Below are 288,358 nucleotides of genomic sequence, written 5' to 3'. Positions count from 1 at the left end.
CAAGCACTAGGTTTAAGTTAGTTTGTGCACAAGATCATTATAGGTGTCACTTTTCAACATTTTAAGGTTTTAAAAAGCATTTAATTAGTGTGCATGATAAGGATTGTCAAAGTGGTGATGCAGAAACCTCAGAGTCATTTCAGGCAGATTTTCACAGTTTACAAAATGGTACAGAAGTTGGAACAGAAGTTTCAGGAACAAGTGTCGTGCAGAGCCCTGACACTGGGTGTTTTGATAACAATGGATCAGGTCAAAGTATCAAAGAAAACAAAAGATATCTGTGCTACAATTATTGCCAAACTCCATGGTAGTGGAATGGCAAATAGTATAGTTTCATCAATTGTTAGTGATTTGGAAGAATTTGCTGGTGGTCTGCACTCCCAAGTTAAGCATGAAATACTGTCTGCTATGCCAAAAGATAACCCTGTAAGATCTACATTGGAAAAGGGTTTTGAGAATTTTGAAAACCCATTTGTGAGTTTTAATACTGAAACTAAAAGAATGAAGTATTTCAACAAGTAATGGGGAATTGTGGAGCCACTGGAAAAAAAATTAGGAGTTTGATTTGATACAAGACGAAATAAAAATACAGGTACTTATGATCAGGTCCCAGTGAAAGACACTTTTGTTTGCATTCTAATTTTGGATACTATTAAATGTATCTGTCGCAATTCTTATATTTGTGAACTACTTGCAAAACCATGAGTCTCAAAAGACGTATTAAGACTTTTGTGATGAAAGTTATAAGTCACATCCATTGTTCTCAAAAACAGACTTCTTTACTAATTCAGCTTTACTATGATGACTTTGAGACTGCTAACCCACTGGGATCAAAACGTGGTGTTCACAAAGTTGGTGCTCTCTATTTTGTCCTCCGAAATCTGCCTCCAAAGTTAAACTCTGTATTGATGAACATCCATTTGGTGGCATCGTTTCACACAAAAGATGTGAAGAAATATGGCTTTGATCCTATTTTACAGCCTCTGATTGATGACATCAAAATATTGGAGAGTGATTGCATTGATTTGCCTTACTCATCTGAAAAGGTCTATGGCACTATATGTCAGATAACTGGGGACAACTTGGGGATGCATGGAATAATGGGTTTTGCAGAGTCTTTCAGTGGACGTCACTTCTGTCGTTTGTGTTTGATTGAAAAAGATGATGCTCAGAATGTTTACAAAGAGGATGACCCAAAGATAATCTTGTGTGGAAAAGAGCTTTTTGAAATGTACTGCAGTGAGTTGCAATCAGATCCACAAAAGATGTGTGTGTTTGGTCTAAAGAAGAATTCAACTCTAAACAGCCTACAGTACTTTCATGTTTGCTACAACTTTTCTTTGGACATAATGCATGACATACTTGAGGGGGTGGCTCAGTATGAGATAAAGTTACGGTTTGAATATCTCTCGGAAAATGTGTTGTCAAAACCTGGTCTTTTGTCACGAATCTATGCTTTGGACTATGGCTACTTGGAGCGCAAAAATCGTCCGACAAGGGTCAACTTGGACAGTATAGGCAATAATATAGGACTCCACTCTATTCAGACTCTTTGTCTGGTAAGAAACATTCCTTTGATTTTTGGTGACATTGTGCCAGAACGAAACCAGAATTGGACTTTGCTGTTGCTTTTACTGCAGATAATTATCATATTCTCTCCATCAGTTACACTAGGCATGACTGTGCATTTTAAGCATTTAATAATGGAAAACCATGACTTGTTCAAACACTTGTATCCAGGTAGAAACCTGAGTCCTAAACATCATTTTATGTTACATTACCCGTCTTGTATTCAAAAAATTGGTTAATACATATGTGGAGTATGAGATTTGAGGCAAAACACGTTTTTTCAAAAGCACACTTAAAAACTTCGAGAACATCACTGTATCACTTGCCAAAAAACATGGCATCCAAGGGACCCCCCCCCTAATATTTTAAATAAGCACGCCCTTTGAAAACATTTTAATAGCTGGATAATGAGGAAAGTGGTGAAATGTTTGCAGCCTACCCGCTGTAGCAAAAAAACATCTTCTCTACTAATGGGTAAGTACAGATGGGGGTAGAGTACAGTGCCAGGTTAGTATTTATGCAAATCAAGATGTAGGGGTTTACAGCTGTCCTGAAAAAAAAAAAAAACATACTTTTAGTCAAACCAGTATATCTACTTCATAGTGAACAAGCTTATGGCGAACCATTTCAGTGAGTCTTTCTTGTTTAAAGTGATGTAAATTGAAGTGAAGTGAAGGTGTGATGAACGGGCCTCTTTTTATTTTACGCCTTACGAAGTGCTTATGGTGGAGATGATAGCCTTTATATTGTACCATTATGTTCTCTGTAAATGTGCATAGAGTTCAGTTGTATGGTGCTTGGATATTTGTCATTAAAAAAGATTAATTCATTGAATGTTTGTTTTTCTGGTAGTGAAAAAGCATGTTCAGAACATTGAATGTGACACTTTAGTGTCATAAAATAACACTGAATGATTTAAATGAACACTTTTAAGAGTAAGGGAGTAACACAATTTAGAGTTAAAAATACACTTTAAAGTGTCATAAAATAACACTGAATGTTAGAAATTAACACCCTCAGTGAAAAGGAATAACACCAGTTTAGTGTAAAAATTACTCTTAAGAAACAACACTCTGAGTGTTACATTTTTAACACTATTATGGAGTTAAAATATTAACACTGTCCAAAGTGTTAATTTAACTCTGAACTGGTGAGGATTATATAAACTCAGGGAAAGTGTTAAATTTGACACTATGGGAGTTGAAATAAGGTACGCCAGACTGTCCGACGATTTTATGAAATACATTGTGTCTTAAAATATGCTGAAAAGTGGACTAATATTGATTTGATATAGGTCTGTTTTCGAGTGCAACATTGTCTGTCATTGTTTTTCTCCCACATTCATTTATAGTAACAGGCATTTATTTGTACAATTTGTTTTCTTTTTTAATTGAGTTTGTTTGGTTTCTTTCATTTTAAAATATTATTATTAAAAGGGTAAAGTGCAATATCGCTGACGAGCGCTGTGCAATTCTACGGCTGGTTATAGGCTCAGACATAGCTTTAGAGACCCCTTATTGCCTGCTAGTGTGTTTTGAGGTGTTGTCTTCTATTATTCCTTGCATGAAATTAATATTTTAAAGTGTGTAGTGTTAATTTGTTCTATTGCTCTTTTATTGTGTATATTGGGCCCTAAAGCATATTAATAGCCTCTAAATTACTCCTGTGCATTATTTGCTATATAAGTGATTGTGTCGATGCCATTGCACTTTCCCCTCAAGTCGCTACTGTGTAGTTCCATGCTGGCCCTGTTGGCCTTTTCCTATTAGTGTTTTTAATGTATGCCGATTTTGTGAATAAACTCAATTCATATTTTGTAATTGGCCTCTTGTCCTGGTTTGTTCGGGACACTTACCTGTTTCAATAAATAAATATTTTTAAAAAAATTTTTAAAAAAAATTTAATATTATTTATAATATTAAAAAAAAAAAAATTTAAAAAAAATAGTGAAAAAAAAAAAAAAAAATAATTTTTTTTTAAAATTTAAAAAAAAAAAAATAAAAAACATGAGATCAAGATGTATGAAATACATGCGTGAAAAGAATGGGGCTGAACAAGAGGAAATAGAGGAAAGAGAAAATGAGGGAAGGGAGAAGAGGAGAAAAGGACCGAAGAAAATGAGAGAAGTATGGAAGAATGACAAATGCTGTGAGAAACCGATGAAAATCAAGCACCCAGGAAGAGCGCCATGTCTAAAAGCCACCATGGGCTTAGCGGATAGGGGTGGTACTGCACCCCATGGCCCAGAAAGACTTTTCACATAGACTTTGCATATGATACATTCGAGGGATGTATGTATGCTGTCAAGCCTGTTACGTGGATGTAACGTCATTAGCGTTTCCAAAACTGGCGGGGCTATCGGCTAGCTAGCTAGTTGCTAACATCAGGCGTAGCAAGCATGGCTGTATTCAGATATATACATAGCTAGCTATGTGCCTACATAACGTTACTACAGATATAGTGATCACGTGGCCGTGGTTCTCTCTTATGATACATCCGAGGGCTGTATGCTGTAAAGCTTGTAACATGGATGAAGGATGAAGCCATGGATGAGCTTTTTTCACGAAACTGCAAGCTAACTGCTAGCGCTAGCTATAATTATTAAATCTCCTTGGTTGTCTAATACATCTATCGTTTATTTAGCTAAGCATTTAAACAATCAGAAACAACGAAAACACAATGTTTAACGTTAGTGAATATTTTAGACAATGAAAACGGCGAGTTCATGAGTTTGCCACTTGTAAGAGACACAAGAGAGAAGCTCATGAACAAGCATGTTGCTACCGGTTGCTAAGACGACACAAACAAATTGTTGCTAGTGCGCGTGTTCATCGTGACGTCTTGGGCCAACAATGCGGAAGATCCGAGCGCCATGTTTGCTTTATGCGCTTTTGAGCACTCTCATTGGAACGTACGGGGCTTCCCGCTGAACACTGTATCCAGTTCTCTTAATAACATCCATGATGAAAATGCAGAAATCTGTAGTATAGACCTTTTTCACGGCAGACATGTTGACATGTCATAGCAGGAAAAGCACAGGTGTATTCAAAACCATTAATGATGGCTGCATTCCACTTAGGAGAGACCCTGGTATTAAACCATTAATGATGGCTGCATTCACTTAGGAGAGGCCCTGGTATTGTGCATGCTGACTCACTGAAATAGCTTACTGGGACACCTGGGAGCCATCATTAATGTTATCAATTTCAGCTGTGCTTTTCCTACTATGAAGTCAACATGTCTGCTGTGAAAAAGGTTCATTCAAGTTGACTGTCTGTGAAAGTGTTGTCATGGCTACTAAGTGACTGTGACTGTGTTTATAAACATGCTTTGAGGTCTGTGATGAGATCTCTTTGATGTGTTAACGATCGCAGCTGCTCTTAATATGGCACATGTGGAACGCTGCAGCTATTCAGAGACACAGAGCGAGCTCTCAAATAAAGGCTCAGATTGCCAAAACGATAACTGCTATCAGTCAAATGACGTTATCCTGAGCACCACAAGGCCTTTGTGAATGTATCGGTTTAAAATGTATATGGATAAACTTAAAAATGTGGGCATATCAGCGATTTAAAAAAGTGGTTCGCTCTGCCTTTTCGCTCAGAAATATGGAGAATGTTAAACAGGGCAGTCAATGGAGGAAGGTGTGGAACTCTTGTCATTTGGAAGCTCACTGAGCCAAAAGTAAAAGGTGTATCGCATAACTGAGCACATTGGTTGAAACTAGACAAAAATACCTACGATATACGATGTATAAATTGTGTATGACAAGTAAAAATTGTGGGTGTACGAGCAATTTATAGAGAAGGGACAAAGATATTTTTTTCGAAGCTTCACGCTTCACACTCTAGATGATGACATCACTCTAAGCAGCCCAATACACACTCTGTTTAATCGATAAAATTTCATGAAATGATCACTAAACTTAAACAGCTTTTTCACAAAAACTGTAAAAGATATCAAAACACTGAGCACACCCTGAATACCTGAATATTTTGTGAACAGTTTAAAATTTGAATCACGTCTATAGGTGAAAGAATGTAGGAGGAGATACATTTTGAAGCAGAAGAGGATTTGAAGGATTTGAGGCATGCTGTCATTGACTTCAATGTTAAAAAAGTGTTAAAAGGGGTGATAGAATGATTATATAGGGTATTTTACACTGTTCCTTAAGGTCTCCTAATGGGGTATGTAACACTGGTTGGGCTGAAAATTGCCCGAATGCTATATTATTAGGCCCTTAACTACCCTGTGAATATAGCTCTATTTGGAACAAGAGCTTTTCTTCCAAATATGGTATGCTAATGAATATTCAGAATGAGCTACGCGCTGATTGGTTTGAGCAAACTACATAGAAACACATGGGAGACTCGGCAGCAGGCCTCATATTTCAGACACTGCGAAGTTATACATTGTTTTTCGGGCCATTTCGTTATTAAATTCACTTCTGAGACTTTAAGCGAGAAATCAACTATATAAAGCTCAAATATGGGCCGTTTTACGAAAATGTATGGCTAATTGCAAATTTGGTAAGACTGTGTGTCGGAGTTCAGCTGCTGGTGCTGCCTCGCGGCCCGCCGGTGCTTCCTCGCCGCCCAGCCTGCCTTTCTTCACAGACCCCGGGCTGCTATGAGGTACTTGGAGCTCCGTCACGGTTGGCAGCCCACAGCATGGACTACCAAACGCTGCTGCCCTGACAGAGCTCCAGGGCCTTCAACTCCCCTCTTCCTGCTAGCTAAATGGCCCGTTGTGTGAGAGTGAGAGCGCGGTCAGCGAGCTTGTTACACCAGCAATCTCTTACCACATGTTACACACGTCACGCCACTTATACAACATCTAACTAACGGTCTTATAAAGCTAACAATGGTGTCCGATTTCAAGTTAATGTTTGTGAAGACTAGCTAGGTGTTTCGTTAACTGCGACTGTCCCTTCAATCCTAGCTACAAATCACGGATAGTTAGCTTCCTTTTCAGCGTAATTCGAGTATATTTACAATTTGAATTTCGTCACGCCACATATACAACATCTAACCAAATGTCTTATAAAGCTAACAACTGTGTCCAATTTCAAGTTAAGGAATATTTGTGAATTTCAGAGGAATTCTAAGAAGAGGCTAGCTAGCTAGCTCTCATTGACAGAGCTACATCCAGCCGCAGGTTCTGTCAATGAGACTCGCGGACAAGCGGCGTTTATTTCCCCAATCGTTTGTTTAAATAACTCAACACATTATAATTACACACATTAAAAGATTAACTGGAACCTGTGGTAACAGATTGCTGGTGTAACAAGCTCGCTGACCGCGCTCTCACTCACACACACCGGGCATTTAGGTAGCAGGAAGAGGGGAGCTGCAGGCCCTGAAGCTCTGTCAGCTCTGTCAGTGCTGTAGGCTGCCAGTCGTGATGGAGCTCCAAGTACCTCACAGCAGGCCGGGGTCTGTGAAGGAAGGAAGGCCGGGCGGCAAGGCAACAACACAGGCAGCACCGGCCGCTTAATTCCGACCCACAGTCGGACAAAATTTGCAATTAGCCATCCATTTTCGTAAAACGGCCCATATTTGAGATTTACGTTGATTTCTCGCATAAAAAAGTTTCAGAAGTGAATTTTGTAATGGAATAGCAGAGATCTGCGTGACCTAGATTCAGAAGACTACCTGATCTCAGGTCAGTTGTGTAGCCTATGTAAATGTTGGGGCGTGACCGTTCTCTTAATACACCCATGGCCGTGACAAAGGTTCCGGATTTTGAGATGCTTACGCAAGCAACTAGCTTTGTTGAGATTCGCCCGTTTTCAGTGGCAGTTTCAAAATATGAGATTTTCATAGTAAAGGGGTGTCAATGGGATTTTGAGCTTCTATGTATGTCCTATTTACGCACCGAACTGTCGTTATTCAACTATGACAGGGTAAAAATCGGTTTTGCATTCTATCACCCCTTAAAAAGCTTAATATTTTAAAAAGTATAAATAGCAGAAAAAAAGTTGAAGAAGTCCCATCATTAGCTGAAAGAGCTGAACATTTTAAAAGTTTAATGGTTTTAATAGCTGAAAGTATGCAGAAGTTACAGAGAGCCAAAAAACGTACGGAATAAGAAAAATAAAGAACCGAATAACAATAGTTGGAATGCTGTTGAACAGCATTCCCACTAATAAAGAAAGAACCAAATAACAATAGTTGGAATGCTGTTGAACAGCATTCCCACAATAACTTTATCAAATCGACAAGCAATCAAAACGGGGCAGCACCCTGCAAAGTCAGGGACCAATAATCAAACTGTTAAATAGTCTCATTACGTGGTATTCCTTTAAAAAGGAACAAAAGGAAGGGTGAATATGAGCACTGACCTGTGTTCAACCAGCAATTACAATAAGTACACAAATAATTAAACAACTGCTAAGTATAGTAGAATTTACTAACTTCAAAATCATCAATGCCCGATCAATAATTCTTCGATCAATTAAAAACAATATACCTTTTTTAATCTACAAAAAAAAAAAAGCAAAACAAACCAGCATGTGGGGAGACACTGTGTGTGTCTGTCTGTGTGTGTGTGTGTGTGTGTGCGCGTGTGTGAGAGTGTGAGTGTGAGAGAGAGAGTGCAAGGAGGGTGACGCAACCCGGGGGTTGCTCGGTCACGTCCAGATTAGCCGTTAGCTCATTGAAGCTAGGCTATGTGTTAGCTGCACAAAAGCTATTTAGCCTCAAGAGGGCGGTAGTGGGCTGCGTTGCAACCCACGTGACTAAGCTAGTCAGTTAGCTCTCAAACTAACATGTTGCTGTCAAAAAGAACATACTAGCTACTTTGCTGTGGGCTAGCGGTTTAGCTATTCACGCACGTGTTTGTGTGTGTGTAGTTAGTGAAAGAAGAAAGGGGAAAGGAAGAGACCCGCTAAGATGATTTTCCACGGAGATAACACGGACCGCCGGACTACACAGACCGCGGGGTGGTGTTCTCGTCACCTCGCGGCTGTGAACAGATGGACCAGCGGAGATTATTATCTCGCAGAACAGTAACTAAACTCCTCAGCAGGGGAGAAGCAGCCTGAACAAGCTACATATTCAACACAACATATCAACAATGCACCGTAATCAGAGTACATTCACAGAAATAGATTTGACTCGGTGGTCACAATCATAGATTAATAAATCAAACGCGCAGCAGTAGGGCTTATCAATCGATCACATTAATGGTAAACAGATGGCAACATAAGCCTTTACCACATTAATAAACATAATATGTTCCATCTCTGCCCAGAACATTATGCCTTACTGTATGTTTCCCTACACTGTGCGACAACAGGCCGAAATTATAATTCAATTGGCAGTCCGTAGGTTTCCACGAAAGAACAGAACCGGTCCATGTCGCTCGTCAGTCGCCACGGAGAAATTTTCCCTCCAAAAAGAGCAGAAGGAGGGTAAGCTATGTCGACTTTGAGAAGAAAACCTTGTTCCCTTCTCCTGCAGATATGAAAAACACTGGTGCGTTTTTCATAGGATCCATGATGCTCTTTGGACACCGAAATTAAATCCACTTTTTCCAGAAAATAGAAGTTTTAGCACAAGCGCTTGCGCGCTCCCTTCTGCAACGGGTTGCAATGGAAGACGATGAAAAAAGGTGGGTCCGAAGGTTTTATAGGCCCCTGACTGCATGCTGTGTTCAGGGGCCGTTAAGCGAATGGGGATCCAGAGATCTCTGAAGATGTGTGAACTACAAGGTTGTAGTTCTTAGAGTTTGACCACTTTGGCCACTCCTTCGTGGTCATTCAGCCATTTTGTGGCCTTATTTCCTTTCTTCGTTTGGAGCAAGGGATGTGGAACTTACATGTAGGCCACAATCCTCTGTTTGAAAGACCACATGGTCTCCGAGTCTTTTGTCTCCGAGTGCCATTTGGCCACATGTGTTCTTTTGTACAATGTCAGTTTATTCAAATTTTTTTGGATCCAACACGTGTGTACACAGACCTGTAAGCAATGTTCTCTTTATAAAATCACAGATTACCTACAAGTGTGCGTATGTGGATCAGCCTCTTATCCCGCCCTGTCCATGCCCATTTTTAACCATAAATAGTCAATGCAAAGCACCTTGTGAATGCTGATAAGTATGTTAATGATCCTTGCAGTTGTTCTTTCGTTACACCGAATCATGCCGAATCATGACAACTGTCGGAGAAAAAGCAAAAAACCTCTCAGACGCTCGGGAATTGCTGCCAACCGAATTATAATTTTGGCCTGTTGTCGCACAGTGTAGAGAAACCGGATCTATAGACTACCTTTATTAATAAAATCTTCCAAAACGCCAGGCATTACGGCACTCGGGGACAGCTTCGATATACCAGACGTATATAATAAGATTTAACAGAACTATATATTATATCCAAACAAGACTTAGTGATAAAGTAGAAGATTATATATAATATTTATTTAACGAAAACACTGACATTTCCCTCTGGAAACAGCCGGTTTCACCCAGAGTGGCGAGGACCTGTATTTGCACCGGGATATGGCACGGTTCCGGTGCGTTGCCCTCTCTACTGGACCCAATTCAGTACATAGATCCAAGAGCACAGCTATATTACTGTTACTATTACAGCTATATTAAATCGGCATATTAGCCAGTCATCGTCATGGTCCCTGAAGTCTCTTTCTCTCCTGATTCTTCCATTGGGGGTTAGTCCTCCTGCAGGGCCAGCAGTGCCATCATGCAGCATTACGCACGGGTTCACCGCAGCATTTATGTTTACAACAATTTGTGATTATTAACACCTTGCAAAAATCACAGCATCAACTAGTCGTATCCCCCACCCCGAGATATAATTTAAAGACTAAATGTAATAGGCAAACAAACTGTTTTTCATGCAGGTTTTGTTATGAACAGTATTAAAGTTTGGACAGATAACAAAGCACATTAAGTGTAACGATTGCGCAAGAGCTTAACGGCTGTATTTCCAGACTTTGACATTTGATGATATATGCACAGTTTTAAAGACATATATTTAGTTATTTACACTGTGTTCTGCCATTATCTAATGCTAGAATATTTGATGCTATCCTGTATTCCATGCAGTTGGGCCATCTCATCCTCCTGCGCTCCGTAACGGACAATGTGACGGCAAGACAGCGCTGATTAAATATTAAGAACGAGTTTTGATTTAAGATTTGAGTTGGAGGTGTTTATGGAACAATTATAACTCAGTACAAGCGCAAATAACACTGCTGGATTTCATCTTCATGGTAATGTGGATGATATGGAGTGAAAGAGTGTGTGTGAGGCATCAATACTAGAAAATATGAGTAATCTTAAAAATAATTTATTTTCTGCATTTTGCCTTCAGTTCACCACCTCACCATCTGCATCGCCAATTCCTATTTTGTCTCCAAAATGTGCATACGCATGGATCAGAGTTTGCGTGGAGGACCGCATATTCTCCTGTCAAGTTTGTTTTTTCTAAATCATGACCTTTGTGCGGGAAGTGGCGTACGCACATTTTCAGCCCCATTTTGTGCATACACCACGTTTATAAATGAGACCCCTGGCCCGTTATGAGTGTAACACCCCAACCCCCATAGAATGCCTAAGCTGCAATAATTGACTTTTAGACTGGAATGATGAGGTGTTTGGGTTCGTTTCCTTAAGGTAGCTACCATAAAAGTTTACCTATTTTGGGTTAGTATATATACACACACACCACATTACTGTTACCCATGCAGTCTATTGTACTATATTAAAATAACTGACCCCAGACAACTTTTTAACAAAAAAAAAAAAAACTATTATATATTACTGGACGACAACTTAAAAGTACAAATAATAGTCAGCAGTTATATTAAATAAACAAAAAAATATATATCACACAAATCACACCCTTACAGCAATGTCAAGGTCTGGCTAACTTAAGCGTGTTTACAGTAACCGCAGCCGAGCTGGCATGTGCATATGTGACGTCATGAAATTGCCGTGACTATTTATACCTGCGCTGGGGGTCGCGACACTAGTTGCAGTCTTCTCCTTTACAGCGGTGGCACTAATGAGCAAAGGCTACTGACGTTGCTCTTTCTACGGACTAGAAGAAGAAAAAGGTAAACAACGGCAGAACTGGCAGCAGCATTGCCGTCAATGCTTCAATTTGATTCAATGACCTACTTCGTCGGATAAAGCCTTTCATTCACCATAAAAGAACTCATCTTAACCCAGTACGTTTACCAGACAGACTTGCAGTCACTCTGAGAGTCCTGGCATCCGGTTGTCGGCGAACTCATTCAGGCCTCCCGTTTCCGCTTTGTTATGCACTGCTGAAAAGAAAAGAGCCGTGCGCGACCTCGGGTCACACGCCATAAATCGGACATAATAAATAAATAATACATAAGTTTTATATAGCGCTTTACATGGAACTCAGACGCTTTACAAACGAAAGAAACAAACAAACACACGCGTACATCATTTTGACGTCACGATGTTGTGCGCCACCTTGGATGCGTCTAGTGTAAGAACCCCTTTACTCAAACCCTACTAACTACGGTGGTACACACACACACAAACACACACACACACACACACACACACACACACAAAAAAAAGAAACACGTGGCAGGCCTGATAGTAGCTTGCATGCGTAGCATCCGTCAGAACGTTATCTTCGGTGAAACAAGCACACAGAAATCCAACTTACAGTCAGCGGCCAGTCCAAGAAACCCAGTTCCAAAATGAGAATGAAAAACCATCCACCAGCGGCAGCAAAGTCCTCAGCAGAAACACGCAGTCGTCCTCAATCAGCACTCCCCGCCATTAGCTCCAGCTTCAGCCATGATCACTCGCACAAAGTTTGCTTCACAACGGCTGCCAAACAAGTGTAGTGCCGTAGTGTCCACCTCTCCGTCCTCGCCACTCTCGGGTCTCTCAATGTATCTCCTTTTACTCCTCATGATTTACCATTCTCTCTCCGTACTCCCCCTCGTGTCCGCTTCGTTCTCCTCTTCTTCCAACCAAAAAGAAACCTCCCTCACTCATTCACGTCCAACCATTCACCCCACACGACACTGACAACAAAACTGACTAATTAATAAAACACTTCAAAATAAATGCACAAAATGTGTAAATATTATTCAGTTTACACCACTGTTAAACTTCAAAACCATGTAGAACGTGTATATTAACTTCTAATTGTTAACGTCTTAAATACTAAGTAATGTTTAATTCAGAACTAAAGTCTTTAAGCTCTTAGTTAACACCTTTTTATTTCTCGTTTAAACTAAAATACTTTCAGTTCCATTGCATTACTAACATTTTTTGTGTCTTACACATAAGTTATACATAAAGTAACTGGTTTAAATCCCTCAGATTTACACCAGGGCTACACAAGAACTAATCAGCACATATCTGCGTTAATCAACCCTCAGAACCGGACTGTTTGTGTGTGCGGGGGGAGGGAGCGAGAGATAGACGGTGTTGTCTCGTGTTGTATAATCGTTAATTAATTTAATACTTCAGCAGAGGTGTTAATTTCCATACAGGTTAAGTGGCTTGACGGTTAACGGTGAAGTATGGGATTTGATTTGATTTTCATTTTGGCGATGGTAATGTTAGTGTTGTAAGTTAGCAGTAGACTTAATTAACCCAACCCAAGGTGAGTCTGATGAAAACTGCTTATGGCCCAGTTCAACTCTGAGATTTTCTTGCATTGCACAGCGCTGTGAAGAAATAATCTCCGAGATTAGGTTAGGTTCTGCCTCCATTTAAAAGTGGAGAATGTAGGCTAGTTTACAGCAATTTAATATTATATAGTGTCTGGCTTTTGTTTGATATTTAGTGTTGGCAAATGGCTTTTTATTGAGTTTCCTCTTAGCAAAATAATACAAAGTGAAAACCAAAAGCGTAGCGCCTACCTTTTGTCACACAACAGTCGCAATGTTCGTTTCAGCTACCGTTATCTGCTTTTGCTCCAGGAAAATGAAGAAAAATAAGTTTGGTACATTCCCCCCATGTTACCATCTTCACCTTCTCTGTTCTATGAAGGTGAATAGAGTAGCACTTTTGATTTTGTTGCATGTACTGACAATAAAGTCAATTATGATTCTAATTATGATCTTTAAGTTGTGCTCATTTCTGGAATGTTACTGAATAAAATGGAGAATTGACAAAACCGCTGGAGAAAATAGAGAGAGCTCATAGAAATGTGTGCAAACATGACAGCTCAAAAATGTTGACTTACAGACTGAAAAGTACTCAAATTTGTTTGGTGCTCATTCTGTTCCTTTGGGTCTATAAATGGTTCTGTAGATATTCATGGTTTTATTGGCATTCTAGATGGGCTTGTATTTGCATGCCACACTCACCTAATCCAAGACAGGACACCCGCAGCCCCGATTTGCCCAGATTTCTGTTGACAAAAAACACAGTACAATGAGAACAGCATGGGGCCTGTTTCACAAAAGCAGAATATATAAAATCCAGGATAACCGATAAAGCAAGGCTTGACCTAGTCTAATCTGTGTATCCTGGCTTGGTGCGTTTCACGAAGGCCAAGCCAGGCTGAGGAGGGGCGACTAGGTCGAGCCAGGCTGAAGTAATTCAGATAGATGCACGTCCATGGCTTTCCTCAAAAGACTGCAAGGTCGATCACAGATTTACTGATGCCAAAATGGAGAATACTCATTGTACATACTTTATACAGAGTGAGCAGCAGCTTCTTGTGGAAGTAAGATAACATGAAACACATTATTTGTATGAAAAGTGGCATCGGCAACACCAGCAACTCAAGCCGGCATCACATGCGGCAATTCGGGCCGGCATCGGCAAATCAGGCCGTTTTAACACAGCATCTCCATGGATCCGGAAGTAGAAAACTAATGCAATGATCCATTCCCAAGACAGCAGGCAAAATACTTCTCGGAAGTCGGTCATCGGCAACTCCAGCCGGCATCGGCAATGCAGGACCGCATCGGCAACTCCAGCTGGCATCGGCCGCACCAGCCAGCATCGGCAACTCCAGCCGGCATCGGCAACTCCAGCCGGCATAACGGCACCTCCACTAGGTCGCAACACAGGCTGGCATATCTGCCGGTATGGCAACCCAAGCTAACAAAACAAGCACAGCATGCCCCCGGAGAGGCAAGTCAGGCCAGTGCAACGTGAGGGCCTGGTATATGGAGGAGAATCACTCCTACCAAAACAACAGCAGGATGAAGACTGATGACTTACTCAAGTTGTACGTAACTGGGCGGCAACAACAACAACAACACTACCGTGTACAGAGGTAAATATGAAAACATGAATATAAGTAGGCTAATCAACAACAGACTAAACACTGAAGACATTTCTAGTAATTACTCAAAACATAAGCGATAAGAAATTCTGAGCCTTACAACTACATATAGGAATTAACTCCACTTCCACGCCTTACACCAGCAGGACAAGCACGGCATACCTGCCGGGGTGGCAATTCAAGCCAGCAACAAGTAAAAAATAAAATCCCAACTAAGGAAAGCCGGAAAGCAATACTGGCCAAAAGCAAATAAAACTCTAGCCTAACTGTTTTTAACAACCACGGCACAATGACTGGAATGGCAGTACTGGCCAAAATAAAATTGGGCCCTAACCACACTTATGAACCACGGCACGATGACATGGCGATGCAGGCCAGAAACCACGACATGCAAAGAATAAATGTGACACAAGCGGGACAACTCCGTAAAATGAGACACAACAACAGAGACCGTGAATACACACCACCAGCAGTTCTATGCATGCTCACCAGAATCAAGGCTTCAATGATCTTTGGTTGGTGAGAAGGTCGTCGACGTCAGGACGAATATATGAGGAGTAAGCAGAAGATGACCAGCGACCCAGCAGTTGCAGCGAAGCACAAGATATGCCCTGGTTAGCTGCCGTCGTTGCAGCCCCTATCCTAAACGAATGGCTCGAATAATGCTGAGGTGACATAAGCTCTAAGGAGAACCAGCTTCTCATGAAGCCCAAACCAAGCTTTCGACAGGGGAAATCCCACGGGGATGAGGAACAGAGGAACTGGCGCCAAGGAGCCAGTGTGAGGCCGCAACAGTAAATAGTTTAGCATGGACTTGAAGGGAAAAAAATAAGTATCAGTGCGGGCGACGAGGACTGAGCAAGCGCCACTGCGTTTAGAACGTTTTAGAGATAAGCGATAATGACCAGGATAAAAAGCCAAATCAATAAAAGTGACAGCACTATTGGGGTTAAAAGATTTAGAAGGGGTAGTAAATTTGGCGCATCTGAGAAAGGCATAAAAAGCCAGCAAAAACACAGACTCCTGTAAGGAGTCTACGTAGGGAGAAAACACCCCCGCTCGGAGAACTGAGACCATAGCGTGCAAAATACCGAGAGTGATAGCCTGCCTCGGATCGGGGGAAGAAAGATGAGTCTTGGAAATGCCTTTTAGCAGCAATTTAACCGCCTGATTAGAAAAAAAATGCTTGGAAAAGACGGGTCGTAACAGCGGATATGAAACTGAATGCCGGCGGGCAAACCTTGACTATACTGCAACTTAAATTTGCGAGTCAGTACAATAACAAATTAATGCACAAATGCTGCTTGTAAGAACGGGTTTAAGAGGAACAGAAATACAAAACACAAAAGAAACAGAAGGTATGCCAAGCAAAATCATAGGTCTTCAAAGTAGACGCAGCTAAGCCCTGTCTCATATACTCCTTAGAGGATTCCAGATAACGATGAAGGGGAGATAGGTTTAATAGAGAGCCGAAGTCACGCCCTTCTACTTCCGGTCCATAGGACCTATCTTTCGAAAAAATATGAACGAGGGTCAATGGAGAGATAATTATTTTTTGATCCCGTTTGAATTGAGCCATGGATTACAAATATGATGTTCGTCAATTTAAAACATTATTTTTCAACCGAAGAAAGTCTCCGTTTATTGTTAAACTGTTAAAGTATAAGACTGAAAATACGTAATTATAAAGACTACAAACTTCATGGATGACGTCTCGTTGAAGCTCCAATGTCTGTGTGTATCGTACCGGGGATATAACGTTACACAAATGAGCAGAGGATCTCGCTTCTTCTTTTGATTCTCTGCTGAAAACACTTCACTGGATAAAACACAGCAGTTAAGATAACATTACATGTGTTGTGGAACAGAGCTAAGCTAGCTAGCTAGCGAGCAAACCAAGCATCAAGCTAGGTGAGGTAGATTGTGTGAAATGGGAGATGTAGCCTAGTCCACTGAGCGGTTTCACACAAAACTAAGTGGTACTACGACAAACCTACGGGTAACTGAGACTTTCTTCGGTTGAAAAATTCTCTTTTAAATTGACGAACATCATATTTGTAATCCATGGCTCAATTCAAACGGGATCAAAAAATAATTTGCCTCTCCCCGTTCACTACAGTTCATATTTTTTCTGACTTAGGGTCCCATGAGGTCCACTGGAAGGGGCGGGACTTCGGCTCTCTATACAGTGCTAGCTCCTGCAGAGAAGGCAGAGTTACAGGGAAGGGGCTGGCAGTAGGGCAAAGGCGCCGGAAGGCCTGAAAATGAAAACGAGACAGAGCATCAGCCACGCCATTAGAATGACTGGGAACATGACGGGCAGTGATGAGAAAATTGTGCATGACAGCGGACCAGGTGATGCTTCTCATAAAAGGCATGATGGCACTACATACAGTGCCTTGCGAAAGTATTCGGCCCCCTTGAAAGTTTCGACCTTTTGCCACATTTCAGGCCTCAAACATAAAGATATAAAACTGTAATTTTTTGTGAAGAATCAACAACAAGTGGGTCCCAATTATGAAGTGGAACGAAATTCATTGGCTATTTCAAACTTTTTTAACAAATAAAAAACTGAAAAAGTGGGCGTGCAAAATTATTCAGCCCCTTTACTTTCAGTGCAGCAAACTCTCTCCAGAAGTTCAGTGAGGATCTCTGAATGATCCAATGTTGACCTAAATGACTAATGATGATAAATAGAATCCAGCTGTGTGTAATCAAGTCTCCGTATAAATGCACCTGCTCTGTGATAGTCTCAGAGGTCCCTGTAAAGCGCAGAGAGCATCATGAAGAACAAGGAACACACCAGGCAGGTCCGAGATACTGTTGTGGAGAAGTTTAAAGCCGGATTTGGATACAAAAAGATTTTCCAAGCTTTAAACATCCCAAGGAGCACTGTGCAAGCGATAATATTGAAATGGAAGGAGTATCAGACCACTACAAATCTACGAAGACCCGGCCGTCCCTCTAAACTTTCAGCTCATACAATGAGAAGACTGATCAGAGATGCAGCCAAGAGGCCCATGATCACTCTGGATGAACTGCAGAGATCTACAGCTGAGGTGGGAGACTCTGTCCATAGGACAACAATCAGTTGTATACTGCACAAATCTGGCCTTTATGGAAGAGTGGCAAGAAGAAAGCCATTTCTTAAAGATATCCATAAAAAGTGTTGTTTAAAGTTTGCCACAAGCCACCTGGGAGACACACCAAACATGTGGAAGAAGGTGCTGTGGTCAGATGAAACCAAAATCGAACTTTTTGGCAACAATGCAAAACGTTATGTTTGGCGTAAAAGCAACACAGCTCATCACCCTGAATACACCATCCCCACTGTCAAACATGGTGGTGGCAGCATCATGGTTTGGGCCTGCTTTTCTTCAGCAGGGACAGGGAAGATGGTTAAAATTGATGGGAAGATGGATGGAGCCAAATACAGGACCATTCTGGAAGAAAACCTGATGGAGTCTGCAAAAGACCTGAGACTGGGACGGAGATTTGTCTTCCAACAAGACAATGATCCAAAACATAAAGCAAAATCTACAATGGAATGGTTCACAAATAAACATATCCAGGTGTTAGAATGGCCAAGTCAAAGTCCAGACCTGAATCCAATCGAGAATCTGTGGAAAGAACGTAAAACTGCTGTTCACAAACGCTCTCCATCCAACCTCACTGAGCTCGAGCTGTTTTGCAAGGAGGAATGGGCAAAAATGTCAGTCTCTCGATGTGCAAAACTGATAGAGACATACCCAGAGCGACTTACAGCTGTAATCGCAGCAAAAGGTGGCGCTACAAAGTATTAACTTAAGGGGGCTGAATAATTTTGCACGCCCAATATTTCAGTTTTTTATTTGCTTAAAAGGTTTGAAATATCCAATAAATTTCGTTCCACTTCATGATTGTGTCCCACTTGTTGTTGATTCTCCACAAAAAATTACAGTTTTATATCTTTATGTTTGAGGCCTGAAATGTGGCAAAAGGTCGAAAAGTTCAAGGGGGCCGAATACTTTCGCAAGGCACTGTAAAGAGCGCCCCCTATTTATGATGTCGACGACCGCTCGATTATCACACAAAACTGAGATACGTTTGCGCTGCCAGTGACGGCCCCAGGCGCGGCAAGCTACAGCAATGGGGTAAATCTCATGCAAGGCCGACGAATCAAGCCGGGAGAAGGTGGGAGGCCAGTGTGACCCACCGGCATGACCAGAAGCTCTACATCCAAAACGGACCAGTCCAGCCCGACATTGGACCAAGCGAGGTGAAGCGCAGCCTTGCTGGAGAAAGCCTGGTGATAGCGATAGAAAAAGTTACTCCCATACTTCAGGTTGAGATCGCCGATCAGAGCTAAATAGAAAGAAATAGAGTTCCTCCCGCCGTTCCGGGTACAGGGAACAAATCACATCTCTAAAAATGCCGAAAGCCACCAAAAACTGCCCAATAGAAAGCTCTTTGCACAACCGTGGGTCCGCGGATTTAAGCACGGCGGAGAACCCCACCCCGGAAACGACAGATTGATCGCATACGGGGGGGGGGGGGAAGGCAAAAATCAAGCTCACCAAATTAACGTCCTTGCCCTGCAAAATGTTAGCACTCAGACGGGCAGAAATATGAGCAGAAGCAGGAATGTACGGCCTACTGGAGGACAGGGCCGAAGCAGCAGTGGCCAGGGAAAAGGCAGCTTCAGCCGGGGCCGGTGGGCCCGTCTGGGCGGAGCTGAGCGCTGGCAGCACCGACGGTCACAGACCCAGCAGGAGCTGGAATGTGTTCAACGGCCTGCAGCCGTGCTTCCATTGACTGCATCGAGCCGGCCAGAGACTGGAGAGATGCGAGAATGCGGCTCGTGTCCGAGGACCCACTCCGAACATCCAGGGCAGCAGCACGGCCGAGGGAACCCGCGCCGCGGGTCTTCGCGAGGGCGCCGAGGGAGGGATCCGCCTTCCTGGTCCGTTTCTGACCGCGGGCAGCCACAGGAGCGGCGGGCGAGGGATCCGGCGAGACGCACCCGTCCTGGACAGCCAGCTCGAGGAGCTCAGGAGACGGCAAACCCGAATCAGGTACAACGCTGCGATCCCGGAGACGTCGAAGGAGAGACTCCGACCCATCCGAAACACAGCCGGGCATGGAAGCCAGCCGCAAGCTCCTGCGAACGCCGTCCGGAGAACCGGGAATCACCTCCGGTGACGAACAAAGACCAGGAAATGGGTCCGAAGCAGGAACAGGCTCCGAATCCGACATGGCGAACACCAAAAACAAAACACCAACCAGAGAGAAAAAACGATCCATATAGCCGTCCGACTGACAAAGGTGAGCGCTTTGCCTGAAACGACAGCTAACAGCACAAGGAGAGAACAGATTTAAAGCAGAGTTGTAAGGCTGTGATTGGCCCTTGAATCTCGTGGCCAAGTCTGATTGGTTTAACTGAAAGCGTCACTTCTTGAACAGCTGATTTGATTTAAGAATGAGTAGTGATTGGGTTAATGACGTCTTCCTGAAAGAATTTGCGCTGAGCTTCATTAGTTCATAAATGTATATTTTTAGACTATCGTTCAGTCTGTCGCTATTATCTGCCACGCTTTTTCTCGCGTTTTTTAAATTTTTATAGAGGACGAGTTTCCTTCTCTACATAAACAGTATATGGACATAGAAAATAAAGACACTTGTGGCAAAGCGAATGGGTTTGATGACACTCTGAGATTTTAAGATTTCCGACAACGCCACTTGGGATAGGCCCAAGACCTTTAAAGCACACAGGTTCGTTCCACTCAATGGGCAAAAACACGTGGTTCCCAGATTACAAAAATAGTTTATTCAATAAAACTGTATAGATATAAAATATAGCATTGATCACAAATAAGAAAAAGGAAAGAAACCTAATCAGGGGCTGAGGCCTACTGGTGGGAAGGGCAGGTGAAGGGGAAGAACTAATAAAACTAAATTAAAGAAAAAAAGGGTTCACCCAGACACACAGTGAGATCACCAAATCCAAGTTAACACGGCACACGAGAAGGAAGACCACCACCACCCACGTCACCAGCACCACCACCAGCCTACAGCCACTGAAAAGGACAAACAAAAAGGAGGTTACAACAAAATTAATCTCAAAAATGTACAACAAAACAGGAGATAATTCACAAAATCAGGTTAACCAAAACAATAAGATAAACAAAAACAGTTTACTTGATCAAAATAATAAAATAAAAAAAAAAAAAAAAAATACAAACTAAATGATTAATTCCTCAGTCAATTAAAATTAAAGGAATAAACAAGTTAAAAGTCTGGTGTTGGCAATTCACCATGCGCACCAAAAGCCAGCAACAACAGTGCCAAGCGGTAGCGACACGCTGTGTAGTTCGCGGCAAAAACAAAGCTGTGCAGTTAGCAGCCGAGGCACAGCAGCAGACAAGGCTCTGTAGGTAAAGCTATACATTCAGCAGCAGAGAGTAGACTGTGTAGTTAGCAGCAGAGAAAGCTGTACAATTAGCAGCATTTAGCAGTGGAGACAAAAGCAGACCAAGCAGCATTTAGCAGTGGAGACAAAACAGCAGCGGCCCCAATCAGCTGGTGGTGGAATCACATCAATCACCACCGGTAGACTTCGGCCAGCTGATGAGCATTCCCTGTCAATAAACATAAAATTAGCATGGCTAAGCTACATTAATCAAGGTTTTCGGGGGCTAAATTTAAGGTAGCATACCTGTTTTCAAAGTCAAACCTGCACAGAGAGGGGGAGGGAGAGAAAGACCCACACGACAGCAGACATCTACCTGTGACCACACTAGTATTAGCTACAGGATAGCACTTCGGTTTAACACACGAGAGAGAGAAAAGAGACTGAACACTTACCACCGCTCAAGAGAACCAGGAAATAAAAATGGAGAACGCCACACAGAGCACTCGGTCGCTGCTCTGCAGTGAAAACACGCAGGCTTTAAACATAAGGACATAATGATAAAAAAAAGGCTGAAACAAAGCAATAGCCACAGCAGTAGCGCGGTGCATTACCTGCACAGACAGACACCTGACCTGGAAATGATGCCGCAGTGGGAGCGCGAGAAGGAAGGCCGCACTTATATACTGCCGCCCTAGTGGTCAGCAGGCGCAACAAGACAACTTTATTTCTATACTGCTACACACTGAAGAAATTGGACTCTAAAATCTATAAACTATAACGATAATTAAGTGATAAATTCCATGCACACTGTAAACATGAATGGGACAGAGTATATTCATCAGTTATTTCCCACCAGCAAAATATAAGGTCAAAAACCATTGAGGTGTCCTCTCCCTGATGATGAATGTACAGTAGCCTACATCACTAGATAGTTATTGGTCCAGTGAACTAAGACTATAATTTGGGAGGATTGTACAATTAGGATATCTTCTTAAAATTGTACAATCCTCCCAAATTATAGTCCCAGTTTACTGGACAACACAAATTGTGTGCTAAGAATGCCAAATACAATGCACATGGAAGCGGAACAAACATGATCCTTATTGTTAAAGAATAAAAATAAATTATCAACTAAAATAATTCAAGGTGCATTGGTCAACTATAGAAATGTACAGCATTGTATGTATCGCCCTTAGGAACAGACTTCATTTAAAACACATTTGAAATGTTATCAGCCTTTTCTAGTTATCTCAACAACTGCCATAATATATTCATCAAACTTCTAACAACGATATGAACAGCAGTCTTCATACAGCAATATAACAGTAACAATGACTGTCACATGAATAATTATTTAAAAAAAATAATGGTCACAACTTTAAATAATAACAGTATAATCAGATCACCACTGCTGGGTGATCAGAAAAGGCTCCAGGATTAAATAAATCCTGGCTGTTAGCCTGGTCAGGAGCAGGCTAGCTGTACGCAATAAATCTCCATGGTGATTTATGTGCCTCCGCTTTCGTGAAGGCAAGGCAAAGTTTATCCAGGATAAAGGGGAACTCACGGCTTAATCCCTTATCTTGGTTTTGTGAAACAGGCCCCAGATCATAAAGTATATATCACATTATCAATAAATTCTATTTTCTGTATAAATAAAGTGCAGTAAGAGGGAGATTATGTTTTGACTGTAAGACAAACATCTGTTGAAAAACAGATAGCAGTAGCATTTGCCCAAAATGAACACCACTGAAACTTCTAATAATCAAATCAAACTTTTAAACCTTTGACCAGCCACTGGTCAAACTTTTTCACCACCTCTAACAGAACCTGACATTTTTACATTACATTTAGTTGGAGGAGCAGCAGCTCTCTATAGGATTACTTGGAGACGCTGACAGGGGAAACGAGCCTGAGCACTTGTTAAACTGTGACAGCGGGGATTTAAAACTGCACTCCCGTCAATTCATCTGACGAACACCTGGCCAACAAAATGAACAAGCTGCTGCTTCTCGAAGAACTATTCCAGATCTGCTGCCCTGTACTTGACTGAAACCTGGCTTAGTGAGCACATCCAGGACACTTCACTTCATCTTCTGGGATTCCAACTTTTCCCAGGGAAGGCGGGTTCTGCTTTTATATATATGAAGGGTGGTGTACTGATGTCACAATGTCGAAGAAATCATGCAGTCTAGAAACTCTTTTTATTAACTGCAAACCCTTTTATTCACCACGGGAGTTTTCCTCCTTTATTCTGGTCAGTGTTTATATCGCACATTAGGTCTCTGATATTGAGGCATATCACAACCCAGTCTCTGTAAGTTTGTGAAAAAATCACACACTTGAATCTATTGACACGTACAGGACACGTTTTCCCTGTTTTTTTGTGATGCTCAGCACGTTTTTTAAACTAATGTATTTCATGTAATAATTTCATTTATTTTCCAGCCCTGACCAACTACTGTATATCCAGGTCTTACTCCTGCCTCTCCCTCTTCCAACAAAGTGTCTGATGTCCATCTACAGGAGTTATTGTTTGAGTTAAAATCATCGTTATTATTTAACGTACTTTAGCTTCATGTTAACATACCTCAACCAGTGCCATTTATTCAACAGCTCTGCCTCATTCCATGTTGTTTCTCGCACCAATAAATATACATCTATACATTTTTAGAAGTCACCGTTGCTATGGGAAACAGACTGTTGCTACAGAGATTGTTTTTTTATCACTTCTTGTCATATCAATCCACTGTTAGAAGTCTACAAACAACACAACTAGCCTATCCACTTATTCTCGGAGGGGCTACTGTAGAAATGATTATGGGTGCCACTTGATATACAGGTGAGATAGCGGAAGTAGCCGTTTCCTAGGAACGTTAACGTTATCCCCAGCCAGCCATCAACAGTGTTTCTTTCCAAAGTAATTTCAACTATAATTTAACTAAAACTGGTTTGTGTTTAAACATATGTTGTTATTATTATTGTTGTAAAAGATCATTGCGGAGCTCTGGTACCTCTTGCGCTGTTCACGGCTGTACTAACAACCAGAATAAACTTAATCTGTGGCTTCAACAACAGTGTGTCGAACACACACCCGCAACAAAACGGGATTGTTGTTGTGACAAACGGTACAGTTTCCATCGCCTGACAGATGAGGAATATAAAAGAATGTGGCTGAAAAACCTAGCCTTGAAGAGACCACCCAAAACCCTGTATGTGTGCTCATTTCATTTTATGGACATGATGCTTGACGGAGGAAAACCCGTATCCTACTTTGTGGTTGGGCTACGAAAGAAGAGACGTCGGGTCCTCAAAAGGATTGAGTGTGCCAGCAGTGCCAGAAGAACATCAGGTACCCAGTAAACACACATACGTCGCCACGACGTATGCAAAAGATCGCTTCATCTGCAATTGATCGCGGGTCATTCTGAAGCGTCGTTTAATGAGCGTCTGGACGTCTTATTATGATGGAAATCTATACATCGCAGCAACGTATAAACTATGTCGGTTAGATGTATTAATTCAATTCAATTCAATTTTATTTATAGTATCAAATCATAACAAGAGTTATCTAGAGACACTTTACAGATAGAGTAGGTCTAGACCACACTCTATAAATTCCAAAACCCCAACAATTACAGTAATTCCCTCAAGAGCAAGCATTAGCAGTGGCTATTGCGACAGTGGCAAGGAAAAACTCCCTTTTAGGAAGAAACCTCGGCAGACCCAGACTCTTGGTAGGCGGTGTCTGACGGGCTGGTTGGGGGTGTGATGAACAGTGGCAATAATAGTCACATTTAAGATAATGGAACAGTGACTTCTAAGGTCATCGTGGAAGTTCATGTCATAGCAGGGCACATCGTGTCATACTGAGTAGTGCAGTCTCCTATACCGGATCCTGACTACTCTGTGCATAGGAACATCACAGCAGGGCGTTGCGGGATGTAACGTGGCGCTGCAGAGCATGGGTGGATGCGGCGGATGCAGCAGGACGCAGCAGGATGCGTCCGGGAATCCTGATCAAAAATAACTCCTAAATTTCTGACAGTAGTGCTGGAGGCCAGGGCAATACCATCCAGAGTAGCTATATCTTTAGATAATGAAGTTTGGGGGTGCGTTGGTCCCATCACAATAACTTCAGTTTTGTCTGAGTTTAACATCAGGAAATTGTGGGTCATCCAGGATTTTATATCTTTAATACACGCTTGAAGTTTAGATAACTGACCACTTTCGTCTGGCTTAATTGACAGATATAATTGGGTATCGTCTGCGTAACAGTGAAAGTTAATTGAGTGTTTCCTAATAATATTACCTAGAGGAAGCATATATAAGGAAAATAGAATTGGTCCAAGCACTGAGCCTTGAGGAACGCCATGGCTAACTTTAGCATGCTTGGAGGGTTTATCGTTAATGTTAACAAATTGGGATCGCTCAGAGAAGTAGGACTTAAACCAGCTTAGTGCGATTCCTTTGATGCCAACTAAGTGTTCCAGTCTCTGTAACAGGATGGTATGGTCAATAGTGTCAAATGCAGCACTAAGATCTAGTAAAACAAGGATGGAGGCAAGTCCTTTGTCTGCAGCAGTTAGAAGGTCATTAGTAATTTTCACCAGTGCCGTCTCTGTGCTATGATTCTTTCTAAATCCTGATTGAAAATCATCAAATAAACTATTGCTATGTAGAAAATCACATAACTGATTAGCAACCACCTTCTCAAGGATCTTGGATAGAAAGGGAAGGTTAGATATAGGTCTATAGTTTGCTAAGACCTCAGGATCGAGGGTGGGTTTTTTCAGAAGAGGTTTTATCACAGCTATTTTAAACGACGCGTACTACATACCTGTTAATAAGGACATATTGATCATATCTAGTAATGAAGTGTTTACCACGGGTAACGCTTCTTTGAGTAGTCTCGTTGGGATGGGGTCTAAGAGACAGGTAGATGGCTTAGCTGAGGATATCTTTAACATTAATTGTTGGAGGTCTATAGGATAAAAGCAGTCTAAGTATATGTCGGGACTAGTCGTTCTTTCTAGCGGTCCTGCATTTAAAGGTGAACTGTTAGAAGTTGAGGGCAAAAGGTGATGAATTTTATCTCTAATTGTTATAATTTTATCATTAAAGAAGCTCATGAAGTCATCACTACTCAGTGCTAGAGGAATAGATGGCTCAGTAGAGCTGTGGCTATCTGTCAGCCTGGCTACAGTGCTGAAAAGAAACCTTGGGTTGTTCTTATTTTCTTCTATTAGTGAAGAGTAATAGTCTGATCTGGCTTTTCTTAGGGCCTTCCTATAGGTTTTGAGACTTTCTTGCCAATCCAAACGGGATTCTTCCACTTTGGTGGAGCGCCACTTACTTTCGAGGTTTTGCGAGATTTGTTTTAATTTGCGAGTTTGGGAGTTATACCAAGGTGCTAGTTTCCTTTGCTTTATCATCTTCTTTTTTAAGGGAGCAACACAGTCTAAAGTCGTCCGTAGGCAAGTCGTAGCACCGTCTACAAATGTATCAATTTGAGAGGGACTGAGGTTAACATAAAGGTCCTCTGTTATGTTAAGGCATGACATAGAGTCGAATGCTGTTGGAATATCTTCCTTAAATTTAGCTATAGCACTGTCAGATAGGCATCTAGTGTAGAAGCTTTTATCTAATTTATTATGGTCAGGTAGTAAGAAGTAATTAAAAAATGATCTGATAATACCAAATTCTGCGGAAATATTAAATCCTCAATTTCAATACCATATGCCAGCACAAGGTCGAGGGTGTGGTTAAAACAGTGCGTCGCCTTGTGCACACTCTGACTGAAACCGATTGAATCCAGTAATGAGTTGAAAGCAGTACTAAGGCTATCATTGTCAAGCCAGTAACGTTAGCTAACGTTAGGCTGCTCGATAGCTAGCTAGCTAATTGAACGTTACCCGATATCCCTTAACGTTAATTTTAGCTAGCTAGCTAACAGTAACTGAGTGCCGCACCATACTTTGCTCATATCGGTTAATTAGATTTTTTTTGGGCTTAAATGGAACTGAACCTCAACTGGGAACATTTAAAGCTGAAGAGTTGTTATAGAATAAAAATGTAAAGGTAAATTTGCCATGTAGCATTAGCTACAAATCGGGTTAACAACTGATTTTGAAAACGGGGTTCGGAGTGCCAATGGTCATAAAACATCAGTTATAATGGTGCCACGTTCGATGGACATATTGAATCACATTTGACTTTGAGATCAATACAATTATCAATATCACAATCATTTGATTGGTACTTTTCCGTTTCATGTATATATTGAGGGGCGGCTGTGGCTCAGTGGTAGAGCGGTTGCCTGCCAATCGGAAGGTTGGTGGTTCGATCCTTGGCCCTGCAGTCCCATGTCGAAGTGTCCTTGGGCAAGACACTGAACCCCGAGTTGCCCCCGGAGCATGTGTGTGAATGATTATCTGATGAGCAGGTGGCACCTTGTACGGCAGCCTCGGCCACAGTGTATGAATGTGTGTGAATGGTGAATGGTTCCTGTACAATGTTAAAGCGCTTTGAGTAGTCGTTGAGACTAGAAAAGCGCTATATAAGAACAGTCCATTTACATTTACATAGCAAGGGTAACTTTGGTAAACTGTTAGTTGATGTTTGTTTGCTTGTTTGTTTCACTAGTTAGCCCTCATTAAAATGGTGGTTCTTGCTAAGAATATCACCATCTTCTACAAAATATCAGGAATACACCGTGTTCATAGCAAAACAGTAGTTTGCAATACTAAAAATACTGCATCCTCACAAAAGAGCAGTATTTTTTGATAGTAGCTTTCATAGCTCACATAGTGTGTCTGTTTTTATGTTTGTATGATGTATAGTGGAAGATCAGAAAACGTGGGCAGGAGTTGGGAGAGAAGGCAATGCAGAGATTAAGGACATCATACCACAATAATAGTTGTGTGTATAAGCCTGATCAAGAAGTGAAAAGAATCAGGTATGTTATTGTCATATTAGTGACAAATGTGGAAAGCTGCCATATTCCCAGTCATTACTAGTCTAAGTAAGTTTACAAAATCGTAATTGAAAACGGGGGTAGGAAGTAAAGAGAGGACAGCATAAAATGGCACCTTTGGTATCAAAAGTAAATACTTTTTAAATAATTGTGATTACTATGAAATCTTGATGTTAGCCCTTTTAGAGAGAACGTTATGGTATATTTTATGGGACAATTTATAACATGCTATTTAAAGCTTTAATTTACAAAGTGATCTAAATACATATTGTCAGAATGGCACTTTAACAGCGGTTGAGGCTAGATGGATACAGCTACGGTGACGACAGTTAAGTTTAGGCACCAAAACAACTAGTTAAGTTCAGGAAACAGATCGTGGTTTGAATTAAAACTCTAGAGGAACGAAACACATGTTTTCCTGGATGAAAGTATAACAAATATATTATTATATTAGTCTAGATTTTGCGGGATTTTTGCGTAACTTTTGGCCGTAGCTGTATCCCTTTAACCGTAAACAGCCCACCTGTTGTGGCTCTTGAACTTCATCCAAAATGAAAGTGCACAGACTGCAGCGCCCCCTACTGACCAAATGGCCTTACTGTTCAATAATATTTAAAGGCTGAATTGGAGCTTCTGAGGAAAATTTAGCAGAGAATTTAACTACGTTAACGACATTTGGCTTGCCATATTCTACTTGATGAAACTGGTCTTCTATTCACATCTGCACAAAAAAAATATTACTCAACCACTTCTTAAAAACAAAGGGAGATGAAACAAAAAATGTATTAAAAGATACTTCTTTGAATAACGCACAACCCCAAATCTTTTGTTCTTGTCACAGCAGCAGCACCACCGAGGGATCCTACTTTCCTGAGTATGAAGCCGGCCATCAAGGACTTCCCCAACTGGCAACAGACTGGAGCAGAGGCTGTAGCAGGGACAGCCTTTTTTTTTTGCTACTGAAATAATTTACATTAAGATAGACAGTGGACAATATAGTGTGACAATTAGTTTTTGTAATCCAACATGTACACACTGCTGTTGTGAAGCAGTGATATACAGCTCACGAGTGTGTAGTAAAAAGAGAGAAATACTGTATATTTCAGCGACTCCTACAGATTAAGAAAAATATTGAATTTTCTTAATAAATAAATGTTATTCTTGGCTCAATTGTTAAGTGTTTGGGTTCAAATAACATTACCATGATCCCATAGGCATAAAAAAATTTACAAAGTGACGTTTTTTAAAACTGAAACAGGGTGTTGGACATCCTGTTGTGTGCGCAAGCCCTTTTTATTACCACGGGTTTACAGACACGTCTCTACTGATTGGGTATCACCTGGAACACAGCCAATAATCGAGAGACACACCCACCAAACGAGAGAAAACATAACTGAAGCCGTAGCACACCGTTCCCAGGAAACGTGCGTGCCCCAGCTCTTTGCCTGAGGGGAAGCCCACAGTCTCACAGTCAATTCAATTCAATTCAATTCAATTTTATTTATAATATCAAATCATAACAGAGTTATCTCGAGACACTTTACAGATAGAGTAGGTCTAGACCACACTCTATAAATTCCAAAACCCCAACAATTACAGTAATTCCCTCAAGAGCAAGCATTAGCAGTGGCTATTGCGACAGTGGCAAGGAAAAACTCCCTTCGCTCTCCCGTCTCTCTCAAAAAACACTGGTTTAAGCTTTTAACCCTTGCTTTGACTTTGGGTCAAATTGACCTGTTTTCAATTTTTATTTTATATCAGAAAATATGGGACGTAGAAAAGCGCTGAAAATGTGTAGAAGAAAAATTTTATAATTCTTTTTTCAAGGTTGACGGGAAGACAACACAAGGTAGTGTTTTTATACATTAGCCCTTAGCATAGACCACAGTAGGATAATTATCCCAAAATCTAGCTACATACATAGCTTTTAATGTGTTACAGTGTGCTATTTTCTATAATGATTTGAACTTGTGTAAATTGTCTTTTGAGTACCCTGAAAAGCGCTTTATAAATAAAATGTATAAGTATATCTTACTTTAGCAATTCAATTTAGTAAAGATATTTAAAGTAATTTTGTGTGACCTATACTGACCAGTTTTGTTAAATGGATTAATGCAGGATCAATTGATCGGCACAACTTCCTGACATCTGTACTACGTATAACAGATGTCAGGAAGATGTACCTGAGACTGCATCTGTAAGATGTATAGCAGATGTTGGGACGATGTATATGAGCCTGCATCTTTACGATGTATAACATACATTAGAACGATGTATATGAGTGCATCTGTACAATGTATGAAATACGTTGGAACGATGTATATGTATATCGGACAGATGCACTCATATACATCGTTCTAATGTATGTTATACATCGTAAAGATATACACGTCGTGGAGAGAGCGGCTACATGTCGCTGAAACGTAGAGCAGTGACGTCCAGTGAGCAAACGAGCAATCTACTACGTATCCCCTATGCATTTTGATTACATCGCCAATACATCGTGGCGACGTATGTGTGCTTACTGGGTAGGCTATGATTTGAGGTGTAGAGATGACACAGCACTGTTTGGTAACGTTAATGACCAGTGTTTTCTGTACAATTTAAAATGTAAGGCAGTTCATGGTACGAAGTGCAGGGCAGCCTTAAACTAAAAATAGTTTATTATGATTATCTGTGTGTTGGAAAAAATCCAGGTAGTAACATTAGTTTAAAAAAAAAACTCTCCCCAGATCTTTCATATAGCCTATCCTCAGAAACTAAAGCTAAAATAGGCTACATGTCATCAAAACTACAGTAAATAATGTTAGCAGCACAATCCATCAAATCAAATTGTCACCCTCTAGTAACGATTACAGTCCTGTGTTACGGGAGTCAATTTCACTGTCGGTAACGTGTTCGGGACGGATCAAGCATAGAAATCAACGGGAGCGGGTGGGACCGGGAAGGAGCCGGAGATTAAATTAAGAAATGACACTGCAATGCGGTGAGTGCGCCCAAAAATTGCGAGGCATTTGGTTTTAGAAAAGAGAACCACTTACAACTCCCAATTCGTTTGTTGATTGGGAATACCGTGACACGCAGGAGTCTCGATAAATTGTCACTACCTAACCCCCCCAGCAGTGATAGACACACGGCTCTGCAGCGCTGCATTCACACAACATCAGCGCAGCAGAGGAGCTGCTCTCGGTCCCTCGGGCCACCGCTGCAGCTGTACACACACACAAACACACATACACACACAGTCGGATAACTTTAGACAACATAGGGAACGAAACGGGAGCAGGACGGGATTCGGGAGTCTTTCTCTCGGGATTTTGCAGGACAGGATGTTTTTGGGGGGGCAGTCCTGTGATCGGGATATGACGGGAGTATTTTCGTGGGATCGAAAGCAGGACACATTCAGAAACCTGTATCTCACTCAAAACAGCATGGATGGATTTTTTTCAAAAATGGGAGCAACAATTGATTCCCGTGTCATCCTCTTATCGTTACCCTCAGATGAGCCTGACGAGATGGATCAGGATGAGGAGCCGTGCTCTACATCAAAGCCCTCCTGTGATGTCCAAACACAGTGGTCAGACCCAGAGATGGAGGACCACACCTATTCAAAAAGGCCTACCATCACGCGATTGACTTAAGTACGTAAGCACTTTAGACACACTTTTGCACCAGGGAAGCAAGAAAGGGGAGGAAAATGTATTCTTAAAGGACAACTCTGGGCAATTTTTATGTTAAAGCGCCCATATTATGCTCATTTTCAGGTTCATAACTGTATTTTAAGGTTTTACCAGAATAGGTTTACATGGTTTAATTTTCAAAAAACACCATATTGTTGTTGTACTGTACAGCTCTCTCTCACTGCTGCAGATCCTCTTTTCACCTGGTTTCTGTTTTAGCTACAGAGTGAGACCTCTTTTCATCTTCTTCTTCTGTACTATCTTTGATTGCACTCGCACATGCTCAGTAGCTCAGATGTAGAGCATGTCAGCTAGCTAACTCTAGAGACAGTAAAAGAAAGCCTGTTTCTCCAACTTTGGTCAGTTACAAGGCAGGATTAGCTGGGAGACTTCTAAATGAGGGCGCACATGTAAGTAGTTCTTTTGTAGATTATGGTGAACTTGTGTGTGTTGTAGCAGTGCTTTGCTATTGAGAACGACGTAGCATGCTAGCGTTAGCGTTAGCCGGCTAACGCTAGCATTAGCCGGCTAACGATAACCGTACGAGCCAACGGTTCTGGTTAGCCAGCTCATCAGGCCGATTTTGAACAGCTCACTAGGAGACTGAAAGCAGGACACATTCAGAAACCTGTATCTCACTCAAAACAGCATGGATGGATTTTTTTCAAAATTTGTATGTGTTTGGAAGCACCAGAGACACAAAAGAACACCCCAAATCCCAGAAAGTGTTTTTTTTCATAATATGGGCACTTTAATCTTGATCGCTATAAATATGAGTACTGTCAATTGCAAAAAAAATGAACAGAATTGGTCTTAGCAAACTGGAGTTGCTGCAGCTAATGCCCACTAACACAGAACGTTTAGGGAACGTTTTTGGTTCTCTAAAGGTTAGTTCGAACCAAACCAAAAACTAATGTTTAGGGAACGTTTCCTGAGGGTTATAACGTTCCCTAAACGTTAGGGGAACCAACCAACTGAAACGTTCTCCTGTGGTTGCACTGTTACCTCCACCAGTGTTGGGAAGGATACTTTCAAAACGTATTTCGTTACAGAATACAGAATACATGCCCACAAATGTAATTTGTAACGTATTCCGTTACATTACTCAATCTGAGTAACGTATTCTGAATACTTGGATTACTTCAGGATTACTTCCACATTGAATTGCGTTTTATAATTGTAGGAATGCAGCTATCACATCCAGCTTACTAAACAGGCCTACTGGTGTGTTCTTTTTATTCCAACTAGCTGAATGTGTACCTGAACAAGCAGATAGATTATTGTATTGGTAGTCCTGAACTGCATACTACAAAAATCTAACCGCAGTCTTGCTACCACGAGCTAATTTTAGCTAACGTTAGCTAGCATGTCAAACGGGGCTAGTCATTCTTTAAACGGCTCTGGAGCTAGTAAATCAGCACGTAGGAGAATGTAAAGTCGCACGTCAATGTTAAAATAGCAAGGTGACCAGTAAAACTACAGCAGACGACTACCCTTGGCTAATTAAAAAAATAGCTTACTTTAAGATGCTTCTTCAGGTTGGAGGTGGAGTAATTTGGACGCTGAAAGGAGGTTGGTTGCTGGCAAGCACAGGTTGCACTGCACAGTTATATTTCATTCTCCCTGTTCGTTCTTTAATGTGAAATGCTGTTTGAATTTCCAAGATAGAAACTTATTCCTGCCCTGGCTCTGTTGTGCCGGTTCCGACTCCATTGTGACTGATCACGCAAATAGCTATTTTTTTCGATTTCATATCGGGGCTTCTGGAAAATGCATAGAGTTGCCTTAATTTAGTCAGAGTGAATAAACTCGTGAAACAGAAAAGTATCGTCATGTAATCCATTGATTTCAACAATGTAACTGTATTCTAAATACCAACGATTTAAATTGTAACTGTAACGGAATACAGTTACTCATAATTTGTATTCTGAATACGTAACGCCGTTACATGTATTCCGTTACTCCCCAACACTGACCTCCACACAACATTCCTGTTTGGTTGTTTTTGGTTGTTCTGTGTGCGGTTTTGAAATGTTTATTTAAACCAGCTCCATTTAAGTTTTTGAAGTAGCATATAAAAGGTTTGCATTCACTTGATTTAGATTCACTCAAAAATGATTGGTCTAATAAAATCTAAGTAAGATAAACAGCATAGCAAGATAATATTTTTACTTTTAGGCTGATATAAATTTAGCTAAAAACTGTACTTTTGTGCTTGATTTCGTTTTTTTAACTGTATTAGGTGAAAATACTTAAAACAAGAATCTATCGATTTTCACAACTAAGAAAATTCACTTCTTTCATTTCACTTCTAACAACTGGCTCAGTTCAGTGTTTAAATCCAACCGTTACACCCCCCCCGCCAGTAGGGGAAGACCGTGCCTCTGCTCTCAGGTGACCGATTCAAGTCCTGTCCTCCTGACTTCCGTTTGATACACAGACAAAAGAAGATTCAATTTGCTTCGCCAAACGATCTCATGAAAAAGTAAGTGAAATACGTTACAGTTTCATGATGTTATGGTTGTAATGCAACAGTTTGGGGTCTAACCGTAAGCCCTTTCCCTCGTAGTGCTTTGTTATATTCCGGTTTTGATCAGGTTGACCAAAAAGGTTTTGAACAACTCACTTCAGCATTTGTTTTTCCCCTCGTCGCCATCTTGCCAGTCAAGCAGCGAGTCTTTTTGGTAAACTCTTTGTGCACAAACAATGTTCTCAATGCTCGAGTTCATGTGTAAATCCCCTGATGAGACTTTGTGCAAAGTTTCATGTTGTGTCGAGCCTTCTTAGTGTTTTACATATAGTGATTTTGATGCGTATATATTGCGCATATATATTGCGCTTTGCATATATATTGCGCTTTGTTTGAGTCTTTGTTTGCTGCTGTGCACGACGTGTATGCCGCATTGTATGTTTTGTGTCATCGTGTTAACTTGCTTGCGTTATTGTTACAAATAAGACATACCAGTTCTTTTAGTTAGTTTTAGTTGCAGCGTTTGGAGAACGTTCGATGTAACCAAAAACGAACGTTCAACCAACTTTCCATTATAACCAAAACACAACCAAAACCTAACCAAACCTAACCTTCAGGGAACATCAGGGTTAGGGTTAACCCTAACCTTTTTTCAGTATACAAGTAATTCGGGTTTAAATGTCAGGAGTTCCAGTCGCTGCTAATGAGGTGATTTTCTCTGTGTTGCAGAGTTTATTAAAACATGTTTATGTCATATTATACCAACAGAATATGCCAAGAGTGAGGGTCAGAAAGACAGACAGAGGTCTGATTCAGCGAGAGGGCGTTTCTGGACATATCTGTAAGACACATTAGTCTTAGGGCAGCTGCAAAGTCGCATGGCATATGCCATGTCACTTTGCTCCGATACTGCAGGAGGAGGGCAGAGAACAGCAGGGAGAAGACTAGACCACCAGGGTACAGGTCACACACCAAAGTCTTCTCTGTGGACCAAGAGAGGAAGCTGGAGGCTTATATTAAGAGGGCAGCTGATATTTATTTTGGCCTGTCTCCTAAGGAGGTTAGTGTAGTAACATTACAGTAAAAACATTCAAAATGCAGCTCACTTACACACTGCTCTTACTATAATCAGTTTAAATGCTTATCAAAATGTGAGATTTGTATATTCTTTAAATAGATTTTTCATTTTTATTCAAATTTTTATTTTTATTGACATTACATTTGATTTTTCCACTGTCTGCAAAGCTGCTGCAACATGTAAAAATCCCTAGTGTTTTACATATAGTGATTTTGATGCGATAAAAGTAGCCCCTAGTTCTCCCATTCAAAAGGCCATTTGACCCGAAAACGACAATACGATCAATCTTAAAAGTGGCGTTTCCGTCCTAATTATGCTTTTAAACGAAAAGTACATTCACAAAAAGATCCTAGGTTTTGGCGAGAGTTACGCTTTAAATGGACTGCATATATATTGCGCTTTGCATATATATTGCGCTTTGTTTGAGTCTTTGTTTGCTGCTGTGCACGACGTGTATGCCGCATTGTATGTTTTGTGTCATCGTGTTAACTTGCTTGCGTTATTGTTACAAATAAGACATACCAGTTCTTTTAGTTAGTTTTAGTGTACAGTACATACATGATAGCCAGTACAATCAGTCATTTTAGGCAAGTCACTCGGCGGTCACCTTGCAACGTACTTTGGGCAGTTATCGGTAAGCTGTTTTCCTATTTAAGTGAATGGGGAAGCATACAGGAAGAGACGGAATATGTGTAGGCTACACAGCTGCCATACTGGCTTTACAAACTAACCCCATGCATTTCTATGGATGCTGTGTCTCCCCATTAGAAAGTCTTTGGTATACAATGCAAAGTCCTGAGAAATGCTGTCACATACAATGTTTATGTTGTAATGTTTATGTTTACACTGTATACATTCAAATATTCTTTTTGCCATCCGTACAAATTGTATGGTCTTTTATTTCAGATGACTCCGGTGCACAAGCAAGAAAGCATTCCAGGACGGAGTGTGCGTCTAGAAGCCCTGTCCGTAAGTTAACATTTATACATGCATTTAAGAAACCAGAGTCCTATTCCTACGATGGAACTACTAACACTCAACCTGGTGCTTATCATGTGACTGTTCTGATTTGTTTGTCTCTTCCTGCCTTTTTCAGGTCAGTAGACATCACTGCCTCCACCACCTGCATGTAAGTTTTTATTTTTTATTTTTTTTGGCGATTGTCTAATGTAACAGAGTAGGTTCATGTTTTGCAATGGCGACTGCAAGAAACCTACCATAAATTAACTGACCAATATTCATATCTACTTTCTTTTTAGATGAGTCAACACCACACAGGAAACCAGCTGGTTGCCCAGAGCTGGATTGGTCTATTGTAACGCAAGCTCGGCCTGCCACTTCATCTTGGGACCCAGTTGAAGTTACAGTGGCTTTTGCATAACTTAAATTATAACAGAACTGACTTCTCTTACAAAATGAGATTGTACAAGATCTCCACTTTGTTCCACGTGTATAATTTGTGTTTCTATACGTTTTACAGCAACTTTTCCTGACAAGCCCGGAGGTTCGACCGGAGGTACTGCCATCCGTCGCATGCTACCGCGAGTCGCAACCAATGATGTTCTAAAACTGTATATCCTGCGGGGCAGAAAAGGAAAGAAGGCCTTCCAGGACCTGACTATCTGCAGGGTTATAACAGGCAGGTGTTATTTTATTGTTCACATCAGTATTATGCTTAGCTTGGCTAATAAAAGGTTTTAATTTGACTTGTAACGTTGCTTCATTTTGACTTCTACTCTAGCGGTCTCCCAGAAAAACTTCCCAGCGCTGACTGCAGCAGACGCGGAGGACTTCATTGGGCAAGGGCTGAAGTTTGCCCCACACTGACGGTAAATTGAAATTCTTCTGTGATGTTAATAATAATCATAACAATCAAAAACTATCAATATTTGTGATCAGAATAAAAACAGGGTTGTTAGTCAGGCAATTTGTCTTGCTTTTGTTAATATGTTTATTCTTAGTATGACATATCAAACTTTTGTTTCTTTCTTTTTAGGTCAGCTGAGAAGGACTGAGCCTTCAAAACCATGGAGCTCTATTTTGTTTTTGTTTTTGCGGAAGCAAGAGCTGTTGGCCATCTTCTACACTGCTGCCATCCTCCTGCCTGCTCCCCTCTGGCGGGCACTACGGATCCCTGCAGACAAAAACAACCAGACACAAGAACAGTTTTTTTCCCACTGCCATCACTCTCCTGAACTGCTGATAGGTGGGGTCATCCCCATTTTGGCCATTCACCTACACATTACATACATTATCATTCCAATATGCATCTTGCACAATACATTTGCAATCTACATCCTTATCTATTTTGTATTTTGTTTATTCTTCTTTGTATATTGTAAATTAAAGTTTTAAATCCCATTTAAATCCCGTTTGCCTGTTCATTCATTCCTGCTAATATATAATAATTCATTCCTGCTCATGCAGACGGTTTAAAGTAATAATACAATTAGTATAATTGTTGTTTAAGTTTGTTAAAGGTTAAGGGGAATGTAAAAAAGAACGTTAGGGGAACGTTCCCTGAAGGTTGCAACGTTAGGGGAACGTTCCATAAAGGTTACCACGTTAGGGGAACGTTCTCTAAAGGTTGCAGCGTTATGGGAACGTTCTCTAATGGTGGCAACGTTAGGGGAACGTTAGGGGAACGTTCTCTAAAGGTTGCAGCGTTTGGAGAACGTTCGATGTAACCAAAAACGAACGTTCAACCAACTTTCCATTATAACCAAAACACAACCAAAACCTAACCAAACCTAACCTTCAGGGAACATCAGGGTTAGGGTTAACCCTTTTTCAGTATACAAGTAATTCGGGTTTAAATGTCAGGAGTTCCAGTCGCTGCTAATGAGGTGATTTTCTCTGTGTTGCAGAGTTTATTAAAACATGTTTATGTCATATTATACCAACAGAATATGCCAAGAGTGAGGGTCAGAAAGACAGACAGAGGTCTGATTCAGCGAGAGGGCGTTTCTGGACATATCTGTAAGACACATTAGTCTTAGGGCAGCTGCAAAGTCGCATGGCATATGCCATGTCACTTTGCTCCGATACTGCAGGAGGAGGGCAGAGAACAGCAGGGAGAAGACTAGACCACCAGGGTACAGGTCACACACCAAAGTCTTCTCTGTGGACCAAGAGAGGAAGCTGGAGGCTTATATTAAGAGGGCAGCTGATATTTATTTTGGCCTGTCTCCTAAGGAGGTTAGTGTAGTAACATTACAGTAAAAACATTCAAAATGCAGCTCACTTACACACTGCTCTTACTATAATCAGTTTAAATGCTTATCAAAATGTGAGATTTGTATATTCTTTAAATAGATTTTTCATTTTTATTCTAATTTTTATTTTTATTGACATTACATTTGATTTTTCCACTGTCTGCAAAGCTGCTGCAACATGTAAAAATCCCTAGTGCAGGATCAGTAAAGTCTTATTTTATCTTAATTATGTCATAAAAAAATGTCCCTCTAAATTTTTTTTTAAACTGTTTTAGGTGCGCAGATTTGCATACGAGTTGGGCAGAAGATATGGGTGCAAATATCCGAGTGGATGGGATGCCACCAAGATGGCAGGAAAGGACTGGCTCACCTCCTTCCTTGAAAGGAACAACACCTTATCTATTCGTAGACCCCAAGCCACCAGCATGTCCCGTTCCACTAGCTTCAACAGAACAAATGTGTCCTCTTTTTTTAACAACTTGAATTCAGTTCTTGCCCGCTACCTTTTTGAAGCAAAGGACATTTGGAATGTGGATGAAACAGGTAAAGTTTACAATTCATTAAAACTAAAAAAAGTTACAATGATTAAGTGGTTTAAAATACATGGGACAAATCTTTTGTTATATAAAATTTAATAAACAGACCATGATAATAAATACATACTGTAGCCTATACAGATAAATATATACAGGTTGTAAAACTGAGGTGAATAAATATGTAATTATATAAAAACCCTATACGCGCCACACACACACACACACACACACACACACACACACCTAGCTATAATAAAAACAAACAAATAAACAAAAAATATATATTAATGCAGATATAGAGATAATAAAACAATGTAAATATAATGTAACTATATACAAACACTAACAATACACTCACATCTAGGTATATAAACACTTACAAATGTTCATGAAAGCTCATCAATGTTTATAATTAAATTTCAGGTACCACAACGGTCCAGGAGCCAGGTAAAATTATCGCCACCAAGGGGAAGCGCCAGGTCGGTGCAGTGACCTCTGGGGAAAGGGGGACATTGGTCACCATTGCCCTTGCTGTTAATGCACAAGGCAGTTGCATTCCCCCGTATTTCATCTTTCCCAGGAAGAAGTTCCAGGACCACTTTGTGAGGAATGGTCCCATCGGCTCTACTGGTTCTGCTAATAGTTCAGGTTGGATGCATGATGTTGACTTTCTTGGCTTTCTTCAGCACTTTGCCAGACACACCCGTGTGAACCTGGAGTCGAAGGTGCTGCTCCTCCTTGACAATCACTGGTCACACCTTTCTGTGGCAGCAATTGACTTTTGTCGGTCAAACGGCATAGTCCTCCTATCTTTCCCACCCCACTGCTCACATCGTCTCCAGCCACTCGACAGGAGTGTGTTCGGTCCACTAAAGCGATATGTTAACGCAGCAGCAGATCACTGGATGAGAACACACCCTGGAAAAACGTTGACCATATACGACATCCCAATCCTAGTGGCCACAGCTCTGCCACGTGCAGCTACACCCAGCAACATCACATCTGACTTTGTGTGCACTGCCATCTGTCCTTTCAACCCAGATATTTTTTAGGAGCAAGACTTTTCACCTGCATATGTCACTGACCGCCCAGTTCCATGTGTAGGCCTACCATGTGCTCCCACACCACATTCTAACACAGACCCATACAGCCAGAGCCTATTTGAGGGAGGACGGCTGCCAGAGTATCTTGCTGGTTCAACCAGGGATACCATCCCTGACCACCCAGCTGTCAGTTCAGGTAAGATAAATTAAGATGGAACTTGGTTAGTCCTGAAGGATTTTAGTAAAATAATTACTAAAATAGAATTGTGCGCTTGATATTAATATTATTGTTTCTGTGTTTGCTGATTAAGCTGTCCCTCCTGAAGAAAGGGGAAGTCCATGTCTGTTCATTCCAGAAGCTGTACGTCCCTTCCCCAAGGCTGGTCCGAGAAAGGACACAAAACGGAGAGGCAAAAGGAGGTGAGTAGCGTTTGGTTTTTGCTTTTTCCTGAGTAATTTATTTATGCTATCATGTGGACAGAGGATGAGCAATAACTGCCTGTAAATTTATACAAATGTTGACAAAAAATGTTGTCACTTTGAATGTTGCAGGTCAACAGCGATCCTCACTGACTCTCCGGTGAGGGCAGCTCTGGAGGAGGAGCAACAGAAGAGGATCCAGAAGAAGAAGCCCCAGAAGAAGCCGCCTGCTCCAAAGAAAAGGTTCCTCACGGTCGAAAACACTGCATCCACAGTTTCCTCGGAAAAGGATGAGGAATGTCTTGTGTGTGACGAAACATTCAGCTCATCCTTGCCTGGGGAAGTGTGGGTTCAGTGTCTCTTTTGCCAGCTCTGGTCACATGAGGCATGCACTGAGGGTGCAGAACATTATATCTAATATATATAATGAGTAGGCTAATGCCTTTTTAATGTTTGTTTACATAAGTCAGGTTTCCATCAAAGTTATGGTGGCATTCCTTTGCTGTTTTTGTTTCTAGGTTTCACTGTAGGAACATTGAGGAACAGCTGATTTCGGTAGGTCACCCTCACATTTTATCCCTCACATTTAGGTTAGCCATACCTTAGCTTTTCCACCTCCACCTCTGAATTTTTTGTGTTTCCATCCAGATGTTTTTATGCACATTTTGAATTTACACATAAAAACATGACTACTGATAGATTATTTTGAGAGTTTATGCTAATTTAGTTTAATTTTCATATTGTTCATACTGTTGAATGTTTTATAAAATGGATTGACATTGCCAATAAAAAAATATTCTAAACAAATCAAGTTTTTACTGTCTTATATTTGAAACATTTGATGAAACTGAAATTTTAAATGAAAATGTAATTTAATATTTTTTTTTTTGCAAAGATAAAGGACAAAATATGTTTGCAGTTACATATTAACAAAGTTATAGTCAGATATATTTAATGAAAACAAGAGTAACAAAAAAAATCTAGCTTGTATTGTTGTGTTACTTTTGACCCACCTGTGTGTTACTTTCGTCCCTACTGATGGGGTCGAAAGTAACAATGTGCAACTTATGTTCAAAGTGAAATTATACTGAAGTCATTCGACATTTGTACAAAATACCACCTGGTATTGATAGACCACACTTGTGAGTTATTGACCACAGCAAAAATATATCTCTGTCTAAAACAATATCTTTTAAAAATATGTTTTTCTGAAAAATGGTACTTTCGCCCTTGCTCTTCCCTAATTACGGCTCTGCAGAGCCGTCTTCTCTACTGATCTCAGGCGAACGGTCAGCTGCTCTCTCTCTCCCCTCTGAGGTTGAACAACTGAAACGTTAGCGAACGCTGCGGTCCCTCTGCCACCCCGCTGCAAAAAAAGAAAAGAAAAGAGAGACGCTGTATTCCTCCGACACGCTGTATTAGTTTTTTCCAACTGCTTACACACAAAATCTTTTCATGTCACACAATTTTTGAAACCTCTCACTCAAAGTGCAAAACTACACAGCAAATCTCCAAAACCATAAACTATTTCTCAGCCTTTCACTCAGCTTTCAATTGCATAAAACACTTTTTTCAAAACATTAAACACAATTCTCTACCTAAGACACAAAAATCTAACAAGAAGTGACTTGCTATCCGTTTCTAAACACAGCCAATCAAAATGCTACACTTATTTACCAGGGCACACACAGTGTGTACATGGTATATCCAAACATTTACTATTATGAAAAAAGTGTTTTCCATTTCAGAATCAGAATCAGAATCAGAAAAGCTTTATTGCCAAGTATGTTTACACACACGAGGGATGTGTCTTGGTATCGTAAGTGCAAATCACAGTAAAACATTAAAGCAACATGCACAAACACACCGAGTCACCATATGCGGCGCCATCTCAACTCTCTCCTAACTCTCGCAACAGATACAGCATGACATTGGGAGAGAGGGAAATAAAAAAGCCGCTCTCAGACTATCCTCATAAAGATAAGAACAGTGTGGGAACAGGAAAAAACACCTCAGCACATAAGCACACAAGCAATACATTTGCACTGCTGCACACCACATAACAGTACATTTGCACTGCTGCACATAACACAACATAACAATATAACATGACACGCAGTGGGGGTGGGATGTTGGGTATCGGGATGGGGGTGATGGAGTAGAGGTAGTCCAGGACAGGCAAACAGACATCTGGTCCTGCAGCCAAACAAAGGCGCTGGCCCCAGACCTGCCCGCCTGACTGGGGGAAGAAGCGGTGAAGGCGCTGGATAGGGGGCTGGGGTGTGGTTGCAAATCTGTATGTATGTCAAAGTTCGTGTATGTGTAGGCCTGTTAAGTCAAGCTACGTCTGGCCCCCGTAATCTGGTTTACTCAGTCCGCACGATTGTCATTGCGATACACAGCCGGTTGCCATGGAGTCAGCCCTGAAACAGGACCCAGTACGAGTCAACAATCAACAGGTGTCAGTGGGAGTCGGGTGGGGAAATGAAGAGTGTGCCTCGCTGTAGTGCTCCAGGGGGAGTGAGTATTCAACACCGGCCTTGGCCAAGGCCAGCGCTGGTTCAGGAGCCGAAAAGATAAGGTTGGAATTTGTTTTGTCTTGGGGCGAGGAGCCGGCAGTTAGTCACTCCCGACTTCTCTGAAATGTCCCCTCTGGTCTCCGTAACGATCAAATTTCCTTGCCAAAACTGTGAGTTTCCCCAAGATGTTGTCCAGCTTGTCCAGAGCTGACTGTCTCTCCAAGATGGTATCCAATTTTGGGCCCATGATAATCACAGTATCCAATTTGTGGCTCATGGAGTTCAGAGTCACAATTTGAGTTCCGACAGCTCTGCCCACAGCTTCAACCATGACGGGCAGCCTGGTAATTTGCTCTGTTCCCGTCTTCACTTTAATTTCTCGATAAACCAGGGCAATGCCTGAGCCAATCAGCAAAAGACCTGTTATCATGGTTCCGAATAGGTAGATATCTTCAATGTCCTCCACGGAAAGAACCGCCAGACACACGACCCGCCACCTCTCCCACACGTCCATCGTGTAGCCAGCTGCGAACGTTCCGGCAGGGCAGTCAGGTTCCCCCGAACCCGAGCTTCTCGTCGAGAATATGGTGTCAATTGCGCCGAGAGACCAGTTAATCAAATCCATAATTCGTAGTTTAGGAGCAGTGCAGAGAGAGAGACTCTAAAAGTACAAGAAACAGCAGACAGCACGAGACAAGATAGCAAGCAGGGTAGGCCTGGGAGGGAGAGGGAGAAAGCGACCGCCTTCGTTGAGAGCAGAAAGAGATGCAAATGCTTCATTTTGAGATGTGTTTATGGTATTTTGAATGCAGTGTTTCATTTTGAAGGAGATATGAGGCATTTTGCATTATGTGTGTGCAGTTTTAGGAATTGTGTGTAGAGTTTTGAAAAAAGGAGACATAGTTTTGAAAACGTGTGTAAGCAGTTGGAAAAAACTGTAACGTTACTGTTTAAAACGCTTTCCAGGTTAGTGGGGATGCATACCTCTCCAAACTAACATTAAAAAACGTAGTAATCTTCCCTCAGTGTTTAGTTTTGTTGCTAAACTGTGTGTAAAATGAGCAGTGATGTTAAATCATTGGTGTGACATTTATGTTTTCAGGTAACGTTACTGTTGACGTTTAAACAGGCCTGCGTGTGTGTTTTGAGAAATATCTTTATACTGCAAGGCTATATTTATTTTATTTTTATTTGTTATTTATATATATTAGTGTGATATTGGATGTGAAAAGAACATTGCACTTTAGATGTGTGTGAATGTCCCACACCAGGAGTCATTTATATAGTTCTGTTTTATAGTGATCGATTATTTATTCAAAACATTTTCTATTACAGTATTTCTGAATTGCTACAACACATTTTTTGAATGTTTCTCTCGCTTACTCAAAACCTTAAACACAAATCACCAAACTTAAGCTACACTGTCAAAACCTTTGACATGTCTTGCTATATCAAACAATTGCTTCACAACTATGTTATCTCTACCCAAAACAAACACTGTTTCCAGATAACACACACATCCAGCTAATGCATAAACACTACACAGCAGTCATTACACACTACAGAGATAAATGCAAAACCCTGCACTCAGGGCAGAGCAGGGGAAAAATTATATTTATTATGAAGTACTTGCACAATCCTGCACACATATAAATATAGTCACAAACAAAATATGCAGCAGATCGATGTCTTGGAGTCATTCTGCCTCAGCATCATGCCTCTGGGCATGGTCAGGCCACAGGACCTCATCAACATCACAGGCAATCCTGTCCCTTGCTAAACAACGGGGAAAGAATCCTTTAGCATGCCTAATCCAACCTTGAATCACTTCCACTCCAATATTGTCACATGCTGCATCCATTGACTGAATGAGATTTTCCTGTGCATGTGGATTTCTGTCATAGACCTTCCACCTCCATGCAGAAAAAAGTTCTTCAATGGGATTAGTTTTTCACGATCACTATGACAATTTTTTCAATACTTTTAACAACTTTCCTAAACTCTTAACGCACCAACACACCTACAACACACGATTGGCAAAACAGTTAATTTCATGCTCAAAATCACACATTGTAAGCTAAACACTCCAACACTGATTTTCAAAATAAAATAATTCACTTACACAATACACTTGTGTTTACCAAAACAATGCAATCATGTCTCAAAATAAAATAATTCTTCCAAAACACTAACACATGTTCTGTCCCAACAGGAACATTTAGTCAATCATAGCACAATGTCATACAAAATTAATTACAGAAACTGCATTATTTTATATGGGTCAGTCAGGTCTGCCCTTATACGACAGACAATAGTGATTGTATTGATGCAGTTTCTGTTGAAGCCTCTCTACATTTTAGATTTTTTTGGGGGCTTTTCCACTTTATTTGACAGGACAGCTAGGTGAGAAAGGGGAGAGAGAGGGGGAAGACATGCAGGAAATCGTCACAAGTCGGATTTGAACCCTGAACCTCTGCGTCGAGGCACAATCCTCCAAGTATATGTGCGCCTGCTCTACCCACTGAACTAACCCAGCCACCAATTTGTTTCTTTTGCTGCAGAGATTCAATACAAAAAATGATTGACCCATCTCAGAGTAGCTTTATAGAATGTACGGTTTATGAAATAAAGGAGACAGAGACAAAATTGTCCTGGTACGCCTCTTCCTCTCCCTCGTGAAGGCATTTTTCTTATTTTCTGTGTTCATCTACAGTATATTGTTCAAATAGGTCCTCTTTTACTGTCCTACCATATGATCATGTGATTGGAAGAACCTCAACATCTGAGTGTGTTTCCTAGAAGGGAATCAGCTGTGATTGATCTATTTGCAGAACTTCAATCAGCTGTTTCTCAATAAATGCATGTATAAAATGCAGGGGATATATTTGTGTTTCAATTTACAATATGATCAGCTGTTCACTTTGACTTGAGCCTATAAGTTAGGTTTAGAACATGATGTTATCTGTTCTGACATACAGTGTGAAAGAATTTGTAAATTTGGCAGTAAAGATCCATTGTTTTGGTTTTGGTGGAGTTTGTGTGTAAAAGAAGTTCAAGCATTTAAAATGTGTGTTAACTGTATGCATTTTGTGTCAAAGCAACAAGAAATGTGTTAATTGTATAGACTACAAGACAGATGTGCTAACTGTGTTAAGAGTTTAGGAAGGTTGTTAAAAGTATTGAAAAAAGTGTCATAGCGATCGTGAAAAACTGTAAGGAAGGGCGAGTATGGTGGGAGGCATTTATAAAACGTGGGTTATTTTCAAACCACTAACGAATTCTAGGACCACGGTGAAAGTTCACATTGTCCCAGATTACATGGATGCTCTGCCTGCTCATCACCTCTCTGTTCACGTCTCAGTAGTGCTTTCTGTAGAGCATACAGAAACGTTATAAGATGGGCAGTGTTGTAAGGCCCTACAGTTACATGGCGGTGAATAACCCCGTAGCTGCTGATGGCAGCACATATGGTCACGTTGCCACCACGCTTTCCTGGCAACTCTACAATGGCACGTTGACCAATAATGTTGCGGCCTCTCCTTCTCCTCTTGGTGAGATTGAAGCCAGCTTCATCCAAGAAGATGCACTCATGAGGCCTCTCCATGGAATCCAGTTGAAACATTCTCTATAGAAATGAACAAAAATAAATTTTTGAAGTAACGTAAATGACATAGCATTCCAGGCTTCATGCCTCTGTATACATGTGCTGCATTACATTCAACACAGTAAAGATGTACAGTAACTCAATAGTGCTGTATAATCTCTGGACATGATTACTTACTTGTACATATTGATATCGTAGCTCTTTTCAACCCAGTCTCACGGCAGTTCGTGTAAATGTACACGTTATTCTTAATCTATTGATACGTGTTCACGGAGACGTTTTTCTCGTTTTTTACGTGTAACTGTTACGTTATTTTCTTGGGGGAAAGGGCGCCGGAGGCGCGAGTAAAGCTCCGTAGCCGGGGCGCCGGGAAAGGAGCGCGGCAGGCGGCCGAAAAGGTCGGGCCAAAACAACGGCACGGGCCGCCACTTTCGCGATCGGAAAGGAAAGCGACCGCGCCGGCCAAAACAACGGCAACGGGCCGCTTCGCGATGGCGGAAATGAGGCGCCACACGCCCGGCCAAAACAACGTACGGCGCGCCACTGCGGCCGCCACTCGCAGGACACGGGAAATGAAACGCCACAATAACGAGACGGTTGGGGTTAGGGAAAAAAAAAACGGGGTAAGGAACCGTCACACGCGGGAAACGCCGACAAAGGAACTGCAACACGCGGGACAAAGGTACTGCCACACGCGGGGCGCGATCCCCGGTCTCCGGCGTGAAAGTCCTGTGTTGTTTGGCCCATCCACCACCCCGACCAACCTCCCTACGTGGATTTTCGGCTTTATATGCTTCCCATTGAAATACATTGGTTCACAATTTCGTGTTGTCCACCACGTAAAAAACGAGAAAAACGTCTCCGTGAACACGTATCAATAGATTAAGAATAACGTGTACATTTACACGAACTTCCATGAGACCGGGCTGCTCTTTTACCCTTTCAGAATTTCTCTCAAATGGTACTCTGTAGGCTTGTTTGAGACTTATCAGGTTGCGTTTCAGGACACGGTCAATTGTGGAGAGACTCGCACTGTTGATTCCTTCAAAATTCACGTTTTCTTCCTCAAATCGCTGTTGTATTTCACGCAGACGAATGAGATTATTTTGAAGGACCATATTGACAATAATGGTCTCCTGCTGTTGTGAGAACATACCTCTCCTTCCACCGGCATGTGGCAGTCTTTCAATTCTAGCAAATAAAACCTCTTGTTAGAATTGTACAGACAGGCCTAATGCATTGAAATATTACCAAATATGTACAATACATAAAATACTATTATACAAGTATATCACTGCAAGAAAAGGGCCAATTTTTAGAGATGTTACAGTAATTTACTGAGATGTTCCATGATTGTACATACTGTACTGTAAGAGGGGCCACAAATGATAGTCCACTTACCTGTTCTCTTCTCTGAATGTCCTGACAATGGAGGCCACAGAAAACCTGCTTATATTTGGTTGAACACATAGTCCTGCTTCCCTCATACTCATTCCATGAACCAGAACATGGTCTATGATTGTTGCTCTAATTACATTGTAAATGATGGCTCTTGTTCTTCTTCCTCCTCCTCCGTCTCTTCTTCCTCCTCCTCCTCCTCGTCCTCTTCCACTTCCACTTCCTCCTTCTCTCCTGCCCTCCATTCATAGATATATACACTAGATGTCGCCTTGACTACGGCAGTTCATTGGAACGAATGCGTCATCAGAGCCGCCATCTTGGAACAGGGGATTCACTCCTCTTTAATGCATCAGCGTCAATGTAGGCAAAGGTCTAACGGAAATAAAATCACCATAAATCGTCATGAATGCGATTTTCTAGTTTTTGTGGTTCGTTCCAAAGGTCAGACATGTATTTATGATCGAGTCCAGAGAAAAATTAAGCTTTTGATATTAATATAATCTACTTTGTTCAAAATGTAATGCCTAGTGCCTGTAAGCCTAGGTTTATAGTCCCATTCTTCCACTTGATACTGCTTCCACTTAAGCAAACTTAAGATGAACTATCGACTACAAAACAAAGAGACTAATTAATGTGTTACAGTTTTTCTGAATTGCTAAAACACTAAATCCCATTGTAAAAACTAAACTAAACTCTTTTATCAAATCAATCACACTGTTGTCAAAATCTCAAACACTATTCATCTGTTTAGGACACAATTTGCGAATCTGAATCGCCCATTTACCAAAACTCTAAACACATTCTCAAACACAGAACACAACTTTGCAGTGTCATACACTTGTACCCAGAATGGTGCACACAGGCTACAGAAGTTAAACACAACTAACACACTGTTCTCATCCTTTACACACTACCACTCAAAATTGAAAACACATGTGTCCAATCAGTGCACACAATTAAAAAACACTATTTAAGCCTAGTCAAATGCAAATGGCATGAGTTGATCCAACAATGGAGCAGAACAGAGGAAGAGGTGGAAGAAGAGGAAGAAGAGGAAGAGGAGTCTGTGTCAGAGGTGGTGGGCGAGGACAAAGACCAAGCAATCGATCAATAATTTCAAATGACATTCGAGCAACTGTCATAGATCATGTTCTGGTGCATGGCATGACTATGAGGGAGGCAGGGCAACAAGTGCAACCAAACCTAAGCAGGTTCTCAGTGGCTTCTATAATCCAATCTGACCTTCAGAGAAGAAAACAGGTAAAGTATACTTGTCTCAGAAAGGGGACAATGAGACATAACTTTTCCATGGTACTGTGTTTTTAAAACATTTACTGAATAAAATGTGTGTGTATGTGTATACTTCTAACTAAATGGGGTTCTTTTTACAGAATTGAAAGACGGCCTCATGAGGGTGGAAGGACACGCATGTTCTCACAACACCAGGAGACACTTATTGTGGATATGGTCCGTCAGAACAATGCAATTCGACTGCATGAAATACAGCAGCGGATTGTAGAAGACAACGTAGATTTCGAGGGAATAAATAGTGTGTCTGTCAACAATTGATCGTCTCCTGCACCGCAACAAGATAAGGATGAAACAAGTTTATCGGGTACCATTTGAGCGAAACAGCGAGAGAGTGAAAGAGCTACGATGTCAATATGTGCAAGTAAGTAAACTCAGTACTAGAAAGTACTGTGTAGTTTGGGAAGCAGCACATGTATACATCTTACTGTGTCATTTATGGAACTAAATGTAGTTTTCACTGTGTACAGAGAATCTTTGAGCTTGACTCAATGGCTATGCCTCATGAATACATTTTCATGGATGAAGCTGGATTCAATCTAGCCAAAAGGAGAAGAAGAGGTCGCAACGTGATAGGTCAACGTGCCATTATTGAACTGCCTGGCCAGCGTTTTGGAAATGTAACCATCTGTGCTGCCATCAGCAGCTATGGGGTTCTCAACAGTCATGTTACTGTTGGGTCATACAACAGGATGGTCTACGGGGTGCTCTGCTCGAGCAGAGGGAGCGCGAGCAGGCGGAGCGTCCCATGTATGTTGTCATTTGGGACAATGTGAGCTTTCACCGTGGTCCGAGAATACGCGACTGGTTTCAAAATGAGCAGCATTTTATTAATGTTTTTCTTCCACCATACTCTCCCTTCTTAAACCCTATCGAGGAGTTTTTCTCGGCATGGAGATGGAAAGTGTATGACCCTTACACACAGGAGAACCTAATTCAAGCAATGACTGGAGCATGTGGCGACATCAGCGTGGAATCTTGCCAGGGCTGGATTCGGCATGCTAAAGGATTCTTTCCCCCGTTGCCTTGCAAGGGAGAACATAGCATGTGACGTGGATGAAGTCCTGTGGCCTCACCCAGCAGAGAGGCGTGATCCTGAGGCAGAATAAATGCTGTAAACATGTCTTATTTATTTTTTTCTTTACATTACTTTTGTTTCTCTTTTCTGCTGCAGTTTTTTAAAAGCTTTATTTTATTTCTTTTTGTTTAAATCTGAGTACAAGAATAAAATTATTCCCGCTATCCCACAGTGTTTTGCATATTTATGTAGTGTGTAATGGTTGCTAAGTTGTGTTTGCACATTAGCTGGTTTTGTGTGGTTTTTGACAGTAGTGAGTGATTTTGATTAAAGTTAAAATGGTTTTGGGTCAAATGTTTGGTTTTGCAAGAGGAGTCCGAGGTTTTGTGAATGTAGCTTGAAAATTGGGTTTTGTGTTCACAGTTTAGAGAAAAGGAGAGCAGGTTTCAAGAAATGTGTCTTAGCAATTCAGAAAAACTGTAATACAAAAAATATTTATTATGATCGGCTCACAGATCTGAGTCCAAATGGAAACTTCACCCTTCTGAACTAAGAGTTTCTGCTTCAAAGTGAAGTTTAAACAGACTGAAATGTCCAGGCTCACTCCTCCACTATTTATTTCTGTCTGTATTTATGCGTTAAATATAATTTTAACGGGAACTGAGGTCCAGATCCTGCAGCCGCTGGACGGTCTCTGTTTCCCCGCTGTAGCTTCTCTCCGTCCGCCTGCCGCCGGCAAACTTAGTGGAACTTTCCGCCGATATCGACATACAGGTCGTCCTGGACTGCGTGTAAGATCCTCCCGATCACCACTCTGTCTTTGGCCGGTCCGATCTGGATCAGCGGGGACCGGCGCAGCAGCGAGGTGAAGCTGTGTTTTTGCCCGGGGGAAGAGACGCTGCGGCCGGCCACGGAGCTCTCCGCCTCCCACTGCCGCCGGAGCTCAGATTGCTGGTCGAAGGCAGCATATATATATCATAAAACACATCACGTCACCTGTTAAGTGTTATCCCTTGCTGTTTGTTCTTTTCATTTCCTCTATCAAACATCAATAAGCAACACAAAAGTCCGGCATCTTTAGCGTTGATCTGAATGCGGGAAAACTTCGGACCCCTGTTCCAAGATGGTGGCGGTTTTGACGTATGCTTAGAACCTCAAGGCGACATCTAGTGTATATATCTATGCCCTCCATTGTGAAAATCACACATGCCATTTGGATTTGACATGGCTTTATATCCTGATTACTGATTAGGTGCAATACATTACTGATTTGAAACAGGTGTGTTCAATTTTGAGTGCTTGTGTGTTACCGATGACAACAGTGTGTTGCTTGTGTTTCACTTTTGGGGGCTGTGTTGTGCCATTTTGAGTTGAAGTGCACCACAATGCTACATGTGCTTTATGAATGACAATGTGTTTACAGTTTTGCACAAAGAGTGATTCCGATTTGCTAGTTGTGTCTAACCACATGAGAAGTGTTTAAAGTTCTGCAAACTGTGTGATTCAATCAATAAAGTGGTTTGTACACTTGCAACTTTGGTTTTGCAAATGGATTTTAGTGTTTTAGCAATTCAGAAATACTGTAAAGAAAAGATCATCAGCAATCAGTGCATCTCTACCAACGAGCGCCCACTGGTCTGGTGGATGTCCTCCAGAAAGTCGTTTGTGCCTTTCGCGGCGGAAAATTGTAGTTGCAAATGTTTTTAAATATTGCCGTACATTTCTGTCATCCCATACCTGAATATGCTCTGTAATACAGCCTGGTATAACATTAACCCTTTGATTCACCCTGAGTGTGCTTAAAAAGTATAATCTCTGCTGTAAATGAGAACATCTCTGCTGCAAATGTAAATCATCTCTGCTGTAAATGAGAACACACACTTTCAACTCATTCCAGCCACATGAATGCCAAGGTACATATAGGAGCAGACCTGATTGATTGGCTCATCATTTATGACCACTGATGTTCTGTCTTACAGCATACTGTAAAAAACTATTCCTACAATTATTGTTGTACAAGATAAAAACTTGATCTTTTAGTTTAGATTTTTTTTCCTTAAATGATCCAAACTTTTGGCTTGGATTTAGCTCCATACTAGACGAGCAGTTGAAAACAAGACGTAACGCCAGGGACACACAGTCCGCAAAGTGCTGTGTAGATTTGTGACCGATCGGGCGCCTGGCTGTTCACTTCAGACGTGCATTTCTCTGCGCCAGTCACACAGCGATCCTGCTCCTCTCCATTCTACAGAAAGTTTCTCTCTCTCGCTCCCTCCCTGTATTGTTACAGAGTTATAATTGCAATGCTTAGTTGTGCCACAAGGAGGTGCCTCCCTTTTTGCAGGCTTCTCTCCTCGGACCAACACACACAAGAGAGACTTCCATAACGAGTTGACCAGATGCATTCTGGCCTCATCTTACCTGTAAATCATGCCAGTGGAATAAGATATGCTGTCCCTGAGTGAAACATGGTTTATCCGAAGGAAATCCTCCAGATTTTTTAGCTGAGCAGCTGCGCGAACCTCTTTCAGGCGCTGAAACTCTGCTAACTGGCTACTGCGCTGCTGCTTTTCTTCCTGCTCCAGTGCTTGCTCTGACAAGAAACAGCTCAGTCCACTGTGCACACTCTCACTCATGGATGACAGGGAAAGTATCTTGCCTCCAGACAAGCCATTTCCACTGCTGATGCTGCTGCTTCGACATATCCCACTGCTGTCTCGACTCCCAGGTGGCACCCCTCCACTGCCCCCAGGCTTGGGCATCTAGAAGTGGATGACAAAACAAAATCTGGAGTCACAATCAAACAGATGTGTGATAGTGCCAGGACTATACGCTGCATGAAAAGTGGGATTTCCAAATTTCCCTAATTTTCGGCAGTTAATGACAATTTACAGACTGTGAACGTTGCGTTCGTCTGTGCCACATATTGTCGGAAACGAACCATAACGTATGTGGAGAGCTCCCGCGGAGGTCCGAATGGCTCTAATTAGCATATGAATAGCAGCAACACCGCACCTGGCTGGAATTTCCTTACTCAGTATTGGATGAAATCACTACTTTTAAACAAGAAAAGTCACTCCTGATTGGTTGGCAGGTATGTCATGGGTTAGGCTATTGGTCACCCTGGGCCATTAGAATAATAATAATAATAATAATAATAATAATAATAATAATAATAACAACAATAATTATATATACATACATATACATATATATATGTATGTATATATGCCTACTGTGTGTGTGTGTATATATATATATATATATATATATATATTTATTTTTTTCATATATGCTGTGTTGCATATTCATGTCATTGTTATCCTAAGGAAAATAATTTGCCAGGAATGTGCTGTTTATTATACACAAACGCAATCAGAAAAAAACTATGTACAAAGCATAGGAGACACACAGCACACACAACAGTTATTCGCAGTCAAGTGACGTAAAAAAAAAAATGGCGGTCAGCGGAATGCTAACAGGAGGTGATGGCCAGGTAGCAACAAAATGGCGCCATAGATGGCTCGAGTTCTGAAGCCAAGCTTACCCCCTTGGAAATACTCCCATACTTTGGAAGCTTTTGCTCTAACTCTCGGACTCATCTCCCTCCACTATTTTTCAAATCAAAGCAGTGAAGGTGGGGGTAGGGGGCGGGGCAGAGTGATAGAGAAGACAAAGAGGAGCAGATTAACCAGCAGGGTGCGAACAGCGCACACACTGGTGTGGAGGTGAATTACAGTGAGTTTTAATGGGATACTGGGAAAGCTTAATAACAATAGGACAATTGAAGTCTAGATTATGAGGCCATTTCAGCAGAGCCAACAGCTTCATATGCCATGGACATGTGAATATAGTGCTGAATTTGCCAGTATTTTAAGAAGACAAATGTTGGGACTTTGTCATGCAATGACAAAGCTGATATGCTTTATGTGAAGCACAGTGTTTTGGTGTCAGCAGAAAGACTTCTCTTAAAAAAAACTGTAAAGTTGTGCCTCTGTCTCCATTCCACCAGACAATCTTGGATGAGCAACAGGGGCGTCGGACTGGGGGTAAAACCGATACTGATTACCAGGGCCCAAGGGGAGAGAGGGCCCTTGAAAAGTCTGTAATATATTTTATTTCACCTGGATATTTTAATTTCCTAATTAAATTTCATAATGCATGTCAGATGAAATGTAAAGTTAGTGTATTGGCTGAATAACTTAGTTGATTGACTGACTAGATTTTGTATACAAAAAAGACTATCTAAGGTCTCAACCACCCCTTGCTAATGCGCCAAATGGTTTAGTCCATCTGCAGCCATTTGTTTACGTTAGCTAGTTCAGTTGAGCGTCTGGTGGAGCGCAAACTTCTGCTGTAGAAATGTCTTTCTCAAAGAAAGCCAAATCATGCTACCAAAAAAGAAAGGAAAGACAGGAGAAGGAGAGAAAACAAAATGAGGGAAAAAAAAAAGGTGAGCACAAACTAAAAAACAAAATCCATGGTGCTAAACTGCTTGAATATCTCCGTGACTGTTAGTGCTAAAAACAAACTGAGACAACCCATATTAAGAGCAGAACATACACTTTCAAATGATAATTTGGTTATACATGTAATCTGAGGTAAAGGCTAAATAAATAAACTACACTAGCAATGCTGTTTGCATATAACACACCATTATAATAGCCTAATTTAAAACATGTTTAATTTTAAATTAATTGGCTATAATGTCTATAATTAGCAATAATAGGCTAATCAGTGTCATAGGTAGCTTGGTAGCTCATCGGTAGATACATATCATGTCAACATTATAGTTATGTTACTAAATGCCGATTTAGTAGAAGCAGATGTTAACATTGTAAACACATGGCCCTCAGTTTCAGAAACTGTCACAGCAGGGAACAACAGACCCCTCAGCCTTCTTTTTGGATTTGAAACAAGGGAAGCTTATATCAAAATTAAAGCAAACCATGTTTAGCCATTTTGACTGAAAGGTGTTAACTAACATCTTAGTGTTTTTTATTATATTAGGTTACAATTAGGATAAGAGGTTAATATCAGATGTATCCTTCATAGAGAAAGATGACAGAGAACATCTGATTGAGGATGATGATGCGAGTGAAGACAGCAGGGAGCTCTGAGCACAGTGTGGAAATGAGAGATGAGGAACTGGAAAGTAGGCAGAGCAGTGTACACCAGTTTTTGCCAGAGGATCCAGGACTATGGCCAGATAAATTAAAACAGCTAGGCCTACAGATTCATGTGTACAGAGGCCCGATTATTATTATTTATTTTATTTTTTTTGGGGAGGGGTGTTGAGGAACATGGGGGCCCATCAGGACTGCCTATGCATAGGGCCCAGGGTCTGGTGCTACGCCACTGATGAGCAAGACCAAAGAAAGGTCACTGTAGTCATGCCACTATGCACAGTGGTTGAGCTCTAGGAGACTGTGAATGAATCATGGAATGCACATTTTACCTTTGTGGCAAAGCCTGATTAAAACTAATTGTTGAAATAAATTATTTTCTTTTTTATTATCTTTTTTACATAATATTGGTCATTGCTAATGACATACACAGTAATTAATCTAGCATGCTTTTATTAAATAAATCAGTTCAAGCTAACATTTAAGAGTCTACAATAAAAAGATCTATTTTAAGAGATTAAGTTAATACCTTTTAGAAAAATGTCACTTGGGGTAAAACTCCCCCTGCTGCTACCCTGATTTGCATTTGTATAGCTCACAGCATTTTCATTTACATGTTAAAGCCTCCCCTAGAATTAGTGGGAGGGAGGACCTGGGGGGACAACTGCCAAGCAAGGCCCACGTCAATTTCCGACAATTCACAGCAGTTTTCGGTGTTGCCTGTAAATTGCCGTGTGCAGTCGTAAACCTGAAGTTCCACGAAAATCTACAGTGCCGCTTACTGACGAAAATCCCACTTTTCATGCGGTGATAAATACCAACTGTTCCTCTGCTGATCTGAATGGGTTGGTCACTCATCAGGTTAATCTTAACACTCCTCTCAACTGTTCCCACTGCCATGTGCATCGTGGCTTGTAACATAAGCACAGCTGTTTTATGGTCTCTGCTCCTTCTCTGCTGTCTGCATTATTGAAGTATAAACACTGAATAATTTATGGGTGAGTGAAGTATGTGAAGCTTCGCTGTTTTGTCTGTGTGGAGGAAAAAATGATTATGCACACAATGCTGTGTAGGAAAGAGAGCAAGATTTATACTGCTGACATGCATAGGTAGACATCTGTGGAATTGTGGCATGCATGAGGATAGTTTGTGGAGAAGTAGCAATGTTGGTTAAGGGTGGAATTGAAAGACAAGAACTTTTGACAGCAGGGATGTACTTGGAGAAAATTCAGCTCTGGACTTTGGGATGGAGTGGCCTTTCATGAGAGCCCGTGAAAAGCAAACATATTTTTTGGAATTAATTTTAATAGTAATAATAAACTACATAATGTAATACAGAAATAATAACCAATACAGCCTTAGTGGTATAAAGATAATCTGATGTTGCTAAAGATCTTCAACTCAGGATGTTTTGACATTTTCTCTTTTCTCTGTGATCATAACTACAGAGGGAAGGCCAATCAGATTTAACAAATCGTGAAGCAGTCCAAGCTGGGAAGGGCCGTTTGGCTGTTGGAACCCCCCTCTAAATTGACAGTATTACAGCCCAAACACACCGGGCGTATATAGCAGCGTAGCGCAGCTACTTTTATTTCGGCGCCCATGATCTATTTCGACCTCACTCAGACCATCACCATGGTCTTACCTTGAATGATGCAATCCTTCAACCTATCCTTGAGACATTATGTCAACACAGTCATGTGACTGACCTTAGGAGGCTTGGCCTCCGTCCATAAGAGCACCCAGGTGGCCACACCTCTTGCTTTTTGCTTTACTCGCCTCATCCCAGACCAGGTAAGTTAAGACGCAACATTTGGGACTAAGCTGTTGTCAATCTATCACTTTTGTGCAGGTGCCTTGTGTCCCTGAGGATTGTGTGTGGTGTTTTCCCTTTTTTGCATTTCATAACAGAGAGTCATTGCATGGTTTGTCTTAACCTTTTCTTTATTTTACTAGCGCCAGTTACTGTGGCTTGCAGTTTTGGGTAAGTGCTGTGTGTAAGTGCTTGTACTGTTTGTTCAGGTTGTTTTTTCTCTACAGGAGTAAAAACCTTTAATTGATTTGAGTTCATTCCCTCGGTGTCCGCAGTGAGTGGGGTTTGTTAACCCCCCCTCGTGCGTTCACGCACATTGTATGGGGGAGGTGTGTTTTTTGCTTACTGATTTTTTTCTGTTGGAATTAAAGCTGTTAACCTGTGAGCCCCATTTTCCCTGTGGGTGCATCAGGTCGACTTGTTTGAGTTTTTTCTTTCTCTGTTTTTTTAAGATACATTGGGAATTTGAGTTTCTCATATAATGACACTGCTAAGTTGGCAGCTAGCCTACTTAGTTAATTAAAACATACTGTGTGTATTGCCCTTAGCCCCTGTTCGCAGTGTTTGGGTACCTGATTTCCTCCCCCCCTTTTTTGCCGTTGAGAAGTGTGTTGCATTTCTTTTCTGCTTTACTTTTAAGTAGTAGGCCAGTTTTGGGGAGCACCCTTGTTATTTGTTACCCTTGTTTTTCCAGCTCACCTAGCTGTTGAGCTATGATATTTGTTTGTTTTTTTTGTTCACAAAAACTACGTTCGCATGGCGTCACACTCATGCCGTTTTTGCAGGGGTGGTCATGGATACCTGTGATGGTCATTGTGAATGCCCCTCTTGTTTGGGTGTGGCACATTTATTGGAGGACATTAAGAACCCCTGTGCAGCTGCACTGGAGCTGCCTGTGGAGGAGCACATCCTGAGAGCCAGACGTGCAGAGAAATCTGTTCAGGCTTCGGCAGAGCAGCCTTCACTGGATGACGTGGGACACGTTTCTAGGAAACGCTCCCGGAAACGCAGACGTAGACAGGGGTGGGGCTCGGGTACACAACATGTTCCCCAACGTTCTCATAGCCTGGTTCGGTCCACAAGGGTTCTGGGTGACCAGTGTCAACAACTGGACTCTCAGTCACAGATCCTGGCTACCATATGTGGTTTTTCTGATAGGTTAGGTAAGATTGAGCGTTCTGTGGCAAGAACCGCGTCCCCAGGACCCTCGAGGGATTCCTCCCTTGACGAGTTGCCCTCCTATCAGCGGGATGATGGTGATCACCCTGACGCCCTCTCCCTTTATGCCTTGGCCTCCCCTTTTGGGAGTGGTGGGCGGGCTGAGGATGCAGCTGAGTCTGATCAGTTTGACTCCTTGCGGTTTGGTGGGCTGTCCACTTTGACAAACACGGGTGACAGTGAGCCCTCACCCATGGATATTACCTCCAAGGTCATGAGTGAAGCAAGAATTGTGCAGGTCTTGATGTCCCAACTGTGCCTCCTGCTCCAGTGAATGGAGTGTGGGCAGGTATCTCCCAGTCTCAGCAATCGGTGTTGGTTCCTGTGGCTGGGGATTATTTGCAGATGCTCAGAAGGGCGTGGAGCGCCCCTAGTGGGGCCCCTCAATTCAATGCAGGCTGCTGGAGATTGACTAAAGTACAATATGCTCCTGGCACTGGTATGGGGGATATGCCTCCCGTTGAACGGGAAATAGCGGCATTGACGTCTCTGGTTCCGGAGCGTGTGACGGTTACTACAGTGCCTTGCGAAAGTATTCGGCCCCCTTGAACGTTTCGACCTTTTGCCACATTTCAGGCCTCAAACATAAAGATATAAAACTGTAATTTTTTGTGAAGAATCAACAACAAGTGGGTCCCAATTATGAAGTGGAACGAAATTCATTGGCTATTTCAAACTTTTTTAACAAATAAAAAACTGAAAAAGTGGGCGTGCAAAATTATTCAGCCCCTTTACTTTCAGTGCAGCAAACTCTCTCCAGAAGTTCAGTGAGGATCTCTGAATGATCCAATGTTGACCTAAATGACTAATGATGATAAATAGAATCCAGCTGTGTGTAATCAAGTCTCCGTATAAATGCACCTGCTCTGTGATAGTCTCAGAGGTCCGTTTAAAGCGCAGAGAGCATCATGAAGAACAAGGAACACACCAGGCAGGTCCGAGATACTGTTGGGAGAAGTTTAAAGCCGGATTGGATACAAAAAGATTTCCCAAGCTTTAAACATCCCGCAGAGCACTGTGCAAGCGATAATATTGAAATGGAAGGAGTATCAGACCACTACAAATCTACGAAGACCCGGCCGTCCCTCTAAACTTTCAGCTCATACAATGAGAAGACTGATCAGAGATGCATCCAAGAGGCCCATGATCACTCTGGATGAACTGCAGAGATCTACAGCTGAGCTGGGAGACTCTGTCCATAGGACAACAATCAGTCGTATACTGCACAAATCTGGCCTTTATGGAAGAGTGGCAAGAAGAAAGCCATTTCTTAAAGATATCCATAAAAGTGTCGTTTAAAGTTTGCCAAAAGCCACCTGGGAGACACACCAAACATGTGGAAGAAGGTGCTGTGGTCAGATGAAACCAAAATCGAACTTTTTGGCAACAATGCAAAACGCGTTATGTTACGCGTAAAGCCAACACAGCTCATCACCCTGAACACACCATCCCCACTGTCAAACATGGTGGTGGCAGCATCATGGTTTGGGCCTGCTTTTCTTCAGCAGGGACAGGGAAGATGGTTAAAATTGATGGTAAGATGGATGGAGCCAAATACAGGACCATTCTGGAAGAAAACCTGATGGAGTCTGCAAAAGACCTGAGACTGGGACGGAGATTTGTCTTCCAACAAGACAATGATCCAAAACATAAAGTAAAATCTACAATGGAATGGTTCACAAATAAACATATCCAGGTGTTAGAATGGCCAAGTCAAAGTCCAGACCTGAATCCAATCGAGAATCTGTGGAAAGAACGTAAAACTGCTGTTCACAAACGCTCTCCATCCAACCTCACTGAGCTCCGAGCTGTTTTGCAAGGAGGAATGGGCAAAAATGTCAGTCTCTCGATGTGCAAAACTGATAGAGACATACCCCAAGCGAATTTACAGCTGTAATCGCAGCAAAAGGTGGCGGCTACAAAGTATTAACTTAAGGGGGCTGAATAATTTTGCACGCCCAATATTTCAGTTTTTTATTTGTTTAAAAGGTTTGAAATATCCAATAAATTTCGTTCCACTTCATGATTGTGTCCCACTTGTTGTTGATTCTTCACAAAAAATTACAGTTTTATATCTTTATGTTTGAGGCCTGAAATGTGGCAAAAGGTCGAAAAGTTCAAGGGGGCCGAATACTTTCGCAAGGCACTGTACGTGCTGTTCGGTTAAAGAGTGCGATAAGACTGACCGTCTGGTGTGTCGGACCTACAATGCAGCCACACGAGCGGCTTGTTCTGGTAATACGCTTGCCATTTTATTGGCGGCCCTTAGTAAGACTGCCAATCCCGATGACAGGGATACCATGAATCTCATAGATTCCATCCTTGTTACCCATTCTCAGCTAACGAGAGATTGATTCTTCTGCAGAAGGATGCAATCATGAAAGTCGATCCCAGCGAACAGCTGGCTTTTATTCCACATATTTCCTCGTTCCGAATAAGGATGGTGGGTTGCGCCCCATCTTGGACCTAAGGCAAATGCTGAACACGAATCAGGTCTAAGAAGCCATAGAAAAAGGAGAGTGGTTCACCTCCATAGATCTGAAAGATGCGTACTTTCACGTGCCCATCTGCCCAGACCACTGGCCTTTCCTTCAGTTTGCCTTCCAGGGACAAGCGTACTAGTTCAAGGTCCTGCCATTTGGCCTGTCCCTCTCACCAAGGGTGTTTCCCCGGGTGGTAGGGGCCACCTTGTCTTCTCTTCTACTGTCAGGGATAAAAGTCCTTCCTTATTTGGACAACTGGCTGATTTGTGCTCCGTCTCCCAGCCAACACTTGTCTCACACGTCCAGTCCCTGGGTTTCACGGAGAATGTGAAGAAAAGCAACCTCGAGCCAAGGCAGCAAGCAGTCTTTGTGGGTCTTTGCCTGAATTACATCACAATGTCGGCATCTCTCACTGCTCAGAGGGTGCTGTCCATCCTGACCCTCCTGGACCGATTCCAGCTGGGCAGGCAGGTGGAGTTGGTTCAGTTTCAGAGGCTGCTGGGCATGATTTCGGCTGCAGTGGCTGTTGTTCCCTTGGGCCTTCTCAGGGCTTGGCACTGCAGAGATGGCTGAATGCCTTCAAACTCCACCCAAAGTGGGACAGGCATGTGAAGCTTTGTGTGTCACGTACATGCCTTAAAGCTCTGCGTCAATGGCGGGACCGGGCACTTTTACTCCAAGGAGTCCCCCTCAGGAACATTCCTTCACGGCGGGCTGTGGTGACGACGGATGCCTGACCGGGAACCCCCTTGGGGGATGGGGGGCAGCACACATCAATGTTTTGGAGTTAAGGGCGGTTCACCTTTCTCTGAAAGCTCACCTCCCTTTTATTCTGGTGAGAACAGACAGTTCCTCCACTGTGTATCACGTAAATCCCCATGGAGGCACAAGGTCTCTGAGCTGCCTCCAGGTTGCACAGGAACTCCTGTTTTGGGCTTTCTGGCATCTGGCTTTGCTAAGGGCGATTTACATTCCGGGAGTTGTGACCCAGGCAGCGGACCTCCTGTCCAGGACTGGTCCTCCCCCAGGAGAGTGGAGACTCCATCCAGAAGTTGTAGCCCTCCTATGGACTGTTTGCATCAGCGGAGACTACCCACTGCAGGATGTGGTTCTCCCTGCTGGGTCAGGGAGGTCCCCTGGGTCTGGATGTACTCTCGAACCTGCTTCCCCAGGTTCTCAATAGGCCATACAAGGTGCTGTTGATAGCTCCTCTATGGCCAAGGAGGCATTGGTTTCCGGCGCTCCTTCGCTTGGTTTACGCTTTCTCAGGCGGAGGGTCAGATATAGCACCCGAAGCCAGCCATCTTGTAGCTCTTGGCCCCTTCTTAGTCCCTCTCCCAGGGGCTAGATGAGGCGGTCCTGCACACTATAGGTAATGCCAGGGCTCCCTCCACTCGTTCTAACTATGTCCAGAAGTGGAGGGTGTGTTCGGGATGGTGTGGCAGTAGGCAGGAGGATCCAGCCACTTGCTCCATCCAACTTGTTCTCCACTTCCTTCAGTCGCTTCTGGACTCGGGGAGGGCTGCTAGCACCATTAAGGTGTACACTTCTGCTGTATCCCTCTTCCATGAGGCTGTGGGTGGGTGGTGTTACAGTGGGGAGACATCCCTTGGTGTCCCAATTCAATAAAGGGGCGTGTAGACTGCATCTGCGTCCGGCCTCTGACATATGTAGCAATTGTAAGTCGCTTTGGATGAAAGCGTCAGCTAAATGACATGTAACTGAAATAGTATTTTATCTTAAATAACAAAAAATTTAAGATTAAAGAATTGCTTGTGTATTGCCAAAGTCCAATTTAAATCATTTATTGAATTTATTTAGTTTTTTAAAGATTTTTTGGGCTTTTCCGCCTTTATTTGATAGGACAGCTAGGTGAGAAAAGGGGAAAACATGCAGGAAATCGTCACAGGTCTACCTGATCTACCCACTGAGCAAACCTGGACACTATTTATTGAAAACTTATTTATTTTTTCACCAGTCATTGGCTGTTAAACGACAAAAATGAAGAAGCACTAGATGGCAGAAGGGGTATTTTACAACAACATTGAATGCACCACAACCTTATGAGCTGAACTCAAACACCCATTAAGTCCTGTCTCTGTATCTTTTCTGACAGCAGCAGTGTCCATGCTGTTTCACAGTGCAGCTAATCACAAATTCAGGGATATGGAGGGAGTTTGGATGTAAACATTTAGCTCGATACTTCATCACACCTAAAATAAAAAGTAAACAAACAGGTACACAACAAGTATGTTGGTGGATGTGTGGAAACCGATGCAAACCACACACACATTTTTGGCAATGTAATAGACTACACACATTTTGGGAAAATGTACATGCATGTTACAATTAAGGATGTTCTGGGATATGCAATGCCTGGAATGTAAAGTCATATACATTGGAAATATAAATGATTGCATCATGGGTAATGATAGATATTTAGCCAAGATACTATTGATCACAAGTAAAAAAACAATTACAAGAAACTGGCACAAGATTGAACCCCCAACTATAAAACAATGGTTAGAAATTAGGGACTGTTCGTTATTTATTTCAGGGGCCACTGGAGGACTTTGGGGACCTTTAGCCAAAAAAGACATGACCCTCCCCTCGCCATTAATAGTTTTTCTATGACCCTCCCTCCAAAACGATTTGAAAAAAAAGGAATGACCCTCCCCCAACAACTTATTGATACCTTCTGTACTGGTTTGCACTTTGCAAATATATACAGGTTACCATTGTTTTTTTTACAGCCATGACATACTTGACTAAACTCTGCATTCTCATCTGACGCATCCCACTCCTCTGTTATGGTGTGGGGGCCATTTCAGTAGATTTACTCACTAACGTTGTTGTGGAAACACAATAAGCATGGAAACTAAATGCACACTTCCTGCATTACTGCATTACTTCAAATACTAAGTTACTCCTCTAGTAAACTAGCATTCACATGAAATAAAACAATAAAATATTGAGACCATTCAGCAAGGCACTCTGGGTAACATTCAATACACAAACTGGTTGCTATGGACTCGTCACTAGGCTTCCTCCACTTCGCTGTTTAAACAAAGTGGAATAAACGCAAGGCCAAATCTTTTTTACTAAAGCAGTATATGAAATCAGATGTATTACCTACCACCATTTAGTCGTTTTGTGTTATTTAAGATATTTATAAAATATCTGATCATGCCAGACGTAATTATTCCACTCATAGGCGTCGATTTCAATGAGGACGGTGGGTACGCGTACCTACCAGATTTCGTCATGAGTAATTTTGTACCCACCACTTTTTTGAAAACCTCCATAAAAAAGTCGATAACACATCATTCTTGAGCGACAGATGCCAAAAAATCCACAACAATCTCTATCACCACAGGGCAGGCACACACACACACACACACACACACACACACACACACACACACACACACACACACACACAGCCACTCTGCTGCTGCGCTGGCTGCATGCTTCTCTGTTCACAACACTGCATGTCGGGACATTCTGCTTAACGTGACAAAACTTAACGTGGTTTAATGTACCTCAACAACAATCAATGATCACCAAATTTATCATGGCCATATCTTAATCGTAATGAATTAACACTTAAGCCTGTCAAAATAACTAAACTGAAATCCAATGATTATCTCACATTAGCGTTTTCTTCTTCATTGTCAAAAAATCTAACCAGTAATTTTTTTGATCAGTTTTCAGTGGTTATGAGGAGCAATATGAGAGAGAAATTTGGTAATCATTGATCATTGTTTACGTACTGTCAGGGTCCCACCGTCACCAGCACTCACCCCTCCCACTCACACCTGCACTTCATCAGGCCACTGATCACTCACACCTGCACCTCATCAGGCCACGTCATCAGTCCACCACCTTTATCTGCAGCACAGGCTCATTCACTCTTTGTCTGGTCTATTTGCCACATGACACATTGACTCCCTCATGTTGTCTGTTGGATTTCTGTAAATAAAGCTACGCTTCACTTACCACCAGTCTGACTCCTGTACAATCTGTGACACGTACATTAAACCACTTTTTTTATTCATTAGTAAGCTACAAGACAGCGTCTTTCAAACAAGACCTTCGAGAAAGAGAAAAAAAATGAATGGGTCATTGTACCCAGCACTTCTGGAAATGTGCTTCCAAATGCATCTTTGTCCCCAGCACATTTCAAACCAAACTGAGCCCATGATTCCACTCATTTTTTAAACAATGCAATTATCTGTTTCAGCCAGCAGGGGGGCAGCTCCCCCTGCCCCACAGCAACTCATGGGTCACACCCATCTGGTAGCAGGGGCCGAGACTACATGGAAAAATATGCACCAAATAAGCCACTTTGAAATTTTGCTGTTTCATGAATACAAAAGTTGGGTGACCCCCCTCTGGACTGAAAAATGTTGGATGACCCTCCCCAATTTTCCTCCGGTGGTCCATTCCATAAATACCGAACGGTCCCTTATAGAAGAAATTGACACTATGGAAAAAATGACTTCCAGCTAGGAGTAAGATAAATGTTTTCATTATAAATGGAAGAAAATTATGATTTATGGCTGTGGAAATATACCTAATTTGATAGTGGAAACTTGTAGCCATGACTGTTTGTTAGTTTTCTTTAGTATGACTGTTTATTTCTATATATATATATATATATATAAATAACTCTGGATTGAACAAAAGGTTTACTTATTTAGTTTACTTAAATGTTTAGCTGTCAGCATTTTAACTATGTTCAAGCCAGCTAATGTCACATGCTGTTTAACTAGCATCACCACCTAATAATAATTAATGAATTACATTCATAGAGCTCTTTATCATAGACACTCAAAGTGCTTCGGGGGGGGGGAGGACTATTCTCTAACACCACCAATGTGTAGCACCCACCTGGGTTACGACGCCAGACGCTCACCACACAGCTTGGTAGAGAGGGATGGGAACATATTTTTAGTGGTAAAACCGGAGCACCCGGAGAAAACCCACGCAGACACGGGGAGAACATGCAAACTCCACACAGAAAGGCCCCGGATGACCAGGGTTCGAACCTGGTACCTTCTTGCTGTGAGGCCACAGTGCTAACAATTGGGCAACCTACGTTGTTTCAAATGTTTTATCTTAACCTGATGTAATCTTTACACATTTAAATCAAGTTTTTACTCATTCACAAGTAGCAATTATTAGGAGCTGCTATGGCTCAGGTCTTTGGCAGTTGTCTAGCACGGAAGGTCGGTGGTTCTATCCCTTGCCCTGCCTGGGCAAGACACCGAACCCTGAAATACTCCTGCTGCTGCGGAATGATCAAATCGTATGAACTTTTTGTAAAGTCTTAGGAGAAAAATTTTCAGAGGAAAAACATCTTGTTCATTATTGGTTTCTGTGTGATTTCAAAACATTTCTGTGAGATTCAATTTCCATTTATATTTTTTGCTTTTGTCTTTATAATCATGTACCAGTTTATGCATTCATGTGATATTCCTGCAGCATGCATATCCTGATAGCCCAGCTTGTTCTAAAAAAAGACATTACAATACCATAGCATTACCATACAATTTATATAATTTCTCTCCACTTTCCTAACCTGCAGAAGCACATATCCCCAACTACTCAATAATTTAAGACACTTTTTACATGCTGATGACGAAGATGGAACATATCATCTAGCTACATTCCCTGAGACTGAACAAAATAACAGCTGTGACTCAAGAAAGAGTAGATCAAGACATTTTAGAGAACCAAATCTTCTTGGACCACAAGGATTTTTTACCTTTTCATGGTTCCACATAGTATTTTACACGTGGACATCATATATATGCAACATCAATCCTTTCATCCCATTATAAGTCAATTCATCCTAAACACTATTAGCTACTCACCCGAGTGGTTGGCGTTCGGCCGATGTAGGGGTTCTGGACTACACTGCTCATGATAGAGCTTTGTGATAGCCAGGTAGAGCAGTACTGTATGTCTTTTACTTAGCCTTATGCCTAGCAAAGCAGCTTCTGGATTGCTTTCAAAGTAGTTGGTGGAGGAGTTAATATGACTTTCCACTCCCTCCTACTTGGTCACACGGCACACAAAGAGCCCTATCAGCAACCCTCTCTGCACTGCAGAGGCCAGAAAATAGTCATACAAGTAAATTATTTATCTTGACACTAAAACTAGCATCTGCACTAAAAGCTTGTGATTGTCTGTAACAGCAGAAAGCCTACTAAAAGCCTGTCATCTAGCTTGTTTCATCAGTGATGTATTTCTTTTTAGACTTGTATGTTTAGTTATTAAAGAATAACTACTACTAATAAGTACACGTATTTTCCAACCAATATAATTGTTCCAACCAATATTTCTAACAATCTCAATCTTGCTGCCATAAATGGCAAAGCTCCTCCATCACTTTGTACTTTTATTAAGCAGAAGAATTTACATATACACAATGCATAATAGACATGCTGCTAAACAGAGAAACGGGCCCTTGAGACTGCTTTAGGCCAAAAATAAAAACGGGCCCTTTCTTACACTCTCTGTATTTTATCTGCTTGCACATCCTTCTTACCTTTTTTACCCCTGATCAGTTGGCTTGCCTGTCTTTCAGAGCAACAGAAAGTCATGACACATCTTGACACATCATTAATCTTATAGTTTGGGAGTGAGGAGTTGCAGTGTTCACCTAACTGGCCCAACTGCTTCTCTTCATAATTGTTAGATTAATAATACATAACAAAGTAGAGGGAGGCAGGCCAGCCAAGCCAGATCCGGCAGGGGGAGAGTTCTAAGCCCGAAAAAGCTACCTCTCCTTATGACCTGTCTCTCTTAGTTACCTGTTATAGTTACGCTGTTATAGTCCTAGACTGCCGGGGGACTTCCTTCCTTTGACACACTGAGCTGCTCTCTCCTCTCCCTTTCTATTACTGTTTCTATTACTGTTACTATTACTATTACTATTTGTGTGCAGCCCGTCCCAGAAATGCTTGTTACTAATCCTAGCTTCTGGGGAGTTTTCCCCCCCCGAGGTCCTTATGCTTTTTTTTCCCCCAGCGTATTTCCTTGGAGAACGTTGGCACCAAGACCCTGGTTGCAGCTGTCGCCGTGGTCCTGCTGCACTCCCTGCTGAGCTCAGCGATGCCCTGCAATGTCATGCTGCGTCCTGCTGAACCCTGCAGCTTCCCGCTACATCCAGTCACTGTTCCATTATTAATGTGACTACTATCGCCACTGTTCATCACACCCCCAACCGGCTCGTCAGACACCGCCTACCAAGAGCCTGGGTCTGTCCGAGGTTTCTTCCCAAGAGGGAGTTTTTCCTCGCCACTGTCGCACTGCTTGCTCTTGAGGGAATTACTGGAATTGTTGGAATTGTTGGGGCTTTGTAAATTATAGAGTGTGGTCTAGACCTACTCTATCTGTAAAGTGTCTCGAGATAACTTATGTTATGATTTGATACTATAAATAAAATTGAATTGAATTGAATTGAATTAATCATCATGGACAATAAACACGGCAAAAAACGGGGGCATTTTAACACTTTGAGGACATGTTCAAAATTATAAGTTCCCGAGCTGTCTCTAGCTCCACCCAAAGGATTAATGTGTTCCCACTGTTCATCACTGGGTTCAAACTGGTTGGAGGGAATATAAACTGTTGGAAACCAGTCATTGACAGGTACTTGACACTATACTGCTGCCGCTCATAAGCTATCTGCTGCAGCAACCCCTATGTCCTCTACAGCTGCCCCCTGATCTTCCTTTGAAACTGGCTGCCTATCCACTCGAAATACATCTCCATAGCAGTGTGAAGTTGCAATTGTTATGCCAGACAACCTTGCACTGTTCTAGTGATGGCCTGGCAGTCTTCAGCCGGTGGTGGTTCCATTGATTATGTGAAGTCACAATTTACGGCAGGTAAATGAAGTGAAGATTCCTAAGGTGCATTTAATTGTTGGGGTTCATTGTCCCTCCGTTTTTCCATATATGTAAATAAGCAATGGTAAACATTTGTTATGGCTGTCCAGATATCGCCCCACAGTCTTTCAGTGGGCTTGTTTCTCCCTCAAAAGGCATTTCCCAGGGTTGAACCTTAGAAGACATCCATAAACCGACAAACAGCATTGTTTTTCCCTCTATGGTCACATCGGACTCTGGATTGACACAATACTGGCTGGTGGTTTATGCAGAGAATAATTTACCTCTGTACCATTTCCAGTGTAGTGGATGCTGACTCTTGATTCTCCAGATTGAACACATAAAAGAAGCCAAATAAAGACAAAATAGCACTGCAAAGGCGGTGAAGTCATACAGCTGGTTAACGTCCCCTCAATGCAGACCATCCAATGGGTCACTCAAACTCATACATAAAACAAAAGTGTCATGATTGTGAGCGTCTGTTGTAGTGTAACGTTTTTATTTTGTAGTATTCTGTTTCTCCCTAGTCATGTCTCGTTTGACTTCCTGTCTTGTGTTTTCCCTCCTGTATGATTGTCTGCCCTACTCTGATGTGTTTCACCTGTTCCTGATCCCTTGTATCACCTGTCCCTTGTTTAACCTTGTTACCCTGTGTATTTAGTCTTTTTATCAAGCCGTTTGCGCCTGTTTCCAGGCGCTAATTGGTCGCAAAGACGGACGTAACCGATGCGGGCTATTTACAAACAGGGCGCACTTGGGTAAAATCGCATGAGCAAGAAGAGACAAGTTGCGCTTTCAATATGCGTTCGTGGGAGGGTCGTTGGGAAAGTGGGAGTTCCACCCTAAAAGGTGGGAGGATAAGTGCAAAGTGCACCTAATTATATATTCCGTGGTATTTACAAAGACTGTCAGTAAGAGCGCGCCTCTATTCTGCGGGGGAAATTCTCCGCCTCTTAAAAGCAGGTCTAAACCTGCCGCAGTCGAGTTTCCTCGTAGACCTTTATATGCCGCTGGTGAAATGGCAACAGTAATTTGAGCAAGACGAAGACATAGGTGAGGCTGAAAATATTTTTAACACAAGAATCACACTTAGTCAGTGAACACAATACAGATACAGTACAGATCAAGCAGCCATGCAATATTAGAGTTACTGGAAGAAATCAAAGATGAAATTGAATTTCCCACTCAGCGTTCACATCCCATTCCAGCAGTTGGTAAACTCCTCGCTACATTACAAATATTGGCATCAGGATCATTTCAAACAGTCATAGCATCAGCAGTGGGAATATCGCAGTCTGCACTCAGCCATATCATAGCACAAGTACCGCTTTGCTACAGCACAATTTACGGTATAGTGGGCGGAGAAAGACGCTGATTGCCTGATGGGTGTAAGGGTTGATAAATACTACGCAAAATGTGGAAGCATAGTGAAGCATTACCGAACTCGCATAAACAGACGCAGCGCAAACTGCGCTAGTGTTAGTAAATTAGGCCCTCTGTCTCTTGTCGGATCATTGTGGTTTGTTAGTTTCGCTGTATGTTCTCTGTTGTGTACTTTCGTGTCGTGGCTTGTCTTCCGTGTCTGCTCCAGTTGTCTCGCTTCCTGGTTTGCCTGCCTTGTGGATAATTTTCAGAATAACTTTTTGCCTAACTTTGGACACTTTTGGTTGTTGTTGTTTTGTAAATAAATTCCTTCTATCTGCATTTGGGTCTAAGCCTCGCTAATTCCGTGACAGATCCCTGAAAGCAGATGCTGATTCCTGTCATTCGCAGTGTGTCACAGAATACCACAACATACATTGCTAATATTATATATAATATAATATGCAATTTATTTTCATTCAAACTGACTTTCAAAATAGTCTTTTATGAATTCTATTGATTAACAGTCCTAAAATCAGTCCTAAAAAAGTGCCTTCTGCTGTAAATAAGATGGATAATAAGCACTCACTGTTGTTGAAAGACTTGAATGTGTTTTTGGTTTTGTATCAGAGTGAGAAACGTAAAAGTAATGTCATCAGTTTAAAAAAACACAAGTCTGTCTCTCCTGACACCAATAACGTCTCTCAGGTGTGCAACAAGTGTCCTCAGTGTCTCATATTCTAGTTCAGGTAATGTCTTCTTAATTACATGTTGTGGTTTTTAGCATCCATATATGTTATGGTTTAATAAGAACATAATGATAACTTTAAGGACAGAAGCTTGATATATTAGCAGAGGGTAGTAATCGCACAAACTGCCTGCCTGAACACACATGAATCTTTCTTTACTGAAGCATGTCAACAACTACGATTTTTCCAAAAACCAAGCCTTGTTCATTGTCAGTCATAAAAACAAGCCCTCTACTTTGTCCCTTTGTAGACCACTGCTGATATCTCAGACAGTGCTTCTTTTGCAAAGCCAGCTGCCCTCTTGAGTAGGATTACGACAAAGCTCTCATCATATTTACTGGATTCACCAAAAGCTTGAACTGTAGGAAGACATTGAGCCACTGCAAATGTAAGCTTGAAGCAACTGGTGCCTTTCTGCTAGTGTTTTTGCATAGATGTACCAAGTTGTGGCATTTTATGGCACATTCCTTAAAATATGAATGCTTACTCTCAAATCTGAGGGTCCACAAACAAATAGGGGGCAAAGTGCAGAATGAGGTCACTGTAGTGAAGTAAATACCATATTTTCTGGACTATAAGTCGCTCTGGAGTATAAGTCTCATAAGTCAAAAAATGCGTCATGAACAGGAAAAAAACATATAAGTCGCACTGGACTATAAGTCGCAATTATTTAGAAATTTATTTTACAAAATCCAAGACCAAGAACAGACATTTAATCTTGAAAGGAGAGTTATTATAAGTGTATTATAAATTAACACATTAACAGTTATTAGACTATACAATACAACACAGAACAACAGGCTGAATGTGTATGTTAATGACACCCATAACCGTTATTCAGCTATAGAATAGCATAAAGAACATACCTGGGAGGCTGAATAGGCTAACTTAACATAACAAGCCAGCGAGTCCAACAAGCAAGTTACCGGTAAGTAAGTTCACCAAGCTCCCGATCTCATTCCACATCACTCAATCCATTGAATTCTTCATCCTTCTGAACAACTCCGCCAACTCCGAAGGAAGATGAAGCGCCGTCTCCTCTTTTGCAGGGCTGTGGTCAGACTAAGCATCAGTTCCAGTTATTCCAGCCTTTCTGAATCCCGACAGGATGGTTTCGAGTGTCACTGAAGTCCATGCTGTGTCGATCAATCCAAGGACTTGCTGGAAAGTTGCATGGCGCATCCTCCCTGTTGCCGTGAAGCTGTGCTCTCCATCCACCATCCACTCCTCCCACAGGCAACGCAAGACTGCCTTAAAGCTCCGTTTCACTGAGATGTCGAGTGGCTGGAGTACTTTGGTTAAGCCTCCAGGAATGATGACAGGAATGGATTGCAAGCTTTTATTTTCTCTTTGAACTGTGGCGTTATGTGCGCTCGCATACTGACCATCACAAGCAGGGCTTTGCGTGTTTTAAAGAAGCCATCGGGACGCTTAGTGTAGCACTTTGTAAGCCAAATGTTCATCATTTCTTGATTCATCCACCCTTTCTCATTCACAGCCACGACAACTGTGGGGGGAGATTCGTCTTTTGGCATGGTTTTCCGTTTGAAAATGACCATCGGTGGCAATTTAGATCCATCTCCACAACATGCCAGCACCACTGTGAAGAGTGATTTTCTCATGACCAGTTGTCACTATATTCACACTTTTCTGCCCTTTCTCTGCAACACTTCGGCCCATGGGGATGTCAAACGTGAGGGGGACCTCGTTCATGTTGATAATATGATCTGGTGACACGTTGTGTTCAGTTACCTGGTTTTCAACAAACTCACGGAAACTGTCAACCTTGGCTTAGAAAGTCTGCAGGCAGTTTCTGACACAACGTTGTCCGTGCTCTGATGGAGAGGCGGTTGCATTGCATGAAGCGGTAACACCAAGAAAGCCTGCCTGCAAAGTCATTTATATTCATCTCCTTGGCAACTGCCAGGGCGTGGAGAAGCCTCTCCTGGCAGCACGTTGTTCAAACACCCATCTGTGGACTCGTTTCTCCAGCTCTGGCCATCTTGCTTTCAGCCCGCGATTAGCTTTCTTTGTTTTCTTCATTACAGTTAGAGTAACCTCTGCTTTTCGCCAGTCCCTAACAAGTTTCTCACTCACTCCAAACTTTCTTTCTGCTGCTCGATTACCGTTTTCGGCTGCATATTTTACTACCTGCAGTTTGTAATCTGCATAATAGGATTTTCTTTTTGGGGGCATTTTGTTTGTGTTCAGTTTTTCTCAATTGTCTTTAAATTAATGTTTCAGTTAACGATTTTTCAGGGGTAGGCTGTGGACGGTAATTCTTTCTCTTGGTTGGTCAGTCAGTAGTTTTAATATATAAGTCGCACCTGACTATAAGTCGCAGGACCAGCCAAACTATGAAAAAAAAGTGCGACTTAAAGTCCGGAAAATACGGTAGTGATGTTTCGGCTTCAGTGAAGAGGCTGTTGTTGAAGCCATTACACTGATTTGTGTTTAATTATTTATCACTTTCATGTTATTTGTTATTTACTTTATTTATTTGTTTTAAATTCAAATATTTTTTAATGATTGTCTTCAGTTAAGCAACCCGATTGGTCTCTGGTCTTCTTGCATAAGTTGTGACACAACGATGGTTGTCAACTTATTCAATCAAAACAGGTTGACGGTGTTGTACCATATGACCAATTGAAACATTGACAAGTCTACCAGAGGCGCATATTTTACACAAGAAGAGCAAACGATAATCCTAAAGAAATATGAAAAACTAAGACATGTAATACAGGCAAAAAGCAGACCATTTGCTGCTGCTAAATCCAGGAAGGAAATCTGGCAAAAAAATAGCCGATGCTGTAGGTTCTGGGGTGGCTTTATGGATGGGCCTGGATGGGCACATGCCCACCCAGATTGACACATGGCCCACCCAATCAGATTCATGAAAATAATAATATAAATGAATGCATGAATAAATACTTTATTGTTAATATTTAATTGTTTAGTCTTGAACATTTAGAATTTAAAATATGGACAGTCGCTACTAAAAAAAAGGAACAATATTCAGAAATTTCTCATGTATCAGTCAGTCAGCTTTTACGCAACATCACGTCGGTGCCGACAAAGTTGCAGTTCTGTGCACTGTTAGCTAGCAGCCTAACTGAACTATGGCTAAACAATTAATTTTTTACACACTTTAAAAAAACAACACGTAGATGAAATACTTTTGGACCAGGCCGTGCCTGAGGAAACTTTGCACTGTTCACAGCAGCAGGATGGCTGTGAGACGTTTGGTGCCATTGGGAATGCGGGAGAAGCGGCCACATATTCATCCACTCTCGCTAACGTTAGCATGCAGGCTGCACTTCACCGCCACAGACCGGCACCGGTATCCAAAGAGACACCGGGTATGCCTTTGGATCTATGGGCCACAGAGGAACCGCCAACCAAAGCTAGAAACATATCCAGCTACTGTCATAAGTGGAAAATCCCGCTCATTCAACAGAAGCTGGTATGAGAAATTCAAATGGATTAAATACAGCTGCCCCGAAATGCCACATTGATGAGCCACCACATCCAGGATGAGCTGCTTGAGGCTGCAGCATCGATCCTGCTCCGTTAAAAACAAAAGACTGAAGTACATGGACAATATTTTGCCATCCTTGCGGAAGAGTATAAGGATTAAGCTAAACGTGAGCTGGTTGCCGTGTGTGTGCAACTCATTCAGGGAGGTGTCATCAAAGAGCAGACAGTGGGCTTTGTTGAGGCCGCAGATTTGTCCGCGTAAGGAATATCACAGAAAATTCTGGAGATCCTTCAACCACTCTCAAACTGGATCCTACTATCTGTGTCGGGTTCTGTTTCAATGGAGCATCGGTCATTTCGGGGAGGTGTTTAGATGATCTTAAAAGCAACATTTTCAAAAGCCATCTATGTAAACTGCAACTCTCATCGGCTTAACTTATATGCTTTGCGCTGCCGCTAAATCGTCCGGACATGTGAGCACTTTCTTTTACACTGTAAATCAAATAACAGCTACTGCACAGCGGCACTCACGTTTAATGAAGATCCCAACCGCCAGGTTATAGAGCTGGAGCATTCGTGTGATATCAGATGGAGCTCAAAATCAGGGTCAGTGCATAAGATCTTGCAGTTGCTTGATATATTACTGGAGACTCTGGCGGGATTTTCCGAAAGCAGTGGACAAACTAAATTAGAAGCAGACCAGCTGTTGCAACACGTGCAAACGAAAAAGTTTGTTTTCATGCTTGTGATTTTGCCACCAAGGGGCCACAGAGCTCAACACTATGTGCACATCATTGATTAAAACACTGAAATCTACATATGCAACATTCTGGAATGATTCGGATGCTGACTTTGTTAAAGTGCTCAGACTGACAGAAGAACTGATGGAAAAGCATGAAATAGCTAACTGGGATGTGGTTGCTTCTCGTGAATGCAAGCTGCCTTCAAAGTTTCATGAATCTGTTGTCACTACGGGAAAAACTTTGGCTGTCAAAAGCAATGAGGATTTAAGGGGCCCTGTGGAACTGTATCCTTGAAAGACAAATTACTGAGTTAAACTGACGGTTTAAAGACAACACCTACGGAATAATGAGAGCGACGGCCTCTTTCGCACCTGGATCTCTTGCTTTTGGAGAAAAAAACATTTTAAGTGGTCCGTGTGCTTTATATGGTATTGAAATCGCTGATGCTGAACATGCTGTATTGTATGCTGTACACATCACACGGAGAATGGTTCGGGAGAACTTTCCCACATTAATGGAAGTACTGGACAGTTGCCCTGCCAAAATATTTCCCAACATAAATAGTGTTTTGATGGCCATCTTAACACTGCCTTCAACGTCCTGCAGCGTTCACTGCATGAAAAGTGCATGTCTGCAAGTCCAGATTTAGATGATGTTGACAATGACGGCATTGTGTGTAAGTAACATTTCCTGTTTTCTCATTCCTTGTTTAATTTTACTGTGACTTATGTTTTTTTTTATTCATACCACACTCATTTAATTGTTTTCCAGCTGCCTGTAATTACGAGACAGTAAGCAGGAGCTTCAGGTAGAAACAACCAGATCTTGCATCTTAGGCGGAAGCTGTGATGAGTTCACCTCAGAGTCCAGCAAGACGAAAGAGGGTAAGATTAGATCCGTTTTGGTCAATGTGACTATATTTTTCAGGTGCATTAATCAAGGGGGTAAGCTTCGCTTCAGAACTCGAACCTCCTATGGCACCATTTCAACCCAGTCTCACGTCAGTTTGTGATGGCATCACAAAATTAAATCTGTTAGAACGTGATACTATCACGTTATTGTGAAGATTTACGTGTCTGGCGCATTCAAAGCCGATGTCCCACGATGCAATGCGGGCATTCATTCACAGAATCAGACAGCGGTCAGCGGGTCTTTAACGGCAGTATCGCTTCAATGTACGTAAGGGATAATGTAGAGCGTTGTTATAGCGAATACAACAACGATGGGGTGATCAGGACCCCGACGCCAATCTTCTTTCAGCGGATTGATTGATAGCTCTCCTCCAGAGTGAACAGAACTGCGTCCATGGCAACACTCTGCTATGCATGGCAACGGTGTATAAATACTTAGCAATGGTCTGTTATCAAGAAAATAACAGACCGCATTCTAAATTAGAATTCATATCAAGCAAGCCATATAATAAATATATTTATACCATGGTCTGGGTGAATACTCTATTCTGATTGGCTGCAGGGTGTTAAAAAGTGATAGAGGACACCTACTAAAGGAGTTCGGTGAAACTGACTGTTTACTGTTCTATATGAATGCGCTAAATTAAATCAAAAAGAAAAAAATCAAATTCTTCGTAAAAGTCATTATATTGTTTTGGGGACAATGACATGGCTGATAGCTAGCTTGTCTTGTTGTTCAACATACTGTCAAATTATTTTTACTGATTTCCAACTGTACACAATGTTATTGACTTTGGATCTTGCTAGCATAGCGTTAGCTTTCTGGCTCGTAGCTAAACTGAAGGGTTCTATCAGCTGAGCGGACTATATAAATATCTCCGGTTGCTAAGGGAGGCAAGTCGTATCTAAGGTTCTGCCTAATTCCTGGTGGACAGAACGTTTGCATTGCATAAGAACCTGATGGATGGGAATGATTGTTCCAGGTATTAGTCAAACCATCAGGCGTAACCAGGGAAACGGAGTTATTGTTTGGATAAACTTTAGATTTCGATTGTAAAACTAATTAAAATATGAACTAATGTTTAAGAAATGTGTTATTTGGCAAGTGACCATGGTATAAGCGGGTTAATGCCCTTCGAGGTGTCCATTGTCAGGTATTAATGGACTTTGGCGGAAGTTCACGCCTCGCCGTCGTCCCTCGTCGGGCATTAACCCTTACATAATTAGTGGTTTTGTTCCCGTAAGTTATGCACTGTAATAACCAGTGCTGTCAGTTTAACGCGTTAACGGCGTTACATTTTTTTTATCGCAAGATTAACGTTCTTTTTGCCCCAGCAGACTTTGTAGTTTTTTCACATGCTGTTGCAACAACTAGTAACGTTAGAAAAACTACAACACCACACCGGATCTAGCTAGACCGGAAACAAAACAACATACACGCTGCCACTTGTTTGCACTAGCTTGCAAGCCAGCCAAAGAGTAGTACATACCTGCAAACTAGTCGCTTTTCGACGAAAATCGCCGTTTTGAATGGGGTCCGAGATCTGGTGCTAATACGGCACCGGTGCCTTAACAACCGTTATCTACCGGACTAAATAGCAACACGGATTTTGGTACCTTATTTAGGTGCCACTTAAATGCCTCCGCTTCTCTCTGATGCTCCGAAAACGGAAGTTAGAGGGAACTGAAACATCACCGCACAGGAGTTCAGTCAACACTACACTTAGCAGCAGGCAACGTTAGCCTATCGTTAGCTATCAGCTGGATTAAACACGGTTAAAATGTTTACAGCTAAACGGTGTAAAGTGTGTCTGTATTTCACTGGAGATGTTTCCAACACCGGACTGTAGCTGCTGTTGTCTGAAAAACACAGTCATGATGTTATATTGCTCGCCTCGCCAGCCTCGTGGTGCATTCACTGTAATTGTAAAATACCCTTTTCCCACCCAGTGGTTGTTTTCACCGTTTTGTGCTCCTTTTTTTTTTTTTTGATCAAGTTTTTATTGTTTTATATTTTTGAATATACAGAACAGACAAATACAATTGAACAAGGTGCTCCTTTTTTAAATATATGTATCTTTCGGTTCAGGCACCATTTTAAAAGTATCGTATCATGTTGATAAGAGCATTAAAATGAGAAAAAATAATGGGACAAAAAGAAATCAAGGGACATTTAAAATAGATAAAAATGTGCGATTAATTGCGATTTAAGTATGACATTAATGCGATTAATCGCTATTAAATATTTTAATCGTTTGACAGCACTAGTAATAACGTTTAAAAAAATCAGCTGAAGACTCCGGAAGTGACATAGTAATTACCGCTCGGCGGATAGGAAAGATACAAATACATAATATTCGTATTATTGATGTTTTTGTCTAACGTTGTATTTGAGGATTTAAACAATAAAGATAGCAATAATAATAAAATAAGTTTCATGTATTTGTCTCATGTACTGTTTGCTCAAGCCCATTCACGGCAGACAGCAGAAGCCACAGGAGCCGAACAAGTCCCCCCACCCACCACGGAAGAACTACAAGTGCACCATCTTTGTAACAGATTCTGGGCCTTGTCTATAGTGGGAGATTTTAAAAATCGAATCGTTAAATAGGTGAAAATAGCTTATTACCATATTTGACAGTGCTTACAGTGGGTAAACTTTGGAGACCATATCTACATGATAGCTATCGAATAATGGAAACAAACGTATAAACACCCAACTGATTGAACAAACATCTAACTAATCAGTTTCTATAAAGACAGAGGGTTGTGACTATACTCTAAGGAGATACACATAAATAAAACAAAATTAAATTTTATATATATATATATATATATATATATATATATATATATATATAATATATAGATAGATAGATCTTTCTTATCAATCTATTTACATCTCAAAGTTGTTTGCTCTTTAGTTTTCACCTACAAAAGTCTGCAAATCCACATTCGTCATAGTTGACAGTCCTGCTCTCTTTGGTACCGAAGCCGTGGCCCAAGTGTTGTGCAGCAGTTGTCTCTGGAGATTCCCTATCGTCTACCATAACATGAATTCCCAACCCTTTAAGAGTGGGAGCTGCATCCGCGAGGGTCGTGAAGATCTTCATGCCGTCGACAGGTGTATTCTCGGCTTGGCGGGGAATGGTGAGCTTTCACATTTTTCTCTTTCAGTTGTTTTATTACCTCCCGTACCTGCTTGCGTTTCTTCTGTACATCCGATGTGTAGTCCTGATCAAAATAAACCTTCCGTCCCTGGTATGTCACTAATTTTTTCCCCCAGGCTTGTTGGCGAATCTTTTCTTTGACTCTGTAGTCAGAAAACCTGACAATAATGAACCTTGGAGGTGCGGAATCCGCAGGTTAAATGGTCAATGAGCGATGTGGTCTCTCCACGCCCAGATCCAGCACCGCAGGTAGCTCAAATGAAGTGCTCATCAACTCAGTTATAAAGTTAATCATATCGTTCCTTTCCTCGAATTCTTTCACCCCATATATTCAAATATTAACTGCCGAAAATTAGGGAGATTTCGGGCATTTATGGGGGTATATGGGAACCAAAATCCCACTTTTCATGCAGTGGTTGAGAGACTTTTGTTTGCAACAAACAGGATCCAAATGCGCCTGAGATCATCCATGCTGACTGGACACCTGAACAACTTCACACTTTTGTCTTTTGAAAGACAATTTATTGACAGTTCGGATTATAATGACATAATCAAAGTTTTCAACTCAAAGCCCAGGAGACTCGAAATTATTCTCTGAATATGAATACACTTATTAAGGCCCGAGCGCAGACAGTGGCGAAGGCCCTATTGAAACTGAAGGAATTATTATTTTCTGCAAATGAATTGCCTTTTTGAGGGGCTTAACATAATCAAAAACTCACCAAAATTGTCATGTATCAATTCTGGGGAAAATGTACGTATTTGGGAATAGGCGCACAGAAATGGCTCACTAGCGCCCCCTACAAAATAATTTTTTTTAAATTTTTTGGATTTTGTTTTTTTAATTTGGATTTTGGGGTTCGGCCGAATACATTATCCACTAGTGAAGATTCTGCCGAAACCGAATACCAAATCCTACTCCCATCCTCAGTCCATTAACACACATTAATGAAGTAAACAACGTCCACAGACTCTAAAATACTTTGTGTAACCAAGGGTTTCTTATATCGACTAGACTCAGGTTTGGCTTTAAAATAAAGACACAGGCTTCCAATGCTGGACCCAAGACGGTACTGCACATACTTTATTCCACCCCAACACTGTCAACCGTCAGAAAATACAACACTTTATTCACTTCCGTTTTTTCCAACACAATAAAAGCTCTATGTTTACTGTACCTTCCTCTTTACCTTCAAAACCTTCAAAATTTTTGCTAACCAGTGTATGATGAAGGTATGTTGGTTAGGTTAAATTAGAAAGCTAACGTTAGCTAACGAGCAGCAGTCACACCACTGTAGGGAGACTCCGAGAGAGCGGCTGACAGCCTGTCAGCACTGTCTGGTTAACACAAGTTTTTATCTGTGACTGTCCTTCCTTTGCCGTACCGGGGGTTGCTGCGTTTTGGCTGCTGTCTGTGGATTCCTTAAGCTCGTATTCTTTTGGTTGTTTCATGCCTATGTGTTTTGGCAGTGGCGATGTTGTGTGTTGTTTGGGGTCCTTGCCGCCTTGGGACAGGTCGGCATTGCGGGTTGGGCGTGTGGCTCTGCTTGGGTCACTTTCTTTTGGCTGGGGGTGCTGCCAGACGGCGCTTTTTCTGCTCGTGAGTTGCATTCTGCCGTCGCTTTCATCAGGGCCGAGTTCCGGAGGAGTACCCACCGTGCACCGGCCTAAATCCAGCGACAGCGTCTAAAAATGGCGTGAGCCGAGGAGACCGTGACCTCTTTCTCATTGGCTGGGAACAGGGGAGACTGGTAGACATTGGCGCAATGGAACAGTGAGAGGCCCGTGGCAGCCGAGGGAGTATTTAGTGGGAGTATTCCACCCAGGTGAGGTGTCCACTCCAGGTGACCTGGTTCTGTGAAACAAGGCATCGGAGGCAGGTCTCCAGCTCCTGGTTGAGGCGTTCGGTCTGACCATTGGACTGCAGGTGGTAGCTGGAGGACATGCTGATGTAATGACACAGGGACAAACAACCGGTTATGTGGACACCCAGTAGGTGCCAGAGTCATAACATTGGACTGCAGGTGGTAGCTGGAGGACATGCTGATGTAATGACACAGGGACAAACAAACGGTTATGTGGACACCCAGTAGGTGCCAGAGTCATAACATTGGCCTGCTTCACATCTTATTCTATCTGCCATGAAATCGCTCCAACCACACGGTTCTGTGGAAGGATTGTTTCGGGTTCTTTGGCAATAGGTTCAGGGTCAAAAAGGTGAGACAGAGCATCTGGTTTAGCATTTTGTGAGCCTGCAGTCGAGCCTGCAGACGCCTTAACAGGATGGGTCAACGGAACAGTCTTAACCATGTTCTGTTGGGCTAGATTCCAGTCCATGAGACTTTCGTCAATTAACACCCTGGTCATTTATGGAAAATTTTACCTGGGTCAATGATTGAGGAGGAAAAACAGAGGCAATACTGCTCACCAGCAGTATATACCTGTTCACCAACTCTTGGCTGGTGGGCTCGATCTTTTTCCCGGACAGGTGGCCCAGTTGTCCACAGTAGAAGCAGCACCCCTCCTGCAGACGGCACCATCTCTCCTCTGAAGACATCTTGGCCCCCTCCCCCAGCTGCAGGCGCCTCCGATGTGCGTGGTGGCGCGGTCATCCCGGAACCTTCCGACGTGGAGCACGAAGAAGTCCTTGAAACTGCACTGTAAATCTTATTCTCGTATTTTATCTGTTTAAATCTGTTTTTTTTTTCATTTATTTTTTATGACTGTCATGTAAAGCTAAACAATGTGGGCAACATCCCCCTTATTTTTTACTTTCAGTTTGATTGCCCCAATAGGTTAGTGATAGTTGCCAGATGTCTATGTTCTATGTTCCATCTATGTTCTACCAAATTTTCTTGTTCTTTTCTTGACCTTGAACAACAGGGCTATGGGTTGAAAATAGCCAGAATTCTTTAAATTTGTATTTTCTTGTAACCCTTTCTTGTTAGTTATGCTAACAAGAATCATACTCATTACAACTATCCTACATGTTTTTCTTTAACTTTAGAATGGCTTATTTGTCAAACAATAGGATGTTCACTTAAGCCTTATGGTTTTATAGGTGAGCTTTGTGTACAGATATGTTGTTTTTTGATGTTCACAAAAAATGATGTGTTATGATTGCACAGGCACTTGTTTTAGTAGAGGAGCTGCACAGGCGATGCTCCGCACCAGAAAAATTCTCTGCTACCTCATGGTGACTTATTTGAGGAAGGCAAAGTGGAACAAAACGGAGCTTGTGAGGGAATTGAAAGAGGCAGGGGTGCAGCTGAATCTGTATGGCTCAAACACAACAATATTAGGGCTGGGGGTAAACTATTATTTATTAGACGATTAATCGGACGATTATTTTATCGATTATTTGACTAATCTAACAACTAATTGGACGATTAATATAACGATTTTTCTGTTGCTCGATTAATAAAAACCACAATGTATCTCAAATAAATACCAAAAAATTCTTAATAGTATACTTTATTAAATAACAGCAAAAAATCTTCTGCTTTACACAAAATAAAATGATTTTACTGTTATACAAACTGAAAGGCCAGCCTGTTTACTCTTTTACAGTACCAACATTATTACAACATTCAAGAAAAGTGTCATCCAGCAGAGTAAGGCTCTCCCTTCCTCAGGCAACCTAGAAGATCTGATCTATTGTGCAGAAGCTACATCAAATGAAGAAGAAATGGATAATGACTTTATTGCCTCTGGTACTTTATTTTCAACAGTGGCATTAATAGTCACATTAATAATGGAACAGTGACTTCAAATGGTAGTCGTAGTAGTTCATGTCATATCAGTGCGCTGCAGGGCGTTACAGGATGTAGCGTGGCCCAGCAGAGCATGGATGGACGTAGCAGGAAGCAGCAGGGTTCAGCAGGACGCAGCATGACATTGCAGGGCACAGCAGGGAGTGCAGCAGGACCACGGCGACAGATGCAACCAAGATCTTGGTTCCAATGTTCTCCAAGGAAATACACTGGGTGAAAAAACACAAGGACTCCGGGGAGTAAACTCCCCAGAAGCTAGGATTAATAACAAGCATTTCTGGGACAGAATGCACACAAATGGTAATAGAAAGGGAGAGGAGAGAGCAGCTCAGTGTGTCAAAGGAAGGAAGTCCCCCGGCAGTCTAGAACTATAACAGCGTAACTAAGAGAGACAGGTCATAAGGAGAGGTGGCCTGTTCGGGCTTGAAACTCTCCCCTGCCGGATCGGGCTGTGCTGGTCTGCCTCCCTCCTTATGTTATATTATTAATCTAACGACTATGAAGAGAAGCATGTGGGCCTGGTTAGGCGGACACTGCAACTCCTCACTCCCTAACTATAAGCTTTATCAAATAGGAGAGTTTTAAGTTAATTCTTAAATGTGGTGACAGTTTCTGCCCTCCGAACCCAGATTGGGAGCTGGTTCCATAGGAGAGGAGCCTGATAACTGAAGGCTCTGGCTCCCATTCTACTTTTAGAGACTCTAGGTACCACAAGTAACTCTGCATTCTGGGAGCGCAGTGCTCTAGTGGGACAATAAGTTATTAGGAGCTCTTCTAGATATGATGGTGCTTGACCATTTAGAGCTTTATAGGTCAGGAGAAGGATTTTAAATTCAATCCTGGATTTTACAGGAAGCCAATGCAGAGAAGCTAATACAGGAGAAATATGATCTCTTTTCTTAGTTCTTGTGAGAACACGCGCTGCAGCATTCTGGATCAGCTGGAGAGTCTTAAGGGACTTATTTGAGCAACCTGACAGTAGGGAATTACAATAGTCCAGCCTGGAAGTAACTAATGCATGGACTAGTTTTTCAGCATTGTTTTGAGACAGGATATTCCTAATTTTGGCAATGTTACAAAGATGAAAAAAGGCTGTTCTTGAGGTTTGTTTTAGATGGGTGTTAAAGGATATATCCTGATCAAAAATAACCCCTAGATTTCTGACAGTAGTGCTGGAGGCCAGGGCAATACCATCCAGAGTAGCTATGTCTTTAGATAATGAGGTTCGGAGGTGTTTAGGGCCCAGCACAATAACTTCAGTTTTGTTAGAGTTTAACATCAGAAAGTTATAGGTCATCCAGGGTTTTATATTTTTAATGCGCGCTTGAAGTTTAGCTAGCTGACTGGTTTTGTCTGGTTGGATTGACAAGTATAATTGGGTGTCATCTAGGGATGCACCGAATATTCGGCAACCGAAAATGGTCCAAGCACTGAGCCTTGTGGAACACCATGGCTAACTTTAGCGTACTTGGAGGATTTATCATTAACATTAACAAATTGAGATCAATCAAAGAAATAGGACTTAAACCAGCTTAGAGCGATTCCTTTAATGCCAACTAAATGTTCTTAGGGCCTTCCTATAGGTTTTGAGACTTTCTTGCCAATCCAAACGAGATTCTTCCACTTTGGTGGAATGCCATTTACTTTTGAGGTTTCGCCAGATTTGTTTAAATTTGCGAGTTTGGGAGTTATACCAAGGTGCTAGTTTCCTTTGCTTCGTCTTCTTTTTGAGGGGAGCAACAGAGTCTAAAGTCGTCCGTAGGCAGGTTGTAGCACCGTCTACAAATGTATCAATTTGAGAGGGACTGAGGTTAACATAAAGGTCCTCTGTTATGTTAAGGCATGACATAGAGTCAAATGCTGTTGGAATATCTTCCTTAAATTTAGCTAGAGCACTGTCAGATAGGCATCTAGTGTAGAAGCTTTTATCTAATTTAGTATAGTCAGGTAGTAAGAATTCGAAAGTAATTAAAGAATGATCTGATAATACCGAATTCCGCGGGAATATTATTAAATCCTCAATTTCAATACCATATGCCAGCACAAGGTTGAGGGTTTGGTTAAAACAGTGCGTTGCCTTGTGCACACTCTGACTGAAACCGAATATTCGGCAACCGAAAATGGTCCAAGCACTGAGCCTTGTGGAACACCATGGCTAACTTTAGCGTACTTGGAGGATTTATCATTAACAAATTGAGATCAATCAAAGAAATAGGACTTAAACCAGCTTAGAGCGATTCCTTTAATGCCAACTAAATGTTCTTAGGGCCTTCCTATAGGTTTTGAGACTTTCTTGCCAATCCAAACGAGATTCTTCCACTTTGGTGGAATGCCATTTACTTTTGAGGTTTCGCCAGATTTGTTTAAATTTGCGAGTTTGGGAGTTATACCAAGGTGCTAGTTTCCTTTGCTTCGTCTTCTTTTTGAGGGGAGCAACAGAGTCTAAAGTCGTCCGTAGGCAGGTTGTAGCACCGTCTACAAATGTATCAATTTGAGAGGGACTGAGGTTAACATAAAGGTCCTCTGTTATGTTAAGTCAAATGCTGTTGGAATATCTTCCTTAAATTTAGCTAGAGCACTGTCAGATAGGCATCTAGTGTAGAAGCTTTTATCTAATTTAGTATAGTCAGGTAGTAAGAATTCGAAAGTAATTAAAGAATGATCTGATAATACCGAATTCCGCGGAAATATTATTAAATCCTCAATTTCAATACCATATGCCAGCACAAGGTTGAGGGTTTGGTTAAAACAGTGCGTTGCCTTGTGCACACTCTGACTGAAACCGATTGAATCTAATAATGAGTTGATAGCAGTACTAAGGCTATCATTGTCAGTGTCCACATGGATATTAAAATCACCTACAATAAGTACTTTGTCTGATTTAAGGACTAAACATGATAAAAACTCTGAGAATTCAGATACAAATTCTGAATACGGACCTGGAGCCCTGTAAATAACAACGAATATAATTGGCTGGAATGTTTTCCATTTTGGATGTTGAAGATTAAGAACAAGACTCTTGAACGAGTTATAATTTAGTTTAGGTTTAGGATTAATTAACAGGCTTGAATCAAAGATGGCTGCAACTCCCCCCTCCTCGGCCTGAGCCTCTAGGAATTTGAGTATTAATATGACTGGTCGGACTGGCTTCGTTTAGACTGACATATTCTTCATGGCCCAGCCAGGTTTCAGTAAGACAAAATAAATCAATTTTATTATCTGATATCAAATCGTTTACCAATACTTCTTTAGAAGACAGAGATCTAATATTTAATAGTCCACATCTAATTTACCTATTTTGTTCTATCGTTGCAGTCGTTTTAATTCCAATTAGGTTGCGTATCTTTTGTTTACCTTTGATTTAACTGATCTGAGCAGGGGGAAAGACACCGTGCTTATTAGACTATGAGTGGGCGACTGCTCTAACGGAAGCACTGAGGGGCGCATTGCACTGCACCTCTGATTACTAATATCAAACTTGGGTTGTCATGGTTTATGACCGATAATGGACTCGGTCAGATTTTTTGATATGAGAGCGGCTCCGTCCCAGGTGGGATGAACGCCGTCTCTCCTAATCAGACCAGGCTTTCCCCAGAACGCCCTCCAGTTATTCACATAGCCCACATCATTAGCTGGGCACCACCCGACAACCAGCGGTGGAAGGATGACGTACGGCTGTACATTTCATCACTGGTCAGGTTTGTCCAGAGAAAACTACTGAGTCCGACATTGTCAAAGTGACTCAACATTAATTTTAGTGATCTCCGATTTACGACCATTACCACCTAGGTGAAGTATGATCTTACTGTATTTACGGTTCTTTTTAGCCAGCAGCTTTAGATGGGATTCTATATCGCCCGCTCTAGCCCCAAGGACACATATGACCGCAGCCGCTGTATAGTGCTCCCAATAACCAGAATTGGCTTCTCAGCGGGTGTATCACTGAGTAGGGAGAAACCGTTAGAGAGGCAAAGATGCTCCGGTTTAGAGCGACCGTCATCATGTGCACTCCCTGGTTTAGATCTAACGCTAAGCTTCCCTCGGACAGTCACCCACTCGCCCGGCTGCTCGGGGTCTGCCGGGGGACAGCTAGCAGAAGCTACAGTATGTTGGCCCGCTTCAGCTACGTCGCGCTGGCTAGCTACGGAAGCATATGATTCTGATTCCATGATGCGGAGCCTCAAACTCACTAAGCCTTGCCTCCAGAGCAGTGAATATATTACATTTATTACATGTATCGTTATCACTAAAGGAGGCAGAGGAATAGCTAAACATTTGACACACAGAGCAAGAGAGAGCAGGAGAGGGAGAGGAATTAGCCATTGCTAATGGCTAAGCTAACAGCATTTTAACAACTGTAAAATCAGCGAGGCAGTCGCTGTAAGGGAAGCGAAGTATAAGTGCTTGAGTAGAACAATTGTAATTCAAATGCAATCCAGGCAAATAGCCGCTAATTTAAACATTAAAGCAGAGTTGAGTAAGTTGTTGCTGGAGCAGCAAACTAGCGTTTGGAACACGGGAACACCGGAAGTGACAATATGCTTACCGTACACGTCAGCACCTCAGAGTCCACGGACAGTGAAGAGGGCACACACAGTGGCCTTCAATTGTTTTGGCATTGTGTCAAGAAAATGAAAAATACATGCACTTCATGCTTATCGCAAGCGGATAGAGCAAGCCAAACGAGAGCTTCACAAAAAGCGCAAAACAAGAAGATTCAAGCGCTAAATAATCCAATAAACAGATTTAACCAAAAAATAATGTTTAATTGCATTTTTTAGCTGTGTACAGTAAACAGTTTGCTGCACATAGTTACTTTTATTTCTGTTACAGTGCCATAATTCAATTTTCAAGAGCCCTTGTTTTTGCAACAAGGCACTCTCTAATGATCTGAAACACAACCTGGCATATTTGGGGTCCAAGTGTGTGTGTGACCTTGGAATAGCTGCCCATGTTGTTGCTCAACACTTTTTCGACTATGTCGAGTTCGTTACTGTAAACAAACAAAAATAATCTGAGACAAGAGATACATTACGTTATATGCAGTACAATTAGGAATTGAGTGAAAGCACTGGCATAACAATATTATAATGTCAATTCAGAAGGAGAAAGACTTAAAAAGTGGAATGAAAAAGAAATCTGCATGCATAGATTACCTCAAGTCATCATCTCTTCTGCAGCCTTGCTCGGCCAGCTGTTGGCTTATGATTTGGAAGGGTATATCCTTGGTCAAATAACCTAGGTCTTTAGTAAGACCTTGGCACTCCTCTGTGACGCAAAAGGAGCCAATGAGTAAATAAGACATTACTAATGTAGCATTCATTTTATAAATAATGGATTAATAAAAACTGATGAACTGCATAATATTTTGACCCTAACAACTTTTCCATTCCACTTTTCCACCTTACAAAACATTTAATAAAGACAACACCAGGAATGACCTTTTGAACTAAGAACTATAACAGAAAGGTTGGTGGCCCCTGTCCTCCGTAGCCCAGAAGATGAAGAGTTCATTATTTCCAAAAAGAATGTTTGAATGTACACCTTTTAAGAAATCAACCAGTTCTGACTAGATATGTTAACTTCAACTAGTTTGGTGCATATTGTTTAGGCCTGTAGCGACGCGTCAATGATGTTGACGCATCAACATTAAAATTACGTTGACTTCATATTTTTGCGTCGATGCTTTGCCACAGCTCGCCACACGTGGGCGACCAAAACATTGCAGAATGCCCTGCAAAAAGCCCCAATAAAAGAAAAAGTCCTAAAAAAACAGCTTGCCCTAAATCATCGAAGGTATGGGAATACTTCAAATTTAGTTCCAAACGTAAAGGTGTCGTTATTTGCGCTCTTTGCCAAATGGAGTTGGCATACCACACCAGCACAACAGCAATGTGGGAGCATCTGAAACTGAGGCACCCCATTGTCACTCGTGAAGGAGACAATAACAACTAAGTAATAATGTTGGCTAAATTAATTTCACGTTTGTGTAGTGCGTTGTGTAGCTTCAGCTCTGCGCACTTCAGTGGTGCTAGCTACCTATCTTAGCTCTCCGTTCAGTTTGTTCGTGCTAGGTTAGTAGCTAACGTAGACAGCTGTGTTTAGCTAACGTTAGTTATCTAGTGTTGGCTTGAATGGTAGCTAGCTTACGGCTGCAGAACACAGCTATCTATAGTAGCTAACATTAGCTAACGTGAACGTTAGCTACTAACCTAGCACGAACAAACTGCAAAGAGAGCTAAGATGCGTTGGTTAGCCTAGCACCACCAAAGTGCACGGCTGCTAGATCTAGCTAACGGTAGCAAGCAGATTGCAGTAGCTTTTGTTGGGACTGTAAAACTGAAAACAGGAATTTTATATTATGTTAAACACTCAGGAATGTCTATACTGTGCACTGCACAGTGTTTTTGTTTATTTGTTTATTTGAACAAGAGAATAACTCTCTTGATAGAGAAATATTGTGTATTGTATATTGTACAACATGGACAAATTCATACACTACCAGCTGACATAAGAAAAAGCAGATAAAATGTATCAAAGATCAGAATAACAAAACCCAATGTTTCCATCAGGTAACCATGTTATTTACATGCTAACAAGGCACCAATTTGTAGACAAATTCTAAAAACAGCTACATCCTCAAGTATTCCAATAAAAGGTAAACATGTAGATGTTACACAGACAATGAGATTACTCTCACAAGGGCCTTACAGATGATCACCTCATAAATCTATAACAGGGTTTCTGGGTAAAGACAAATATAGTTAGGACTAACCGCTCCAAAAACTTGGCAGCTACATCTTCTCCAAACTGCAAGATGAAGTCTTGCTCAATCTGCAAAAGATAAATGACATACCACAAGTTAAGACATAACTACTGCATTTTTTTTTTAATTGACATAATGGACATTTCTCTGTAAAATATTAAATTACCAGGCCTTTGACATCTTTGAAGCATGGAAATTCAGTCAAGACATCTGAGGGTTTCTCTTTGTCGTAGACCATAAATCGACGATATTCAAATGTCATCTTCATTTTCTGCTTGATAGTGTCATCAGATGAAAACTTCATGAAGGATATGGCCTCCTTGCATTGCTCTTCACTCATATCTCCTAGCTGACGGCCCTCCACCAGTCAGCTGATATGATGGCCTTTTGCTCTGTGATGAAGCACTATTCCTCTGTATGGTTTTGAGCCTCCATGCCAAGTAACCACTGCCACTTTCACCATCATAGAAATGCTCCTTTAAATGATAATAATAGGATAGTTAATTTTTAAAACAGCACGAGTTGGTTAAAATGATGAATTCTGGAAAGCATTTTACCATTCCTACTATAGGTACTTCCTACCTATAGTAGGAATAATAGTATAATAACTAGAACAAGTGAAGACTTACATATCCATTTTTTGAATATGGATCCATCAGGTAAGGCAACATCTCAACTATGCCTCAAGCATACATCTCTCTCATGTCCCGTGTTGGTGATGTCCTGAGAGTGAAGTAAAGAAAGTGAATACAATTTATTTCAATGCTTATAATAAATGTCAAGAATTAAATAATGTCACTTGTTTTCCCAATAAAAAACATGCAAGAAATGTTCTGCTTGAAACAAAAATATCTATAGTTCCCATAAGTTTCAGTCATATCTGCTGTGAGGATGTTAACCATCTGTCGCTGCAAGCAATCAGTCAGGCCTTTCGTATGGTCTCCACCTGGTTTCTTGGGCAATGCTGATTCAACCACCTGTGAAAGGACAGAATAAAAGACAAGCCATTATTTACTAAAATTACATAATCTTGACAGTCAATACATCTAAAGATAACAAAAAAGTATGCAATGCACAAATTGAATGGCACAAAATATGTTCCACATTGACTGACTTGATGATGAAAGGGCCAATGCTGAATTGGTTTGGACTGGTAGATGAAGCGTTCCCCTGCAAACCTAAGTGAGGAGAAGGGAGGACAGATAAAAGATAAACACGAACCATTTGTCAGTTTTTTATAACCGAAGAGTAAATGAGTCTTAAGTCCATGCATTTTGCTGAAAGAAATTGAGAGAACAAGTGTACCATTATCAAACTGAAGAGTAAATACACCAGCATTGGGCAGCTGTGCCACTTCTGCAAAGAAATCTACATCCACCTCAGTTCCTTGCCTTCACTGACGGGTGGGATGGAGAACTTCACGGAAGCTTGAAAAATAATACAAACATGCATTAGGTAAAAAAAAAAAAAAACATCCCGAGGCATCCCACACCCAAAAAATAAAAATAAAAGTAGAAAAGTCATAAACTGACAATTACTTTAATTTTGTTTTTGTAGTGGTGTGTGACTGATGGCTTACCGGAATTCAAGAATTCATCCAGACTTCGTTCACTGATCTTGACATATTTCTTTTAATTATTGATTTTTGTTTTAATCAACATGATGGAATCTGTAAATACAGCAAAAATTAATGAGCATTATGATCTACAACCCAAACCTACTCTGACAGTAGCATCAATGTCTGTTAACATAATATTTTAAATAGGGAAATCATACTGGTCAATTTTTTTTTATTACATTTATATAGCACTTTATCATAGACACTCAAAGCACTTTTGGGGGGAGGGGGGGTGGGGACTGCTGTCTAACACCACTAATGTGTAGCACCCACCTGGGTGATGCACGGCAGCCATACAACGCCTTACGACGCCAGAACGCTCACCACACATCAGCTATATAGGGAGTGAGAGGGAGGGGAACATATTTTTAGTGGTGGGGGAAACCGGAGAACACGGAGACACGGGCAAACATGCAAACTCCACAAAGAAAGGCCTGGATTCGAACCCAGAACCACAGCACTAACCACTGGGCCACCGTGCTGCCAAAATTTTAGCCTAAAAAAACAAAACACTATCACAATTTCTCTCACTTTAAATTTAGAGCCTTTTGCAGTCTCTTAGTTTTGCAAGCAAAAATTTTGTCATGTGTTTAAACAAAGACTGTAAATATTAACATACATGAAATATTATCTACCATCACAAAATGGACAAATCTGAGAAACAAAGTAGAAAAATAAATAAATTCCAAACACTATCCATCGCCGTCACTTCACAGCAATTTGATCAATCTGTTCAACAGTTTGTAATATAGACTTTTATCCAAAGGACACATCAATACATTCACAATCCAACCATTCCTAGCAAGATGCTAACTCACAGCAGGAATTTACTGATCCAATTTACTTAAGTATTTTGTGTCGGCTTCACAGGAAGAAATCAGTGTTTTATTTGCTTTGCCTGATGGTCTTCAATGCTCCATGTCTGAAAAGGCACCAATGTTTGCCACATGCGTGAGTGAGTGTGCGCATGGAGGAGTACAGATAAAACAAACGATAACGCCTGTGTAACGGTAACGAGCCAAAAATAAACCGAATATACAGTGACAAATTCACTAATAAAACAACACGACATTAGCATTACAGTTTTTATTTAGGGGTGACTTTAATCCATGCAGAATTGCCCGCTCAAACAAACTTCACGTTAGCCACACCCAGCTAGTCACCAACATTAGCTAGTAAAGTCAACTCTCCACACGTGTAATCTTCACTATTTGACTGAAATCTATGGACATTAAAAAAAGAACACCTCAACAAAGTTTACCCCAACATTGTATAGTTTGACATTAAATAATGTCGTTATTTAGCCTAAAATTGCTTGCACATTTAAGCTAGCTTTCAACTAGGTCATGTTAGCCCTTTGTAATTCTGTATTTTAAGGCACAAAACCAGCTAGGATGTATGGTGAACAGCAATTTAAAGTTATTCTTAAATACACTCTCAGCTGAAATGCGAAAATGGGTTAATATGGACTTAGGAGCAAAAACTTACTGGAGTTTTTCGATGACAGAAAATGAAGTCTGGTCGTCTTCTGCTCGGCTTGATTTGAAACAGAAGTTTTCCACGTGACGTCACCAGCACTAGCGGACCTTTTACTCTCATAGGTGTTGTAATAACTCTAGATGAGTACTTGTACTGCACACCAGTGTCAAACACAGTTGTTTTTACACTATGTATTTTAACTCTGAAAATTGAACACTGGGCAAAATGAGGCGGCTCTTACACTTGCTGTTGTTGTAATAACTCTGAAAAAGTCCACAAACCTTGACACAGCATATTTGACACTGGATAATTTACTGTGTACAAGTAGTTTTATAAAGTATCTGAAAGATAAAGTTATTACCAAATGTATTTATTTTGGGATGAATTTCATACCCATTTTTATTTCTGTATTAATTTACTTAACACTTACTCAAATGGCATTACAGAATTAATATCATAATAGTCAATGTGACAGATAAACATCCAGGGTTTCTGCGGGTCATTAAAAAGCATGAAAAGTAATTAAATAGATTTTGTGAAAATTCAGGCATGAACTGGCATGAAAAAGCATGAACTTCGATGTTCAAAGGCATTAAAAAATTATGTAAACTTGATGTAATAAAAACATTGTTTTTCACGATTTATTTTGATTATATAAACATCTAAATCTAATTTTGATCGGAAGTATAGCATAATGGTTGACAGGCGGAACCTTTTAATTGGTTGTTTTTTTACGGCTGGTGCACGAAGTCGCGACACCGGATGCTAGTAATGCAACGTGCGGTGAGTGTGAGTCTACTGCCTATGGTGTGAGTGAGTGTACGCTGTGGCGAAAGAACGGAGGAAATATCAAATGAAAAAATGCTTCCAAAAAAAAAAGTTTCAGCAGAAGTGGTTGGAGGATGAACTATTCAGAACCTAGTTAAAGCCCGTTGACGGTAAACCCGGAGAGGCATTTTGCAGCGTGTGCAAAAAAAACTTCAAACTTTGCACAATGGGCGTCAATGCGGTGAAATCACACATGCAGTCCGAGAGTCCCAGCAGAGCCGGGACAGCTGGGAAGACCAGCGACCTGCGAGCGGCATTTGGCTCGAATGCGACTGGCGGAGGTGCTCTGGTGTCTGAACACTGCAGTGAAGCACCACTCATATGCATCCAACGAAGTGGAAAGGACAAAACCAGCTACATTCTAAAATTTGGACTTGCCCCACATTTCAAAGACAAACTGATTGCAGCACTTAACAAGGCAGGGCCTTTTGTGTTGATGTTTGATGAAAGTCTTAACCACTCAACAAAAAATAAACAACTGGACTAATTGCTCCCCATGGGTGGATTTTCCTCACCTGGATCCTCAGTGTGGGTGGGTGTGGTGGGGAGGACAGAGGGTATTCCCCCTTAGAAACAAAAGTCTGGCTACACCCTGTTTCAATACCAGCTTTCAGTTCAGATGGCAGTGCTTACTTGAAGTTAGTCTAACTTTTGGGACTGGTTGACATGATTTTGGCGAATTTGCCTACTGCCGTAAGCAGTATAGGTTCATTACTTTTAATTATTGGTGCAGGTTGTTTTGAGATCCGCGGGGCAGAGACGCGAACTGCTCAGTGAACAGTGTTTGAAATTTTTGTTGTATTTCTGTTGTGTTCTTATTTTGTGAAGCACTTTGTGTTGCGTTTAATGACTGTAGAAAAGACACCCTATGATCCTGCATATCCAACAAGTCCAAGTCCCACTCTGAAGGCCTTTATATGCCTCAGTCCAACCGTAACGGCCAAGCAAAGTATTCCACAGTTCCCACAGCTAGCAGCAGTAATCCAGTAGCTATTGCAATGTCTACGAAGCATACTGGGGCCGGTGTCTCTGACTGCAAGCTTGCGATCGTGCCAGTAAAAATTAAATGGGAAATCATACACAGCCAAGGAGACTGCTGTCAGGACCCTTTTAGGATGGATCATCAATGGCCCGTCGAGTGTTGGTTCACTTACCGATGAAACAGTCCGACCGTGTGTTTCCTGCAATAGAATCTCTGTGGCTTGTCTAAAGGAACTGCACATTAAGCAGTACAATGAAGACTTCCCAGAAAAGGCCTGTGAAGAACAAGCCAAGCTGTGTTTTGAGGACAAGAAATTCCTGAAAATAGCTGATGAGTCAGCCGTTAAAAAGGATGATCACTACGAAATGCGGTTGCCCTTTCGAGACGACAATGTGACTATGCCAAACAACAAGGCCGTAGCAGAGCTGCGAGCCATGACTCTACGAAGAAAACTCCTGAAGAATGAGGCTTTTCATTCGGACTACACATGTTTTATGAATGCTATGTTTGACCAAGGCCATGCTGAAAAGGTGCCAAACGACGAGCTGTCCAGATGTGATGGTAGAGTGTGGTATATACCCCACCATGGGGTCTACCATAAGAAGAAAAAGAAAATCCGTGTAGTATTTGACTGTACTGCGTCATTTCAGGGCACCTCATTAAACGGTCAGCTACTGCAAGGACCCGATCTGACAAACACCCTCCTGGGCGTCATCCTCCGGTTCAGACAGGAACCATTTGCCATCATGGCAGATATTGAGGGGATGTTCCACCAAGTCCGAGTACCTGAAAATGATGTTGACCTTTTATGTTTCCTGTGGTGGCCTAATGGCGATGTCAACAAGCCTCTCACAGAATACAGAATGGTGGTGCATCTCTTTGGTGCAGTCTTCTCGCCGAGCTGTGCTAATTATGCTTTAAAAACAATTGCCAAAGACAACAAGGATAAAGTGGCCACAGACGTGCTGAACACCATCAAGAATAATTTCTATGTCGACGACTGTCTGAAATCCATTGCCTCCGAGAAGCAGGCCATACGCCTAGTTAATGATCTTAGAGTGACATGCGCAACAGGAGGCTTCAGATTAACCAAATGGGTGAGCAACAGTAGCCATGTGCTAGCTTCAGTCCCAGACAAAGATAGAGCTCTGAAGGAAATCACAGATGTCAATCTGGAAAGGAGCGAGCTACCACTAGAGCGTGCTCTAGGCATCCAGTGGAACGTTATTTCCGACACCTTCTGTTTTAAAGTAACTCAAAAACAGCAGCCCTATACACGGCGGGGCATACTCTCAGTTACAAACTCTGTGTATGACCCTCTCGGATTTTTGGCGCCTTTGATCCTTTTAGCGAAGAGGATACTGCAAGAGCTCTGCAGAGGAAGCTGTGGATGGGATTCTGGGATTTCACTTTCCTTTACCAAAATGTGGGAGTCATGGTTGGGTGGCCTGGATCACCTGAAAAGCCTAAACATCAGCAGATGCTACAGGCCGCATAGTTTTGGGCCGCTTCATAAGGCCCAGCTGCACCATTTCTGCGATGCCAGTGAGGTGGGATACGGCACTGCAAGCTACCTGAGGCTCAGTAATACCGGAGGCCTCATTCACATTGCCTTCGTGATGGGCAAAGGAAGAGTTGCACCACTGAAACCAGTCACCATCCCCAGGCTGGAACTGGCAGCTGCAGTACTGGCTGTGCGAATTAACAGAATGCTGGAAAAGGAGCTTGAATATGCACTTCAGCCACCGGTCTACTGGACTGACAGTACCCCTGTTATCAAGTACATCTGTAACGACACCTGCCGCTTTCAAACGTATGTGGCTAACAGAGTATCTACCATCAGAGAATTGTCAGAAAAATCTCAATGGCGATACGTTAACAGCTCCCTCAACCCTGCAGACGACGCCTCCAGGGGCTTAACAGCTGAAGCCTTCCTGAAATCCAAACAATGGTTGAATGGGCCACCCTTTCTAAAACAGCCAGAGGAGAATTGGCCAAAGCACCCAGAGAGTTTCACCACTCTTTCCGACGATGACCCAGAGATCAAGAAGACTGTTGAAGTCTTTGGTACAGGTGCAGCAGAGGCTCACGATCCAGTCATCGAATACATACAACACTTCTCCTCATGGGATCATCTTAAAAGAGCTACCACAAGACTTCTAGAATTCAAAGACCTACTTATGCACTTGAGTAGGAGGAGGAAGGAAACCACAATGGCTCACCAACAGCTCGGATCCAGGATAACACCTAAGGTGCAGGTCCATGAACATCCATCAGTTGAAGACATCTCACGTGCTGAAGAGGCACTCTACATCCAAGGCCAACATTTCTAAGAGGAGATTTCCGCACTGGAAACTGGAAGGACTGCTGTTAAGAAGTCCAGCAGACTTTACAAGGTCGACCCTTTTCTTTCTGAGGGAATACTGAGAGTAGGCGGAAGGCTGAATAGGATGGCTATGCCTGAGGAATTCAAGCATCCTGCTATTCTACCAAAAGCCAGCCATCTCACCAGACTGCTCCTCAAACACATACACATTTCAGTGGGCCATGGTGGGAGAAATCTAATGCGTTCAAAGCTTCGCCAGAAATACTGGGTTATTAGAGCAAATGCTGCCAGGACTGCGTATTCTGCAGACGCTGGCACGCTCAACCTAGTGTGCAGAAGATGTCAGACCTGCCTTTAAATCGCATAACCCCAGATCACCCTCCCTTCACCTATGTGGGAGTTGACTACTTCGGCCCAATTGAAGCAAGAAGGGGACGGACTGTGGTGAAAAGGTACGGAGTCTTATTCACCTGTCTTGTCAGCAGGGCAGTCCATCTGGAGCTGGCCTTTTCTCTGGACACCAATTCCTGCATCTCTGCCCTACGAAGATTCATGTGCAGAAGAGGGCAGGTCAAAGAAATGGTTTCTGACAACGGAACAAACTTCGTGGGAGCGGAACGTGAGCTGAGAGAATCCCTTCTGAACACGACAAGATCCAGCAGGACCTGTCAACAAAAGGCATCAGGTGGATTTTTAATCCTCCCTTTGGCTCACACCATGGAGGCTCATGGGAGAGACTCATCCGGACCATCAAGAAGGTCCTCTACTCTATTGTCAGGCAGCAAGTCCTGGATGATGAGAGCCTGCAAACTATGCAGACTATCCTGAATGATAGGCCCATCACTGCGGTTTCAGCCGATCTTAGTGATCCAGAGGCCCTCACACCTAACAATCTGCTCCTGCTGACAGGACAACCCCTGCTGCCACCAGGTGTTTTTAAGAAAGAAGACTGCTACTCCAGACGAAGATGGAGACAGGTGCAGTACCTTGCTGACCTGTTCTGGAAGCGCTGGGTTCAAGAATATCTTCCGCTGATGCAGGAGAGGCAAAAGTGGAACGTGGTGAAAAATAATCTAAAAGCAGATGATATATGGTGCTTTTCTATTACATGGTACCTGCTCGACTCGCCTCGACTCTACTCGCCTCGACGCGCTGTGCGTCCGTTTTCCATTGCAGATTTTAGCCGCGCAATTCCTGGCTGATGGGAAGAATAGTTGAGACGATCCCAGACAGCATAGGCCATGTTAGACGGGTCAGGATACGTACCAGGAGCAAAATCCTGGAGAGACCCATCACCAAGCTATGCCTTCTACTGGAGACTTGACTCTGCCTGTCCACAACACTGATCTTTCCCTTTCCCTTCCAACAAACCTATTTTTGGGATTTACTTTTTACGTTTTTTGAACCTTGATCACCTATACAGGTGGTAGTGTGTGCGAGTGATTCGGGATGAATGAGCTGGCGGGAGTAGAAGGGGCACAGTTTTTTGACCATGGTCGTGATTATATGTAACAGAAAGAACTACGAACATAATAAACGTTTAAGTTGTTTGAAAATCAGCTGCCACGCGTCCGAGACAATCTTTACTCCCGACATAGTGGCTCCGGGCAAAGTTGCGCCGGAGGTCGCAACAATGACTGTAAACCGTCTTGTGAGCCATTTGACAGTTAAATTTGGATTTTCAAATATTAAAAATTGGCATTGTCAAATGTTTACAATTTGTGTGTGAAAGTATCTGCAGTTGGACATGGGCATGAAATTAGTTTAAAGTGGCATGAAAAAGGGCATGAAAAAGCATGAAATGAGATTTGCTGATACCTGCAGAAACCCTGACATCACAATAAGGTTATACTGGCCTTACCAATAATATTTTTTTATTTCACAACATAGCAAGAGAAGAAGTTGATCAACTCTTCTGTTTGCCTCTCCCCTTAGGAACTGGTATTTCAGTGCAAGAAAAAACCTAAAAGGGGAAAAGAATTATATACTGTTATGAGTACATCATAGATTGAGAAAACAATACTCACTCAGTGTTGGGGAGAAAACATTTCTTTGTTCAAAGTATTATGGACATGTTTAAAATCCAACTTTTGAACCATTGTTTTGTTTATTTCATTATGCATTATCATTCGTTGTTTTATTTCATGTCTTAACAATTTTAACCTGTGGTATTCCAGTTACATCCTTTTTGTGTTGTTGATTTTATATTTTATATTTAATTCCGCCTTTTATATTGGCTAAATTGTACATTTTTAATTTTTGTTGTGAAGTGTTCTGAGACCATGGTCCATGGTGATAATTCACTATAAATAACAATAAATTGAAATTACATCATAGATTGAGAAAACAATACTCACTCAGTGTTGGGGAGATATGACTGTGATATTGGAAACTTTGGAAATGATAACTTCATTTGTAAATACAGAAAAAAACTGTTCCAAATGTGACCACAAACATTGTGTTCAATGGCAGATTAGAAGAGAAATGTGCCATCTAGGGAAACAAATGTTCCCTATCATGAGTTCCTTTTTTGTTTTATATCACTGCATTGTAATGTTTGAAAACATGATCATTTATTCTTTTACTACCTCTCTGCCTTGTTGTTGGTGTCACTGCTGTTGTGCTCAAACAGTTGTCCAAAATTGGCCCATAGTGCTGCATGTGGAAGCCAGTGTACCTTCAGGTATGTTGTCACTCGATTGCTGCCAAGCTGGGCATCAAGGTCATTGCACACGCTAGTGGACACTGTCACAAAATCTTCCTCCTGAAATCATACCATATATTATGGTTGCCAGTTTAGAGTACGCAACACAGAAAAAACAAGGGCAATAGTAGATATTGAGACACATACAATTTAAAATATCAATGTAGTTACCGTTATGCAAGCTTTAATTGAGGTCAAGTGTCTTTTGTCAAGTGACAGGTTCTCACCATCGAGCGATGTACAGCCTTTAATATACAGGCTACATTGTCTTTTCAGAAGCTACAGCAGGCATATAATATCAAAATTGTAAATCAATTTATTTACAACCAAACAGACTGTTAAAAGTAGCTACTTGTGCATTTCTTAATTTCAATCAGTACCTGTAGATCATGAAACCAACAGAGGAGAACTTTGGTTTTGGGGAAAACTTGTCTTATGGCATTGAGCTCCTTTCAAGTCTCTGTCGATCATAACTTACCTAGGAAAAATAAGACCAGACTCCAGATAATAATGCAGAGTACTGGAGTATCACAATTTCAGCTAGGCAAATGTAGTAAATTGAACATGGTTTAAGTTACAAAAAGGTATTCAATTATCTCTCAGTATTACAACTCCTTTGTGCTTGCATGGGTATTGGGCTTTTGAAAAGAACTGTTCTCACCTTGGGTAAAAGTTTGGATTGCTCGAACAGAGCATGTTCAAGCAAAGCTCAACTATTGCAGAGGATTCCTGGCTCATTATTATATATGAAGATAGGACTCCTCTTCCAGTTTGATTGACAAGTACAAGGGCATACAGGGCATACCCATATGATGTCAAACCTTTGTAGGAGGGGTGGGGGTTCTCTTAGAGAAGAGCCTTCTGTTGTGGTGTCTGGACAACAATAACCAGTGGCTGGTCTTTTGTCAAAGGTTGAAAAAAGCTAATTTTGTCTTTCACTTCAACTATCCCCTGCTTTTCCACACTCACAGCATCATCGATGTCCGGCAGAGTGAAGATACGGAGATGGCGTTTTACCAGCCTCACATCTTCTGGAGTTAGGAAGAAACGCCTGTCATGCTTATCGGTGTAACCACGGCTACATGCCCAATCACAACTTTTTATGACAATCTGTGATATGGATAGGCCTTGCGTGAGCCACATCTCAACAAATCCTAACAATTCCGGATTAATTGCATTTTTCTTCCTCTCTTCAGGGTTTAATAAATCATGTCCCATGTAGGTCAATTGCTGCCAAACTACTACCGCAGTGAAACCTGTCTACCCTATAAATTTAAAAGACACAAAGGCTTCACAGGAATTTACCCTTGTTTTACATGCCTTGCCCATGCTTTTTCCTGTTGGTTTGTTGCCTCTTTCACAGGCAAGGAAAAAATTATTTTGGTTGTTCTGTTTTGGTGCCAAGAAAAAGTTGTTTGTTTTCTGCTGTAGTTCTTCTACATAGTTCTCCATAAACTCCGTCTTCTTGTCCCCATGAACAATTTGATATCCGTGGAAACACAGGAATATTTTTCTTTTCTCAGTTGTCTTCGGATGCCCTCGATCCATAGCTGCTCCATAATCTGCAGTTGATATAAACAATACAGCTTTAAGAAATAGACACAGCATAACTGAATGTTACTGGATTAGAACAAAACTATGTTTGCAAATTTCAGTTCCACACAGAAAGTAGCATATAAAGTGCCCTGAGATCCGTGTTGTTCCATTTAGATACTATAAGGTGCTCTAAGAGCAGTATTAGCATGTGTATGAGTAGGGACGCAGTAGTATTAGAAAGTGTGCCACTAATGCCGATAGAGCAGCCAATGAATGTTGCATAAAGATACAGTAATGTGCCCTGAGAGGAGTATTAGAATATATGCAGAGAAGTTGCCCTAACAGCAGCCAAATCATGTTGCATGGACATAGGTTAAGGTGCCCTGAGAGCAGTATTAGAACATATGCAGAAAAGTTGCCCTAAGAGCAGCCAATTCATGTTTCATGCAGATACTACAAGGTTCCCTGAGAGCAGTATTAGAATGTATGCAGCGAAGTTGCCCTAAGTGCAGCCAAATCATGTTTCATGCAGATACTACAAGGTTCCCTGAGAGCAGTATTAAAATGTATGCAGCGAAGTTGCCCTAAGAGCAGCCAAATCATGTTTCATGCAGATACTACAAGGTGCCCTGAGAGCAGAATTAGCATTTATGCAGCAAAGTTGCCCTAAGAGCAGCCAAATCATGTTTCATGCAGATACTGCAAGGTGCCCTGAGAGCAGTATTAGAATATATGCAGAGAAGTTGCCCTAGGAGTAGCCAATGAATGTTGCATGTGTAGTGGAGGATAAGCCCCACTATGTAGGGGTTTTATTAGTATAGTTCTGCTCTGAACGACTGGAAGAGTACAAGATCTGGGTCTGTACGTCCCAGCGCAATTGGCCCCAGTACCTAATTCAGTAAGTATGTTGTTACCTATCTGGCTGATCTCCCTAATCAACGTGGAGCAATGAAAGTATGGTAGGATGGGCTTCAGGACTTGTATCTCTAACACGGTGACCTGAAGTGTGATGTGCTCCTAAACCAAACTTAAGGTCTGCACAGTCTTCCCCCCTGTATCCTATACCTGGCTAGATAGGTGGGACGCCCCTACTCCAGAGCAATATAAAACAAATATAATTTACAATTTACAACAACTTGGTAGATATCTCAACAAATTATTTATTGATTGACCCTTTTAACTGTCGTAAATTAAACCTAGTCTGATCAAATTCGACCAGCTTCAACTCTGCTATTGCAGGAATTACTCCCCAAAAAAAATTACATGAAACCAAATAAGGTTCAATGTGACAGAAAAACATATACTTATCTAAAAAAAAAAAGTTTCTCACTGTAGACAATCCCTAACTGTTTTCAACCGATATTCCACAGAGGAAAATAAACACCAGTTTGCAGTCAACAAAAACTGTTGTTTTCAGTTTCAGTAAATTATTGACAGTTTAACAGAGCATGCTAATTTTGCTTAAATGTCCAGCAATCAATAAGTTCAACCAGAATCACTTTAGTTTACACTCACTGTCCCTCCAAAGGTGAAGCTTTGGGTCCGCTGAAAATTGCTCCCAGAGTCTCTTGTCCGTGACAGTATTACAGCCTTAGTTGCTGACGCTCCCAGTCCACGGTCAAAGTAGTGAAAAATAAACCATACCTCAGTCTCTGGTGTATGTCATGAACAAAACAAATCCGTGGCGACAGAATGTCCAGAACGACATGCCGCAGATGAAACCAGGGTGAATCGCTGAGATGGCGTCTGAATGGCAGGGAATCCTAACTCCAATATTCACTCGCAGGGTAACGTTCTCTAAGTCGCAGGTGCGGGCCTGTGTTGAGGCGGTCGCTCTTCAACTCCCTCCAATCACGAAAACTCTCCTTTAGAGCTTAACTGGCCGCTGAGTAAGATTTGACAACGCTCCTTTCTCGGCTCTAACCTTTCGCCACCAGGGCCACACGGAAGGCGGCTGACATCAAACGACTCCGTCGCTACTGCTAATAGCTTCGCCGACCTTTATTCAGCAGAGGCAGTGTGTCCTGGACGACGCGAACAGATTCGGCCCTCACTGAAAGCTTAGTGACCCCAACTTGTTATCGGTCCCTCACACGATAGTTTGGTTCTTTTTTATTCCGTTCAAGCGAGAGAGGGGCTCTTCAGTAAACTTTGGCGTACCTTTTTCTACGCTCCCAACTTCACACACTTGCTTCCTGTTTTTTACCCCACCCCCCTCACACCGGATAGGCTATCTTGTCCTTAACGCTCTACTCCTGATAGGGTGATACACCCGTCACAAGTGATGTGGGGCATTAACTATCTGTACCGTTACACATGGAGATACGGTAAGGTGCCCTGAGAGCAGTATTAGAATATATGAAGCGAAGTTGCCCTGAGAGCAGCCAAATCATGTTTCATGCAGATACTACAAGGTGCCCTGAGAGCAGTATTAGCATATATACAGCAAAGTTGCCCTGAGAGCAGCCAAGGCATAAAAAACAAAATTGTTTGGTTCCGGTTTGTTGTCAGTTGAGGTCATGGGTCGGTAGGGAATTTTTTATTTTTTATTTTTTTCCCAGTGGCAGCAAGGGATAGGTAGTATTTTTTTTTATTTTCCTTTACAGTAGCAATGGATACTCTATTTTTTCATAACTTAGCCTACCTGTACAGTACCACCTTGTGCGACCAGCATGTTACACACACACACACACACACACACACACACACACACACACACACACACACACACACACACACACACACACACACACACACACACACACACTACTTTCTTCTACTCCTAAAAAACAGTTCTGGACCATTGGTATTGAAGACATATCAAGCAATGTTTCATCTAATACCTTTAATAGTATTAATCTCAATACAAACCTCAGAAAAACCTTCAAAATAAAAAGTAACAGTTCAAAACATTGAACTTAAACCGTACCACTGAGGTATTAAAGGAAACTTATGGCAGCCATTGACACTGCTCACTTTTGCTTCTCGTATGGTCTGGCCACAATGTGCTTCTTGCCAGCTCCAATACAAACTTGGCAGCAGGGTAAGACAGTTTAGAATTTTTCCACACTGTAAACCCGAACGTTCAAAGTAATTAAATAGATTAAGTAGTGTATACTCAAAGTTTTAGAACAAGTTCTACTAACTTAATTTTGTCAAGTTGGTGTAACATGTTCTTCCTTTTTGAGTATTGTTAACTAATATTTTTTGATTAAATGGAACTATTTTGTGTATAAGTAAGCATAACTTAAAAACATAACTTAAGTACAATGTAATAGAATTGAGTAATAACATACTAAGAATGATAAAGTCCTGTTATTTCTATTGTTTAAAATAGGGATGATTTAAAAATAAACGGAATTTATATAGCACATGTTAAAATACAATAAAATCTCAAAGTGCTTTACCAAATAAGTAAAATCGATCATAATAAATAAATTGCAATAGCAAATGGTCTGAAATGCATTAGACATTAGTGGAGGACAAAATGTTTTTATTTTATTTATTTTTTGCTTCATCACTTTAATGTAGCCTATATATTCTTTTTATTTTTATTTCAGCAGCTGCAGGGATAATTTTGTATGGAGAGTTAATCTCTGATTCAACCTCCGGAAGCAGAAGGTGGCGCAATTTGCACACTACACTGATTCCTTACCGCTCTTTGGAAAAACACAGAAGAAGAAAAGTTTGAACAACGCGCAGCAAGCGGGAAGCAGCAGACAGTAGGGTTGCAGAAACTACCTACGCAGCAGCAATCAGGCTCACTGGACTTACTGTAAGTTTTGAATGTTAATATTCATTCGCTTTTACTTCTTTTATACATTTTGTATGTGTTTGTCTCAGAGAGCGAGGACCTTCTCCAAGCCCCCGCCCTTCACTGGCTTATCACGGAGTCTTGTAGGGATTGGCAACTTGTCAGATATAGGTTAGCTGCTAAAGAGCTAGCTAGCCACTTAGCGCAGCGACCAATAACGTTACCAGAGACTATTTAGAAGGACTTTGACGTTCGCACTCCAGCAGCACAACTAGCGACCTAGCTACCACTAACCGACTCCCTGAAGAATTTGACGACGGATGAATCTAGTAATCACACGCTCATTCCCGCGCTTAAAGGTGGTGTTAGAAAATTAGTTGTTAGTAGAAGCACTAACAGACACCTTGTATGCGATAGTTAGTTTTTGTTGCTGGAAACTTTCAATAGTGCACAAAAGAGCATAAATGCCTCAAACTGAGTTCCTACACTGCAAGTCCGGCTCTGTGTAGCTTCTAGGGACGCTAGTTTTAAATTCTGTGTGAGCAGACTGTCTGAGACACGGAGATTGCTGTTAACAGAACGAGTCAACCGGCCCGTGCCTCGCTACTGTTGCCTCGGTTTTAAAACAAACGACCCCGGCTGGAGGCAAGCTGCTTTTCATGACAAAGATGAATAAAGTAAAACCCTTAACAGTAAAGCTTTGGTATGTAGAAATGGTATTATTGTTGATTAACCATGCACTAAGGTTCAAGTGTGGCTGCTTTTCTTTACAGTAATGTTAATTTTGCTTGATGGCTTTAGTAACTTGACACTTATGGGGATTAAATGAAAAGATCATTAACAGGGAACATTTATAAATGGAAGTGTTTATAATTTGACACTCTTTGAATCTTTTAATTGTTCAGTTTCAGATCAGTTTATGCCTTTGCATCTTGCTGTTCCAGTTTCAAGAAGTTAAGGAAGATAACTGGAGATGTGATAACGATACCAGGTAATCCAATGAATGTGAATTCTTCTATCACCCCCCCCCCGCCCTCTAAATACCAATAACTTGAATTGTTGTTTTTTTCAGACAAGGTTTTAGTGTGGTAACCCCAAATTATACGCACTCCCACATACACCCATCATTGTTTTTTCTACTTGCCTGTTTGATCAAAATAAAGTGTTTTGCTGTATTTAAGTCAACAAATAATGAATGTGTTCTGTTTACCGAATACTACTAATCATATTTTACTTAACTTTGTATTTGCTTGCAAAAATTTTTTGAAGAAGACTGAGAAGAAACTGACCCTCATTAGAAAGATGATGGAGACCACATTTCCCTACCGCCGACAGACCATAGTGATGTCCTGCCCACCAGTGAACGACCTCATGGACCTCTGGCCTGCTCTTAAAATAGAGTCTGAGGTAATATGGATCAGCTCTCTCTTTTAAAGTGAAAATTGTGATTCTTACTCATTTGGCTGATATTTTTGCTTTATGAATGTGTGCAAGATTCTTCAAATTGAACTGTTTTTTTAATAAGTGTTGTTGCTGTATTCTCCTCTGGCTGTTATTTCTATGTAGTTGTATGCAGAGTTCCAGCGGATTACAAATCAGAACCTGCCCAACACGTGCTATGCTGAGCTTGACCGCTATCTTCCTCGACTGATGACCTTATTCAGACGGAAGGCATCAAAAACTGGGAAGACAGCAGATGCTCTGGCTGAAATTTTAAAAATCCATGATGAACAGGTAAATAGATTTTTACACATTTCATAGGTTGAACCAGTAGAACATTGAACAGGTTCAATGATTGAAATGAGCTTTTGACTTTTGCAATTAGTCCACTTTGTTTGCCATTTGTCTGATTGCATTAAAGATGTTAACAGGTTATTTGTGGACATATGTTCTGTTTGGACTGTTTAAAATCAGCTTTATGTAAACTCTTCAGTATATGCAATTCTGTTTTTATCTGAATAGGAAATCCATGACATACACACCAAGCGCACTACTGTTCTCCACGTCCTTCCTGTGTATCTGCGTGAGGACGTCTCTGGATGTTTAAGAACCTGCACAGTGAGTCTCCTTAAGTCACTAACAGATTCTGCTGTGTATTATCTAACCCGAAATACTAACATTTTATTCAATGTTCAGTAAAACATTTTCTTGTAAATGTCCTTGGTTTCAGTCAGCACTTAGATTCTCTGGTATTTTGGCTGATTCATGTGTGCAGAACATGGATCTTATGTTTTTCAACTCTTACAATGAGACCCAGGTCTCTTTTGTAAAAGTGGTATTGGATTTCAATGGGACTTGGTTACGGAAAGACAAAATTATGTCATCTGTTCTGTTCCATGTGTTAGTTTGTGATTAGTATCTTTTTTTCATTCATTCAGGATGAGTCTGATGAGCCAGAGCTTGATGGTGTTGCAGTGGGCCTCATTACTTTCAGGGACGACGGGACGCCAAAGTCCAGTTCACTACCACCCTGTGAGAATCACGTCGTCGTCATTGAAAGTGATGCCGTGGTCAGCCTTCCCAGACTTGGCGATGCCTTCCTGGTAATCTGTGGAGTGATCTATGCACTACACCTCAGCTATCCCAAAGCACTGACCAACACTTTTGAATTCACTCTAAAGATTTAACTTGGTCTAGAAAGTGGTAAACTATCCCCGAGGTTGCAGACCCTCAAGAATGAATTAATGATGTAGAAACTCATCTGAAAAAAAGGCTGCAGGGTAAGCCATTATAAAAGGCTAGTTCAAAGTTATCTCCTTTTGTCTAAATAATGCCTCAAAAAGTTACTGCACTACTGCAGGTGTTCAGCCAATAGGCCCAAACTACTCAATATGCCTTTGTTCTTATTAATATAATGCAAAAGTAACGGCTAATGTTTTGTATGTTTTAATGTTTTTCTTAACCATTGTGGGCTGCGCAAGATGACTCACATTTCACTGTGCATTTGATATGGTTTGTAAAACATTTACATTTTAGAGTTTTAAGTGAAAATGTTCTTAAACTCTATAGAATATTTGAAATTTCATCCAAATTGCGGCCCTGTCGCTCCTACTCAGGAATTAGCAAGGAAGCCAAAAGCAGTGTTTTTTCTTTTATAGCTGTAACGAACGATAACTTCATTTTGGTATTATTGTTTTTGATTACTCAGATTATTTTCCTGACTATCTGATTAGTTGTCTGGTCAATATCAGAAATGTGTGATAAATATTTATTTCCTAGGGCCTTAAAGAAACATGCTTATTTATTCTCGGAGTATAAGTCGTAGATCAGTCAAAAAATGCGTCATGAAGAGGAAAAAACATATATAAATCGCACCGGACTATAAGTCGCAATTTATTTAGAAATGTATTTCACAAAATCCAAAACTACACAATAGCACCCAGAACAACAGGCTGAATACGGTAGGTGTCCGGTATGTTAACGTAACACATTAACAGTTATTAAACTATACAATAGCACACAGAACAACTACCAGGGCGTGTGACGTAGCGAGCTAACTGCACCGTTGACAAGCCTCTCCCAGCAGCACGTTGTTCAAGCACCCATGTGTGACTCGTTCCTCCAACTCTGGCCATCTTGCTCTCAGCCCGCACGGTTAGCCGATTAGCTTTTTGTTTTCTTCATTGCATAAGAGTCACCTTTTCGCCAGTCCCTCACAAGTTTCTCCCTTCTTTCAAACTTTCTTCTGCTGCTCGATTACCGTTTTCGGCCTGCATATTTTACTACCTGCAGTTTATCTCTTTTCTCTTTCTCAGTTGTCTTTAGGAGCAGCATTCTAGTTGTCACAAGCATAGAGCGCCCTCTTGCGGCTGTAGATGGTAATGTGTTCAGTATGAATTAACATTTAAAAACATGTTAAATTATATATATTTTGATATACAAGTCGCACAAGTCACAGGACCAGCCAAAGTAGGAAAAAAAGTGCGAATTTATAGTCCGGAAAATACGGTACTTATTGGGATTTATTCACAGTATCCCCAGAGTTAGATAAGTCCATACATACGCTTCTGTGCTCTGTCGTGATCTCTGTCTGACGCACCCATGCCTAGCTTAGCACAGATCCTGGAGGTATCTGGCTCCATCTATGCTCTAATAAGTGACAAAATAACGCCAACATTTTCCTATTTACATGTTGTGATTTGTACAACATGTGCTAAGCTAGGCTAGCAGTGGGTGCGCCAGACAGAGTTACAACACACACTGAGATGAGAAGGGTATTTATGGACTTCTCTAACTCTGGAGGATACGGTGAATAAGACAAAGTCCCATTAAGTCGGCGTGTTCGTTTAAGTGACCAGGAACACATTTGGAAGGATAGGATCAGAGAATTTTGAGTTTTTCTTCTTAAAAATCTCTCAAATTTATTTATTTATTTAATATACAATTAAAGTATATAAGTATATTTTAAAATTATTTTTTATTTTAATTTATAAATGTTTTTCTATTTCATTTTAACATGTAACTGTTCAAAAGCAGACGTTCACGACTTTAAGATATATTAAGTTAGTTAAACTTAATGTAAGTGAGGCAATCGGTTGCCTAAAAATTTTTAAGTTTTGAATCACATGTTTTTAAGTAAACAAACTCAACATATTTGACTAATGTGTACTTAAAACAATGACAAAACAAACTAATAAACATTGAGTTTTATTAACATAAAAATGTGTGGTTGTGTACTTATTTTTTAAGTTCTGTGAACTTATTCCTGTGGTTTGAAAACTCAAAACTGTAAGTCATAATAACTGAAAATAATTGAGTTCCCTTAACAGAAAACTAAGTCATATTAACTGCAAATATTTGAGTTGAGCTAAATGAGCACTTTTAATTTAACTGTTATCAAAAGGTACAAGTAGCAATTCAACCAACCTTTTAAGTTCGGAAAATTTTGACTTTTAAGTTAATCAACTTAAAAAAAGTGAGGCAACTGATTGCCTCACTTTTTTTGAGTTCTGGTAACTTATTCGGGTTTACAGCGATGGCAAGGTGTTGCCTTGAGGCCCACCACAGTTTGCACATAGATCCTGCCTCCCAAAAGGTGCATGGTAGTAGGCCAGCTCTACGGGATCCCCACATGAGAGAGCCAGCCTGACCTGGACAGTTGATGCAAGAACATGTCTAGGATGTGACTCCCACAGGTGTATTCCATGCTGTCATCTGACAGTGCCTCTGCTAGTGTGGCCTGGTGGCGAGAGGAGAGGAGCCGCATTGAGCAGATAACTCGTGGTTTGGAACATTCCATGCAGCTGACTACTGCCCGTGCATGTTGGGCAGTAAACAGTCTGGACTCTTTCTGCTGCTTCTCCAGTGCGTCCAACATGAATAAGTCGACACACACAGCATGCTTGTTCTTGTGGGACTGTTGGGCAGAAGGTCGATGGGCATCAACTGTGTCTCTGCCCATAACCTCAGCCAGAGTCAAGTAATGGTCACTTATTTCAATAAAGCACAACACAAACATGTATTAAAGTATTTTGCTTTCAGCTGTGGGTGTAATATGAATATGTGAACAGGTGTAATATTAGGCAAAAGCATGTTAAGTGGATAATCCACAAGGTTTGCTTGCTTTACAATGTAGTGAATGTTAAAGTAAAATTCTTACCAGAGGCATCAGGCGGTGGGTCAGGAAGCCAGATAATCCTTTCAGGCGGGAGGACTGGTACTGAACAGCATTCAGTGTCATCACATTTGCGTATCTGAAGAAAGAAAGCGACTTATTTAGCTATATTGCATTTTTCATACATGGAATGCAGCTCAAAGTCCTTTACAGCCAATATATAATAAAAGAAACATTACGAGTTATACAGAAAAACAGAAAAACACAGGGAAAATAAGATTAACTGAAACAGATACTGGCCTGGGAAGAGTGTGGAGATAACCTGCATGACAGAATCTTCCTCTGCGTCTGTGACTGCATTTATGATCGTGATTGGCTCTCCCTTCAACTTCAGCTGACTGTAGCGTCCTGCCACTGTGTCCAGTACTGGGGCAACTGAAGTGCTCCAAGCCTCAGCAAGCTGTGGGTTTTTCTCTCCATCTTTGCGGATCTCTGCCATAGAACTGCACCTCTTTAGCAGGTTTTCCGTGTCCTCTGCTGTTTTGTCTCTCTCCAATGCACAGTTCTGCAGGCCGATGTTGAGTATAGCCATCACCCTCTCAACTGGATTCTGCCAGCTCTAGCCTGGAGCTGCTCTGCAGACAATGAGCATGTCCAGTTCTAGCATCTTAAAAATTGCGATCAGACTGAGCTGAACTTTGACCAGTAGGGTGCGATGTTCTTTTCCACCATCACTGTACTTGACATGGATTGGTTTCCATCCTGAAGGGTCTTCCTGTGCGAGCCTTACTGTTGCTGCTGCATTTCTGTATGCTGTAGACTTTTGGAAGACAGAGTCCTGCACGATCTTTACCTTGCCACTGTACCATGAACCCTCTGGCTGACTAGGGACATTGGGTTGCATGTATACTGTGGATGTGATGGATCCCTTGCTCGTCATGTCATGGTCCAGTGCTGCCAGTTGGCTGGTTGAAGGCACTATTGAGTGTCGACCTCGGACACCAGTGGACACAGGCTCCCCAGGTTCTCCCACCGGGATCTTGGCCTTATCATCGATGAATAAGACAAATATTTCTTAACTCAGCTGATACATGCGTAGACGCAAGAACTTGAAGAGTGCAGCACAGAAGTGTGCATCAGGGTGAGATGCTCACAGCTGTCTTTGCTGGATCTTGTACTTGAGTTCAAAGCGTGAAGTGAAGTTCAAGGCTCTCCGGGTGTAGGGATTCTGTGGTGCAAATTGCAATCTCACAATGGCTTTGCTGGGCACCCTGGTTCCTTCAGGGCATTTGGACTTCTCCTGTTCAATGAGATTCTCTAGCAACAACCACTGTGACAGGTGGGCAGTGCCATGTCTCCGATCATCTGCTGCAGTGACTTCATTGACTGCTTCTTCCATCTTAGAGAAGAATTTCTCAAAGTTTTCACCAGGACGACGTTGTTTAGGGTGCGCAAGTCGACAATAACGCCAGGCTCTCCCAGGAGAGCCACTTGGATGCGCTGGTTCATGAGAGAATTCAATGGGGCTGAAGAATCATGGGAGATTTCCTGATAGATTGCTTCTACAATGCTTGGTGTCACCCTAGCCACGTTCGATACCTTCCTCTTTAATTCTTTCTTCATGTACCTGGTGTGGTCCTGTGGGAGAAATGGCTGCAGAGAACTGACAACTCGAGTGGTCTGGGTCAGCTGCTCGTCCTGTGTTCTCCTTTCCACTTTCCACAGAAAGCCATCTTGCTGCCCCCAGGTTGGTATTTCTGTCATGGTTTTGGTATTTTGTTCTGTGTTCTGTTTTATCCTGTTTTATTTTGATAGTCTGGTTTTCTGTCTTGTCTGGTTTTTCTTCCTGTCTTTGTTTGTTTCCTGCCTTTTTTGATTGTTCTGCCCAGCCTTAATGTGTTTCACCTGTTTCCCAGCCTTAGTGTCCCCTTTGCTTGTTTCCTCATTTACTTTGTGTATTAAGTCTCTGTGTTTTCCTTTGTGTGGTGTGGGAGTATTTAGTTCTGTGTTGTGATTTATGTCGTGTTGTCTTTGGTGTTTTTGCCTCCTGGTCTTCCTGTCTTTTGGATTATTTTGTGTTTAGCTGCCTGCCAACCTCTGGACACTCAATCCCTCAGCAAACCCTGACAGAATGCTCCCCCACATATGGACCCAGCAGCTATGGAGTTTAAACCATTTTTTCACCCGATCGACACCCCACACCCCAGTGAGATGATGTTGGCACTATGGCCACGCCTCCCGGCCCTGAGACGTGAGCTGTAATAGTTATGCTGGAAGTTTAGCATTCACGTTATAATGGACAAACGACCACCAAGTGCAAGGGAGGTGCAGAGAAATTAGAGGAGAAAAAGATTAAGAATCTACAGGCGGATTCCTCAAAAATTTCGGACATGTTTGGGGCTGTAGTAGCTGCTTCAACATCAGCATTACCTGAAGCCGAGGAGGAGAGGTGGCTGGCTATAGAAGCAGAAACAACGATGTCAGGGAAGAAGGTGAGGAGGAGGCGAGTGAGGAAAAGATGGAAGAGAGAGTAGATGACGATGTGGTAAGGACTAGACAAATTAACAGGGACTCTCAATATAGTAATAAAAATAATGACAATACAATATAAAACAATAATAAAAAATTATAAAAATACCATAAATATACAAATCATAACTCTAAGAATGAATGAATTATTTAAGTGTAAGATCAACAGATAAGTCTTGAGAACCCTCTTGAAGGATCCAAAATGATCACATGAACGCTGAACACTAAGCAACTCATTTAATGGAACACACGCATATTTTAAGAGGACTGTCTGCAGGGAATTTGTCTGACCAGTCACGGTGGGCCCAAAAATGCCAGGGCCGATTTTTTTGTCCCAGTCCAGCCCTGGCGACAGACACTAGCCAGGATGTCCTGATACTATGCCACAATACTGTAGCCTATCAGACAAGGTATTCATAGCAAGTAACATCAAAACCAATGATGAGAATTGGGGTTGTGTTTATTAATGAAGCCTCAGCCTTCAAATAGCAACTAAAAATGTACAATGCCATTGCATCTGCATTGAAAATAAAATACAAATAATGAAATGTCACTGGCTACAGAAACCCCAAATTACACAAACTTGTAATTATAAAACAGTACAGAGTATTACTGACAACACTTTCAGAGATAAAGTAGGCTACTTGCTGTACCTGAACATGGGGATTAGATATATTGTAGGCCTATACCAAAACTACACTGAGAGTGTTAGTTACTATATACTATAACTATTCAAATATAAATGTATATAACATGTTTTGCTTTGTGTTAAAGAATTAGCATTGAATAACCTATTTAATATTTTCTCAATGTCATATTACACTTTTGATTCATATTAAGGCTGTGAAATTATGAAAATGACTAGGCCCTATCAGACAGAAAGTGCAAGCTAGGATTTTTTGGTAACATTTGGTGAATTATTTAGCCCCCTTTCCTGTTTGTTAGCATGTTTAGTGTCACGACTGACCAGGAGACAGACTGAAGTGATGAGTAGATCTTTAATTAACAAAGAGTCAAACAAGGAACAGGAAGCAACAGGCAGGAATCTTGTAGCTGAGCAGGCAGGTGTAGATCAGCGGCAGACAACAGGAGACAAAGCACAGGTACGGCAAACTTGGATTGAGCTGGAATAGCGTGTCAGTCAGAGAGTCATGAAGACATGTATGTAAGACCCGACAAAGAGTGAGTGTGTCTGTGCTGCTTAAGTAGGTGGACATTGATGAGATGCAGGTGTGAATCTGATGATGTGGTGTGATGAAGTGCAGGTGTGTGCAATCAGTACTTGAGGAGATTGTGAGCGGATGAGGGGAGTGAGTGCTGGGGAATGTGAATGGGAAACAACAAACGGAAAGTCCATGTAAACCTGACATTTAGAGTGGTATGCATAACTGATGTTTTCCCGTTTAATTTAATACCATAGTCTTCATCCTAGCAGCAAAAGTGAGCTCACTACAACCTCTCATATACAACCAAGTGAAATCGTGGTCAAACCGCGATTCATTTCTAACGCGTTTAATGTTTCAAATTAACCTAACAGAAATTATTAAATACGTTAAGTTTGACAGCACTAAATGGCACGATCATTTTCATAATCATGATGCAGACTCATGTTGAGCTGACTATGCAATTCGCTAAGATAGGGATAAAGGCAGCCTAAAATGTTTCCTGCTCCTGGGATTTACCAGTATTGCTGATGTGAAATTAACACACGTCAAAGAATTTCTAATATACTCACGTCTAATGATGTAGGCCGACTCTTCTTCTTCAGCTTTATTTTTACACATAGCATATAGGCCTAAGTGATGGTATTAGCGCCCCCTGCTTTTGGCTGTTAATATCGCTTTAATAGACTTTTTTTGTGCAGACGGCCGTCGGTTGGACGGCCTTTCTGGACTTTTCCAGAACGCACAGATTGTCAGTCCATCCCTGGCCTATATGACACAGAATCCCATAAAAAAAACCATTTTCACCATATGGGACCTTTAATCTTCAACCTTTGGTGTCCTTCCGGATCCATCTCTATTATCCTGCAAACAAACAGATGTCATTGCTTTTACAACCTTGCTGGCATGACGCAGAATTCTTCTTGAGTGGAAGTCTGCACAGCTTCCCTAAATCTCCACCTGGCTTATGGATGTAATGTTCTTTCTCAAGCTTGAGGAAGTTAGGTTTTCTTTAAGGGGTTCCAACCATAAATTCACCTAAAACTGGCAACCATTTATTTCATTCTTCAATGCCTTACAACGGCTTCCCTCAGATGACTAGCTGTAGCTTAAAGGGTTGTGGTACCACCTCCCATCAAGTTAATACTAAATGGTTCTAGCTATAGGCCACTCTGTTCTACTTATTTATTCAATTAATTTTTATGTCTCAGCTTTATATATATATATATATATATATATATATATATATATATATATATATATATATATATATATATATATATATATATATTCTATTTTATCACACAGTAATCTTTGCCTTTCTTCTTATGTTAAGTCACCCCTATACTATGCTGCACTGTGTGCCTCTTCCTAGGAGAAATTGTTTTCCAACGTGCTTATTTATGCACCATTTGACTGGTATGCCGCACTGTAGCCCTACCTTTACCATCCACTGGTGACTATAACACTGTAACGTCTGTTTACTCTTTTCGTTTTTGTAAAGCTTTTTTATTATTATTATTATTATTATTATTATTATTATTATTATTATTACTACTATCATTATTCTTGTTGCTAATTTCATTCTTATTCCCCTTCTTTCTCTTTTTAATTTATTTATTATTTTATTTTGTATGGGGCTTGTTGTTCTCTGCATTGTTCTCTTAATTGTCAAAAAATTCTAATTAAAATCATAAAAAAAGCAAATGTCAATATAACAATTTTGACCATTCCCTCTGTTTTTGGTGTCTCTTGTGCATGATATTAGCCTGGTTGACATCAGACCCACTCTAAATGAGAGTGGGTCTGGGAAAGGTTCATTGACAGTTCATTTCCAGAGGGGCGTCACCAACGGACGCCACTCAAATGCTTCTGGGCTCATTGGATAGTCCTTCAACCAATCAGACCAACGATCCGGGTGACGCTTTTCACATCCAACAAAAAAAATGTGATTCTGGTTTTTGGTGTGGTCCCTCCACGCCTGTCTTGCAGGTGTTGCATATTGCTAACTTGTTATCTTCTGCACACACGCTGAAGAATTTCCAAACAGCTGATATGTTGCAGGTTAATTCACGAAGCTCCCTACATGTGCAAGAATAGCGCGGACACGCGCTTCACACCGCGAGCGGGTACACGCCACACACGGAGGAGAAGTTGAAAGAAAGGAAAAAGAGACTGTGTCTCTGTCCATGTGTGCGTGCGTCCTTGAGTACCTGGTCCTTGACTGTAACTCGTATAACTTATGTTATCAGTTAATTATAGCATTGACCGGTATAAAATCGGCATATGTCAGACTGACCTGCCGGTCCCTGTTCATGGTGAAGCACGGCTTCGGTAACCGTCATGTTGAATGTAAACAAAAAGCTGCGCTATCCTCGTAGCGTAAAGCCCGCCTCAACGTTTGTGATTGGTGTAAAGCCCACCTCAGCGGTTGTGATTGGTGCCTCAATTTTGAGGACATTGGAAATGGGTTTGAATGGGCTCTTCGCCAGACTGACCTGCAGAGCAAATCTCAAATTTGCCGGAAGGTCGTCAGGGTTTACCCAGGCTAGCATGATATACAGTCAATGCTCAAGCATGACATACACTTTAGTGATGATTGGATCCACAAGCCCTTAAGGAATGTACATGTATTTAAATCGGTTTATGCAAACAGACATTATTCTATTTCCTGACTTTGAAAAAGTACCGGAGAATCGTTCCGGTGGGCTTCCGCAGCACTAAACCCCTGATTGGAATATATTCAAACCTATGTGTTTTTTTAGAACGAATATTCAAATGTCATTTTTGGCCAGTTTTGACAGCCCACGGCATAATGCCCGGTTGCCAACCCCACTACCTCAACCAGTGAAAAAACAAACATCATATAATGAGAAACATAATAGAAAACAAGGATAGAAACTCACTCTCTCCTTAGACTCTTACACTCACGCATGCGCTCAGAGAGAGAGAGAGAGAGAGAGAGAGACACGTTATAATCCTCCAAATATAAACCCAAGCCGCAGAGTGGGGCGGCCTCAGTGTGAAGGATGGGAGATAAAACGTCCACCGCTCTGAAGACAGATGGAGTATCCTTTGTTCTGAGCAGCACCCAGCAGGATGACTGGTCCTCTCACACTCTGCTGCCTTCTCTCTGCTCACACTCTCAGTCTAACAGCTGGTAAGTGGATATGACCCGCAAGAGCAGCTTCTCCAGAGACTTCTGCACTGTTTAAATGAGGTAAAGACTAGGGCAGAAAAAAAGGAGCATCTTTAAATACTTCAAAAAGCTTTATGGAATAAATTCAGGTTGTTTTTCTGTGGAAGTGACAAGGTATGTTTGCTTTTATGATTCCTTCTTTGTTTGATATTGGTGATGTCAGCCTTATAATAATCACTGACTATTTAAGAAGTTTTCTGTTTTTTTTCAAGATGGAGATTTTTGGAATGTAGTCCATAATGTGTTTAATTGTGGTGTAAAGCTGAGATAATTGTCACCAATAGTGGTTCTCATTTATGAAACGTGCGTATGACGTAAAACAGGCGTAGGACGGGCATACGCCGATTCCTACGCAAAGCTCGGCATTTATCAATTTGAACGTCAGCGTAGGCTGTGATAAAATCTCTCGTCTGGTCTGAAAACATGTACGCAGGTTTCCGAGTCAGTGTGGACTTGCGGTGCAGCATATAATCAGTTTAAGAGGAGAAGGAGAAGTCATCAGTTGATCACTTATCAGCAATGGCAGATCTGGCTCTTTTAGAACACCTTTATGCACCGGTACAACAGTGCACACGTACGCACACGGGCCACGCCACGGTGGAGCGCTCCATCGGATTGATTAAGGGCAGATGGCTCTGTCTTGCATCAGCGGGGCGGGGGGGGGGGGTGACCCATACACGGCAGAAAAAGTCTTCAACATTGTTTTACCCTGTTGGATTCTGCACAACATCACGGGATGCCATAAATGTAGTGATGGAGCCAGATGACCCAATGCCCAGAGTGCAGTGTCCAGCACAGCCCTAACTGGGGGCTAACGAAGGAGACAGGATATTATTCCTCACTTTTAAAAGGTATAGTGTTATGTTTGGCAATGATATTCAATACAGGACACATGACGATGCACAACATTTTTATTTATTTTTCAGGTTTTCGTTTCTCTTTTAAAGTGTCATTAATGGCCACAAGTGAACGATTTATTCGTCGATTTATAGTCGGCTTGTTTTTCCAGCCCCTCTGCTGTCAGGAGACAGGGTCGGGGTGGTGGTCCAGCACAGGGGGCGGAGGACAAGCGCTCTCCCTCACAGCTGTTGCCTGGTTCTGATTCATGAAAAACGAGTAAAATAAAAGACACTGTATAAACTCCGCTACTGTGTGTTTATTTAAATATAGGTACACCATGTAGGCCTAAGATATTGCAATATAAACCTGTATATTACTATTAAGTCTATGGCATACTTATGTCAAGGGTGTATAAATTAAATAAACTTCAGCTGGAGTCAGATTTACTACGGCAACACTGTTGACCGCATCAGTGATCTCTTTCCATTCCGCATTCTTTCTACAGCCTTTAATACCAGTTTTCAGGCTGCCAAATAGTACACACGTTAACCTGAGATATCAGGGTTTCAATTTCCACTCCTGAAAAGTGTCGCTTCTTAGCTGGATTACGTCTCGCCATTGTTAGGGGCAAGGCCTCAAAACCGAAAATATATTGGGGCATGATATTTAAATGACTATCGTTCCCAGCCGCTGCATTTATCAATGTACGACCATTCTTACGCTCTGATTGGTGTGATACGAACGTTTCATGAATCACACGTGAAACCTGTCGTAAGATGATTTCTGCGCTCATATCTGAGCTGGTTTCTACGTTAGGTTGATAAATGAGGGACTGTGTGATTAACTTGACTGATCTCTGTGCGCGTTTGTGTGTGTCTCCCGCATGCACAGTACAGCAACGGGGGCGGGGAGTTGCTACACCAACGTAGAGCATGTCTTTGCAGTGGGTGACAGGTGCCGTGCTAAAAAGTGATCATCTGCCAAAAACTGATGCTTTCTACCCTACATGCAAATGATGAAATTACTGGTACAGAAACACAGTTAGACAACCGCCCAGGCTGTTGGGCTCTCCAGTACTTTGTTTTGTTGCCGGTGGTTGCACACATTTCTCTGGCTGTTCTGCGTGCTGTAGCAGCATTACCAGTTTGCTAAGCAGGACTTCCTGCTTCCCTCGCCCGGGCCACATCGCTACCTGGATGTGTGACTGCTAGACAATAAAAAGGGAAACGCTGAATCTGTAGATGAGCCACAGCTGAGCAGCACCTGGTTGAACTGTGTGTGTAGAGCGAGAATGGCCTGTACCCAAACATTTTTAAATTACATTTCATTAAATTATGTCATGGGACAACAACTAGGAAAACATGAGATGCAGTTAAAAGACAAAGTTAGTGAGTGGACCTGGATATCACACATTGTTTTTATTCCGCTCATGGACACAGACAAATTTTATAATCAAACTACAAATCATTTGCCTTATCACATTACATATCCATGATCGGAAAGGAGCTGGATGAAGACTAAATCTTATTTTCCCAGCCCCTTTCCAAATAATAAACAAACTGAAATAGATAGACTATAGGTCAGTTAGTAGTTAGAAAAGAGAGAGAGAGAGAAGACCAAAAAAGAAAATAATAATAATAAAGAAAATAAATGTATCTGGCAATTTCATTTTCTTTAATTTTGTTTTTGTCTTATACATGTTCTTAAACTTAAAGATAATATTAACCTTTAAATCATTATCCAATGAGTTCTACAGCTTGACAAGACATAGTGAAATACACATTTGCTTTAATGTTGTTAGTGCATACTGATGTTTAAAACTGAATTTCCTTCTATGATCCTTATTTTCTGATCTAAACACCAACATTTATTGTATATTTTCTGGTAATACTTAAACATTACCAACAAAGTCTGTAATTCAACAAGGTGTTTAAGTTTCATTAATACTGATTTGTCCATTTGTGTGTTCTTTAAAATCCACTTATGTAGAATTCGTAACTGTACGTATTGTTGTCTATTGCCTAAGTAACTGCTTAACCATTTTAAAACTACACCCGTATGTTTGTGTCGAAACCTTTTTTAAATCCATAAATATGTATCGTATAGTTCTTATATTCAATTGCAGTTGTAATTTCTTCTACTATATTCATTAATGCTAGAGTTGTAGACAGATTTGTTTGATAACTATACTGACTCTCACTAAGCAATTTGTTTTCAAGAAAAGCATCAGTTTTTTTTTTTTTTCCAAGAACCTTTTGTTATGAAAAAAATTGCGAAAGCATTTGTTGTTGGTCAGGCTGTTTATCTCCTGTTTTAAAAAGAGGGATGACCTTTGGTGTTTTCATCCTATCAGGAACTATACCTGTACAGAAGGAAAGATTGAAAATATAACTCAACAGGTTTGAGTATAGTCAACATTCATTTTCACTCAGTTTATTAATTTCCTGATCCTTGTTTTGCGTCCTGTTCTTCGCCATATGTCTCTTTTTTTGCGCTGCAATAATATGCGCTGCAGAAAATGCCTTAGATGTAGCCTAATTAAAGCATCTTTTGATGTGATTTTTCCCCCCTTTTTTTTTTATATATTTCTTTTTAGGAAATTGTTGCGCGTGGCTCTCTCTCAGTGCCTGACGGCAGCCATCTTTCCTTCACTACTGTGTGGCAGTTCAAATTTACATTTGTTGTCACATTTCTTCCAAAGTGTCACGGACGACCAGGAGACAGACTGCAGTAGAGAAGCTGAGCTTTATTAACAATGATCCAACAACGAGCAAGGAGCAACAGGCAGGAAATCTGGTAGCTGGGTAGGCAGGTTCCAGAGCAGCAGCAGACAACAGGATCCGAAGTACAGGGTAGGCAAACTTGGAATGACTAGGCTTAACGTGCGTGGTCAAAGCGTCATGTGGAAACGAGACTTGACAAGGAGTGTGTGTGGTTGTGCTGCTTATGTAGGTGGTGGCTGATTAGTTGCAGGTGGTGGACTGAGGATGAGGCTTGATGAGGTGCAGGTGTGTGTAATTAGGACTGAGGGGACTGGGAGAGTCTGATCTGCGTGAGTAACGAGGAGTATGAATCAGTGGGAGGAGTGTGTGCTGGAGAATGAGAGAGAGTGAGTGCTGGTGACAGTGAATGGGGAAACAAACAGTCAATGAACACTGACTAACAGTCCAAGACACCCTGGCGGGCAGCCCGGAGACCGGGACAGGAGGGGGACAGGGCGAAGGCGGACGGACTCCAGGCCCTCCCCCAAGACTTGGGCGGAGCTGGCTGGAAGCGTGACCACAGCGGAGCCGGCTGGGGGCGTGGCCACGGCGGAGCTGGCTGGCCCACTGGCGGCCGTGGCGAGGCCGATCCCTCTGGAGGCCATGGCGAGGCCGATCCCTCTGGAGGCCATGGCGGGGCTGATCCCTCTGGGAGGCATTTTTTTTTTTTTTTGTGGGGTGAACTCCTCTGGAGGCCATGGCGGAGCAGAACCCTCTGGAGGCCATGGCGGGGCTGATCCCTCTGGAGGCCATGGCGGGGCTGATCCCTCTGGAGGCCATGGCGGGGCTGATCCCTCTGGAGGCCATGGCGGGGCTGAACCCTCTGGAGGCCATGGCGGGGCTGATCCCTCTGGAGGCCATGGCGAGGCTGATCCCTCTGGAGGCCATGGCGGTCCTGGGAACCGTGTCGGCGGGACCTCCACAGTCCCCTTAGAGGGCGTATGGCCCCCTCCCAAAATTTTCCTGGGGAGGCTCCCCGGGATGATGTCCAGGACAGGCAATGAGGGCTTAGAACTGGGCTGTACCGGCGATGAGGGCTTTGAACCGGGCTGTACCGGCGACGAGGGCGTCGAGCCGGGCTGAACCGGCGACGAGGACGTAGAACCGGCTGTACCGGCGACGAGGACGTAGAACCGGGCTGAACCGGCGACGAGGGCGTCGAGCCGGGCTGTACCGACGACGAGGGCTTAGGAAGGGTTCTAGCTAGGTGGGGTTCAGGAAGGATGCTAGCTAGCCTGGGCTCAGGGGAAATGCCAGCTAGGCTAGACTCTGGGGAGCCGCTACACGGCCGGGACTCTAGGAACTCTGGGGAGCCTCTATACGGCCGGGACTCTAGGAACCCTGGGGGGCCGCTACATGGCCGGGACTCTAGGAACCCTGGGGGGCCGCTACATGGCCGGGACTCTAGGAACTCTAGGAGACCAGAGGACTCTGGGACACTAGAGAGCTCGGGGAGCTCGGGGACACTAGGAAGCTCTGGGACACTAGAGGACCCTGGGACACTAGAGGACCCTGGGACACTAGAGGACCCTGGGACACTAGAGGACTCGGGGAACCTTGGGACACTAGAGGACTCGGGGAACCTAGGGACACTAGAGGACTCGGGGAACCTAGGGACACTAGAGGACTCGGGGACACTAGAGAGCTCGGGGAACCTAGGGACACTAGAGGACTCGGGGACACTAGAGGACTCGGGGAACCGAGGGACACTAGAGGACTCGGGGACACTAGAGGACTCGGGGAACCTAGGGACACTAGAGGACTCGGGGAACCTAGGGACACTAGAGGACTCGGGGAACCTAGGGACACTAGAGGACTCGGGGACACTAGAGAGCTCGGGGAACCTAGGGACACTAGAGGACTCGGGGACACTAGAGGACTCGGGGAACCGAGGGACACTAGAGGACTCGGGGAACCTAGGGACACTAGAGGACTCGGGGACACTAGAGGACTCGGGGAACCTAGGGACACTAGAGGACTCGGGAACACTAGAGAGCTCGGGGAACCTAGGGACACTAGAGGACTCGGGGAACCTGGGGACACTAGAGGACTCGGGGAACCGGGGGACACTAGAGGACTCGGGGAACCCGGGGGACACTAGAGGACTCGGGGACACTAGAGGACTCGGGGACACTAGAGGACTCGGAGACACTAGGGACAATAGAGGACACTAGGGACAATAGAGGACTCGGGGACACTAGGGACAATAGAGGACTCGGGAACACTAGGGACAAGGGAACCGCTACCTAGCCTAGAGTCAGGGGGAATCCAAACCAACCGGGACTCAGGAAAGCCACTAGCTAGCTGGGACTCAGGGAAGCCACCAGCCAGCTGGGACTCAGGAAATCCGCTAGCTAGCTGGGACACAGGGAAGCTACTAGCTAGCTGGGACTCTGGAGAGAGGCCGCTAGCAGGCCGCGTGTCTGTGGAGGCATGGAAAGAGCTGTACATCGGCTCAGAGGCAGGAGGACTGCACGTCAGCTCAGGGTCAGGAGAGCTGTACGCCAGCTCGGGGTCAGGAGAACCGCACGCCAGCTCGGGGTCAGGAGAGCTGCACGCCAGCTCGGGGTCAGACACCGGCTCGGGAACAGAAGGGTTGCTAGTCTCTGCAGGGCAGTTGCTGTGAGCAGTCTCGGCTGGGCAGTCGCGGTGAGCCGTCTCGTCTGGCCAGTCGCGGTGAGCAGTCTCTGCCTTCTGGTCGACTGGGCAGATGCTTGCTGGCTTCTGTCCGACTGGGCAGTCAAATGGCTCCCTGCTGAAGTGGGCCTGTGGTGAGGACTTTGCGCACCGGATCGGCTGGCTCTGGATCGGCGCGCCACCCGTAAGGGAGGAACCACAAACCCAAAGGGCTCGGTCCAGAAACTCACTAAACGGCAGGTTGAGGTCCTCGAGCAGCAGCATCCGAGTAAGTGGGTCATCTAACCCGCTCCAGAACTGATACTTTAAGAAGTCCTCCTCCCAGCCCGCACTGTGATAATAACAGAGGTAAACTGCAACAAAATCTTCCAGAGTGTCTCCGTTTTGATTGAACAGATGATCTTCCATGGTGTCCTCATCCATGTTCATTTAGTTGTGGTCAAGTCTTCTGTCACGGACGACCAGGAGACAGACTGCAGTAGAGAAGCTGAGCTTTATTAACAATGATCCAACAACGAGCAGGGAGCAACAGGCAGGGAATCTGGTAGCTGGGTAGGCAGGTTCCAGAGCAGCAGCAGACAACAGGATCCGAAGTACAGGGTAGGCAAACTTGGAATGACTAGGCTTAACGTGCGTGGTCAAAGCGTCATGTGGAAACGAGACTTGACAAGGAGTTTGTGTGGTTGTGCTGCTTATGTAGGTGGTGGCTGATTAGTTGCAGGTGGTGGACTGAGGATGAGGCTTGATGAGGTGCAGGTGTGTGTAATTAGGACTGAGGGGACTGGGAGAGTCTGATCTGCGTGAGTAACGAGGAGTATGAATCAGTGGGAGGAGTGTGTGCTGGAGAATGAGAGAGAGTGAGTGCTGGTGACAGTGAATGGGGAAACAAACAGTCAATGAACACTGACTAACAGTCCAAGACACCCTGACACAAAGCCTCTTGTAGGTTTATTATAACCTATTTACCACAGATTTCCTATCACGATAAAAATCAACTTGCACAGACTAAACCTTGAGTTGGGTAATCCATCACAGGAAACATCATGTCTGGTTGTATTGTTGCTATAGTTACTGTATAGTATTGTTGTGTGGCAATGCAGTGGAGATCTTTCAAAATTGTAGTCCTTCAAATATACTGTAAGTGTGACATGGGAAATGTATATCTCTGCAAGTAGATCTTCATGTAAGAGTTTAAAGCGCCCATATTATGCTCATTTTCAGGTTCATAACTGTATTTTAAGGTTGTACCAGAATAGGTTTACATGGTTTAATTGTCAAACAACACTATATTTTTGTTGTACTGCACAGCTCTCTCTCACTGCTGCAGATCCTCTTTTCACCTGGTTTCTGTTTTAGCTACGGAGTGAGACCTCTTTTCTTCTTCTGTACTATCTTTGATTGCACTCGCACATGCTCAGTAGCTCAGATGTAGATCATGTCAGCTAGCGAGCTCCATAGAAGTAAAAAGGCAGTTTCTCCAACTTCAGTCAGTTACAAGGCAGGATTAGCTGGGAGACTTCTAAATGAGGGCGCACATGTAAGTAGTTCTTTTGTAGATTATGAACTTGTGTGTGTTGTAGCAGTGCTTTGCTATTGAAAACGAGGTAGCATGCTAACGCTAACACTACGAGCTAACGGTTGTGGTTAGCCTGCTCGTTTCGGATTGTGACGTCACAATCCGGCCGATTTTGAACAGCTCACCAGGAGACTGAAGGCAGGACACATTCAGAAACCGTATCTCACTCAGAACACCATGGATGTTTTTTTTTACAAGTTTGTATGTGTGTGGAAGCACACATACAAATAATATGGGCTACACTGTGCAGTAGGAATGCTGGGTGTCAGCGTTTGATCATAGAGCTCAGTTCTATATTGAAGACAACTACATCATTAATCTGGCTAACAAGCTACCCATCTTCAAACCAAAATCCCACCTGTTAACATAAATACATTTGACTGTTTTTCACACACATCACAATTTATAATTAATCTTAACAGTTGTGAGGTAGGCCTACACATATGTAGCGCCTCTCTAGCGTGGCTGGCTATAGTGAGAGGTGGCTATCCTGAGTTCTTTAAAACTTCTATCCAATTACTCAAATAAGTGGGGTTTCACTAATAACCTTATCAGTGTTTAACTTGTGTGTGTGTATTATATTCTTTCCCTTTAAATCACCATTTATAGGAACACGCTGACTTATTGGGAATTTAGCTTATTCACCGTAACCCCCAGAGTAAGTCGATACAGTCGATACATACCCTTCTCATCTCCGTGCGTGCTGTAACGCTGTCTGACGGCTCCAGCATTAGCTTAGCTTGAAGAGAAGATTCACAGGGTTGACGAGAAGACTCACACAGCTGACGATCTCGGCAAAGTCCACACTCGGTGACGCTATCCGGCTCCATCAGGGTCTTTGTCCGCCGTCCGTCTCGCAGTTCCACACAGGCTTAACTAGTCCAGACCGCTAGCCGCTAGATTGTTAGCAAAGTCCATAGGAAAGCACTATCCACTTAGCCAGCAGCTAACTTAAACTTCTTTCTTACCCCTTTTCCACCAAGGCAGAGCTAGTGCTGGTTCGGAGCCAGAGCCTAGTTTCCATTCGGTTCTTTGTTTTATCGACCACCAAAGCACCAGTTCCGAACCAGTAAAAGTGGTTCTTAAGTAGCACCAAATCATTGCTGGGCCAGAAGTAAGAACAGCTTACGTCAGCGGCTGGGGTCGGAGTTACCGTGACCAACAAGACGAATGGAAACTTGTGACCACCATTTTTTAATTATCAGATAAACACTATGGACGCGATAAACTTGCACTATAAAGGCGAGCCGCGCAAACACGTTGGATATGCCGAGTTTGGATGCCGATGTAAGTCCGCAAAGCCATGAACATCAATAGCAAAGCAATGTCCGCCATTGTTGATGGTGTGTTTGTGTTTGGCGCCGCTGCGCTAACGTTGCTGGGAAAGATGAGACGTATACAGTGACGTAAGACCTGGCTCTGTGCTGGCTCTTTAGCTTGTGGAAAAGCAAACCGGTTCTTTGGAGGCTCCTCAGTTATATCAACTCCGAACCGGCACTAGCTCTAGCTCTGAACCAGCACCTGGTTCTTGTTGGTGGAAAAGGGGTATCTGTCTTCTTTTGCTGAGTAGTCCACTCAAACAGACAGAATTATCACCATTAACGTTTCGTTTAAGAGTCCTGGTTTAACACTCTCACTAAACTGGTGCATTACAGTATCTTTAACCTCTCGTATTTCTCATTCAGCAGACAACATGCTTCTCCACTCCTACTCGTTTCTTCGCTCTTACTCCTTCCTGTTTTCATACGTTAACCTTACTCAAATGTGATTGGCTCATTCACAAAACTTTCACAAATACAATAAATTCACAATACATTTGTGTAACTCTTTCTTCCTATTCCTACGGGCATTTTCAAAACATTTTCACATACATTATTACACAACAAATATTTGCCCTTTTAAATGCTATATTCAGTAAAACATGAACATTCCCCAATATGCATTTCTCTCTTTGGGCAAATAATAACTTAATTACTGGTCAATTAATCTTAACCTTTTAACCTTAAATTCTATTTATTAAACTATGAAATTATTTATTCAAGCTGGTATATTTTATAATAATGAATACATTTCAACTGGATTACACATACATTTTCTAATGATTAATGCATGTATCTTGAATGTAAAAGGTACCAGAGTACATCAAGATGCACAAGCACTGGCACAGTCAGCATGGCCAGTACAGACAATCTGTGAATTCTGCTTTGGGATTAAAATCCATGCACTTTGTGGTCTGAACAGACACAATCATTTAATCATCAAGTACAGATTACCTTGAGCAATATGGGTCAGAGTCAGACAATGGGCTTTTTTATCCCCGAGGGGGAACGTTCTCCAAACACCATTAGGTAACTTAGATGACATGTCTCCTGCTGTGAAGCTACACCACCAGGTTGCATAATTTAATTCATTTTCACTCAAAATGTCTTTTCTTTTACATTATATTTGTAATCTATTGTCATCATCAAGCCATGTGATGGACTGGACTGCTGGATTTATAATAAAACAGCATTATTATTCTATGTTCACATTGACATTACTTCAAATTTTCCAAAGCAGATAAAAAAATGTTTTTTTGATTGTGTATTCTGAAGGCCCTGGGGCAAAAATGTGCTGGACATACACATCATCCTCCTGCATCAAAGTCAGTTATCCACACTATCTCTTTCCACCTTGGTTCAGGACTCAATACTTCCTTACTGGCACTGAGTGCTGCCAGTGAAGGTAAACTGTGACCAGCAAAATCATCCAATACAAACGCAATTCCAAGGAATATTAGACTCTGAAATGTGCTCCATAAAGAAGTCAGTTTCTATGGAAGGATATGAGAAAATGAGCCTACTTCTCACTTAATTTATTTTTATTTTCAATAAACATTTTCACAATGACTTTATGGTCTCAAATATTAGTTTCAAGTATTCTTCAATACAACACAATGTTTATTTTAGAAATGATGGTCCCATTTATTTTAAAATAGACGATAAATAAGGGGATGGTTTAGGACCTGTCAATCAGGACAGAGGCTTAGCTATGCTAACCATGGCACTGTGGAGATTAAAATAGAGCAAAAGCACCCATAAGTCCACAGCCAAACTGAAGCTGAACTGAGCGGGACAGTGATATCACTCCTCAATATTTCATTTCAATAACTCTAATCTCATTCCAAAATATGCTTTCCCTTATTGAAATGATTGTTGTGTTGTTTACAGAGAACATTATGAATCACTTATCATGTGCAAATGCTGTCTGTGTGTGTGTGTGTGTGTGTGTGTGTGTGTGTGTGTGTGTGTGTGTGTGTGTGTGTGTGTGTGTGTGTGTGTGTCCGTGCCAGAGCTTGGCAAATGGCTGGCTTTCTAGATGAAAAGCTGGAGGGAGGATTAAAAGGAAAAACATGGGGAAAATAATCTGTAGGCAGGCTGACGTCATGCAGTACGGGCCAGTGTTGTGGGTGTGAGGGAGCTGACTGTGATAGCAGAGGGCATCAGTGTCTCCCAGCACCGCCAGGCTGCTGCTCTGCAAGGTGCCTTTGATTTTGGTCCCAGTCCATGTGTCAGAGGGCAGCACACGCAGCACACACACACACACACACACACACACACACACACACACACACACACACACACACACACACACACACACACACACACACACACACACACACACACACACACACACACACACACACACACACACACACACACACAGTAAAGACTACATCAGGCTTTGTTTCAGGCCCTGTTTACACAATGACGCTCGCGGGTGAAAACGAAAAAATATTTTATCGGATGTGCCTTTCGTTTATACGGTGTAGAAGCCAAATATGTTGTTTCAAGTGTTCAGACTTTGGGTGTGGTTTCTTGTATGTACATTGGGTGTCGCTGTGGTATTACCTGGGGCGAGGTTATAAAGGTGAGCTCCAAATTGTTGCTGGCAGGTGTTTGGCCAAAAATTCATATCTGGAAAGAGAAATGAGGAAAATGGAAACCATCAATGTATTAAACCCTATGGCAAGGGAGTACAAACCTGGTTCAAGGAAAGCTAAACAACAAAATGACTTGATAAGAGGATCATTGCCACCTGATAAGTATATATCTAGGGATGTGTGACGGAAGGAAACTGAGCAATGGGTTAAATCTGCTTCTAAACATCAGTGCAGTATTGAACAGCAGCAGGAAAGCAATATGTTGGGAACATTGCATCATTCTCAATGCCAACCAACAACTGTGCAAATGAGGAAGGATGAAGGAACGCAATCCAAATACACTCATCAAATCAGTCCAAATCCACATGGAGACATACTTCACATTATGCACAGGCAAAATGAAATATCAGCTGCTTTGGTGCAGCAGCAGCGTTCGTTGTCGCTGCCACCACGAGATATATCCATCTTTGAAGGGGACCCTCTCAAATACAGAGCATTTATCAAAGCTTTTGAGCAAGGAGTGGAGGAAAAGGCAGGAAAGGCTGATTGTTTGTACTATTTGGAACAATTTACCAAAGATCAGCCACAAGAGTTGGTGCGTAGCTGCCAACATATGGAGCCTGAACACGGCTATATAGTGGCAAAGGGTCTGCTACAGGAGCACTTTGGCAATCAGTACAAAATTGCAACTGCATATATGGAAAGGGCGTTGACCTGGCAAACAATAAAATCTGAGGATGTAAAGGCACTTCAAGCCTACTCCTTATTCTTGCGTGGCTGTGGCAATATGATGGAGGAGCTCCAGTACATACAGGAATTGGACATGCCTGTTAACATGACAGCCATAATTTCAAAGTTACCATTCAAAATGAGGCAGCAATGGAGGACCATAGCTTATGGCATAATGGAAACCACTAAGCAGAGAGCTCACTTCAATGATCTGGTTAGATTTATTGAGCGTCGTCTCAGCATTCTTTCTGACCCGCTGTTTGGTGACATACGGGATCCATCGCCTGGCATTGCTAACATGACGACTTTCACCAGGTTTAGATCTCAGCCGAGGAACCGACCATATGGAAATATTGTTGCCACCACAGTAACATCTATGGATTTGCCCGAGGAAGTTAAGGAGTCAACATCGTATCAAGGAAAGGAAAAGAAAGCTGGATGCCTTTGCTGTGCTGATACGCACTCATTGGAAGAATGCAAACCGTTCAATGGAAAGCAGCATAAGGAAAAAATACACTTTCTCAGGGAAAAGGGAGTTTGCTTTGCATGTTTAGGTAATGGTCACATGAGCAGGAATTGTGACAGGCGCTTGACATGCAAGGTTTGTGGTCAAACCCATCCCACTGTGCTACATATCAAAAGGCAAAGTACCACTACGGAACTGTTAAAGGAACCAAGTATAACCAACTAACTTCATACGAAACATGTGGACATACAGGGGCTGGTAAGGATCAGTGTGTTCTATCCATTCTCCCTGTACAGGTGAAGTCCACAAAGGGAAATTGCATCATTAAAACCTATGCTTTTTTGGATCCTGGAAGTTCAGCTACATTCTGCTCGGAACATCTAATGCAGAAGCTGAATATTACAGGCAGAAGAACCAACTTCCTGTTGAGCACAATGGGGCAAGAAAATGTTGTTCCAGCCTATTCCTTGAATGGTTTGGAGGTATCTGGTCTGGATAGCAATGACTTCTATAGGCTTCCAGAGGTTCTCACGCAAAGGAAAATGCCGGTTACGGCTGACAACATGGTGACGCCTGAAGACCTGGCTAAATGGCCGTACTTGTCAAAGGTATACATCACAAGCCTAAACGCAAATGTCGACTCGTTAATCGGAAACAACGCTCCCAAGGTGTTGGAACCTTGGGAAGTCATCAACAGCTGCGGGAATGGGCCGTATGCTATGAGAACTGTGCTGGGATGGGTAGTTAGTGGGCCGATGAATGGAAATATTGATGTTTTGGAGGCGGAGCTTCCCTCAGCTATGGTGAATAGGATATCTGTGTGTAAACTGGAAGAAATGCTAACCAATCAGTATAACCATGATTTCAATGAAAGGAATACAGAGGAGAAGGAAATGTCCAGAGAAGACCATAGATTTCTTGAAATTATGGATGACGCAGCAGTACTTAAAGATGGGAAATATTGTTTGAAATTGCCATTCAGGAACAAGGAAGTCTGTCTGCCTAACAACTTTGTAGGGGCTAAACAAAGGATCGATTCATTGAGGAAACGGTTCCTTAAAAACAAATGCTTGCACCAGGAGTATGCAGAGTACATGAATAACCTCATTGGTAAGACTTATGCGGAGCAAGTACCGAAGCAGGAGCTGCGTCGTGGGAATGGGAGGGTGTGGTACATCCCCCACCATGGTGTCCACCATCCAAAGAAAGGATCTCTTCGTGTGGTATTTGACTGTGGAGCCACTTGTCAAGGAGTCTCGTTAAACAGTGAGCTCTTGCAGGGTCCTATCCTTACCAGCTCACTGCTAGGAGTTCTTACTCGCTTTAGGCGGGAACCTGTGGCATTCATGGGTGACATTCAAGCCATGTTCCACCAGGTGAAGGTTGCCGAGGGAGACAAAGACTTTCTTCGCTTTCTATGGTGGCCAGATGGTGATGTAAATAAGGAGCTAGTGGAGTATAGAATGACGGTACACCTGTTTGGCGCTGTTTCATCTCCTAGCTGTGCAAGTTATGCGCTGAGGAAAACTGCTGATGATACCCAGGCTGTTTTCGGCCAAAGTGCGTCAATGTGTTAAGCAGAATTTCTATGTGGATGATTGTTTGAAGAGCTCAGCCACTGAGGGAGAAGCAATTAAGATGATAGGAGATCTAATTGCGCTGTGTCGAAAGGGAGGCTTCATCTTGGAAAAATGGATCAGCAACAGTCGCTTCGTTTTGCAAGCCATCGCAAAGGATCAAAGGGCTAAAGACCTAAAGGAGTTGGATCTGGATCGGGACGAGCTTCCAGTAGAAAGAGCTCTGGGTTTACAGTGGTGTGTGGAGACCGACTCTTTCAAGTTCAAGATGGAGATAAAACACGAGACTCTCACGAGACGTGGTATGTTGTCCGTGAACAGCTCAGTGTACGATCCTCTGGGTTTTCTGGCACCTATCACTGTGGTTGCCAAAATGATGCAGCAAGAGCGGAGGCGTTGTAGATGGGACGATGCTTTACCGCAGGACATATGGCACCAATGGGAAAGATGGTTAAAAGACTTGGATCTGCTGGCTGCATTCAATGTGGACAGGTGCATTAAGCCAGTGGACTTTGGCAAGGTCAGACATGCCCAACTACATCACTTTGCTGATGCCAGTGAACGTGGCTATGGAACTGTAACATACATGCGGATGTGGTCCTTCGGGTCCCAGTGACCCGAAGGACAACACAAGGATTATGTACCTCCCTTGTACCTTGTTGAGAATTGCTCTCTAAACCCTGTTTCTTGTTAAGTAAGTCAAGTTTATTTCTAGAACCCATTTAAACACAGTTTAAGCTGACCAAAATGCTGTACAAACAAGAACTAAGGTGCTGTATTAACCCTTGTTTAGAGAGCAATTCTCAACAAAGTAAACGGAAGTACATAATCCTTGTGTTGTCCTTCGGGTCACTTGGACCCGAAGGACTGATTTAACCCTTGTGTTGGGTCACTGGGACCCGAAGGACAACACAAGGGTTAAATCAGGAAAACAACATTCAAGTCACGTTTCTACTTGGTAAAGCCAGGGTGACACCATTCAAAACCGTAACTATTCCCCGACTGGAGTTGACCGCGGCTGTCCTTGCGGTCAGAGTGGACTCAATGTTAAAGGCAGAGTTGAATTACCAATTGGAAGATTCAGTATTCTGGACTGACAGTACTTCAGTGTTGAAGTATCTTAACAACGAGAATAGACGATTTCACACATTTGTGGCCAACAGAATCTCAACTATCAGAGAAACGGCTGAACCTTCTCAGTGGAGACATGTTGGTTCCAAATATAATCCAGCTAATGATGCATCGAGAGGTATGAAGATCTCTGACTTTCTGAAGAAGAGCAGGTGGCTTGAAGGGCCTTCATTTCTTTGGAAGCAGGAGGAGGATTGGCCTAAAGCTGTGTTGGAATTGGCATTGGATTCAAATGATCCAGAGGTGAAGAAGGAGATAACTGCTAATGCTATCAGTATGTGTGATGTGGCTAACCCGACTGATCAACTTATTGCCTACTTTTCGGACTGGAGGAGACTTAAGACAGCAGTGGCATGGTTTCTCAGGTTAACGCCGCCTTCACACTGGCAGTTGAAATCAGCTCCGTAATACGCAATACGCCCCCAGCGGACGTCGTACTACACTGTTGAAAAGCTTCGGAAGCGACTCACAAAAATGGCAGAGAGACTGGAATGAGTGATGAATGTGATGAAAGTGTCTGAATGTACGATTCTCTATGACCTCTCTTATAAAGCTATAAATAGAAAGGCTGCTGCGTGGATAAAAGTTGCCCAAGACGTTGACATGTCAGGTCGATTAAATGTGATATAGCGGTATAATGGCGGTATAATGTCAATAGTTCGCTGTCTGTTGCTAGCTAACCAATTAACTGATGTTTATCAGTACCATAGCAACGCTAACTTCCGTCGGATAGGAACCGTCCGTAGCCTTTCGCAAGAGTTAAATTTTTTGAACGCATCCGGATGACCAACTGACACGATGTTTTTCGCACCGCATTCGTTCGGATCTGGTTCGGACCCATTCGCATGCAGGTTTGTTTATCAGTACCATAGCAACGCTAACTTCCGTCGGATAGGAACCGTCCGTAGCCTTTCGCAAGAGTTCAATTTTTTGAACGCATCCGGATGACCAACTGACACGATTTTTTGCGCACCGCATTCGTTCGGACCCGGTTTGGACCCATTCGCATGCGGTCTGCGAATCTCCATAGGAAATGAATGACTTCCGGTCGTTTCGAAGCCGTATCGGAGCTGATTTCAACTGCCAGTGTGAAGGCGGCGTAAAGGCCATGTTGCTGGTGTGGAGCCACCTGAGAAAGCAGTCAGAGGCTGCTGCGGCTAACCATTCAAAGGTAACCAGTCAGGATGGACAGATGCATGCAGCAAGCCATGGAATCTTGATGCTAGATGATCTATTAGGAGCAGAAGTTACAATCATTCGCTTTTGTCAGCAACAGAGATTCAGTAAGGAGATTTCCGTTCTGTTATCTGGGAAAGCAACAGTAAATCGGCACAGTTCCATATACAGACTGGATCCAATGGTGGAGAATGGGCTCTTGAGAGTTGGAGGAAGGCTGACCAGAGGAGCCATTCCTGAGGAAGCCAAACATCCCCTCATTCTCGCCAAGGATCAGCATGTATCTATGCTTATTCTCAAGCATGCACATCAGAATCTGGGCCATAGTGGACGGACTCATACGCTGTCCACAGTGAGGAAGAGATTTTGGATCACCAAGGCCAATTCAGCTGTCAGAAAGGTCATTGCTGAATGTGTGCTGTGTAGCCGGTATAATGGAAGAGCAGTTGAACAGAAAATGGTAGACCTCCCAAAGGTGAGAATCCTTCCTGATCAACTGCCATTCACAAACACGGGAGTAGATTACTTTGGATCAGTCGAAGTAAAGAAGGGAAGATCAACCTGTAGGCGATATGGAGTTATATTTACCTGTATGGCGAGCAGAGCCATCCATCTGGAGGTAGCAGTATCCCTGGAAACGGACACATGTATCAATGCTCTGCGACGTTTTATCAGCCGAAGAGGACAGGTGACACATCTGAGGTCAGACAACGGTACCAACTTTATTGGGGCAGAAAGGGAACTCAGGAAGGCTCTTGCTACTTTGAACCATGACAGGATTCAAGGAGTTTTGTCGCAGGTTGGAATTCGTTGGAGTTTTAATCCACCAGCTGGTTCACACCATGGTGGTGTGTGGGAACAGATGATCCGCCTAGTGAGAAGGGTTCTTAACTCTGTCTTACATCAACAGACATTAGATGACGATGGACTTCATACAGTGTTCTGTGAAGCTGAGGCCATTTTAAATGATCGGCCAATTACTAAGCTCTCGGACGATCCTAATGACCTTGAACCTCTCACTCCTAACCATCTTCTGCTTCTGAGGGGTAAACCAGCTTTGCCACCTGGAGTGTTCGAGCCTCATGATCAATATGTGAGAAGACGATGGAGACAAGTGCAGTACATCTCAGATCTTTTTTGGAAGAGATGGGTACGGGAGTACTTGCCTTTGCTTCAAGAAAGGCAAAAATGGAACCAAAAGAAAAGGAGTTTGATCGCTGGAGATATTGTTGTAATAATGGATTATTCCGCTCCCCGTGGTTCTTGGCCACTTGGCAAGGTTCTGGAGGTTTTTCCAGACAAACAAGGGCTTGTGCGGTCTGTAAGATTGCTGACTAAAACCAACATCTTGGAAAGGCCAGTGACAAAACTCTGTTTGTTGCATGGAGTGTAAATTTGTTTGTCTGTACCGGGCTTGACCATAATTTTGTGATTTACAACATTTTGACTCTTTTGTTTTGTTTTGAATTGTCATGTCCGCTGGCCATTGTCAATTAGGGGCCGGTGTGTAGAAGCCAAATATGTTGTTTCAAGTGTTCAGACTTTGGGTGTGGTTTCTTGTATGTACATTGGGTGTCACTGTGGTATTACCTGGGGTGAGATTATAAAGGTGAGCTCCAAATTGTTGCTGGCAGGTGTTTGGCCCGGAAAGGGCAAATGGTTTTTGACCGCTAACGCTGTGACACCGAATGCTGTGATGCTGGAGTGCATTGGCGCGAAAGCCTTTGTTCTAAAGTTGTCTAATTGTTTATGGATTTATTGTTGAAAACATGAAATAATGGACATTTCATGCTGCACGATTTACCAAATAAACATTTCGTTATTCTGCAATGCAACATCGTCAGACGATTCTTGAACGCTACACAGCATGTTAACATCAGCGCGTCAGCCAGGTCACTCTGGGTTAAAACCACCTCAGTAGTTACGGTATCAGACCGAACAACTTTACATACGGCGACGGCATTTTTGGGGCTTAAAAATGCAAAAAAGTGAAACCACCCTCCAGAGTGGAAATCTTAAAAACGCTCCACCGTCGCGTTACCGTCTAAAGGGTAAAAACGCAAAAGTCTGAAGACAAAGGTGTGGAGAGAGACGAATAAAGGCGTCCAGGTAGTCTGTTGTTACAGAGTAGGCTACAGAAATTATAGGCTTCTGTTATCTAAAATAATTTCAATGTAATGGGTATTGGTAGTGCTCCCGTGGGTGCTGTGCTGTGGCTTATCACGGTCAACTGTGCCGGTCATCATCAGACAAACATGCAACTCCACCTCCTCGTCTTTCCAGACAAGCTTTTGTTGTTCGCTTCGACATGTTTCTGTTTCGTGCTACTAAGGAGAGAAGTAGAAGGAAGGTTCTACGCAGGTGCGCTGACTTGGTGGTGTTGTGTGGCAGTGCCACCTAGCTGCCTGGCGTGCATACTACATCCAATTTCACACACTTTTGCGAGCACATGTGAAATATTACATTTCACACTTGGAGTGTACAATTTCAAATGTGTAATGTCCAAAAGGTACATGGATTGTATGTGACCTTATGATTTCGACAATTAGCCTACGTATAAAATTGATGTTTTCACATATGACAGCTTGATTTCACATTGGAAATATCTGTAAATGTACCTCTGTCATGTGAATTAATCACCTGTGAAATGCTGTTTCATAGATGATGACCACATATGTGAATTGGGCTGTCAATTGATTAAAATATTTAACTTGCGATAAATCGCAAATTAATGACACATTTTTATCTGTTCTAAATGTACTTAAGGGATATTTTTCAAGTTAAAATGTCAAAAGTGGTATTTGAGACTTGCTGTTCTCCAGTGGTAACTCAGTTCACATCGACAGTAACGTAATCTCGCTTTGCCAGACCATCCACACACTGCGGAGCGGAGGACGGTCTGGCTACTCCACACAGCATTCCAGGATGAGAGGAAAACGTGCTCTGGTTTATTGGCATTTCTTTAAACCAATCACAATCGTCTTGGGCGGCGCTAAGCTCTGCACTGAGCCGCTGTAAAATAGTAGTTCGAGAGAAAAACAGTTAGTCTAGCTAGCTGTCTGGATTTACCCTGCAGAGATCTGAGGACCAGTTACCATAGTCCTCATAAATCCTCCGGAGTTTAAAATTCCAACACAAAGAAAGTGGAAGGAAACGGAAAAGACATGCATCCGGCAGAATTTCCTGCAGCACCAGAGCAATCCCAGAAGTGAAACGTCAAGGATATAGACTAACGGTAATGTTACATGCAAATAACCTCAGGTCTTGTGGAGAGAACCATCTCGAAGGGCTTTGAAACTCCACTTGCCATTCAAAATACCCTTTCTTCTTCCATTTCTGCTCAAGGAAATTTGTTTTTGCTAGCCATCCACTCCAGTCCTGCCGTCTCAGCACAGAATGCCCGTCCGTTAATCACACTGTAAACGATTTCCCTGTATATTACTATATTTTTATGGTATTTTATAATTTGATGGTATTGTACTGTAATATGCAGTTTTATTAATATACAGTACAGGCCAAAAGTTTGGAAACACCTTCTCATTCAATGCGTTTCCTTTATTTTCATGACTATTTACATTGTAGATTCTCACTGAAGGCATCAAAACTATGAATGAACACATATGGAATTATGGACTTAACAAAAAAGTGTGAAATAACTGAAAACATGTCTTATATTTTAGATTCCTCAAAGTAGCCACCCTTTGCTCTGATTACTGCTTTGCACACTCTTGGCATTCTCTTGATGAGCTTCAAGAGGTAGTCATCTGAAATGGTTTTCCAACGGTCTTGAAGGAGTTCCCAGAGATGCATAGCACTTGTTGGCCCTTTTGCCTTCACTCTGCGGTCCAGCTCACCCCAAACCATCTCGATTGGGTTTAGGTCCGGTGACTGTGGAGGCCAGGTCATCTGGCGCAGCACTCCATCACTCTCCGTCTTGGTCAAATAGCCCTTACACAGCCTGGAGGTGTGTTTGGGGTCATTGTCCTGTTGAAAAATAAATGTCATAATGCCACCAAAGCGGGATGGGATGGCATGTCGCTGCAGGATGATGTGGTAGCCATGCTGGTTCAGTATGCCTTCAATTTTGAATAAATCCCCAACAGTGTCACCAGCAAAGCACCATCACACCTCCTCCTCCATGCTTCACAGTAGGAACCAGGCATGTAGAATCCATCAGTTCACCTTTTCTGTGTCGCACAAAGACACGGTGGTTGGAACCAAAGATCTCAAATTTGGACTCATCAGACTAAAGCACAGATTTCCACTGGTCTAATGTCCATTCCTTGTGTTTCTTGACCCAAACAAATCTCTTCTGCTTGTTGCCTCTTCTTAGCAGTAGTTTCCTAGCAGCTACTTGACCATGAAGGCCTGATTCGCACAGTCTCCTCTTAACAGTTGTTCTAGAGATGTGTCTGCTGCTAGAACTCTGTGTGGCATTCATCTGGTCTCTAATCTGAGCTGCTGTTAACTTCCGATTTCTGTGGCTGGTGACTCGGATGAACTTATCCTCAGCAGCAGAGGTGACTCTGGGTCTTCCTTTCCTAGGGGGGGTCCTCATGTGAGCCAGTTTCGTTGTAGTGCTTGATGGTTTTTGCGACTGCACTTGGGGACACATTCAAAGTTTTCGCAATTTTCCGGACTGACTGACCTTCATTTGTTAAATTAATGATGTCCACTTGTTTCTCTTTACTTAGCTGATTGGTTCTTGCCATAATATGAATTCTAAAAGTTGTCTAATAGGGCTGTCGGCTGTGTATCAACCTGACTTCTGCACAACACAACTGATGGACCCAACCCCATTAATAAGGGAAACATCCACTAATTAACCCTGACAAGGCAGACTTGTGAAGTGAAAACCATTTCAGGTGACTACCTCATGAAGCTCATTGAGAGAACACCAAGGGTTTGCAGCGCTATCAAAAAAGCAAAGGGTGGCTATGTGTATGACATGTTTTCAGTTATTTCACACTTTTTTGTTAAGTACATCATTCCATATGTGTTCATTCATAGTTTTGATGCCTTCAGTGAGAATCTACAATGTAAATAGTCATGAAAATAAAGGAATATATATATATATTTTTATATTACTATTATAAATAATAGTATACAATAATCTCCAGTTACTATTTTTGTATTACTAATAAGGTATAATAACAAATACAAATCAAAAGGCAATCCAAACAATGTTCTTAATTAAAAAAAGTAATTTTATTTAAACATTTTTTAAATTTTCAACATTTTCCTTTTGTCTTTTGACAACACATGACAGGACGACCGGGCAGCGTGCGAAAGCGGGACCCAAAGCTTTCACGGTGGGGAGGCAAATGTGAGGAAGCAACGAGAGGTGTGAGCTGCAAGGTCTGTGGTACATTGCCATTGCAATTTTCCCATTAACATTGATTGAGTAAAAGGGCCAAAACTGGTCTACGTTGATTATAGCGCCCCGCTAATGGCCGATCTTCGCCAAATTTGGTAAAGAGCCTCAGAGCGGCATGCCAAACGAGCATCACAAGTTTCGTGTTGATAGCAATTTTTATGGCAGAGAAATTGCAATGGCAAATGTCCCATTTACATGCATTGAGTTATCGGCCAAAACACGTAAACGTTTATTATAGCGCCCCCTAATGGCCGATCTTCGCCAAATTTGGTACAGATCATCGTAATGCAATGTTGAACAATATAGCATTTAATTTGGCAGAGATATGCTAAATTTTGTGTTTCGTAGCAAACTACTACATTTTGTGGTAAATTGCGCATAGTTTAAAGTAGCAAAATTCTTTTGATAACTTCTGGTTATGTCCATCTGGAGATGGTACTTACCAAGTTTTGTGCAGATCGGTCGCATGGCATAGGAGGAGTTCGAAAAAGTTGGTTTTGCACACTGTGCGGTTCTAGACCAGTCCTGAAAATGGCACTCCCCCACCATGTACGGTTTAGGCTGTAGCATGAGTTTTACACAGAGAAAAATAAGAATAAGAATAATCCTTAGGAAAACAAAAGGGTTCCACAGCTCCGCTGGATCTGTGAACCGCGTTTGCCAGCTCCCTCGGGCTTGGACCCCTAATGACATGTTACGACCTGTTCACAGGCCACAACAAAAAAAGAGAGACTCACAATCACCTTAACAATAATAAAGTAACATTTATTAAACAATAATACAAAAAAAACTTTTCCCAGAGACAGATTTGACAGCGACACTGCCTTCTCAGCTGCGCGCTCACAAGCTCCACAAGGTACGTGACACAGGCTGGTAGTAGCGGAGCAATGCTGCAGCAAACGCTAACTTTTGAGAGCGTTTTTAGCTTTGTGGCTTACTGGATGGCGCGCTGAGCGGAGCTATGTGACACATGCCACTACATCGCTGAAGACTGGCGGTTAAATCGGCCGTCCTACAAACAGAGCATGCCAGGCAGACACAAAGCTGACAACCTCACAGATGGATGCGGTGGAGATGGGCTCATACATAGACTAGGCTACACGCAGCGGACTGCTGTGGACTTGTGTCAGTCGCACGGACACACAAGGACTTCCAGAAAAGAGGCTGCATGTGTCTATGACAATACACGGACCACCGTGGCTGCGTGACCAGTACTACAAGTAGATATGGACATTACACATTAACACTGTGTAACGCCCATGACATGCCGATGTGCATTCAACCCACGCTGGACTCGTTCATAATGAATCAGCCGTCACTCTGTGAGTACAGAATCTGCAATGTAGCTTAGTTCAGACACTTCACTGATAAACCATAGATTGGCTTTATGGTCAAAGATAGCTTTTGTATAATTAACTTCAGTCTCTGCAAGAGACACCTGCTTTTAAAAGTAACATAAAACACGCTTAATGGTCCCATTAAAAACAGTGAAAACCGGAAATTTTCATGAATTTATAAAACCCCCCCGGACACCCCGGACAGTAGGTCCCTCTTCCAGTGCCCACGTTTGTGACAATAACTAGAAATTTTCTCAGATCTACCAGCACCACGTTCAATTCTCTGGTCCAACCCAACAGATCTTACTAGACGACCAGACCACTCACCCACAGGCAAGGAATCTTCCACATGTCCGCTACCACCACGAACAGTACAAAACCCACCACTGTGCGTCAAAACATATTCATCTGCCAAAGCAGCGGCATTAGTTGCTGTCCTAACCGTTTGTTCACTAAGAACAATCAAATCTTGCAAAGCCTCAAACATGTCAACCTTAGTAGCAGTACCCCAACAATCAAAATGAGTAGACAAATTACAAACAAACTCTAAACGAAACATGTCATCCTTCTTCCAACTCCTAAACCACGGGAGATATGCTTCTGGCACAAGCTCATATACGTTGAGCACAGCAGCCTTCACCGAATTATATTTCAAAAAGTCACTGTTGCTAAGAGAAGAATACGCCTGCTGAGCTCTCCCGGTTAATACACACTGCAACATCAAAGTGCGGGTGGAATCAGACCACCCCCAGAGCCTCAGCTAAACGCTCAAACAGTGAGAAGAACGTATCTGGATCGTTCTCATAAAATTTGGGAACCAACTGTTGGTACACGATCTGTGCTGCCTGCACGATCCGATATGGGCATGTGCATAAATACGTAGTAGAAGATGTGACGGTTTCCCTACACTATTTGTATCACGCATGCGTTGAAACACTTGACGGCCAGGCGGCACAACTGGCGGCATATTTTTGTAGGCTACATTTTCTTATTCATTATGCGGTTCACGGCGGGTCTGTTTTATAAAGATATTTAAATTAAGTATTAAGTATCGACGTCCATGTACTACGCCTTGGCGACATTGTTATTTTTGTGACATGTAGTGTGGGGATGTGACGTTTTTAAATGTAGCTTACACTATGCATTAAGAGGTGTTTACGTGGTTGCCAATCCAAAATAATAAAGGAGTTGTTAAGGCCGGGACACACAGGGCCGAAAATCGTCCGTTAGACAGTCTGAGGTCAGTGACTCGAGTCTGTTTGGTATGTCCCGTGCCGTCGTCAGTACGGGGGGCTGTCGGCGTTCATTTTGGCCGACCTGACATGTTCAGTCGGAGGCAGGGCAGTCGGGACTCACCCGGAAATGGTGAGCAGAATGAGCGTGACTAGAGTCTCTCAAAATCTGACCGAAACCTTTGTCGAACTGAAATGAAGACAGATTCAGCAACTGCATGGCCTGTTTCTCGCTTAAAATGTTTTCAGAAACATGTTTCAGTGAACTATTTTAGTACAATATGAGATCGTATTCTGAACGAGCCGCCATGAGAGTCTGGCTTTGAATTTCCGGAGAAAACAAACCCATGTGACGAGTGCGTCCAATCAGCCGGTTTTCATTTCTTGGGCAACAATACAGAGTAGCGCCGCCTGCTGCTATGGAGATGTATTACGTTTCTCAAGTCTGTGTCGCCTCAGTGTGTCCTGAGGCAGTTTTTTGGACCTCTGGGACCCGACTGATCATCTCGACTGGCTTTTCTGTCGATGGTCGGCCGTCTGGCTGGTGTGTCCCGGCTGTTACATGAACATACACCATTTTGGTTACATGTGGAATGAAGTCACTTCAAACCTTCAGTTTCCTCCACACTCCCCTTTGCGATTTATTGCTATATGTTATTAGGACTACTCATAGACTGTATAATATTAATGGACAAAGCATCCAGTTCGGCGAAGTGCTGCAAATGCGGAAGTGTCTTAAACCTGCATTCTATCTGAATTCCAGCAGGGGGGGGGGGCGACACAGTTGTAAAAGGAGGTTGGTTTCTGTAGAAGTCTATGAGAAAGCGACCCACTTCTCACTTAATTTATTACCTCAGTAAACTTTTTCATAATTAGTTTATCGTCTCAATCGCTAGTTTTAAGTCTTCTGCAACACAGAATGATAATTTTTTGAATAATGGTCTCATTGATTTTATAAATCGGCGATAAAGCAGGTGGTGCTTTATGATGTGATTGCTAGTGAAAGTGCGTAACGTATAGTATAAGGGCTCATCCCTCACTCCTCTCTCTCATCTAAAATCGTCATATCCGCAACCAGGATGGCGCGCCCGTAACAGCAAACTCAACAACTCATAGCAGATCTCCACAAACCAATGGGTGACGTCACATGCTCTGTCCATTAATATTATACAGTCTACGGGCCTACTTAACTTAGTGTTTTAATTTGAGGTCAGTAGAGCAGCTGTATAATTGTCATATATATATATATATATATATATATATATATATATATATATATATATATATATATATATATATATATATATATATATATATATATACACACACACACACACATATATATGCACATCTAAATGAGGAAAATAATAATACCTTCAATGGTGTTTACAGAAGACAATAAGGAACAAAGTCCAGGCAGAAATGCATATTATCTGCACTTACATGAATCGGAATCGAACAAGAATTAACTATAAACAACTTTGGGGAAACATTGTAGTCTATTTCAAACTGACAATGAAAATTACTTGAAAGAATGCATGGTGTGCACACAGAAATGACATGAGACGCATTAGCAGAGTATAGTAACGAAGTAGAACTACTTCACTACTGTACTTAAATACTAAAAGGCTGCATCTATACATATTTTCAATGAGTTTAATACTTTTACTCTAATAAATTTTTTTATGTATTTTAACGTAAAGAACAAAGTTCTTAAACATTTTGTTGAATTCAAAATACTTCTTGACTAACCTCTTCAAAACGAACACCAGAGCGCTGTGAAATGAATGAAATTCCTGCGGTGCAAAGGTGTGCAAGCGTGGAACAGATCATGCAGTGTCGTAAACCGTCAAAAGCCACATGTCAAGATTGGGGACAGAAGTCAGGCACAGACTGGAGTTGGTGCAAAAGAATCTGTTTTATTTAGACTGTGCAGGTCAGCTGGCAGTGGGGGGTGCTGGGTCCAAAGCTGGCTGGGGCTGGCAGTAGAGGTGTTGGGTCTGACGATGGCTGAGCAGGCAGCGGAGGTGCTGGGTCCGGAGATGGCAGAACAGGCAGTGGATTCTGAAGAGGAGTTATTTCTTGAACGCAGATCGGTCAGAACAAGAATAGGAAACTCGACTTGGCACAAATAACAAAGGCTGGTTAAATAGCATACTGGTAGTAAGCAACAATCTGGAAAGGAGAAGAAAGTCACACTGGTCCTTTAAAGGCAGATGATGAGCAGATGAGTTGCAGGTGTGCTGATTTGGGATTAATGCCATGTGCGGGGAGAGAGCAGCAGGAAGGGGCGTGTCCACACACTGTGGAGAATGAAGGTGACACAGAAACACAGACAGAAAAACCAAAACACCACCAAACACACTGCAGGCATAACAAAATGAAGAAATAAAACAAAACACATTCACACACACACCAGACTGTCACCGGGGCGTGACAACATGCCTATATGTGAAGTCATCACATGTGAAATGTTTTTCCCATATGATATGACATGTGAAGTAATGATGTTTTTATGTACGGTTTTGCATTGCACCTATGTAATAAATCACATCTATATACCTATACACATTTCCATATGATGAAAAAGGGTGTTTTGCATGTCATGTGCTTTTTTGTAAGAAAGTATCATACATTCATGTAGTTGGAAGACTTTTGCATTTGTATCAACTAGAGATTGACCAGCCGGTGACGGGAATAGGCCAATTTTCACGTGAACCGCCATGACCGGCGACCGGCAGGTCAGTCTGACATATGCAGATTTTATGCTGGTCAGATGCATGATTAACATTGCGCAACATCAGCGCACCGCCGCTCAATCAGCTGTTTATGAAATGTTATAAAGTCGTAATTCTACACAGCTCTGCAGAGCCGTCAGCTCTACTGATCTCAGGCGAACGGTCAGCCGCTCTCTCTCTCTCTCCCCTCTGAGGCTGAACAACTGGAACATGAAAACCGCACTCACATGGGTCCCGTGAAATATGACAGCTACAGTTTATCGGAAAATAGCGTTGGGCACACTGACTTTGATGAATTTACTGTTTATCAGACCCCAGATGAGACAAGAAGCTAACCGGCAATTTCCACTGGATGCGGAATGAGTCATTAGGTTTCCATTAAAGTCAGTGTGTGTATTTCCACAGACTGTGGAACATCTGCGTCCCTACTCCGTTCCAGTTCCGTCAGTCCGCAGCCCTCCGCAGCAGATACGCAGAACTTCTATTTCTGAGGGACGACGGAGAGCTCCGCAGCAATTCAGCGCACAGCAGATAGTGTGGGACAGGAAGTCGAGCACAGAAACAAAATAAATATCCGGTTAATTTTCAAAATAAAATACACCGTGCTCACGGCGGATCATATTTCCCTGCACTACACCATGAACACACAGCACAGAGCTGTTTCCCCTCTACTCCTCTGGATAGAAACTAATTGGTGGTGGTTTTGTGGTTCTATTCTACGTGAATTTGTGACTACAGCTGTCAGTCACGGCCGCAGCCGTTCTGCAACAAATCCGGACCTGGTGGGTATTGATGGACGGCGGAGCACGCAGCAGACACGCAGCGGAGCCGGTCCGCAGACGTTACGCATGCTGTGGAAATGAGGAGTAACGTTAGCGAACGCTGCGTTGACGGTCCCTCTGCCTCTGACGCCCGGGTGCAGGAGAAAGCTGTATTTAAAAAAAAAAAAATAGGAAAAGATAGACGCTGTATTCCTCCGACACGCTGTATTAACGTTACTGCTTAAAAAGCTTTCCAGTGGGGATGCATACTGCTCAAAACCAACATTAAAAACGTAGTAATCTTCCCCCAGCGTTTAGTTTGTTGCTAAACTTTGTGTAAAATGAGTGGTGACGTTTATGTTTTCAGGTAACGTTACTGTTGACATTCAAACAGGCCTGTGTGTGTTTTGAGAAATATCTTTATACTGCAAGGCTATATTTATTTAGTTATTTATATTTTAGTTTACATGCACTGGACACTGTATACCACGGAGCCCTGAGGTTCATCACTGAACTATATGAACGTGTTGGATGGCCTTCTTTATCAACACTTCGAGACTTCAAAACTGGCATACTTTCATATACAAGGCTATTTTGGGTCTCCTTCCATCCTACCCTCTGACTTATATCAATCTAAACAGTACCGGGACCTATAATCTTCGTTCCCAGGATCTTTTCATTCTGTCTGTTCTAAAGGTTAGAAATGAGCTGGGGAAAAAGGCATTTAAGTTTGCTGCTCCCTCTAACTGGAACAAGTTACAGAAATCCATGAACTAGTCTCATTGGTCACTTTTAAGAGGATGTTGTTTGAATTGGAGGCAGCCACATCTGCCTGTAGATGTTTTACCTGATGTGTTTAGGATTCTGGTTGACTTTGAGGGATTTGCTGTTTCAGTTGTTTTATGTTTTTAGTGTTTTTGTGTATTTTGTATTTGCATGTACTGTATGTGTGGTTGTACTGCTGCCTGCCTTGGCCAGGACACTCTTGAAAAAGAGATTTTTAATCTCAACGAGTCTCTTCCTGGTTACATAAAGGTTAAATAAAAAAAATGTGTGTGTGTGTATATATATATATATATATATATATATATATATATATATATATCACACAGCATCCCATGGGCCCACCACCTGTGGGAGGAACCGCTGGGGTGGGGTGCGCTGCCACACGGGTGGCAGTGAAGGTCAGGGGCCTCGACGGACCAGACCTGGGCAGCAGACGCTGGCTCTGGGGACGTGGAATGTCACCTCTCTGTGGGGGAAGGAGCTGGAGCTTGTGCGGGAGGTGTAGCGCTACCGGTTAGATCTGGTGGGGCTTACCTCTACGCACAGTCTCGGTTCTGGAACCATACTCCTGGATAGGGGTTGGACTCTTTTCTTCTCCGGAGTTGCCCAGGGTGTGAGGCGCCGGGCGGGTGTGGGGATACTCACAAGCCCCCGGCTGAGCGCCGCTATGTTGGAGTTTACCCCGGTGGACGAGAGGGTCGCCTTCCTAGGCCTGCGGGTTGTGGGGGGGGAAACTCTGACTGTTGTTTGTGCATATGCACCAAACAAGAGTTCGGAGTATTCGGCCTTCTTGGAGACCTTGAGTGGAGTCCTGTATGGGGCTCCAGTGGGGGACTCCATTGTTCTGCTGGGGGACTTCAACGCATACGTGGGCAATGATGGAGGCACATGGAGAGGCGTGATTGGGAGGAACGGCCTCCCTGATCTAAACCAGAGTGGTTGTTTGTTGTTGGACTTCTGTGCTAGTCATGGATTGTCTATAACGAACACCATGTTCGAACATAGGGATGCTCATAAGTGTACTTGGTACCAGAGCACCCTAGGTCAAAGATCAATGATAGATTTTATAATCGTTTCATCTGATCTGAGGCCGTGTGTTTTGGACACTCGGGTGAAGAGAGGGGCGGAGCTGTCAACTGATCACCATCTGGTGGTGAGTTGGGTCAGGGGGTGGGGGAAGACTCTGGACAGACCTGGTAAACCCAAACGGGTAGTGCGGGTAAATTGGGAACGTCTGGAGGAGGCCCCTGTCCGACAGACTTTCAACTCACACCTCCGGCGGAGCTTTTCGTGCATCCCTGTAGAAGCTGGGGGCATTGAACCCGTGTGGACAATGTTCAAAGTTTCCATTGCTGAAGCCGCGGCTAGGAGCTGTGGTCTTAGGGTCTTAGGTGCCTCAAGGGGCGGTAACCCACGAACACCGTGGTGGACACCGGTGGTCAGGGAAGCTGTCCGACTGAAGAAGGAGTCTTTTCGGGATATGTTATCCCAGAGGACTCCGGAGGCAGTTGTAAGGTACCGAGGGGCCCGAAGGGCTGCAGCCTCTGCCGTGAAAGAGGCAAAGCAGCGGGTGTGGGAGAAGTTCGGAGAAGACATGGAGAAGGACTTTCGGTCGGCACCAAGGTGCTTCTGGAAAACCGTTCGCCACCTCAGGAGGGGGAAGCGGGGAACCATCCAAGCTGTGTACAGTAAGGATGGGACGCTGTTGACCTCAACTGAGGAGGTAATAGGGCGGTGGAAGGAGCACTTTGAGGAACTCCTAAATCCGACTAATACGCCCTCTATGTTAGAGGCAGAGCTGGAGGATGATGGGGGATTGTCGTCAATTTCCCTGGTGGAAGTTGCTGAGGTAGTTAAACAACTCCACAGTGGCAAAGCCCCAGGGATTGATCAGATCCGTCCAGAAATGCTTAAGGCTCTGGGTGTGGAGGGGTTGTCTTGGTTGACACGCCTCTTCAACATTGCGTGGAAGTCTGTGACAGTGCCTAAGGAGTGGCAGACCGGGGTGGTGGTTCCCCTTTTCCAAAAGGGGGACCAGAGGGTGTGCCAATTACAGGGGATAGCACTTCGTCAGCCCCCCCAAAAAGTCTACCCCAAGGTTGCTGGAAAGGAGGGTTCGGTCGATAGTCGAACCTCAGGTTGAGGAGGAACAATGCGGATTCCGTCCCTGGTCGTGGAACAACGGACCAGATCTTTACTCTCGCAAGGATCCTGGAGGGAACCTGGGAGTATGCCCAACCAGTCTACATGTGTTTTGTGGATCTGGAGAAGGCGATGACTGGGGGGCCCCCGGAGATACTGTGGAGAGTGCTGCGTGAGTATGGGGTGAGGGGGTCCCTTCTCAGGGCCATCCACTTCTGTAACACCAAAGCGAGAGCTGTGTCCGGGTTCCGGCAGTAAGTCAGACTCATTTCAGGTGAGGGTTGGCCTCCGCCAGGGCTGCGCTTTGTTACCAATCCTGTTTGTAGTATTTATGGACAGGATATCGGGCGTGAAGTCGGGTGGAGAGGGGTTGTGCCCGGGTGGGCTGGGGATCTCATCGCTGCTTTTTGCAGATGATGTGGTCCTGATGGCATCATCGGCCTGTGACCTTCAGCACTCACTGGATCGGTTCGCAGCCGAGTGTGAAGTGGTTGGGATGAGGATCAGCACCTCTAAATCGGAGGCCAGGGTTCTCAGCAGGAAACCGATGGAGTGCCTTCTCCAGGTAGGGAATGAGTCCTTACCCCAAGTGAAGGAGTTCAAGTACCTTGGTGTCTTGTTCGCGAGTGAGGGGACAATGGAGCGGGAGATTGGTCGGAGAATCGGCGCAGCGGGTGCGGTATTACATTCAATTTATCGCAGTAGCTTTAGGGTTGTCGAAGTCATCTTATTCCACACTGTCTAAATGATCTTTTTGCAGCTTTTCCTCAAAGCTATATGATGTTAACACTGAATTAAGTATTCAAAACCTAAGACTTTACGTTTTATAGCTACACCATCCCATCAAATGGAAATACTCTTCAGGCATCTTTTTACACATTTCCCAAAAATATAGCTTAAAACTGGGATCATTGACTATAACTTAAAATAAAGGTGTATAAGTGTGTTCAAACAAAGTCAAAGGCTGGAAAATACGAGTTTGTAATGATTAACAATGGGTGGATCAATGGAATTTAAAATGCTACAGTAGACGAATATTGCCATTCAGGAATATCTGTTTGTCTCATAAATAGTCTGTAAGCAGTTCTGTCCTGTGCTGCTCTTTTTCTCAGTGAAACATGCTCCACTTCATACTGCAGCTCTCTTTTTATTTGGTTTTCCTCTCTCAGTTATGCACTTTCTGCATTTCTTTGCTTCTGACCCTCACTTGCCAGTGTTATGTGTGTTGTGCTATCCCCTTGCTTTGAGGTATGTCTCTGTGTCACATATTTAGCATGAAAATGTACGGCTTTCTCTTTGCTTTAGTCACAGCATTTCAGCTCATTTTCCTGGGGAAATCTGCCATTAGCAAGGCTATAGATTGCCTATATAATGACTCAGAGCGCTTCAGCAGACTTCTCAGCTTCAACACCTGGCTTGGGTCCACCTGCTATGCTCACAATTTTTATTGACAATTTTAATTTATTTTGGAACAGTTTCTCCTTTTATAGGCCTGATGGAGTGCACCCAAACTTACTAGATAGCTAGTTTTTAGCATGTTGTACAGTCTGCCCCACGTGCTTGACTATTTACACCACATGTCGCTTCCCCGGATTCTTCTCCGCTCTGCTCATGGCAGTTCCCAGTTCAATTACTCTCACCAGCTCCCCCTGTGACCTCACATGTCCCCACACTGTCTTCCACCAAAAATACTCTGTCACCCTATTCTCATATGCACGAGCACTTCCTCTCCGCTGCAAAGCCAAATGTCTTCAAAGGAATGAAACGTTGATAATAATGAACAGTGATTTCATAGTGATAAAGGCATGGTGCACTCCCAGGCCGGTGGGCAGTTGTATCCGAACTACCGCACACCCTGCGATGCCATCCAGCTCTGGGGCTCAGCGCCCTATTTAGAATTCACAAGCAGGAGCGACGCACGCGGGCGCATACACGTGATGTGTGTGTGTGTGTGTGTGTGTGTGTGTGTGCTACCAAAGCAGAGAATTAGCTCCACACATAGTTCATTATAGGCTAAGTCTTAAATATATTTGGAAAATCCATTGAAATATTCACATTTTACATGAAAAAAAGTTACTCTCAGATGTGTCCAGTTTGGGACGTCGCATAGCATTACTGTATGTGCTGGGGTACATTTTCACATAATTTATATACAAGTGGACACCTGAGTATTACCCCCATATTGATATAAATACACCCAATACATGCTTTTAGGGATATTGTAGTCAGATATAGTGATTGTGATGTCATAATGCAGCAACAAAGTAATCTGTATTTTCTGTATTTAAAAAACTACTAATCGATTAAAGGTTTAGGCTGGTGATAGTCTGTATTTTTTAATCAATAAATCCCATTAAAGACCCAAACCACAGCCTGATAAATCTTCTTCCTCCAAAAACACATCAATGAGGAAAATCTCACATAGTGTGTTGATGCGTAAACTGTCGTTCGGAAAACAGGAGTGTTCAGACAGCGGAGGTAATCAGAACGCCACACAGCAGTGGCTGATAGTTCATGTAGCGCGTTTGAATGAACTGATTGGTGGTTTAATTTGTCCTAATTGCGCAGGGACAGGGCTTAAAGTTAGCATTGATCCGCAGAGGGTTCTATAGCAGTTTACTACTAGAGTGCAGTCTTTGCAAAGAAGATATGTACAGGCAAAGTGTCTATACATCTAAGCTTCTTCAAAACGTATCGAGGAACGATGTAGCGTTTGATGTGAATGTGCGAATGGTGCTGTTAGCTCACGAGTTGGGCTTGGGATATGCAGCTCTCAAAAAAATCAGCAAAGTGTTGGGGATTCCTTATGGAATGCCGTTTTATTCACAATTAAATAAATGAATAAATACATAAATACATGAATAATTAAGCACTCCCCCTCCCTTCCACTAAGACTAGAGTTACCGTTAGTCTAACCACGGGTAGGTTAGCAGTTATATTGGAGACCTAGGTAGCTAGCAAAAATGGTAAACTATTGTGTTTGTGTGTACGAGTACATCAGAAACAGGGCAGAGGGTCCACCAGGACAAACGGCTGATTCGTGCCTGGGTGAGGTTTGGGGCTACGAAGTGGGCTGATTTTACTGAGCTGTGACCCACTCTCTCCTCTGCCTGCTGCGCTGTGGCCCTGTGTGTGTGTGTGTGTGTGTGGCGCGGTGTGTGTGTGAGAGACGGACGGCCAGCGAGGTTGTCAGGTGCTTGTTGTGTTTAACTCCGAAAAAAGAATCAGAAGTGAATTTAGTGATGAATAAGATGCCGAAAATTGTTAAAATTGTCCTGTTGTTGGTCTGCCAAAGAAGTCCCATTCACCTCGTTCTGAATGTGAGAGATAGCCACGCCCCCTGATTTGCATATAAGAACTTGAAATAAATAGAGTGAAATAAATAAATGTGGCATTAGGAAAATAAAAGTCTCTTGAAATAAATAAATGTGGCATTAGGAAATAAAAGTCTCTTGAAATAAATAAATGTGGACTTATGAAATAAGTCTCTTGAAATAAATAAATGTGGACTTATGAAATAAAAGTACCATGAAATAATTAAATGTATTTAATTATTTATGTATTTATTGCCTCATTTATTTATTTCATGATTTATTTCAGAGGTATATTTATTTATTCATGTATTTATTCATTTGTTTATGTATTTATTCATTTATTTAATTGTGAATAAAACGGCATTCCATAATTCCTGGCCTTCATGTTAAAACATATCAAAGACACCAAAGGGGAGGAACAGGTATGGAAACACTCTCTGTCTCGTACTCTCGCTCTCTCTCGCTCTCAAAGCAGTTTACAGAAATTCATAGTGTCACGGAATAACCAGAAGTCAGACTGGAGGTGAGTGAAGTTGAGCTTTATTAGCAAAATCCAACAGGAGGAACAGAGAGCAGGACAAACAGCCAGATCTTCGACAGGTAAGTACTCAGTAGAATAACAGGTAGTCGATGAGAGCGAGTCTAAGTGTCGTGAAGCAAACGAGACCAGACAAGGAGTGAATGTGTTTGTGCTGCTTATAAAGGTCTCCCGAGGAGGCTCCCGACGACTGAGAAAAGGGGCGAACACTGTGACAAGGTCTGCCCCGACCCCTGGCGATCAGGATGGTCAGCATGGAACTGGGCGAGGAGAGCGGGGTCCAAGACGTCAGCACGTGGTACCCACGACCAGTCCTCCCAGTCGACCAGATACTCGAGGCGAGGACCTCGCCGCCGTGAGTCCATGATGGTGCGGACTCTATAGATAGCCTCCTCGTCGACGGGAACGGGAGGAGGAGGCACCTCGGTGTCAAGGTCTGTGGGAGGAGGAGAGACAGGATTAGTGAAGGGCTTAAGCAGAGAGACATGGAATGATGGTGAGATTCTGTAGTGAGGTGGAAGGTTTAGCCTGTAGGTGACGTCGTTCAGCTGCTTCTGTACAGTGAAGGGTCCGATGTATCGGGGACTCAGCTTACGGCAACGCAGGCGGAGGCGGAGGTCCCGAGTGGAAAGCCACACCTTTTGGCCAGGTTGATACTGAAGGGTTTTGGACCGACGTCGGTCTGCTTGTTTCTTATACTGACGAACAGCTTGTTGGAAATGTACGTGAGCCGAATACCACACCTTCTCACTGTTTTGAAACCAGTAGTTAACGGCATGCACCTCTGAGGGCTCACCCGACCAGGGGAAGAGAGGTGGTTGGTATCCCAGGACGCACTGAAAAGGGGTGAGTCCTGTAGTGGTCTGACGAAGGGAGTTTTGGGCATATTCTGCCCAGGGGAGAAAACGACTCCAGCTGTCCTGGTTCTGGTGGCAGTATGCCCGTAGATACGGTCCGATTTCCTGGATCTTCCGTTCAGTTTGTCCATTAGTCTGGGGATGATATCCTGAAGACAGACTGACTGTAACCCCGAGGAGCCTGAAGAAAGCTCTGGAGATGAATTGCGGTCCTCTGTCTGATACGATGTCCTCTGGAATGCCGAAGTTTCGAAACACATGGCTGAAGAGGGCCTCTGCGGTCACGAGAGCAGTAGGTAGCCCGGGTAGGGGAATCAGCTTACACCCCTTGGAGAATCTGTCCAATACAACAAGGAGATGGGACCATGGGCGCCGTGGAATAGGGAGTGACATGAGCTTGCCTGCTGGTAGCCTTCTGGGAGTGTTGGTTATGGCGCAAACTGAGCAGCCTGAGACATACCGAGACACATCCTGAGAGATAGACGGCCACCAGTACCGTTGGCTGAGGAGCGCTGATGAGACTGTAGTTGTTGATGAATCTCCTATAGAAGTTGGCGAATCCGAGAAACCGCTGACAGACGGTTGGAATCAATGTGCATGGGCTCGGTGGCTGAGGAAACGACAGTCAGCACCGCGGGCGAAGGAGAGACAGCAGTGGCAGAGTCTTCGCAGGCAGACAAACGTTGGGACACACGAACAGTCTTTTGAATAAGGCTTTCCAGTCCCATTGTGTCATCATATACCACCACTAGCTGGCGGACATCAGGGTTGAGACAATGTCTGAAGGCAGTGATTAGAGCAATCTCACTCCAACCACTAGCTGCCGCCAGAGTGTGAAACTGAAGAGTATAAGTACTCACTGAAGACTGTCCTTGGCGAAGCCGATAGAGTTGGTCATGAACAGTGAGATCTGCCGCCACCTGCCCGAAAACTTCTTTGAAGTGTTGAATAAAGTTCGACAGGGATGTCACCACGTGGGATTTCGAATTCCACAGCGACTGGGCCCACTGGAGAGCTCGGCCCGACAACAGGGAGATCACGAAAGCCACTCAGGCCGTATCGTTGTTGAATAGATGAGCTTGCATCTGGAAATACAGCGACACTTGGAGCAGGAAGCCGCTGCAATCCTCCGCCTCTGCAGGTGCGAGGTGCAGATGCGAGTAATCAGTACTGAGGAGATAGGGAACGGCTGAAGGGAGTGAGTGATGGGGAATGTGAACGAGGGGGAGGAGTGAGTGCTGGTGACGGTGGGACGGTGGGACACACTATATTACAAAACAATTACATTACACAACAGTTACAGTTTTTGTGTAATATAATTACTATACAATACTAAACAAATCCGTAATGTTGGGAATGTTGAGAGTCCCTCAGGCTGTGGCAGGCAGATACATATTTAGCTCTCAGTGGAGCTGCTGTTCCTTCTCCTAGGATAACTTTCAGCTTCTTTTCTGGTGTTAACATTGGGAAGTTTTATTTTTTTGGCTATTTTTCCAAGGTGTAAATCTCGTAGTGAAGATACTTTTTCACAGTAGAGGAGGAAGTGCATGTCTGTCTGACCCAGATAGTGGTCACTGAGCCTGTTTTAGTCAGGATCCGTCTCTTCTTCGTATCTCTGATAGTGTGCAGATAACAATGTCAAATAACAATTTAGTCTACTTTGTTTGCTTTCTCCAATGTTCTAAATATTGATCTTTTGAATGATTCATAATCTGTTTTGTTCTGTTACGTTGTTATGAACCAGTGCTGATGGGAGTCTGGTTAGTTAGCTTCACCATTAGATGACTGAGGGGACTGCACTCAAAATGCAAATGGGTGCCTCATGTCTGTTATATGGGCGCGGTGTCCAAAAACAGTCTCTAAAAGTAAGCTTGAGGCAGCAGCAAGTATGGGTGAAGGTGCCTCTGCCACGCTTTCTGTTATGGAGAAGTTGTGGCTTCAGAGCACAGTTGTGATGGTCAATTCAATGAGAGAAACTGATATGCTCAGGCTCTCGAAAGCTTAGGCCGTCACAATTGCCAATGCAAAATATAGGTGCAAGAGTCTGAGCAAAGCTAAAAAAGGTGAAAAGGCATCAGCAGGAACTGGATGAGGGGCCTACATATGAAGCAGGCATGGAAAATTAGGCTGTAGACGTTATTTAGGCTAGGGTGGCAGTTCTACATGGGACCGTTTGTGTGTGTACACTGCTTTTTGTTTTTTTTCTGGGTTCTGTTCGGTTGAAGGCCATAAATGCTGTGTTATAAGTTTTGATGTGAGTTAGGTGGTTTATATTGTTGTTGCTAATGATTTGATAACATATTGTGTCTGTAAATAATTATTTCCACTAAAAAAGTATGAATTTTTACAATATTTTTACAAAAATTTTAAAGTCTGTTTTCTCAAAATGTGTTTTTCTCATACTCTGAGCCAGAAATATCCACTTTAGCAGCTCACCAAACTTCCCAGTTGTATTCCTATGTATATTCTTAAGGTTTTTACAGAGGAGTTTGTTCATATATCACTCAGAGTCTGATTATACAACATTCCATACCTAAAAATGGGGCAAAAATAGTTTTTTTTATGGTTGTTGACAGTATTTGTTGATTAATGGAGTGATAAAAAGAGGTATCCAAAATCCCCTCTGTAAAAACATTTGACTCTAATATTTCAACAAAATGAAACAAGAATTTTGAATCTGCCCATATCCAATGTTCAGATTTCTCTTAAATATTTGCAAATTAGCGTATATTTAATACAATTCTAAAAACCTGTAATACAAAAGATATTTTAGTAATCAAATGGGGAAGTTTCATGCTGATATCTATTAGTGTTTTTTTCATATTCACCTGGGGTGTCTCCCCTTAAGGGATACAGAGAGCGATCTGTGAAAAGAAGCCTCAGACAGCCTAAACTATAGCTGGCATAGGTAAATTGACCTCATTGTGAGCGCCAGAAGGCCTTTGTGTACGTATTGGTTTTGGCTCAAGAGTGGATGAGGATAAATAACATTATTGTCAATGAAAGATCTACCGACAGTCTTGTCGCTCTGAGGCAGATCATTCAGAAACTATAAGTCCTAAAGCTTACGTGAGCAGAATGGCTGCGAGCAATTTATAGAGAAGGGACTAAGATGATTTTTTTTAAGGCACTGTGCTTTAGCGATGACATCACCCACTATAAGTCACGCAATACACACCCATTATCAACACAAACAAATCCTAAAATGAACACTAAACTTAGACAGTTCTTTTAGCATCTTCTGCTCAGCTTCCTCACTGAAAGTACAAGCTATTGAGCCGGAGTCCAACATTCCCTTTTGAACATTGTTCACATTGACCGGAGCGTAAAACAGTTCATCATATGGTCTGACACTCCAGATACTCTGTGTATTCTGTGCTATGACTTTCACACCAGCTGGTGCTTCTTTACATGCTTCCACATAACATTGCTCAAGATCATTGTCACTCTTGAGGTTTTGCTTGTCTTCACCCACACTCTGTGGCCCAGCTAGTTTAACGGCTGTGGCCCCTGATGTGATTGCATTGGCTGTTGCTTTTGCCTGGGTTGGGAGTTTGGACAATGTCTCTTAATATGGCCTGGCTCAAAGCACGTTAAGCACATGCGCTCCTGCATCCATGCAGCTGACTTGCGTACCTTACAGGGTTTCTTATGTGATTGGTCAGGTGGGCGCTGTTTGACTACTGCTTGGTTGTTTTGAGCAAGTGCACGGTCGAGCAGGCTGATAATAGTCTTTATACAGTTACCATCAAACTGAAGAGCTGAAGTGACGTTCACCACAGCCTACTGAACAGTAGGACTTACTGGATGGCTGAGTGTCATCATGTCACCTGACGCTGTTGACTGGCTATGAACTGTCACATCCTTCACTGGATTACAATGTCCTGGTTTAGTCAGCATCTGCCCTCTTTGCTCTGGTACCGGTCAACATGTTCCCGTATTTCTCCTGCGGGTCCATTTCTCTGGTGATTTAATCTTCAAAACTGCAGCAAGAGAGGGCTCTGGGCAACGTTTGACAAACATCAGTGTTACCTCTCTGCAGGGGTCCTCGATGATACGGCCGAGTCTCCGCAAGCCCTCCTCAGCAGCGTCAACAGCCTTGTTAAGGCGGACCCAGTAATCCACAGGGCTTTCTCCTGGCACGGGCACTATACCATAGAAAAGGCATACATGAATGCGTCATCTCACTGAAAGGGTGCTTCAGTATGTCCATGATTACTTTTGGGTTCTCATGAGGCTTCAGTGTGGGGCTACTGGGAAGTGCAATCTTTACAATGTCTCTAGCTTTGCCCATTAACTTAGTCTTAATCGCTTGGTAGTGGTCTTCCAGTGGTATACCTTTCTTTCTCAGGTAGGTGAGTGAGTGAGAGAGAGAGTTAATATTAAGCAGTTAGTTTATAGCTGTGAACGTAGCAGTGCAGTGTCTGTACAGTTAAGGTTATTTGTCGGTGAATAAATGCTATAACTCCTTAAGAACCAAGCCAAGTTCCACTTGCTGCCTTGAAGGATAACTACCGTTTTTTTTCAACCTGGACCCCATTTCCCCCATGCTAAAAGTGTCTGTCAACATTATCGATCTCAGGACATTACTTTTTGTCTGAAGACAGCAGCGTGGAGACTGGAACGCGAGACTAGAAAAAGTCGTTCAGGGAGTGTTGTTTCAGAGTAGGCTACAGAAATTATAAGCTCCTGTTATGTAAAAGTTTCAGTGCCATGGCTCAATATTTAAATGATTTCGACAATGTGGATGAGGTCGTTATAGTTTGATGACCGCCTGTAGTCAGGAGGGCGGAAGAGGGTGAAGGAGGAGGGCGGAGGAGGGATAAGCAGGCGGAGGTGGGTGAAGCAGCAGCTGGAGGGTTGCGAGGCTCGGGATATTTGTAGTGCTCACGTGGGTGCTGTGCCCCTATATGCCCAAAGAATATGTTGTCAAGAGTGTGACCTGTTGCTACCAGACATCTGTGGTCTGGATGTGTCCAGTGATATACATCAGACACAAGGATTTCCCCCTCTAATCAACAGGGATGTGAGACGTGAGCAAATACAAACAAACAATCTTTTAGATAACACAAAACCATGGATGTATTATAGCCTACTGACCAATCAAAACACTGGGTGCAGCTGCAGCCCCTCTCTTAATTTCAGTGTGCAATTTAAACATAAATTTAATCATTTAATGCATTGCACCAGAGTTAGCCTTAGGTTAATTTGCATCTGTAGTCCCACAGAAAGCACAAATACAACAATTAAAAAAAAAAAAGCTCAGTTAGTAAAAAAAACAACATACCAAATAGCAACTAGAACTGCAAGCAGTTATGACGGGGCCCAAGCCAGTCGTCCCCGATGCCCCGGGGAGCTGCGCCAGTCGCCCCCGATGACCCGGGAAGCTGCGCCAATGCGGGACCTGAAGCATTACGTAGGGGGGGCAAACGTCGGTGAATATCGAGAGGTTTGATGCACAAGGTCTGCGGTACACTGCCGTTGCAAATGTAGTGGTTAACAGTTCATCCCCATGCATATACAGACTACCTTTAACAATTCTCTACTATAAACAAACTTGTTAACCCCCCTGAACACAGGGGACAGCAGAGAGAAATGAGAGAGTGACTGAGAGGGTGGAGGTACCGGCAGGTGTGGTGGTTGAAAGAGCAGGGGCGGTGGTCAGGTTGTTGTAAATGGTGTCATAGCTGCCGATTGATGTTTTCCTCCGTGGGTGCTCACAGGTGCACGTTGTTTAAAAAAAAAAAAAAAAAAAGTAGTGAAAAGTTGTTTGCATTTCAAAACCTTAGAAAATGGACAGCGGCCAACACAAAGACATGCGCCTATTAACTCGATAATAAAGCTGTAAAGTAGGCTTTCAACTCAGGACTGCGCCACTTCTCACAAATACAGATAGGATTGGAGATGAAAAGATGAACTGACATGTAACCGCGATCAGCTTTGTGGGAAATTAAGAATCAATGCCACCGACATAACCAATCACACTATGACAGACTCTCCACTTAGCACCAACTGCAGTGTTTAATTGCACGGTATCGCCGCATATGAATTGTGTTGATTTTGGATTGAAAAAGTGGGAGAAAAGAGTTACATTTGTCCACTGTGAAGGTTGTAGAACCTTTGTCAGGTGGGTTAAGAAGATTCTTTATTGTAGAACACCAGGGGAGCACGTGAAAGCGACAACCAAAACATAACGGTAGGAGGTAAACATCAGTAAATATTGAGAAGTGTGAGCTGCAAGGTCTTTGATACATTGCCATTGCAAATATTCCATTAACATGGATTAACAGGGCAAAACACTTACATGTTGATTATAGCACCCACTAATGGCCGATCTTTGCCAAATTTGGTACAAATCCTCAGAGCGGCATGCCCAAGAGCAACACATCTACATTTCTATATATTTTGAGTCATCAACTGTAAAAATAATCATATTGAACATTATAACTCATAATGGACAAACTATTAACATTTCTTACACACAGTGTATAAATCTTGGATGTAACAGTATGGATTAATTTCACAAAGACCCGAAAAACTCTGGACTTCTAGGCTGTATGCAAAATCTTCTGTAAGGGTTAGGAAGACAAAGAAAACACCAGCAGAAAAGGGCAACTGTTAGCTTTCCAAAAGACTCTACGCTTCGACTATTTATAATTATGAAGTTATAAAGTTATTATTAAGAAGTGCCGTTTGGCGTTGCATACAACATGCTCGACCTCAGAAGGGATTAAAAGGCCCAAACTGGTATATGTTGACTATAGCGCCCCCTAAAGGCCGATCTTCGCCAAATTTGGTACAGAGCCTCAGAGTGCCATGCCGAACGGGCATCACAAGTGTTGTGTTGATTGCTTTTACTGTGGCAGAGATATTGCAATTGCAAATTTCCCATTTAAATGCATTGAGTTATTGGGCGAAACAAATAAACGTTGCTTATAGCGCCCCCTAAAGGCCGATCTTCGCCAAATTTGGTACAGAGCATCGTAGTGGAATGTTGAACAAGGATCTCAAGTTATTTGCTGATAACATTAAATTTAACCGAGATATGATCGATGTAAGAATTTCTAATGTGCCATGTGTAATGTGGGAGTTAATGACAAAAAAATTATGGCGCCACCTAGTGGTCCACATGTGTAATTTTTGGTTGGTGTGGTCCATGGCCCATTGTCAATCTACCCTGTGAATTTAAAGTTGTTCACATTAATGTAAATGGTAAATTTAGACATGGGTCCCATAGGCCACGCCCACTTTGACCCCTCAGTACCCAACTCTAGGGTTGGCCTCAGGATTGGCCCTAGATGGTACCCATAAAATTTTGTATAAATCGGATGAGCCGTTCATGAGATATAAACCTTTTGTACTTGTAGCGCCCCCTAGTGACCAATTTTCGTAAAACGCGTGGGGGACCTCCAGAGGGTCATGGCAAAGAAGAATCTAAAGTTTGACGTTGATCACTTTAATTTTTGCCGAGATATGGCAAATTTGGTGTTTTCACAGTTACCTACAAAAATTAGTTTGTGCGTTATATGCGCAATTTTTATCGTATAACAATTATTTCCATATATTTTAGTCAGGTCAGTCTGGAGATGCTACGGTCCAAGTTTCGTGCAGATCGGTCGCACGGTCTAGGAGGAGTTCGAAAAAGTAGGTTTTTGATAAATCACGATTTTTCATGCATAAAAGTCTAGGCGGAAATGGGAGTGGCCTATATCACGTGATTCAGTTGGATCCAGGGAACGCGTAGATATATGGTTTTTGAATGTCGGGTGTACGGTGTGGGAGTTATAGGGCCAAACGCGGTGAATTTTTGCACCTGAGCAGGGGCGAATTTTTGAGGGGTGGCAACATATGTCAGACGTATATTTACTGAATTTAATCAGTTATCACAGTTTGATGAGAAATAGTATACACACTACAAAAGGGCACAGGCTGCCATTTACAAACTCATACAGACAAACTTCATCTCATGCAATCAATGTCTTGCATTTGAGGTTTCATTTGAAACAGTTCATATTAGGAATAAGTGACCGTACAATGTGATCTCACTTAATAGAATAGATATAGAAGTATGATAGAAGTAAGGGGCATTATCACAGGAAAGGCATTAAGTTAAGACCCAGGTGATGAGAGGCAGATGTGTGAGAGGGGAAGCAAACTGTTTTTGACTGTCAGAGAGGCAGCGTTGCAGACAGCATTAGTACAAGATTAGGAACTGTCATTGATTAGTTATAACCATCAGACTGTGTTAACACACACTAACATTTTAGCCTGGGAGAGTATTTTTAGGTTCATTTGTTTATTTTTTGTTTTATTTATATATATTTTTTATTTTTTATATTTAATCTGAGCAATAGATCTAAAATACATTCTACACAAAATATAAAAACTCATCTCCCCATCTCATCACACTTTCACACTGACAAATTTCCCTAATTATTCATATTTAAGCTTTGTCATTTGTTGTTCTTATTCATATCTAACTTAGTATACTATGCATCAACAATTTCCATACCGTGTGGACCAGCTTGACTGGAGATAGTTGGTGATGGCCCAGGCACTCTGCTTTCCCTTTCACTGTCTGAGCCCTGCACGTTCTCTTGTCTCTCGCTTTCTCCCTCCTCATCTTGGTGATATTCTCCCTCCATATCTTCACCGCTGTGGTCTTCTCCCACCTCCTCCTGTCCCTGGTCGCCTTGGCCTTGTATTCTCTCTGTCGCGTTTCTGTTGCCCTTTTCTCGAGTAAGCCCTGACTGCAGTACGCAGATCGAGGAGTGGCTCAATGTGGGTGGAGCTAAACGTTTGACTCCGCCCACTTGCCAAATAGCAATTGGCAGAGCCATTTCTCTATCACTCTGGCAATTGGTGTGAGGGGAAAACACAGGACTTTCAAGCTGACCGGAGATCTTTTCCCGTTGTTGTTTTTCTTAACCCAACCGTCCGTTGTTGGCGTCCCCCAGAGACATGGGCTCGTTTCCCGCGAATTACGTTTGCTTTCCCCGTTATCCTTTCCTTAACCCAGCGGCGGAGTGGAACCAAAACATCTACCGGGAAATCATGTAGACCACCGGCCGGCAGGCAGTGTCCGTCCGCGGGCAGCCAGCGTCCGTTCGCGGGCAGCTAGCGTCCGTTCGCGGGCAGCCAGCGTCCGTCCGCGGGCAGCCAACGTCCGTCCGCGGGCAGCCAGCCGGCAGCCAGCGTCCGTCCGCGGGCAGGCAGCTGGCAGCCAGCGTCCGTTCGCGGGCAGCCAGCCGGCAGCCAGCGTCCGTTCGCGGGCAGCCAGCGTCCGTTCGCGGACAGCCAGCGTCCGTCCGCGGGCAGCCAACGTCCGTCCGCGGGCAGCCAGCGTCCGTTCGCGGGCAGCCAGCGTCCGTCCGCGGGCAGCCAGCGTCCGTCCGCGGGCAGCTAGCCGGCATCCAGCGTCCATTCGCGGGCAGCCAGCGTCCGTCCGCGGGCAGCCAGCCGGCATCCAGCGTCCATTCACGGGCAGCCAGCGTCCGTTCGCGGGCAGCCAGTGTCCGTCCGCGGGCAGCCAGTGTCCGTCCGCGGGCAGCCAGCCGGCAGCCAGCGTCTGTTCGCGGGCAGCCAGCCGGCAGGTTAGTCCGTCCAGACTTTCCCAATTGCCACTCCGCCTCTGCCTTAACAACCGTCAGTTGTTGTCTGGCGTTCCCCCATAGGCGCGGGAAGTAGGGGTGCTGGGGGTGCGGCAGCACCCCTTGTTGGCGGCAGCACCCCTTGTTGGCAAACTGCGATCAAGCCCGTATTACCCAATGGGCATTAATCATTATGGTGATAATTATCCAATCAGAATAAAATAAAAGTTGTTTAATGTAATGATTGGGAGAAGGCCGCATGCACTGTGTAGATTGGCTAAAGATAAAGGTGGGTGGGCATGGAGCAGGTTGTTTACATCGCACTGAATCAAGATCAGCTTTCTAAGAACGAGTTGAGATTGAAAGAGTGGAATTAATTTGTAACTGATCCCCGGTCAGATTGGGTTGTATCAGCGAGTGAAAGTGTGGAAAAGGGAGAGAAAGAAGCGGCTGCTATAAAAAATGTCCCGCGAATAAATAGCTTTTTAAAAAGAGCTGGGATGACGAAGAGGAGGATGTCGAGGAGCTAGCTAATGTTAGCTTGGAAGAATCGCTGCCTTCTACCAGCTACAATCTGCCACAGCTAACGGTAGCTAACGTTAACTTCAGCGAAGTTGTTGTGGAAAAAGACAAAGGTAATGGCCCCTCAGGTACCATCATCTCTGAAGACCCTGCACTACGGGGACCGATTACAGAGACCGTCCGGGAGGAAGTTATACCCAGAGGGATATCAGCCTTTCAGAATCGGGCGGCTAAATGTCCAGCATCTCGGAGGGGGGACGAGGCTGGCGGCAGAAAGACCCGCTCTCTCACTAACGAGGCACTGACCCGACACCTTCACAACGGTGAAACGGTACCACGGGAGTGGATTCTATATTCACTGTCCACCGGAGACATTTGTTGCGTTGCCTGTGAAGTTACCAACACACAGCAGCGCATCTGTAGTAGGGTTTAGCGAGCTGCTGAGGGAGCTGGACTTTGAGGATTTGATCTGCGACTTTGCAAAGAAAAAGACAAGAAATTAGAACTTCTAAAGGTAAGAGCTATTATGCTATCTGTAAATTGAGTAGGTTAATATAATCTGTTGTGACCGTGTGACCAGATAATGTACATATTTAGTTTAGTTTATTGAAAAGCCATGCATATCGCGTATTGCATCATAATTTTGGATGCTGCTATAGGCCTGTGTGAGACTTAGTGGTCAAGTGCAGTAGCCTATATGTTGGCTTTGCAGTTTGTGAAGTAGCAGCTGACTAAGTGACTGTTATTTAACAACCTGCACTCAGCTGTGTTGTGTGATGGCATTGTTGTATCTTCAGTCAATCACGTTTCAGAATTACTATTGTGCTTTCTGCTTGGGTGATTTATAGTGAATACTATATCGCCATAGTCTTGAGCCATACAACGCTTTGGTATGATTTAATTAATTGTAACACTGTCTTGTGATGTGTGAGTAAGATGGCAGTACTTGGTTTATTGAACTGGAAAGGCATACTTGACGCCTGCTCAGCTGGACTAGTCATTCATCTTTTTATTATTTTTTATTCGATAGTGACAGTGTATAGACAGGAACGGGGGAGAGAGAGAGGGAATGACACGCAGCAAAGGGCCGCAGGTCGGATTTAAACCTGGCCGCTGCAAAGGAATCTTTTGACCAGTAGTGATTGGCATGTGATTTAGTGCCTATATATTTCCGCTGTGCAGTATATAGCAGTATGTAGCCTACTTCATGGAGGGTGGTGGGGTGGGGAGCCAGAGGTACCACCACCCACCCCGCCAGCACCCCGCACCCCCTGCTGGAAATGACTTCCCGCGCCTCTGCGTTCCCCAGAGACCAGGGCTCATTTCCCGGGAGTCATGTTTGCTTTCCCCGTTCTTCTTTTCCTAAACCCAACCTGGTTCTTTTTTCCTTTTTACAATTCAAATATCATTGTTTATTATAATCTATATATCTATAATTCAAATATCATTATTTATTATAATCTATATAATATATATTATATTATAAAGGTGTTGCATTGACGTTTGAGAATGTGCTGCCTGATGTCCGCCACCAGATGGCGCGCCCACGGAGTCAAACGTTTAGCTCCGCCCACATTTGGCCCAACCCCGATCTGCGTACTGCAGTCAGGTGCAATTGCTTTTCTCTCTCCTTCCACCTCTTTTCTATCTCCTTCCACCTCTTCTCTCTCTCCTTCCACTTCTTTTCTCTCTCCTTCCACCACATCTTCTCCATCTACCTTGCTCACTTGTTCATTTTCTATTTCTCTCGCCTTTCTCTTTGGAGACAAAAACTGAATATGCTACCTTTCCTCTTCATTTCTGTACGATTCAAAGTAACGATGTTTTCCTTGACAGACGTTGAATCAATATTAGCTTTTGTAGCCTACTTTACACAGAAGAGACGTCAGACCCTAAGTAACATTGTATAGTTGGCGAAATAACGTTCTTCAACCTGATTTTTATCATCTCAAAATCAGCATCGCAACTATGCTAGCACTGTGCTTTCGTTATAATTTCATTTCTTGATAGATAGTTAATCCGTTTTGACCTCTTTCCTCCTGTGTCTCCTTTCCTCGCGATTCCTGGCTCCCTCGCTTTGCGCCACTCAGTTTTCCAAACAAAACAGGCTCTCTCTGCTCTGGCGTCATCTTATGCTGCATTCACTGTAGTCGGACATTGGAGACGCACGCTCGTAAATTGTCAAATTGGCCATAACTTTTACCGTAATTCGTTGCTGCCAACTGGGGTGGCAGCAGGGGTGGCAAAGCTTTCTTTTAGGGTGGCAGTTGCCACCCTATGCCACCCCGGTAGATCCGCCCCTGCGCCTGAGGTCCTTGCGGCGTTTCAGACCAGTCCTGAAAACGGCAACCCCCCACCATGTACGGTTTAGGCTGCAGTCGGAGTTTTAGGCGGAGAAGAAGAATAATCAGTAGAAAAACAATAGGGTTCCACAGCTCCGTTGGAGATGTGAACCGCGTTGCCTTGCAACACGCGGTTCCCATGCCCCCTCGGGCTTGGACCCCTAATAAAATACATCTCATATTACAGGTGTACACACACACACACACACACACACACACACACACACACACACACACACACACACACACACACACACACACAAGAGAATAGTGAGACAAAGTGTTGAGGCGTGATTAACTGACAGTGTGCGAACATTGCTTTGAGTTTTTTAGGTGATTTTTCAGATTAGCTTTAAAGCTACCAAACAAACCACAGAGTATTCCATTGGGTAATGGCTTTAAAAGAGAAGGCTGCCTGCCCAAAGGCTGAGGAGCGAAAAGGTACAATGCAGTTGTGTATGGAAGCTATTCTAGTGGACCTTACAGAGCCAGCAGCGCGATAAGAGACAAACTTACGCAAACAGGTAGGAGCCAAACCATTTAAAATTTTATAAACTGTACATAGATTTGAAAACACTCTAAAATTTTAAAAAGGTGAGTAGGTTGTGTTTGCGTAGTATTCCACAGTGGTCATACCTTAACGGCTTTTTGTCAAATACTTTAAAAGGCTGTTTGTACAAAGATTCTAAGGGGCTAATTGTTGTAGAGCTGGCCTGCACCCAACAGGTAATACAGTACGAGATGTGCGAGAAGATGAGGGAATGGAGAAATATCTTTGCAGCCTCTGTGGAAAGAGAGGATCTAACCTGTCAAATTTGCCATATTGTATTTAATAGTTTTTGTCATTTTTTTGTGTTTTTTGAAGAACACCAAGATATTTAAATTCAGTGACAAAAAAAAGATCGTTCCACACGTACCAAAACAATTGTTTTTTTACCCGTCTTCCCTGGATTCGTTTCAAGAATAGTTGCGTCCAAACGAATCCATTTGTAAATGACTCAACACCCTACTTCATATTCCAGGCCTATAGGTGGCGCTGTTTCTGCTACAGAAATTCACAAAAAAGGAGAAGAAGAGCATTGTCACTTCCACTTCCCATCATAACCAAGGGGGTAAGCTCAAGGGGGTAAGCTTCGCTTCAGAACTCGAACCTCCTATGGCGCCATTTTGATGCTACAAAGCGATCACCTCCTGTTAGCATTCCATTGACTGCCATTCATTTTGACGTCACTTTGACAGCGAATAACTTCACATCTAAAGCCTTTAAAGACTATTTGTCCATTGTTTATTTCTAAAGAAACACGACAATGTGTAAAAGGCTCCATTACCTTGTACCTCACGTTATGGCTCCGTAGCAGACGTTTTTGTAAAAATAGGCTAACGATTGTGTCATAACCAAGCGACTTACTGTTGCATAGTAGAGGAATTACCGTATAGTACAGGAGAAGCTCGCAGGCAGTTTCGACTTACGTTAGCTGTTTAGGTTTAATTACTAATGTTAACTAGCATTTTAGTTAGCAATAATTAGCCTGTGCTTATGTTATCTCCTTACATATACAGTACAGGCCAAAAGTTTGGACACACCTTCTCATTCAATGAGTTTCCTTTATTTTCATGACTATTTACAGTACAGGCCAAAAGTTTGGACGCAACTTCTCATTCAATGCGTTTTTTTGTAACGCGGACACTTTTGTAGATTCTCACTGAAGGCATCAAAACTATGAATGAACACATATGGAATTATGTACTTAACAAAAAAGTGTGAAATAACTGAAAACATGTCTCATATTTTAGATTCCTCAAAGTAGCCACCCTTTGCTTTTTTATTAATAAGGGAAAAACTTCCACTAATTAACTCTGACAAAGCACACCTGTGAAGTGAAAACCATTTCAGGTGACTACCTCATGAAGCTCATTGAGAGAACACCAAAGGTTTGCAGAGTTATCAAAAAAAGCAAAGGGTGGCTACTTTGAGGAATCTAAAATATAAGACATGTTTTCAGTTATTTCACACTTTTTTCTTAAGTACATAATTCCATATGTGTTCATTCATAGTTTTGATGCCTTCAGTGAGAATCTACAATGTAAATAGTCATGAAAATAAAGAAACACAGTAAGAATCTACAATGTAAATAGTCATGAAAATAAAGAAACACATTGAATGAGAAGGTGTGTCCAAACTTTTGGCCTGTACTGTACATTGTAGATTCTCACTGAAGGCATCAAAACTATGAATAAACACATGTGGAATTATGTACTTAAAAAAAAAGTGTGAAATAACTGAAAACATGTCTTATATTCTAGTTTCTTCAAAGTAGCCACCCTTTGCTCTGATTACTGCTTTGCACAAGAGGTAGTCACCTGAAATGGTTTTCCAACGGTCTTGAAGGAGTTCCCAGAGATGCTTAGCACTTGTTGGCCCTTTTGCCTTCACTCTGCGGTCCAGCTCACCCCAAACCATCTTGATTGGGTTCAGGTCCGGTGACTGTGGAGGCCAGGCCATCTGGCGCAGCACTCCATCACTCTCCTTCTTGGTCAAATAGCCCTTACACAGCCTGGAGGTGTGTTTGGGGTCATTGTCATGTTGAAAAATAAATGATGGTCCAACTAAATGCAAACCGGATGGGATGGCATGTCGCTGCAGGATGCTGTGGTAGCCATGCTGGTTCAGTATGCCTTCAATTTTGAATAAATCCCCAACAGTGTCACCAGCAAAGCACCCCCACACCATCACACCTCCTCCTCCATGCTTCACGGTGGGAACCAGGCATGTAGAATCCATCCGTTCACCTTTTCGTCGCGGCCCCAAAGACGCGGGCGGTTGGAACCAAAGATCTCAAATTTGGACTCATCAGACCAAAGCACAGATTTCCACTGGTCTAATGTCCATTCCTTGTGTTTCTTGGCCCAAACAAATCTCTTCTGCTTGTTGCCTCTCCTTAGCAGTGGTTTCCTAGCAGCTACTTGACCATGAAGGCCTGATTCGCGCAGTCTCCTCTATACAGTTGTTCTAGAGATGTGTCTGCTGCTAGAATTCTGTGTGGCATTCATCTGGTCTCTAATCTGAGCTGCTGTTAACTTGCGATTTCTGAGGCTGGTGACTCAGATGAACTTATCCTCAGCAGCAGAGGTGACTGTTGGTCTTCCTTTCCTGGGGCGGTCCTCATGTGAGCCATTTTCGTTGTAGCGCTTGATGGTTTTTGTGACTGCTCTTGGGGACACATTCAAAGTTTTCGCAATTTTCTGACTGACCTTCATTTGTTAAATTAATGATGGCCACTCGTTTCTCTTTACTTAGCTGACTGGTTCTTGCCATAATATGAATTCTAACAGTTGTCCAATAGGGCTGTCGGCTGTGTATCAACCTGACTTCTGCACAACACAACTGATGGTCCCAACCCCATTAATAAGGGAAAAAAATTTCACTAATTAACCCTGACAAGGCACACCTGTGAATTGAAAACCATTTCAGGTGACTACCTCATGAAGCTCATTGAGAGAACACCAAGGGTTTGCAGCGCTATCATAAAAGCAAAGGGTGGCTACTTTGAGGAATCTAAAATATAAGACATGTTTTCAGTTATTTCACACTTTTTTGTTAAGTACATAATTCCATATGTGTTCATTCATAGTTTTGATGCCTTCAGTGAGAATCTACAATGTAAATAGTCATGAAAATTAAGGAAACGCATTGAATGAGAAGATGTGTCCAAACTTTTGGCCTGTACTGTACCTACACTCTCCGTCTCTGTAAGATTGGGAATGATTGAGATTTCTCTTGGCACAGCTACCAGAAGACTTCCAACTTTCAGACAACTTGCTCACATCACATTTACGTTGTCTCTCTCAGTTGGAGGCTGCGCAGTAACGCTCAGCACTCACCGGAAAAGTGCTTCTAATATCCTTCACTGGTCTCCGTCCAGAGACATGGGGTCTGTTGGTCCATTATATAATGTCTATGATCATAACATGACTAGCTAGACTAATGTTCTCTTAATACATCCATGGACTATAATAACTTTCACCACTGCTCATTTTATAAAGGCCGCCGCAAGAAAACATGTCTTTGTTTACATTGTATAATGTGCTGTTGGATTGCTTTTTATTTTGCAATTCTGTCTGACATCGGACATGATTGCAGCGTGCTAGCAGAGCTAACGTTAGCACGCTAACGTTAGCTCTGCTAGCTGACATCGGCAGTCAAACAAACATCAATGATCCATGAATGATGTCTTTTTGGTAATCTACGGTTTTCTGGCGGTAGCCTTTCTACAATAAGCCGTGGTAAAAGTTACTATAATCCGTTCAAGGAGTTGATAAGCAGACAGATTAGCTAGCTAGTTGATAAATTGTCTACTTCCACTTTATAAACAACCATAGCTGCTAACGTTAGCTACGTCACTGCTGTAGCGGTCAGCTACTTGAGCGGTCAGCTACTTGAGCGGTCAGCTACTTGAGCGATGTTTAACGTTAGCTACATAACGTTAGCAATATATCTTGTGTAGAATCCAGGACCGGCAGGGCAGAGGGAAGTGTCAGGGAGCAGAGACAAAGTATTTAGATGAAGTGAGCTGGTTTGACCATGGAGATGGGATGTGTTCGCTTAGCTTCACCGCAGTCGTGTGTGACCGGCGTGCACTAGCACTAGTGCGGGTAAGAGGTCGAGGGGTGTGGCGATAACCTTATCAATACGGACGTTTTCGAAATTTCGCCGTCCAAACGAAGCCAAACGAAGCCAAACGAGAGCCGTTTTTTCACCCTGAGACCAGGTTTAAAAAAAAGTGCGTTTTCAGGCAGTGCGTTTACAGGATTCATTTAGACGGTCGGCCCAAATGATGCAAAACATGTGCGTTTGCACAAAAAAACGTTACCGTGTGGATGGCCCATCAATTTGTTCACCCTACATGCAGATATTTACATCTGCGGTGTGAAGCTTGGTTTTAGAAAAGAACATGCCTTTTGTTTTGCTTACATTTAAAGTAAGACAAGATTGGTCTGTGCCATTCCACTGAATCTTTTAGATAACAGGAGCCTATAATTTCTGTAGCCTAATCCATAACAACAGACATCATGACCACCTTTCTCTCATCTCGCGTTCCTCTCTCCACACTGCTGTAATCAGACAAAAAAAGTCACCTTGTGAGATCGATAATGTTGTCAGACACTTTTAGTAAAAATCTGAGCCTGTCAGTAGCAAAAAAATAAAAAATTTAGTGTACAGAAAGCAAGGCTACACAATTGCCCCATTAGGTTACATTGCAGCTCTGCGCAATTTAACCTATTTCTGCAAAATGGTAATGATAAAATAACTTTCTTTTAATGTTTTTATTTTTTGCACAAAATTATAGATATTAGTATCGATAACAGTAGTGATAAAATCCTAATGCTACCCATCCCTAGCTATATTGAACGTAAAATTTCGTAAGATATACAAACCGGTATGCAAAAGTTTTGTAACATATCAGACGACGATATCGTTGATGAGAATACGTTGAAAAATACCTCAAGTCTAGTCACGCTTTCATAGCGGATTACTTTGTAAATGCATAAGAACATACATAACAGTTCACTACAGGAGCCATACAGGGTAATAATGTCATTTTCAAATGTCTCTCATTTTTCTCTGTTTGGCAGGTTATTTAAGCGTTTCCATTCAGCCTCTTCCTTCTGTTGTCATTGGAGACACAGTCACACTCAAATGCAACTTCCAAACAGACGGCATCCTCAGAGAGATTGTCTGGTTTCGGGTGAGCACACAGGTGAAATTAATGCCTCCACCTCCTTTTTCAGCCCTCAATGTATCTGTTTAATTATTAATGTTTAATGTAGAGTCAGAAATATAGGTAAGTGGGTATTACCTTATCCCTGTTTTTTTCTTGAGCAGTGGCCTGATTGATGGTAATGTATTCATCCCAGCTGAGAATAATCAGTTCAAACCTCATATATCTGACAAAGGCAACAGTGCAAATCAGGTGAAACCCATTAATCTATGATTACTTCGCAGAAAACCACTACCCAAATTTAATACACTATATTAGAATTGAAAGCTCCACCTTGAGCAGATGGTAAGTAACTCTCTTTTACTGTTCACTTTAAGTTAGTTAAATTTTATTGAGAGGTATTATTAGTTTTACTGTCATTAGTTTTACTTCAGAAAATAAATCCGACCCTAAAAGACATGCCTAAGTCGTGGCTCCTCGCGGTCAGGAACAGTGGTGAAATACACTTAGCCAAGTTACTAATTTCCAAATAGGTGTATTGCTTGCTTTTACATACCAAAGATATCATCCACGGTATTTTTTCGCAGTAAGGGAGACAACAAGAGGCTTCCAAAACCAAAAAAACACAAAACGATAATAAATTTAGAATGTTTTGTGAGAAGTTGATGAGGTAAAGCGGCCAAAATTAGAAAGACACTACAGTAACTGTAGAAAGCGCTGTGTTGTGTCAAAGTGATGTTTGTGAAGAGAACGTCACGCTCACCAGTCCTGTTTTTTTTTTTGCATCTTTTTTTTGCGGGGGGGGGGGGGTTTGCAAAAAACCCAGCATAATTTACAAACATTTGACAACAAACACTTTTCTTTTGCTCCCCCCACCCCACACACTGCCTATGCAAATAATAAATATACAGAAAAAAGAAAAGAAAAAAGAAATATCTATAGCCTACATATATACAGGGAATTATACCAAGTACGTAATAAAATAAACTAACAATATAATTTAAAAAAACTATACCATCAGTTGCTGAGAGCTCAAACAGTTCCTGAGGAGGGTTTGTTATGGAGGATATAGTTTCTACTTAATTTTTGGGAAGTCTTGTGCCTTTCAAAATAAAACTCCAAAGTCTCCCATCTCTTTTGGAATTTTTGGGTTGACTCTCTAATGGAATATTTAATGTTTTCTAGCTTCAGAAATAGCAGCAGGTTGTTCATCCAAGCTGAGGCTTTGGGTGGGTGCTCCGATTTCCACTCTAACAAAATCCTTCTTCGGGTAAGAAGCGTTGCAAAGGCAAAAAGTCTTTTTGTCTGTTTGTTATTTGTATACCTTCCCCTGGAACACCAAAAATAGCTATTTCAGCACTAGGCTGAATATCTTTGTGAAATATCTCAGACAAGATCTCAAATACCATAGTCCAAAAGTTGTTACAGGACCAAAACATGTGAGACAGGTCTGCCTTTTCTGTGGACAAGGATCAAAAATGTCATTCACGTTAGGGTAGATCTTGGAAAGTCTGGCGTTATATATAGTATAATGTGTACAATGAAGAACGTTAAATTGAATTAAACCAAGGCGAACACATGAAGTTGACACATTTACCCTACCCAATGCACTATTCCATGTTTCATCATTTCACCCCAGTCTGCTCAGACCTTATTAAGTGATACGTCACTGAGAGGCATGATAGTAATATATATTTTTGAGGTAAGAACCTTAACAAGCACAGGAATTTGCAAAATTACATCTAGTCCCATTCTTGGCGGTAGACTGGTAAAGGATGGGCTAATGGATTGCATAAAGTGACCTGGAAATAGCGGAAAAGGCTAGAGTGCTGTAACTGAAAGGGGAACAGAGAAATCCCTGGGAGCTAAAACGTTCAGATTTCCAACTATTCTGAACGCTGCGGTTTCAACAGTTTTTTTTAAACTCTCGACTAAGTCTTACGCAACTCCAAGCAGGCCTTCTATGATTGGTTATCTGCTCGATGGATATATTAAGAGAACCTGCTTCAGGCAGGAGCTACTGGAGTATTTTTTTAAGCTTTTTTAAAGCGGTGTTAACATTCTCCCATGTAGCTAGACATGTAGCACATCCAGCTGGGGGGAGGATTCAGAAAAGATTATATCTCCACCCTGGCCTGGGAATGGCTCCCCCAGTCCAGCCTGGTCTCACAGAATTCCTGAAATGATCACAAACTAATAACACCGCATTATGTGGTGGTGGCACAGAATGTGTGAAAATTCTGTGTGGCCACGACGGAAAAGAATGCCAATGTAAAGTCAATGAGAAGATAACATAGCATTAGGAGTGACTACGCTAACGAGTATTATGAAAGCCTGAAAATCCGCGTAAGGAGGTTGGTTGGGGGGTGGGGGGGTCAAACACAGGACTTTCACCCAGGAGACCGGGGATCGTGTCACGTTTCCTAAACCCAACCATAACCATACCATTCTTTTCCTAAACCCAACCGTCCTGTTGTTGTCCCGCGTGTCATGGAAACATAAGCCCACCCACAACCTTTTCATTAACTTTAGGGGCTGTGTTCATTTCATAGAATGCTTCCGTGGGCCCATCACAGAATTTTTGTCGATCCGTGTTAATTCTTCCGTGGGTCCATGATGGATTTTTTTGGGATTCCGTGAAACTGCCACAGATTTTGAGTTAAGGGGCCGTGTTCATTTCATGAGATTCTTTGAGATCAGGTTGCCCAGTCAGAGCTGGCTAATGTGGCTCGGGAAAGGGAAGATTGGGGTCCCCTGCTGGAGCTGCTGCCCCTGTGACCCAACCCTAGATAAGCGGCTGACGATGGATGGATGGATGGATGGATGGATGGATGGATGGATGGATGGATGGATGGCCATAGCCAAAGCAAAAAGAAGTGGACCAATAGGACAACCATGCCGCATAGCCCTTCCCAGTATTCTGCACACAGGATGTCCTACAGAAAGGGAGACTAACTGGCACTTTAAATCCCCATTGGATGATTAAAGTCCTTTAACCGGTTACAATATATAGTCAACACGACCAGGATCCAAAGAGTGTATCGGACAAGTGAAGCTCAAAGATGGATAAAAAGCCAATTTCTTGGGGCTCACCTTTTAGAGCGTGCGCCCCATGTACCCCCCCCCCTCTTTCTCCCCCCTTTTCCTGTCTGGCAATTTAGTGTCCAATTAACCTAACCTGCATATCTTTGGACTGTGGGATGAAACCAGAGAACCCACAGAAAACTCACCCAAAAAACATGTAAACTCCACATATAAAGACCCCAGATGGCCTACAGGTTCAAACCCAGAACCTGCCCCATTATACATACACAACATTTTAACTAATGTCTACATAGTCACAGCTACTGTACACAAACTAAATAATGCTAATGTTTTCTCAGGTGGTTGAAGGAGGCAGTGCCAAGCAGAAGATTTTCACCTATGATGCTATGTACAACAGCACCTACTCCCACATGGAGGACAACCACAGACGAGAGGACCTGGTCTACCAGTCAACTGTGCGGTGAGACTGGCCACTACAAGTTGTACCAAAATTCATAGAAAGACAGAAATGTTTGGGGGAACATTCCCATCAGGGGCATGGTTTCTTTTGACAATGGGGGAGTAAGTGGTAGGGGGATGTGAAATTAGAAAAAAACAAACTTTTTTCTATCTCTGTATTTATACTATCTCTAATCTCAAGAACCTGAGATGTTAAAAATGAAAGGTAAAATTAAAACAACTCCCTATGTAATTGTTGTAACTGTGCGTATGAGCAGGCTTCCTGAGGTCCAGATGGAAGATGACGGCTTGTATGAGTGCCATGTGGGGATCTATGACAAGAGCTCCACAGACAAAGTGATTCTAGCCTCTGGCAGCATCACCCTCACTGTCATAGGTATGTGTTCATTTCTGAGGGTCTTGTGATTTTTAAAGACCGTAGCTTTAGAAGAAAAATCAGGGGATCACAATTTATTTTAGGATTCATCAAGTGGGCACCATTTATATCTGTACAAAAATAACTGAATTGATTTGAAATGTTCACACTTAAAGGTGCTCCACTTGCAGTCACCAGCATACTGACTCACTACTTATCGCTGATTTATTTATTACTTGATGAATACCTAATAACTTATATTCTATTATATTGATTTAGTTAATCGAAAGAGTGTCATCTTTGTATTTTCTCTGCAGTACCTCCCAAGTCTATCTCTGTGGTGGCAGCCAACAGCCCGGCTCCTTTCAGCCGCTATGAGGCCCACAACTTCACTCTGGTTTGCATTGTTACAGGAGCAAAGCCAGCTCCCATGGTGAGACTGAGCCTTTTTACTGTTTATCTCTCTGGATTGTTTTACAAAAGATAAAGAGAAGCAATGCTACATAATCATAATCTTAATAGAACACCATTTAATTTAATTTTCCATTTGTATCTACTGAACTGGACTACATGTTCAATAGCTGTCTTTGTTTAACCAAGCACACCTCTGCCCAGCACTGGGTTATTGTAGTAGTGGTAAATAATAATGATGGCAGACACCAAGCTCTCTGGTCACATGACCATGTATAATGAGCAGTAAACAAGATGAACACAGGAGCATCCAGCTGTAGGCTGCCCGCTGACTGTCTGAATAATATTAAAGATACCATCACTGTTTATATATACATTGTTTGCTTTAAATTACCTTGTTGCCTAGAAGACGGCTAGAGAAAAAGAAAACTCTTTACTGAGTGCAGTGATGCCTCCCACAAGAATCTACGTAAAACGGTTCATCAGTTATGAAAGGGGTCATTCAATCAATCAAATGTATTTAAAGTGTAAAATCATCATTAAACATGGTCTCAATGCACTTTACAATTAAAGTAAATTATATGTTAAGAAAAGAGCCTAGATTAATGTTGTACATGTTGTATGTAACATATGTTAAATAAGAGACCAAACTTTTAGGTACAACAATATACAGTAAATATTATGGTCTACGCATATAGATAAATTGGTGAGTGAGATGGGGAGCACAAATGTAATGGGACATTAAGACACAAGTTTGATCTAATCTGGACTATTGCTCAGTAGTTTGGCCCAGTGTCTCCATGACCCAGATGAGAAAATTGCAAAAAAAAAACAAAGCAGCATATTGTACACTTCAATGCTCATATAGAACCAATGTAAATACAATGCATAACTGTTTATCCTGGCTAAAGGTAAAAGATAGATGCACTGTCTCTTTGCTTAAAAAGAAAAAAAAGATTTCAGTTACTAAATTCCCAAGGGTATTACACATAATTAAAGGAATATTTCACCGCTGGAAAGCTGAATAAAGCTGAAATTTGTGCCTTCTAGGCCGAGAAAAGCCAGAAAATGTGTTTTGGTCTTATATGGATGAAAAACCCCAAATCCCAGAATGCACCTGCTTCGTTGCTTTGAGTCCACTCCCAAGCCACGCCTACCGCCTGACAGACCGACAGAGGCATTCAACTCAACTCAAGCGTGTTTTATTGTCATTTCAACCATATACGCGAAACAACGTTTCATCGTGATTCAAGTGGTGTTACACATTTAATATAAAAACGACATTATATAAAAACGACATACGAAACGGGCTACATTTAGTACACACACTTTATAGGCTCCGTGAAGTTCAGCTAACACATACTAGCATTAGCGCTTTGTGGGCTGTAAACACCGAGCATAACACAGCCGTGAATTAGCGTGCAATGTAGAATGGTCGGCATTTAACAGTCACAAACTCCACCAGCAGTTAGCAGTTAAATGGATACAAATCACCACGTTTCTGCACCACTCCGCATTAACACAGCCCACCTTACCCGGCGACAGAGCATCTCTAGCTCGGAGGGCTAGCAGGCCTGGTAGCTGGACAGTCCGGTACACTATTCAGGCATGTTTCCACGACAAAAAAAACACAGCAGTCTCTGAACTCACGTTGGGAGTTTCGTTGAAGTTGGATGTAGTCCAGTTTTTGGTCTAAATGAGCGGACACTTGCAAGCAGGATCCGTAAAGTTCAGCTAACGCATACTAGCATTGGTGTAGCTAAACACAGAGTATAAACACAGCCGTGAATTAGCGTGGAATGTCGAATGGTCGGCATTTAACAGTCACAAGCTCCACCAGCAGTTAGCAGTAGCTAGTTGGATTTTATTTCTACACCAGTCCGTTTAACACAGCCCACCTCCACGGGCCGGCGAGAGCAGCCTGGTAGCTGGATAGTCCCGGTGCCGGTACACTGTTGTTCAGGCATGTTTCCACAAAAACAAAAACACAGCAGTCACTGAACTCACGTTGGGAGTTTCGTTGGAGGATGTAGTCCAGCTTGTTGTTTAATGAGCAGACACTTGCAAGCAGGATGGATGGGACAGGTGGACAGCTAGTGTTAGCTTTCCACCTAGCCGATGAGGATGTCCCATAGCCGGCTAGCGGCATTGAGCGACACCGCTGGTCTCCGTGCAGGCGAAGCTCATGTAGTGTGCCGAGTATTGCGTCTGTAATAACGTTTCCTCCATATTCTCCGATCTGTACCGATGTATCCCGGTGGTACACACGTCCGGTAGTTTGAATGCAGATAATTGACCGTTCGCAAAAGCCACGGCCCCTAGTTATTGTTACTATGCCCGTCAAACAATTGAGAACCAGACACGTAGCCATGGCGGACCAAGTGATGCCTGTTTCTTGTAGAGTAACTAGCGTTGCAGAAGGCTGTAGTCTTGCGCTTAAGTCCCGTGGGAATTCAGTTGTAGCAGGAAAAGGTAAACCGCAGTGTGCAGATCGGAGCTTAATGTGTGAAAAGTGAAGAGCGGAGGGAAGAAGAGGGAAGAAGCTTGGAGTAACTATGGAGCTAGAGCTAGCCTTCAGTGGTGCTGTTACTGTACGGGAAACAGGCATGATTTGGCCCGTTTCCATGTAGTTACATAGTCACTGATATGATCATAACCACTACAGTGCTCAAATACCTATTTTTGAGGAGGGAATAAACTTCAAAATTTCGCCGCGAAAGCATGAACTGTCCTCTGGAGGACATCCACCAGACCAGCGGCCGCCTGTGGATTGTTGTCGGCCGCGGCAGGCGAGGGAGGAAGTAGAAGGATGCCCGGTCGGGGCTGCTAGCCTGGCTAAGGAAACTACCACACAATTTGCCACTGCAGAGACTCATATTCACCAACGCCAGATGGATTGCACACAAAATGGATATATATATATATATATATATATATATATATATATATATATATATATATATATATATATATATATATATATATATATATATTACAAATACACATGGAACTGCTGCGTGATGATTATTACCGGAGCCTGGCTGAACACACTCACTCATCCCAGACGGCAGCTAGCAGCTAAGAGGTATAGGTGAATTTAAACAATGGCTAAGTTGCTAAACGTATCTTGTTGTCATGTAAGGGCCCTGTTCATGTTGCACATTTTAATTGCATTTTGTGTCTGTTAAGAGGCACAAAGGCACTCTTTATCTTATGCCCCCAAAACTGCTAGCTTTAGCAGCTCCGTGTTGCTAGCACCGATTCGGCTCGTCTTTTTTGCTATTGACAGTACTCCTATACATATAGCGGTCAAGATTAACTGAACCATATTCCCGATTTTCGTTTAATCAGTGTTCAAAAGGACGTTTAGGTTGTTTGGGGTACGTTTGTACCATAGGCGCATCGTTTCACGATCTTGCTGAAATCGCAATGTTTGACGGGGGTCCTTCTCCTTAGTTACAGTTGCTGAGCTAGGATTGGACGAGGACCGTTCGAGGGCGGGGTTTTGCGAACGGTCAATTGTTGTAAAAGTTTTCTGCTGAAAACCGAGAGCCTGTTTAGCGAAGCTTCAAGATGGCTGACAGTCGTTTTCATTCGGAATACCTCGGCCAGACTCGGCAGTCCAACCCCCTGTGGGCGTGTTGAAAACATACGGAAGTAGATCCTAATACTGGCTGTAGTCCTTGCCACTGGCCCAAAAATCTTCCGATGATGCAAAAATCGTCATTTTACGTCATCGGAAGATTTTTTCCAGGCCCCAAATGCAGAGATCTCTCGTCTCAGGGGGACATGAGGGAGGGAAGCACGGTCATTCAGAAAAACTATCGGGTTTCTACTGATACAAAGCTGAATGCTAAATCGGTGAAGTATCCCTTTTAAAGCTATGTTTAAGCTCAAATGTGCTTAACTGCCATACCGGGCACGCTATTGGAGGTAGATTCACACTACCCAAAGCGAAAACCAGTATGGTGAAGAACATTGCATTGTACAGAGCTGTGGTTAAATGGAACTCTCTGCCTGAGCATATCATTCAGGAAAACAGTAAGAATCGCTTTAAAATATCACTGACACAACATCTCCTGGCAAAACAACTCTCCTCATCTAATTATATTTAGGTCATAACTAGATGATTTTATACAGTATAATCTAGATGTATCAAGAACATTCCCGGGAATTTTAACTGTTCTTGGCAAAATGCGAACTTGTGTATTGGGACAGTACTTTGGCCACAGAAGATGACGTTTCACAGGGACACAAGAACAAAAAACGAGGGACAGGTGACATGAGGGCTGAAGAATAGTTTTCTCATTGTTAGCTTGATGTTTTACTGAAACATGTAATATAACTAATGTCAATATTTACTTTAACATTATCGATCTCAGGACGTGACTTTTTTGTCCAAAGACAGTGGTGTGGAGAGTGAAACGCAACAGGAGAAAACGGCATTCAGTTAGTCTGTTGTTATGAAGTCGGCTAGAAAAATTATAGGTTACGCACATGTAGGCTATTCATTTGAGCCAGACTACAATATTATGGATGGAGAGAAAGAGAGAGCGAGAAGCTGCGGGCGGAGGAGGGTGAAGTAGCAAGATGGAGGCTTCAACGGGTTTGATAGCTCAGTGGGTCAGACAGTCTGTACTCAAAACTAGGATGTGTTATGAGTATATAAACAATGGTGAATAGGGATGATGCAGTCTCTCTCTCTCTCTCTCTCTCTCTCTCTCTCTCTCTCTCTCTCTCTCTCTCTCTCTTAACGTTTTACTCTCCACACTGCTGTCTTCGGACAAAAAGTCACGTCCTGAGATCGATAATGTTGTCAGACACTTTTAGTAACAATCTGAGCCTGTCGGTAGCAAAAAAAACAACACTTATTTTTATTTTGTGTGGACCACAGAAGTATTAGCTGTTGCTCTAGCTACAGATAATGGGGATCCTATTAAATGAGACACCTAATATTATCTGAGGAGCTATGGCCACGAATAAACCCCACCTGATCAGGATAAATTCAAGAAGTAATTACCCTATTAAATCTGTTCACCAAAATTTCTGAAATAATTTTCATTCTTGTCTTTACCTTTCTTTCTTTCTGGTGGCAGTGTGCACTTCTCCAGTACCTCTCTATACACCTCTAACAGAAGTGGAGCCAGTTCAGTGGCAAAACTCTTATATAATTCTCTAATTCTAATGTGAAGCCACAGGCAGGGCCCCCATTACCTTTTTAATTTCCTCTATAGCTAAATCTGCATCAAGGAAATCTTTTTTTTAAATGTTATTAATGCTACATGTAGGCACCATCTTCTCCCACAAACAAGGGGCAGAGTGGCACCTCACTTTGAAGTGGTGCTTCTGCATTTCTGTGTGTTGGGGGAGCCAGGGGGAGGGGTTAGACGAAGCCAAGAGGAGATGCTACTTTCAAATCTTGCTAACTTGTCAACCTTACCAACTCTGCCTTTAAGGAGGCTTTTACAATTATATTTCTAACATATGGGGTGATGGGGCAGTTGATGGCAGAGTGGACAAGAGAAGTCAACAACACTGGTTTAGAGGTGAAGGACTCCAAAGCTGCCATGAAGGAGTAGGGTCAAATGTATCACATCTAAGGGTGCTTTCACACCTGCCTCATTTAGTTCGGTTGAATCGCACTAGAGTTTGTTTGCCCCATTGGTGCGCTTCGTTTTGGCAGGTGAGAACGCGGCAATCACACTCAGGTTCACCAAAAGCATACCAAACAAGCGTACCGAGACCTGCTTGATGAAGTGGTCTCGGTATACTTTCAATCCAACTCTGGAACGGTTTGTTTGTGGTGAGAATGTGATCCGGTCTCCAACCGCACCAACAATATATACTCTGCAAGTCTGAGCTAAATGGCTCCTGTAGTCAGGTGTGCTTTGCAATCTGCGACGCAGCTGAGCAGACAAACTGTAGCAGCATGCAGTGTTTCTCTCACAGAAATAGACTGCAGTCAAGCTCGCTGTCCTTTACTCGCATCTCCGTGGTCAAACTAGCCTCTGCTAGAGTTAGAGACAGACCCTGGCAGAGCGAAGTCTCGGTGACAAAAGCAGACTTAGCATTGTGGTACATTTGGATATTTCCAGGTGTGAAACGAAAGGGCAAATCGCTCCAAGTTTACAAACTCAAAACTGGCCCAGACCCTGAACAGTTCGGGTTATTCCAGTAATTCAGGTGCAAAGGGCTATTGCAAGGGGCTTGATAGCAATGGCAAACAAAAGGGGGCTTAGGGAGCAACCTTGTCTGGTGGAAGGGAAGTATTCTGACTGAATATCATTTGTTTTAACAGAGGCCTGAGGGGAAGAGTAGTTTATGCCAAATGCCAAAGCCAAATGTGTCCATAGAATGAAAAAGATTACCCTATTCTATGCGATCGAAAGCCTTTTCAGCATCCAATGATATCACTGCTTCTGGAGTGTAAACGGAAACTCAAGGCACAGAGCTCTCTGCGCACAGACACACACTCACATTCCGTGAGAGTCAGAGTCCGTCTCTGTACTTGGTCTGGTTCTGGTGGTTGATTAATGCAGCTTTGTGCTGATTGGCTGGATGGGTAGCGCACTGCCATGAGTGCGTGAGGCAAATGTCTGATTACTCCACATTTTAATTGTGAAATTTTGTGATTAAATTCTAAATCTGCAACATTCTCAGGTAGGTAAATGTAGTAGTACTATATCTTCCTCTGAAGTTGAAGTACACTGTAAGTCAGTCAATCAACCAACCAGTAGGCTATACAGTGGAGTTGCATATTCAGTGGTTCAGGGTCCTTCTGTAGGTAATTTTGGGGAACAATTTGGTTCTGGAGAATGCTACAAGAAGCCATACATCAAGGGCCATGCAATTGGCCCGTTACAAACAGGCACATTTTGAACAGGCACTGTACTAGTGTTAAAAATGAAGGAGCAACTCTCTTTAGTGTCATTTTATAAAAAAAGAAATTATGAATCTGATATAAAACTTCCAGCCTGAGACATGACAGTGTTTTCAGCTTACCAGTCTAAATAATGTCAGAATTTGCATTAATGGAATTTAACATACATAAGGCCTTTTACAAGAAGCACCCACTCCACTTGATTTTTCAATAGTTAAAATACTACACATAACAAGTTGTGGATGAAAACAAAGCAATACTGGAAACCTGGGAAATAAGTGTGAAAGTAACAATCCCTTTTACAGGCTTGGTGACACTGAGGGCTAGATTTACTAACACTAGCGCAGTTTGCGCTGCGTCCGTTTATGCGAGTTCGGTAATAGCGCACGCTATGCTTCCACAGTTTGCGTAGTATTTATCAACCCTGACACCCATCAGGCAATCAGCGTCTTTCTCCGCCCACTAGACCGTAAATTGCGCTGTAGCAAAGCGGTACTGGTGCTATGATATGGCTGAGTGCAGACTGCGATATTCCCACTGCTGATGCTATGACTGTTTGAAATGATCCTGATGCCAATATTTGTAATGTAGCGAGGAGAACTGGTGGAATGGGATGGGGGGGCGGTTTTGGGGAATTAAATTTTATTTTTTTTTTTTTTTAATAACTCTAATATTGCATGTCTGCTTGATCTGTAAACGCTAAATTATGTTGTGTTCACTGACAAAGTGTGATTCTTCTGTTAAAAATATTTTCGCCCTCGCCTATGTCTTCGTCTTGCTCAAATTGCTGTTGCCATTTCACCAGCGGCATAAAGGTCTACGAGGAAACTTCGATTGCGGCTGGTTTAAAGAGGCGGAGAATTTCCCCCGCAGAATAGAGGTGCGCTCTTACTGACAGTCTTTGTAAATACCACGGAATATATAATTAGGTGCACTTTGCGCTTATCCTCCCACCTTTTTGGGTGGAACTCCCACTTTCCCCATGACCCTCCCACGAACGCATATTGAAAGCGCAACTTGTCTCTTCTCGCTCATGTGGCAGACAATCTGCGATTTTACCCAAGTGCGCCCTGTTTGTAAATAGCCCGCATCGGTTACGTCCGTCTTTGCGACCAATTAGCGCCTGGAAACAGGTGCAAACGGCTTGATAAATCTAGCCCTGAGAGCAGAGAATTAACGTATATTTTTATACATTAAATTCTGAAAGAAATTATGTCAGTTACTGGGAACAATGATTCTATGATATTATCCTGAGGTAGTCGGAAAAAACAAATTCTAATGTCTGAAAAAGACTAGGACAGTAGGGTTGAAAAAAAAACATATCATTAATAGCCCTAATGTGTACATGTCAACATCAAAACATTTGGCAGCTTCAGTCAAATTTTTGTGTCATTCTGGTACAAGAAAATATCAATAGATATCTTTTAATTAATATAAGAATATCAAAACATAACTCAATACAAACATTAACATTAGATATCTGAGGTGATTCTGATATCTAAGTACGCACTGAGCACCTTCTTTGGAGTTCAACAGAAATTAAATTACATCTGAGCTGCATTTGGCATGTTCTAGTTCTCTCTATTCATCTTCCTTTTTGTTAATATGACTCTGTTGTAAATGTAGTATTTGATTGCAACCTAGTCTCTGTCTGGAGGCAAGACTCAAAGCCCTTTTTACCTGGTACTCTGCAGCTTGTTATGCCACTCGACAGCCTTCACTTTGTTACCTGTCCACTTGCTTCTCATGTTCCAGGTCGTAAATAGGAACAAAACAAATGTATTGAAGATAGAACAATGGCTCTGCTAAAGTAAAACATGGAGGATATGATAGATTATGTCTATGGCATTCATTCAGTTTATGACATTTTCTAAAAAGGTACTGTGGATACAAAATGCTTAAAGTATTTACCTTGCTTTTCACTGAAGCACTTCAGAAGTTTGGGATTTAACCACTTGAAGTGCTGTGTTTTGCTGGGAATCTGAAAGGATGAATTAGAATATATATATATATATATATATATATATATATATATATATATATATATATATATATATATATATATATATATATATATATATATATATATATATATATATATATACACACTCACCTAAAGGATTATTAGGAACACCTGTAAGATTTCTCGTTAATGCAATTATCTAATCAACCAATCACATGGCAGCTGCTTCAATGCATTTAGGGGTGTCGGCCAGGTCTAGACAATCTCCTGAACTCCAAACTGAATGTCAGAATGGGAACGAAAGGTGATCTAAGCAACTTTGAGCGTGGCATGGTTGTTGGTGCCAGACGGGCTGGTCTGAGGATTTCACAATCTGCTCAGTTACTGGGATTTTCACGCACAACCATTACTAGGGTTTACAAAGAATGGTCTGAAACAAGAAAAACATCCAGTATGTGACAGTCCTCTGGGCGAAAATGCCTTGTTGATGCTGGAGGTCAGAGGAGAATGGGCCGACTGATTCCAGCTGATAGAAGATCAACTTTGACTCAAATAACCACTCGTTAAAACCGAGGTATGCAGTAAAGCATTTATGAAACCACAACATGAACAACCTTGAGGCGGATGGGCTACACCAGCAGAAGACCCCACCGGGTACCACTCATCTCCACTAAAAATAGGAAAATGAGGCTACAATTTGCACGAGCTCAGCAAAATTGGACAGTTGAAGACTGCAAAAATGTTGCCTGGTCTGATGAGTCTCGATTTCTGTTGAGACATTCAGATGGTAGAGTCAGAATTTGGCGTAAACAGAATGAAAACATGGATCAGTCATGCCTTGTTGCCACTGTGCAGGCTGGTGGTGGTGGTGTAATGGTGTGGGGAATGTTTTCTTGGCACAATTCAGGCCCCTTAGTACCATTTGGGCATCATTTAAATGCCACAGCCGACCTAAGCATTGTTTCTGACCATGTCCATCCTTTTATGACCTCCATGTACCCATCCTCTGATGACTACATCCAGCGGGATAATGCACCATGTCACAAAGCTTGAATCATTTCAAATTGGTTTCTTGAACATGACAATGAGTTCACTGTACTAAAATGAACCCCACAGTCACCAGATCTCAACCCAATAGAACATCTTTGGGATGTGGTGGAACGGGAGCTTTGTGTCCTGGATGTGCATCCCACAAATCTCCATCAACTGAAGATGCTATCCTATCAATATGGGCCAACATTTCTAAAGAATGCTTCCAGCACCCTGTTGAATCAATCCCACGAAGAATTAAGGCAGATAGATAGATAGATAGATAGATAGATAGATAGATAGATAGATAGATAGATATTTTTATTTATTTTTAAAATTTAAACTTTATTGGATAGGGGAGAGAGAGAGAAGGGGGGTAGACATGCAGGAAAACTGCCACAGGTCGTACTCAAACCCTGGACCTTCTGCGTCGAGGAAGAAATCTCTGCATATGTGCGCCTGCTCTACCAAATGAGCTAACCGGCCACAAATTAGAATATATTTTAGATAAAAGCACAACTTTACATATTGTCGCTTCTGTGAAGGCAAGAATAAATAATTGTTGTCATCATGATTGCATGCACTTGAAGCATTTTGTATTTGGGCGCCTTTTATATTTTACCATGTCTTGGTTAAGTGATGTTTATGGTTGAGGCAGATGTTCCCTCCATATTGTCCAGGGTGGTTGAGACGTTAGTGCCTCAGAAGTGTCTGAACCCCAGAAATCTCAATTCTTGAGCCTTTAAAAAGTAACAATAAAATATGTGCGTTAAAGCTATAGTGTGTAGTTTCTGTCAATGACAACAAGCCTTCGGTGAGCGTGCACTGCCCCTCATCCACACAGTTGCTAGTAGTGTTTATCCTGTCAAATCAAGGAAGACATGGAGAATTAAAAAAACAAGATGGACTCAGAAGAGTCAAATATTTAGCATTTTATCTTCTCTTCATCTGCAAAGCTGAACACTGCTGTTGTCCTTTCTCAGCTGTGACATAAAACACATCACTCGAGCTGCTGCATGCGAATGTCACCAGACTACACCCTTTTGTGATCATAGCCATATGAATGGAGAAATACAGAGAGTTTTCTGGAGCTGGTGGTCTTAATTGGCTTTGTATCAGTCATTTGGCACTGGCTTGAATGTAACAGATATTCATTAATATAACCCTTGTGTGGTGTTCAGGTCTGTGGGACCCATTTTCAATGTTTGCTAAAAGAAAAATTATGATATTTATTATTTATTCTAACTCAAACTCATTGGCCTTGGCTCATTTTATGTGAATAACATAAAAAATAACTTATTTTCAATGACTGCACATGGTACACATAACTATTACATATGAGGTGTTCGGGTCTACTGGACCCAAATGTCTTTAAATGTAGGTGCTATGAAACTATGCTGTCTCTGCACCTGCTATTCCCACACAAAGTTACAAAATTGTTACATTTCAAGCACTTTCAACTGTTCTGATTAAGTTCTAAGAAATAAGCACCAATAATGATAACACATTTTTTTGTTTTACCTTTTTTTATAATTTAATTTCCTTGTTTTCTCACAAAAAATGATATGATCATAAATGTGATCTCACAGGGGTAAATGGCAAATATGAACCAAAAATGATGTATATATCATTGGTAATTGAGCTAAAGTAAACACCTATTAAGTATTTTTACATAAATTGTTATGGTTGTATTGATTTAAAAGCCTAATAATGTGGTGGGTCCACCAGACCTGCGAACATTGGCTGTGTAACAAACATATGAACACAAGGAATAAATAGCTTGTACACAACAAAAGAGCTAAATGAAAGACTGAACCTGGCATACTGTATCTCTCCTAATGGTGGGATATCAGGAGAAAATTCCAAATCTTAAATCCAAAGGTTAAATGGATCTCTATAAAAGACTGCTCTAACTTGCTAATTCTTCTTTCTCTTTCTTTTTTTTGCAAAACATGAATTACCTTTCCCATCTATTGTTGCTTTTCTCTATTGCTTTCTTAGTTGTCTCCTCTCCACTAATTTATCTACTTCTTTATGCTGTCTAGACTTAATAGTTTACAACCTGTCCACTTTCTTTAAATCAATGATTCTAAATCTTTCAGCACCATATTCATACCTAATTTCTCCCATCTTTACCACTGCCCATCTAACACTATTATCAGGTCTCTATTGTCTGTCTCCCAGCTCATTACTTAAAGATATTACCTCATTCTGTCAGGATACTTTATGTTGATGTAAGTCAGCAATGGTTTCTTTACTGGATTCATCATCACTCATTCACATCACAATGCCTACTTCAATTGGTTTCTGGATGCAAATGCCTGAATCTTTCAAGAGAAAGTTTGGGGGAATCTTTCTGGACGTTACCAGAAAGACACCATCCAGGCCTTCCTATACGAGGCAACAGCAATGGACCCCAGGTTCAAGGGAAAGATGAATAATGATGCCAACTGCTGGGACCGGTTGAGAAGGGCAGCAGTAGCCAATGTAACACAATGGGGCTGAACTATTTATCGCATTTGCAATGATATCGCAATATGTTAAAATGCAATTTCCTAATCGCAAAGGCTGCGATTTGGTCAAGTGACTCGCAAGAGCAAAGCAGTCTGCAATCTGCAGAGAAAGCATCAACTTGGCATGCTAACGCTACATCGTACCTTGACCTGTTGTACCACGGCCTCAGGCTCGACAGAAACTTTAGTCCCAAATAGGAACAGTATGACACTTGTGTGGAACTATTTTGGTTTAAAAAAAGAAGATGATGCGCAGCTTCAGGTATTGTGCAAAACCTGTCTTGCTAATGTTGCTACCTCACGGGGTAACACTACGAACCTGTATCAGCACTTAAAAAAACAACACAAGGCTGTCCATGACAGTTGCATGGCTAAAATGCCGAACACCAGTTTGTCAAGTAAGCAAAATACCACCCGACAGGCATCACTCACCGAAATGTTTGAAAGTGTAACGTTAACTCCATATGAACATACTTGAAAATGGAACGAGGAAATTACTCAAGCAGTAACTGAGTTTATCGCCAAAGTCATGATGCCCCTTAGTACGGTAACCAAGCCAAACAGAACCTAATAATAATAATAATAATAATAATAATAATAATAATAATAAATTATTTATATAGCGCCTTTCATGAAACCCAAGGACACTTAACAGAATTACAGTGCTAAACTAAGGGAGGTTGTAGGCTGTGGTGAACAGGTGGTGTTTCAGGAGTTTTTTTTTTAAAATGTCCAGGGATGTAGCATTTCGGATATCTGCAGGGAGGGTGTTCCTCTCTTTGTTGAATAATACAGCACATAAGAAATAATTACACTTTAAATCACAATCGCAATATTGGTTAAAAAAATCGCAATTTGATTATTTTCCAAAATCGTTCAGCCCTATAACACAAGCACCAGAAGATCTGTCAAAGAAGGACCACACAGGAGTCAGAAGAAGAAGAAGAAGAAGCAGAGGAGACTGCTGTACAAACCAAGGACTGCCTTTAGAAGCTGTTTGCTGAAGAAGACCGGGAGCCTTCCATCCGCATGGCAAAAGAAGATTGTGATGGTGGGGAAAGAGCGGTACTCTGCACTTGCTGACACATCTTACAGTCACCTATCTCCGTGTCTATACCTCCTCCACCCCCCGGTGAGAGGGTCTTCTCCACAGCAGGGGAGAAAGAGAAAGCAGATTTGCTGATCTTCCTGCAGAAGAACTATTAAGATTTTTTTAGGTTTTACATTCTGTTTAATTGAAATTCATTTAGACCTTTACTGTGAAAAATGTTATTTTTTATCAGTCCCTCCAGGATTTTGGGGCCTATTTTTTTTAAATTGCTGCCGCCCAAAATGCCTGATTTTGCCTCGGTATACAATAAAAGTTGCAATGTCTTCTGTATTTTTTCTGCAATTAAATTGTGGGAGACAGTGACAATTGTAATTTCTTTTGTAGAATTCTTTAAAAATATTTCACAAATGTTTCAGGGAGAATAAAACTACTCTGGACTAAGTGTTCCAAAAGGCTCAGGATGCTGCAAATGGAATAGAATATAATTCTTTATTGCCATTGTACAGGATACAACGAAATTGGATGGCATTCCTCTTGTTGCTTTGCAAATAAATAAAATTAAAACATTAAAAAAATAAGAATGTAAAAGCAATAAAGTGTTCAGCCATTCTCAACCCCCCAGCCTCCCACATACATGCAATCTCCAGTGCATACATAAAACAATTAGGTAGCATGGATAGTAAGTGAGTGCTTACAGTGCAAACAGCTCCACACTCAGAGGGGCTCAGTCCGTAAGTCCTGGTGTGGTGGTGCCAGTTGTTGCACACAGTGTGTGAAGGTGACTGGCAGTTTTCAGTGTCCGCATTGCAGTGGAGTAAAAACTGTTTTTGAGTCTATTTGTTCGGTATTTGATGGACATGACGCGTTTCCAGAGGGCAACAGTGCAAATGAATGATGTGAGGGGTCTCTTAGAATGTTGGCAGATCTGGTGAGGCAGCGGGAACTGAAGATGTCCTGCAGGGAGCACAGGGCACAGCCGATGATCTTTTGGGCGGTGTTAATGACCCTCTGGAGTTCCCTCCTATCCGCTGCTGAGCAGCTGGCATATAAGGTAGATATGCAATAGGCCAGCACCCTTTCGATGGAGCAGCGGTAGAAGGACACCAGCAGCTTCTCCTCCAGGTGGTTTTTCCTGAGGATTCTCAGGAAGTGGAGTCGCTGCTGGGCTTTCTTGACCATGTGGTGTGTATTGGTGGTCCAAGAGATGTCCTCTGCGATGTGTGTGCCTAGGAAATTGAAGACAGGAACCCTTTCCACACATTCCCCATTAATGTGGAGTTGTTCCGTGTCTGCCCTTTTCCTACGGAAGTCAATGATTAATTCCTTTGTCTTGGATCTGTTCAAGATGAGGTTATTGTCCTTGCACCACTCAACCAGTCTGCAGACCTCCTCCCGATAGGATGACTCGTCTACCCCTGAGATGACACCGACCACCATTGTGTCGTCCGCATACTTAATGATGGTGTTGGTAGAGTGGATGGAGGTGCAGTCATGTGTGTAGAGAGAGTAGAGCAGAGGACTCAACACACAGCCCTGGGGGGAGCCGGTGCTGAGTGTGAGTTGGGAGATGTGTGGGCCTATTCTTATGGTTTGAGGTCGGTTGGTCAGGAAGTCAATTATCCATTGGCAGATGGATAAGGGGAGTCCTAAATTGGTGAGTTTGGTGACAAGTCTCCCAGGAATTATTGTATTGAAAGCAGAGCTAAAGTCAATGAAGAGCATCCTCACATAGCCCCCTCCGGTGTTCAAGGTGAGATAGTGCATTGTGGAGAGCAGTGATAATAGCATCTTCTGTAGACCTGTTCGCTCTGTAGGCAAACTGGTATGGGTCAAAGGTGGGTGGGAGGTTGGCTGTGATGTGCTGCTGGACCAACTGCTCAAAGCACTTGGTGATCACTAGTGTAAGTGTCACAGGGCAGTAGTCATTTAAGCTGCTTATGGTAGGTTTCTTGGGCAGGGGAATTATTATAGCAGATTTGAGACATGGTGGGACAATGGATTTGGACAGGGACAGGTTGAAGAGTCTTGTAAAGACCTTTGAGAGCTGTGCCGCACAGTCCTTTAGTACCCTGCCTGTGACCCCATCTGGACCTGCAGCTTTCCGCGGGTTTACTCTACTGAGCACCCACCTCACCTCATGCTCCTGCACAGTATGCGTGACTATTGTTGTCGTCAGGTGAAGGTGACGCTTCGGTGGCCGTGCTCCTCACCTCAAAGCGGGCGAAGAAACAGTTTAGTTTCTCTGCCAGAGAAGTGTCGCCGTCTGCGGTAGTGTTGTTACTTCTGTAATTGGTGAGCTGCTGGATGCCCTGCCAAGCCCTCCGTGGGTTGTTGTTGTCAAAGTGATCCTCATTCCTCCTCTTCTGAGCTGTTTTGTCGTCTCTGATGCCTCTGTTCAGGTTGGCTCATGCAGAGCTGTGTTGCGCTCTTTGAGGAGATTACGAACCACTCCCGTGCACCAGGGCTTTTGGTTAGGTACATACGAAACTGTAACATTGTCAACACGTGTTGATGTAGGAAAGTACCGTGATGGTGTAGCCATCCAGGTCCTCGTCCTCGAAGATGGCCCAGTTGGTTCTTTTGAAGCAGTCCTGCAGCTGAGATGAAGCTCCCTCAGGCAACGTCTTTACAGTCTTTGAGGTGATTTGAGTTTTTCTTTTTTAGGAGGGTATATGCTGGGGTAAGTAGTATGGATAGGTGGTCTGACTGGCCTAAGTGTGGTAATGGTATTGACCTGAAGCCTCTTGATGTTAGAATAGGCTTTGTCAAGCATGTTAACTCCCCTTGTGGTGCACTTAATGTGTTGTGTGAACTTGGGGTGGACCCGTTTTAGATCTGCATGGTTAAAATCCCCAGTTATTATGTGGGCAGCATTAGGGTGTTTGTTCTGTTGTTCACTAATAGAGCCATGTAGAATGTCTAAAGCTGTGTTAGCGATAGCATCTGGTTTTATGTAAATGGCAGTGACCATCACCACAGAGAACTCCCGCGGGAGATAAAAGGGCCTGCATTTAATCGTCAGGTACTCCAAATCAGGGGAACAGTGTGTATCAATGGTTTGTGTGTTAGTGTACCAGCTATTGTGGACGTAAATGCATAACCCCCCTCCTTTCAGCTTACCGGAGTCTGCATTTCTGTCCCAGCTAAATAATGTGTGGCCTGTTAGCTCCATGGCTGTGTCTGGGATTGATGAGTGCAGCCATGTCTCCTTTATCACCAGAATGCAGTCCCTGATGAGTTTGTCCGAAGAAATCCAGAGATTCAGTTAATCTTGTTCACGATGGATCTGGCATTTGTGAGTAAAAAGCTGGGTAGTGGTGGTTTGTGTGCCTCTTTAGCCTTGCGAGTAATCCAGAACAGCCTCCTTGCTTTTTCTTCCAGTATCTCCTCCACCTCCGTCGCCTGTTGGTGCCAACCACAATCCACGTAGAGCCGAGTGACTTTGTGCACCTTCACAACATACCGGAGATCTCCTCCGGTATGTTGTGAAGGTGCACAAAGTCACTCGTAACCACTTGCTCGTACTGTAATCTGACTTTGAACAGATCGTGTCGACTGTAGAACTGGTGCCTGGGACTTAAATGTAAATGTGAGATGCAGACATCTCATCTCCATACCCTACACAAGGAAATTAATTTGGCGTTGTAACCTGTTCTCGCTCCCGCTTTGTCAGTGGCTCTCAGCATCAGATACCGAGGCAAAAGTCTGGCATGGGGGACTGCTGTAATTGGTGGAAGTCGCTGGAAGCTCCGGTTATTGGTCAAATTTGCAGTGAAGTTCTGGTAATTGGACAAATTTGCGAGTCACATTGAATTCGCGGAGATTGGTTGAATTCACCTGAATTGTTGTGATCGTGACATCGAATTCCAGGAGGGATTGTATTATGTATTTATTTTACATTTCTTGTTTGAAATAGTATAGTCTAGTTATTTAAACATTGCTGCTGTTGTTGCTCAATGACTATTTGTTAACAAGAATAATAAAACAATGTTTAGTCTTTTCTCAATTTTCTAACAAAATAATAAAAAAGAACCAATAAAATTATCAATAAGAAACAGAACCGTTAATTAATTCAATTCAATTCAATTTTATTTATAGTATCAAATCATAACAGAGTTATCTCGAGACACTTTACAGATAGAGTTAGGTCTAGACCACACTCTATAAATTCCAAAACCCCAACAATTACAGTAATTCCCTCAAGAGCAAGCATTAGCAGTGGCTATTGCGACAGTGGCAAGGAAAAACTCCCTTTTAGGAAGAAACCTCGGCAGACCCAGACTCTTGGTAGGCGGTGTCTGACGGGCCGGTTGGGGGTGTGATGAACAGTGGCACATAATAGTCACATTAAAGATAATGGAACAGTGACTTCGAAGCTCATCGTGGAAGTTCATGTCATGTCGGATGCGGCGGACGCGGCAGGACGCAGCAGGATGCAGCCGGGAATTGCAGAGAATCGCAGAGCATAGCTCTGCGAAGAAGAAACATAAGGACTCCGGGGAGTAAACTCCCCAGAGCTAGGTTAGTAACAAGCATTTCTGGGACAGGATGCATACAAAAGGAAACAAGTAGAGATGAGAGAGCAGCTCAGTGTGTCACAGGAAGGAAGGAACTTCCCCGGCAGTCTAGAATTATAATAGCATAACTAAGAGAGGCAGGTTAAAGAGAGGTGCCTGGTCGGGCTAGAACTCTTCCCAACCGGATCGGGCTGTACTGGCCTGCCTCCCTCTACTCTCGCTATATTATTGATTATATAATAAATAAAACTGATGACTACGAAGAGAAGCAGGTGGGCCGGTTAGGCGGACGCTGCAACTCCTCACTCCTTAACTATAAGCTTTATCAAAGAGGAGGGTTTTCAGTTTACTCTTAAATGTGGTGACGGTGTCTGCCCCTCGAACCCAAAGTGGGAGCTGGTTCCACAGGAGCGGAGCCTGGTAACTGAAGGCTCTGGCCCCCAGTCTACTTTTAGAGACTCTAGGAACCACAAGTAGCTCTGCATTCTGGGAGCGTAGTGCTCTACTAGGACAATAAGGTACTTGGAGCTCTTCTAGGTATGATGGTGCTTGACCATTTAGAGCTTTGTAGGTCAGGAGGAGGATTTTAAATTCAATCCTAGATTTTACAGGAAGCCAGTGCAGAGAAGCCAATACAGGAGAAATATGATCTCTTCTCTTAGTTCTCGTCAGAACACGTGCTGCAGCATTCTGGATCAGCTGGAGACTGGATCAGTCTTAAGGGACTTATTTGAGCAACCTGATAGTAAGGAATTGCAGTAGTCTAGTCTAGAAGTAACGAATGCATGGACTAGTTTTTCAGCATCGATTTGAGACAGGATATTCCTAATTTTGGCAATGTTACGAAGATGGAAAAAGGCTGTTCTTGAGGTTTGTTTTAAGTGGGCATTGAAGGATATATCCTGATCATAAATAACTCCTAAATTTCTAACAGTAGTGCTGGAGGCCAGGACAATTCCATCCACAGTAGCTATATCTTTAGATAATGAAGTTTGGAGGTGCGTTGGTCCCATCACAATAACTTCAGTTTTGTTTGAGTTTAACATCAGGAAATTGTGGGTCACCCAGGATTTTATATCTTTAATACATGCTTGAAGTTTAGCTAACTGCCCACTTTCGTCTGGCTTAATTGTCAGATATAATTGGGTGTCGTCTGCGTAACAGTGAAAGTTAATTGAGTGTTTCCTAATAATATTACCAAGAGGAAGCATATATAAGGAAAATAGAATTGGTCCAAGCACTGAGCCTTGAGGAACGCCATGGCTAACTTTAGCGTGCTTGGAGGGTTTATTGTTAATGTTAACAAATTGGGAACACTCAGAGAAATAGGACTTAAACCAGCTAAGTGTGATTCCTTTAATGCCAACTAAGTGTTCCAGTCTCTGTAACAGGATGGTATGGTCAATAGTGTCAAATGCAGCACTAAGATCTAGTAAAACAAGAATGGAGACAAGTCCTTTGTCTGCAGCAGTTAGAAGGTCGTTAGTAATTTTCACGAGTGCCGTCTCTGTGCTATGATTCTTTCTAAATCCTGATTGAAAGTCATCAAATAAACTATTGCTATGTAGAAAATCACATAACTGATTAGCAACTACCTTCTCAAGGATCTTGGATAGAAAGGGAAGGTTAGATATAGGTCTATAGTTTGCTAAGACCTCAGGATCGAGGGTAGGTTTTTCAGAAGAGGTTTTATCACAGCTATTTTAAATGACTGTGGTACATAACCTGTTAATAAGGACATATTGATCATATCTAGTAATGAAGTGTTAACCACGGGTAACGCTTCTTTGAGTAGTCTCGTTGGGATGGGGTCTAAGAGACAGGTAGATGGCTTAGCTGAGGATATCTTTAACATTATTTGTTGAAGGTCTATAGGATAAAAGCAGTCTAAGTATATGTCAGGTCTAGTCGTTCTTTCTAGCGGTCCTGCGTTTAAAGGTGAACTGTTAAAAGTTGAGGGCAAAAGGTGATAGATTTTATCTCTAATTGTTATAATTTTATCATTAAAGAAGCTCATGAAGTCGTCACTACTCAGAGCTAGAGGAATAGATGGCTCAGTAGAGCTGTGACTGTCAGCCTGGCTACAGTGCTGAAAAGAAACCTTGGGTTGTTCTTATTTTCTTCTATTAGCGATGAGTAATAGTCTGATCTGGCCTTTCTTAGGGCCTTCCTATAGGTTTTGAGACTTTCTTGCCAATCCAAACGAGATTCTTCCACTTTGGTGGAACGCCATTTACTTTCGATGTTTCGCGAGATTTGTTTTAATTTGCGAGTTTGGGAGTTATACCAAGGTTTCCTTTGCTTAATCATCTTCTTTTTGAGGGGAGCAACGGAGTCTAAAGTCGTCCGTAGGCAGGTCGTAGCACCGTCTACAAATGTATCAATTTGAGAGGGACTGAGGTTAACATAAAGGTCATCTGTTCTGTTAAGGCATGACAAAGAGTCAAATGCTGTTGGAATATCTTCCTTAAATTTAGCTATAGCACTGTCAGATAGGCATCTAGTGTAGAAGCTTTTATCTAATTTAGTATAGTCAGGTAGTAAGAATTCGAAAGTAATCAAAGAATGATCTGATGGTACTGAATTCTGCGGAAATATTATTAAATCCTCAATTTCAATACCATATGCCAGCACAAGGTCGAGAGTGTGGTTAAAACAGTGCGTCGCCTTGTGCACACTCTGACTGAAACCGATTGAATCCAGTAATGAGTTGAAAGCAGTACTAAGGCTATCATTGTCAACGTCCACATGGATATTAAAATCACCTACAATAAGTACTTTGTCTGATTTAAGGACTAAACATGATAAAAACTCTGAGAATTCAGATAAAAATTCAGAATACGGACCTGGAGCCCTGTAAATAACAACAAATATAATTGGCTGTAATGTTTTCCATTTTGGATGTTGAAGATTAAGAACAAGACTCTCAAACGAGTTATAATTTAGTTTAGGTTTAGGATTAATTAACAGGCTTGAGTCAAAGATGGCTGCAACTCCCCCTCCTCGGCCTGAGCCTCTAGGAATTTGAGTATTAATATGACTGGGAGGAGTGGCTTCATTTAGACTAACATATTCTTCGCCGGCCCCCAGCCAGGTTTGCAGTACACAAAATAAATCAATTTTATTATCTGATATCAAATCGTTTACCAATACTGCTTTAGAAGACAGAGATCTAATATTTAATATTCCACATCTAATTTTCCTATTTTGTTCTATCGTTGCAGTCGTTTTAATTCCAATTAGGTTGTTAAGTATAGCGCATCTTTTGTTTACCTTTGATTTAACCGATCTGAGCCGGGGGACAGACACCGTGCTTATTAGACTATGAGTGGGCGACTGCTCCAACGGAAGCACAGAGGGGCGCGTAGCACTGCACCTCTGATTACTAATATCAAACTTGGGTTGTCATGGTTTATGACCGATAATAGACTCAGTCAGATTTTTTGATATGAGAGCGGCTCCGTCCCAGGTGGGATGAATGCCGTCTCTCCTAATCAGACCAGGCTTTCCCCAGAACGCCCTCCAGTTATTCACATAGCCCACATCATTAGCTGGGCACCACCCCGACAACCAGCGGTGGAAGGATGACGTACGGCTGTACATTTCATCATTGGTCAGGTTTGGCAGGGGTCCAGAGAACACTACAGAGTCCGCCATTGTCTTTGCGTATGCACAAAGTGACTCAACATTAATTTTAGTGATCTCCGATTTACGACCATTACCCCCTACGTGAAGTATGATCTTACTGTATTTACAGTTCTTTTTAGCCAGCAGCTTTAGATGGGATTCCATATCGCCTGCTCTAGCCCCGGGGACACATATGACCGTAGGTGCTGTAGCTGCTGGGGCCGCCGGCTTCACATATCGCAGTATAGAGCTCCCAATAACCAGAGTTGGCTTCTCAGTGGTTGTATCACTGAGTAGGGAGAAACTGTTAGAGAGGCGAAGATGCTCCGGTTTAGAGCGACCGTCATCATGTGCACTCCCTGGTTTAGATCTAACGCTACGCTTCCCTCGGATAGTCACCCACTCGCCCGGCTGCTCAGGGCCTACCGGGGGACAGCTAGCAGAAGCTACAGAAGCTACAGTATGTTGGCCTGCTTCAGCTACGTGGCGCTGGCTAGCTACGGAAGCATATGATTCTGATTCCATGAGTTTTTGCAGGAGCAGCAAACTAGCGCTTGGAACCGAACACGGGAACACCGGAAGTGACAATACGCTTACCGTACACGTCAGCACACGTCATTTAAGCAGTATCGAATAAACCCTAACCATGCCCATCCCTAGTAATACATTATGATGGTTTTAAATAAATCCCTTGTGTGGACTCCCTCCTTCTCACATTGCCAGGATTGACAAAAATTGTCAGGAGGAACAGTGACACCCAAATACGCGCATGTGTGCAGGCCTCCAGCTCAACTTGTTTAAATGTTCACACTTCCCTCCAGTAAAGTGTTGCCTGCACATAGTTAACAATCACATATTCCTGTTGAACACCATTATTGACTACTTAGGATCTCCTTTAACCAACTATTATTGTGTCAAAGCATTTGACTTGTCCTGCCCCTCATGCAATTGACAGCACAGTGCAAACTGTCTTTTTAAATGGAGATTCTGTGTTCCAGTTGCTCTGACCTGCCTTTGTTCTGGCTTTTAAGGTGTACTTCAAGCGAGATGGTGAGCTTATCGATGTGGTGCCAACTGACCAGTTGTCCTCAATGGAAGACCCAAGCAAGGGTCGAGGTCTAGAAAAAAGCTTTGACAGGAGACTAGTGGGGCTATGGAGCTCCCGGGCTCTCACCAGTGGAGACCTTGATGACACCAAACTCAAGAAGTCCCTGCTGGAACAAGAGGGGAAGCTTGCTCGGCTGGGCCAAGATGGCCCAGATGGCCTCGAAAAGGGCAGAGAACATGGGTCCAAGTCAGACTCCGAGCCAACCACCGAGGTGATTCCTGAGACGGTGGTGAGCCGGGAGTTTCCCCGCTGGGTCCAGAGCAGTGATCCGCTCTACTACTTCCAGCAGCAGCAGCAGGCAGCACGTGACGGCACCATGGAGGTGAGAGCCATGCTGACCTGGAGCCTCAACCCCCAGCTGGACAATGAGGCTCTGTTCAGCTGTGAGGTCAACCATCCAGCTCTGTCCATGCCCATGCAGGCCGAGGTCACACTGGGTGAGTCATGCACCAACACACAGAGCTGGGCTCTGAGCTGACATGCACACAGAATTCTCTCTGAATCCAGTTACTCAGACCATATACAGTGGTGCTCATAAGTTTATGAACCCATGCTAAAGTTGACTAAAAAGAGGAATAAAAAAAAAATCATCTTTTGGAAATTGATCTTAATGCCTTAATTAAAAAAATTAGGAAAATCCAACCTTTAAGGACACCAATTTTCTTAGTGAATGAATAATGTATCGTAAATAAATAAATGTTCTACCTTAAAATACAGGGGGCATAAGTAAGTACACCCCGTTGTTAAATTCCCATAGAGGCAGGCAGATTTTTTATTTTTAGGCCAGTTATTTCTATGCATCCTGATAAAGTTCCCTTGGCCTTTGGAATTAAAATAGCCCCACATCATCACATGCCCTTCACCATACATAGAGATTGGCATGGGGTACTTTCCATAAAATCATCTCTCAATGCAAATCAAACCAGCTATTAGGCTAACTGAAATCAAACCATGCCAATCTCTAGGTATGGTGAAGGGTATGTGATGATGTGGAGGGGCTATTTTAATTCCAAAGGCCAAGGGAACTTTATCAGGATGCATAGTATCCTGGATCCATGAAATAACTGGCCTTTAAAAATACAAATCTGCTTGCCTCTATGGGAATTTAACATAGGGGTATGTATACTTATGCCCCCTGCATTTTAAAGAAGAACATTTATTTATTCACGATACATTATTCATTAAAGATTAGAATTTTCCTAATATTTTTTAATTTAAGGCATTAAGATCAATTTCCAAAAGATCTTTTTTTTATTCCTCTTTTTAGTCAACTTTAGCATGGGTTCGTAAACTTATGAGCACCAAGGTCATGTTTTATATGAGTGCAGAAGCGAAGCATTGCTGTGAATAGATGAACAATAAAATAATTTTTGATACCTTTTCTGAAATGTTTATATATATACACTTGAGTGCAGACCTGAAGTCTCATTTAAAACCGCTGCTAACGAACTAAAAAGGGGCTTGAAACAGGCAAACGCCACTTCTCACACAAAAGTTGTGATCTGTAAAAAGACTTTGCGCACCTGCAGGTAAACTCTGACCCATGCTTACAGACATTGAGACAGGGGAAATTGGCTACACAGATGGTAGGGTGGTAAGTTGGAGCCAGATTGTAAACCAATACCTCTCCCACATTTAATTTCACTTAATATCAAACGTTAATTATAGATCCATGTTTACATAAACATTCAAACCAGCAGTGATATTTGTGCTCACAGTGAGCCATTCCATAAGCACCTTTCAACTTGTAAAATATATATCCAACTCAAGCCACCTAATCCATTAATTTAAACTAAACTGAGAACAATGAATAGTAAGTGGGTCATCCTGAGCCTTCAGCACAGTTTGTACCACTTCACTTCAACTGGTTTGTACTCTGTCATAATAGTACATGTTACCTATTATTTAGTTTTATTAAAGTTAATATAAGTGTTGTGTTACTGTACAACAGCAATCCAACGTGCCATTTTATTTTTCTATCAGCTGCTCCCAGAGGACCCAAGCTGTCCATGAGCCCCAGTAAGGCCACTGTGGGAGACACCGTGCGGATCACTGTCCAGGGCTTCCAGCTGGGACCTTCTGCAGTGAGTTTCCAACACAGTGGCTCTTTAAACAGGAAATCCTGTGAAGTCATAAAATGACATCAGGGGACATTCCAGGATAAAAGATATGGACAGAGTAAAAAAAGGCTCTTTTCACCCCTTTTTCAAAGTGTACTGAATTCAGTTGCTCCGTTCCAGACAGTAGTTGATTTTTTTATTGGTTTATTGTTAAAGGGTATAGATGGGCTTACAGGCAGGTTCAGGTGCTGGTGGCTTAAAAGCAAATGTACAAAGCACATGACCAGTATGAAGATCTGGGACGGGCACAATGAAAGTGGGACATTACGAACTATATCTTTGACCTGTATAGGTCCTCTTGTTACAAATGCACACTATTTAGTAGGGCCTAAGACACTTGGCCATTGTGCAGGGTCATCTGATGTGGTCTAAAATACATCAAAGCAAAAACAAAACAGGGAATGTAGTTTAAAGATTGAAAAAGGAGTGCATGTGTTATCAATTAAAGTGAAATTTATTAAACTTACTTCACCGAATTGAATTATAGGCAGGAGCTGGGTTGGCCGTTATCCCGCTAAAGGAGGTGGACCTACACTGAACTGATTTGACTTTTATTTTTTTTTATAATGTAAAACACAGGGTATATATTATCATGAAGAATCTAGGGCTTGTTTTATCAATTACAGCAAAGATTTTGCAAGCACAAGTTTCACATACCCAGGGGGCTAAGCCCCCCCCGTCTTTCAATCCTAGTGATGTTCCTGGTAAGGGCAATAATGGGGCAAGAACAGATTTCTCAATACAATACCAGGGTTTTTTGCTGTAAACTATGCCTGAACTACTAAATGTGCTTCTCCTCTAAAAAAAATGCAGCCCTTTTCTCATTTAAACACATTTAAGATCTTTTGAGAGCCATGGTTTATTACTACACACCTAGTCTTGCTTTGCCAGAACTTCCTCCACAGCGCTGCGTTAGTTAGCGTTAGCTAGTTACTTCAACATTCCGGGATGGGATTGAAACATGCTCTGGTTTATTGGCATGTCTTTAAACCAATCACAATCGTCATGGGTGGTGTTAAGTTCCACACGGAGCTCCGGTGCCACTGCAAAATAGCCTAGGGAAGAAACTTGTTTTGGTGTAACGTATATGTTCAAAAGTAGTTTTAGTCGTGCCACACAAAACTCAAATTGGACAGATAGTCTAGCTAGCTGTCTGGATTTACCCTGCAGAGATCTGAGGAGCATTTAACCATAGTCCTCATAAACCCACCGAGGTTTAAAATTACAACACAGAGAAAGCGTAAGGTAATGGAAATCCAGCCGAAAAGAAGGACATACGGCAGAATTTCCGACGGCAAAGGTCTGATAGATACAGACAGCAGCCTGTAGTCTTTAGTGCACACTCTCTTGAGCACTTTGGCCCAAGTATTGTCAATGAACATGCAGATACTTGCGCTGTTCTCATGAAGCCATGTCTCAGTAAAGCAGATCAAGTTACTTCTCCAAAAATCGTCATCACAACAGATGCGTGTTGTGACCCCATCCAGTTTATTATTAAATGATCTGATGTTTGACAGAGTTATGATGGGAAGCGGGTGTCCGCTTCCTCGCCTTCTCAGTTAGTTACGGACTCCTCCCCTCTTTTCCTTCTTTTTTTTGCCTTGGGCTTTTACACGAGGGACTGACACATGGTTTAAGTCAACAGGCACAGCTTTATCTCGAATATTCGATCAATGACGAGGTTTGTACACAATATTCACTTCCTTAGTTGTTCCAGGTTAATGCAAAATTCTCACTTATGACAGTGTATAGGATGAATAAAATCACGACACGCAAGTAGTCCATTTCCATGTTGCTTAACAGAAGCACGTAGAAAAAACAGAAGTTAACAGAACAATTAACCCAGATAAATCAACAAACAATCAAACAGAGTGTCCTTATGTCATCCAAACACATTTTTTGAATGGTGGGGGACTTTAAGACGATCTCCCCCCATCTGTCAGTTCTTCAAACTAAAAAGGGTGTGCCACAGTACTGAAGCATTTATTCTAAAAGCTTTTTTATATGAAATCTTAATTTTTCTCAAAAGACGTAATTGTTCCAGTGCTGCTCATTGAGGTGCCTCAGTGCAGTGTTACAGGTTAAGAACATGGCTCAGATTGGGGCTGCCTTTAGCTCACCTAGTAGAGTCCGACTCCATGTAGGCTCAGTCTTTGTCAGCGGCCCTGGTTCAAATCCGAATCCCTTTGCTGCTTGTCATCCCCTTTCTCTTGCACATTTTCCAGTGTCTCTTCAGCTGACCTATTAAAGGAAAAAAAGCTCAGAGAGCCCAGAGATGCCAAGGCAGCTGTTTAGGGAAAGATTAGTGTTCTGTCACCTTGTTCTCTCAAGTCACTTTGGACTTGACCCTTCAGCTCTCTGCTCACACACAAGTGTGTGTGTGTGTGTGTGTGTGTGTGTGTGTGTGTGTGTGTGTGTGTGTGCATGTGTCCACAGAGCGAGGTCTTCCCTGAGCCCATATTCACCTGGACCAAGGTCGGCGGGACACTGCTAGATGGCAGAGAAGAACATAACGGAAGGGAGCTCATCATGGAGAGAGTTCCTGCTGAGCTCAATGGCTCAATGTTCCGATGCACGGCCCAGAATCCTCTTGGGTCCACAGATACCCACACCCGCCTCATCGTGTTTGGTGAGTCTGTTTATGAGGGCATTTGTTCTAATAATTTATCATTAGTTCAGTGAGCTCACAGTAATGTTTTTTTTTTTATTTGGTGTGTTTTTACAGACAACCCAAGACTGAGGAAAAGACAATTTATTGGTAGGTCTTCCTCTGTCATATTCATTTCAAGGACTACTGTTATTGTGATTAAATCCCGTTAATGTAATGAACCATTCATATAAACACAAAGTAACCACAGAAATCCAGGCTTCTGACTCCGACTAGCTGAGCATTTCCAACACTTCTTGATTATAAAAGAAACTAATTTTACAGCCCTAATAAATTAAGCTCCAAAGTGTTAAATGTCATGTCAAATTATAATATAATGAATACATGAATACATTGTATAAATTAAAAACAAAAGTCTGTGAAAAAATGTAAAGTCATTGAATCTCAAGTCATAATGAAAAAGGTTTTATAGGACATCATTTTGATTTCATAATAGCAACTTATTTCAAAATGCTTTTTTGTTTTTGTGCTATGACATTGTCCCAATTACACCTCTCCTTCATGTCACTTTCATGCCAGTGGTGTGGCCACTGCCCTCTCACCTTTCAGCCAATCACAGGCCCTGTCAGGTTTACATGGACTTTTCAGTTGGTTTTCATGGACTTTCTAGGTTTTCATGGACTTTCAGTTTGTGTTTCCCATTCACATTCCCCAGCACTCCCTCCTCTCAGCAGTTCACTACTGATTACACACACCTGCACTGCATTACGCCTCATCATCAGTTCACCTCCTGCATCTCATCAGTGACCACCTTCTTAAGCAGCACAGGCACACTCACTCTTTGTCGAGTCTTACATTTGTTCACGACACTCTGACTTGCTCTTGCATTCCTAGTTTATTCCAAGTACTTATTTACCTGTTGTTTAGCATCCTGTTGTCTGCCGCTGCTCTGAGCATTACCTCGTCTCCTGCCGGTATCCTGCCTGTTCATACTACTCCCTGTTGGATCTTTGTGAATAAAGCTCACTGCACTTACTCCAATCTGACTCCTGCTCCTTCCGTGCGTGACAGGTCCCCTTGCTCCTAAGTGAATTTAAATCAATTTAATTCATAAAACTGCAAATCACAACAGAAGTTATCTTTCTTTACTTTTCACATAGATCCTGGACCATACTCTTTAATTCACTTAGACCCAACACTTCCGCACTGGAAATTATGTATTGCAAATGAACACACCCTAACCCTAAGTCCTCTAGGAAGAGTTTTAAGAATTTCATACCTGTAAACGGCCTCAAAAGGCCTAATGTTACATGACATTACAACATTATAGTTGGAGCTATCATCTATTCCTCTGCAATTTAGGGTCACATTAGTCAGGGGATTATACCAACCAAAGATGACACAGATATGATAAGATCATCTAGGACGACTGTGCATAGAATACATGAAAAACGCACAAAATTGAAAATGGATGACTTATCGTTGGGCAGAGCTGATGGAAGCAAATTGGAAATATGTTGGAAATGATGAGAGAAATGTGGGTACCAAATTTTGTGAATATAGGCCTTCATGCTGGATAATAAACGCAACGCAATGCTCACAAGTTTAAAAAAAAAGTGCATTCAAAGGACTATAGAGCTGATGTGCCATACCTGAGCCCAATTGTGTTATCAATTGAAATGAATTTCAGTTTGAACATTGCTGCAAAATGTTGTAATTGTGCATCCTAAAGTCTTAAAGTGTAAATTGCAGGTTAACCACCACAACCAATTAATGTGTAAATTAAAGTGCTCAATATGTATATATTTAAACATTTCTGTCTTAAAATGCGTTAAAATAACATTTATTGGGGTTTCTTCAAAGGTAACATGTTTTTTACAGTAACTGGGTGATGACGTCATAACAGGGAATAGCAACCCATACTCTGCTAGATTCCTACTGTTTGTGGCTTGACTATGGAGAACAACTGGGAAACCATCAAATTCTTGATGGACCACAGCCCTACAATTTTGAACCAGTCAGGCGTGAGAGAGGGGAGGACATTGCCTGAAATCATGGCCCTCAAAGAGTTATAAATGCTTGGTGTGAGGAAAATGAGTGGAGGGTTGGCCAGGTGTCCTGGTGAGTAGCTAGAGCTAGCCTAGGTTAGCCTGGTGCTAACCCAGATAACATTAGGGAACAAGCCAAAGTCTTTTCAAAATCTTGCCGTCATGTAGAATAGCAAGGAGGGACAACGACCGAAGACATTATTTACTTACATGGTGTCAGTAGTCCTAATCAGAGCTGTAGAGATGCACACACTGCACAGGCAATATGGCGCTATTGCCGGAATCTGCTGACAGAACGCGATATTGCCTGTGCTAAAACGCAAATTATTAGCAATGCTCATTGTCAGAAAGAAAAAGAGAGATCGATGTCCCTATCGCTGTGTTTGACAGGTGTTTGTGTGGACTATGCCACCCAATGGAATCAGCAGTGGAGAGTATGTGCTCCCGTGAGGTGAACGCGTTTTGGAATTTATTAGAGCAGCTCGACCCGCGACCAGCAGATCTGACATGCCTCATGCAGCATGCTGCCTGAACCTGTTTGTTTTGCGAATAGCTTACTTTCATTTCAGGCAGGATCACGGTCCTCTTGAAGCCAGCAAACACGAGTATGTTTACAATTGAGTTATTTCATTCATCACTTCTGAATCTTAAAAAAACATAAACAACTTTTCTACTAGTCTCCAATATAACTGCTAGCCTACTTGCCGTTAGACTAACGGTAACTCTAGGCTTGGAGTCCCTCTTATGACGTCACGCCCAGCCTAGTGGAAGGGAGGGGGAGTGCTTAAAACTACTGTAAAAAGTACCAACTTTTCATATTATATTGTGGGCGGTTCTTATCTTTATGTTTAATAAGCACATTGCATTATCTTCGTGAAAAATGTAACCTGCAATTTACACTTTAAAAGGTGCTCTAAGTGATGTGACGCATTTTTTAGGCTACAACATTTTTTGTCAAATACAGCAAACATCTCCTCACTATCCGCTAGCTGCCTGTCCCCTGAACACACCATAAAAAATGCGGTCTCTGTAGACAGCCCAGGCTCCACAAATGGCAACAAAAACAAACTGCGCCAACCTGCACAACGAACCATAACAAACAGCGTTCCAGCCAATAACCGACAAGAAGGAGCTGGTTGAGTCATGAACGCGCATTGTGGAAGTAGCATACGTGCTTACGCTGCTGCAGTGATGCCATGTTTCTGAGTGAGCAGGATTGTGGTGGAGCTTGAAAATGTAGCGTTAGTTTGAAAGTTAGTTTAAAGAAATGAAAATAGGCAACGTATAGTCTGCATGTGTTTTAACAGCATTTCAGTGACTGTTTTGATTGAGTTTGTTAAACCTCCTTTTTCTGAAACATGGCCCAGGAAACAAACTAGAACAAATTTAGAACATTAATGTATAAAACTGAACTAACAACTGTTTGACTTTTCCATTCAATACTGCTGGTCGCATAATTTGTAGGAAATCTTAACTCATGGCTGCGATCAAGACATTTTGAACCACAAAACCAGAGAGGCCTGCAACAATTACATTGACCACTTGGACAAAGTGACAATGCAGGTCATTGTGTGATTTCAGAAAATATATGCCTCCTACTAACCCTAGCCAGGTTAAAAAAAAAGCTGTTGGATTTTTTTTTTTGCTCTAGTGTAAGACTAATATTACTGTATTTGACTTAATATTGTACAGTAAAAACTGAAAAAAAAAAAAAAAAAGTCTCCTCACAGCAGTTCACACCATTGACCCCAAGCAGATATAGAGCCCTATTTTAACGATCTGAAACGCAAAACGCAAGTAGCTTTGTGGGCGGATACCGGCGGGATAAATGAGTCTTGCGCCCGACGAAAATCTAAAATGGGTTGGTCTGAAGTAGCTAGGTGTGGTTTGGGCGTAACGTGCAATAAACCAATCAGAGCGTCATCTCACATTCCCTTTAAGAGCAGGTGCGCTTGTTCCATGGCGGATTGCTATTATGACGGCGGATTTGCCTGGCGCACGCCAGCGGGAGCTGCCGATGCGAGATGCAGCAAAGTAATAAATGCCCATCTTGGCCAGGTGGCGATGTTGCTGCGGCCCCTCGGGTGCATCTCCTCAAGTCTGGAGAGGATTGCTGCAGCCATGGAGCGTGGGCCTCCAAACGCACCACCTGCATCTGTTGTGCCCCTTCCTCTTCCCCCCACTCCATCTCCGTCCACCCGCTCCATCAGGAGCACATCGCGCATTACTCCCGGACCAGATCCCGCCGTAGTTCAACATCACGTCTCCTTAAGTCCTCTAATATTTCCTCATTTATGTCATCAACGCATCCATGATTCATGGAAATGTTGTGTAAATCACAACAAGCCACAAAGAATGCTGGGACTTTTTGAGGACTGTACCGTAAAGTGCCTCCTGACCTATCCAAACACCTGAAGCGCATTTTCAGTAATATTTTCCTTTGTAATTATGTATGGTTTGCAAAAATGGGAACTGCTGCATCCATTTAGATGAGAGAAGTGTATGCGCGTTGTGCACACGCTACATTATGGCCAAGCATGCGCCCCTAAAATAGCATCTGAATAACGCGCTACTGACTTTAGACTAGCGCCACTGACTTTAGACCAGGTTTTTCCTGGTCAGTGGCGGAATTGTTTTCTGATACTGCAGAATAGGACCAAGTAACGTTTGCGCCTGAACACGCCTCTTCTTTTCGCTGAACCGCCCCCAGGAGCGCAAATACATTCCCTAATTTACCAACGTGCGTCTGTGGAGGGAAAAGTCCGCTGTGCGTCGGGTGCAAAATAGGAATGATACATGCGTCGGTGTACAAAGGCAATTGCGCCGAGTGCAAGATAGGGCCCATAATGTGTGCATTGCACAGGGTACCCACTCTGCCAGTGGGTTGATCTTTTAGATGCGGGGCCTGCACACCTTTGTAGGTACACATGTTGCTGGCATTGTCGTAAAACTGTCCTCTACAGTTATTAATGTCAATGCCCATCTCTCTTAAAACACTAATAACTGAATTAAACCATGCTTCTTCCCTGTGGCTTGAATTGGGAGGAATTTAACAAAACGCTCCTCTATACAGCCCTCTGGTGATACGTACTGCAGTACATGTGTGATGTCTGGCGTGAAGTCCACATTGACTGAGAAATACTTTGCAAGTTTCACTCTGCAGATGACTTCATCCAGCACCTTCTGTCACATCAACTGTATGAATTCCTCACACACATTCAGGGAGAGGTAGAATGGGGTTCTGGGGAATTGAGAAAATCACACCCCCATCCAGGGGAGGTGATATCATTAATAAACTCCTATGCAGGGAAGTGTTTTGGATACATACACTTGGCACTTTAGAACCTATAGGTTTAAATGACTTGCTTTCTCTAATGTCAAAGTATGTTAATTAAGTGAATATACTTTTATTCCCATTGCACTGTGAACATTTATATATTTTCTTGTTCGTTTGTATTCACTTTTGACCTGTTTGTGGGCATTTGCCCTTTAATGACAGATTACATTACATGTCATTTAGCTGACACTTTTATCCAAAGCGACTTACAATTGCTATATATGTCAGAGGTCACACTCCTCTGGAGCAACTAGGGGTTAAGTGTCTTGCTCAGGGACACATTGGTTGATGTATCACAGTGGGAATCGAATCCAGATCTCCCGCACCAAAGGCATGTGTCATATCCACTGCGCCATCACCACCACAGATCAATGAGTGTAACACCTTGTTTGAGATGGGTGTATCTTCAGATTGCCACGCCCCTCCTGTGCACAATCACACCTGTTGATAATTCTTATTAAGGGCTTCATTGCCCATTCTCTCCAAGGACTCTGATGAAGATGTAACCTTACATCGAAACGTTAGTCACTGTTATGCACCTTAAGAAATAAAACCATCAAGTAAGAAGACATCTGTGTTGCACCGGCAATTTTTTGCTATTTTATACTGTTGTGTCACGCCTTGGTTGCACTGGAGTGCAGAGAACTCTTTTTACGTAGAATGGGGTTCCTCTGCCTGCATTTCCATATGTATCAATATGGGCTTTAAAGGTCCAATATGTAATATTTGTACTGTAATAAATCCAAAAATGACACCAATGCCTCATCAGATATTAAGGAAACATGTTAAACTGAAATACTATCTTTTCTGACAACAATGCTAATTTCAGTATTTTTCTTTTTGAAATTTACATTCCGTGACGGAATTTATGTTTATGTTTTGATCTGTGTGTTGTTATCAACGGCCCAGTTTGACAGCCAGGCCGGGTTGCCAGATATACCCTTTAAAACGTAAACCCACCACGCTACAGCTGTAACGGTAGTACAGCCGAAAGCGTGACAAGCAAAAACGAACAGGATCAACAGAGATAGATTCTACCCGACCTAAAAAAGAAAACAGCATTTTGCTAACAGTTGCGTGACCAGAGACGTAACAACCCCTGGTAAATAATGGAGATGTATTTGAAAGATGGAGACAGCTTAGAGCCCCAAAAGGACGCAGAATTGGCTTATTTCCTCCTGAACCGGTAAGCATTAGCTTCAGGCTAATTTATCACAGCTACTAGGGGCATTTTTGTCATTTCAACATTTGTGTACTCACATTGAATTATATAGCTAGAGTTGGTTACTTGCAAAAACAATTGAGACAGTAAAGTGATCCCGACTGGTCCTGGCTAACGCTGCCTTGCTAACCCTGCTTACTGCTAACGTTACCGGGGACCAGGCAAGCCCATGGCTGTTTACAGCATGTAGCCTCTTCAGCGGCGCGGGCCGACAACGGTGAGTTATTTTAAGCCACGAGAGGGGGCTGTAAATCGGAAAGAGAGGACTGTGAGTTTGCAGTGTGTTAACGATTGTTGCCGTAATTTAAGCCAATCAAAGTGTGTTCCGCCAACGGGTAGTTGGTATATTTAGCGTTTCGATTGTAATTCTAAGCCGAGGAAGTGTGCCTGACTGGCGTGTGGAAGACGGTGAGGTTGTTGTGTTTTTAGCGGTTCATACTGTAATTTTAAACCGAAAAGTGTGTGTCTGTCAGTTGGTTACAGAGCCCCGAATGAGCACGGGCTTTTATGACTGTCAATATAGCCAGAATCTAACGTTAGCTACGCTGTGCTGTGGAGTAATGTCTGGCTATGTGAGACTAGCATCTAACGTTAGCTACTCTGCTGTGCTGTGAAGTAATGTCTGGCTATGTGAGAAAAGCATCTAGCAACATTGTTATGAATGCTGCGGTCTCAGCCTGGCAACCTCCGTGAACTTCGAGTCTGGGCAGGAGGGGGCGGGGGAAACGACTCTCCAGTATTTTGAATTTGTACTGCAGTAACTATTTTAACCGCTAGCTGCCAGTATTACACACAATATTACATATTGCACCTTTAACAAAAGGTTCCAAATAGTTACCATTGTTGCTGTCTCCAAAACTGTGGCTTTCACCACTAAAAGTAAGTCCCCACTGAGCCAGATACTCAACCAAAGTAACACCCCTCCCCAATATTCACAAGCCTTATTGTTTCTTTAGTTTTGAATCCACTGTCCCGCTTCAGATGTCTGATTTATGTACATGGCTTTCCTGTGCATATCACAGCTTTCATGGTCTGTGATACGTTCATTTGCATGCTTCCAATTTGAATAACCCACGCTGCCAAATGCTGACTTCTCTTTTCCCTCGGCAAATATTTTAAATGCAAAGCAAAACAAACTACCTTGCGAAGGTGAGTAGCATGGCCAATCCCTGGGCAGATATTACCATGCTTGCGCTTGAAATGTGTCCTTGACAAGAATCTTCTCTGGTGTTTGTATTGACGTTCTGAAGCAGAGAGGTCAGCTTCTCTGTTCTGGCACAATGCCTGTCCCATTTTTGCCCAGTAAAGACACCCAGTCCTCCTCTCCAGCTCCTCCCACTAGCGGCCCTCCTGTCTTCTCCTCTCCACAAATTTTTTGCCTCTCCACTTGTTAACAAGCTTGACTCACCTTCATTTGTATCAGGTTTAAAAAAAATCCTGTTAGCTTTGGAATGTGCTTCAGCCATTCCTTCTCACTCTTTTTGCCGTAATATTCTTTCGTTTGAGCACCGCTCTCAAATCTTTCTTTTCCGAAATATTTACCTTGCTAGCCACAAACGTCTGTCCCTAGCATAATCTTAAATAGGCTATGTTACATTCCAAAACATTTCCTCTACATTCATATTGGCTGTTGTCATGGTACCCCATTGGTCACATGTAAATTGGATCAACTGAAATACAGACAGTTTAACAAATTACAAAGCAATACGATTGTTTATTTGAGCGGCATGGTGGCTCAGTGGTTAGCACTTCTGCCTCCCACCAAGAAGGTTCTGGGTTCGAAACCAGGTCTTCCAAGGGCTTTCTGTGTGGAGTTTGCATGTTCTTTGCGTTTGTGTGCTCTGGTTTCTTCCCACCATAAAGACATGCATGCAACTAGGACTACCGTTGAAAATTAGCCCACTGACTTAAAGTGAAGGTTCGGAGTAATTTCACCCTAGGGTCCTTTGCACCATGACCTCGAGCCAAACACCCCCCCAGAAGCTTTTTTCACCTGGGTCTAACATTGGGAGAGTTAGCGTAGAGTAGCGTAGAGTAGCATTAGCCGCTGAATAGCTTAGCGCAGAGGCTAATGGATCCGAAGTGTCTCTTAACATTACCCCACTAATAATGCCCAAAATGATACCAAAGGTCTACACTAGTATAGGTTATGCACTCATAAAACGATGGATTGTAAAGTTTGTACACCAGAAGGTTATGTAAATAACACTTGCCTGCTGGCTTCTGCTCTCTGCTGTTGTTGTTGCTGCTGTAAGACGAGTGCTTAGGGCTGTCTACAAATTACAACACTGAAAAGAGATGCAACAAAAATATTTTTTAATTTAACTTATTTTTTAAAGTAAGTGCTGTAGTATAACTAGCAGGAGACAAGTAATAATTGAGGTAAGTTTGGAGACATTACCTTATTTAATCATTAAATTAATAAATATTTTTGTTGCATCTCTTTCGGTGTTGTAATTTGTAGATGTCCCTAAGCACTCTTACTGCCCGGTAGTAACAGCAGCAGCAGCAGCAGAGAGCGAAGCCAGCAGGCAAGTGTTATTTACATAAACTTCTGGTGTACTACAAATTTTACAATCCATCGTTTTATGAGTGCATAACTTATTTTACTACTGTAGACGTTTGGTATCATTTCGGGCATTATTAGTGGGGTAATGTTAAGAGACACACCGGATCCATTAGCCTCTTCAATATTCAATGAGCTAACGCTCCCCAATGTTGGACCCAGGTGAAAAAGCTTGAAAGTGTTTAGCTTCGAGTCGTGCAAACCTTGGGAAATTACTCCGAACCATCACTTTAAGCATTATGGTATTTTTAGGCCTTTTTTCAAAAGGACAGCTGAAGACATGAAAGGGGAGAGAGAGGGGGAACGACATACAGCAAAGGGCCGCAGGTCGGAGTCGAACCCAGGCCCGCTGCGTTGAGGAGTAAACCTCTATATATGGGCGCCCGCTCTACCAACTGAGCTGGGCGCACAACACTGTAATTTTAAAGTGCACACAGACCAGCATCCTCCATCCCCTCCCTCCAAGTTGCGTGTCACAACGATTCCCTTCGGCTCAGACACTAATTGACACTAATTGGTGAAGCTTTGTAGATGGAATTCTTTCCCATTCTTGCTTGATGTATGACTCCGTTGTCATATTTTGCGCTTCATAATGCGCCTCACATTTTCAATGAGGAACAGGTCTGTACTGCAGGCAGGCCAGTCTAGTACCCACACTCTTTTACTACGAAGTCATGCTGTGAAGCCGGCGGCGTTTCTGGGTGTTGTTGATATATGGCTTTCGCTTCGCATGGTAGAGTTTCAACTTGCACTTGTAGATGTAGCGACGAACTGTGTTAGCTGACAGTGGTTTTCCGAAGTGTTCCTGAGCCCATGTGGTAATTTCCTAGTTTTTTAATGCAGTGCTGCCTGAGGGATCGTAGGTCACGGGCATTCAATGGTTTTCGGGCTTGCAGCTTACATGCAGATATTTCTCCAGTTTCTCTGAATCTTTTGATGATATTATGGACTGTAGACGATGAAGTCCCTATTCCCCTGCAATTTTACATTGAGAAAGGTTGTTCTTGAACTATTTGCTGACGCAGTTGTTCACAAAGTGGTGAACCTCGCCCCATGCTTGCTTGTGAACGACCCATTATACCCAATCATGACCAATGACCCTGTCCCAGCTTTTAAGGAACATGTTGCAGGCATCAAATTCAAAATGAGTGAATATTTGCAAAAAACAAAGTTTATCAGTTTGAACATTAAATATCTTGTGTCTAATATCATTTAACATGAGTTAGGAAGAGTTGTGTGTGTGTATATATATATATATATATATATATATATATATATATATATATATATATATATATATAACATGTGGGCTCAGGGTAATAAGGTATTTTAGCTGCTGAACCATTAAATGTATTTGACAAACCAACCAGATTTAATGACGAAGCACATCATAACTACACTCCATCTGTATCATCTTTTCATCTAGTTTGTTTTATATATAAATAGTTATTTCTAAATGATTGTTAATGTTATGTATTCATTGTTTTCAATAAAAAAATTAGTTCATAAATCTTTTTTTGTTTGTATTTTATTACAGAACCCAGCCATAAAAAAAAGGTTCAGGAATTACCTAAAACACACACAGTTTTTGGACAACAATGGAGCTTTAATGACATGGAGAAATAAATGGCTGTCCAAACCAAGAACAATAACTATAATCATAACTATAATGATGTGAGCATTCACACTGCTAAATGAAAAAGTTATGTAAACAGGGGCGTCAAGCACGCACTGCACGCTCCGGCTGATAATATTACATAATACACACTACAGCAGACGTTGCAACGTAAGATTACAGGAATGTCTGGGGTAATAGCCTACATATTCTTGAATTCAGGTACATTTTATGAACCAAAAAAGTCTACCGGGGGTCCCAACCAAAACTATGTTCTCATCTCTGCATAAGAATATAGAGCAGTTTTGATGGTGTCACATGTTTTATCTGTTATACAGTGAATATTGAACTTTAGCTATACATTTAAAAAAAAAAATGCAAAATTGAATTATAATCGCAATATCTGATTTTGAATTTTTGAATTCTGAATTATTTCCCCCCAAATTGTTCAGCCCTAACACACACACAAACACCCACACACAATTATTATTGTAATTGTATTAATCTATAGCAGTGCTCTGTAATGTATGCTGTCTTGTTTGTGTGCAGCAATTAACGCAGCAGCCAGAGAGTGCCCCCTCATATTGACCTCCATGTTGTTGCTGCTGAGCCTCACCTGCGAGCTGACGTGACCCAGGACTCTGCTGCACCTCCACACACCACCGGCATCTACCTGAGGCATCTTTAATGACTCCCCGGCAGTAGGTAAACCCCAACCCAGCTGTTCCAGCAGAGCTAAACAGTAAAGGTGTAGCAAGACTGGGAGAGAAGACAGACACTGACACAGCATCAGCCATAGAGCAAAGGTCCAGAGGCTGTACAGCATGCCCTCACACTATGAGCAACTTTGCTGATGAGTTACACTAATTTCACTGATTATGAGAGAGGCTCTAATTGCATCATACTAAGGAAAAGGTTGGTGTAGTGTGTATGATGTCACCTACAAATCTCTGCAGGGTTGACACTAGATCCCATGGAATAATAGCACTGGATTATGGTCAAGTTTTTCTCAAAAGTTTGGAGTGATATTACATGCATTAGGGGAGGAGCCATCCCAATATTTGCCACAGTGGCAGTGCTAGAATTTGACCCATTGTCAGTGTTGGGCAAGTTAATTATAATAATTAATTAATTAACATTATAGATTACTAGTTACTGTAATTTGAGAGTAATTATTTATATTACAATATTACTGTCTCTGAATTGTAATGTTTTACACTACTTTTGCATTACTTTTGAGTTACTTTCACCAAAATAACAGCGGAAGTTTGACTTGGCAGGTAGCTTGTGGATTTCACCATCGGATCAATAAAGTCTGTCCTTTGTTTTTAACTTACAATCCAAATGTAAAATCAAAAAAACACTTACAGACCGTTCGGTATTTATGGATTGGACCACCGGAGGAAAATAGGGGAGGGTCATGTGTTTTTATTCTTTGTTGACTACAGGGGAGGGTCTCCCAACTTTTGTATTCATGAGAAGAGCAAAATTTCAAAGTGGCTTGTTTGGTGCATATTTATCCATGTAACTCCTCAGTCTCGGCCACTATCGCTAGCAGATAATTCCCTGCCTATTTAGTCAGCCAGAACTGTAGCATAGAGACCGTGGGATTTCCCAAACTGAATAAATTCCGCTCGCACATATAATCACAAAACTGCTTTGCTAGCTCTATTGTGTTGTAACTGTTGTCTGCTGAAAAAAATATTGTATTCATTAGCATGATTGCCATACCGTTTAGTTCAAAAACATCCAAAACACCGTACGACAACATAGCTGACCAGACGCAAGCTTTTATTTTGAAAAGCTGAAACTCGCGCCGCGGATAGCACCAGCTGGCAGTCGGGAAGGCATGAGATGGGAGGTATATCCTTTCGGTCCTGGTGATTATTTGTGAAATTGTGCAAACGACAGCCTTTTCAAGGTATTTGAGAAGGAAGGAGTGGTAGCATGCAAGCTCCCAAATTGACACTCGTCTGAGAAATTTTTGGAGAATGTTCAGCTTCGGCACTTTTATCTATGCTAAAATATTCAATGACTGAGGAAGCCTAGTGACAAGTCCATAGCAACCAGTATTGAATTACCCGGTGTGCTTTGCTGAATGGTCCCAATGTTTTATTATTTCATGTGAATACTATTTTACTAGATGAGTAACTTAGTATTTGAAGTAACGCAGGAAGTGTGCATTTAGTTTCCATGCTTATTGTGCACAACAATGTTAGTGAATAAATCTACTGAAATGGCCATCACACCATAACAGAGGAGTGGGATGCTTCAGATGAGAATGCAGCCGTTTAGCCATCTATGTCATGGCTGTAAAAAACAATGGAAATCTGTATAATAAGTTATTGGGGGGGGGTCATTCTTTTTCTCCCGATTATGTTGGAGGGTCATCCAAAAATTACTGCTAATGAAGGGAGGGTCAGGTCTATTTTGACTAAAGGTCCCAAAACTCCTTCGGTGGCCTCTTAAATAAATAACGAACAGTCCCTTAGGCTAAAGTTCATGAAAATTCCTCCTCCTTAATTATTTAAAAGTATAGGTATCGTATCTGTATCAGCGATATTGGCCCTGTATTTACTTGGTGTCGGATCGATACTAAATATTGCAGTATCGCACACTTCTCAGCGTGAGAAATACAAGGTGTGGCTAGTGAACTGCTTGAAATGTGTGTCTCACGTTCAATGCAGGAGGCTTGAGAACCCTGATTATGGTAGTCCTGTTAGGCTAAAGGCTGGTCAATCAGCATGTTGACACCAGACCAGATAACACTGCAAGAAGCTTATATAAATAAAGGCACTTCTCAACCTCACTCCAGTTTCACACATTATTTTATTATCATAAATGTCTGGAGGGCAGACAGAGATGCGAGAAAGAGATCAAAAGGCCTGTGACCAGAAATTGCAGACCTATCAGGTATCGATTGGTCAGGGCTGTTATTCTGTGGGATCTGATAAAGGATTTTTTTTAGGTAATTTGAGTTCTCAGAAATAGTAGCTTTTATTTCTTTGTGCAACATAGCTGCTCACTTAAAGCTGTGACTGAGTAGGTTAGTTTAGGTTGTGTCGTTTGCTCTTCTTTCACAGAGTCGTTGAAGACCACATCATACAATTATTTCTGAAAATGCTTCTGTAACACTTAAATAAACAATTGATTTCATTCATTATTTAAAGGATAATAAAAGCATCTACCGATACTGAAGCAGGATAACTACCTCCCTCTCTGTAACTCCTGGGCTTTTTGCTGATGACACAGTGTTACCTTGTTTAAATGATGGATAAATTGGAAATTGTTAAAATCTCAGTGTTCAGTGTATAATTCTAAAAAATCAACAACATTTCTTCCAAATGACTGTATCCATCTAGACTTGTACTGTTTGAATGAGACTATGTTGTTTGTTTTTAGTTTGTTTATTTGATTGCAAAATCTTGATGCACAATAAATGAAAAGGTTTTTTTTAATTAGTTATTGAATGAAGTAATAGAATTCCATGTGTTAAAATAGATAGTCAGGGGGCTCATTCAAAATGGTCTTGAGCAGTTTCTTTGGCACTGACAATGTCTTTGAAGGTTGCAGTTGCCTTCACACACTCTACATTCTTGGGTCTTGTAGGAATCTATAGAAAGAACAGAAAAACAGTCTCTTAGTGGTCATTATTAGTCAGCAAGGTCCTAAAAAATTATTTTGTCCTCTTAAAGCAACACCTTACAAGTAGCATATATTGTTTTTTGGCTAATCTGAATATTAGTTTCATGTGTCATAGTTATGTAATGCCATTCATTACATACATAAAAATATGACTATGAAATGCATCCCTAAAGAAAACATTAGGCGAAAATATATAAATGTAAATATATAAATGAGTCGATATAGTTCCATAAAAAAACAGGTTTCACCTTTATTTATTAAGGGGACTTTTATTTATCAAGTCCACATTTATTCACTTCTCTATTTATTAGCACCTCTTATATTGAAATGAAAGGGTGTGGCTGGGATTTGTCTGGCTACAGTTTTAATATGTGCTTGTGTTGTTATCACATATACATAATGTCTATTTTGTTATTATATTGTATTGTTTTTAATATTAGTCTTAGTTATTATTTTGTCTTCATTATGTCTAAGTAAGTGGTGATGATGGTTGAGGGCGTTCAGTGATTTTGTGAGCTGTATGTTTAGTGTTAAATAAAACCCGTCAATCTTAAACCTACATTGTGGTATTTTTTTGTTGTTGATTTTTAGCAAAAAAAACGTTGTTCTTTCACAAATATGTATTCATGTGTAATTACTTCCATCAACTAATCAAAGTATTCTCCTAAGTGTAGAATCTGACATTCAGAATCATTCAGAATACATAGAGCGACTCGCTCTGCAGTGCTTAATTTGTAAAGTGGGAGGTCCCAGGGTGCAGATGGGGGGTGGATCCTGGACTCAAAACGGGGGTTGGAGGTAACGGAACAAAAAATAAATAAATTACACTGCCTACGTAGCTTCTCTGACTAAAAAAACCTAAACAACGCTGTGTGTACATGCACTGCATCGGTGCGAAATGTAAAAAAATTAAAATAAAAAACACTGCAACAATTTTTTTCACAAGCAGCAATTATCCATCTGACTATTAAATTAACCAAAAAACCCACTGTAGTCTGCACATTCTTGATCAGCGCTTGTGTCACTAGAAGTGCAGCGCCGCGCTGTTGAAGTGTCTCCCCTCCCTCCGTCCCTCTCCCCCCTCCGTCTTACCCTGAAAATTCACCTCAAAACGCATCGAAAATGCAAACACAAGATTTTTTTGGAACTTCAATGGGGAATAGCGACTAACAAGACAGATAACAACATTGAACACTATTTTTTTTCATTTAGGCGATTCATTTTTCCTGGTGAGACAGGAGGTGCCGGATCCAATAAAAAAGGTTCCGGATCCAACGTCGGAGGTGCCGGAACATGTTCTGGCGTGTTCCGGCTCAAATTAAGCCCTGCTCGAATGACAGCAGCCATGTAGCACCGTGATGAATGCAATACTCGCCAGATGGGAGAAATTCTTACACAATGTAGTTTAAAAAAGAAATATAGTTTCACTGTTAAGTTGTAAGGTGAGTTTGTGATCAATTATTTGCCAATGTATGACTCAACCCTTTCTATTGGCTGGTTGTTGACTAGCAGCCTGGGGGTGAAGGAAGGACCTTTGCAGAAGTCAACAACCAACCTCTGTTTTGGAATTGTTGTGGTCAGGGCAGATCCCCCCCCTACACCACTCACCAAAATGTCATTTCAGTGTGTAACTGTCTATGCTCACAGTGTCGTCAGAGTATTTAATGTATGTTATACCTGGGTTAGTGCTCCTGCAGTCATTTTTGTATAGTGTGTACGGAAGCGGTGAGATAACAGAGCCTTGTGGGGCTCCTGTGGAGACTGTCTTGGATGGACTCCCACCCTCTGTTGTCCATCTGTCAGGGATGAGAGGATCCAGATGGTCAGGTGTGGGTTGACATCTATCTGGAGCAGTTTGCGGGCCATCATGTGAGGTTGCATGGTGTTGCCGCTAGAGAAGTCCACAAAGACCAGTCTACCAAGTTATTTAGGCTTCTCAAGATGGGTATAGGCACCATACAGCAGCAGTGTTAGTACAGCGTCATCCACACCCCTGTGTCGTTGTACGCAAACGGAAAGGTTCAGCCTTCATACTAACTTCCTCCTGAAGCTGGGAAAGAATAAGCCTTTCAAAGCCTTTAATGACCAAATATGTTAATGCCACAGGCTGGTAATCATTGTCACAGGTGGGATTGCTCATGTTTGGCTACAGGGCAGATGGTTGAGGATTTTCACAGTGACATGATTGAATGTTCTGACAGGGAGAGCTGAAGAGATGACAGAAAACACCAGCCAGCTTGCTGCAGCAGGCCTTCATCAACTGGCCACAGATATGGTCAGGTCCTGGTGCTCTTTGTTTTCATCCTCCTCCTCAGCAGCGTTCAACCTCCCTCTGTTGCAGCTTCAGGTTTACTTGGGTACGTAACATTGGAGTGAGCTCAGCTATTAGCTCCTCCCTCTTCCGTGAGTAGTTACACTGGTCAAATCTGCAGTGGAATTAATTAAGGCTCTCTGCCATGTCGAGTCTTTTGACCAGGTGTTTGATGATGCTGAGTTGTTGTTGGGGAGACCAACCAGTGTCTTTTCTATGGTTTGCCAGATGTTAACACTGTATTTTCTTTTTACATTTCATTTTGCCTAATGTAGCTCAGCGAAAATTCTTTTAGGAAGACCTAACAAGTAATCAGTCCCTCCTAAAGCGAATCAGCGCTGGAGGCGTTCACCTTCTGATAAACCAATCAGGAACGGCTAAGGATCCCATAGGCCAATCACAGCATCTCATCACTGGTTTAAAAAGCTGCTTCTCTCCCTGTGCTATCAGCTGTCATTTCAGGAAGACGTCGTCCCTCCTCCTCGCCTTCCACCTCCCGTCCTGGTGGTTCTCCGGCTGTCGCTCCGATGCCTCCTAGGTCTGGTTTTCTGGCTTCTCCGTCACCACCGGTACCTGGATTCCATAGGGGGGTTACATCTTGGTTCACTACCCCTACATTAATTTATTAATATATTAAATGTATTAATAACGATGGAGTCCAATCTCCAGTACACTACATGCTGTGGTATATTAAAACCTTTTGCATATCTGCAAACAAGTCTCTCCTGATTGAATTGAATTTGAGTTGAAAATATATTAGTTTAATTTTATAGGTTGTATTTTGCAACTGAATTTGGGTATATAGAATTTTTTAACATTGAATTTTTGACTATGACAGCACTCATAGAGAGTGTCCAGAAAAGGGCCCTGAGGATCATAACTAGAGGTTGCACTCCACCTCTGCCACTCCCATCTCTTCAGAGCAGGAGGGAGCAGACAGCAGTTCGGCTGGTTAAAGACATACCATCTGAACACTACCCTCTCCATGACCTGCTTCCACTGACTAAACCTATAAACACCTACAGACCATCTTACAGATGAGGTATATTAACATCCTACTTTATTCTGATCATTCTATAACTTGTATTTAGGCCATATCTGAACTATCTATATGTAGCTAGAAGTGATGAACTTTAGCCTACTTTCAGAGGACACCTCTCTGGAGACATCTGGAAGGTATTATCAATGGTGCCCCCACGATGTTGAAAAGAAGGCCAGTTGGCATGAAGCCATTGGTCAGTTATCGATCCCACCCCAATTCATGGAATATAGATATGTGGTCCACACACAAAGAACTTTAGAGTGACTTTTGAGAATCTGAGAAGCTGTCCTCTCCGAGCTCTGCAGAGCTTGTACATGATGCTGATTTCTTTGATGTAAATAAACCTTTATAATCAAGAAACAGTGTCAGCGGATTCCTCTCCACATAGCATCGCTACCGATTACACCACACAGACATTCAGTGCAGAACAGACTGAAGACAGCATATGTGTAATTATTTATCTTTAGTATTTTTAATTTGTTTTTATCTATATAGGGACTTTTAAACCAATGTAAATTCAGCTTTTTATTCAGTTGTTTAACTGTGAGCATGATTTCAATAAACTCAAACTTAAACTAATGACCTATGATCCTGTGGTAAGGTCCAGAATTTGATGAGCCCCACACTCATTTGGGTACCGAAACCCGGTTCCACTGTGGAACCGATTCCTACGCAAACGGTAGTATTCGGACCGGATTAGAACGCAAATTTCGGTTCCTCATTTCGGTTCAGACTGAAATATTTTCCCTCTGTTGCTCCGGACAGCGGCAGACTCTTTTTTTCCTTTCTCCCTTTTCTACCGAGTGGCGCACGTGCCCACTCGCGGTGTGAAGCGTGTGTCCACGCTACTCTTGGACATGCACTCTACCATCACTGCTGATAGACGGCTTTTTGTACACACTCCGAAACGGACGTAAAAATATCACACTCTCTGTAGTCTACCGTTAGCTAGCTACCGTAAATGTAGGCTACTTTTAAAATGCCATATTTTCCCTCTGTGCTCACCTAAACGGATGTAAAAGCATATTAACCATTCACTGCACGTGATCGCTAGTAAACATATTACACTTGCTCTGCTAGTCTATCGTACCCTGTACCCTGGTGGTGGGGGAGGCACAGTGGCGGTTTTTGGTACGGGTGAACCGGGCAGACGCCTGGGGCGGCATTTTTTCATGTCACATGGGGGGCGACACGAGAACTTAAAAAAAAAAACTTGCGCCGCAAAGCGTTTTTATGTTTTCTATCATTTCACTGTGTGGGGAATTGGCAGATCAGCGCCCCCAGCAGCTGAAGGCGCCCTGCTTGCTGAGAGAGGTCAACACCCCCTACTTTCACAATGAAATGGACTAGTCCGTAACAGTGTGCCGCAGCACGAAAGATAAACACAAAGTGACAGGAGAAATGGGAAATACACAGACGAGTCTAAACCTTTCTTTTATGTCAATGGTCTAAACACCAAAATGAAACAAAGTTACCCAAGCGGCTCAAATAAAAGAAGAAAGCGAAAAGACATGTTTTCGGCAGTAGCAGGACCTTCATCAGCTCCTGTGGCCGATAAAAGTGGTGTGTCTGTCTCGGCAGCAGTTGCATATGCACAGTGAGGAGCACAACTCCCCTTAAAACACTTTGGCCCCTTGATAAAACTGAGTGGTGGACAAACTGTTGATGATAACACTACAACAATAAAAAGTAGGCATGCTTGCATTAGTAGCCTATAAACGTTGCACATCATGCAAACTTTCTTAAAGGGATACTTCACCGATTTAGCATTCAGCTGTGTATCAGTAGAAACCTGGTAGTATTTCTGAATGACCGTGCTTCCCTCCCTCATGTCCCCCTGAGACGAGAGATCTCTGCATTTGGGTCCTGGAAAAAATCTTCCGATGACGTAAAATGATGATTTTTGCGTCATCTGAAGATTTTTGGGCCAGAGGCAAGGACTACAGCCAGTTAGTAGGATCTACTTCTGCATGTTTTCAACACGCCCACAGGGGGTTGGACTGCCGAGTCTGGCCGAGGTATTCCGAATGAAAACGACTGTCAGCCATCTTGAAGCTTCGCTAAACAGGCTCTCGGTTTCAGCAGAAAACATTTACAACAATTATCTGCATTCAAACTACCGGACGTGTGCCACCGAGATACATCGGTACAGATCGGAGAATATGGAGGAAACGTTATTACAGACGGAATACCGGCGCACTACGTAAGCGCGCCTGCCGCGAACAGCCGCGGTGTCACCAAATGCCGGGTAGCCGGCTAGGGGACATCCTCATCGGCTAGGTGGAAAGCTATAGCTAGCTGTCCACCTGTCCCATCCATCCTGCTTGCAAGTGTCTGCTCATTAAACAACAAGCTGGACTACATCCTCTTCAACGAAACTCCCAACGTGAGTTCAGAGACTGCTGTTTTTTGTTTTTGTGGAAACATGCCTGAACAACAGTGTACCGGCACCGGACTATCCAGCTACCAGGCTGCTCTGGCCCGCCGTGGAGGTGGGCTGTGTTAAACGGACTGGTGTAGAAATAAAATCCAACTAGCTACTGCTAACTGCTGGTGGAGCTTGTGACTGTTAAATGCCGACCATTCGACATTCCACGCTAATTCACGGCTGTGTTTAGCTACACCAATGCTAGTATGTTGGCTGAACTTTACGGATCCTGCTTGCAAGTGTCTGCTCATTTAGACCACAAACTGGACTACATCCAACTTCAACAAAACTCCGCAACGTGAGTTCAGAGACTGCTGTGTTTTTGTTGTTGTGGAAACATGCCTGAATAGTGTACCGGACTGTCCAGCTACCAGGCGACGCTGCTAGCCCTCGGCTAGAGATGCTCTGCCGCGGCGCAAAAGAGGTGGGCTGTGTTAACACACCGAGGTGGCGCAGAAATGTGGTGATTTGTATCCATTTAACTGCTAACTGCTGGTGGAGTTTGTGACTGTTAAATGCCGACCATTCTACATTGCATGCTAATTCACGGCTGTGTTATGCTCGGTGTTTACAGCCCACCAAGCGCTAATGCTAGTATGCGTTAGCTGAACTTTACGGAGCCTATAAAGTGTGTGTACTAAATGTAGCCTGTTTCGGTTGGCCTTTTTATATAATGTCATTTTTATATATTTTAAATGTGTAACACCACTTGAGTCACGATAAAACGTTGTTTCGTGTATATGGTTGAAATGACAATAAAAAAGCTTGAGTTGAGTTGAATGCCTCTGTCTGTCTGTCAAGCGGTGATGGCGCGAGAAGTGGACTCAAAGCAACGAAGCAGGTGCATTCTGGGATTTGGTGTTTTTCATCCATATAAGACCAAAACACATTTTCTGGCTTTTCTCGGCCTAGAAGGCACCAATTTCAATTTTTTTTTCCACATTTCTACTACATAAGTGACCCAATTTAAAGATATATTCAGCTTTCCAGCGGTGAAATATTCCTTTAACGAGAATTGATGCTTTTGTATCTGCATTTACAGACAAAAACTCATGATAGACCTCTTCATATTATAGCATAGGGCCTCTTGAAATGAGATGTGTGTGTGTGTGTGTGTGTGTGTATGTATATATATATATAGCTTGTTTTATGATTCATTAGGAGTATACAGTTTTAGTGTATCAATAAATGGCATTTTGTTGAAGTATTTAATGTGTCAACTCTCACTGATTCTTCCTTACTCATTATATGGCGTTAGTAGTTTTAGGAGTTGGTATACATATTCAGGGGAGCGCAAGGAGGGGTACAGCTTTATCAATACTAGTTAAATAGTTGTACAGTTTTATTCCCAACTTTTGAATATTTTAAATTATTTGTTCTTATATTCTATCCTATTATTATTTCATGTATTATTTCATTTATATTCTGTGTGTCTGATATTGTGCTGCTGCAACACTGGTATTTCAAATATCTATCCATCTATCTATCTATCTATCTATCTATCCATCTATTTATCTATCTATCTATCTATCTATCCATCCATCCATCCATCTATCCATCTATCCATCTATCCATCTATCCATCCATCCATCCCTATGTGGTGGGCCAGTCTGGGCCAAAATGCCAGGGCTGATTTCTGGTCCATGTCAGTCACTGTGGCTCCTGGTTCCAGAGAGGAGCTTTTCCAAACTAAAGTTGATCAAGTCATACCTGAGATCAACTAGGTCCCAGAAACGGATCACTGGCCTTGTCGTCATCAATATCAATCACTCAATAGGGGAGCAGATGACATCATTGATGATTTTGCATCAAGGAAGGCCAGAAAGGTCAGGTTTTAGTTGTAGTTTGTGTTTTCTGTTCTTAGTGTAATAATTACATTCTCTTTAGTGTGTTTTCACATTTGTGTGATGAAGGATTTATGCTATTTCGAATATTTATTCTATATTGTGTCTTTTGGCAATGTTGGAGGTAGAGACTGTGCACCTTAAAATAAAAAAGGAGGGTGTCTCGCCCGGGGCGTCATTCAATGTAGAACCGCCCCTGAGGAGGCAGGACAGCCTCCCCAAATTGTCTGCCTTTTCAAACTCATACCTGGGTGTACAGACCTCTTGGACACCGTCTGAGAGAGTTTTCTCCTATGCAGTAGGCCTACATGCCATAAGTCAGGAGAGGTGGTGTCTTGCCAGAGAAGGCAAATATAGTCATTTTTCTGCGAAAGAACTGCTAAAGTTTGAAGCTGGTTGGCATACCAACTCAACATCATTTATTTTGTTGTTACTTGTTAATAGTGTAACTTTTATTTGTTAAATTATTGTAGTTATGTGTTAGGTGACTTAGGTTTACTTATTATATATTTAAGTACTTTAAAACGTTAATATATTCAATTTAAATCATTTTCAATTTTCAAAAACCTCCATAAAAAAGCCTTTTTTGTCATTTTTCAGTTTTTCAAGAATCTGTTTACGAATCGGTTAGGAATCGGAATCGTTTTAAAAGTACCAGTTCGGCATTGGAATCGTAAAAATCCAGAGGGTACCCAACCCTACTCATCATCACCACTTACTTGAAAAAAAAATTACAAAATTAAGACAAGAAAATAACCATAATATTCAAGACAGTACAATAAAATAATGGGGGGAAGCATGTGTTCATGGTGTTTAGTTGTATGTTTTTTTTTTTTTTTAAACAAAATAGGAACTGGCAATCTTTAAAAAAGAAAACATGGATGCAAGCCTTCTTGATAAATGCAGGTAATCTATGGGTAAGAGTAGAGCCATACCCTAAACCCAACAGGAGGTCCGCCATTTTGATTTGAAAGTTCGAAATTAGTGCGCTTTTGGCCACATGTCGTACTTTAACGAACTCCTGCTAGAAATTTCATCCGATCAACTTCAAACTCGATCTGTGCCATCTTAAGATGTAAAAGATGAAAAGTTGTTAAAAGAAAAACCTTTCGTCATAGGGCGTGGCCGTGGCGGGGCGGCCATTTTGTGCGTTTCGCCGCCGAAACAGGAAGTGGGTGTAATTCGCGTGTATGTTGTCCAGCTGGCTCGAAACTTTTCAGGATTCATAAGAGTCCAACCCTGAGGACAAATAAAGGCCGATATTTACTTAAAGTCATAGCGCCCCCTAGTGGCAACAGGAAGTAGGCCTAAAAGTAAAGGTGCTATACTTTGACAATCTCTTCCTAGAGATTTCATCCAATGGACTTCAAACTTGGTCGGTACCATCCCAACACCTTAACGATGAAAAGTTATTGAAAGAAAAACTTTTCGTCAGACGGTGTGGGCGTGGCGGCCATTTTGAGTGTTTAGCGATGAACAAAGAAGTTGTTGTAACTTGAGTGTACGTTGTCGTATCTGCGTGAAATTTCTCACGATTAACAAGGGTCCAGGCCTGAGGACACCTACAGGCCAAAATTGACTTTTGGTCATAGCGCCCCCCGCTGGCACCAGGAAATCTGCCTTATGACAAACATCATCCGATTTACATGAAACTCAGTATGTGTGGTCTACATGTGATACTGAGCCGCCCCCTATAATATGGCCACGCCCACTTACTCAGGCCTCGCCCCCTTTCATAACATTTGAACCGTTTAAGGTAGACCCTTGTGTGAGGTATCAATGAACTCAGTAGAGTTCCTTCTTCATTATTGATGGTTTGGCCTGCCCCTATGCTTAAGCCACGCCCCCTTTCATAACATTTCAACCGTTTAAGCTATACCCTTGTGTGAGGTAACATTGAACTCAGCAGAGAGTTCCCTTTGCATTGGTGATGTTTGACCCGCCCCCTATATTTTAGCCACGCCCCTTTTCACAGATATTGAACGGTATGAATCTTGTGTAAGGTATCACTGAACTCGGCAGGGAGTTGCCTTTTCATTGGTGACGATTTGCGGTGTCTGAGTGCCGAACAAATGCGCAGTCGCAAGGAGCAGCGTCCGCCAGTAACCCCGACGCGCGCAGAGGTGCAAGGGCCCGTCCATCGCTGCTCGCAGCTTTAATTTCATATGTTTTCATGACTACATCGCTGGGTGTAGACAAAAAATATTACATACAATTGTCTGGTATGGCCAATATTCAGACTACTGCTCAGTCTGAACAGAAAATGTATCGCACTGCCATTGTAACTCACATTATGTTTTAGTTGACTTAATTGAAAGAATAAAAAATCAGAAACCTCATGCATAACTCATACCTGGTTGCACACAGCCTTTCCATAGCGTACAAAAGTGGCAAAGTGCTCGCAGTTGAGAGTGAAAAGATGATATGGGAATTCCTTATCAAGAAGGGCATCGCACCGTAGCCTCATATCCTCAGGTGCTGATGGTGTGAAGGCATGGCGGTTGTTACTGATCAGGGCATGAGTTCCTTTCGGGACATTCACCTCACAAAGAGGCACTCTGCGGATCTTGGTCTCCCCAAGAAGAAGGTCACCACATACAGGGAAGATTGCTTGTAAGGAAGAACGTATGCTGCTCATCAGTTGCCCCTGATCTAAAGAATGACACAGTATACTTTCAGAATTTTTAACAATTGGACAAACAGTCTTAGTTTTTAATCTGCATAATATGTATCCGTAACTATTATATGATTGTCAACTAGCACCATAATACACCAGTCATACTCTGTGTTCTGCAACTGGATACATTTGGCAGCTGTCATTTTTTCCCATGGAAGCAGTGTTTCTTTTCTTTTAGTTTTTTAACAAATAAGGGCAACAAAAAGAATGTAGAGCTATATTTTGTTTTGTATTTCATATACTACCCTTGATTGATGACCAGACAATTATAATTAGAGGTTTGTGAAGGTGATCATGTATGCATTTAATGAGGTGATTTTTTTCAAGTCTCCTTGAATTGATCCATTTTGGTGCTCCATAATCCGTATATCATTCGTTCATTCATTTTCCAAAATGAAATATAAACTCAGAAAAGCACAAAAAAAAATCTGATTTTGTGCTCAGATGAAAAATGGATAATGAGCTTTTCTATGCTTTGCTATTTTCAACTGATGCAAAGTGCGTGATCCGGAAGAGATCTCTACTAGTACTAGATCCATGATTAGGATGCTGTCAGATATGAATATAAATATATATTTGATCATGCAAAACAAAACACGCAAGAATTAAATCCCATTTTCAATACCATGGATATAGAGCCACTCGGCCAGCGATGCCAAAACACTTCAAAATGATCTCAAAATGAGTGCGGAGTTCACTTTTGGGCGAACACACTTTCAGCCAGGAAACACTTGTTCGCTCCTCAGGAGTGTTTTAACCACGATCTTTTCCCTAAACTTTACTAGTCGTTTTGGTGCAACTGTCAGCGGCGCATGACGCTCACTTTTTCTGGCAACCTCCACCACTACCATCACAGCCCCTGAAAGGACCATCATCTGGCGGTGCCTGTAGCTGGCTCACAGTCTAAACAACTCCTGCTCCGGCGTCCTGGAGCTCTGTAGAGGCTACATACAACCAGCAGCTGCTGCTGGATTATGTGTTATGTGTTACACATTGTAGCTCTTTAGTTATTTTAAAATATATTATAGGTATATAATATATTTATATATAATATAATGGTCTATTGGTGAAGTAGCATTAATCTCTTTTGGGGGGGAGATACATTTAGTCCCCACCAGGGATAGAAATTATTTAGAAGAGGCAGGGCTATATAAACCAGAAAGATAAAAATCCCACGCATCCCCTGGGAAAATCGCACTCTGTATATATACACATTTATGTATGGCCCGCAAAAGAAACAAATAAAAAAGAATAAGCAACATAATGGCCGGACTGAGGGAATATTCTGTCATAATTATGCAACTTTTTTACAGCAGCAACCATTAGATGTCCCGAGATGCTCGGATAAGTCTGTCAGAAGACAATGAAGCGACCAATAAGCATCACTGAAGTGCCAATAATATGACTTTAAATCAAACCCTCGAGAGTAATACTGCGATTATACAAGTACTTGCTTACTTTTTTTAAAAATAGTTTAATAGTGGACCCTGTCGGGGTCACGCAATTTGCGTCCGTTGAAAATATCAAAATTGGATTAAAAGATTGTTATCCATTTTTTCATTCGGAAATTGGAAAAACGAGTGGTTATCCGTTTTTTTTCATTTTGGTTTTGGAAACGAGTATTGAGAAAAGTCATTTTTTAAAATTATTTTGAAAAATGAATGAACGAATTATACACGGATTCTCTAGTGTTCACACAAACTGAAAATGATCTAACCCAACGCCAAAGTAAAAAAAACTGATCACATGAAATGATTAACCTAGATCAGGTAGAGCGCATTGGACGACCTGCACACAAACTGCAGGAGTTTAACCTAGCTAGTTTCTGCACAACAATGGAGCTCTGGGCACAGAAGAAGAGGATACATGAGACACACAATACCAGTTACTATACATTCATAAAATTGCCTTAACTATATATATATATATATATATATATATATATATATATATATATATATATATATATATATATATATATATATATATAATTTACTAATGCTTTACGGTTAGTTTTAAGCCATTAATAGGAATATTTTTGGGGTTACCAGGTTTTAAAAAATGCCTTTGGCTGGTGTTTATCCTTCTCCAGCCCCACAATTTTTTCTTTAGCTCTTTAGTTAATCAGAACAACCACTTAAATCCTGGAAAAAAAGATGCAAAACATCTGGGCAAAATTACATTTGAAGCAACTCATTAACATGTACATATAAAAGATGTATGTAAGTTTCCATTATTATTGACTTTTACAATTCAAGATGTCTAACACTTGCATTAGTAAATGATATACAGTATCAGCCATTTGTTAAAGCTTATAGAGCTTTTCTAAAGGGTGCCTTGTTGGAGAATAGTACCAAATCTATCCCACCACTAAATTTCAAAACAACCAACCAGGCAACCAGCCCTGGATCCCCATGAGCCCTAGTACCGGGATCACTGTGTCATTTGGTTTTATCTAAATAATTAAATTAAAAAGTTGTGCTGAGGACAATTCAATTCATTGTCACATCACAATGCCTGGACAACTCTTAGACTTTAGTCCAGCATCATGACCTCATCCTGGGGCATCATCCTGAGGCAAAGTCTAGTTTTAAGAAGGTGGTATTGTTTTGTATTGTATTGCATATTGTTTTTCAACTTAAAACAAATAAAATCAATGTGATTTTTGTGTAATACACTGTATGTTGTCCTCACCTGCAACAGCAAAATGGATTACATTACCATCTTCAACGTACACTCCCCAGTGTGAGTATCCGATAGGGTAGGAAAATTCTATCAAGTCTCCAAATTTGGCAGTGGAGGCAATTTCTTCAGCCTGCATGCATGGCAAAACACATAACAATAAAAGCAGCAGTGTATGACACATATCCACCCTGCTCCACCCCCCCTGTCCAGCCTGAAAGCAGGTTAAGCTACATTACATTCAGTTCAGGGAGAGGTGTGGTTACAAGTTATTTACTAATGGTAAATACTTCTCAGTATCACCATATGTAAAATTGATCACCCTTGTTTGTTTGATTGATTTTTTGTTTGTTTGTTGTAAGTCATGCATTTATGATTAAGATGACTTCTATCTCTTGTTTCTGTGGAGTTTTACTGCATGTCACAGTTGCTCTGGTCAAAAGTATCTGCTTAATGAATGCAATGTAATGTAATGTCATAACGCAGGATTTGCTATTAACTATTAAATGTCCCTTTGAAAGACAATCTCACAGTTCCATTGGCTGAAGTCATATTGCTATATTGCCGCATTCTATTACATTACACTGACTAAGTAACTTTACATTACATTACCTACAAAATAACTAAGTCTGATTTATTTAGAATACAGGTGATCATGCTGTAAAATTATGAGATGGTTGATCACACTCATGTTCCATTGCAAGATAATTTAGAGCTGGTGTTTTTGTTGTTGGTTCTTACCTGCTTCAGAAAATCCATTTGACTCCCTGTAAGTTAGTGTGAGCCTCTGGTGTCTGTTGTAAAGCAGTTTGCCCGTACTGTGCAGGGTGTGTTGTGTGAGAATCTGGTTTGGACTGTTTGCTGCTTGGGAGTTATTTGAAGGGAAAAAAGACAGCTGATTGGCTAATACAGTGAAAGACTCCCTCAACAGTAATTTAAAAAAAAAACTGTGCCTCAAACAAGAATAACACGTCAAACAAGCTACACTTTAGGAAGTTTATGACGAACTGTCAACATATAAAGGTTTCAATTTGCACTCAACTGTTTTGGTCTGTCTTGAAAATATATACAGTACAATCTAATATATAAATATGTGTGTGTGTATGTGTGTTTATAAGGGCAAGTAATAAACAAATCTGCCACACACAAAAAAACTCAAGACTCACCAGATCAATGTATTTATTTACAGAAGAAACACCTGCACTGAGCTTCCTGATTTCTCCACTATCCCCTCTGAATACCATGAGCTTAGGGAGGTTTTCATAAAGACCTGGCACTTTCCCTATGACTGCAAGATAAAACTGCTCCCTGATGCACCTTTACCCACCAGCAGGCTCTATAATCTGTCTCGTCCTTAGAGGGAGGCGATGGAGAGTTACATCAGGTTTTTCAGAAGGGTAGTTACTGTTTTTTGAAAGGGTAACAAATGATTAGTTACTGTTTTTCAAAAGGGTAACAAATGATTAGTTACTGTTTTTCAAAAGGGTAACAAATGATTAGTTACTGTTTTTCAAAAGGGTAGTTACTGTTTTTTGAAAGGGTAACAAATGATTCGTTACCCTTTCAAAAAACAGTAACTAATAATTTGTTACCCTTCTGAAAAACAGTAACTAATCATTTGTTACCCTTTCAAAAGGGTAACAGATGATTAGTTATCCTTATTGTTTTACCTGCATTATGCTTACAACAAAGACAAAATCAACAAGTGCAAGTTATCTGACAAGTGAGTTTTTTTTTATCTGCCTTGTCCATCCTGGTTATTTCAGACAAAACAAAATGACTGTTTAATTTAGTCACTCTGAAATACTCTGGCACATAACCCAACCGTAAAACCACAATGTGTCACTTTTTAAACTCTGTCTTTGTGTGCATTAACTGAAAGAGATATAGGCCATGCCAGAAATGGGCTGGAACTCATCGGCACTGAGCACTTCTGATTTTTGTCCACATAAGTAGGCTTCCGTTATTCTTCACCCCGACCTGCGTAACTCTGTCTCCCACATAGCAGCTTAACAATGAGAAAACTGAAAATGTGCTCGTTGACATGAATACTTGTAGTGGATAAACATATTATTGTAACCCCAAGAGCTGGAGTAGACTGCTGTGCCACCGCCCAACAGAGAAGGACACCTATGATCCATCTGCCCCGACGGTCACCAAATCCCACACACAAGATCAGCAAGCCATGGCGTTATATGGCGGATGCAGCCGAGGCAACGTTTGTGGCATTTTGTCAGTAATAGATGGAACCAGACTAGCTGTTTCCATATTTTCAGTCTTTATGCTAAGCTTAAAGTTAAATGCATCCATTTTTAGCACACGGACATGAAAGTGCTATCCATCCTCTCATCTAACTCTCAAGAAAGTGAATACTTGGATTTCCCCTAAATGTTTCCCCAAAACAATGCCTAGTTTAAGTTTTGAAATGTATAGTTTATATATAAACTCCATCTGAAAATATTGTTCTTACAATGTACAGTAATCTACATTAGCCTGGAAGAGAGTAGACCACATGTCAAAGTTTGGTTCTTCTTCATGTGTTTTATTATAAAAATAAAAATAAGGAGAATAAAAACTAAATAAATTAAATGTTTGAACTTTTATTCCAATGTGTAGTGTCCCAAACATTGATTGAAACACAGCTGTTATCTAATAACATAAGGCTACTACAGTGGGTTTGTACACTAGATGGCAGTCCAGGAATGTTGTATGTAGCAGTGATGTACTCCAACACTCCATGTTGTTCTCTTGCTGTTCTGTGGAAGCAGTACAAGGGATGATTGAACAAGCAAAAGTTAATTCATATTGTTATATAATGGCCTGTAAAAATGTAAATGGTAAAATGTACCCATATCTGCTGCAGCATGTCATTTCAAATACTAACATGGATGTAACACCTCTAAAACATCCAATGGAATGAGCATGAGAACATATTTAAAGCCACCCACCTTACCAAAATCAACTGCACTGTGTCGGCTGTAAAAGCCTTCAGGTTGCACTTATCTAAATTCTCCAAATCTACAATCTCGTTATTTTTCTCAAGAAGTAAAATTCACATTATATGACAGACAATGATGCAATTATGAAAATAATTTTATTGAAAAGTCTTTAAATATGACATTTTGATTGATCATTACTTTCAGGAATAAAGATATTTGCAGTCAATGAGGTCCTTCGGCAAACCTTTCAGGGCCTCTGTGTGACGGGACAGGCTGAGAACAGGTGTGTTGATTGGGTTTGGTAAACGCAGACAAAAGGTAGAGCCATGTCTTCAGGAATGGCCGGAGATGATGATGAAGTCAATGGAAAGTGAAGATACTGCGTTGTGAGGCCTCCAGCTGAATCCTTTATTCAACGCCTTTCATGAACTCAAGGAACTCTGTCAGAGAGAACGCATTATTTTATTTATATAATTCATCTTGTATTTCTGACTTGAATACACACTTCAGGAGAGTAATGATTCTCGGAGATCCTTTGCCTGAATTTTTTTGAGAAATGGGTGCAAACAGCTTTCATGTTGGGCAGAAGACTACAGTTGTTGTACAATGGACATCTTTTTTTTAATGATTATTTTTTGGGGGCATTTTAGGCCTTTATTTTGACATGACAGCTGAAGACATGAAAGGGGAGAGAGAGGGGGAATGACATGCAGCAAAGGGCCACAGGTCGGAGTCGAACCTTACTGTTGCTGTGTCGAGGAATGAGCCTCTATATGGGCGCGTGCTCTACCAGGTGAACTGCCCAGGCGCCCTACAATGGACATCTGACCAAACACCTACTTTAAAGGCAATGGCTTCTCTTACTTAGTAATATGATCACACATCAAAAACCATCATTTGAAGGAGAACTTACCTACTATACCATTTACGTACCATATCTACAAGTACTGTTGATAGGAAAAAAAATGACCAAAATCGGTGCTAGCAAACTGGAGTTGCTGCAGCTAATGACCAGAGCTCCCAGTTAGCTAAAATGTCAGTTGTGGGGGCATAATTCTAAAGAGTACCTTTGTACCTCTTAACAGACACAAAATGCAATTAAAATTTCTGTGCTTCAAGTTGGCCTTATTAAACTCTCCTGCGACTATACAAACACCATCGGGGTTACTGTTCGTTTATGGTGTTCAGCAGGAGAGAGAGCGCCTGGCTGAACCCCCTTATCCCGGATGCCGCTATGCAGCTAGCAGGCTGAGCTAAGCTAACGGCAGTATTGAGACAAGGTAAGTGACAGCAGAAACTTTGAATTTAAACGGTTTCTTCACAATGTCTGAGTTGAAAACACACAAGGGCCCTGTTCATGTTGCATAGAAATTTTAATTAGGGCCATATTTTTAGAGCATTTTTTTGACATTTTTCCACCTGACAAGAAGTTAGCCAGCTTGGTTTTTGTGTGAAATTATTCATTTTACGAACAGGTGTTTTAGGATGTACGACAACTCTCGAAGTTGTGCAGCCATGTGCAGAATAGAAAATTCTTTGATCTGAGTTCACATTTAGGCTTGAGAGTGGTATAGCACCCCCTAATTGGTTTTAGCACTTGGGCAGATTTTTGACGGCCTCAATATATACGAAAACTCACAAAAATTGGCGCCCACATAACAACTTAGCTTTGCGAGACTGTACAGCGATTTGGCCCATACCTGTAAGCGGGCTCCATAGCGCCCACTAATGCGTGGAAAGCCTTAACTTGGACATAGTTGATCCGATATTCACCAGATTTACTACACACATTGATCTAATCATTTCGGACATATTTCCAATTTACCTTCATTAGCTCCACCCAACCAGAAGGCAGCCATTTTTAATTTATTAATTTTTCATGTGTTTTACATTCTTTCAAATTCCTCCTAGACTGTGATTCCGATCTTCACCAAACTTTGCAGGTACTATCTCTGGACCCTCATGACAAAAAAAATATCTTATTGAAAATATGCAAAAGTTAGGGGGTACCAACTTCCTGTAGGTGGCTGTCGAAACAGGAACTTGCGTATCTTGGCCACAGTTATTGCGATGATCACGAAACAACACAGTTGTTCCTCATAGGGGCTTGAGAATCCATGCCAAAGTTTGAGTGAATCGGCCATTAGATGGCACAGTTTCAATTTTGTTTTTATTAATTAGCCACATCGCGATAAAACCTACTTTGTCTAACTCCTCCTGGGCCGTTAGTCTGATCTGCACGAAAACTTGGTATAGACTCGGCGTACCCTCGTAAACAAAAAGTTATCAAAAGAATTTTGATAGCTAACACAATGTGCAAGTTATAGAGGACCAACTTCCTTTAGGGGGCGGTCGAAGCAGGAGGTTGCGTATCTTGCCAACATCTATTCTGATTGCCACGAAACATGACACAGTTGTTCCTCATGGGCCATTGAGCATATCTGCAAATTTTGGAGTCAATCGGCATTTAGATGGCGCTGTTTTGATTTTTTTTTAACCTGACTGAAATTCCATGCTTTTTGGTCTAAACGGCATACCCAAATAAAAGTGGTACGGCTCCCATTTACTTTGACACTCTGGGGTGTGCTTGATATCACTGGAAAGGTATCACTTTCAAGTTTTTCAGTGTGATTCTAGGCCTTACTGACACAGAGTTACAGAGGCTAGAATGGAGTTTTTTTCTGTCCAAGTCATACATCTGTAAACTGACTAAAACACACTGCTGTAAACACACAATACCATAGCCACATGTCTCAGCCTAATACAGAAAAAATGGAAGCCAAAAGACTCAAAAATGGATTTTATAAGAATTGTTTTCTACAGGTATGTCTTTGCGTTTCTCTTAGGTCCATTTGGAAAGTGCAAAGCAAAAAGACAAAAAAGTGAAAAATACAAAACCTCTCAAAAAAAAACAAAAAAAACATCAATCTTGAAATAAGCTAAATAAACTTGAAATAACTATTTACATAAATATATAGAAATAAGTAATTATAAATTGTTCAGGGTGTGCTATGCATTATAACCTGTTTATGGTGAAACACGGAGATACACATCACAGGAGGAGCATTTCACTGTAGTCCATGTCGTTTGAATCGTCTCCTCATTGGTTAAAAAGGTAGGAGGGTCTCGTAACATGGAATTGCAACTGGCTCAAGCAACTGTCGATCAAAACCAACGTGGTCCACATCGGATGCAGAGGCATCATTGGGTTTCTAGCTGTCTATCTCTGCCTCCCGGGAACCGATTGGCTCATGAGAGGTCTTGTTTGATTTGTAGGACTTCAGAGAAAAACAGTGATACCCACATTGCGCATTAGAAGTCTGAGAAGTGAGACGCGATAAAACGTCCAGAAGTGAAATACTGTTTACCATTTTCCGTTGTAATTCGGTCATAAACTTCAAGATTGTGAGGCAAACAGCTAGTTTTGAATAAAATAGCTTGGATATTCCATTTCCTTGGACTATTGGCAAGTTATGAAAAAACATATTTTGGGACAATATCACATAATAGCTGCGCAGTCTTTTTCAGTGTCATGGCAACTTTATTACAGTTGTGTAACTGCTGTATATCTTATGCTTTGTGTGTTGGCTTAATTGAATCATGAGAGGCTAAGCTTACAATTGTTTTGTCGCATGACCGTATAGTTTGAAGATTTAATGCTTAAAAGTTATAACAAAGTTTATGAGTGGAAGTAACAGTGTGACGAAGTGTGTCGTCCACAGTACACTGTTACCAAATGAATTAGTCAAATTGCAATGCATGCAAAACCTACTTTTTCTAACTCCTCCTAGAGCATTAATCCGATCTGCATGAAATGTTGAATGTATCCTCGGTCGAACCTCATGACAAAAAGTTATCAAAAGAATTTTGATAATTAAAAATGTCCAAGTTATAAAGGAGCAACCTTGTGAAGGTGGCAGTCAAACAGGAAGAGTTGGGATTCTTGGCAACAGTTATTCTGAATCAGAGGAAACTCGGCTCAGCAGCACAGCTGTTCCCCGTGCTCCGCTGAGGCCGTGGGCAACATTTGAAGTAAATTGCCCGGGCATCCTGCCAGTACCCCCGATGTGCTGTGAGGGAAGAGGGCCCCTTTCAACGCTGCTTGCAGCTTTAACTGCATTTTGTGTCTGTATGCCCACACAACTGGCATTTTAGCTAACTGGGAGCTCTGGTCATTAGCTGCAGCAACTCCAGTTCGCTAGCACCGATTTTTCCCCTATCGACAGTACTCGTAGATATCTAGCGATCAAGATTCAGGTAAAAATCGGCCAGAGTTCTCCTTTAAACCTTGTCAGAAACGTAAGAAATGGGAGAACTAAATGTATATTGGAGTAGAGTAAGATGAAGCTGAATACCCTAGCAGCATGACCTTTAATTTATTTAGATATAGTTACATAAATATGCACGACTGTACTGGCTCTTGTAGTTCTCTTATCTTTTGGTTCTTTTCTTTACTGAAAGTGCTCATATTATGCTCATTTTCAGGTTTATAATTGTATTTAGAGGTTATATCAGAATAGGTTTACATGGTTTAATTTTCAAAAAACACCATATTTTTGTTGTACTGCACATTGATGCAGCTCCTCTTTTCACCCTGTGCGTTGAGCTTTCTGTTTTAGCTACAGAGTGAGGCATCCCACCTCTGTTCCATCTTTGTTGGGAGTCGCACATGCGCAGTAGCTAGGTATGGACTACTAGCCAGTCAGTATGAGGGCGTACCATGCTAGCAGCTAGGCAAGCATTATAACGTGTTACAAAGTGACCCACGTTTGTCTCGGAAGTAAGGGCTAGACTACAACAGAGCTGTTTGGAGCAGTTGGTGAACAGGGTTTTCTGTTAGAGATGGTAAGTGCCTTTAGGGTGGACTTTGGGCTTTTTCACTTTGTAAACCTATATAATGTACAAAAAAGATATATAACACAATAAAGAAAAGGGGAAAAGCCAAAAAGCATGATATGAGCTTTAAAGCTATTTTTTTTTACTGATTTTATCTTTTCCCAAGCTTTATCCTATAGATGAGTAGATTTGTTGGAAATAATGTGTAATAAATGGTTTTGTAACGTATACTGTACATATTCATGTGTATGTTATATGTATATTCACTTTTATATACAAAATTATATCTGTACATAATAGCTAAATGTTTGTTTACCTTGTTCAGCTTTGTTGAACTTAGATGGATATCTAGAAGGACTTTAATAATCCCAAACTGGGAAATTATGTAAATTACTTGTTTTTTGTTCTATCTGTATTTCTGTGTGTGTACTTTGAGAGTAACAAAAGCCGTCAAATTCCCTGTACGTGTTCATTAAAGCTGATTCATTCCGATTCTATATGCAGACATTGCAGACGTGAGTTTATACAGAGGCTTTCTGTATGCATGCATGTGTACATGCAAAAAGGGTTACTGTTGCAATACTGTTTGTTCACATGTTTGTTTACATTACATTTTGTATTACTCTCTCTTTTAGTTAGCATTGTGTTTCCCCTCTTCCAACTTGAGTACATTTGTTGAAACAGTTTGGAATGTACTGTTTTGTAGCAACAATTTGCAGGTTTAAAGTTCAGTATGAAAGTTCTAAAATGTTAAAGAATAGTATAGTCTGGATAGAATTATATTCAAAACTGTCAGTTGTTCACACTGAAAAAGATCTTCACGTTTTTCTGACAAGGACCTCTAGTGCCAGTGTGGTGTTGTTGTGGAAGTTTACAACAAACAATGTATTTTGTTGTTCAGTTCGGAATACTTGTGTTTCCTGCTAACTTTAATTACAAATGAAAAATCTTTGCCTTTGAACATTGTTTGTCGAACATTCAGTTGTGCTGCTGATTGGCTGGCTCTCTTACCGTCATAATCAATTTTCCCATCATTGTTTTTATCTCCATCCTTCATCAGCTCCTCAATGTCATCTTCTGTGATGGCCTCTCCAGTGGACTCCAACATGGTCTTTTTTTTTCTTGTTCCTCAACACAAGATAAAGGAATCAGTCTTATACTCATCTGGAATATGTTGAAACCTTTAGCACTAAACTGTTCTAATTGTAATGTGAGTGAAGTTGTGGGTATTTATCAAAGATAAATCAGAGAGTTTTGTTTGACTTTAGTGATATTTCAAACATCTATATATACACACATCAATATACTAGCACTGATTCCTCTTAAATTAACTTGAATGTTGAAGTACCTTTATGTAGTGTGCGAAAATACAAAGAGGAACCTACTTGTCAAACATGCGGAACAGTTCAGCCAACTCCTCCTCTGATTTTCCTTTGCTCTCCTCCTTCATGCAGCGGACCATCATAACCAAGAACTCATCAAAATCAACTGTGCCACTCCCTGTTAACATGACAAACAATATTATAAAGACTCCTTATGTCTATATTATATTTGCAGTTATTAGACCTCAAGATACAGTGTTCATTTAATATTTAAATGATTTTATTCCACTCTAAAAATATGTGCTGCTGATGTCTACAGTGATTTGACAGGTGTAATGATGCTGACATACCATCCTCATCCACCTCATCAATCATCTCCTGTAACTCTTCAGGGGTGGGATTCTGTCCCAGCATCCTCATCACCTTTCCCAACTCTTTGGTGCTGATGCAGCCGTCCTCTGCATCCTGGATGAAGATGTCAAACGCAGCCTTGAACTCTAGAAGGGACACAGTAACTGTTACTGTCTGACAAGGACAAAAGGGCTGTACGTTACTCATAACTACAAACAGAGACATCCATGTCCACAATGTAACACCAAGAAGAATTGCCAACATAAAAACCATGCAGAAATGTTAGGCTGGTTACACACTGGCTGCGTGGTGTGAGTGTGGAGTTTCTGTTGCATGTCAGCTGCGTGGATTTTTCTGTCTTTACACACCAGAAACGTGTCTGACGCGTCGCTGCTGCTGCTAGCGTTGTCTGTACACATGTATGTTTCCCATTGATAAAATGAAATACCATGTTAAACATAAATACATACTGATTTGATTACAGCAAAGACAACGTCGGCAGTATTGACGGAAAAATAGGCTACAGAATATTTCGTTCTGTATTGACAGGTGCAATATTAGAAAATCGATTATTTAAAAAAAACAATTACATTTATATCTGCATTTATATCAAAACCTAGAGACTTATAAACATCAACATGTCATTTATTAATATGCATTCATGTTTAAACGACATATACACATCTTTTCCCATTCTATTTTGCCTGGAAACGCTTCCAACAAGCTTGCGTGTCGCGTGAAAAATAGGCGTCGGTTCTATTTCTAGCAGACGTGTGCGTTTTCAGCGCAGCTCGAGCAGGCAGTGTGTAAGCTCTAACCTGTTAACATGGGAGCCGAAATATAAACGGACACGCCACGCAGCCGACATGCTCGCACGACACATCCAGTGTGTAACTGGCCTTATCCAACATAACCAGGCCAGCCAAGTATTTTGTGGCTCTAGATATCAGTAATTAATCGGAAATGCTTTATTATGCAAAGGTTATACAGGATGTTTAGTGGAAATAATCAAATTTGGCTCTTATTCCTAGGAAAGCAGGCATTTTATTAAAAGAACAGCTCCACTACAACCCAAGTAAATAGTCATTCATTTATTAGTCTAGTTCAACAAGTACATTTCCAGGATAAAGCCTGATTGTCCGCTATAGAAAATAGCAACCTTCCAGCTAGCAAGCTACACGTTTTTTTTCAAAGAAAATTTGGATGGTGCAACAAGGCAGGCCTGCTTGGTTCTTTCGGAGAATTATTGTAAAGATTTACAAAGAATACGTTTAGGGCATTTCCTCTCTAACTGGGACGTTTTGCGACAGATTGGTGGGATTGCTGTGGACCAAGTACACGTGGAGATACCATGATATCTCATTGTATCTCTATGTGTACATGTGTACAGATTTAGCCCTTGCCCACTTGTTGCACTTTTTGGTCTCTCCCCAAAACTGCAAATTTGTCAAACCTTCATAAAGGTGCCCTCGCCTTCTGTACTTAAATAGCTAGGCGATTGATTCTCCTTAATTGGAAATCAAGCCAACCACCTACTGATATAAACTGGGTATGTGACTTAATGAGTTGCATCCATCTCGAAAATATAAGATATCTGAGAGATGGGAAACCGAAGAAAGTTAAGAGGATTTGGAACCTGTTTATTTCCTACTTCTCTCCTATGCTACTGGGATCACTCCCATCCTGCCATTACTGTCTTTAAGCAACACTAGGTAACTTTTCCCACTTCGGTCCCCCTACAGGTTGGAAGCGGAATTGTTACAAATTACTACAGGTCCTTAGGTAATACTAGTCCTGTGTGACTTGGGTTAAAGACATAGTTTATAACATAGTATTGTTAGCAGTAGTTGTTGTACTTGTAAATGAAGTATTATGAGTATTATCAGTTTAGGTATTGTGAATATAGATAGTAGTAATAATAAGTAATAGCAGTAGTAGTTTTCTCACCATTTTTTTGTTCCTCTGTCAAGTTCTCAACCTTAAGGGAAACAAAGTGAAGACGGTCATTATATATCACTGAGTTTATTTTTTTAATGTATTTTTTATTTGACAGGGACAGTGCATATTAATACATATTTCTGTAAATATGCCAGATTTAGCCAAAAGGATAGTTTTTTTTATCTGCAGTCCTTGGCCAGATGTTACAATAGGCTCTCTAAAAAGCAATGATAAGCATCCAACATTAACACAACATTAAAAATACAAATATACATTACGTTTCCCTGTTTCAGTGTGCTCAGTGCAGATGGACTGTGATGTCACACTGCTTTCCTCACTTACTATTCTTGTTGTGTGGCAGAGTACAAAGGGGGGATTTCTGAAACCAGTGCTGTTGTCTGGCTGGCTCATTTGTTTTAATAGCCATCAGCTGTCCCTTCTCTTCTTCCCTCAGCGCTTCTTTGTTCTATTGTCAGGCACAGACTTGAACTAACCACAGCAGCCTGTCACTCTGTGCTCTGTCTGAGCGCGTTACACCTTTCAGTATCGTACAAGTTAAAAAGGAACACACAGAGACCCTTCTTTTCTTCTTTTTATTTATTTTTTTTACAAAAAGTAAACATCAAGAAAGTGGTCATCACAGTAAGATAAACCATAAACTCAGTTAGTGTTCATCGCAAACAAGCATAAGCACGACTGCAGTCAGAACCCAGGAGGGACCTCAAACATACTGATGTCTATTAATTTACATTTGTTCATTGTATGGATATATTATGTTCTATTAATTATGCTTCAATTTATTTTCTGGAATGCTGTTTCAAAGTTGTGTCCATACTGATGAAATAAAACACTATATTCATATACTGTATTTTCTTCAAAATGTATTCTAATCTAAATATCACTATTCCAAGAATGATTATAAATTTCTTAGTTTGTAAAAGTACTCATACCCCCAAAAATACTAAGGACATGACCTCAGTGTCCTCAGCAGAAGCTACGGCCCTGCCCACAAGTAGAAATTCAAATCAATTCAGAATCTATTAATATAACCCTTAAAAATCCCTATTATTTTATGGATGTTCCAAGACCTTTATCTGTCCAATACAATGACTATAATATATACTGTAAAAACATTTACACCACCTGGTGTCAAAAATCAAATCATGACAACATAATCTAAACCAATAATACAGCAGCAGTGATGTGAATCCAAACTTCTCTGGCAGTCTCAACAAAAGTTAGATCTTCACAGAAGTAGCAGATACTACTATTTCACATAGTGTGTAGGTGCTTTTGTTCCACAAATGTTAAACTTGACTTTGGAATTACAGAGCAGCTGTTCGTGTTAACAGCCGTCACATTGGCTTGTGAACTTTTTTAAACGCATGAGAGCCAGCAGACTTCCCCTATCGTGTCATGCAACAGTGTGTTCCTGTTCTTTTTTTGCTTCAACACACACTGTTCCAGGTTTTCTGATTATTACACGCTATACAAGTAATTACATCAGAGTGAAATAAAAGAGAAATAAAACTATCATGCATGTCTTTACTGTACTCACCGCTGCTTTATATACGTCATCCATGGCTGCTGGTCCTTCCCTGCCTCTGACACACCGCTGCACTCAGACACAGCACAAGAACTGCCCCAGTCTTTATTGTTGGAGTGTGGCACTAAAAAACCTTTTGACCCATCCCGCAAACTCCAAGGCTGATGGAGGGAGGAGTGACTGAGAGAGATTTCTATAAATAGGAAACAACAGAAGCCACCCGGCAATGGGGAAACACTGACAGCAGCAGCTAAGTAGGGATGTTAATGTTGGGTTTACAAGGTGTCTGTGTGTTCAGCTTAGCTCATTTTAATGTTCAGACGATTGCCCTACAAAGCCTAAACATGGTAGATGCAATATCGTTATATCCTGGAGGACAATGTTGCACTACCTTGTTCACATGAAAAGTGTGTATGTTAAGAATGGAAAAGTGGGCTTGAAAAAAGAAGTTCAAATCCTAGCTCCTTTCTCACCTCCACACAGCTGACCCATCACAGCATGAAGTGGGTGTAAAGCATGCTGGCAGGTTTACTGCACTCAGAGACAGCTGGTATGATGGCCACAGCTATCCTTAGATACAGCTGCATTTGACTCCTTTTTCCCCCATGTCTCCTGTGATGACATGCTAATTAAATTTGTTATATCAATAAATAATGTGGCAGGAAAATACAGTAATAATGACGAAAAAACTATGGAGGTTTCATACTTATAGTTTGTAAACTTGCATTATTACTAACCCTAACCCACGCAAGAACTCAATGTGTCTGGGGCGGTAACAAGAAAGTGAATACAGGAAGAAGGTCCTGTGTTCTAAACTAGTTCATATTTCTTGTAGCTCCATGGTCAAACCAGCTCATTTCATTTAAATGCCTTTCCAGACTTTATTTCGCAAGCAACATTATTTTGCCTGCTCTGCTCACCCTAACTTTGCTCTTGCTCTTTTGCTCTCTCTTCCCTATTTCTGTGAGAGAAACATTCCAAGACAGTTTACAGCTATAGTTGCAATTGGAGCTCTTTAATTCAAACTTGCGGAATACATCTGGTAGTTGGGTCTGAACAAGGTTGGATCACATTCACCACAAACAAACCGTACCAAAGCATACCACAGTTCATGTGTAACTGGACCGGTTGTTTTGGTCAGCACCCAAGTGTGATTGCTGTGTCCACATCTGCCCAAATGAACAAGGCTTTAGGGTTCGATTCAACAAAACTAAACAAGGCAGGTGTGAAAACACCCTTAGTAACCAGCTGAACTGGCAGGTTACTGTCTTAGCTTAGCAGAGGCAGTATGGCTGACATCTGAGCTGCTGTCTGAAGGGGATATCATGTGATTTATTTTCAGTTTGGTCACCTTTAAATCACACTTTTAAGTTCAGTAGTTGAAACTGACATAAGATGAAAGGACACTTTTTATTTGCAGATACTGAACTTATTTGCAGACTTCTTTAACGTTGTCCAAAGTCATAGTGCAGTATCTTATGTAACATCTATGACAACAATTTGTTTGTGGTGAAGTACTCAAAAAAGGGTCAATGCTATATACGTTTTCTAGCAAAAACATTATTATTAGGATCCGTTAAATGTTGTTATTAAAGAATAATCACTCAGATACAGTACATACTGAGCAGGATATTTTACAGTGCCTCACTGTAAAAGGCAACAATCACCTCGAACCTATTTTCTCACACGGCAAAGTAAAGGATCTTTTGGAAAGCCGTGCCAAAAATTGGAAAGGCATCACAGAGAATGCTTGTCAGGTCACTCGTATCCATGTCACCATAAACACATGAGCTCTCCATATTTGAACATTTGGAAGGGCAGACACTATTCAGATTGAAGGACAATGAATGTTTAGTTTTCATAATTACATATATTCTTCCTTAATTACTCTACCCTCAGTATGTAGTCAGATGTCTACATGAAACAATAGAAACACAGATAGGGCTATTTTGAATGTGTGTCCTTGACTAGAAATAGTAGTCCTCTACCAATAGGGAGGGTGAGAGAGGGACTATGGTAATAAATCTATGTTGTAAGGCTCACACTATGTAAGACAGACAGATGGCACCTGCCAATGTGCAGCAGCTGTAAAGTAAGCTCAATGGTCAGAGATCAAGCCTCTGATTTTAGACCTAGTCTCTCTGGATCGACAGTAATAATTTTACTAATCTTTTGTCAAACAGTTTTGATGAAAATGACAACAAACTATAGCTTTACAGGTTATCACATTGCTTCAAGTCAAGCATCAATACATGACATAACTCAAGTGTGACCATAAAGATTCATATAAAGACACACCCCCACACTGTAATTAGACAATGCCTGAGAATAAGTTTCCTTTTGAATGTGGACACAGTTGTGATGGACCTCAGGTCATCGCGTGGACATAGGGACAGAGGGCTCTGTATTTTACTGATATATTTATCCTTTAAAAGATATCTAACCAGATATATTTGTGCTTAGCCTGGAGGAGAAACATTATGGAATACAAAAATGTCAAAAAAACAGAAAGTCAGCGGTCTGTGTAGATATTAAGAAGCATTTGAACCCTGGCGGAGTTACAACTGTAACCGCCCAAGATGGCGCTGCTGTGACGCCCGGAGCAGAAAAGCAACAGGCTGGTGTGATGCTGGCAGACATTGGTAAAATATTTGCAGCACTTGCAGCCGATCTGAAAGGATCTTAAGGAAAATTTGCTGTTCCATCGTTTCAATGGAGGCAACACTCTCCAGCCTGGTCACCAGAATCGATGCAGTTGAGAATCATGTGGAAAGTATGACGGGATAATCCAGCTGCTAGGTTCGATTTGCTTTGGTAAAATATTGAAGATTTTGACAATCCATTCTCGACGCAAATAACGTCCATTTTGTGGGCATTCCCAAGGGTAAAGGAGGAGGAGATGCAGTTTTTGGGAAAGCTGATTCGAGAATTGCAGGAGATTGATGGAGAATGCAGCCTGGGCCTAGAGACGGACCCAGAACCATTCTGGCAAGATTCTTGAGATCCTGTGGGGTGGATGGGTTGGATATATGTTTCATAGTGTGGGATTTAGCAGAAGTAGGCGCTTTGTTACACTGATTAACAAGTCCTTGCAATTAAAATGAATTAAACAAATTAAGGTTAATTCTGAAAGAGGTATTGTTTTTCATTTTTGAAGGCCATTATTTCACAATCTTTCAGAAGGCTCCTTCCTCACCCTCAACGCCACAATCACTCGAAGTTGACAGTTTCTGGTTCTTCCATCTCAAAACAAACAAAGCTCAAGTGTTCTCAATGCAGACAGGCAGCAGAACGGGCGCACGCGCGGTCTTCTTATAAGACAGCTTGATCGCGTTGTGAGGCAAAGGGGATAATGGACCCAAATGCAGGGAGACGCAGGCAGGAGACGGTTGAACACGACAATTTATTAACAACAAAAAAAGGCAGAGTTCCAACAAACTAGGGTATCCAAAAGGCAGAAGGTAACACAAGGTGTCCAGAGATGGCAGGCAAACAAAAGGAACAAAAGGCTGCAGGGGCGATAACAAACACAGGCACGCTGACTGAGAAATACTGTGCAAGACGCAAACAGACAGGACGAAACACAAAACAATCTGACAAGAGACAAGGGAAACACAAGGGCTAAATACACTGGGTAATGAGGTAACGAGGGGCAGGTGACACAGTACGTGAAACCCATTAGGAGAGACAGGGTAATCAACAAAGGCGGGAAAACACAATACACAGAACACAGTCAAAACAGGGTAAATAGAAACCTACACAATGAACCGGGAAATAAGTAAACAGAAATATACACAACAGAAATATACAAAACAGGATACATACAGAAATCTACAAACAAGACAACAGAAATAGAACAAAATATAAGGCAAAACACAGAAACCATAACAGATCACTTGATTTGCTCAATGATGAGCTTTATGAAACCTGGTGACAGAGCCATCTACCGCTATGGCAGTGATAATGTGGGTTTGGAATTATTCGTAACATGTTTAGAATTGTAACGATGCAGCAAATAAAAAATGTCTCAGAGTGAAGGTATTAAACTCATCGAAAATATGTACTGAAGTAAAAGTGGAAGCAGGAGAAAAAAATAAAACTCCAGTAGAGTACAGATACAGCCTTTTAGTACTTAAATACAGTAGTGAAGTAGTTCTACCTTGTTACTATACATCTCTGTCTATAGCACTTTATATATCGTCCTTCATTGCTTCATCATTTCAAATTATATCTGTTATATCTGTTATAATGTTAATATATTCACCAAACTTCTAACAACAAGCAGTTTTCAAGGGCTGCCAACTTTTCAAAATACCTTGGAGTGAGATTTGGTGGGGCCAACCCAAATTTTGTACAAAGCAATTTTTTTTTTGGCTCCTTCAGCATCATTACCGTACAGCAATCAGTGGTTCTCAGTGTAGGGACCAGGGTCCCAAAGTTATATTAACATTGGTCTACCAAAGGGATCTACTAGGACCACTGAAATCAGCGGTAGTTGGGGGTGTAGTTACACCAGAATAGGTGACTGTGCGCTGCATACCAGAGCACGGCAAGCTGCCGGTCATGGTGCTCTGCTCCCTGGCACAAAGTCGTGTGTTAATGCCCACCCGTCCACCTCCCTACGCAGGCAGCCGCGTTCATTTACAGCAGCAATCAATGTGGTGCACAGCACACAGCTAAAAAAATGTGAAAATCATGCATTACAGTGCAGTGCTTATCTTTTCGTAGCTTTTCGAATGCATAGTTCATGAGAAAAGAGTGTGTTTAGTTGTAGCCTATGCATTAGTGTGGCAGAGTCAGTTTATTGACTCACACAAAATGATTATTTAAAGTTAAAGATCATAAATAGTCAAGCATATACTCAATAAATATACTCAATAAATACTCAAAGCATACATACCTGAACCGGGGAAATGCGGGGGGAAATTTCAAAAATTCCACAGACGCTCTTGAACCCCCTCACCGTCTCTGAAAGCATAACTAGTCGATCACGAGTGGCTCAACGGATAGATCTATAGATAAACTCATCTTTCAGGCATTTGACCCACCGGGTTCACTCGTGAGAAATCGGGGGTGTGGCGTGTGAAACCAATCAAATGTGTGTGTCTCATGGCCAATGCGTGAGAGTAACAACAGTAACAATGACTGTCACATGAAGAATTATAAAAATAATGGTCAACTTTAAATAATAACAGTGCTTTACTGAACTGCAAGATGCACCTGTTGTATTTTAATTGCAGGCTGATAATAATAATAATAATACATAAGTTTTATATAGCGCTTTACATGGAACTCAAAGACGCTTTACAAACAAAAGAAAGAAAGAAAGAAAGAAACAAACAAACAAACAAACAAACAAACAAGATAAGTAAATTATGGATAGGTCAATTGAAACAAGTGAGTTTTGAGCAGTTTTTTAAAGGTGTTCAGTGAGTCCGAGTTTCTGATGTGGATGGGGAGTGAGTTCCAGAGAGTGGGGGCAGCTATTGCAAAGGCTCGGTCCCCCAAAGTTCGGTGGGTTGATTTGGTGATGGGTTTGAGGAGGTTTAAGTCTGCTGAGCGAAGGCATCTGGAGGGGCGATGGTGCTGTAAGAGGTCTGTGAGGTATGGAGGGGCCAGATTATTGAGCGCTTTGTAGGTGATGAGAAGAACTTTGTAATGGATGCGCTGTTGTACAGGGAGCCAGTGAAGCTGTTGAAGGACAGGGGTGATGTGTTGTCTTGAACCGGTGTGGGTGAGGAGGCGAGCAGCAGAGTTTTGAACGTATTGCAGTTTTTGTAAGACAGATGAAGGGAGACCATATAAAATTACTGACGACCTTCTAACAGCTGCAGACAAAGGACTTGTCTCCATTCTTGTTTTACTAGATCTTAGTGCTGCATTTGACACTATTGACCATACAATCCTGTTACAGAGATTAGAACACTTAGTCGGAATTAAAGGAATCGCTCTAAGCTGGTTTAAGTCTTATTTCTCTGAGCGATCCCAATTTGTTAACATTAACGATAAACCCTCCAAGCACGCCAAAGTTAGCCATGGCGTTCCTCAAGGCTCAGTGCTTGGACCAATTCTATTTTCCTTATATATGCTTCCTCTAGGTCATATTATTAGGAAACACTCAATTAACTATCACTGTTACGCAGACGATACCCAATTATATCTGTCAATTAAGCCAGATGAAAGTGGTCAGTTAGCAAGACTTCAAACGTGTATTGAGGATATAAAATCCTGGATGACCCACAACTTCCTGATGTTAAACTCAGACAAAACGGAAGTTATTGTGATAGGACCAACGCACCGCCGAAATTTTTGCGAAAGATATAGCCTACTCTGGATGGTATTGCCCCTGGCCTCCAGCACTGCTGTCCGAAATTGTGGGAGTTATTTTGATCGGGATACATCCTTCAACGCCCAATTTAAAACAAACCTCAAGAATAGCCTTTTTCCATCTTCGTAACATTGCCAAAATTAGGAATATCCTGTCTCAAAAAACGGATGCTGAAAAACTAGTCCATGCATTCATTACTTCTAGACTAGATTACTGCAATACGTTATTATCAGGTTGCCCAAATAAGTGCCTTAAGACTCTCCAGCTGATCCAGAATGCTGCAGCACGTGTTCTGACGAGAACTAAGAGAAGAGATCATATTTCTCCTGTATTAGCTTCTCTGCATTGGCTTCCTGTGAAATCTAGGATCGAATTTAAAATCCTCCTCCTGACTTACAAAGCTCTAAATGGTCAAGCACCATCTTACCTAGAAGAGCTCTTAGTACCTTATTGTCCCACTAGGGCAACTGCGCTCCCGGAATGCGGGGCTACTTGTGGTTCCTAGAGTCTCTGGAAGTAGCGCGGGGGGGGCCAGGGCATTCAGCTATCAGGCTCCGTTTCTGTGGAACCAGCTTCCAGTCTGGGTTCGAGGGGCAGACACCGTCGCCACATTTAAGAGTAAACTGAAAACCCTCCCCTTTGACAAAGCTTATAGTTAGGGAGTGAGGAGTTGTCGCGTCCCACCTAACCCGGCCCACCTGCTTCTCCCTCGTAGTTAGTTATGCTATTACAATCCTAGACTGGGGGAGGCTTTTTTCCTTCCTGTGACACACTGAGCTGCTCTCTCATCTCTACTTGTTACTTTTGTATGCATCCTGTCCCAGAATTGCTTGTTACTAATCTAGCTCTGGGGGAGTTTACTCCCCGGAGTCCTTATGTTCCTTCTTCGCAGAGCTTTGCTCTGTACTGCAATTCCCGTCGCATCCTGCACCTGCTGGCATACGTCCCCGCCCCATACCCTATCGCTCTGTAGCGCGCGCCACATCCCGCAACGCCCTGCTGTGATGTTCCTATGCACAGAGTAGTCTGGATCCGGTATAGGGGACTGCAGTATGACACGATGTGCCCTGCTATGACATGAACTTCCACGATAACCTTCGAGGTCACTGTGACCTCTAATGTGACTATTATCGCCACTGTTCATCACACCCCCAACCGGCCCGTCAGACACCGCCTACCAAGAGTCTGGGTCTGCCGAGGTTTCTTCCTAAAAGGGAGTTTTTCCTTGCCACTGTCGCGATAGCCACTGCTAATGCTTGCTCTTGATGGAATTACTGTAATTGTTGGGGTTTTGGAAATTATAGAGTGTGGTCTAGACCTACTCTATCTGTAAAGTGTCTCGAGATAACTTTTGTTATGATTTGATACTATAAATAAAATTGAATTGAAATTGAATTGAATATAGGAGGCTGTTGCAGTAGTCAAGTCTTGATGTAATGAATGCATGGATGAGAGTTTCAGCAGCAGATGTCGAGAGGGTGGGGCGAAGACGAGCAATGTTACGTAGGTGGAAAAAGGCAGTTTTGGTGATATGACAGATATGGGGCTTAAAAGTGAGTGTGGGGTCAAAAATGATACCAAGATTTCGGATCTGGAGTGAGGTGTTGACTGTATGTCCAGCGATGGAGAGAGCGAAATCTTGGGAGGAGGCGAGTAGTGATTTTGGACCAATGATGATGATTTCAGATTTGTTGTAGTTGAGTTTAAGGAAGTTGGCAGTCATCCAGGTTTTTATTGCAGAGAGGCATTTTGTGATGGTTGATACTGTGGCAGAAGTGATGGATCTAGTGCTGAGGTATAGTTGTGTCGTCTGCGTAACTGTGGAATTTGAGTCCGTGATTTTGAATGATAAGTCCAAGGGGAAGCATATACAGGATAAACAGAAGAGGACCTAGCACTGAACCTTGAGGGACTCCGTGATTGACCGGTATGGTATGGGACGTACAGTTGTTGATGGATATGAATTGAGATCTGTTGGTGAGGTAGGAGGTGAACCAGGAGAGCGCTGAACCAGAGATGCCCAGATTTTTTAGACGTTGTAGAAGGATGGAGTGGGCAATGGTGTCGAAAGCGGCAGAGAGGTCAAGTAGGATGAGAATAGAGAGGGAACCAGAGTCAGAAGCAAGCAGGAGGTCATTTGTTACTTTGAGTAGTGCAGTTTCAGTAGAGTGATGAGAGCGGAATCCAGACTGAAAGGTTTCGTAGAGCTGATTGGAAAGAAGGTGATGTTTTAGTTGAGAGGCAACAGAGCGTTCCAGGATTTTTGATAGGAAAGGTAAGTTAGAGATGGGCCGGAAGTTGTTGGGGTTGTCAGGATCCAAGCCAGGTTTTTTGAGTATAGGTGTAATGGCGGCGACTTTGAAGGAGGAGGGAACTGTTCCAGATGTGAGAGAGGAGTTTATGATAACCATAATAAGTGGGCTGAGGCAGGGGAGGCAGTGCTTGACCAATGCAGATGGAATGGGGTCCAGTGGGCAGGTTGTGAGGTGGATTTTGTTGAGATGATCTATGAGATCAGTTTCTGTGAAGCCTGATAGGGAGGGGAGAGTGATGTGAAATGGAAGGGATAAGTCCGGTTGAGGGTCTGTACTAGGAGAGATATTCGCAGAGAGTTCTTGGTGAATGCAGTCAATTTTGTATTTAAAGAAATCAATGAAATTATTGCATTTGTCCATGGTGAATAAGCGGGTGATATTGTCAATGGGTTTCAGTAGTTTATTGACTGTGGCAAACAGTGTCCGGGGGTTGGAGGATCCAGAGTGAATGATACCAGAGTAATAAGCTGTGCGGGCTGATGTGAGCGCTGATCTATAGTGTTGGCTGTGATCCTTGTAGGCTTGTAGGTGTACAGTGAGTCCAGTTTTCTTATGTAAGCGTTCTAGTTGTCTGCGTTCTTTTTTAAGTTTGTGCAGTTTTGGGTTGAACCAGGGAGCAGAACGGGAGAATGTAACTGTTGCAGTTTTCACTGGTGCTAGAGTATTGAGGCTGGATGTGAGTGAGCGATTGTAGTGAACTACTAGATCGTCAGTAGTTGAGTTTTCAGGGATGCTGGGTATGGAAATTGTATTTGCGATATGAGAGGAAAGTGAAGTGAGACAGAGGGACTTTAGGTTTCGGTAAGATATAGTGCGTATCTGTTTGGGATGGGTACAGGGGAGGTTGATGTGAAATGTTATGGCAAAATGATCAGATATAGCCAGGTCTGTGTGTGCGAGAGTGCCAATATTGAGTCCAGTAGAGCAGACCAGGTCCAAAGTGTGTCCACGGGTGTGGGTGGGGAAATTGACATGTTGTATGAAATGAAAACTGTGTATAATGTCCAAGAAATCCATGGTGGGTTTGGAGGTGGATAAGTCAATGTGGATATTGAAGTCACCTACGAGTAATGGTTGATGAAGTTGTGCAGAGTTGAGTTATAAATTCTGAGAAATCTGACAGAAAGGAAGGATTGGGTTTTGGAGGGCGATATATTGTTGAAATAGTCAGCGGAGTGGGGCCTAGAACTTTAAATGACAGGTGTTCAAATGAGGTGACAGGTGGGAGGGGGAGGGGGCGAAGCTTAAGATTTTGTTTATGGATGGCAGCAATGCCACCGCCCCTGCCTTCCGGACGAGGTTGGTCCGTATATGTAAATCCAGGGGGGGTGGCTTGATTGAGAGAGAAATATTCATTAGGTTTTTGCCAGGTTTCAGTTAAACAGATTAAGTCCAATTCTGAGTCCAGGATGAATTCATTGAGAATAGTGCTTTTATTGTTAAGAGATCTAATGTTCAGTAGTCCAAGCTTGAGAGACTCTTGTTTTGAAGGGGATGAAGCGGAAGTGGGTACTGACCGGAGGTTGAAATGATTCACGTGACGTTGGTTCCGATGACATTGCGCATTTCTGTTTTGATGCCGGGACGCAGAAGAGAAGCAATGAGGAGGTGTTGTGCCGAAGCTGTCATTCCCGTTGGATATGTGTATTACATTTCGACGGGAGCCTCTGTGGATGTAATGGTGGCATTGAAGTAATCCGAAGGTTTTTATTTCAGCGGTGAGCCCCGGTGTAGCCGATGGATAGCGGTTTAGCTGGAGTAGCTGTTTAGCTGAGTACCGTAAAGCCATGAAGTTGGAGTTTTGCAACCAAGGAAGCAGGATGGAGAGCAGAAAAGGAACTAGGACCAGGTACTGCATTGTCCGGGAGGGAAGATTGAGTCGTCTTGGGCAGGAAAAGTTAGCGTAGCCACCCGAAAGCGCGGGTGTTGACCTGTTCAATCCAGCGGCGTTGCCAGCTATACAGCCCGTAATCCCAAAAACGCAGCCAAGCCAAACTAGGTCGGGTCCCTCGGTAGCGGAGATATGCAGGTGAAAAAGTCCAGGTAAGTGCTGAGGTAGTTTTATTCAATAAGAAGTTATAATTTGATTTCCCGGAGGGAGAAGCGGCAGCCAAAAATGCGCCAGCATCCTCTCCACTCAAGGCTTTTTTGTGTATGTGTTAATGTATGTATTAATATGTATTAAGGTAAAAACCACTGCTGAGTGAACAGAAAAGGCTCCAGGATTAATAAATCCTGGCTGTTAGCCTGGTCAGGAGCAGTCTAGCTGCACAGAATAAATCTCCATGGTTATTTAGGTGTCTCTGCTTTTGTGCAACCAAGTCAAGGCTAACTTCATCCAGGATAACTGGAATATCCCGGCTTAATCCCTTATCCTGGTTTTGTGCCTTCAGTTAGCGAGCAAGGAAGCTAATGTTAGCCAGCAGCTAAAACTACAATATCACAATATATTTCACATCAGTGTCCCTTGTTGGATGTTTTCAGCACCAGGGGGAAAACTTTTGTTATAACGTTACTCAACACCACTGATATACTTACTTCACGGCTGGGGCTGGCCGCCGAGTATCTCCAGTGCTGAGCTGCGGCCCCGGGGATATAAGTCAAGTATACGCCTACATCCATGGGATGGCTGCCAGGTGTTGGACTCTCTCCATCTTCAGAGGACAGTCACCATTTGTGGGTCAAACTGTAAAGAAGGCCGCTAAACACTAAAGGGGGGAGAATTTCAGCACAACACCGCGGCCAGCCAGACTCGGACACCTGGGACGTTATGGTCTCTTTCCCCGACGGAACATAAAACATTCAGTTAATGCCGTTAGCATCGTTATCACCTGGTACTGGAGTTTGTGCTGGCTGGGTTGCTTTTCTGGATTGTTTTAAGTTAATAATAGTAGCAGGCTGCTGGCTAACTGTGGATGTGTTGTGTCCCCGGGGCTGTTGTCCGCTCTCATCCCGACTGAAGTCCCTTAGCGGCGGGGAGTGAGGCAGAAAAACCAGGGTGGGGAAGCTGGCTAAATTAGTATTAGATTTCTCTTACATCTACAGCTGTGTTAACACTAGCTGGCGAACATAATCGTGGGTTAGCCCAGTTCTGTTTAACGTTAACTTTACCTTGATCAAAACAATTACACTTAAAATAACTTCTTGAACGTGTTGAATGATGAGATCATTCAATGACAAGATTTTAAAGAATTTTACACTGATCTCTATAGGTCACTATCTACCTCTACTGATGAAGACGTGTTCTTTCATGGAGCCAATAGGGCTTCCCAAACTGACAGAAGAGTAAAGGGAACTCCATGATGCAGATTTAACTATAGAAGAAACTAAAGAGGTAATAGGGGCCCTGCTTGCGGGGAAGGCCCCAGGACCCGATGGCTTTATGTCTAATCTTGACTATTGTTCAGTAATGTGGTCTAATGCAACTCAAGACAAAATAAAAGATTAAAAATGGTGCAAAATAGAAACCGTGCAAAATAGAGCTGTGCGTATAGCGCTCAGGTGTGGATATAGAACAAATATTGTTACAATGCACAAATGTTTAGGTTGGTTATCTGTAAGAAATAGATTAATCTATTCATTATGTATATTTTTTAGGAATATTCTAACAAAGAAACCATCTATTTTGTATAATCATGTACTTTTCAGTTTAGATATACATGACTATGCCACTAGACATGCCAGAAGAGGTAACTTTACCAAAAGCAAGTGTTAAGGAATAAACAAATGGTCATGTATAGCGCAATGCAGGAATGGAATGTGTTACCTGAACAAATAACACAAGAAAGCAGTAAAACCAGATTTAAAAGTTTAGTTAAAACATATCTATTAATTAGAGAAGTTGATTAGACAAAAAACTACATTGGTTGAGGTTTAACAACATATGAATGAATGAATGTGTTCAATTGTGAGATGTGTCCTGAGAGGATGAAAGAGATGTTATGTGACGATAGCATGTTGATGTACATGTCTTTAAAATGTGTTGAACATGAATGTATAAAGCTTTAACTACTACTTTGGTTGAGCTTTGTTTGGTCTCATGGACCGTTTCAACAGATACATCATTTATACTATATCCTACCTCCACCAAAGATCTTTCTCAGTATCCATAGGCCAGTACTCTTCATCCCTTGCCCCTGTGTCTTATGGTGTCCCTCAGGGATCCATTCTGGGTCCAGTACTCTTCATCCTTTATATGCTCCCCTTAGGTAACATCATCAGAAAATTTTATATCTCATTGCATTTCTATGCAAATGACTCCCAACTGTACATCCCACTTAAATCCAGCAACTCCATGCAGCCTCTTTTAGACTGTTTGAAAGAAATAAAAATTTGAATGGCTAACAATTTTCTTCAGTTAAATGATAACAAAACTGAAGTTATTGTCTTTGGTCCTTCAAAATCCAAAACTGCCGACCTTGGGCCCCTTGCCCCCTATGTTAAACCCCATGCACGTAACTTGGGTGTTATTTTAGACTCCCATTTTAACCTGGAGAAACAAATATCTTCTGTTGTAAAATCCAGTTTTTACCAACTAAGAATAATTTCTAAACTCAAGTCTGTTCTGTCATACAACGATCTGGAAAAAGTCATCCATGCCTTCATAACCTCCCGCTTAGACTATTGTAACTCTCTCTACTTTGGTCTCCCTCTGACTCTGGTGGCTCGGCTTCAGATGGTCCAAAATGCAGCGGCTAAGCTGCTCACGAATACAAAAAAGTGTGAACACATTACACCTGTCCTAGCCTCCTTGCACTGGCTTCCAGTCCAGTCTAGGTACAAATTAAAATACTGTTGATGGTTTTTAAAGCTCTTCATGCCCTGGCCCCCAGCTACATAGCTGATATCATTCATCTTCACGTAGCCCCCAGGTCCCTCCGATCCTCTAGCCAAGGCCTCCTCCATGTCCAACGGTCCCGGCTTAAGCAAAAAGGTGACAGAGCCTTTTCTGTAGCTGGCCCTCAGCTGTGGAACCGACTGCCACCTGACATCAGAAGTGCCCCTTCAATGGTGATATTCAAAGCCAGGCTCAACACTCATCTTTTTACATTGGCCTTCCCGGCATCTTAATTGTCTTATCCTGCTATGTTGGTAGTTAAGTGTTTGTCTTTCGATGTACTTTTTAGCCTAAATCACTGATTTGTATGTGTGTTTTATTTTTATTTTTATTTTATCACCCTGTGGCTAATGCGCTATGTACAGCACTTTGGTCAGCGCGAGCTGTTTTTAAATGTGCTATAGAAATAAACTTTACTTACTTATACAACGCTTCAACTCAGGTTGATTATGAAGAGTATAATGTGAACTGAACATCTTGCTTTTGGTCTTTGAAACATTAAGAACTAGCTTATTTCTCTGTATCCATTCAACCACTGATTGCGGCTCCTGTGATAGGGTGGTGTTTAACTCATGAAATGTAGGTGAAGACATATAAATAGTTGAATGATCCGCATACAGCGATATACTGACCTTATTTAAAACAAGTGATAAGTAATTTGTGAAAATAGTGTATAACAGCGGCCCAAGACAACTCCCCTGGGGAACTCCACAGCTCACTGCTCCAACATTCGAGTAGCTACCTAAAAAAAAAGACTAGTTGTTGCTAAATAACTCTTCATCCATAACATTGTTGACTGAGAGAAACCATAACATTCAAGTTTTTTCAATAGTTAATTATGATGAAGGATATCAAACACTGCTGTAAAATCAAGCTTAATAGCACCTACTAGTTTCTTTTGCTCAATATCTCTCAGCCAGTCATCAGTCATATGAGTTAGAGCAATAGCTGTTGAGTGTCCCTTTCTATATGCATGTTGACAATCAGTGGTTAAATCATTCAAAGAAAAATATTCTATAATCTGCTCACATACTATACTCGTCATCATTTTACTCAACACAGGCGAGAAACTTAGAGGACGACTATTTAACCCAGAGAATAGTAACCCTACACTTTTAGGCAGTGGAATTATTTTAGCAATTTTCCTTTCTTGAGGACATAGACATTCACTTAAATTCACTTAAGGTCTTTGCAGGAGCTCGTCAGAGTAACCTGGAACACCTGAGTGTGCCCAGGCTATTTAAGCCTGGCTGCAGCGCAGCTCTGGTATCTGCTTATGGCTGGCTGCTGCTGGTCCTGTTCTCCCTAGTTTCGTTGGGGTCCTTTTTGGTTTGTTTATGTAGTTTGGTTTATCTTTATGCTTTGCTTGCACTGCACACACACTCCCTCATGCACACGTACAGTACTGACAACCAACACAGTTCTGACCCACTAGCATAGGCACCTGCACAGCCACACTTCTCTGACTTGCCCTCAGTATTTTAAGAGTTACATTGATCCATCCAATAAATGGAACATCAATGCCATTTGCTGCAGAGACCTCCAATGGCTCATCAGTAAGGAAGTCTTAAGGGGTTCGATCTTTACATTTGGCAATGCCTTCTCTACCCACTATACCCTCCCGACTATAGTGATCTGAGCCCTTGAATCAAACAACTATGGTGGAAGTTTTCTCGTAAGCAGCAGATTTTAGTGAAAAATGAAAAACGAATAAAGACTGTTTGAGAATTAAACCAAAGTCTGGTCTTTGAGCATTTATTATATTTTGCAAAATAGAGGAATACAGATTCACAGGTACACGCAGAACAACTGAATGAGCATTTCTGACTTCTAGTCTAAACATCACACATTATATAATGAAGAAACTCCGTTAGGCCACCCCTCTTCAAATATCTTTAGCATGTTGCCACTTTTCTAAAAAATACCATAGACAGTCAGATGATTTTACAACCTTCCATTCTGCTCCGTTGTCTCCTACATTAGACTAAACACCTGCTTATCTCAGGAGACAGAAAGAGATACGGTTCAGACAGTGTTATAGCCTTCTTCACTTTATCTGCGAGAAATAAACAAATGAGGAGCTGCAATTCTTTAGCGAAAATAAGTTCTGCTATTGCTCACAGTCTACAAGGCCAGCTCTCTCACTGGTGCCTTTAAGTCTACAGGAAGGAACAGGATTTTGTGGAGGTTTAAAACAATCTTTAAACAAAAGGTCAATATCATTAAACAAATGGTTAGAATAAAATTTGCCACCACACAACATCTGTACTGGGATGCCCTAGACTGCACATTAAATCATAGACGGTCTCCCAATCAATTGATTTGATGCTGCTGTTTTGTCTGTTGATACAATTAGCCTACATGTGGGACATTTCACTGGCCGTGGTCACTGACTGCCCCTCCCCAGCGACCATGTCCCGTTTCCCTGCCTCTTTTTCTTCAAACAGCCGACAGCTCTGTGCCCTTCCTGCCCACAACTGAAACAACGACAACAGTTTGCCTCTCTCTGATTTACACAGTTGCGGCAACGACCCTTGGTGTCCCTGTCTGGCGCCTGGTGAGTGTTGGTGGGAGTTTGGCGAGTGCCTCCTTTAGCCTCACTGTCTTGGGTTTGGGACATTTTCTCCAGATGCTTAGTCAGTGCAGACACTTGTGCAGTCAAGAACAAGATATCTGTGTGATTGTAATGTTCTTTGTCACTTATAGGTAGCTTAGAGCAATTAGCTTGAACTAACATTCATTGGTCTGGCCAGAGCCGGTCTACGGAGAGCCTGTTCACTCCCTATTTCGCCCCATACCCAATTTGGTTGCATTTCCACCAGAGTTCCACTTGGGGTTGATCGCAGGCGAGTGCAAAATGAATGGGACTCTATGGAGCTAGATGGGTAAATTTGTTTCTTTCGCTTGATTGTTGTTGAGAAATCTGAGATTTCATTGTATTTTTTGCAAGTTCAACATGGATTATAGGTTGAAATTTGAATGAACGAGTACTTCTGTCCTTTCAATTTCTTACAGGTTGAGTCGTTGTTGCCTATAACTCGCTAACGCTAGCATTCTGCTAATGAATGCTGATTGGTCAGTGAAGGACTGATTACGACCAGAGATCCCGCTTGATGGCCTCGGAAGCGGAACCAGAATGTCAGAGTGAATATTTCGGCGTGGTCTTTAAAACATTAGCAAACCTTTTTCTAGCACGTGTATTGACAGGGAGAGCCTAACCTGTCAGTTGTGTTGTCGATGCCTCGAGAGAAAAAAGGAAGTGACTCAAAGCTTGCCGTAAAGCAGTATCTCTGGTCGTACGATGTGTATGATGTCATTGACATTTTAAAAGGCTTTTTAGAACTCCACACCAACAACATCACTGGCCTTCTGTATTAGTTTGTTGAGTCTGTTGGTGTCTGCCACTCCAGCCTGCTACTCCAGCATGCAACAGCATGCAGCAGAGCGCTAGCCACCACAGACTCATAAAACATCCTCAGCATATTCTGACAGATGTTGAAAGACCTTAGCCTCTTCAAAAAATAGAGGTGACTCTGGCCCTTTCTGTAAAGTCCTCCAGAGTTTTTGAACCAGTCCAGGTTATTGTCTATTTGATTTCAAAGTGTTTTTTTATTGAGCCAAAGATTATTTTACAGACAGTAACTTGGTCAAGTCAGTGCTCACTTTTTTAGAAAGATAAAAGTTAAGTTACAATTATTAATCTGTATATATAAAATAGTTGGTACAGAAAAACAGAATTAAAGTAAACAGTGCCAAACCAAAAAATAAATAATAAAGAAATAAGGATAAAAAATTAAAGTACATACAAGAGTCTCATTTCCCCATACCCTACCCATTCCTCAATTTACTACTCTTACTCATCTAACTCGCTCAAGAGATATAGTAAAACAGTGTGTATACTGTATGTATTTTACAACTTTCATTGTGACAGATAAGAAACAAAGGGCTGCCAAGTTTTAATGTATTGTGCTAAATTGTTTTCATTACATATCTTATCCTGTCCAGATGTGTACTGGTCAGGTCCTAGAGCCACATATTGTATGTAGGAACCATTGTCCCTTTCCATGACATCAAAATTAATTTTTTTTTGCTGTGAAGAGACAGTAGGAAAGGAAATTTAGCTGGAACTTGGGGAGTTATCTCAGGCCCTGTTTACACGAAAATGCTCGCAGGTGAAAACATAAAAATATTTTGTCAGATGTGCCTTTCGTTTTTGGGGCTTAAAAATGCAAAAAGTGAAACTATGCTCCAGAGTGGAAATCTTAAAAACGCTCCACCGTTGCGTTCCCGTCTAAAGGTTAAAAACGCACTGTTCGAGTGTGTGTGTGTGTATGTGATGTGTGTGTGTGTATGTGATGTGTGTGTGTGTGCCACGTGTGTGTGCGCGCCGTGTGTGTGTGTGTGTGTGTGTGTGTGTGTGTGTGTGTGTGTGCGGCTGCGTGTGTGTGTGTGTGTCTCCTTGTGTTGGTCGCTTCGCGCTACTAGGGAGAGAAGTAGAAGGAAGGTTCTACGCAGGCGCGCGGACTTGGTGGTGTTGTGTGGCAGTGCTTCACACTACCACCTAGCCACCTGTTGTTCATACTACATTGAATTTCACACACTTTTGCACCACCATATGCACACAGATTTCTCCACCCAAAACGCTTGTCGCAGAATTAAAAGTGAGAATACAACGCCACTTTTGCGTCGCTGTCTGATTCTCTGAAATGAATGCCTGCATTGCATTGTTGGAAATCGGCTTTGCATGCGCCCAGCTCGGATCCTATTGTGTTCTGTCTTACAGCATACTGTAATATTTCACCGGTAACAAGACCAAAATAATATTATTAAAATAAAGAAATGCATACTATGATATCTAAATATATGTTGCAAGATGTAACATTATAGTTTAAAAAATATCAATAAACAACAAAGCAATCCAGCTTCCCTGGCCGAAATAGACCGAAATAATAACACTAAAAGAAATACAATTAAACCATGATAATATCTGGTGAATAAATATTGATTAAAACAGCGGCTATTGGGCTAAAAATACCAATAATAGCAAAGCTGTATACAGCTTCTCTGTACAGAAAGAAACGTGCTGTGATCAGGGAATCTGTGCGTAGACCACGGATGATGCCTGTCATTGACTTACATAGGCATCGCATCCGTGGGCCCGTCACGGAATATTCGGCGAAACTTCCACAGATTTTGAGTGTTGTTCATTTCACGGAATTCTGTGAGAGCAGGTTGAGTTACATATACAGGAGATACAATTATCATTAAATGGCGACGTAGTCTAGAGCTTTCAACCCTAGACAGGAGCCTGTGTACGTCGACAGCACCTGTCTAGGGTTGAAAGCTCCTGGGTCTCAAATCCCTGAAGATATTTCCGTACATAGTCTTTGATCTGCAAATATTTGAAAAAATTGTTGTTTGGGAGGTTAAACTTACATTGTAATTGTGCAAAAGTGGCAACAACAGGGTTGTGATTGTACATCCAGAGAGACAAGTCATGATCGTTGTTGAGGTGGGGGTGGAAGGTGATTCTCTTTCAACAGTAGATGGTTGGTGGGGTGTTGGTGGTGTCTTATCAGATGTTGAAAATGTGAGAGATCTCACACATAATGTATGTATTTAATCATAGACTGCACAAGTAAGTACAAAGCAGTGAGTTCAAATTGTAATCCAGCTTCAATAGTCTGATATTGACCATCTTAATTAATGATACCATGGTGGTAGACCAGCTTCACAGCATGATTTCCATGCTGGTATATGCTGTTTTTTTTCAGCAGGGTTATTGAGCGTATGGACGTCTTTTTGTACTATCTATCTATATCTATACATCGTAGCAACGTGTTAACTATGTTTGGTACAATGTAATACAAGTTCCTCAGTCGATCGCGTGGCATTTTAAAGAGTCATTTAATGAGCATCTGGATGTCTTTACTTTACGCACACTATTGATGGGATGATGGACTGTGAATCTGAATTCTGCCCAGCAACATATTGATAAAGGAAGGAAAAAGTTGCCACAGTCTACAAAGGGTTAGGATGGAGACTGCTTCGTTGCTGCTGTCAAACCCCAGGGTAAGCACAATTTTATCTTCATGTATAGTTTATAAAAATATTTCGACGTTTTCGAAGCATGGTGTTCATCTGACAAATAATGAGATTTGTTTTATGCTAGCTAGCTAACGTTAGGTAAGGTAGGCCATGTCATGGTTTAAAGTAACTTTAGAGCCGTTAGATCAGGCTAACATCACACTAGCCGCCCTTTTTCACTTAATTTAAAATCAAAATATCCATGCTCTAGCTAAATGTAATAATCTGTAGGAATTATGTTAAAAAAAATATTTATTAAAACGTAATTAGTAATTTAGCTATATAAATAACGTTACACAGGACAGTAGCTAGCTAACGTTAGCTAGGTAACGTTAGGCTTAATTTAATTTTACCCAATATCCCTGAACGTTGACGTTAGCTATCTAAAAGTAACTGAGTGCCGCAACTCAATCATACTGTGCTCGTATCAGTTTGTTTTATTTTTTGGCTAAAATGGAATTCAAACCTCAACTGGGAACATAAAGTTGAAGACTTGTCATCGAACCAACATGTAAAGGTAAATTTGGCATGTTCAAAGCTAATCGCCAACTATCGTTAAATCATATTTAAAAAGGAAGAAGAGGTTCAGGGGCCGTCTAATGGTAGGCTATACCAAACTTCCAGTGATTTTAAAGTTTTATTTTAACCCTGCTCATTACCAAAATGGCACTGTAAAATTAGTTTGACATTTTAGTAAGACGGTGGTTTGTTTCTGTAAAGTCCGCATGAAATATAGTTAACCACTGATTTTGAAAACGGGGTTTGGAGTGCCAACAATCAGAAAACATCAGTAATTAGATGGTGCCAGTTTTCTTTGGCTAATGTTAGCCTTCAAAACACCCCGATGAGCATCGTCAGCTGTTACCAGCTAACATTGAATTATTTAAATAAAAATTAATTTACCTGACAAGCTAGCGTTATCTTAATTTAACATTACTGTCAGGAGAGTCACTTAACTTTATGTTTTACTTTTTGTTGAGCTAAATTGACCATAAGCCTAACATAAAACTAATATTAGCTCTTTATAATTGGCTTTAACGGACTAAACACGTTCAGTGGACCTATTTAATCACACTTGACTTTAAGATCAATACAATTATCAATATCACAATTATTTCGACTGGTATTTTTTTTGTTTCATGTTTAAAGGAAGGGTAACGTTGCTAGACTAGTTTGCGTCTCTAGTTATTCCTCATTACATCATCATCATCATCATCACGTCATTTAGCTGACGCTTTTATCCAAAGCGACTTACAATTGCTATATATGTCAGAGGCCGCATGCCTCTGGAGCATGTGTCATATCCACTGCGCCATCACGACCCACCCTCACTCATGAAAGGTGGTTCAGAATATCATCACCATCCTCTACAAAATGTCAGGTATACACCTTGTTTATTGCAAAACAATACTTCCCCACAAAGGCATCGCTACAAAAGAACAGTATTTATTGATAGTAACTGGGGGAAAGGTTTTTTTTTTTTTTGTTTTTTTTTTTTGGGGGAAAAAAAAAAATTTTGGGGGGGGGGGGGTGGAGGGGGGCAAGGGGAAAAAAAAGGCCCCCCCCCCCCCAATTTTTTTGTTGTATAAGCCTGATCAACAGTTTTTTTTTTTTTTTTTTATTTTAAAATAAAAAAAAAAAAAGAGGTGTTTTGGAGAAAAAAAAGAAATTTTTTGTGCTGACTGAAAATAGTCAGGTATGTTTTTGTCATATTTAGTTTGTTGCATGATGCAAATTGCACACCTGTAATCAGAATCTATCTAGTATTTGGGGCAGATGCCGTACCACTCATGATTCTAGTTTGTTGCTCTATTTTTCAACCCCCTGTGTGTGCAAGGGTTCCTGGACTTTCTCAATCTATTACATTTGTACTTGAATTATGAATTACTCAAATTCCTAGAGGCTCAGGCCGAGGAGGGGGAGTTGCAGCCATCTTTGATGCAAGCCTGTTAATTACTCCTAAACCTAAATTACATTATAACTCATTTGAAAGTCTTGTTCTTAATCTTCAACATCCAAAATGGAAAACATTACAGCCAATTATATTCGTTGTTATTTACAGGGCTCCAGGTCCGTATTCTGAATTTTTATCTGAATTCTCAGAGTTTTTATCATGTTTAGTCCTTAAATCAGACCCGAATACTTCTTGTAGGTGATTTTAATATCCATGTGGACGTTGACAATGACAGCCTTAGTACTGCTTTCAACTCATTACTGGATTCAATCGGTTTCAGTCAGAGGTGCACAAGGCGACGACTGTTTTAACCCACACCTCGACGTTGTGTTGGCATATCGTATTGAAATTGAAGGATTTAACAATATTTTCACAGAATTCTGTATTATCAGATCATTCTTTAATCACTTTCGAATTCTTACTACCTGATTATATTAAATTAGATAAAAGCTCCTACACCAGATGCTTATCTGACAGTGCTATAGCTAAATTTAAAGAAGATATTCCAACAGCATTCGACTCTATGTCCTGCCTTAACATAACAGAGGACCTCTATGTTAACCTCAGTCCCTCTCAAATTGATGCATTTGTAGACGGTGTTACGACATGCCTACGGACGACCTTAGACTCTGTCGCTCCCCTGAAAAAGAAGATGATGAAGCAAAGGAAACTAGCACCTTGGTATAACTCTCAAACTCGCAAATTAAAACAAATCTCGCGAAACCTCGAATGTAAGTGGCGTTCCACCAAAGTGGAAGAATCTCGTTTGGATTGGCAAGAAAGTCTCAAAACCTATAGGAAGGCCCTAAGAAAGGCCAGATCAGACTATTACTCATCACTAATAGAAGAAAACAAGAACAACCCAAGGTTTCTTTTCAGCACTGTCGCCAGGCTGACAGATAGCCACAGCTCTACTGAGCCATCTATTCCTCTAGCTCTGAGTAGTGATGACTTCATGAGCTTCTTTAATGATAAAATTACAACAATTAGAGATAAAATTCATCACCTTTTACACTCAACTTCTAACGGTTCACCTTTAAACGCAGAGTCGTTAGAAATAAAGACTAGTCTCGACATATACTTAGACTGCTTTTATCCTATAGACCTTCAACAATTAATGTTAAAGATATCCTCAGCTAAGCCATCTACCTGTCTCTTGGACCCCATCCCAACGAGACTACTCAAAGAAGCATTACCTGTGGTTAACACCTCATTACTAGATATGATCAATATGTCTCTATTAACAGGTTATGTACCACAGTTATTTAAAGTAGCTGTGATAAAACCTCTTCTGAAAAAACCCACCCTGGATCCTGAGGTCTTAGCAAACTATAGACCTATATCTAAGCTTCCCTTTCTATCCAAGATCCTTGAGAAGGTGGTTGCTAATCAGTTATGTGATTTTCTACATAGCAATAGTTTATTTGATGACTTTCAATCAGGATTTAGAAAGAATCATAGCACAGAGACGGCACTGGTGAAAATTACTAACGACCTTTTAACTGCTGCAGACAAAGGTCTTGTCTCCATTCTTGTTTTACTAGATCTTAGTGCTTTATTTGACACTATTGACCATTCAATCCTGTTACAGAGATTGGAAAACTTGGTTGGCATTAAAGGAATTGCTCTGAGTTGGTTTAGGTCCTATTTCTCTGATCGATCTCAATTTGTGAATGTTAATGATAAATCCTCCAAGTACGCCAAAGTTAGCCATGGGGTTCCTCAAGGCTCAGTGCTTGGACCAATTCTATTCTCCTTATATATGCTTCCTCTAGGCAATATTATTAGAAAACACTCAATTAACTTTCACTGTTATGCGGATGACACCCAATTATACTTGTCAATCAAACCAGACAAAACCAGTCAGCTAGCTAAATTTCAAGCGTGCATTAAGGATATAAAATCCTGGATGACCTATAATTTTCTGATGTTAAACCCTAACAAAACTGAAGTTATTGTGCTGGGCCCTAAACACCTCCGAACTTCATTATCTAAAGATATAGCTACTCTGGATGGTGTTGCCCTGGCCTCCAGCACCACTGTTAGAAATTTAGGAGTTATCTTTGATCAGGATATATCCTTTAATGCCAATCTAAAACAAACCTCAAGAACAGCCTTTTTTCATCTTTGTAACATTGCCAAAATTAGGAATATCCTGTCTCAAAACGACGCTGAAAAACTAGTCCATGCATTTGTTACTTCCAGGCTGGACTATTGTAATTCCCTACTGTCAGGTTGCTCAAATAAGTCTCTTAAGACTCTCCAGCTGATCCAGAATGCTGCAGCGCGTGTTCTCACAAGAACTAAGAAAAGAGATCATATTTCTCCTGTATTAGCTTCTCTGCATTGGCTTCCTGTTGAATCCAGGATTGAGTTTAAAGTCCTTCTCTTGACCTACAAAGCTCTAAATGGTCTAGCACCATCATATCTAGAAGAGCTCCTAATACCCTATTGTCCCACTAGAGCACTGCGTCCCCAGAATGCAGAGTTACTGGTAGTACCTAGAGTCTCTAAAAGTAGAATGGGCAGAGCCTAGAGCCTGTTTATCAGGCTCCTCTCCTATGGAACCAGCTCCCGATCTGGGTTCGGGGGCAGAAACTGTCACCTCATTCAAGAATGAACTTAAAACTCTCCTATTTGATAAAGCTTATAGTTAGGGAGTGAGGAGTTGCAGTGTTCACCTAACTGGCCCAACTGCTTCTCTTCATAATTGTTAGATTAATATACATAACAAAGTAGAGGGAGGCAGGCCGGCCAAGCCAGATCCGGCAGGGGGAGAGTTCTAAGCCCGAAAAAGCTACCTCTCCTTATGACCTGGCTCTCTTAGTTACCTGTTAATAGTTACGCTGTTATAGTTCTAGACTGCCGGGGGACTTTCTTCCTTTGACACACTGAGCTGCTCTTTCCTTTTCCTTTCTATTACTGTTACTATTACTATTACTATTTGTGTGCAGCCCGTCCCAGAAATGCTTGTTACTAATCCTAGCTTCTGGGGAGTTTACTCCCCGGAGTCCTTATGCTTTTTCCCCAGCGTATTTCCTTGGAGAACGTTGGCACCAAGATCCTGGTTGCAGCTGTCGCCGTGGTCCTGCTGCACTCCCTGCTGAGCTCAGCGACGCCCTGCACATGTCATGCTGCTCCTGCGCTGAACCCTGCAGCTTCCCGCTACATCCAGTCACTGTTCCATTATTAATGTGACTACTATCGCCACTGTTCATCACACCCCCAACCGGCTCGTCAGACACCGCCTACCAAGAGCCTGGGTCTGTCCGAGGTTTCTTCCCAAGAGGGAGTTTTTCCTCGCCACTGTCACGCTGCTTGCTCTTGAGGGAATTACTGGAATTGTTGGAATTGTTGGGGCTTTGTAAATTATAGAGTGTGGTCTAGACCTACTCTATCTGTAAAGTGTCTCGAGATAACTTATGTTATGATTTGATACTATAAATAAATTGAATTGAATTACCTCTGTATATTAATCTCTTTCAGATAACAGGAAAGAGTTTGAAAACTGTGATTTGACGGCCACTGCTGAATGGGCCTGCTCAGAGGAAGAGGCACTAATGATTCCAGAAAAGAGGAAGCCAAAGACCTACACAGACTTCGAAATGGGTAGGTAATTAACTATTATTAAATCATATCCATCTATCACACAACAGTAAATATTTTAACCTTTAGTAAGTTGTACTTAGGTTTCATTTTGCATAAAATACTATATTCAAAATGTAACCCTAACCTGCAGTGAAGGAAAGATGTCCTTCCTGCTGCTGTCAGACTTTATAATCAACAATGCTCCAAGTTGACGACAAACACCATAAATTACATTTTACTCATGTGCAACATCAATGTAAACCTTATTATTCAATATCAATAACTCTTCTGTGCAATACTGTGAATACTGTGTAATTATAGGTGTCAAAAGTATTCACATTCATTACTCAAGTAGAGGTATAGATACTAGGGTTTGAAAAGACTTCTGTAGAAGTTGAAGTATCAACTCAAGCTTTTTACTCAAGTAAAAGTGTAAAAGTACTGGTTTCAAAAGTACTTAAAGTATAAAAGTAAAAGTAATGTAAGGGGAAAAAATGCCATTAAGGACAAAAGCTTAGCCCCCACAGGGGCCTATTGTGCACTACCCCACCGCCACAAAAAAAAGGAAGCACCTTGTTCACTTGTATTTGTCTTTTCTATATGTTCAAAAATATAAAACAATAAAAAGTTGATCTAAAAAATGGTGTACTTGTGTATTGCTAAGGCCACAGGGTCAAAATTAAATTATTTATTAAAAATGTAATAACAATAACTTATAATAATAACTTATGTCAGGCTGAGTCTGTTTTTCAGCTAATGGCAGCTACAGTCTGGTGTTAGAATCCTCTCCAGTGAAATACTGTACAGACACACTTTTACACTGTTAATCTGTCAGCATTTTAACCGTGTTTACTCCAGCTGCTAGCTAACAGTAGGCTAACGTTACCTGCTGTCGAGTGTAGCTAGTGTCAACTAGCGTCCTGTGCGGTGATGTTTCAGTTCCCTCTATCTCTACCTCTACCTCTATCATCTATTTTCGGAGCATCACAGAGAAGAGCAGGCATTTAAGCGGCACCTAAATAAGGCACCAAAATCCGTGTTGCTATTCGGTCGGGTAGATAACGGTCATTAAGGCACCGCTGCCATATTAGCACCGGGTCTGTGCGCGTACAAACCAATAGAAATGGTATATGTTTATACTTCTCACAATCAAATTCACTCTATCCGGATGGCGCGATTTATCTGGAAAGGGTTTTTTTTGTGTGTGTTTTTTTGAACAATGACAAGCCGGAATGAAAACAACCGAACTGAAATAGGAGTAACAAGGCTATTTTTAAAATGTTAGGAGTAGAAAGTACAGATAATTGCGTGAAAATGTAAGGAGTAGAAGTAGAAAGTCTGCTGTAAAATAACTACTCCAGATACCCAAAATTTCTACTTAAGTAAGGTAACAAAGTATTTGTACTTTGTCTGTATACTTAAAGGGATATTTCACCGCTGGAAAGATGAATATGTTTTTAAATTGGGTCAGTTATGTAGTAGAAATGTGAAATAATTTTCTAGACCGAGAAAAGCCAACAAAAATTATTTTTCGCTCATGTGGATGAAAGACAACAACTCCCAGAATGCACTTGCTTCGCTTCCCTATGAGGCCACTCCCAAGCCACGCCTACCGGTTACAGAGGACAGTAAGGTCAAGTGGGTTTTATTGTCATTTCAACCCTATACTCTGTATATAGTGAAACGAAACAACGTTTCACCGTGGCTCAAGGGATGTTACACATTTTAAATATAAAAAAAAAATTCTATTTTGCATTTCAGAACAGTTTAAGTACATATTAACAAAAAAAGCAATTCTTACTAGTGTATCTTGAGTGGGAATCAAATGAATGCAAGGAAAGTTACTTTATGAACTTGACTTTAAGATTTGTATTTGTTTATTATTTATTTACTGTAAACAAAAGAAAAATGTGTGAATCTGTCATTATTGCACAATTCCTCCAAGTACCTAACTAAAAAACTAAAAATCCCTATCCTTACCAGTAGGGTTGGGTATTGTTTGGGTTTTTTCCGATACCGGTACTAAAGCGATACTCCTAAACGGTGCCTGAACCAGTACTTTTCAATAAAGTAAAAAAAAAAGAAGGGTAGTATACAACAGTCGGCAACTTGGTTATTGCTAAGGCAAAGTAAAGATTTAATAATAATGTAATAACTATAACAATAACTTATTTCACCAGTAAATTGCTGTTGAACGAAAAAAGCAACCACCAGATGGGAAAAGGGTATTTTACAATTACTGTGAATGCACAACAAGGCTATCTGTGTTGTTTAATTCCGACAACGGTAGCTGCTGCGCTGCAGAGCAGACTGTTACGTCCCGGTGATGGAATCCTCTACAGTGGAATACAGTCATACTTTACACTGTTTAACGTTAGCTGTCATCATTTTAACCGTGTTTTAAGAGCTGTAGTAATTTTTTGGGATTTAGTTTCATCAACAGGTCGGCGAGTAGCACTCTCCAAAATAGTGCTTTGCCTGAGCCCACTAGCATCAACCTGAGTCACGTTAACTGTTCTATGCTTAGCTCGTAGGTGGTAGCTCAAGCTTGACGTGCTTTAGTGATATTTTAATTCAGCTTTACACAATGTGGATATGGCTTTCGACTTGTCTACGAGCCGTCCGGGAGTTTTGGAAAATGAAAAGAGCCATTCAGAATTGTGTTGCTGCTTTTTCCATCATGCCTGCAGCAGCAGGAGTTGTTCCGAGGAAGTATGGCAGCTTGATGATAAGTAAAGGTGTAGCAAAGGGTCAAAATAGCAGCCTGTTAGGCACGACGCAAAGCCGAGTGAAGTGTAAAATAAATTAATAAATGGCGGCATGCGATTAAAAAAAAATGAACGCGTTATGCTCGGCCTTTAATCGCATCGCGATTAACACGTTAATGCTGACAGCCCTAATAAAAACAACATTATATAAAAGCTACAAGGCAGGCTACATTTAGTGCACACACATTATAGACTATAAGTTCAATTACTACTTAAAGTAGAGCATTTAAGACAGACAAGGGACAGGACAGACAACAGACAACAAAAGACAGGGCATAAGTAGACTTGTAACAGAGCACTGATTGTTGTAAGTTAGGTTCACCGTGAAGTGAAGGTAGAATAGAAGAACTTTCTTGAGATTTGTGTGGTTGAAATCACCAGCAACAATAAATAGTCCATCCAGATGTGCGCTTTGGAGCTCACTGATAGCTCCATAAAGTTCAGCTAACGCATTAGTAGCATTAGCGCTTGGTGGGATGTAAACACTGAGTATAAACACAGCCGTGAATTCGCGTGGAATGTAGAATGGTGGCATGATGGCATTTAACAGTCACAAACTCCACCAGTTGGATACAAGCACTGCATTTCTGCACCAGTCCGTGTTAACACAGCCCACCTCCACAAGTTATCTCTATCTGCTCGGAAGGCTAACAGGCCTGGTAGCTGGATAGTGGAGTCTGGTATACTGTTCAGCCATGTTTCCACAACAACATAAACACAGCAGTCTCTCAACTCGTATTGGCAGTTTCGTTGAAGTTGGATGTAGTCCAGTTTGTTGTCTAATGAGCGGACATTTGCAAGGAGGATGGATGGGACAGGTGGCTGGCTAGCCTTAGCGTTCCACCTAGCTCGAACTCCTGCGGTAGTTACAAGGTAGGTACACATGTGCGGTAGTTTGAATGCACATAATTGCAAGGTTGCTGCAGAAGAGAGAGAGCCTGTTAGCTTAGCTTCAAGATGGCTGACACTGTTTGGACATTCTGGGAGTGAGGTCCCACCCTCTATGGGTGGGTTGAAAACATGTAGAACTAGCTGCTACTACTGGCTGTTGTCCATAGCCTCTGGACAAAAATGCCTCCGTTGACGCAAAACCGTTGACGTTTTTTTTCCAGACACACAATGGTGAGGGAGGGAAGCACGGTCATTAGAAAATACTACCGTGTTTCTACTGATACAAAGCTTAATGCTAATCTGTGAAGAAGGGAAAGTGCAATGACAAAAGCGTCAGTACAAATTAAAGAATTGTTTTAACCACTTTATTCTTGCATTTTTACTGATGCTTTTGTCATTGCACTTTCCCTTTGGTGCAGTTTCACTGAAAATGTCCCCACTATGGGACTAATTAAGGCCTGCTGAGGGGCTGCGACCAGTGGGGCTGCAGCCTGCTGGGGAGCTGTTATAGTAACCATTGGAGCGTTCTGTTTGGTTTTATCCCCCCAGTGTGGCACTCGGGGTGTTTCCCTTATGTTGTGCTTGAGCACTTTAATCTTCAATTGCCATAATTATATATGGCCCTACAAAATGTTCCTCAAATTTCCCCCCCTTCCTTTGTTGGCTCCTAATGTTTAACCTCCAAACACTGTCCCCCACTTGGAAGACTGGGGTTTTCTCACTGGGTTTTCCTTTGCTTTTGGTTTTTTCATGTCCCTTAGCCAGGTTTTCTCGAACAAGGTCCATTAACTCTTGTTGTTGTTCTATTTCTTGGGCCACAACTTCCTGCCCCACAACGTCCTCCACAGTGCTGTCAAGCTATAACCAAAATTACATTTCCATTTCCATGCTTATGTAAGGGTTACATAAGGGTGTGTTATGCATGTATGTCATTACTATACACATATAGAGAGATAGAGATAGAAAAAAGGATTGAAAAATAAAAATATATGATAAACCAACCATGTAATGCCCAGGGACTTCCGATGGATATCGAGCCTCTCTGCCAAACATGAGCTAGTAGGGCGTACATTTGGTTGTTGTTTGTTTTTTGGTTCAGCGACCGATCATTACAGCATCCAGATAATCGTCCCAAGTATCTGGATGCTGACCCACCCGTTTGCTCAGGGCTCTGAGAATGAAGACCATTTCAAAACATTATATTTATGGCATAATCATCATAATAATTATGACTGGGATCTTCTTTTTTATTGTATTTATATATTTTTCTGTATGCCATATCAGTGTAAATATTCCATAGTATTGTATAAGACTATAATGACAAATAAGTATAAAATCATAATGTGGTAAAACAAAGCGCTCACCTCTGAATTGTGCCATTCATTTGTGGCCAAGTTATAGCAGGTATATCTAAGTGTCTAGATTCTAAGAGGAGATTGGCATATGATGAAGCAGTGAAGTACACAATAGAGCTTCTTAAACTTTCCCTTAATAACTCACACCAACAACAGAGTAACTTTGCGTTTAACTATAGTGTATTATTGGTCTTTCCTCTCAGTTAGAACAACAACCTTGCATATGTGTTAATTTTTAGTACGGCTAATCTACATTATTCAGTATGGTTATCAAATTTAGATAGGCCAATTAGGTTCAAACCCAATGTACTCAACCACAAATTAAATATCAAAAAAACCCTACAAAGAGAATAAGAAAAATATAAAACCAAATTAACCAAAAAACTGAGATATCGAAATGAAACAGGTTTTCGTAGCGATAACCAGGGGAATACTAAATCAGTCTTTGTTTGTTCAACCCTGTTTCATTAGTTTGAGTGCACTTAAGTTCCTACCACCACCCTAAGCAGGTAAAACTGTCCATTCTGGCTCCTCAGAGAATGGAGTAGATGACAGGAAAATCCTGTGAATAGTGGAGATGATGATGGCGAAGATCCGTTGAGTGGTAAGAAGATGGTGATGATGATATCGTAGCCTACTGTTCTGTCTTATTTACTGTAATATTTCACCAGTAATAAGACCGAAATATTATTATTAAAATAAAGAAATGCATACCATGATAACATGTAAATAAATGTTAATAGATCTAGCGTTATAGTTTTAAAAATATCAATAAACAACAAAGCAATCCAGCTTCCGTGGCAATAAGACCGAAATAATAACATTAAACGAAATACATATTAACCATGATAAGATCTTGTGAATAAATGTTGATTAAAACAGCGGTTATTGGGTGATCACGAAATATGCTTCCCATTGAAATACATTAGTTTAAAAGATGTGACCCCATCAAGAAAATCTTCAAAATATTGTGATGGTATCACGATCTAATAGATTTCTTTTCATGATGCCATCATGAACTGCCGTGAGACTGGGTTGGGCACACCCCATAAATAAAAGAAAATTGCAAAATAAAGCCAGGCCGAATGGTAGATATTAAATTTGATCCCATGTAGTTTCACAATGTAAGCTCTGATTCTTCCCAAATTTTGTGTGACAGTGGGCTGGCAGTTCCTCTACATGTCTGAAAAATCTGAACGTGAATATGTTGATGCATCTGGAAGGAAATACAGCACTAAAAACACAGAAATACATAAAGCAGAAATATCAAATATCAGGGTCTATAATAAATGTATTCACTTGCTTTAAGGCAGCTTTGACAAATGTAATATCTCCCATTCGGCCTGGCTTTATTTTGCCCTTTTTAATTTATGGGGTGTGCTGGGAAAAGCTGGGACAGGGGCATGTTTACCACTGTGTTACATCACCTTCTCTTTTAACAACACTCAATAAGCATTTGGGAACTGAGGACACTAATATTTGAAGTTTTGTAGGTGGAATTCTTTCCCATTCTTGCTTTATGTACGACTTCAGTTTCTCAACAGTCCGGGGTCTCCGTTGTCGTATTTTGCGCTTCATAATGCGCCTCACATTTTCAATGGGAGACAGGTCTGGACTGCAGGCAGGCCAGTCTAGTACCCGCACTCTTTTACTACGAAGCCACGCTGTTGTAACACGTGCAGAATATGGCTTAGCATTGTCTTGCTGAAATAAGGAGGGACGTCCCTGAAAAAGATGTTGCTCCAAAACCTGTATGTACCTTTCAGCATGAATGGTGCCTTCACAGATGTGCAAGTTACCCATGCCATGGGCACTAACACACCCCCATACCATCACAGATGCTGGCTTTTGAACTTTGTGCTGATAACAACCTGGATGGTTCTTTTCCATGACTTCCACAATTTGAAATGTGGACTCGTCAGACCAAAGCACACTTTTCCACTTAGGATCAGTCCATCTCAGATGACCTCGGGCCCAGAGAATACAGCGGCGTTTCTGGGTGTTGTTGATATATGGCTTTCGCTTTGCATGGTAGAGTTTTAACGTGCACTTGTAGATGTAGCGACGAACTGTGTTAGCTGACAATGGTTTTCCGAAGTGTTCCTGAGCCCATGTGGTAATTTCCTTTACATTATGTTGGTTTTGAATGCATTGCCACCTGAGGGATCGAAGGTCACTGGCATTCAATGTTGGTTTTCGGCCTTGCCGCTTATGTGCAGAGATTTGTCCAGTTTCTCTGAGTCTTTTGATGATATTATGGAATGTAGATGATGAAATCCCTAAATTCCTTGAAATTTTACGTTGAGAAAAGTTGTTCTTAAACTGTTGGACTATTTGCTGATGCAGTTGTTCAAAAAGTGGTGAAACTCGCCCCATCCCTGCTTGTGAACGACTGAGCCTTTTGGGGATGCTTCTTTTATACAAGTGTGTTTTGAGCATTCCTCAACTTTCCCAGTCTTTTGTTGCCCCTGTCCCAGATTTTTTGGAACATTTAGCAGGCATCAAATTCAAAATGAGCGGAAAAAAACAAACAAAGTTTATCACTTTGAACATTAAATATCTTGTCTTTGTAGTGTATTCAATTAAATATAGGTTGAAAATGATTTGGAAATCATTGTATTCTGTTTTTATTTACATTTTACACAACGTCCCAACTTCACTGGAATTGAACCATAACTCTGAGTCATTATTTTTTATTAACAGCAAAAGTTGTTTTGTTAAGATGTATTTACAATACACAAGTATGGCAAGATACAATGAACAGACCGTACAATTCTACATGATCCTGATTTCCATCATTAAACATCTATGATGAGCTGGGACTACATGGTTACTTTGCTGTCTTTGTGTGTCTCAGCTGAGCTGCTAAGCCTTAGCCTATGTCTCCACCTACTGCTCAAAATTCCAAACTACAGTTACATAAAGAGAATGGGCCAAAAGAATAGAAAGATCTCATTTATGATATTTGATTTATGATACTATATGCACAGTGTGAGTAATCATTTAATGAATAATATTTTGAAAAAGTAATCTTTTACGTAAAAATCACCTGAAATGTCAAGATAATATGGTGCTGTAAATGAATAAAATCCAGATGCAATACCACGTCAGTATTATTATTATTATTATTATTATTATTATTATTATTATAGGCTATTGACACTGAGTGTGACTAAAGTATGCCGAGGAAAAACTCTGCCGCGACCATTTGGAACACAGAGACACTGATACAGAAATATGATTCCATAATAACCATAGCAGTTGGCATGATGCGCCGTGGCAATTATACTAACAATAAGGATATGACTAGAAATAATAGTAGTAGCAGTGCAGGGTGTCGAGCTCCAGGTGCCACCACAATCCAAGGAAATCTGTGAGGTGAGAAAGCACAAGGACTCCCATTATTAAGGTAATCTTTTGTACCGTTTCATTCCAATAGGGCCGGATAGCTAGCCCCAGAAGATGTTGAAGTGTTCCACATCATCTCCAACATTATCCCCAATTTGGCGAACCCTTCTGATTTAGTTTTATTTTCGGAGTAATAAAAAATGTAATCATATTCTTCCATGTCAATTCACTCCAATGACCTGAACTGGAAGTGTTCAGCTGTGTCATTCAAATGTTTAGCCAATCCTCTACTGAAAATATTTTAGTTTCTTTGTCCCATTTTGTTTAAATATAGAGTGTAGAACTCCCATTGTGTAGCTGTACGCATGAATAGATTCTAGCATCATCATATGTTGAAATGGATGGTAACACTTAGGTAAATGCAGCCAAATGTAAACTATACAAATAACAGAAAAAAAGAAATTCAATTTCAATGGACACAAACAACTCCCTTGTTAGAGCATTGTTGCAGTAATCAGATATAAGTCTAAAAATCACACATTTTACGACTCCACCTGGTAGTTGTTTTTGCAAGTCTCTTATATTGAAAATCTGATAAAGAATCAAACTTTTGTAAGCCGTATTGATCTTCCACCACATATTGATGATCGTTGCTTTCAGAATTCTTTTTTGCCAACAGGACATGGAATGACATTAGGACAATTAAAGCAATGTCACCTGGTCAGGCTGCTGTTGATGGAGCTGCACCTCTTCTAAGTGATGTGTGTAATGATCAGTTATTTAAGGTGCACTACCTCTATTGTCTTGGATGGTGCTAAGAAGAGATCTGAAGAGCAGTTAACCATAGTCCTCATAAATCCACCAGAGTTTAGAACGCCAACACAAAGGAAGCCCAAGGCAACGGATATCCGGCCTAAATGAGTGAAATCCGGCGGATTTTTCGACGGCACCGGAGCAATCCCGGAAGTGGAATGTCAAGGATATAGACTAGTGTGAACACATACGACTTTTTGTTGCTCCAAAAGTACATACACAGACAAAGACATGCGGCTAAAGACAAGGAAAGCAAAGCTGAACAAGGTAAACATAAACATTTACATACATAAGTACAGTACAGGCCAAAAGTTTGGACACACCTTCTCATTTAATGTTTTAGATTCTTCAAAGTAGCCACCCTTTGCTTTTTTTGATAACTCTGCAAACCCTTGGTGTTCTCTCAATGAGCTTCATGAGGTAGTCACCTGAAATGGTTTTCATTTCACAGGTCTGCCTTGTCAGGGTTAATTAGTGGAGTTTTTCCCCTTATTAATAAAAAAGCAAAGGGTGGCTACTTTGAAAAAACTGGAATATAAGACATGTTTTCAGTTATTTCACACTTTTTTGTTAAGTACATAATTCCATATGTGTTCATTCATAGTTTTGATGCCTTCAGTGAGAATCTACAATGTAAATAGTTCTGAAAATAAAAGGAAACGCATTGAATGAGAAAGTGTGTCCAAACTTTTGGCCTGTACTGTATGTATATAAAAAAGTGTGTGTGTATATACATATACACATACAAATGCATACACATGCATACACACACGTAAACAAACAGCTCATCTCAGTGTAGCAAGGATCAAGTTAGAGTAGTTACATGAGTCATTTTATTGTCTTAATTTGGAGTCACTGGGCACTTTTGGGCCTATTTTTTCACGTATAGATGTGATACATTTGGCCCCAAAAACCTGCTTATCTTCAGGCTGGAGCCCCAGTTCATGTGTAATTTTTGCCAGTGTTTGCGCGGTACACTTCTCTCCTCATTGAATATGCATTTAGTAAATTGAGTTGTTTTATTCTTTTATGACTATAATTTAAGAATTATAGTCATAACATTTTGTGAAAAATTTGAAATTGAATTGAATGGTGTCATTGTGTAATAGCTCTTCTTTTTTAAATATTTAAATAAATGAACAGTTTTATCTCAACCATATTCTTTTACCGTATGTAATGATCCATTTGATGGGACTGGTTGACTTAGACCCTGTTTACACGTACATGGTTATTTTTTTGTTTGTGCCCTTCGTTTACACGCAAACGGAGAATTCGCCTCTGAAACCGAGTCTTTCTAAAAACTCTGGCCAGAGTGGAGATTTTTGAAATCTTTGTTTGCACGTTTGCATGTAAACTGAGACAAACGGCGGTTTAGGCAGCCGAGAGAGAGAAAGAGGAAGTGATTCGTTGCTGTTGTTGCTATTTTTGGGATTCTGATTGGCTATTGCGGGCTTGAGCTTCTCGTTACACTGCCACCTACAGGTTTGGCATGCTCTTGACTGCATTAACGGCATATATACACGGGCACGTGTAAATGAACACTTTTCTGAAAACTGACAGCTGTGCACCATGTTATTTTTGAAAACGGAGAGGTTGAAATGTCCGTTTATGAAAATAGCCGGCCATGTGTAAACGTAGCATTAATCTGAAACACTCCCCTTTCCTTGTGGAAACCTCTGAATCAAGCAGTCCCTCCAAGATTTTGCGGCCTTTTTTTGAGATTGTTGCAGCCCAAAATGCCTTTGTAAAAAAATTGCGATAAGTCGCATTTTCTTTTGTATTTTATTTGCAATGAAGTTGCGAGAGACAGTGAAAATTGCAAAAGAAAGTTGCAATTTTTTTCTAGTAACCTTACCAAAAAGGCCTAGGATGCTGCATGAATCAAATTTGAACAGCTGCTGCAGAGAGCCGACAGGATTAAAACAGCAGCAGCTTTCAGCGACTTTAGAGTGAAAAAACATTACAGCGAACTTTAATGTTAAAATGTATACAGGTTGGAAGGACGGTCTGAAAAGTTTTGCATGGTCTTTCGCTGTACGTTTTGTTGGTAAATATGAGATGTTCGAGTCACACACATATCGAGTCTTCATATTAGAAACAAGGAAATGAATTTGGCGACGTACGTGAGTTACGTCAACCCGTTCTCACTTTTGCTTGGTCAGTGGCTCTCAGCGTCACAAACTGATGCAAAGTCTGGCATGTGAGACTGCTATGATTGGTTGAAATCGCAGGAAATTCCTGTCATTGGTCAAATTTGCAGTAAAGTTGTGATGATTTGTCAAAAGTGTGAGTCGCACTGAATTCACGGTGATTGGTTGAATTTGCGTGAATTGTTGCGATCACAACATTGTGAATTTGTTATGGGTTATGTCTTATTTTGGTAATCAGTTTTTTCTGTTTTGTATTTTTGCTCTGTTTCCTGTTTTATTTTGACGGTCTTGTTTTCTGTCTTGTCTTGTCTTGTTTTACTTCCTGTGTTTTCCCGCCCTTGTGATTGCCCTAATGTATTTCACCTGTTTCCCAGCCTTGTGCCACCTGTCTTGTGTTTCCTCGTTACCCTGTGTATTTAGTCTTTGTCTTCCCCCTGTCCAGTGTCAAATCGCTGATTGCTGATTGCTGATTATGCATTGAATTATGCGATCGCATAATCACGTTTTTCTGGAGGGACTGATAAGCACACTGGTTGCTATGGACTCGTCACTAGGCTTCCTCAGTCATTGTATATTTTAACACATTATCACATTAACATTATCCAAAACTCCATTTCTCAGACAAGTGTCATTTGGGACCTTGCATGCTACCACTCCTCCCTTCTCAAATGCCTTGAAAAGGCTGTCGTTTGCATAATTTCAGAAATACCTTGGGTATGGCTGCAACCTGCAAACCTCCTGTCTCATGCCCTCCTGGATGGTGGTCAGTGAGCCTTGACTTTTCAAAATAAAAGCTTGCATACTTTTCGTACAGTGTTTTGGATGTTTTTTAACTAAACAGTACGGCAATCATGCTAATGTCAGATGTCTTAATTACAACACAGTGGAGCTAGCAAAGCAGTTTTGTGTTTATATGTGCAAGCAGGATTTATTCAGTTTGGGAAATCCCTCTAAAACTCTCTAAAACTAAAAAAAAAAAAAAAAGTCATGTTTCTAACAGTTGCATGACCAGAGACGTAACAAACCCCTGGTAAATATTGGAGATGTATTTGAAAGATGGAGACAGCTTGGAGCCCAAAAGGACGCAGAGTTGGCTTATTTCCTCCTGAACAGGTAAGCATTAGCTTCAGGCTAATTTATCACAGCCACTAGGGACGGGCATTTTTTGTCATTTCAACATTTGCGTACTCACGTTGAATTATATAGCTAGAGTACCCGAGTTGGTTACTCGCAAAAACAATTGACACACAGCGATTGAAGTGATCTCGACTGGTCCTGGCTAGTCCTGGCTCGTCATGCTAACTGCTAACGTTACCGGAGGACCAGGCAAGCAGCCCATGGCTGTTTTACAAAGTGTAGTTCAGCGGCCAGAGCCAACAATGGTGAGTCACTTTAAACCATGAGAGGGGGGCTGTAAATCGGGAAGAGAGGACTGTGAGTTTGCAGTGTGTTTAGTGATTGTTGCCGTAATTATAAGACAATGAAGTGTGTTCAGTCGGCAAGGTAGTGGTGTTGGATATTTTTAGCGGTTCCTATTGTAATTCTAAGCCGAGGAAGTGTGTCTGTCTGGTGTGTGGAGAGGACGGCGAAGTTGTGGGGTTTTTGGCGGTTCCTACTGTACTCAGTACTCAGTTGTGTACAGAGCTCCGCATGAGCATGGGCTTCTATGACTGTCAATATAGCCAGCATCTAAAATTAGCTACTCCGCTGTGCTGTGAAGTAATGTCTGACTATGTGAGACAATCGTCTAGCAACATTGTTGTGGATTCTGCGGTCTCAGCCTGGCAACCTCCGTGAACTTCAAGTCTGTGGAGGAGGGGGCGGGGGAGACGACTCTCTCCAGTATTTTGAATTTGTACTGCAGTAACTTTTTTAAACACTAGCTGTCAGTATTACATATTGGACCTTTAAATGGATTGTCAATAAGAACAATATAGAACAGACCGAATGGAATGCCTTCTCCAGGTAGGGAATGAGTCCTTACCCCAAGTGAAGGAGTTCAAGTACCTTGGGGTTTTGTTCGCGAGTGAGGGGACAATGGAGCGGGAGATTGGTCGGAGAATCGGCGCAGCGGGTGCGGTATTACATTCCATCTATCGCACCGTTGTGACGAAAAGAGAGCTGAGCCAGAAGGCAAAGCTCTCGATCTACCAGTCGTTTTCGTTCCTATCCTCACCTATGGTCGTGAAGGCTGGGTCATGACCGAAAGAACGAGATCCAGGGTACAAGCGGCCGAAATGGGTTTCCCTCAGGAGGGTGGCTGGCGTCTCCCTTAGAGATAGGGTGAGAAGCTCAGTCATCCGTGAGGAGCTCGGAGTAGAGCCGCTTGCTCTTGCGCCGAAAGGAGCCAGTTGAGGTGGTTCGGGCATCTGGTAAGGATGCCCCTGGGCGGCCTCCTAGGGAGGTCTTCCAGGCACGTCCAGCTGAGAGGAGGCCTCGGGGAAGACCCAGGACTAGGTGGAGGGATTATATCTCCAACCTGGCCTGGGAACGCCTCGGGATCCCCCAGTCGGAGCTGGTTAATGTTGCTCGGGAAAGGGAAGTTTGGGGTCCCCTGCTGGAGCTGCTCCCCCCGCGACCCGATACCGGATAAGCGGACGAAGATGGATGGATGGATGGATGGATAGAACAGACATGGGCAACTGGCGGTATGGGTGGCATACGGCCCAGCGACCTTGGATTTCCTTGGATTTGTGACATTTCTGTTTTTGTTTTATTTTTTATTGATCGACAACTAACATTATTTGAGAGGTGAAAACGGCATGAGCAAAAGAAAAATTGATAATTAAAACTGTTGAAAAATGGGAGACAGATTACCTATTTACAGAGTTCAAAGGTAGACCACAATGTTTGGTGTGCTTGCAGACTGTATCTGTGATTAGAGAATATACCTTTAACCGGCACTATAACAGCACCCAAGAGCTAAATATAAAAAATACATTATTGAAGATCTTAAAAGAAAAGTACATGGACGTGCCTTTTCAGAAAAGCACAAAAATGTTCCCTTGATGCATCCTACAAAGTTGCACTGGAGCTAGCAAAAGCCAAAAAGCCACTGTCTGATGGAGAGACTGTGAAGAGGTGTGCAGTGTTAATGGTGAAGGCTTTTGGGGATGACAAGATGGCCCAACATTTTGAGTCTGTCTGTGTTGCGACGGACAATGACTCCCAGGATTTTTGACACCAACAATCATGTGGAGGGGAAGGTTAAACAACTCATTGGAGCTCATACCTCTCGCTGGCCTTGGATGAGAGCACTGATGTAACGGATATCAATTCAATTCAATGAATATGTCATATCAGGGCGTTGCAGGGCGTTACAGGATGTAGCGTGGCCCAGCAGAGCATGGATGGACGCAGCAGGACGCAACATGACACTGCAGGGCACTGCAGAGCTTAGCAGGGAGTGCAGCAGGACCACGGCGACAGCTGCAACCAGGATCTTGGTGCCAACTTTCTCTAAGCTAGGATTAATAACAAGCATTTCTGGGATGGGATGCACACAAATGGTAATAGAAAGGGAGAGGAGAGAGCAGCTCAGTGTGTCAAAGGAAGGAATTCCCCCGGCAGTCTAGAACTATAACAGCGTAACTAAGAGAGACCGGTCAAAAGAAGAGGTAGCCTGTTCGGGCTTGGAACTCTCCCCTGCCGGATCGGGCTGTGCTGGCCTGCCTCCCTCTACTTTTGTTATATTATTAATCTGACGACTATGAAGAGAAGCAGGTGGGCAGGGTTAGGCGGATGCTGCAACTCCTCACTCCCTAACTATAAGCTTTATCAAATAAGAGAGTTTTAAGTTCATTCTTAAATGTGGTGACAGTTTCTGCCCCCCGAAACCAGATTGGGAGCTGGTTCCATAGGAGAGGAGCCTGATAACTGAAGGCTCTAGCTCCCATTCTGCTTTTAGAGACTCTAGGTACCACAAGTAACTCTGCATTCTGGGAGCGCAGTGCTCTAGTGGGACAATAAGGTATTAGGAGCTCTTCCAGATATGATGGTGCTTGACCATTTAGAGCTTTGTAGGTCAGGAGAAGGATTTTAAATTCAATCCTGGATTTTACAGGAAGCCAATGCAGAGAAGCTAATACAGGAGAAATATGATCTCTTTTCTTAGTTCTTGTGAGAACACGCGCTGCAGAATTCTGGATCAGCTGGAGAGTCTTAAGGGACTTATTTGAGCAACCTGATAGTAAGGAATTGCAGTAGTCCAGCCTGGAAGTAACAAATGCATGGACTAGTTTTTCAGCGTTGTTTTGAGACAGGATATTCCTAATTTTGGCAATGTTACGAAGATGAAAAAAGGCTGTTCTTGAGGTTTGTTTTAGATGGGCGTTAAAGGATATATCCTGATCAAAAATAACCCCTAGATTTCTGACAGTAGTGCTGGAGGCCAGGGCAATACCATCCAGAGTAGCTATGTCTTTAGATAATGAGGTTCGGAGGTGTTTAGGGCCCAGCACAATAACTTCAATTTTGTCTGAGTTTAACATCAGAAAATTATAGGTCATCCAGGATTTTATAACTTTAATGCACGCTTGAAGTTTAGCTAGCTGACTGGTTTCGTCTGGTTTGATTGACAAGTATAATTGGGTGTCATCCGCATAACAGTGAAAGTTAATTGAGTGTTTCCTAATAATATTACCAAGAGGAAGCATATATAAGGAGAATAGAATTGGTCCAAGCACTGAGCCTTGTGGAATGCCATGGCTAACTTTAGCATACAGGATTTATCATTAACATTAACAAATTGAGATCAATCAGAGAAATAGGACTTAAACCAGCTTAGAGCGATTCCTTTAATGCCAACAAAATGTTCCAATCTCTGTAACAGGATGTTATGGTCAATAGTGTCAAATGCAGCACTAAGATCTAGTAAAACAAGAATGGAGACAAGTCCTTTGTCTGCAGCAGTTAGAAGGTCGTTAGTAATTTTCACCAGTGCCGTCTCTGTGCTATGATTCTTTCTAAATCCTGATTGAAAGTCATCAAATAAACTATTGCTATGTAGAAAATCACATAACTGATTAGCAACTACCTTCTCAAGGATCTTGGATAGAAAGGGAAGGTTAGATATAGGTCTATAGTTTGCTAAGACCTCAGGATCGAGGGTGGGTTTTTTCAGAAGAGGTTTAATCACAGCTACTTTAAATGACTGCGGTACATAACCTGTTAATAAGGACATATTGATCAAATCTAGTAATGAAGTGTTAACCACGGGTAACGCTTCTTTGAGTAGTCTCGTTGGGATGGGGTCTAAGAGACAGGCAGATGGCTTAGCTGAGGATATCTTTTAACATTAATTGTTGAAGGTCTATAGGACAAAAGCAGTCTTAGTATATGTCGGGAATAGTCGTTCTTTCTAGCGGTCCTGCATTTAAAGGTGAACCGTTAGCCAGCTGCTGATATATTTGAACAATAAACAGTGCATTTGACCCTAATGAAGAACTGTTGAAACTAGTACATCTGCATGGTACTACCAAGGAAGCGGACATTTTCAACGCTTTAAAAGATGTAATGGAATTTGGTGGCTTCCAAAAACTTTCTGCCATCGTGACAAATGGCGCACGAGCCATGCAGGGGAGTAAAACAGGATTTGCGGGGGTTAAAGTCGTGTGTGCTGTCCAGTTCTACACTGCATATATCACCAGGTAAGAATACAGTAATGTTACGTGAATGTCTTAGGAGTAAACCAGTATAGCACCGCTGTGTAAAAGCATTAGTGATAGTGATTGTAATCAGTACGCTATAATTGTCTTTGATTGTAAGAGGCTCTTTGTGGAAAAAAACTGAACTTCAGCCATGTCATGGATGTAGTCACCAAAGTAACCAACTTGATCCCAGGTGGGAACCGAGCACTCAGACATCGGAAATATACTGCTTTCCTAGATGAAGTGGATGCCGCATATGGTGATCTGAAACTTCATACAGAAGTACGATTGATGAGCAGAGCACCACGCACATAACTCCCTTTATTTTTAGAGGAGCATTTCAGTGAGAATGTGACTAGTTACTGTGTCAAACTGAGGGATGTCCCCTTTCTTTCTTATCTGGCACAGCATCTGAACGGCCTGAATCTGAAGCTACAGGGGCACTATCAGACCAATCTTTTTGGCCACGTCAATGGATTTCAATGTGAACTTCAACTTTTGAAGACCATTTGTCATCCAACAAACAAAGCCACTTTACCGTGTGCGCTCAATGACGCACAGATCTGTCTGACAGCGAGAGCCCTGTTTCCTTTACCAAGTACGTAGCTGATATCACTTTATTACAGGAGCAGTTTAAAAAAACACTGCCAAGACATCCACGCCATGCAGCCTGGCAACCACCTTTTCACAGCTCCACTGTCCGCTGTGGTTAATGAGCAACCCATTGACCTGCAAATGGAACTATGCGAATTGCAGGCCGACCCCTTCTACTCCAAACAGAACAAGGGTGGTGTTACATTTTGGAAACTGTTGCTAGAGAACCGCTTCCCACGACTGAAAGACTTTGCACTGTCACTGGCAACCATGTTTGGGAGCACATATATTTGTGAGGGCAACTTTTCCATTTTCAAGCACCTGCAATCAAAGGAGAGAAACAGACTCTCAGATGAAACACTGCTCCACCTTATGAGATTTGGATGTACAACGGTAGAAATTGATGTCCCTTCTCTTGTTCATGTACATGAGAGAGTGCAAGTGTCCTATTAGCAGCTCTAAGTGTTCATTTATCAACTGTATTCTTTACAGTTTATACATTTTAATATATTCACCCATGATTCTCCTTATTTCATATTATTATCCCCTTGTCTTTGCCCCATCTTGATTATTCATTCATGTTTTCATTTCATGTCCGGCCTTTGCTGGGTTTTCAAGTGAAGATGGTAATTGTTTCAACCTTCACTGGTCGTCGGTTTTCTGGTTGTTGCTGTATCTGGGCTTACAGTTATGATTTGAATGCTATGATTTAATAAATGAATGATCATTCCTTGAAATAAATGTAATTTATTTTGGTAGTAGTTGTTCACTATAGAGAATGTTGATGTTATACTGATATATTAAATTTAATTAATAGCTACAGCAATAAAAAATATTAAAATTAAGAAAGAGGTAGCTGTGATTTTCCCAGAGACTGTGAAAACAGAGATGTGGAGAGAGAGAGAGAGAGAGAGAGAGAGAGTGCACAGCTGCTGTTCTACTCTCATCATCCTGCTGCTGATGGTAAGAAAAACATCGTCTCTCAATTCTCTCCCTCTTTCTCATTACACAACTCTCCCTCATTGGCACAACATCACAAGCATCAACACGCACACGCACACACACACACACACACACGCACACAAACACACACATCTGTGTGGGGGACCAGTCAATGGGTGTTAGGGGTGGGGGTATCTCAGCTGTTGGGCTTGTCAAAAGCCTGGGAAAGTGGCGTGTCCCTCCTCACAGCCGCCTTGACCCTCCCAGTCCAGCCTACTCACGGTTTCCCTGTCCCTGGCCATGTCTCGGTGAAACCTGAAGCCCTGATTCTGATCATTTTTGGGAGATGACTGTGTACTGGGATAGCAGAGCAGCGCAGGATGGCTTAAACAACCATTTGGGTACAGACATGAGAGCCTTTATTTGCCAGTGATTCATGGGAAGTTGTGAGTGTGTGATTTTAGCTTACACAAAAATGAACACAATCCATGTGCTGATCAAAGGGAAAAAAAAATACCTGGCAAGTGAACTATGTTGAACTATGTGCCTATCACATCCTACATTGTTGTTTAGAAGGAACAGTCACAGCGCCCAAACCATGGCCATAGCTGCCAGGAGTTCCTCACAGGACACTGATTGGTTTAGTAAGCTGTTTGTTTGGACACAAACACATTACTTGAAGCCTGACAAGATGCATTTTCATATGATATGTGATGCTGCGATTCTTGAGCGATCTTGTGATATCGCGAGAATCCAGCTGCCATCTAGGTAATCTGACCCCCACATTCAGATCAAAAGTTTAAAAAGTAGGCCTAGAGTCTCAATAGCTACTGTGTAACGGTTATTCTTCCAGGTGGAAACTAAAAGTGGAAAAATACAAGTCAGAAATGCATTGGGCCATTTTGCATGACTTTCTCAACACAGACTCACTCCCAACTCATCAAATACTGACGCTTGTTCAGGACCCCTTGGAACATTTTTGA

General features: G+C 41.9%; 4 protein-coding genes and 2 long non-coding RNA genes across 11 annotated transcripts in view; 2 read left to right on the top strand and 4 right to left on the bottom strand.

Moving 5' to 3' along the window:
• Window positions 1-67,145, bottom strand: part of LOC120558632 (voltage-gated potassium channel subunit beta-2-like) — a 155,677-nt gene extending 88,532 nt beyond the window's left edge. The window contains exons 1-3 of one of the 2 annotated variants that reach the window (XM_039799714.1): window positions 67,006-67,145; window positions 52,908-53,248; window positions 13,899-13,942 (exon numbers count right to left, since the gene is read on the bottom strand). In XM_039799714.1, coding sequence (XP_039655648.1) covers window positions 13,899-13,942; window positions 52,908-53,248; window positions 67,006-67,056 — 436 coding nt within the window. In that variant the 5' untranslated portion in view covers window positions 67,057-67,145. Of the gene's footprint in view, window positions 1-13,898; window positions 13,943-20,793; window positions 20,945-52,907; window positions 53,249-67,005 lie in introns of those variants that run through there. The other variant, XM_039799715.1, reaches the window with a different exon arrangement.
• On the top strand, window positions 36,327-36,746 carry LOC120558635. The gene is made up of 3 exons (XR_005639158.1): window positions 36,327-36,391; window positions 36,519-36,551; window positions 36,682-36,746. It is a non-coding gene; the product is annotated as an uncharacterized LOC120558635 (long non-coding RNA).
• A 50,326-nt stretch (window positions 67,146-117,471) lies between the features above and the next one.
• On the top strand, window positions 117,472-215,345 carry LOC120559100 (immunoglobulin superfamily member 21-like). 5 transcript variants are annotated; one of them, XM_039800534.1, is made up of 10 exons: window positions 117,472-117,611; window positions 171,637-171,749; window positions 175,106-175,227; window positions 175,484-175,602; window positions 175,899-176,014; window positions 198,604-199,117; window positions 200,664-200,764; window positions 203,237-203,429; window positions 203,526-203,558; window positions 214,746-215,345. In XM_039800534.1, the coding sequence occupies exons 1-10, from the start codon at window positions 117,551-117,553 to the stop codon at window positions 214,826-214,828; spliced, it is 1,455 nt and encodes a 484-aa protein (XP_039656468.1). In that variant the 5' UTR covers window positions 117,472-117,550; the 3' UTR covers window positions 214,829-215,345. The 5 variants fall into 5 exon arrangements, with proteins under 5 accessions (XP_039656468.1, XP_039656467.1, XP_039656472.1 ...); XM_039800533.1 differs by having other exon boundaries at window positions 171,637-171,761; XM_039800536.1 differs by lacking the exon at window positions 117,472-117,611 and adding an exon at window positions 117,650-117,671.
• A 1,661-nt stretch (window positions 215,346-217,006) lies between these two features.
• LOC120559099 (phospholipase A and acyltransferase 2-like) lies at window positions 217,007-231,658 on the bottom strand. The gene is made up of 4 exons (XM_039800532.1): window positions 231,567-231,658; window positions 230,838-230,958; window positions 227,820-228,118; window positions 217,007-217,809 (listed from the first exon to the last, which is right to left on the bottom strand). The coding sequence occupies exons 1-4, from the start codon at window positions 231,582-231,584 to the stop codon at window positions 217,711-217,713; spliced, it is 537 nt and encodes a 178-aa protein (XP_039656466.1). The 5' UTR covers window positions 231,585-231,658; the 3' UTR covers window positions 217,007-217,710.
• A 2,242-nt stretch (window positions 231,659-233,900) lies between these two features.
• Window positions 233,901-239,714, bottom strand: LOC120558383. Its single transcript, XR_005639103.1, has 2 exons — window positions 239,612-239,714; window positions 233,901-234,204 (listed from the first exon to the last, which is right to left on the bottom strand). It is a non-coding gene; the product is annotated as an uncharacterized LOC120558383 (long non-coding RNA).
• Window positions 239,715-239,961: 247 nt separating this feature from the next.
• Window positions 239,962-243,893, bottom strand: LOC120558381 (troponin C, slow skeletal and cardiac muscles-like). The gene is made up of 4 exons (XM_039799356.1): window positions 243,770-243,893; window positions 242,221-242,251; window positions 240,273-240,419; window positions 239,962-240,100 (listed from the first exon to the last, which is right to left on the bottom strand). Exons 1-4 carry the CDS (start codon window positions 243,791-243,793, stop codon window positions 239,982-239,984), a joined length of 321 nt encoding a protein of 106 aa, XP_039655290.1. The 5' UTR covers window positions 243,794-243,893; the 3' UTR covers window positions 239,962-239,981.
• Window positions 243,894-288,358: the final 44,465 nt, after the last annotated feature.

Source organism: Perca fluviatilis, chromosome 5 (assembly GCF_010015445.1).
Source record: "Perca fluviatilis chromosome 5, GENO_Pfluv_1.0, whole genome shotgun sequence".
Taxonomy (NCBI): domain Eukaryota; kingdom Metazoa; phylum Chordata; class Actinopteri; order Perciformes; family Percidae; genus Perca; species Perca fluviatilis.
Note: the sequence above shows the minus strand (reverse complement) of the source record. Positions and strands in the feature narration are given on the sequence as shown.

What these genes read in the sequence shown, in the direction of transcription:
- LOC120559100 (XM_039800533.1), top strand. Translation starts at nt 117,551, where the DNA reads ATGACTGGTCCTCTCACACTCTGCTGCCTTCTCTCTGCTCACACTCTC. An exon ending in GAGCAAAGCCAGCTCCCATG is followed by an intron (nt 176,015 to 198,603) that starts GTGAGACTGAGC and finishes CTGGCTTTTAAG; the next exon opens with GTGTACTTCAAGCGAGATGG. An exon ending in TCCAGCTGGGACCTTCTGCA is followed by an intron (nt 200,765 to 203,236) that starts GTGAGTTTCCAA and finishes ATGTGTCCACAG; the next exon opens with AGCGAGGTCTTCCCTGAGCC.
- LOC120559099 (XM_039800532.1), bottom strand. An exon ending in AATCCATTTTGCTGTTGCAG is followed by an intron (nt 228,119 to 230,837) that starts GTGAGGACAACA and finishes GTCATTCTTTAG; the next exon opens with ATCAGGGGCAACTGATGAGC. An exon ending in GAAAGGCTGTGTGCAACCAG is followed by an intron (nt 217,810 to 227,819) that starts GTATGAGTTATG and finishes TTCTTTCTATAG; the next exon opens with ATTCCTACAAGACCCAAGAA.
- LOC120558381 (XM_039799356.1), bottom strand. Translation starts at nt 243,793, where the DNA reads ATGGATGACGTATATAAAGCAGCG. An exon ending in GACAGAGGAACAAAAAAATG is followed by an intron (nt 240,420 to 242,220) that starts GTGAGAAAACTA and finishes TGTCCCTTCTAG; the next exon opens with AGTTCAAGGCTGCGTTTGAC. An exon ending in TGATGAGGTGGATGAGGATG is followed by an intron (nt 240,101 to 240,272) that starts GTATGTCAGCAT and finishes TCATGTTAACAG; the next exon opens with GGAGTGGCACAGTTGATTTT.